General features: G+C 40.0%; 2 protein-coding genes and 3 pseudogenes across 2 annotated transcripts; 3 read left to right on the plus strand and 2 right to left on the minus strand.

Moving 5' to 3' along the window:
• Positions 1-7,044: 7,044 nt before the first annotated feature.
• Positions 7,045-60,108, plus strand: LOC148003235 (ATP synthase peripheral stalk subunit F6, mitochondrial pseudogene; annotated as a pseudogene).
• LOC148003236 (rho GTPase-activating protein 20-like) lies at positions 39,054-202,946 on the minus strand. The gene is made up of 16 exons (XM_087568224.1): positions 202,840-202,946; positions 202,330-202,391; positions 196,364-196,435; positions 195,938-196,008; positions 193,943-194,008; positions 144,145-144,272; positions 138,235-138,276; positions 137,538-137,619; positions 131,572-131,649; positions 129,899-129,962; positions 126,243-126,425; positions 123,943-124,122; positions 121,251-121,382; positions 51,949-52,057; positions 50,651-50,792; positions 39,054-39,282 (listed from the first exon to the last, which is right to left on the minus strand). The coding sequence occupies exons 3-12, from the start codon at positions 196,365-196,367 to the stop codon at positions 124,016-124,018; spliced, it is 825 nt and encodes a 274-aa protein (XP_087424350.1). The 5' UTR covers positions 196,368-196,435; positions 202,330-202,391; positions 202,840-202,946; the 3' UTR covers positions 39,054-39,282; positions 50,651-50,792; positions 51,949-52,057; positions 121,251-121,382; positions 123,943-124,015.
• Positions 139,374-139,619, plus strand: LOC148003237 (thioredoxin-like protein 4A pseudogene; annotated as a pseudogene).
• On the plus strand, positions 139,697-140,317 carry LOC148003238 (N-alpha-acetyltransferase 11-like; annotated as a pseudogene).
• A 37,830-nt stretch (positions 202,947-240,776) lies between the features above and the next one.
• On the minus strand, positions 240,777-242,067 carry LOC148003239 (nidogen-2-like). The gene is made up of 2 exons (XM_087568225.1): positions 241,795-242,067; positions 240,777-241,083 (listed from the first exon to the last, which is right to left on the minus strand). The coding sequence occupies exons 1-2, from the start codon at positions 242,017-242,019 to the stop codon at positions 241,033-241,035; spliced, it is 276 nt and encodes a 91-aa protein (XP_087424351.1). The 5' UTR covers positions 242,020-242,067; the 3' UTR covers positions 240,777-241,032.
• Positions 242,068-284,881: the final 42,814 nt, after the last annotated feature.

Genomic DNA, 284,881 nt, shown 5'->3' on the forward strand with positions numbered 1-284,881 from the left:
TAATATAGTAAAAATGGCCATTTTACCAAAAGCAATCTACAGATTCAATGCAATCCCCATCAAAATACCAATCCAATTCTTCAAAGAGTTAGACAGAACAATTTGCAAATTCATCTGGAATAACAAAAAACCCAGGATAGCTAAAGCTATCCTCAACAATAAAAGGACTTCAGGGGGAATCACTATCCCTGAACTCAAGCAGTATTACAGAGCAATAGTGATAAAAACTGCATGGTATTGGTACAGAGACAGACAGATAGACCAATGGAATAGAATTGAAGACCCAGAAATGAACCCACACACCTATGGTCACTTGATTTTTGACAAAGGAGCCAAAACCATCCAATGGAAAAAAGATAGCATTTTCAGCAAATTGTGCTGGTTCAACTGGAGGGCAACATGTAGAAGAATGCAGATCGATCCATGCTTATCACCCTGTACAAAGCTTAAGTCCAAGTGGATCAAGGACCTCCACATCAAACCAGACACACTCAAACTAATAGAAGAAAAACTAGGGAAGCATCTGGAACACATGGGCACTGGAAAAAATTTCCTGAACAAAACACCAATGGCTTATGCTCTAAGATCAAGAATCGACAAATGGGATCTCATAAAACTGCAAAGCTTCTGTAAGGCAAAGGACACGGTGGTTAGGACAAAACGGCAACCAACAGATTGGGAAAAGATCTTTACCAATCCTACAACAGATAGAGGCCTTATATCCAAAATATACAAAGAACTCAAGAAGTTAGACCGCAGGGAAACAAATAACCCTATTAAAAAATGGGGTTCAGAGCTAAACAAAGAATTCACAGCTGAGGAATGCCGAATGGCTGAGAAACACCTAAAGAAATGTTCAACATCTTTAGTCATAAGGGAAATGCAAATCAAAACAACCCTGAGATTTCACCTCACACCAGTGAGAATGGCTAAGATCAAAAACTCAGGTGACAGCAGATGCTGGCGAGGATGTGGAGAAAGAGGAACACTCCTCCATTGTTGGTGGGATTGCAGACTGGTAAAACCATTCTGGAAATCAGTCTGGAGGTTCCTCAGAAAATTGGACATTGAACTGCCTGAGGATCCAGCTCTACCTCTCTTGGGCATATACCCAAAAGATGCCTCAACATATAAAAGAGACACGTGCTCCACTATGTTCATCGCAGCCTTATTTATAATAGCCAGAAGCTGGAAAGAACCCAGATGCCCTTCAACAGAGGAATGGATACAGAAAATGTGGTACATCTACACAATGGAATATTACTCAGCTATCAAAAAGAACGAGTCTATGAAATTCGTAGGCAAATGGTTGGAACTGGAAAATATCATCCTGAGTGAGCTAACCCAATCACAGAAAGACATACATGGTATGCACTCATTGATAAGTGGCTATTAGCCCAAATGCTTGAATTACCCTAGATCCCTAGAACAAACGAAACTCAAGACGGATGATCAAAATGCGAATGCTTCACTCCTTCTTTAAATGAGGAAAAAAATACCCTTGGCAGGGAAGGGAGAGGCAAAGATTAAAACAGAGACTGAAGGAACACCCATTCAGAGCCTGCCCCACATGTGGCCCATACATATACAGCCACCCAATTAGACAAGATGGATGAAGCAAAGAAGTGCAGACCGACAGGAGCCGGATGTAGATCGCTCCTGAGAGACACAGCCAGAATACAGCAAATATAGAGGCGAATGCCAGCAGCAAACCACTGAACTGAGAATAGGTCCCCTATTGAAGGAATCAGAGAAAGAACTGGAAGAGCTTGAAGGGGCTCGAGACCCCAAAAGTACAACAATGCCAAGCAACCAGAGCTTCCAGGGACTAAGCCACTACCTAAAGACTATACATGGACTGACCCCATAGGTAGCAATGAATATCCTAGTAAGAGCACCAGTGGAAGGGGAAGCCCTGGGTCCTGCTAAGACTGAACCCCCAGTGAACTAGACTATGGGGGGAGGACGGCAATGGGGGGAGGGTTGGGAGGGGAACACCCATAAGGAAGGGAAGGGGGGAGGGGGATGTTTGCCCGGAAACCGGGAAAGGGAATAACACTCGAAATGTATATAAGAAATACTCAAGTTAATAAAAAAAAAATAAAAAAAATAAAAAAGCCTGAAAAATTTGGAGTTGAAATGCACAAACACTGTTATAAGTGCTCCTGTTAGGGAGAACAGGCATTTAAACAAAGCCGGAAAACTTTTGAGTTATTCAGGTGTGTTTTTCCTTTCACTCCTTAGCAGCAAGATCTTATATATATATATATATATATATTTTTAGCAGCTTCTAGGTGCATGAAGGAAGGCCTGCTCTACTATGCTGCTACTGTGTCCTCTTGCAGACTGGACCCCTTGTTTTGCCCAGTTATTTATTTATTTATTGGCTGGCATATACTAAATGTAGAGCAGAAGCAGAAGATGAAAGACCAACTTTGATGAAAACCTCAAAGGAAGAACCACAGAGACTGGAAAGCACAGTTATCACGAGGGCCAGAGAGAGTGAGAGGCAGCACACATACCTATGTTCTCTCTGTGTTTCTAGCTGAAGCTGCAGCAGTCCACTGGCCAGTGTGACAGGGCAAGGGCAGATCTAGTGTTTTGGGCCCATGAGGACTGAAGGAGTCCACTGGTTGAGCTCAAGGTGACAGGCAGGTGAAGCAGAAAGCTCAGAGCTGGTGCTACTTTCTGAAAAGCAGCTGTTACTGTGTAGGAGCACTTGTTGTGGTTTTGTGGGAGGGGCAGAGAGTGAGGGCTATTTGCAGGTAGATTTGGAGAGTATAGCTGAGAATTAAAGCCTAGGTCTTTTGAACTAGGTCAGGGGTTAATCAGGTACTTGAGACATGTGGAGTTCCAATGTGGGTCTATGTGTGGGACAACAATTGGGTTTGTCCCCATGTTGTAGCATTTGTTGTAGGGTTGTGTATCCCACATCTACTATACCTTAGGGAGCTTGCTTGGTGAGCCAGGATGTGGGACATTGACTTCGCTTAACCCATGCAGTCACCCAACAGGGACAGGTGTTAGAGCATAGGGAAACAGTGGCATACTACCCAAGGATGGGAAACTAAAATCTGAGACAAAAGATAATGAAGTCTTACATGTCAGAGGAATCAGAAATTAAGGACTCACCAAGAAAGTACTCAGAAGTGATATGACAACCAAGAAAATGAATGCCTCAGAATATGAAAACGACAAGCCTCCTGACTGTGTAATAATTAGCCCACTTTCATAAGAGGGACTTAAGTATTGAGCCAAATGCTATGAAGAATAGTTTAGTAACATCTGAAACAAAGTCATTCTTGGATGCTTCTTTTTTGGGATCTAGACCAGTTTAAAAATGTTAGTTTATGGCCCATTACAAGAAGAATCTCTGCATATCTAATGTCCGCAGCTAACATTTTAGAATACGTGTCTATTCCTAGTTATATATAAGGTGCTCTCTGGCAAGGTCCTTTCCATATAGCCAAACTAAAGAAATTTGTATCTATGTATCCATATATTTATGTATGTATTGGTAAGTATTTCTGTGAACCTATGCATGGTAATAATTGCATCCCCATCTCTTCTCATCACATGACTTAACACGTGATTTCAAAACGTTTCTTGGTTTCAACGATATCTATATATCGGTTTCAACGATAGTATAAGAGAGACCTATAAATTAATATGTAATCAATGGTATTTTTATTGTTACTATGATAAAATGCCTGAAAAAGGTAACTTAATGAAGGAGGGGATTACTTTGACTCACACTTTGAGGGTAGAGCCCTTCAGAGCAAGAGAAACATGGGACAGGGGTGGGAGGCAGAGGTGGTCATACTTCACCTGCACTCAGGTATGAAATATGAGCATTGGTGATGATCCCGTTCTTTTTATGCTGTCCAGGACCCCAACCCACTCAATGGTGCTATGTACAACTCTGGCTGGTCTTCTCCTCTCAGAGAAGCCAAAAACAAGCCAAATAATTTGCTTCCATGGAGATTCTAGATCCTGTCTAGTTGACTATTAAGATTAACCCACACAGCCAGCAATTTTGTTGGAAATCCCAGAAGACAAGCATTCCACAGAGTTTACATCTCTTGATCACATTGATTTCAATAATAAGAAAAAAAAAGATGCGGTACCTGATATGGTACCAAAACATAATCCGTGTTTCTAAGAAATGCACAATCAACATAGAGAGAGCAAGTTATTACCCTACCATTTGGCTTTAGGGGTAACTGAAACAAAAAAAACCTCAGGACAAAATCAGATATAGGAACCAGGACAGAGTTTACATAGGCTGCAGGCAAGGCTTTTACTGTCATTTTCACATAATTGAAAGATCACCTTTTATATGTTGTAAATAGCCACCCACTTCTAGTCTCCCACTCTATGTGCCTGGAGGCTATTTTGCTCCAAATAAATTGGGAATAATGAAAGTCATATATAGGCTAATTACACTGTTTTTCAGTTGTTACATAATGTGTAGATGTCTCGAAGAATCACAATCCTGCCTTATTCATATAAATACGATTAACGATTCCATAACAATAACAAAAGAAATATTTAAGGCTCCTGCCCCATCTGAGATCTGTCCTCTCTGTATGAATGAGTGCAAATGCAAAGCAGTGTGAGGGTAACGAAAACAGAATCAGATCTGTGATAGTATGGAAAGGACCAGGAGCTGGGTTTGTGAAAACAGTTGGGCACCAGCTCTACAATGTAGAGTGAGATTACTAAAGAACACCAGAAAAGAGTTGGAAAACACCAAGGACGTTTTATAGTACCAAGAAAGTGCTTTTGAACCCTAAAATACCTGTCAGGAACAAATCTGATGCAATCCAATTTGTTTATTGGAGATAGCTCAGGCTCAATACACTGCTGAGCTGCAGGAAGAAGATCCCTATACACTCATTGGGACAAGGTTTTATAGAAAGCAGCAAGGAAGATTGCAAGATTTTATAAATAACAGCTAGCAAGGGGTGAGTGTTTCTTGGCTGTCTACCATCTATGTCCTATGATTTGTGGCCTTAAGCATAACTAGCTGATGTTGGGAGCCAAAACTTAAACTTTATTTCTTATTGATGGTTGTTATGCAGGGGTAGATTTGTACCTGATGGTGCAAATTTGTTGGGGAAAATAACCTGAAAACTGGCGCTGGATACAGGTTTGTTAAAGATATTAATATGAAAATGCAGGTCTTCTTGGGGTTAGCCTAGGAAATGGAGTTAGGCACTGTTTTGCGTTTGTTTGTTTGTTTGTTTGTTTGTTTGTTTGTCTTGGGGGTGGTAACTTGGAAAGTAATGCTAGATACTGGCTTTGGGTCAAACATAGGTCAGGTTCTCTAAGGTGGAGTCTGTTCCCAAAAGACTTGGTCTCTCAGTTTGAGGAGTCGCATAGATCTATCAGCTCTGAAAGCAGATTGTGCAGGTAAGAAAAGACGTTAAAGAGTGCAGGAATCTATGACGTCCTCTAATTTGGCCCGAGGCACTGTAGTATGTACCATTTTAGTGATCTTTGAGAAGATCAAATGTCTCTGAGCTGCAGCATCTCAAGTCAGAAGCCAGAGGATAAATTGAATCATAACAAGCAAGAGGTGTCTTCTGAAATAAATCTATTTAGTTTGATGCATCATAGTGGATATTGCTCTATGGAGGAAAGTGTCCAGATTCTGAGGATGTTCCATTAAACAACACAGGAGCTTGGATCCAGACAGGAGTAGGATCTCTGAAAGAATGATTAGTCACAATGGCCATTATTGTGTGAAACCAAAGTTCCATCTGTAATGATGTAGAATACCATTTGTACCATCCTTTCAGTGATCTCCATGAATAAGAAAAGAGAAGGATAAGGCTCAAAGGAGGGGAGTTAGGACCCCGAAACAGAAAGACAGTGTGGAGTAATTTAAAATAAGAATTCAGCAGTAGAATTCTGGAGGACAGATTGGAAATAGTTCTCACTCAATGTGAATATGCAGATATTTGGCCCTGTGAGACTAACTGTAAAGTATCATCCCTGTCTTTGCCTCTACCTTAATGTTAACAAAGCTCCGTGAAGCCAGGTAACGGAACATGCAATTTTTAAAACAGGCACACAGCACAACGAGGCATGTTGAATATAGGGCTTTATGTTGGACATATTGGAACATAGATGAGTATTTTCTCCATGTCAGTGGACTATTATTAAATCCTTGTTCACTTTTCCATAAAACTTTATATTGAACTGACATCAATGGAAAGGGCTGGGACACTGAAGGTAGAAAGCAGGTTAAACTGAGGTCTATACTAATTGCCTCTAATAAACCCAGCCTTAGGTTTCCTCACCTTATGAACACTTCACTGAGCTAAAGATTACAATGTATGCTTCAGCAATAGTGCACGAATATGAAGGATTTATTGTGTATCATTAAAAAATAATATCTCTATCATATTATAAGTGATATTTCCCTTAACCGAGATAGAAAGAAGCACTCAAAGTCAAACTTCAAGACTCGTGTTTTCTTGAGTGCCAATATAATGGAAGAGAGATGGCTGGTCAGAGAAGTTACACAGATTTTCACTCTGGGGTTCTCCTTTAATAGACAGTCTTGCAAATACATCCATATCCAAATGTATAGAAAGGAGATTTTTTTTAAAACTTGTTTTTGAAAATTCTCATTGATGATAACAATTTTTGCCCTCCATGAACAGCAGGAAACATTCGTGTCATAGAATAACACGTCAGGCTCTCAAGGTTTCATGCCAGCTACACATTGAAACCTCAAACTCTCAACACAAAAAGTTTTTGGGAAATATGAATGGCTTTCATATAATAAATACTTCAGAACCTCATTCTCAGCACAAGAGGTTTCTTCTTCATATCCATGAACACAAAATGGATTTTTACAATTTGATAAAGATTTACTGTGTCTCTTACTTACTGACTTTCATGGATGAATGAATATTATCCTTCAGCTGGAGGAGATTGGCACAAGTGGATAATACACCTTGATTTCCTCCTTGGAAATATAGATCAGGAAAATACTAACAACGGAGATATTGGTGCATCCAGGGAGAAAAAATGAGATCCGAAATCCAGAGAAGGCTAGGTAAAGGAGCTTCTGGAGCCAAAAACATCAGCCAGAAAGTCAAGGACATCTGTCCCAAAAAAAACAGGGTTATGGCTGCAGTTGAGGTAGGATGTACTTGTGTTAAGATGTTACAATTAAGAATCCCACGGGGTGAAAGATGGATTAGTTAAGAAGGTATAAGTTTGCATTCATTCATGAAGATAAGTACTTAGATTTCTAATTCAAAACAAATAAACAACCTCTGCCCCCCCCCAAAAAAAAAACAAAATCAAAAACAAAAACAAAACACACCTAATCTCAGTCATAAGGAGGCAGAGATAAGCTTCTTGGTACACAATGGCCAGCTAGTCTTACTTAATTAAATGAGAAATTCAAGCTCAAATGACAAACTCAAGAAATGTAAAGAATGACACTGAAGAAATGGCTAAGTAGAACACTGATTACTCTTCCAGAGTAATTTTGGAATAATTGTAATCACAGGTTTCTACCCTGACTTTGATCATTCAGATAAAAGATAAAAAATCTTTATGTTTATAAGATTCAGACAGCATTAGGGCTAGGAAGATATTTACTCTATGCCACTTATGTTTACTTCCTGGCCAATAACCCCATGATATGACTTACAATCTTCTCTCTAGGCCACTCGTATTTCAAGTGTACAGCTCTCAAAGCCATATTTTCAGGATTCCTACTCCATGACGTATTCTCCTCTCTCTACCCGATCTCCTTTCTCCTATCCCACCCAATCTACATATCTTCTGATCAGCTACAGAGTGTTGGCATTTTTATTCAACCAATAGTTTTAAATTATGAGAAAAGGTCACATAGCATTACTTAGTTTTGTGAGCATGTGATGATTGTCTAGTCCTTGATGTAATCCAGACCTTGGGGGCCAGCATTAAAATACTGAACAATAGAACAAATCTCAATATGAATTTTATGGAAATGATAATATTTACATTAGATAAAATAAATTGATTTTCCAAAATGAAAAAGGAAAGATGGAGACAAAACCAGGAACTTCTTTTATTTTACAGAAGGCCCAAGTAAAACAGAGATATTTAAAAAAAAAACTTAAAGATAGCCTTTGCTTGACTATAAGTTACCAAATTTCCTGAGGTAGCAATTAAATACGTTGATTAAAAAAAGTCCACTACTTAAAACCATAAGTCTTTCTTCTAACATTCATTTGATTTTTCTAAAACACATAAGAACAGACTCAGATTTAATAACTACTTAACTTTTCTTGCAAATTTGTCAAAAACTTTAACCACTTAGAAAGTAAGGTATAATGATCTCAGGATATATTCAATTTTTCTGTCTAGTCATTGTTTAAATGTTTCTTAAAAAGTAAACTAAAACCCATTACCTGCATTTTAGAAAATAAATAAATAGTAATCAAAATTTATGTACCCTAAAATAATAATCCATGTATTCCATGTGGGAGAAAGGGTGAAGATCCGGTACCTCTTTTGATGCTTGTTGGTTTTAAAAAATATTTATGTTGTTTTAAATTGTGTAAGAGAGAGAGTCACACACACACACACACACACACACACACACACACACACATGGAGATAGAGAGAAAGAGAGAGAGAGAGAGAGAGAGAGAGAGAGAGAGAGAAACACATAAAGTTTCCCTGAAGAACAGAAAGATGGCTCAAAACTGCAAAGCTGAAATATATATTTTTCCTTAGAGAGCTAGGTCTGTCTCCCAAGTGGTTTAATTAACATAGACTTATACAACTCTCCTAAATTTGGTTGGTCAATTTAGACAAAGAAAGAGAAAATCAATCAAGGTACTTCTTTAACCACACTTGAAGGAAAGTTAAGTCTGTGCAGCCAAGTAAATATGAAAAGTAGAAAATGGAGATTAAATGGGAACCATACTGGAAAGAGCTACAAAGAGACGAATTAAATACCCACAACCTACCCAGGTCTATATTCAGGGTTCTAAAGTGGACTTAAGTGTTAAACAGAAGGTCACAGAGATGCATCTCTATACAGTCTCAGCCCAGGATCTCCTTGCCTATCACTGAGCTATCACTGTCTCTTTGGAAACATATGAAAGAGTGGAATCTTTCCTAGAGTAGAATTTTCACGTGGCTGTCCAAAGCTTTCTCCCATCTCAGCATGAAATTCCTGGGAAAATTCCAATATCTCAAGGCCTATTGTATCAGTGGTCTGATAGCCACAATGAGAGGCACAAACATCTCTTTAAAATATCTTTATCCCAAATATGACCAAATTAAAGGGTGTGAAATTCTCAAAGAATTTATAAAATATAATTTTTAATTTTAGAGTTCTTAAGAAAAAAAAGATGAGGGGCTGGGGATTTAGTTCAGTGGTAGAGCGCTTACCTAGGAAGCGCAAGGCCCTGGGTTCGGTCCCCAGCTCCGAAAAAAAAAAAAAAAAGAAAGAAAAAAAAAGATGAGAACATTAAAATTAATACAAATAGTTTGATGGATTTTGCTTTATCATTAAAGTTATAATGAACAAATATCAAAACTTAATTAAACATGTTTATCCCTTCCATGCCTGGTATTTCACAGATGCTGTGAGCATCAAAGATGATTGACTATAAGATAGGAGAACTAAAATACCCAAGTTAATAAAGATGGAGGAAAAAAAGATAAGAGAACTATGCATAATGTTTGGTTTGCATAACTAGAATTTTTCAGGAATAAATATGAGTGTGGGCCTATAGAGATGTTTCTGAGGTAAAAATTTTATACAGAGCCCTGTACTGATTGCAGAACTCATGACTGATTGCCTGCAAACACTACAACTCCTGATCCAGGGAATGTGATGCTCTTTTCTAAACTCAATAGTCACCCTTACCTGACAACACACACAAACTCAAACACACACACACACACACACACACACACACACACACGCACGCACACACGCACACACACACACACACAAACACAAACACACACCACATAATGTAAATAAAATTGAATGAAAGAAAACTTTTAACATGTCAGTGTTCTTAGGTAAATTTAGTTTGTAACAGTTCACATTGCTCCTTAATTTCTCAAACCAGATCCTGTGTCAATCCTCTGTGGCACTGCAGCTAGAGCAGAAAGCCTACAGATTTCTAAGCTCACTTGTTTACATGTACAAAGAAATGAACATCCAGGAAAGACAGAAGACCAAGCCGCAGAAAAAAATGGTAAGTGACAGCCTAAGGATGGGAGTTCACTGAGTGGACATTGGCTTGGTTAGTTTCTACCAGGAGCAATAAAGCCATCATCTTGTGGAGATTGTTTTTTTGTTGTTTTGTTTTTGTTTTTTTGTTTTTTTCTTGTGTAGTTGTCTCCCTCTAACTCTCAGCCTCAGAATTTATGACTCTTAAAGTTGTTTTGGGTTCAGTAAAATAGTATGATTGGGAGGTGGGTTTCTTTTTGTTTGTTTTGTTTTGATTTGTTTTTATGTCAGATGATCAGACACTTTTGTCTAACTTCCTAAATCTTCTATCATCATCACCTCCTTTACCTTGGAGGTACCCATGATGAAACTAATAATGGGTGCATCTGAAAGGCTTTCCCTCTCTCTGGTACCCCTTTCAGAAAGCAAAGCAAGTCACCATGGAGATTATACAAAGAAGTTACCATAAGGAACTTAGAATAAAAAAAAAATAAAGAAGGGTCAAGAGATGGCTCAGTGGTTAAGAACATTGGTTGATCTTCCAAAAGACACGAGTTCAATTCTCAACTCCCATACAAAAGAAAGATTAAAACATTTGTAACTAAAGTTGCACATGAACCTGTGTGTTCTTTTCTATGGGCACCAGGCATGCAGACAGTATACAGTCATATATGCAGATAGCATATACTCGGAAAATGTTTTTAAAAATAATAGAATGAGGAGCTCCACCCACAGGGCTCTTATAGGTCTTCTAAGACTCTTAAAAACCCTTACCCGGTACCATATAGCATGTACGTATTTGCACTCCTGTGTGTGTGTGTGTGTGTGTGTGTGTGTGTGTGTGTGTGTGTGTGTGTTTGTGCATGTGTATGGAAAGCAAAGGATTGTTTTTCCTCAGACACCATCCACCTTTCTTTCTTTCTTTCCTTCCTGTCTTCCTTCCTTCCTTCCTTCCTTCCTTCCTTCCTTCCTTTCTTTCTTTCTTTCTTTCTTTCTTTCTTTCTTTCTTTCTTCCTTCCTTTTCAAGGCAATAGAGACATGGTGTCTTATTGGCATAAGAATTGACAAGCAGGCTAAGATGGGTCGACATCAACCTCAAGGATCAACTGGACTTCATTTCTCCATTGTGGAAATTACAAACACACACAACAACACTTGAACTGTTTTCCATTTTATTAAATTGGGCATTTCTTATTTACATTTCAAATTTTATTCCCTTTCGCACTATCCAGGCAAACATCCCCCTAACCCTTCCCCCTCCCCTTCGATATGGGTGTTCCCCTCCCAACTCTACCCCCATTACTGCCCTTCCCCCAACAATACCATTCACTGAGGGTCCAGCCTTGGCAGTAACAAGGACTTACCCTTCCATTGGTGCCCCTACTAGGATATTCATTGCTACGTATGAATTTGGAGCCTAGGCTCAGACAATGTATAGTCTTGGGGGAGTGGCTTAGTCCCTGGAAGCTCTAGTTGGTTGGCAGTGTTGTTCGAATGGGGTCTAAAGTCCCTTCAGCTCTTTCCGTCCTTTCTTTGATTACTTCAACGGGGGTGCCATTCTCAGGTTAGTTGTTTGCTGCTGGCATTTGCTTCCGTATTTGTTATATTCTGGCTGTGTCTCTCAGGAGAGATCTACATCCGCTTCCTGTTAACCTGCCCTTCTTTGCTTCATCTGTCTTATCTAATTTGGTGACTGTATATCTATGGGGCACATGTGGGGCAGGCTCTGAATGGGCATTCATTCAATTTCTGTTCTATACTTTGTCTCCCTATCCCCTGCTAAGTTTTTTCTTGTTCCCCTTTTAAAGAAGGAGTGAAGCATCTCCAATTTGGTCATCCTTCTTGAGTTTTATGTGATCTGTGCATCTTGGGCAATCCTAGCATTTCGGCTAATATCCACATATCAATTAGTGAATACCATGTGTGAGTTTCTGTGATTGAATTACCTCACTCAGGTTGTTATTTTCTAGTTCCATCCATTTACCTACGAATTTCTTGAAGTCATTGTTTTTGACAGCTGAGTAGTATTCCATTGTGTAGACATACCACATTTTCTGTATCCATTCCTCTGTTGAAGGGCACCTGGGATCTTTCCAACTTTTTGATATTATAAATAAGTCTGCTCTGAGCATAGTGGAGCATGTATCTTTCTTGTATGTTGGAGCATCCTTTGGGTATAAGCCCAAGAGAGGTATAGCTGGGTCCTCAGGTAGTGCAATGTCCAATTTTCTGGGGAACCTCCAGACTGATTTCCAGAATGGTTGTACCAGTCTGCAATCCCACCAACAATGGAGGAGTGTTCCACTTTCTCCGCATCCTCGCCAGCATCTGCTGTTACCTGAGTTTTTGATCTTAGCCATTCTCACTGGTGTGAGGTGAAATCTCAAGGTTGTTTTGATTAGCATTTCCCTTATGACCAACGTGTTGAACATCTCTTTAATTCAATATTCCTCAGCTGAGAATTCTTTGTTAAGCTCTGAACCCCATTTTTAATAGGCTTATTTGTCTCCTGGCAGTTTGAGTGTGCTCTTTGCATATTTTCGATATAAGCCCTCTATCAGATATAGGATTGGTAAAGATCTTTTCCCAAACTACTGGTTGCCATTTTGTCCTAACAACAGTGTCCTATGCCTTGCAGAAGCTTTGTGGCTTTTTAAGATCCTCATTTCTCAATTCTTGATCTTAGAGCATGAGCCATTAGTGATAGAGCAATAAACTAGCACTCAGACGTCCAGGACTCCTATCATCCAGAGTAGGTAAAACTAGTATTCAAGGCATGTAATGTACCTGATTTAGATATATGTTGATTATCAAATTGGCATAACTCTCTCCTACTTACCAAATATGTAAATGCTTGTGTCCATAGAGCACTTAAAATCCAATAATATTGCCTTTCCCAGTTTCCGGACCAACATCCCCCTAACCCCTCCCCCTCCCCTTCTTTATGGGTGTTCCCCTCCCCATCCTTCCCCCATTACCGCCCTCCCCCCAAAAATCATATTCACTGGGGATTCAGTCTTAGCAGGACCAAGGGCTTCCCCTTCCACTGGTGATTTTACTAGGATATTCATTGCTACCTACGAAGTCAGAGTCCAGGGTCAGTCCATGTATAGTCTTTGGGTAGTGGCTTAGTCCCTGGAAGCTCTGGTAGGCTGGCATTGTTGTTCATATGGGGTTCGAGCCCTTTCAAGCTCTTCCAGTCCTTTCTCTGATTCCTTCAACAGGGGTCCTGTTCTCGGTTCAGTGGTTTGCTGCTGGCATTCACCTCTGTATTTGCGGTATTCTGGCTGTGTCTCTCAGGAGAGATCTACATCTGGCTCCTGTCAGCCTGCACTTCTTTGCTTCATCCATCTTGTCTAATTGGGTGGCTGTATATGTATGGGCCACATGTGGGGCAGGATCTGAAAGGGTGTTCCTTCTGCCTCTGTTTTAATCTTTGCCTCTCTCTTCCCTGCCAAGGGTATTCTTGTTCCCCTTTTAAAGAAGGAGTGAAGCATTCACATTTTGATCATCCGTCTTGAGTTTCATGTGTTCTGTGCATCTAGGGTAATTCAAGCATTTGGGCTAACAGCCACTTATCAATGAGTGCATACCATGTGTGTTTTTCTGTGATCGGGTTACCTCGATGTCTTCTATGAAGGTCTGATAGAATTCTGCACTAAACCAATCTGGACATGGGCTCTTTTTGGTTGGGAGACCTTTAATGTCTGCTTCTATTTCCTTAGGAGATATGGGGTTGTTTAACTGGTTTATCTGTTCCTGATTTAACTTCGGTACCTGGTATCTGTCTAGGAAATTGTCCATTTCCTACAGATTTTCAAGTTTTGTTGAATATAGGCTTTTATATTAAAATCTGATGATTTTTTGAATTTCCTCTGAATCTGTAGTTATGTCTCCCTTTTCATTTCTCCTTTTGTTAATTGTGACACACTCTCTGTGTCCTCTCGTTAGTCTGCCTAAGGGTTTATCTATCTTGTTGATTTTCTCAAAGAATCAACTTTGGTTCTGTTGATTCTTTCTATGGTCCTTTTTGTTTCTACTTGGTTGATTTCAGCTCTGAGTTTGATTATTTCCTGACTTGTACTCATCCTGGGTGTATTTGCTTCTTTTTGTTCTAGAGCTTTTAGGTGTGGTGTCAATCTGCTGAAATATGCTCTTTCCTGTTTCCCTCTGCAGGCACTGAGCGCTATGAGTTTTCCTCTTAGCACAGCTTTCATTGTGTCCCATAAGTTTGGATATGTTGTACCTTCATTTTCATTAAATTCTAAAAAGTTTTTAATTTCTTTCTTTATTTCTTCCTTGACCAGGTTATCATTGAGTAGAGCATTGTTCAATTTCCACGTATATGTGGGCATTCTTCCTTTATTGTTATTGAAGACCAGTTTTAGGCCGTGGTGGTCTGATAGCACGCATGGGATTATTTCTATCTTTCTGTACCTGTTGAGGCCCGTTTTTTGACCAATTATATGGTCAATTTTGGAGAAAGTACCATGAGGAGCTGAGAAGAAGGTATATCCTTTTGCTTTAGGATGGAATGTTCTATAAATATCAGTTAAGTGCATTTAGCTCATGACTTCTCTTAGTCTGTTTACGTCTCTGTTTAATTTCTGTTTCCATGATCTGTCCATTGATGAGAGTGGGGTGTTGAAATCTCCCACTATTATTGTGTGAGGTGCAATGTGTGTTTTGAGCTTTAGTAAGGTTTCTTTTACGTATGTAGGTGCCCTTGTATTTGGGGCATAGATATTTAGGATTGAGAGTTCATCTTGGTGGATTTTTCCTTTGATGAATATGAAGTGTCCTTCCTTATCTTTTTTGATGACTTTTAGTTGAAAATTGATTTTAGTTGATATTAGAATGGCTACTCCAGCTTGCTTCTTCCAACCATTTGCTTGGAAAGTTGTTTTCCAGCCTTCCACTCTGAGGTAGCATCTGTCTTTGTCTCTGAGGTGTGTTTCCTGTAGGCAGCAGAATGCAGGGTCCTCGTTGTGTATCCAGTTTGTTAATCTATGTCTTTTTATTGGGGAGTTGAGGCCATTGATGTTGAGAGATATTAAGGAATAGTGATTATTGCTTCCTGTTGTATTCATATTTGGATGTGAGGTTATGTTTGTGTGCTTTTCTTCTCTTTGTTTTGTTGCCAAGACGATTAGTTTCTTGCTTCTTCTAGGGTGTAGCTTGCCTCCTTATGTTGGGCTTTACCATTTATTATCCTTTGTAGGGCTGGATTTGGAGAAAGACATTGTGGAAATTTGGTTTTGTCATGGAATATCTTGGTTTCTCCATCTATGTTAATTGAGAATTTTGCTGGATACAGTAACCAGGGCTGGCATTTTTATTTTCTTAGGGTCTGTATGACATCTGTCCAGGATCTTCTGGCCTTCATAGTTTCTGGCGAAAAGTCTGGTGTGATTCTGATAGGTCTGCCTTTATATGTTACTTGACTTTTTCCCTTACTGCATTTAATATTCTTTCTTTACTTTGTGCGTTTGGTGTTTTGACTATTATATGACAGGAGGTGTTTCTTTTCTGGTCCAATCTATTTGGAGTTCTGTAGGCTTCTTGTATGCCTATGGGTATCTCTTTTCTTAGGTTAGGGGAGTTTTCTTCTATGATTTTGTTGAAGATATTTACTGGTCCTTTGAGCTGGGAGTCTTCACTCTCTTCTATACCTATTAGCCTTAGGTTTGATCTTCTCATTGATTCCTGGATTTCCTGTATGTTTTGGACCAGTAGCTTTTTCTGCTTTACATGTTTTTTGACAGTTGAGTTAATAATTTCTATGGAATCTTCTGCTCCTGAGATTCTCTCTTCCATCTCTTGTATTCTGTTGGTGAAGCTTGTATCTACAGCTCCTTGTCTCTTCTTTTGGTTTTCTATATCCAGGGTTTTTTCCATGTGTTCTTTCTTGATTGCTTCTATTTCCATTTTTAATTCCTTCAACTGTTTGATTGTGTTTTCCTGGAATTCTTTCAGGGATTTTTGTGTCTCCTCTCTATGGGCTTCTACTTGTTTATTTATGTTGTCCTGGAATTCTTTCAGGCGTTTTTGCGATTCCTCTCTGTAGGCTTCTACTTGTTCTCTAAGGGAGTTCTTCACGTCTTTCTTGAAGTCCTCCAGCATCATGATCAAATGAAACTAGATCTTGCTTTTCTGGTCTGTTTGGATATTCCATGTTTGTTTTGATGGGAGATTTGGCTCCGATGATGCCATGTAGTCTTGGTTTCTGTTGCTTGGGTTCCTGTGCTTTCCTCTCACCATCAGATTATCTCTAGTGTTACTTTGTTCTGCTATTTCTCACAGTGGCTAGACTGTCCTATAAGCCTGTGTGTCAGGAGTGCTGTAGACCTGTTTTCCTTTTTTCTTTCAGCCAGTTATGGGGACAGAGTATTCTGCTTTCGGGCGTGTAGTTTTTCCTCTCTTCAGGTCTTCAGCTGTTCCTGTGGGCCTGTGTCTTGAGTTCACCAGGCAGGTCACTTGCAGCAGAAAATTTGGTCTTACCTGTGGTCCCGAGGCTCAAGTTCGCTCTCGGGGTGCTTCCCTCGAGCTCTCTGCGGCAGTAGCAACCAGGAAGATCTGCGCCGCCGTTTCCGGGAGCTTCAGTGCACCAGGTTTCCAGATGGCATTTGGTGTTTTCCTCTGGAATCAGTAATGTGTGCAGAGTGAAGTCTCTTCTGGTTTCCCAGGCGTGTCTGCCTCTCTGAAGGTTTAGCTCTCCCTCCCACGGGAATTGGGTGCAGAGAACTGTTTATCCGGTCTGTTCCTTCAGGTTCCGGTGGTATCTCAGGCGCAGGGGTCCTGCCGCTCCTGGGCCCTCCCCATGGGACCCCAGAGGCCTTATACAGTTTCCTCTTGGGCCAGGGATGTGGGCATGGGTGGGCAGTGTTGGTGGTCTCTTCTGCTCTGCAGCCTCAGCAGTGCCCACCTGACCAGGCGGTGAGGTCTCCCCTTTTATTGTTGAGCTATCCTGGGTTTTTTGTTGTTCCAGATGAATTTTGCAAATTTTTCTGTCTAACTCTTTGAAGAATTGGATTGGTATTTTGTTGGGGATTGCCTTGAATCTGTAGATAAATTTCGGTAAAATGACCATTTTTACTATATTAATCCTGCCCATCCATGAGCATGGGAGATCTTTCCATCTTCTGAGGTCTTCTTCAATTTCTTTCTTCAGAGTCTTGAAGTTCTTATTGTACGGATCTTTTACTTGCTTGTTTAAAGTCACTCCGAGGTAGTTTATATTATTTGGGGATATTATGAAGGATATCGTTTCCCTAATTTCTTTCTCGGCTTGTTTCTTTTTTGTGTAGAGGAAGTCTATTCATTTGTTTGAGTTAATTTTATCCCCAGCCACTTTGCTGAAGTTGTTTATCAGCTTTAGTAGTTCTCTGGTGGAACTTTAGGGATCACTTAAATATACTATCATATCATCTGCAAATAGTGATATTTTGACTTCTTCTTTACCAATCTGTATCCGCTTGATTTCCTTTTGTTGTCTGATTGCTCTGGCTAGAATTTCAAGAACAATATTGAATAAGTAGGGAGAGAGTGGGCAGCCTTGTCTAGTCCCTAATTTTAGTGGGATTGCTTCAAGTTTATCTCCATTTACTTTAATTTTAACAACTGGTTTGCTCTATATGGCTTTTAGTATGTTTAGGTATGGGCTTTCAATTCATATTCTTTCCAGGACTTTTATCATGAAGGGGTGTTGAATTTTGTCAAATGCTTTCGCAGCATCTAGTGAAATGATCATGTGGTTTTCTTCTTTCAGTTTGTTTATATAATGGATCACATTGATGGTTTTCCGTATATTAAACCATACCGGCATGCCTGTGATGAAGCCTACTTGATCATGCTGGATGATTGTTTTGATGTGCTCTTGGATTCAACCGAATCCAGAGTTTTACTGAGTATTTTTGAGTATTGAGTATTTTTGCATCGATATTCATAAGGGAAATTGGTCTGAAGTTCTCTTTCTTTGTTGGGTCTTTGTGTGGTTTAGGTATAAGAGTAATTGTGGCTTCATAGAAGGAATTCGGTAATGCTCCATCTGTTTCAATTTTCTGTATTAATTATGATAGTATTGGTGTGAGGACTTCTATGAATGTCTGATAGAACTGTGCACTAAACCCGTGTGGACCTGGGCTCCTTTTGGTTGGGAGACCTTTAAGGACTGCTTCTATTTACTTAGTAGTTATGGGGTTGTTTAAATGGTTTATCTGTTCCTGATTTAAGTTCGGTAACTGGTATCTGTCTAGGAAATTGTCTATTACCTGCAGATTTTCAAGTTTTGTTGAATATAGGTTTTTATAGTAAGATCTGATGATTTTTTGAATTTCCTCTGAATCTGTAGTTATGTCTCCCTTTTCATTTCTGATTTTGTTAATTTGGACAAACTCTCCGTGCCTTCTCGTTAGTCTGGCTAAGGGTTTATCTATCTTGTTGATTTTCTCAAAGAACCAACTTTTGGTTCTGTTGATTCTTTCTATGGTCCTTTTTGTTTCTACTTGGTTGATTTCAGCTCTGAGTTTGATTGTTTCCTGCCTTCTCCTCCTCCTGAGAGTCTTTGCTTCTTTTTGTTCTAGAGCTTTTATGTGTGCTGTCAAGCTGGTGACATATACTCTCTCCTCTTTCTTTCTGCAGCCACTCAGAGCTATGACTTTTTCTCTTAGCACAGCTTTCATTGTGTCCCATAAGTTTGGGTATGTTGTACCTTCATTTTCATTAAATTCTAAGAAGTCTTTAATTTCTTTCTTTACTTCTTCCTTGAATAGGTTTATCATTGAGTAGAGCATTGCTCAACTTCCACATATATGTGGGCGTTCTTCCCTTATTGTTATTGTAGAACAGCTTTAGGTCGTGGTGGTCTGATAGCACGCATGGGATTATTTCTATCTTTCTGTACCTGTTGAGGCCCGTTTTTTGACCAATTATATGATCAATTTTGGAGAAAGTACCATGAGGAGCTTAGAAGAATGTTTATCCTTTTGCTTTAGGATAGAATGTTCTATTAATATCTGTTAAGTCCATTTGGTTCATGACTTCTCTTAGTCTGTCTACATCTCTGTTTAATTTCTGTTTCCATGACCTGTCCATTGATGAGAGTGGGGTGTTGAAATCTCCTACTATTATTGTGTGAGGTTCAATGTTTGTTTTGAGCTTTAGTAAGTTTTCCTTTACATATGTAGGTGCCCTTGTATTTGGGGCATAGATATTTAGGATTCTGAGTTCATCTTGGTGGATTTTTCCATTTATGAATATGACTTATCTTTTTTGATGACTTTTACTTGAAAATTGATGTTATTTGATATTAGAATGCCTGCTCCAGCTTGCTTCTTCCGACTATATGCTTGGAAAGTTGTTTTCTAGGCTTTCACTCTGAGGTAGTATCTGTCTTTGTCTCTGAGGTGTGTTTCCTGAAGGCAGCAGAATGCAGGGCCCTCATTGTATATCCAGTTTGTTGATCTATGTCTTTTTATTGGGGAGTTGAGACTATTGATGTTGAGAGATATTAAGGAATAGTGAGCCTCTCTTATATGAGGATAGAGATTTTCTTGGTTTTGTTTTGTTTCAAAATTTTATATATTTATTTATTTATTTACATAATTTTCTATGAATATACATTGTTGTATACAGGTATGCATGGTTATGTGGATGGGTACGAAGGTTTTCCGAAGTCTTTCCTAGTCAATGTGTCTCTAAAATCACCTGAAACCATGAAAGTTGTGGACATTTCTTCAATGAGTCTACACACAATAGTATAAAATTGTTCTTTTTAAGAGCTGCTGAAATGCTTATTTGGTAAAGATGCCTAACTCCAAATCTGGGAACCAGTTTTCAATCCCTAGGACCTAAAGTGTGGGAAAAACAAACTAACTCCCCATTATTCTCTTGCCACCTCCACATGTATCACACACACACACATACACACACACACACACACACACACACACACACAGACACAGAATAAATAAATAAATACATAAATAAATTAATAAATAAATATACCAAGAAAATCTCTTTCATTTTCTAAGCTACAAAAACAAGGTGACATGAATCTCCACTTATCCCTTTTGCACTGGGGCTACTGCATGAATTCTAGAAGATAGACAGTTTTCATTTTTCTTAGGTATACCCTGGTGACATCAACAGGCCCCAGTAAATAGTTCCAAACCCTGGTAACATAGAGTACCTCCTAGTCTCTTTGGGTCACAAAACAAGAAATACCATAACACATGGATGAAGGAAAAGGACTTATAGGGAGGGTGCTCAACATTAGCCAGATGGGGGTTCAGAGTGTGGGAAAGCAGTCAATATCCATTATGTGCATCTATGAAATGAATATAGAAGAAGCTTAGTCGCATTAAACAAATCTCAAAATGACCCTTGTCTCCAATACTATGACTGCTGGAAGGTGGGGTGTATGAGACGGATCTTCTGGTATTTTAAATATATGGTGAGGTCTTTGGGGCATACTTCTACTATAACAGCACAAATATATATATTTGCCAAAATTGAATATGACAATTTACAAAAATACTATTTAAGAAATCTTTTAAAAAATTATCATACTGTAAATTAAAAACGAAATCCTGCAATCTGTGGGGATTTAATTGAGGGAGAGGGTGAAAAAATAAAACATCTGCCTTTGGTTATCTTAACAAATTATTGGCATCACTTTGTGAAACATTAAATAGACGATTTATTGTTGTTCATTTTTGTTTTCTTTTTTTATGTTTTCTTTCATAATCCTTTAAGTAAGCCCATAATTTTGTTTTGGGACCCATTTGGGCCACATGGAAGGTGCCATTTAGAAATCAATTCAGTATATTATTTACAAATCCAGGAGGTGTTGCACAGGAGATGGCTTCAAAGAGTCATGTGCTTACCTCAAAGATTTAGCATGGAAGTCTATAGAGCAGATTACACAAAACAAATAAATAAGCCGAGTGGGTATAGCAGGTCGCCTTTATAGTGGCAGTCTGAAGGTCGTTGTACCATGGGGTTCAAGGAAAGAGGTTTAGCTTAGGTACATAAATGGTTTTTGAGAAACTCAACAAGATAGATAAACCCTTAGCCAGAGTAATGAGAGGACATAGAGAGTGTGTCCAAATTAACAAAATCAGAAATGAAAAGGGAGACATAACTACAGATTCAGAGGAAATTCAAAAAATCATCAGATTTTAATATAAAAGCCTATATTCAACAAAACTTGAAAATCTGTAGGAAATGGACAATTTCCTAGACAGATACCACGTACCGAAGCTAAATCAAGAACAGATGAACCAGGTAAACAACCCCATAACTCCTAAGTAAATAGAAGCAGTCATTAAAGGTCTCCCAACCAAAAAGAGCCCAGGTCCAGACGGGTTTAGTGCAGAATTCTATCAGACCTTCATAGAAGACCTCATACCAATATTATCCAAACTATTCCACAAAATTGAAACAGATGGAGCACTACCGAATTCCTTCTATGAAGCCACAATTACACTTATACCTAAACCACACAAAGACCCAACAAAGAAAGAGAACTTCAGACCAATTTCCCTTATGATTATCGACGCAAAAATACTCAATAAAATTATGGCAAACCGAATCCAAGAGCACATCAACACAATCATCCACCATGATCAAGTAGGCTTCATCCCAGGCATGCAGGGATGGTTTAATATACGGAAAACCATCAACGTGATCCATTACATAAAAACTGAAAGAACAAAGCCACACGATCATTTCATTAGATGCTGAGAAAGCATTTGACAAAATTCAACACCCTTTCATGATAAAAGTCCTGGAAATAATAGGAATTCAAGGTCCATACCTAAACATAGTAAAGGCCATATACAGCAAACCAGTTGCTAACATTAAACTAAATGGAGAGAAACTTGAAGCAATCCCACTAAAATCAGGGACTAGACAAGGCTGCCCACTCTCTCCCTACTTATTCAATATAGTTCTTGAAGTTCTAGCCAGAGCAATCAGACAACAAAAGGAGGTCAAGGGGATACAGATTGGTAAAGAAGAAGTCAAAATATCACTATTTGCAGATGATATGATAGTATATTTAAGTGATGCCAAAAGTTCCACCAGAGAACTACTAAAGCTGATAAACAACTTCAGCCAAGTGGCTGGTGATAAAATTAACTCAAATAAATCAGTAGCCTTCCTCTACACAAAAGAGAAAGAAGCCGAGAAAGAAATTAAGGAAAAGACACCCTTCATAATAGACCCAAATAATATAAAGTACCTCGGTGTGACTTTAACCAAGCAAGTAAAAGATCTGTACAATAAGAACTTCAAGACACTGAAGACAGAAATTTTAGAAGACCTCAGAAGATGGAAAGATCTCCCATGCTCATGGATTGGCAGGATTAATATAGTAAACATGGCCATTTTACCAAAAGCGATCTACAGATTCAATGCAATCCCCATCAAAACACCAATCCAATTCTTCAAAGAGTTAGACAGAAAAATTTGCAAATTCATCTGGAATAACAAAAAACCCAGGATAGCTAAAGCTATCCTCAACAATAAAAGGACTTCAGGGGGACTCACTATCCCTGAACTCAAGTAGTATTACAGAGCAATAGTGATAAAAACTGGATGGTATTGGTACAGAGACAGACAGATAGACCAATGGAACAGAATTGAAGACCCAGAAATGAACCCACACACCTATAGTCACTTGATTTTTGACAAAGGAGCCAAAACCATCAACTGGCAAAAAGATAGCATTTTCAGTAAATGGTGCTTGTTCAACTGGAGGTCAACATGTAGAAGAATGCAGATCGATCCATGCTTATCACCCTGTACAAAACTTAAGTCCAAGTGGATCAAGGACCTCCACATCAAACCAGACACACTCAAAATAATAGAAGAAAAACTAGGGAAGCATCTGGAACATATGGGCACTGGAAAAAATTTCCTGAACAAAACACCAATGGCTTATGCTCTAAGATCAAGAATCGACAAGTGGGATCTCATAAAACTGCAAAGCTTCTGTAAGGCAAAGGACACTGTGGTTAGGACAAAATGGCAACCAACAGATTGCGAAAAGATCTTTCCAATCCTACAAAAGATAGAGGCCTTATATCCAAAATATACAAAGAACTCAAGAAGTTAGACTGCAGGCAGAAAAATAACCCTATTAAAAAATGGGGTTCAGAGCTAAACAAAGAATTCACAGCTAAGGAATCCCGAATGGCTGAGAAACACCTAAAGAAATGTTCAACATCTTTAGTCATAAGGGAAATGGAAATAAAAACAACCCTGAGACTTCACCTCACACCAGTTAGAATGGCTAAGATCAAAAACTTAGGTGACAGGAGATTCTAGGGAGAATGCGGAAAAAGAGGAACACTCCTCCATTGTTGGTGGGATTGCAGACTGGCACAACCATTCTGGAAATCAGTCTGGAGGTTCCTCAGAAAATTGGACATTGAACTGCCTGAGGATCCAGCTATACCTCTCTTGGGCATATACCCAAAAGATTCCACAACATATAAAAAAAAGACAAGTGCTCCACTATGTTCATAGCAGCCTTATTTATAATACCCAGAAGTTGGAAAGAACCCAGATGCCCTTCAACAGAGGAATGGATACAGAAAATGTGGTACATTTACACAATGGAATATTACTCAATCAAAAACAATGACTTTATGAAATTCATAGGCAAATGGTTGGCACTGGAAAATATCATCCTGAGTGAGGTAACCCAATCACAGAAAAACACACATGGTAAGCACTCATTGATAAGTGGCTACTAGCCCAAATGATTTAATTACCCTAGATGCATAGAACACATGAAACTCAAGAAGGATGATCAAAATGTGAATGCTTCACTCCTTCTTTAAATGGGGAACAAGAATACCCTTGGCAGGGAATAGAGAGGCAAAGATTAAAACAGACACAGAAGGAAAACCCATTCAGAGCCTGCCCCACATGTGTGACCCATACATATACAGCCATCCAATTAGACAAGATGGATGAAGCAAAGAAGTGCAGGCTGACAGGAGACGGATGTAGATCTCTCCTGAGAGACACAGCCAGAATACAGCAAATACAGAGGCGAATGCCAGCAGCAAACCACTGAACTGAAACGGGACCCCCTTTGAAGGAATCTGAGAAAGAACTGGAAGAGCTTGAAGGAGCTCGAGACCCCTTATGAACAACAATGCCAAGCAACCAGAGCTTCCAGGGACTAAGCCATTACCTAAAGACTATACATGGACTGACCCTGGACTCTGACCTCATAGGTAGCAATGAATATCCTAGTAAGATCACCAGTGGAAGGGGAAGCCCTTGGTCCTGCTAAGACTGAAACCCCAGTGAACGTGATTGTTGGGGGGAGGACGGCAATAGGGGGAGGATGGGGAGGAGAATACCCATAAAGAATGGGAGGGGGAGGGATTAGGGGAATGTTTGCCTGGAAACCGGGAAAGGGAAAAACATTCGAAATGTAAACAAGAAATACTCAAGTTAGTAAAAAAAAAAAAAAAAAAAAAGCAACAGTATAGGCATGTGAAAATAAAAGCTAACAGGAAAAAAAATACTCAAGTTAATAAAGATAGGGAAAAAATTGTTGAACTATGGGTTCAGCGAGCCCACTTCAGAAAATTATGTACAGAGTAATCAATTAAAGTGACTGGTATCAGTTTTGAAATTCCACATGCTTATGTACATAAATATTCATATGCAAGTATGACATACAAACAAGAATGTACATGAAACACAGAACATACTCAGAATAAAGAAAGGAAAGTAGGAAAAAAGGACAGAAGCAAAGAAGGGAGAAATTAAAGGAAGGAATGATTAAGGAGTCATTATTACACTACCGAGGCTGCCATTCAATGTAAGGCTCAGTTCCTGACTCTGCTGTCCTATTCTAACATTATTTTACTGTCTTACCTTTGAATCTCTGACAAAGGTTCAACTGTGAGACAAGTGTTGCAAGCATGCAAGGAAGACCAGGCTACAAACCCAGAAGAAATTACTCAATTTCATCTCAACAGGTCAGATCTCTCCCTGACACCTTGTTGTATCACTGAGAGCGAACAAAAATTGCATTACCCATTGAAGTCCAGGACGTTTGGATTTGAAACAGGCATTGTGTGCAGTTTGTTCCAAGAGAATCCTAAGACGTTCTTTCTTTTTTACCTGACAGCATTGTGATTAATGGCTTTACTGTTGAAGGATCATTGAGTAAATTTTAAGGTCACAGGCACATTATCACTCTGTCTTCAAAACATTTGCTCACTCTGTGCTCTCAACACCAAGCTCCAAATGAGCATCCCCTATGAAGGGTATGTTTCCATTTAGATGCCACAGTTACCATGGACACAAAATATAAAGCCTTAATCACCCTAGCTATCATTCACCTTGTCTACCCTCACAAGGTAGCATCCACTCTAGGGCTTCCCCCTCGCCAGAAAAACCTCTTTCATGAGCTGATTTATGGATTAGTGAATATGGTACATGCGGCACAAGTTTGTAGATTGGATATCAAAATTCCTGTACCAAGAGAAAGACTGAATGGGCATGGCAACCTACCTGTTATTCAGACAGCATTGTACCCCAGGAACAAACTGGCTTTCTTGATGTACTGGTTTTCCAGCAGCTCTGAGTTTCATTTTAAGACCTTGCCTCCATGAATAAGTTACAAAGGAATCCAGGAACGCACACAATGTCTACCCTAATGAATGAATGAGCATGAATATATTTGCCATCGCACATGGAAGACATACCTTCACATTCATGCAAAACACACACACACACACACACACACACACACACACACACACACACCACAAAACAACACAAATCTATATACATAAGAAAAATTAAATACCTTTCACAGAAATCCATTCCCACACATGCTGAAAAGCCACAATCAATATTAAAAGATTCAAATATCCTAGTAAGAGCAGAGTAAACTGGGAGCTAGTAACAGACAAGTTCTTGGACAACTACAAGTCAATGGCAAGCAGTCAGCCAAGCATCTGTACACTTTGCCTAGATTCTGAAGGAAAATACACAATTCAGCATGTCAGTGGTAGGCAGGTATCAACTATCAAGTGGCAACCACTCAGCCCACCTTGCAAGGGGGATCCTTGGATATATGCAATGGGAGGTGCCTATAGAAGCTAAGATTGAAACTCTTGTACATAGTAGTGAGGCAGAAAGTGGCACCACTAATAATCTATCCACTACAAAGCAGTGTGAGGGTAACGAAAACAGAATCAGATCTGTGATAGTCTGGAAAAGACCAGGAGCTGGGTTTGTGAAAACAGTTGGGCACCAGCTCTGCAATGTAGAGTGAGATTACTAAAGGAGAGAACACCAGAAAAGGGTTGGAAAACACCAAGGACATTTTATAGTACCAAGAAACTGCTTGTGAACCCTAAAAGACCTGTCAGGAACAAATCTGATGCAATCCAATTTGTTTATTGGGGATAGCTCAGGCTCAATACACTGCTGAGCTGCAGGATGGTTTTTGGTGAAGAAGATCCCTATACACTCATTGGGACAAGGTTTTATAGAGAGCAGCAAGGAAGATTGCACAATTTTATAAATAACAGCTAGCAAGGGGTGTTTCTTGCCTGTCTACCATCTGTGTCCAATGCTTTGTGGCCTTAAGCATAACTAGCTGATGTGGGGAGCCAAAACTTAAACTTTATTTCTTATTGATGGTTGTTATGCAGTGGTAGATTTGTACCTGATGGTGCAAATTTGTTGGGGAAAATAACCTGAAAACTGGTGCTGGATACAGGTTTGTTAAAGATATTAACATGAAAATGCAGGTCTTCTTGGGGTTAGCCTAGGAAATGGAGTTAGGCACTGTTATGTGTTTGTTTGTTTGTTTGTTTGTTTGTTTGTCTTGGGGGTGGTAACTTGGAAAGTAATGCTAGATACTGGCTTTGGGTCAAACTTAGGTCAGGTTCTCTAAGATGGAGTCTGTTCCCAAATGACTTGGTCTCTCAGTTTGAGGAGTCACATAGATCTATAAGCTCCGAAAGCAGATTCTACAGGTAAGAAAAGATGTTTGAGAGTGCAGGAATCTATGATGTCCTCTAATTTGGCCCGAGGTACTGTAGTATGTACCATTTTAGTGATCTTTGAGAAGATCAAATGTCTCTGAGCTGCAGAATCTCAAGCCAGAAGCCAGAGGATAAATTGAATCATAACAAGCAAGAGGTGTCTTCTGAAATAAACCTATTTAGTTTGATGCATCATAGTGGATATTGCTCTATGGAAGAAAGTGTCCAGATTCTGAGGATGTTCCATTAAACAACACAGGAGCTTCCAGTTCCGATCCAGATAGGAGTAGGATTTCTGAAAGAAGGATTAGCCACAATGGCCATTATTGTGTGAAACCAAAGTTCCACCTGTAATGATGTAGAATACCATTTGTACCATCTTTTCAGGGATCTCCATGAATAAGAAAAGAGAAGGATAAGGCTCAAAGGAGGGGAGTTAGGACCCCAAAACAGAAAGACAGTGTGGAGTAATTTAAAATAAGAATTCAGCAGTAGAATTCTGGAGGACAGATTGGAAATAGTTCTCACTCAATGTGAATATGCAGATATTTGTCCTTGTGAGACTAACTGTGAAGTATCATCCCTGTCTTTGCCTCTACCTTAATGTTAACAAAGCTCCGTGAAGCCAGGTAACGGAACATGCAATTTTTAAAACAGGCACACAGCACAACCAGGCATGTTGAATATAGGGCTTTATGTTGGACATATTGGAACATAGATGAGTATTTTCTCCATGTCAGTGGACTATTATTAAATCCTTGTTCACTTTTCCATAAAACTTTATATTGAACTGACATCAATTGAAAGGGCTGGGACACTGAAGGTGAAAGCAGGTTAAACTGAGGTCTATACTAACTGCCACTAATAAACCCAGCCTTAGGTTTCCTCACCTTATGAACACTTCACTGAGCTAAAGATTACAATGTATGCTTCAGCAATAGTGCATGAATGTGAAGGATTTATTGTGTATCATTAAAAAATAACATCTCTATCATATTATAAGTGATATTTCCCTTAACCGAGATAGAAAGAAACACTCAAAGTCAAACTTCAAGACTCGTGTTTTCTTGAGTGCCAATATAATGGAAGAGAGATGGCTGGTCAGAGAAGTTACACAGATTTTCACTCTGGGGTTCTCCTTTAATAGACAGTCTTGCAAATACATCCATATCCAAATGTATAGAAAGGAGATTTTTTTTAAAAACTAGTTTTTGAAAATCCTCATTGATGATAACAATTTTTGCCTTTCATGAAGAGTAGGAAACATTCGTGTCATAGAATTAACACATGAGGCTCTCAAGGTTTCATGCCAGCTACACATTGAAACCTCAAACTCTCCACACAAAAAGTTTTTGGGAAATATGAATGACTTTCTTATAATAAATACCTCATTCTCAGCACAAGAGGTTTCTTCTTCATATCCATGAACACAAAATGGATTTTTACAATTTGATAAAGATTTACTGTGTCTCTTACCTACTGACTTTCATGGAGGAATGAATATTATCCTTCAGCTGGAGGAGATGGGCACAAGTAGACAATACATCTTGATTTCCACCTTGGAAATATAAATCAGGAAAATACTAACAATGGAGATATTCGTGCATCCAGGGAGGAAAAAAAGAGAGCCTAATTCCAGAGAAGGCTAGGTAAAGGAGCTTCTGGAGCCAAAAACATCAGCCAGAAAGTCAAGGACATCTGTCCCAAAAAAACAGGGTTATGGCTGCAGTTGAGGTAGGATGTACTTGTGTTAAGATGCTACAATTAAGAATCCCACTGTGGGAAAGATGGATTAGTTAAGAAGGTACAAATTTGCATTCAATCATGAAGATAAATACTTAGATTTCTAATTCAAAACAAATAAACAACCTCTGCTCCCCCCAAAAAAAAACTAAAACAAAAACAAAAACAAAACACACCTAATCTCAGTCATAAGGAGGCAGAGATAAGCTTCTTGGTACACAGTGGCCATCTAGTCTTACCTAATTAAATGAGAAATTCAAGCTTAAATGAGAATCTCAAGAAATGTAAAGAATGACACTGAAGAAACGGCTAAATAGAACACTGATTACTCTTCCAGGGGATCTCAGTTCCGTTTTTAGCATACAAGGGATAGGCTACAATTGTCAATCATGCCAATTTAAAGGGGATCAAAGGCCATATTCTGTTCTCCATTGGCACCAGGAACAAATATCGTACATAGACATACATTTAAGACAAAATATCATACAAATAAATATAGTAATAAAATACTTTACATAATATAGTAGAGAATTTGAGAGGAATACAACTCTCACTGACTCTCTCTCCTGCAAATTCATCCCACATACCCCCAAGATTTCATCACAAACACACACACACAAATGCACACACATGCACACATACACATACATACACAAACATATACATAAGAATGAAGGGACCACCTTCTAAATCACAATATGAAGAACACACTCAGTTCTCCATACCTACTAGAACAAGAGAGCATGATCACAGTTCATAACAAGGCTGCAAAAGTGGCACAAGTGCCCTGTACTCTGGTATATCTACGGTTCCATGAAAAGATTTAAAATATGCTTCAATACAGAGGCATAATGAAAAAAAAAAACAAAGAAACAAACAGAGAAACTCACATATGTTTCTAAAGGATGGTCCAAACTGGAGAATAGTAGAATATGAATCACCACATTGAGTTTAAATGCCTTAAGGAGCACTCCAGTCTGTGAGCTAAGGATTTATTTTTTCTTTCCTGCCTCTATGACACAATGCCTAACAGATAAAATATAAGAGTAGTTTATTTGACTTCTGGTTTCAGAGAGACACAGTTCACCATGGCGATGTTATGAGATAGTGATTCTTAAGATGGAAGAAGAGATATGACACCTTAGAAATATAAACACACACACACACACTCACACACACACACACACACACACGCACACACACACATAATCATTACCAGTACCCGCACAGAAATAAAAAAAAAGGGAGATCAAGACAGAGATACAGAAATTTCAAAATTCCGTAAATATTTTACAGGATTGTGAAATCTTTGAGTCAGGCACCATCATCCCTGAATGTCAATTGCATTACCTAATGTAATGGAAGTCAGGCACAAAGGTTATGTACTTGAAAAGGTGGATGCCAGGTTAAGATTCATAGTTGTCCTGAGCCATTTTTGAATATAGTCAACAATGCTATTTATTTACTCAAGGCCAAACTCTTGGGCCAAGGCAATATTCAGACTACATACGGTAATCAAATGAATATATAAAAATCAAGTGGCAAAAAAAAACTTGCCTTATATAACCAATATACAAGAATTTCATATTTTTACAAAGTCTAAAACAGATAACCGTAGTTTGTTACTTTATTTCATAATTGTAATTTGAATTCAATCTTCTTTTTGTAAACCAGCAAATATCTTATGCTGTTTTGTTGTTTATTAGTATAAAATATTTTATTTTACTAATGGAGAAAATAGCAATGAAGAGTCCATACTGTTCCTCCAGAGGACCGCAGTTTTGTTTACAACACTCATGCATGAATTACAACTGCCTACAGCTCACGTTTTAAAGGACTCAAAACCTCACTCTGACTTCCACTGGAACCCACAAACACATTACATATGCACACAGAGACATATCTAATTTAAAATGAATCACAAAATGTGAACCCAGTAAAGAGTAGAGGGATGGAATGATAGAAGGGTATAAATATAAATACATATTGTATTAAAAAGTTTAAAAGAAAGAAGTGTCTTTTAACTAAAGCATGACAATTTTGCAATAATTGTAATCACAGGTTTCTACCCTGATAAAAAAAAATCTTTATGTTTATAAGATTCAGACAGCATTAGGGCTAGGAAGATATTTACTCTATGCTACTTATATTTACTTCCTGACCAATAAACCCATGATATGACTTACAATCTTCTCTCTAGGCCACTCGTATTTCGAGTGTACAGCTCTCAAAGCCATATTTTCAGGATTCCTACTCCATGATGTATTCTCCTCTCTCTACCCGATCTCCTTTCTCCTATCCCACCCAATCTACATATCTTCTGATCAGCTACAGAGTGTTGGCATTTTTATTCAACCAATAGTTTTAAATTATGAGAAAAGGTCACATAGGATTACTTAATTTTGTGAGCATGTGATGATTGTCTAGTCTTTGATGTAATCCAGAGCTTAGGGGCCAGCATTAAAATACTGAACAATAGAACAAACCTCAATATGAATTTTATGGAAAGGATAATATTTACATTAGATAAAATAAATTGATTTTCCAAAATGGAAAAGGAAAGATGAAGATAAAACCAGGAACTTCCTTTATTTTACAGAAGGCCCAGGTAAATCAGAGATATTTGAAAACAAAACAAAACAAAACAAAACAAAAAACTTAAAGATAGCCTTTGCTTGACTATAAGTTACCAAATTTCCTGAGGTAGCAATTAAATATGTTGATTGAAAAAGTCCACTACTTAAAACCACGTCTTTCTTCTAACATCCATTTGATTTTTATAAAAGTCATAAGAACAGACTAAGATTTAATAACTACTTAACTTTTCTTGCAAATTTGTCAAAAACTTTAACCACTTGGAAAGTAAGCTATAATGATCTCAGGATATATTCAATTTTTCTGTCAAGTCATTGTTTAAATGTTTCTTAAAAAGTAAACTAAAACCCATTACCTGCGTTTTAGAAAATAAATAAATAGTAATCAAAATTTATGTACTCGAAAATAATAATCCATGTATTTCATGTGGGAGAAAGGGTGAAGATCCGGTACCTCTTTTGATGCTTGTTGGTTTTAAAAAAATATTAATGTTGTTTTAAATTGTGTAAGAGAGTGAGTCACACACACACACACACACACACACACACAGAGAGAGAGAGAGAGAGAGAGAGCGAGAGAGCGAGAGAGAGAGAGAGAGAGAGAGAGCAAAACACATAAAGTTTCCCTGAAGAACAGAAAGATGGCTCAAAACTGCAAAGCTGAAATATATATTTTTCCTTAGAGAGCTAGGTCTGTCTCCCAAGTGGTTTAATTAACATAGACTTATACAACTCTCCTAAATTTGGTTGGTCAATTTAGACAAAGAAAGAGAAAATCAATCAAGGTACTTCTTTAACCACATTTGAAGGAAAGTTAAGTCTGTGTAGCCAAGTTAATATGAAAAGTAGAAAATGGAGATTAAATGGGAACCATACTGGAAAGAGCTACAAAGAGACCCATTAAATACCCACAACTTACCCAGGCCTATATTCAGGGTTCTAAAGTGGACTTAAGTGTTAAACAGAAGGTCACAGAAATGCATCTCTATACAGACTCAGTCCAGGATATCCTTACCTATCACTGAGCTATCATTGTCTCTTTGGGAACATATGAAAGAGTGGAATCTTTCCTAGAGTAGAATTTTCACGTGGCTGTCCCAAGCTTTCTCCCATCTCAGCATGAAATTCCTGGGAAAATTCCAATTTCTCAAGGCTTATTGTATCAGTGGTCTGATAGCCACAATGAGAGGCACAAACATCTCTTTAAAATATCTTTATCCCAAATATGACCAAATTAAAGGGTGTGAAATTCTCAAAGAATTTATAAAATATAATTTTTAATTTTAGAGTTCTTAAGAAAAAAAAGATGAGGGGCTGGGGATTTAGTTCAGTGGTAGAGCGCTTACCTAGGAAGCGCAAGGCCCTGGGTTCGGTCCCCAGCTCCGAAAAAAAAAAAAAAAAAGAAAGAAAAAAAAAGATGAGAACATTAAAATTAATACAAATAGTTTGATGGATTTTGCTTTATCATTAAAGTTATAATGAACAAATATCAAAACTTAATTAAACATGTTTATCCCTTCCATGCCTGGTATTTCACAGATGCTGTGAGCATCAAAGATGATTGACTATAAGATAGGAGAACTAAAATACCCAAGTTAATAAAGATGGAGGAAAAAAAGATAAGAGAACTATGCATAATGTTTGGTTTGCATAACTAGAATTTCTTCAAGAATAAATATGAGTGTGGGCCTATAGAGATGTTTCTTAGGAAAAAAGTTTTATACAGAGCCCTGTACAGATTGCAGAACTCATGACTGATTGCCTACAAACACTACAACTCCTGATCAAGGGAATGTGATGCTCTTTTCTAAACTCAACGGTCACTCTTACCTGAAAACACACACAAACTAACATACACACACACACACACACACACACACACACATACACACACACACACACACACGCACACGCACACACAAACACACCACATAATGTAAATAAAATTGAATGAAACAAAACTTTTAACATGTCAGTGTTCTTAGGTAAATTTCATTTGTAACAGTTCACATTACTCCTTAATTTCTCAAACCAGATCCTGTGTCAATCCTCTGTGGCACTGCAGCTAGAGCAGAAAGCCTACAGATTTCTAAGCTCACTTGTTTGCATGTACAAAGAAATGAACATCCAGGAAAGACAGAAGACCAAGCTGCAGAAAAAAATGGAAAGTGGCAGCCTAAGGATGGGAGTTCACTGAATGGACATTGGCTTGGTTAGTTTCTACCAGGAGCAATAAAGACATCACCTTGTGGAGCTTGTTTTTTTTTTGTTGTTGTTGTTTTGTTTTTGTTTTTTTGTTTTTTCTTCTGTAGTTGTCTCCCTCTATCTCTCAGCCTCAGAATTTATGACTCTTAAAGTTGTTTTGGGTTCAGAAATATAGTATGATTGGGAGGTGGGTTTCTATTTGTTTGTTTTGTTTTGATTTGTTTTTATGTCAGATGATCAGACACTTTTGTCTAACTTCCTAAATCTTCTATCATCATCACCTCCTTTACCTTGGAGGTACCCATGATGAAACTAATAATGGGTGCATCTGAAAGGCTTTCCCTCTCTCTGGTACCCCTTTCAGAAAGAAAAGCAAGTCACCATGGAGATTATACAAAGAAGTTACCATAAAGAGATTAAAATAAAAAAAATAAAGAAGGGTCAAGAGATGGCTCAGTGGTTAAGAACATTGGTTGATCTTCCAAAAGACACGAGTTCAATTCTCAACTCCCATACAAAAGAAAGATTAAAACATTTGTAACTAAAGTTGCACATGAACCTGTGTGTTCTTTTCTATGGGCACCAGGCATGCAGACAGTATACAGTCATATATGCAGATAGCATATACTCAGAAAATGTTTTTAAAAATAATAGAATGAGGAGCTCCACCCACAGGGCTCTTATAGGTCTTCTAAGATTCTTAAAAAGTCCTTACCCGGTACCATATAGCATGTATGTATTTGCACACCTGTGTGTGTGTGTGTGTGTGTGTGTGTGTGTCTGTGTGTGTGTGTGTCTGTGTGTCTGTGTGTCTGTGTGTTCATGCATGTGTATGGAAAGCAAAGGATTGTTTTTCCTCAGACACCATCCACCTTTCTTTCCTTCCTTCCTTCCTTCCTTCCTTCCTTCCTTCCTTCCTCCTTTCTTTCTTTCTTTCTTTCTTTCTTTCTTTCTTTCTTTTCAAGGCAATAGAGACATGGTTTCTTATTGGCATAAGACTTGACAAGCAGGCTAAGATGGGTGGACATGAACCTCAAGGATCAATTGCACTTGATTTCTCCATTGTGGAAATTACAAACACACACAACAACCATTTAATTGTTTCCCATCTTTATTAAATTGGGCATTTCTTATTTACATTTCAAATTTTATTCCCTTTCGCAGTATCCAGGCCAACATCCCCCTAACCCTCCCCCTCCCCTTCGATATGGGTGTTCCCCTCCCAACTCTACCCCCATTACTGCCCTCCCCCCAACAATCCCATTCATTGGGGGTCCAGCCTTGGCAGTACCAAGGACTTCCCCTTCCACTGGTGTCCCTACTAGGCTATTCATTGCTACGTATGAATTTGGAGCCTCGGCTCAGATCATGTATAGTCTTGGGGGAGTGGCTTAGTCCCTGGAATCTCTAGTTGGTTGGCGTTGTTGTTCAAATGGGGTCTCAAGTACCTTCAGCTCTTTCCGTCCTTTCTTTGATTCCTTCAACGATGGTGCCATTCTCAGGTTAGTGGTTTGATGCTGGTATTCTCTTCCGTATTTGTCATATTTTGGCTGTGTCTCTCAGGAGAGATCTACATCCGCTTCCTGTCAACCTGCCCTTCTTTGCTTCATCCGTCTTATCGAATTTGGTGACTGTACATCTATGGGGCACATGTGGGGCAGGCTCTGAATGGGCGTTCGTTCAATCTCTGTTCTATACTTTGTCTCCCTATCCCCTCCTAAGTTTATTCTTGTTCCCCTTTTAAAGAAGGAGTGAAGCATCTGCAATTTGGTCATCCTTCTTGAGTTTTATGTGATCTGTGCATCTTGGGTAATCCTAGCATTTCGGCTAATATCCACATATCAATTAGTGAATACCATGTGTGACTTTCTGTGATTGGATTACCTCACTCACGTTGTTATTTTCTAGTTCCATCCATTTACCTATGAATTTCTTGAAGTCATTGTTTTTGACAGCTGAGTAGTATTCCATTGTGTAGACATACCACATTTTCTGTATCCATTCCTCTGTTGAAGGGCATCTGGGATCTTTCCAGCTTTTTGATATTATAAATAAGGCTGCTCTGAACATAGTAGAGCATGTGTCTTTGTTGTATGTTGGAGCATCCTTTGGGTATAAGCCCAAGAGAGGTATAGCTGGGTCCTCAGGTAGTGCAATGTCCAATTTTCTGGGGAACCTACAGACTGATTTCCAGAATGGTTGTACAAGTCTGCAATCCCATCAACAATGGAGCAGTGTTCTTTATCCACACCCTCACCAGCATCTGCTGTCACCGGAATTTTTTATCTTAGTCATTCAGACTGGTGTGAGGAGGAATCTCAGTGTTGTTTTGATTTGCATTTCCCTTATGACTAAAGGTGTTGAGCATCTCTTTAATTCAATATTCCTCAGCTGAGAATTGTTTGTTAAGCTCTGAACCCCATTTTTAATAGGGTTATTTGTCTCCTGATTGTTTGAGTGTGTTCTTCATATATTTTTGATATAAGCCTTCTATCAGATATAGGATTGGTAAAGATCTTTTCCCAAACTACTGGTTGCCATTTTGTCCTAACAACAGTGTCCTATGCCTTGCAGAAGCTTTTTAGCTTTTTAAGATCCTCATCTCTTGATTCTTGATCTTAGAGCATGAGCCGTTAGTGATAGAGCAATAAACTAGCACTCAGACCTCCAGGACTCCTATCATGTAGAATAGGTAAAACTAGTATTGAAGGCATGTAATGTACCTGATTTAGATATATGTTGATTGTCAAATTACCATAACTCTCTCATACTTACCAAATATGTAAATGCTTGGGTCCATAGAGCACTTAAAATCTGTTCTCTTAGAGTAATTTGGTGAAAAAATAGAAAATTATTGTTCATAATCATCATGAAAGGTTTTCTTGTTATCAACTATCTTTACTTAACATAGTACAGTTAGAAAGCTGTTACTGTGCTTAGGATTCAATTCATTCACTAAAGTACTTGCTATGCAAGCATGAGCTCCATAAACCACAGAAAAATATCAATCATGATGGTACACATTTCCAATCCCAACATTGGGCAACAGAGATAGGAAGATCCCTGGGGGCTCTCTGGATAACCGATAGCCACGATTGTGAGTTCCGGGTCAATAAGTGGGCCTGCCATAAATGAAGAGGACAATTTTTCTGAACCAAACATATATGGTGTACCCTGATCGTCATGCCTTGTGACTGCCCCCTCAAAAATATTCCATAAACAGATATATTGAGGAAGTACTGCTTTAAAATGTTTAGGGATTCCTATACAGGAAAATAAACTAGGAGTTTGCAGACATCTGACAATAAAAATATTAAACTGAATATGGGTAACCTAAAGACAGGTAAGTGCAGAACTTCTCTCTTTTCACCTCACCCAAGCACCAGGCACAGAAACACTCAGGGTAATGTTGGGTAAATTTAGTCACATTTTGTCTTTCTGGGAGTGACAAAGACTATAACAATGTAGGTCAAAATCTGCCAGGCACATAAATGTGCAAGACAAAGGGAAACAGAATAAATTCTTTGAGAATTACCTAGGCATCAGAATTGCAGATTGTTGTATTGGACAGTCAAAGAGACACATCACATGTCATCCTCTGCCAAGCTCAGCACTACAGATATGTGTTTTCTTTGGTTTCTTCTAACATTCTTCATCTATCTTCCAAATTGCTTCTTCCCCTTCATCTTACATTTCAGATGGATTCATGTCTCACCTTATGGCAATGTGTTTATACCTTTTCTGAACAGTCCCTACAACTAGCTTTGTTTGATTCTTACATGTGGATTGGACTCTTCCCTACACATTACACCCTAGTCCTTACTCCCTTGTCCCTACTCCCAATTTGGAGTAGATGAGAGTCTCTAAAATCTGAAACATAAGGTTTCCTGCCATCTGCCTGAAGCCCACATCCATCATCCCTCTGTATCCTTAACCATGCCATGGTGTCAAGGACTCACCTTGGTTAGATCCAGGTTTCTAAGAGAAGGGTTATTTGTGAGTTCCAAAACAAATGACTTTAAATCAATTCATGAAGCTGGGGGCCTATGTTCTGCTCAAGATGGCTCCCTACTCTGCTTTCTATAGATAGTCTTGACTCTATAGTCTGTTCCACATAACTTTGCGGTAAAGACAGCTCTCTCTTGAGACAGAACTCTCTGGTTGAGACTCTACTGTCTGTTTGTAAAAGCTATCTGGATAGATCAAGTATTTTCTGACCAAAGTTAGAAAAGTTTCTATAAAAATTATTGGATTTTCCTTCCCAAGTCAGAAATCCTATTATAAAAATTCTAAAAATGATTGTTGGATTTTCTGATCAAAATTAGAAAGCTAGAAAATATTCTAAAAGTGTGTGTGTTCACTCTTCATAAAACTTTCTTTGCATAGCTGCTAGAAAACATCCTAAATAAACTATATTAGCTCTCCTAATCATTCTAAGGATTTCTCAACAAGGTTTGTGCTTCTGGGAGTTACATGTCTATAAAAGTCTACAGTTTGTTGAGACATTAGCCACATCTTGCTTGCTTTACTCAGGCTGTCTCTGATTATCATGGAGTCAGTACCCTTGATAGAAAGGAAATTCCTCCAAGGAGGAAGTTCGAAAAGGGTACATCTACACTGTTCTACATACTAAACTTACAAATCAATCCTCATGCAAGCCCAAGCCATGCTGGTTCTGTTATAGTAACAGGAACACTTTCCTGTCATCACTTATACATGGCCAAAAAGGACTCAGTTCTCCCACACACCGCTTTTTCTATCTCTCTGATGTCTAATAATAACAGTACATACCTGTGATCCTCTAACACTCAAAACTAAGATATTGGGGCTAGACGAATGGCTAAGTAATAAAGAACAATTGTTGCTCTTCAAGAGAAAATTACTTTGGTTTCAGGCAAACACGTACGCCAGTTCACAACCCCATTTAACCCCAGCTGATGCCATCATCTGGCCTCTTAGGACAACAGCACTCAATGATATACATAATATAAAAATATTTTTTAAATGATTGTGAGGGACTTGTACATGGCTTGGTCAGCAAGTATATGTAACTCCAAGTGCAGACCATAACCCCTCAGCAAATGGAAGGTTCAGAGTCATGTACTTACATGCAATCCCAGCCAATTTGAGATAGAGACATGGTCATCCCTTAAGGTTGCTTTTAGGGAGAGACCCTTTCTCAAAAAGTTATGTGAACAGATTCCACACACTCACAGAGAATTATGGATGTATCAGAAGCACAAAAGAAGAAAGAAAAAAACAACCAGTCATTGTGAGTCAATGCTTTATGGTGCTTTGCAAATCAATAATTTCAAGTCATGCTCTCTACAAAGTTAATTTTGGTTCTTTGTTTTGTTTCCTGATTTCTTAGGAGTATTTCACTGTGTCACGCAGATTGACGTTTCATTTATTGTCCTCCTGTCTCTATTCCCAGAGTCCTGGGATATGAGTGTCCAACACTATGCGTTCTTCAAAAATTAATATTTCTCTCTGCAGGCTTAAAAAAAGACATTAAAATTAAGACAGTAAAAGCCCATAACTTTAATAATGTGCTTCAATAAGAGATAGAAGAGCAGCTGCTATTATTTTGGGAACCCCACAAAATTATCAAAGTCGTTCAATTCTTAGCCATATCATTCGTGTTTCCTTCAGCAACTTAATAGGTTACCACATCCACTTTCCCTTTCTGACTCAAATATATCTCCATTGCTCTGTAAGTTTAATATGTAGGTGAAATGGAGCCTTCAAATATTAAATCTGAGTTTCACAAAGAGAGTAAAAAGTAAGACAGAAACCTTTGTCATAATGGTTGGGGACAAACATAAAGATGAGAATCAACCAGAAAAATGAAGTCCAAGTTGTTTAGGGAATCAGTTGTGCTCTTTCAACTTCAAGGAACTTTTCATTTAGCCTCTCCTCTTTTTCTTTTTCTGTTTTTCTTTTTTTTTATTAACTTGAATATTTCTTATTTACATTTCCAATAATATTGCCTTTCCCGGTTTCCGGGCCAACATCCCCCTAACCCTCCGCCTCCCCTTCTTTATGGGTGTTCCCCTCCCCATCCTCCCCCCATTACTGCCCTACCCCCAAAAATCACATTCACTGGGGGTTCAGTCTTAGCAGGACCAAGGGCTTCCCCTTCCACTGGTAATTTTACTAGGATATTCATTGCTACCTATCAGATCAGAGTCCAGGGTCAGTCCATGTATAGTCTTTGGGTAGTGGCTTAGTCCCTGGAAGCTCTGGTTACTTGGCATTGTTGTACATATGGGGTCTCGAGCCCCTTCAAGCTCTTCCAGTTCTTTCTCTGATTCCTTCAACGGGGGTCCTATTCTCAGTTCAGTGTTTTGTTGCTGGCATTCACCTCTGTATTTGCTGTATTCTGGCTGTGTCTCTCAGGATCGATCTACATCCGGCTCCTGTCGGTCTGCATTTCTTTGCTTCATCCATCTTGTCTAATTGGGTGGCTGTATATGTATGGGCCACATGTGGGGCAGGCTCTGAATGGGTGTTCCTTCAGTCTCTGTTTTAATCTTTGCCTCTCTCTTCCCTGCCAAGGTTATTCTTGTTCCCCTTTTAAAGAAGGAGTGAAGCATTCACATTTTGATCATCAGTCTTGAGTTTCATTTGTTCTATGCATCTAGGGTAATTCAAGCATTTGGGCTAATAGCCGCTTATCAATGAGTGCATACCATGTATGTCTTTCTGTGATTGGGTTAGCTCACTCAGGATGATATTTTCCAGTTCCAACCATTTGCCTACGAATTTCTTAAAATCGTTGTTTTTGATAGCTGAGTAATATTCTATTGTGTAGATGTACCACATTTTCTATATCCATTCCTCTGTTGAAGGGCATCTGGGTTCTTTCCAGCTTCTGGCTATTATAAATAAGGCTGCGATGAACATAGTGAGGCACGTGTTTTCTTTATATGTTGGGGCATCTTTTGGGTATATGCCCAAGAGACGTATAGCTGGGTCCTCAGGCAGTTCAATGTCCAATTTTCTGAGGAACCTCCAGACGGATTTCCAGAATGGTTGTACCAGTCTGCAATCCCACCAACAATGGAGGAGTGTTCTTCTTTCTCCGCATCCTCGCCAGCATCTGCTGTCACCTGAGTTTTTGATCTTAGCCATTCTCAATGGTGTGAGGTGAAATCTCAGGGTTGTTTTGATTTGCATTTCCCTTACGACTAAAGATGTTAAACATTTCTTTAGGTGTTATACTGTGTTTTTTACTAATACCTAGGTAGGTTAAAAAAATTAATAGAAAGGAGGTTATTTAGCTCACTCCTTTTTGAAATTCAAAAGTAGTATCAATATTAGCTGACTTCAATGAGGAAGTTGTGGTAACAGAGTGGTGTGTGTGTGTGTGTGTGTGTGTGTGTGTGTGTGTGTGTGTGTGTGTGTGGTTGGAAAAGTTTCAACATCAAACCATGGGCAGAGAACAATCAGAAGCTGAATTTGTAACAACTCACCCTTAAAATATCTCAGTCCTGCCATGACAGCTACTTTTATCCATTTATGAGAGCAGATTCTGTAGTGTCATTAAGCAGCAATTCTAAAGGATTGTCATTTTACAGCATCACCATACTAGGGATAAAGTCTAGTACAGGAAACCTTTGCTGACAAACCATTCATGAACATGGAGGTTTATCTCCAACGGTGAAGAAACAGAAACTCGGGGAGCTTATTGTACTTCAGGTATCATAGCTGTTATGTAGATAGAGGAAAGTTCTGAATCCTCTTTGGGTTCCTGATTGCTAAGCCTACATTGCTGAAATAAAGAATTGAGCAGAATGTCTGACTGGCATAAAGTAGTGGTCGATATATTCATCTTAAGCAACACAAAGTAACAACATTAATAAATAATACAATAAAATTACTTAAAGTGCACTTTTGAAAGGACACAAGAGGTCATCTACATTTGGAGGATTTTTCCAAACATATCTGATCATTAGACTAATATAGCTTTTATTTATTTGTACATGTAAAGTGTATCTTTTCCCTTAGGGCAAAGGAAACTATATTTGGATAAAAACTTGCTGTTATGAGAATGAACTAATGAAACGAAAAAGCAAAAAAAGCTCCATTGTACAGAACAAATTGTTTCCATTTTCAGCATAAAATGCATTGTTAAGCAAGTGTATACTTCTGAAATAGTCCCTTACAAAAGAGAATGACTCCACATTTTAGTGAGAAGAGGACCATTCAAGTCAGGTGGTGTACATTAGCAAGCTGTGCAGGGGCTGGATGAGGAGGTTCAAATACCTCCCCTGCTTAAGTCAGGGACATTGTTTAAATACAGTCTCCTAGAGGAGTAATCCCTGACAAAGTTGGGCTTTTGTTATGTTTGTTGTTACGTGAAAATGCATTCTAACCACCTCTGACAGGACACCAAATTAAAGATTCTGTTGTGCGAGGAAATGTTTATGAATCCTAAAAGCCCACCAAGGAACCAAATGCAATCTCCATATGGTCTCTTATTAAACCTGGAGCTTCTGCTCTCCACCAACCCTGACAGAGCAAGAAGGTGGAGCCATGAGCCTAGTTTGGGCATGCACTGATAGAGACAAGAAGATGGTATCTAGCTGGATAAACATCTGATGAGGGGGGAGGCATTACGACCTTTAATAAAATTGCCTAGTACTGGTAGTCAAACCATTAACTTAACTTTTGCTTTCCTCTTGCATGTATATATGTGTATTTTATATTATATAAAATAACATCCATACACTTGAAATGTTATCCTACTTTCTAGTTCCCCCTCTTCAAAGCCCCTATCGTACCCCGGACCCCCAACTTCTATAAGGGAGCTCCCTGACCCACCTACCCACTCTTTCCTAACTGCCCTAGAATTCCTTTACAATGAGTCATTGAGCCTCCAATTGACCAAGGGTCTCCTCTCCCATTGATGCCAGATTAAGCAATCTTCTGTTACAAATGCAGCTGGAGCTCTGGTTCCCTCCATGTGTACTCTTTGCTTGGCGGTTTTTTTCCTACGATCTGTGTGTATGTATGTGGGATTGGGGAGGGGAGTCTAGTTGGCTGATATTTTTGTTCTTCCTGTGAGGTAACAGACACCTTCAGCTTCTTCAATCCTTGTCCTAACTCCTCCATTGGGATACTTGTGCCAGTTCAATGGTTGTCAGCTAGAGTATCTGTGTCTATATTAGTCAGGCTCTGGCAGAGCATCTCAGGGTACTGCTATAACAGCCTCTTGCCTGCAAATGCTTCTTGGCATCAGCAATTGTATATGAATTTGGCATCAGCAGATAGGGTGAATTCCTAGGTGAGGGAATCTCTGGATAGTCTTTCCTTCTGTCTCTGCTCCACTCTCAGTTCCTGCATTTCCTTTGGACTGGAATTTTTTTTCTTTTTGAGATGGGTGGGAGGCCCAATCTCTCAACCAGGGGGCTTTGACTAAATTCTGAATATGGTCTCTAGGTACTTTCTCCCCTTTCATTGGTTATTTTAGTAAATTTCATCTCCATTTGGTCATGAGAAATTATTACTTTCCTGACATCTGGGACTTTCTAGTGGCTACTCCCAGTTTCTCAACCCCCACTGCTTCAGACCTCTGTTGAATTCTGACCCAGAAATATTCCTGTGTAGGAGAACTGCAGGGAAAAATGAAGAAGAGACTAAGGATAGAGGAAAGGCAGCCCAGTGACCACAATGACTGCTGGAGGCCAGCCACAGAGTGGGGACCATGACAGGATTGTTAATTAATTAATTAATTAATTAATTAATTAATATGGTATGTGCTTATAGAATTGGAGTATTTGTTCATTTCCACACTAGCAGGAAACATAGAAGCAGCAAAGGACAGATCACATTAGAACACAAGTTGAATGCTTAAATGCTGATTTGAAAGCAGCAGCAGAAAAAAGAATGTCACATGAAAGTTTAAAACCTAAAGCCAGACCCTAGCAGTACAACTCCGTAAAAGACCACAAACCCTAATCTTTCCTAAAGGGTCCAGTAACAAAATAAATAGTTCTGTAAAACTCTAATCCAAGAGAAGCCAGAAAGTTACCAAGATCTTCAGTGTATAGAAAACTACAAAATAACACTGTTTTCTGAACACATAGAAATTGATTTCATAAATTCACAACAAATGAAAAAGTGTATTAGATGCATGCTCGCTTAATCAAGACCAAATTTCAGCATAGATATTGCAGGGATCTTTGAAGACACTCCAACCCCTAGAAAATGCGGTACTAGCAGGAGAATAAGTTCTTTTCAATGTGCAGAATATGGTCAGTTACCTACCTTTTTAAGTGACATGCACCCAAATAAGTATAGATAAGTATCATGAGGTGTATTAGATACTATAATTACATATTTTGGCAATTAGGGAAGGGAAAAGATACCTACAAGGAGTGTGAGTAGGAAATGTGATGAAAATGCATTGTACGAAATTGTCAAACAACTAAAAATAAGAAATATGTTGTTAATAATCCCTTGAAGTTGCAACAGATCTGAGCCTCAAATGATTCTTAAAATCATTGAAGTATATTTTGAAAAACGATCTTTGATACTTTATTAATACATGTTAAATGAAAAAGAGAAATGAAAAATACTAAAAAGTACAGAAGAAAGTATTGTATCTTCCTATACCAATATTGGCACTGGAGTAAAGATATGTCAAGCATGACTTGTAATGGCTGTGGTGAGGTTTTAAAGGGGATTGCAATGAATTATGACATTAAAATTTTTTAAAAGAGAAACAAAAAGATTTATATCTAACTTCTACTCAGACCTTTTTCATTTTCTAGCATGCTGTGGAATCCTATGGAGAAATAGGAAGTTACCCATAAAATTGTATTTAGCCATCTCATTAGAAATCTCATTGTCTGCACAAGGTGTGCACTTGTAGCAGCAGATGGGCTTGCCCTCTAGGGTCACTTAACTGAATCCAGGCCCACAACTCTCACTATATACAGACTGAGGGACCTAAGAAGAATGAAAAAAAGTGTCATCTAATGTTCAGTGTTTTATTAAAAAAAATCATAAAAACAGAGTTTTGAATATTATGCAGTGAAGGGTGAAGTATTGTTATTAACACCTAGAGTTACTTAAAAGTTTGTGTGGAGTAATGCAGGATGAGGAACTGGGGCTAGCCACCAATAAGTCCCAGATGTCAGGAAAGCAAAAGACTCCCAGGACCCAATGGGGATGACATTACTTGAAATACCCAACAAAGCGGAGGGAGAACCTATAAAGATTATATCCAGAGATTACACGTGGCCCCTGGTTGAGAGATGGCGCCACCACACATTTTGAAAATATTGACATAGAATTGCTCCTGTGTAAAGGAAATACAGAGACAAAGAATGGAGCAGAGACTAAAGGAAAGGTCATCCAGAAAGTGCTTCACCTAGGAATTCATTCCATGCAGCTACCAGACCTTGACACTATGGCTGATGCCAAGAAGTACTTGTTGACAGGAACCTGATATAGCTGTCCCCCAAGAGACTTTGCCAGACTCTGATACCTATACAGCCAAATATCTGACGGGGAACACAATGAAGGAGATGGTGGAAGGACTGAAGGAGCTGAAGAGGATTTCAACCCCATAGGAAGAACAACAATATCAATCAACCAAACAACACAGAGTTCTCAGGGACTAAACTACTAACGAAATAATACACATGGAGGGAACTCTGGCTCCAACCACATATGTAGCACAGGATGGCCTTATTTTGTTTCAATGGGAAAAGAGGCCCTTGGTCCTCTGTAGGCTTGATGCCCCATTATAGGAGAATGCCATGGCCAGGAGGAGAGAGTGAGTTGGTGGGTAGGTAGGGTAGTACCATCAAAGAAACAGGGGAAGGGAGAATGTTATGGGGGCTTGCTTATCAGAAACTGGAAAGGGGAATAATATTTGAAATGTAAATAAATAAAATAAACAATTAAAAAATTAAAAATAAATTAAAGAAATGAAAGATTATACCTTTAGAAGGCAAATGTGTTTACATTTTCGTCTGAGAATTAGCATAGTGTTAAAATAATTTGGAATCTTAATGAGTTAAGGACGAGTTTATGAAACATTGTTGATTAGGAACATAATATACAAGGCCATGTGGTCAATCTAGTATAACACTAACTTTGTATTTTCTGACACCTGTGTTTATCATCTTAACATTCACTATTATGGTGAATCTTGACTGTTAATTTGAGAAGATTTATAATTATGAGCAAAACAAATGAACATTTATTTGTATGAAGACATATACTGATAAATTTAGCTATGGTGAAAAGGGTCAGCTAAATCTTAAATGTCACTATTTACTGTACAAATGTCACAATTGTAGAGGAGAGAGGAGAGAGCTGCAGTTTTCATTCCTTCCGCGCTCAGAGGATATTTTACCATCAGCACGCTCTGACATTTGAAAATCGCATATTTTCTCTTTTTTTGTAGTTCTTTTTATTTTCTTATAATTTTTATTCTATTTTTTATTCTATTTTTTCATCTTTATTAACTTGGGTATTTCTTATTTACATTACATTTCGATTGTTTCTCCCTTTCTTGGTTTCCGGGCCAACAACCCCCTAATCCCTCCCCCTCTCCTTCTCTATGGGCGTTCCCCTCCCAATCATCCTCCCATTACCACTCTCCCCCCAAAATCATGTTCACTAGGAGTTCAGTCTTGGCAGGACCAAGGGTTTCCCCTTCCACTGGCGCTCTTACTAGGCTATTCATTGTTACCTATGAGGTTGGAGCCCAGGGTTAGTCCATGTATAGTCTTTAGGTAGTGGCTTAGTCCCTGGAAGCTCTGGTTGGTTGGCATTGTTGTTCATATGGGGTCTCGAGCTCTTTCAAGCTCTACCAGTCCTTTCTCTGATTCCTTCAACGGGGGTCCTGTTCTCGGTTCAGTGGTTTGCTGCTGGCATTCACCTCTGTATTTGCTGTATTCTGGCTGTGTCTCTCAGGAGCAATCTACATCCGGTTCCTGTCGGTCTGCACTTCTTTGCTTCATCCATCTTGTCTAATTGGGTGGCTGTATATGTATGGGCCACATGTGGAGCAGGATCTGAATGGCTGTTCCTCTGTCTCTGGTTTAATCTTTGCCTCTCTATTCCCTGCCAAGGGTATTCTTTTTCCCCTTTTAAAGAAGGAGTGAAGCATTCACATTTTGATCATCCGTCTTGAGTTTCATTTGTTCTAGGTATCTAGGGTAATTCAAGCATTTGGGCTAACAGCCACCTATCAATGAGTGCATACCATGTGTTTTTTTTTCTGTCATTGGCTTACCTCACTCAGGGTGATATATTCCAGTTCCAACCATTTGCCTATGAATTTCATAAAGGCATTGATAGCTGAGTAATATTCCATTGTGTAGATATACCATATTTTCTTTATCCATTCCTCTGTTGAAGGGCATCTGGGTTCTTTCCAGCTTCGGGCTATTATAAATAAGGCTGTTATGAACATAGTGAGGCACGTGTCTTTTTTATATGTTGGGGCATCTTTTGGGTATATGCCCAAGAGAGGTATATGTGGGTCCTCAGGTAGTTCAATGTCCAATATTCTGAGAAACCTCCAGACTGATTTCCAGAATGGTTGTACATGTCTACAATCCCACCAACAACAGAGGAGTGTTCCTCTTTCTCCATATCCTCGCCAGCATTTGCTGTCACCTGAGTTTTTGATCTTAGCCATTCTCACTGGTGTGAGGTGAAATCTCAGGGTTGTTTTGATTTGCATTTTACTTATGACTAAAGATGTTGAACATTTCTTTAGGTGTTCGGGATTCCTCAGCTGTGAATTCTTTGTTTACCTGTGAACCCCATTTTTTAATAGGATTATTTGTCTCCCTGCGGTATAACTTTTTGAGTTCTTTGTATATTTTGGATAGAAGCCCTCTGTGTGTTGTAGGCTTGGTAAAGATTTTTTTTCCGAATCTATTGGTTGCCATTTTGTCCTAACCACAGTGTACTTTTCCTTACATAACCTTTGCAGTTTTATGAGGTCCCATTTGTTGATTCTTGATCTTCAGCATAAGCTGTGGCTGTTTTGTTCAGGAAATTTTTTCCAGTGCCCATGTGTTCAAGATGCTTCCCCAGTTTTTCTTCTATTAGTTTGAGTGTATCAGGTTTGATGTGGAGGTCCACTTGGACATAAGCTTTGCACAGGGTGATAAGCTTGGATCGATCTGCATTCTTCTTCATGTTGACCTCCAGTGGAACCAGCACCATTTCCTGAAAATGCTATCTTTTTTCCATTGGGTGTTTTTGGCTCCTTTATCAAATATCAAGTGACCATAGGTGTGTGGGTTAATTTCTGGGTCTTCAATTCCATTACATTGGTCTATCTGTCTGTCTCTGTACCAATACCATGCAGTTTTTATCACTATTGTTCTGTAATACTGCTTGAGTTCAGGGGTAGTGATTACCCCTGAAGTCATTTTATTGCTGAGGATTGTTTTAGCTATCCTGGGTTTTTTGTTATTCCAGATGAATTTTGCAAATTTTTCTGTCTAACTCTTTGAAGAATTGGATCGGTATTTTGTTGGGGATTGCATTGAATCTGTAGATCAGTTTTGGTAAAATGGCCATTTTTACTATATTAATCCTGCCAATCCATGAGCATGGGAGATCTTTCCATCTTCTGAGGTCTTCTTCAATTTCTTTCTTCAGTGTCTTGAAGTTCTTATTGTACAGATCTTTTACTTGCTTGTATAAAGTCACTCCGAGGTACTTTATATTATTTGGGAATATTACGAAGGGTGTCATTTCCCTAATTTCTTTCTCAGCTTGTTTCTCTTTTGTGTAAAGGAAGTCTATTAATTTGTTTGAGTTAATTTTATCCTCAGCCACTTTGCTGAAGTTGTTTATCAGCTTTAGTAGTTTCTCTGGTGGAACTTTAGGGATCACTTAAATATACTATCATATCTTCTGCAAATAGTGATATTTTGACTCTTTCTAGAAGAAAGACAGTTTTCATTTTTCTTAGGTATGCCCTGGTGACATCAACAGCCCCCAGTAAATAGTTCCAAACCCTGGTAACATAGAGTACCTCCTAGTCTCTTTGGGTCACAAAACAAGAAATACCATAACACATGGATGAAGGAAAAGGACTTATAGGGAGGGTGCTCAACATTAGCCAGATGGTGGTTCAGAGGGTGGGAAAGCAGTCATTATCCATTATGTGCATGTATGAAATGAATATAGAAGAAACTTGGTCACATTAAGCAAATCTCAAAATAACCCTTGTCTCCAATACTATTACTGCTGGAAGGTTAGGTGTATGAGACGGATCTTCTGGTATTTTAAATATATGGTGAGGTCTTTGGGGCATACTTCTACTATAACAGTACAAATATATATATGCCAAAATTGACTATAACAATTTACAAAAATACTATTTAAGAAATCTTTTAAAAAATTATCATACTGTAAATTCAAAACAAAATCCTGCAATCTGTGGGGATTTAATTGAGGGAGAGGGTCAAAAATAAAAACATCTGCCTTTGGTTATCTTAACCAATTATTGGCATCACTTTGTGAAACATTAAATAGGCGATTTATTGTTGTTTCATTTTGTTTTCCTTTCTCTTTATGTTTTCTTTCATAATCCTTTAAGTAAGCCCATAATTTTGTTTTGGGACCCATTTGTAGGTATTTTGGGCCACATGGAAGGTGCCATTTAGAAATCAATTTAGTATTCAATATATTATTTATAAATCCAGGAGGTGTTGCAGAGGAGTCGGCTTCAAAGAATCATGTGCTTACCTCAAAGAGTGAGGATGGAAGTCTATATTGCAGATTCCACAAAACAAATAAATAAGCTGAGTGGGTATAGCAGCTCGCCTTTATAGTGGCAGTATGAAGGTCCTTGTACCATGGGTCTCAAGGAAAGAGTTTTAGCTTAGGTACATAAATTTGGTGAACTATGGGTTCAGCGAGCACACTTCAGAAAATTATGTACAGAGTAATCAATTAAAGTATCTTTTATCAGTTTTGAAATTCCATATGCTTCTGTACATAAATATTCATATGCAAGTATGACATACAAACAAGAATGTACATGACACACAGAACATACTCAGAATAAAGAAAGGAAAATAGTAAAAAAGGACAGAAGCAAAGACAGAAGAAATTAAAGGAAGGAATGATTAAAGAGTCATTACTACACTACCAAGGCTGCCATTCATTGTAAGGCAGAGTTCCCGACTCTGCTGTCCTATTCTAACATTATTTTACTGTCTTACCTTTGAATCTCTGAAAAAGGTTCAACTGTGAGACAAGTGTTACGAGCATGCAAGGAAGACCAGGCTACAAACCCAGAAGAAATTAGTCAATTTCATCTCAGCAAGTCAGATCCCTCCCTGACACTTTGTTGTGTCACTGAGAGCAAACAAAAATTGCATCACCCATTGAAGTCCAGGACGTTTGGATTTGAAACAGGCATTGTGTGCAGTTTGTTCCAAGAGAATCCTAAGACTTTCTTTCTGTTTTACCTGACAGCATTGTGATTAATGGCTTTACTGTTGAAGTTTCTGGATCATTGAGTAAATTTTAAGGTCACAGGCACATTTTCACTCTGTCTTCAGAATATTTGTTCACTCTGTGCTCTCAACACCAAGCTCCAAATGAGCATTCCCTATGAGGGGTATGTTTTCATTTAGATGCCAGAGTTACCATGGACACAAAAAATAAAGCCTTAGTCACCCCAGCTATCTCTCACCTTGTTTACCCTCACAAGGTAGCATCCCCTCTAGGGCTTCCCACTCGCCCGAAAAACCACTTTCATGAGCTGATTTATGGATTAGTGAATATGGTACATGCGGCACAAGTTTGTAGATTGGAGATCAAAATTCCTGTATCAAGAGAAAGACTGAATGGGCATGGCAACCTACCTGTTATTCAGACAGCATTGTACCTCAGGAACAAACTGGCTTTCTTGACGAACTGGTTTTCCAGCAGCTCTGAGGTTCATTTTAAAACATTGCCTCAATGAATAAGTTACAAAGGAATCCAGGAACTCACACAATGTCTACCCTAATGAATGAATGAACATGAATATGTTTACCATCGCACATGGAAGACATACCTTCACACTCATGCAAAACACACACACACACACACACACACCACAAAACAACACAAATCTATATACATAAGAAAAAATTAAATACCTTTCACAGAAATTCATTCCCACACATGCTGAAAAGCCACAATCAATATTAAAAGATTCAAATATCCTAGTAAGAGCAGAGTAAACTGGGAGCTAGTAACAGACAAGTTCTCGGACAACTACAAGTCAATGGCAAGCAGTCAGCCAAGTATCTGTACACTTTACCTAGATTCTGAAGGAAAATACACAATTCAGCATGTCAGTGGTAGGCAGGAATCCAGTATCAAGTGGCAACCACTCAGCCCACCTTGCAAGGGGGATCCTTGAATATATGCAATGGGAGGTGCCTATAGAAGCTAAGATTGAAACACTTGTACATAGTAGTGAGGCAGAAAGTGGCACCACTAATAACCTCTCCACTACTAAGAATCAAATCATATGATCTTTAAGGAGACAAGAATTAATATATATGAAAATCCCCTAGAAAGTTAGTGCCCAGATGTTTTGTGCACAGGAGCACATGTTTTGCATTTTAGATGTCTTTACCACTGAAGTCAGAGGCTCAGAGTAAACCAGGGTATCCTAGTTCAATATGTATGGATTCATCTAATTTCAGCAAGTCTCAGATGGGAATGTGGACTTTCAAAAGAAAGAACCCATCCTCAGGACTACTCAACAGAAGCCCCACGATTTATATATTTCCAGGTCATTGGCACACTCTACAGTTCTCAATCTTAAGACTACAATAAGTACTCCCACCTGAGATTACAGGTTCTGCAGACCTCAGATTTGCTTGCTGAACACACTACTCCAACCTCCAATCCAACATCAATCACCTGACCCAGCTTCCGAAACATGAACAAACATGGAAATATATTTTAATTACCACCTTGTTATATTTCCCTACATAAATTTATCTCCTTTTGCAGGCCATCAGCAATGTTACATAAATAAATAAAAGCAGGGCTGGGGAGAGAATTATATTTGTTCTGTAAAATACTTGCTGAGCAAGTATTAGGACCCCAGTTCAAACACAGAACCTATGTTAAAACAAAACAAAATGGGTGTTCAAGTACACACCTGTGACTCAAGTACTGAGGAGTAAGAGCCAGGCATATTCCTGTGGGTCACTTCCCAGATAGTATAGTTGAACACCAAACCAGTTCTTAACTCTGTCTGAAAAAAAAAACTAAAAAAAAACCAATAAGTGGTTTTCTCTTGAGGAAAGACAAATTTAAAGTTGCTCTCTGGCTTCTACACATATGTTCACATATACACATGCACTTAATACATATTTGTACCTACATACATGATTGGTAGCACAAAAGCCCTTTTACCTACATGTCTTCATGGAATCCAGGAGCATGCAGGGTAATTGACTCCATGGAAAGGACAAAGAACCTGGAAAGCTGGGGATTGGTGTGATTAATAATCTGGTGATTTGCAATATCTGCTATACCAGGCCATATCAAGCTTCGACAACCAGACTCAGAGATGAATAATATTCAAATAACTCTTACCTTATTTGGATTAACAGATGCACAGAAATTAATAATATTCAAAATAACTCTTACGGTGTTTGGATTAACAGGAACCCTCTCATACTCCCTCAACAAGGATTAGATGTAGATAATAACCCAAACAACTTTTAAGCTATCTCCATGAATGAAGCCATGCCACGTCCTTTTCTATGTCACTAAGCTAATACAGGCAGTCGATAGAAAGAATCCATCTTCTTTGAAAAAAATAAATATTTGAGTTAAATGTCATTGCAATTGTGTCTTCATGTGCACTGGAGATTGTGTAACACCAGGAAACTTTTCCCCCAAATTATATGGTATTTAAATATATGAGAATAAAGTGCATGATATCAGACTCCCAAAATTTGATCCTGCAAGTCAGGCTAAAGTTAGTTTTCAGTCTGAGCTCTTTATAGATCTATTCTCTTCCTGCCATGGCACCTGCAGGAATCACCTCAATGCATATACATTTAATAAATAATAAATGAGTAAGAAAAATAAATATTTTGGCTTCTCTACAACAGCCCAGAGAGCACAATTCAATTGCACAATGACTACAAGACCTGCTCCTTTCTTTCACTTTGTCATTTGAAGTAGTAATAGGTGGAATTACATACTGCCTCTGCTAAAGTGGATACTTCTAGTTTCTTTGGAAAGTTAGTTATAGCAAAGAATATTCTGCTGGAACACACAGGTAAAGGGATATTTATCTGGAACATATATGTTGGAGAATGTTTTCCTGAAGCAGACACAAGTGAAAATATGATTTGATATAGCAAACACATGATAGAACCTTGGAAATAAGGAGTATAAATAGGGACCCACAACACTGGGAATTGAGCACTGAGCATTTATTTGATTTGCTGCACCTCACTATTCTTTGCTAACAATACACGTGCATTGGTTCACCTTACCTAGCATTGCTAAGTTCAACTTGTAATAAGCAGCCATTAAGAGAAACTCTCCAAATAACTTCTTATGGGGTTCCTATGGTGGCTTGCTACTTCCACAATCTCCCCTTATTTTGGTCAGTGAGCCCATCAGTTTCTTTAGAATTGAACTATAGCTGTCTGGAGTCTGCCTGCTTGAGGAGAAGACTATAGCTACCAATTTATGCCTGCTGTCTGCCTGCCTAGAGGACTGATTTTCAGCTGTTGAGTTCTGTTTGATGTTCCCTACAGGACTGAACAGCTGCCAAAGAAGATAGAGCTTGCCCTCAAAGAACTATTGCAAAACAGGCTCACTGTATCCTAATAACTTTTCCAATACTTCTGTTTGGTGTGGGGCTAGAGGAGAGCTAGAATCCTTATAAAAAGAAGATTTAAAAAAAATGGCATGCTACTCAATGCACTTTGTTGAACAGCCAGCACCTATGTACTAGGTTACTGGTAATTACTATTAGTGTAACTGTGCTGATAGTAATGGCTAAATAAATATCAAAATGTTCACCATATCCTTCTTTTGAGCACTGGATAGGATAAGATGCTTTTCACTGTAAAAGGCTGATGTGAGAAGCCAAATTTGTCATTCTGTGATGTGGAAGGACCCAGCTGTTCCTTTTTGTCTCATGGTGAACTCTGTAGAAGAGGCAGAGGCAGAGTGCCCCAAGACTGTCTGCCTATTGCAGGGATTGATAAATATCCTGAACTTATCCCCTCCCTTCTAATTGTCTCTTTTGTCTTTCCAATGCATACAATGTTAGCATCAAACCTGCAGTATTGTCAACTATCCAAGTGAACCAGCTGTTCATTTTATTGCTGTGAACAAATACTAGAAATAGACAATTTAGAGGAAGAAGTGCTTATCCTTCCTAGAAATCCAAGGGGATAATCCCATCACAGAAGCTGGAAAGAGATCAACTTGTCATATTGCATCAACAGTCAAGAAACTAAGTCAGAACACAGTGTGCATCTGCTCTTTGATGGCTATTCATGATTGTCAACTTGACTATACATGAACTAAACTATAATCCGGTAATGGAAGGTACATCTGTGAGAAATTTTCTGCTTGGTTTCAAGTGGTTGAATCTGCTTCTAGTCTAGACATTTGAGGTGGAAAGACTACAGGATTTTGATTCAAATCTTGAAGTAGAAAGATTATCTTTCAATCTAGGACATAACTATTGATGGAAGGCTATATAAGGAGATCAAACAATGAAGGTTTTGTTATTTGCCTGTTTCCTCCAACTTGTAAGTTCATTGATTTCTTCACTGACACTGGATCCCAATTTTTCTGGATTCCATCATATACTGAAGTGTTGGACCCTCTGGGGACCCTCAGTGTTTACCCACTGCTGAGCCTTTCTGATGCATTTGAAAGCCCTTTCTCTTTAGAAAGGAACATCCTGAACTTTCTGTTTGGACCTGGGCTGTAACACCTGGGCTTTAACATCTTTGATGTCAGTTCTTGGTTTCAGTTTCTGTTTTCCTGCTGAGAATGTAAACTCATTTTTCCACTGTGCTTCCTGAGATTTTCCACCCAGTGAATTTGGGTTATATGTACTGTGAAGCTCAGTAAAGCATTGGCATTCTCTTAGCACAAATGATTAGAGTCTCTGCCTTTTCTTAAAATTAACCAGGCCTACTCCTGATTCTTGGTACTGTGGCCACTTTGGCGCCATTACTTAAGACCACCTGAAACATCGAACTTTGTTCAACTAAGAAATTATTACATTTTTGTACTTTCTATAGCCATTGTGGGATTAGTTGGACTCTAGATTGTAAGCCGTTCCAATACATTAGCTTTACATGGAGAGAAAGGTTCATTCTACAAGTTCTGTGACCCTAAATTACCATAACTAATATACGTTATAACCCCTCTCTCAATACAAGATCTACTACAGATTTCACAACCTTCCAGAATAGATCAACCAACTCAGAAACAAGTATTCAAGCCTGAGGGCTGTCTTAGGATTTTACTTCTGAGAGCAAACAACATGACTAAGCTAACTTTTGTTGGGACATCTTTTAAGGGTGCCAGCTTACAGATTCAGAGAATCAGTCCATTATCATTAAGACAGCAGAATAGGAATGCCCAGGTAGGCATGGCACAAGAGAAGAAAAAAGTGCAACATCTTGTTCTATAGCCAAAAAGAACAAGACTGTCATCCTCAGGGAGCTAAGATGAAGCTCTCAAACCCAAGCCAATAATGACACACTTCCTCCAACAGGGTCACAACTCCAAAGACTGCCACTTTCTGGGCCAAACAAACACATTTTTTGCCCTAGTCCACATAGGCTTCTTTAAATATATGAGTATGTGGAGGTCATACCTAAACATAGCATAATGTAAATTATATTTAGTCTAACTACAAGAGTCTCCAGAGTATTTATCAGTCTCATCAATATTAAAAGTCAAAAGATCAAAGTCTTTTCTGAGATTCATTCAATTACATAAGTTTAGTTGCCTTTAAAGTAAAAATCAAAAATTAGATGATGTATGCTATGTACATCAAATAATCTCATAGTGAATAAATACTGGGAAAAAGCCTCTCTGGATAAACTCTAAACTCTGCATCCCCATGTCTGATGTCAAAACCATGTTCAAAATTAGAAATTTTGACATTTTTTGTTGACTGCACAACAATTCTTTTTGTGAGCTTCCATTCCTGGTTAGCAGCTTTCCTCAACAGATATACCATTGCTTCCCTTCTCAAATATTATGGGGTCTCCAAGGCACATTAAATGTTACAGCTTCAAGTTGTAAAGTCTGTGATGCACATATCTATGCTCTGATTGACTTCCCCTTGCTGCTGTTGTTGCTGTTCATCATCTCATGGTACTGGCATCTCCAATTCACTGTAGTTTTCCACAGCAACTATAATTTATCAATAACCTCTCACAGGCTTTCTTCATGGAAACCCTCTTTAACTCATTTGCACGTTCCCTTCAGTTTTTGGCAATCAACTGAAACTGAGACTGCATCTTTACCAATGATACTCCCTGGAATCTCGCAGTGCCAAGTCTCAGCTACTCTCCATTTTCTCTTTATACCTTCAAAGCCACCACCACCAGGATGAATCTTATAAATTACCAACTCCACTGTCATCATGAGGTAAAAGCTTGGCTGTCTCTGGAGCATAGCTTCATTGTGATCTCAGAAAATACTTTCCAGATTTTCTCACAGGGATGATGATGTCTTCCTAATCAGAGTTAATTTCTTAGTTCAAGCTGACATCAATTGTCACAGGAATCCCTTATATTGTTGACTCTAAATCCAGATCCACATGGCTGAATCTATAGAATTATGATGCTTTCTGCAACTAGAACATGACCCTCTTTTCTTACTGCATTATTAGCAGCTTTATGTTTTTCATTTACTTCACTTCCTAAAATTTGCTATCCTAGAACTTGCTCTATAATTAACCTTGATCGCAGAGATCTGCATGTCTCTCTCTCCTGAATGCTGGGATGAAAACATGTACCACAGGCCAGAATTTCAGTGTTTCTCTACTTGGAACATGGTGTAAAGAAGGCAGGCCTAGGAATCAAGAGATCTACTTGCCTCAGTCTCCTGGTATTAAAGGTGTGTTCCATCATGCGTGGAACAAAGTTTAGCTGGGTGAAGTCTGGCCCAAAAATTATCACTCTCTTAATACATTTATCTCATTGAATAGGAGTCAAGTCAATTTCACTTGAACCAAACATATTATATGTTTTTTTTCCTTTTTCAAATTGCTATTTTTCACTAAAATGCTCTTCATGGGACGAAACGAGAGGCTGATACACCTGAGAGCAGAGGGAAGACAAACTCTTCTTCTCTGAGTGACTCCCCTACAGTCCTCAAGACACACAAATCAAGGAGAAGTCTGGGACAGGACTCTTCTTGTTTTTGCCTGCATCCAGAACTGAGTGGTCACACAGCTCTCAGAACACAGATCTGGCTATTAATAAACAGGTCTACAGGAGTGCTGACACGCAGGCTTACAAGAAGATCAAGACACTAACAGAGAGAACAACACAAGCTAACACCAGAGACAACCTGGTGGTGAAAGGCAAGTGTAGGAAGCTAAGAAAAGAAACCAAGACTATTTCATACCACTAGAGCTCAGTTCTCCCTCCAAAGCAAATACTGAATATCCAAAAACACTGGAAAAACATGGTTAAGATTTAACATCACACCTCATAATGATGATAGAGGACTTTAAGAAGGACATAAAAAAGTCCCTTAAAGAAATAAAGGAAAACGGAGGTAAACACTTAGATGCCCTTAAAGAAGAAACACAAACATCCCTTAAAGAATTACAGGAAAACACAACCAAACAGGTAAAGGAATTTAACAAAACAACCCAAGATTTAAAAACAGATATATAAACGATAAACAAATACAAAGGAAGAGAACCCTGGAGATAGAAATCCTAAGAAAGAGATAAGGAGTCATAGATGCAAGAATCACATATAATATAAGAGATAGAAGAGAGATTCTGAGGGCAGAAGATACCATAGAAAACATGGACACAACTGCTAAAAAAAAAAAAAAAAAAAAAAAAAAAAAACAGTAAAATGCAAAAAGCTCCTAACTAAAATCATCCAGAAAAATCAAGGACACAATGAGAAGATCAAACAAGAATAAGAAGTATAAAAGAGAGTTAACACTACCAAATTAAAAGGCTGCTAAATATCTTCAACAAAATTATAGATGGAAAATTCCCTAACTTAAAGAAAGAGATAGCCCACAAACATAAAAGAAGCCTACAGAACTCCAAATAGATTGGACCATAAAAGAAATTCCTCCTGTCACATAATAGTCCAAACACCAAATGCACAAAACAAAGAATATTAAAAGCAGTAAAGGAAAAAGGTTAAGTAACATATATAGGCAGACTTATCATAATTAACCAGACTTCTCACCAGAGACTGATCCTGGGCAGAAGTCATATAGACTCTAAGAGAATTCAAATGCCAGCCCAGGCTACAGTATCTAGCAAACCTCTCAATCAACATTCATGGAGAAACCAAGATATTCCATAAAAAAAACAAGGTTACACAATAACTTTCCAGAAATTCAGCCCTACAAAAAATAATAGAGAGTAAGCTCTAACCGAAGGAGAGAAATTTCAACCGGGGAAAAGAAAGAAATTTATTTTCTTGCATCAAGCCTAAAGGAAGTGAGACATAAGCAGAGTTACACCTCAAACAACAAAAATAACAGGAAACAACAATTATTTTTCCTTACTAGCTCTTAACATCAAAGGACTCAATTTCCCAATAGAGAGAAATAGACTAATAGACTGGATACTTAAAGAGGACCCAGCGTTTTGCTGCATAAGGAAAACACACCTCAGTGACAAAGACAGCCACTACCCCAGAGTAAAAGACTAGAGAACAATTTTCTCAGCAAATGGTCCTAAGAAACAAGTTGGGGTAGCCATTCTAATATCAAACAAAATTGACTTTCCATTAAAAGTTTTCAAAAAGAAGAGGAAGAATTTCATATTCATCAAAGGAAAAATTTACTGAGAAGTACTCTCAAATCTGAGTCCCTCTGTTCCAAATGCAAGGACACCTACATTCATAAAATGAACCTTACTAAAGCACAAAGCACACATTGCACACCACACAATAATAGTAGAAGATTTCAATACCCCTCCTCTCATCAATGGACAGATCATGGAAGCAAAAATTAAAGAGAGACATAGAGAAACTAACAAATTTTCCGCCAAATGGATTTAACATATATTTTTAGCACACTTCGTCCTAAAACAAAAGAATATAGCTTCTTCTCAGCACCTCATGGTACCTTCTCCATAATTGACCATAAAATCAGTCACAAAACAGGCATAAACAAACACACAAGAAGATGTAAATGATCCCATGTATCATATCATCTTACTACAGACAAAGGCTGTCTCTTCAATAACAGCAAAAAACACAGAAAGCCCATATACACATGGAAGTTGAACAATGTTCTACACAATGATAGCTTTGTCAAGGAAGAAATAAAAAAAGAGAAAGGAAATTAAGAACTTTTTAGAATATAATGAAAATGTAGGTACAAGATTCCCAAAATTATGGGATACAATGAAAGTAATGCTAAGAGGAAAACTAATAACTCTGAGTGCTTCCAAAAAGAAACTAGAGGGAGCATACATTAACAACTTGATAGCACCCATAAAAGCTCTAGAAAAAAAAAAGAATCAAATACACTGATTTAGGAAATAATTAAACTCAGGGCTGAAATCAACCAAGTGAAAACAAAAAAGAACTAAACAAATTAACAACAAAACTAGGAGCTGGTTGTTTGAGAAAATCAACATGACAGATTAACCCTTAACCAGACTAACCAGAGGGCACAAAGAATGTATTCAAATTAACAAAATGAAAGGGAGGAGTTGAACAGTAGTGGCGGTGGTGACTCTAACAACTTGGGACTCAGTGCAAGTACCACAGACTAAACCAAGATCGTTTCGAGGATCTTCAGGCTCTCCTCTGTCCTTTGTTCAGTAGTCTCTGTGCAATTGAGGAGGAACATTGGTGTTATAGCTGTGGTGTTTAATAAGGAACTTGATCCTGTACAGAAACTTCATGGACAAGATTAAAGAGGTCAAAACAAAGCAACAGACATCTGGAGGACCTGTTGATACTGGCCCAGAGTATCACCAATATCTGGACAGAGAGCTTTTTAACCTTAAACAAATGTTGGTAAAGGAGAGATGGATAAGTTTCCTACCTTCATCTTTGAGGATCCCAAATTTGAAGTCATTGACAAACCCCAGTCTTGAGGAACATATACCATGTGGCAATTTCTAATAAATTAGTAGTAAAACTAACCTAAAATATTCAAATAAACATTCACTTTACAGTTAAGAAATGAAAAGGGAGACATAACAGCAGAATCTGAGAAAATTTACAAAATCATCAGATCCTACTAAAAAAGCCAATAATCAACAAAACTGGAAAATCTGGATCAAGTGGAAAATATTCTAGACAGATACCTGATATCAAATTAAATCAGGATCAAATAAACCATCTAAACATTCCCATAACTTCTAAAGAAATAAAAGGAGTTACTAAAAGTCTCTCAACTGAAAAATACCCAGGATAAAATGGGTTCAGTGCAGCATTCTATCATAACTCCATCGAAGACCTTATACCAATACCGTCCAAACTATACCACAGAACAGAAGAAATAGAAGAAACACTACACAATTTATTTTCTGAAGCCACAATTATGCTTATAACTAAAACACCCAAACACCCAACAAAGAGCAAGAATTGCAAACCAGTTTCCGTTATGAATATCGATGCAAAAATACTCAATAAAATTCTTGCAAACCAAACCCAAAAACAATTCAAAACAATCATCCATCATGATCAAGCTGGCTTCATCCCAGGGATGCAGGGATGGTTTAATATACAGAAATCCATAAACATAATCCACTATGTAAATGAAATCAAAGGAAAAAAGAAAGATAATTATTTCATTAGATTCTGAGAAAGCATTTGACAAAATTCAACACCACTTCATGATAAAAGTCCTGGAAAGATTAGGAATTCAACATCCAAATCAAAACATAATAAAAGCAATATACAGCAAAACAGTAGCTAATATCAAGGTAAATGGAGAGAAACTTGAAACAATCCCACTATAATCAGGGAATAGACAAGACTGCACACTCTCTCCCTACTTATTCAATATAGTACTCAAAGTCCAGTCAGAGCAATCAGACAGCAAATTGAGGTCAAACTGACACAAATTGGAAAGGAGGAAGTCAATATATAACCATTAGGAGATGATATGATAGTATATTTAATTGACCCAATGATTCTGAAAAGAGAATTATACGAATTCTAGGTTTAGAAATATAAAATTAAAAGAATAAACCCCAAAAGGCCACAGACCCAGGGCTAAGCCCTGCAGCCCGGACTAGCAGGCCATAAAGATAAAGGAGCACAGGAAACACTGTCCAGGCAGGACTGGCAAGCCATAAAGAAAAGGAGTGCATGAACCAGCCTGAGTTAATGGGACTGATTCATGGGACGTCTGGCAGGAAGACATCTCCCCGCAGCTCACTCAGGGCCATCCTCCAGACCCTGATAAGCCCCTGACTTCTAACACGTACTCTTTCTGCTTTGTTCTCACTGCTATGTTTGAATGAGCCAATTGTATGTAACCATGCCAAAACCCCCTAGCCTTCTCTATATAACCCTCTGACTTTTGAGTTTCGGGGCCGACACCTCTGTCTCCTGCGTGGGATATGTGTCAGCCTGGAGATCTCTATAATAGGTCTCCGTAATAAACCTCGCCTTTGCTTATTACATCCAAAATGGTCTCTCTGTGTCTGGGGTCCGTGATTTCCCAAGACTTGAGTAAGGGTCTCTCTGCATGGGATCTTTCATAAATGGGGGCTCGTCCGGGATCTGCGCGACCACCCCAGACTCCGAAGACCCCTTGGAGGTGAGTTGGATGTTTGTCTGAGTGTTTCTGTGTGAGCGGCGCCGCAATTGTCAGTCTGTGTCTGTCTTTGTTTTGGTTCCGCCGTGTGTGTATATGTGTGTGTCTTGGTACCGGTGAAGTCTCACTCTGGTCAGTACTTAGAGAGTGGACGTGGAGTCTCACTCTGTGTCTGTGCTAAGAGGGTGGATGTGTATTCCTGCCCTGTGCTAAGAGGGCAGATGTGTGTTCCTGCCTTGTGCTAAGAGGGTGGATGTGTATTCCTGCCCTGTGCTAGGAGAGTGGATGTGTATCCCCACTCAGTGCAGCTGCCTTTGTGGTTCGTGAGGACCCTCTGGCTGCGGAAGCCGGGGACGCCCCGGGGCCCGCAGGCTGCAGCCCCTGGAAGACGTTCCACGGGCGGAGAACAGTCGGAAGAGCCCGGCTGTGGGCAGTCAGGAGGACCTGACTGTGTTTTTCTGGAACAAAGGAGACAGAGTGCTCCTTAGTGTCTGCTGTCTGTGTTCTGTTTCTGTGTTTGGTGTTCTTTTTCTTTGCCATGGGGCAGACTGTGATAACCCCTTTGTCTTTGATGCTGGACCATTGGACGGATGTTAGGACAAGAGGACACTCTGAAATCCTGTTGGGAGGTGGAATCAGATGGTCCATCTCATCCCAAAAGCAGCTAAGGTTAAGCTGCAGTTTGGGCCAGGTACTAAAGGTACCAGACATCTGTGAAAATTGGTTATAGGATGCTTTGTCTTGGTCTCGTTTGTCTGGTTTGTTTTCTGTGGTATTGTCGAGTGTCTTTTTGGCTTTGGTTTCGTTTTTGAATTTAGACTGACGACTGTGTTTAAAATCTTGGACTGACAACTGTGTTTGAAATCATGAAACTGTTTGCTTTGTTCGTCAAAGAGTTTTACTTGGTCCTCTTGGTGCTTAAGTTAAAAGTTAAAAATAATTTGCTTGAGAGAAATTGTTTTCTGCCAGGGAGTTTTGTCTTTCTCTCTTGAGCCTCCTCCCCAAGGAGAGAGGCCCCTCCGTTTACTCCCCTTGATCAGCCTAGCTGCTGTTAACAGTTGTGTAAACAGACATTAACAAAAACCTTGAGGACAAAACCGCTCGTAAATAAAAAAGTTCCCCAGATTAGGCCTCCGGTATGAAACAAGTATAGTGAGTAAAAAACTTAATTTTATAGACCCCGCTCTAGTGGCGGTGTGTTGGTTGATAGCCAACGTTAATTTTTTAAAAAAACATAGTGTTTTATCTGTGCTTGTGCTCCCAACACACAGTAGGGGGGAGCGAAATTAGCTGCAGAGCTGCTGCAGCGAGCATGGGGACTTCTCAAGTCTCACCCAATTTTTCTGGCTCTTCAGGAGCTGTTTAAAAGGAAAAGGCTTAAGGTAAAAAGAAACACTACAGAGAGATTTCTTAGTGAATTACTACACCTTGGTTCGCGATCTCTGGGAATCTCATGGTGGACAGCTGAGATAAGCTAGAAAAGGATTTAAATTTTGCTTGGCAGCAAGGAATCTTAAAGGCGGAGTTTCAGCCGATATGGCACTTAGTGCGTAGCTGCCTAAAAGATCAGAAATGCTGTCAACAGGTTATAAAAAAGGGACAGGCTGTGTTAGAAATGCTACAGGAAGAATGATCTAAAAAGGCTGAGAGTGAGGTGGGTGAGGACTCTAAAGAAAACAAGAACAAGAAAGAAATTTCTGCTTTTAGTGGCCAGACCTTCAACTCTTGCTCACAGAAAGAGAGTGCTCATTAACAAAAGTTCTTTAGGGAGCCTGCCTTATCTGCTGGCCCTATTCCAAGAGAGGAGTCAGTCTCCAGCATTAAATTACTTTTCTCACTGGTCATCATTAGCATGGAGAATGCCTTTGATCCTATCCCCACAGCAGCCAGTTCCTGCCCCTGTGGTCGAAATGTCCCAGGTTGGGGGACAGAGAAGCCCCTAAAATAGTTTCAAAAAATCTACAACAAACTGTAAAGAACTTTGTTGTGTTTTGCCAGTCAGAATTTAGAATTCAGGCTTTGGCTGTGACCAAGGTCAGGATTAATGTTTTCTTTTCCATGGGCCCTTAGCCCACTGAGACAGTTTGGTGAAGGACTACTACTGCAGTCCTGATATTCTGAGACATGGAGAGAGCTATAGTTTTTTTTTTATTAAAGGTTGGTACTCTAGTATTAACAATCTCTTTATTAGATATAAGAGACAAGAAGCCCCAGGTGAACTGGTTACAATTCTTTTGTCAGCTGCTTAGTATCTAACATTCAGGTTCTAACCGTCTCTCCATCCTTTTGTTATTAGTTCTTACTAGAAGCCTAGTGCCATTTAGAGGATGGGTCTCTTGAGCGATAAAGCACTGAGCTGGCACTAAAGGAAGGTACTCCTTAAGGGAAAATCTAAGTCCAGAGAGACAGCCGGTAACAGATAGGCTGCCCCTCTGCTCACTTTTCTGTTTCACAGACACAAGGCCTTTTTGTCCCAAGAAAGCCTCCTGACTTAGCTGTGTGACTAAATGCTATTTGCCCTCTTCAGTGGACCTCTATTCTCAAGATTCTCTTGTTTTCTCACCATCCCATTTGAGATGCTTGTTAGTAACTGTTACAGGTCTTCTTTACCACCGAGGAAAGACAGAATCCTACTAGAGGCCAGAAAAAATGTTCCAGACGTGGATAGAAGGCACTCACTTCTGCCTGCTCTCTTCAGACGCCTGAAGGTAGGGAGTGCTCCAGGTCTGCTAGCAAACTCCAAGGGTGGGTCTCTGAGGGACTGAAAAATGCCCCACCTATCTGGCTAAGATAAGGAAAAGATATGAAGAAAAAGTTACAGAAATTTAAAGGGTTAAGCTAAGTCACTGAGAGAGTTACTATATGTTGCTGAGAGTTAGTATAAGTTACAGAAAAAGTAAGGTTAAAAAAAAGAGGTAAAAAGAACAGAAAGCTAGGGAAGAAAAGAGACAAAAAGAAGAAGTTAGAGAGCTAAAGAGAGATAAAAGACAAGAGAGGAACATATACTAGCCACAGTAGTTAGGGAACCTAGGAAGATAGTACCTGACAACAGAAGAGAATTCTTGGCTAAAGATCAGTGTGCCTAATACAAAGAAAAAGGACACTGGGTCAGGGACTGCCCAAGAAAGAACAAGAGGGGCCACTGGAGAGCCTCTCGGTCCTAGAGTGCTGGCTATACACAGAGATAGAAGGGAAGTGTGGATACAGGGATCCAATGCTCTGGGCTCCTATGCCCCCCAGTGGGCCAATATCCAAAGACCTTGAGTGCAAGGGGCTACTGACAACGAACAATACTTATGGACTGCCCGAAGAACAGTGGACCTTGGCGTGGGCTGGGTAACCCACCCACTAATTCATGGTCATCCCTGACTGCCCCTATCCCTTGCTCATGAGAAAATTGCTCTCCAAATTGGCTTGCGTGGGCTAAAATGGCTGGGTGAGGCCATGTATATACATATCTATAGACTGTGTATGTGGAGCTTAAGACCTGTCTCAGTGCACCAGTACCTGATCCTGGGAGATGAATGGCTTAGTGCTTTTCTGCTTGGAACACATCACTCCTGCCAGCCGGGCACTAACAATTATCACCCAATCCAGGACTGAAACTGTGATAGAGTGGCTGATGTCTTGCCTTTGAATAGAGTGTCCCAAAAGATGGGACCACTGGTCAGCTGCCATGGACTAGATTCTCCACCGGTTGGGGACAATCTGGTCACCTTGCTGCCCAATCCGGACCTGGAGCCACCACAGCACGAGTGTCAAACACTGACAGAAGCACATGGGTGGAGGAAAGACCTCTGCGACTGGCTGATTGACCCCTGCTGAAAGCCGAGGACCTTGTCCACAGATGGGAACAGTTCTCTTCATGAATGAAAGTCAGAGACAAGTGGGTGCTGCCATGGTGGAAAAAACAATGTCATCTGGGATGGCTGAACCCCAACCCCCCAGCACATCAGCGCTGATGACAGATGCCTTTGTCATATCTTAGATGCCCTGATGAAGCCAACAACTGTGAGTACTATTCATTGCCCAGGACATCAGGAAGGAAGAGATTCATTGACATGGGACAGTAACAAAACAGATAAAGTGGCTCGGGAAATGGCTATGCAGGAGCCTATCCTGGTTACAGGCCTACAAGAAACAGCCACTGGGAACTGGGATTAGACTAAGAGATGGCCTCACTTAGAATGTACAACAGAAAAAAAGGCCCAAGTTGTTTAAAAGATAAAAGGACAATAACACACTTGGGGAGAAAGCTATACCCCCCAAAGAACAAACAAAAGACTCACTTTGCCAAATTAAGAAATGGACTCATTTAGGAGATAAAAAGTTTGTCCAAATAGTTAAAATATATGTAATAGACTTTAAGATTTTAGCCAAGAGAGACAATAAAAAGTATAAGGTATGTCAGTAAGTGAATGCTTAACAAACAAACAAGACAAAGAGACCTAAAAAGTTTAGTAAAAACTCAAAGTGAAGTTCACTGAGATAAAACCATAAAAATATAATCACAAGTATCTCCTAGTGCTTGTAGATACCTTTTCAGGAATAGATAGAAGGTTTCCTCACCAAACGAGAGACGGCCTCTACAATCATCAAGAAGATACTGGAAGAAATCTTCCCCAGGTCTGGAATGCCCAAGGTAATCTGGTCAGACAACGGCCCTACTTTCGTTGCCAAGGTAAGCCAGGGTGTGGCCAAGTATTTAGAGGTCGATTGGAAATTACATTGTATTTACAGACCTCAAAGTTCAGGACAGGTAGAGTAAATAAATAGAACTCTAAAAGAGACCTTAAACAAATTGACCATGGAGACTGGCACAGACTGGGTGACACTCCTTCCCTCTTGCTCTCTTCAGAGCAAGAAATACCCCTTCCAGATTCAGCCTTACCCCCTTTGAGATCTTATATGGCGCCTCAGCTCCCCTGACTGTATTAGATGATGTTACTGAATCAACATGTCATAGTGCCATAGTAATAATGATTTGTGTGCCAGGCTAAAAGACCTACAGGTGATACAGAAAGAAATCTGCTCACAGCTGACAACAGCCTATGCCCCCGGAGACCCCTGAGACATCCCATCAGTTCCAGGTCGGAAGCAGCTACACTGAGCCCAGACACTCGAGCCTCGCTGGAAAGGACCGTACCTGGTGCTGCTGACCACCCTGACAGCCGTCAATTCTCAGCCCTCACCAGCCACATACTAGCTGTTGGGGCTGAGAGCTGAGACCTAGAGGGACACTCAGCATGTTTGCCCTGGGTTCCATCGGGATAGGTGTGGAAATAGGCTTGATTTCTATTACAAATGATGTAACATTACATATGTTAGTACTCCTAACACTTCTTGGGACTGTGCCTCAGGGATCACAACCTGTATAAGTTTAGAAGTTCTAAAAGACAGTCATGACCTTGGTGTATAGGTTCAGATAGTGTCCAGATTGGAATCCTGATGCTAAAGACTTAGTAAGACACACACACACACACACAAAAAAAAGGATTGAGAATTACTTAGGGCTAGGGCTATCTAGGTGCTGCAAGGGCAGCACAAGGACATCTGCTGTTGCCCTACAATACAAGGCTTATAGAGAATTCAGAACTGCCATTGACTCAGATATAAAAAGAGAGAAGGACTTTTTAGCTGACCTCCAAGAATACCTAACCTCCCTCTCAGAGGTATTCCTTCAAAATAAAAAAAAAATCAGACCTGATATTCCTTAAAAAAGGAGTCTGTGTGCTATACTAAAAAAAAATGTTGCTTCTATACAGACCATTCAGGAATAATTAAAGACTCCATAAATAAACTTAGAAAAAGGTTAGACAAAAGACAGACAAAAAAACACATCAGAGATGGTTCGAGAGCTAGTTTAGTAGATCTCCCTGGATGACTACCCTACTCTCTGCTACAGCTGGGCCATTATTAAGAATTTTCTTGGTTTTAGTTTTTGGTTCCTGCGTGACAAACAGGTTAATTGTTTTTGTTAAAAATCGAGTTGGTGCTGTGCGGTTGATGGTTCTGAGACAACAGTACCAGTCAGTTAGGACAACTGGTGAGACCAAATACGAGACTTGATATCAAAATTCTAAGATTAGAATTATTTAGTAGGAGAAGACGGGAATAAAAAGAGAATTATACGAATTCTAGGTTTAGAAATATAAAATTAAAAGAATAAACCCCAAAAGGCCACAGACCCAGGGCTAAGCCCTGCAGCCCGGACTAGCAGGCCATAAAGATAAAGGAGCACAGGAAACACTGTCCAGGCAGGACTGGCAAGCCATAAAGAAAAGGAATGCAAGAACCAGCCTGAGTTAATGGGACTGATTCATGGGACGTCTCGCAGGAAGACATCTCCCCCCCCAGCTCACTCAGGGCCATCCTCCAGACCCTGATAAGCCCCTGACTTCTAACATGTACTCTTTCTGCTTTGTTCTCACTGCTATGTTTGAATGAGCCATTTGTATGTAACCACGCCAAAACCCCCTAGCCTTCTCTATATAACCCTCTGACTTTTGAGTTTCGGGGCCGACACCTCTGTCTCCTGCGTGGGATATGTGTCAGCCCGGAGATCTCTGTAATAGGTCTCCGTAATAAACCTCGCCTTTGCTTATTACATCCAAAATGGTCTCTCTGTGTCTGGGGTCCACGATTTCCCAAGACTTGAGTAAGGGTCTCTCTGCAATTCCACCAGAGAAATAGTAAGCCTGATAAACAACTTCAGCAAAGTGGCTGAGTAGAAAATTAAGTCAAACAAATCAGTAGCCTTCTCAAAGTATAAACAGTCAGCGAAAGAAATTAGGGAAATGACACCATTCATAATAGTCATAAATAATACAAAATACCTTGGTGTAACTCTAACCAATCAAGGGAAAGATCTGTGTTACAAGAACTTCAAATCTCTGAAGAAAGAATTTAAAGAAGATCTCAGAAGATGGAAGGATCTACCATGCTTATGGATTGGCAGGATAAATATAATAAAAATGGCCATCATGCCAAAAGCAATCTAGAGCTTCCATGCAAACCCCATAATAATTCCAACTCTATTATTCATAGAGTTAGAAAGAGAAATTTGCAAATTCATCTGCATATCGAAAACTATCCTCAACAATAAAAGAACTTGTGGAGGAATCACCATCTTGGACCTCAAGCTGTATTACAGAGCAAAAGTGATAAAAACTGTATGGTCCTGGTAAACAGAAAAGAAGATAGATAAACAGAATAGAATTAAAGACCCAGAAATGAACCCACCCCTATAGTCACTCAATATTTGACAGTGAATTAAAACCATCCAGTGGGGAAAAAAGATAGCATTTTAAACAATTTTTGCTGGTTCAATTGGAGGTCAGCATGTAGAAAAATGTAAATCATTCTATTCTTATGGCTATGTAAAAGGCTTAAATACAAGGGGATCTAGGACCTGCATATAAAACCAGGTACACTCAAACTAATAGAAGAAAATGTGGGGAAGAGCCTCGAATACATGGGCACTCTGAAAAATTTCCTGAACAAAACACCAAAGGTTTATGCTCTTCAAGAATGGACAATTGGGACTTTATAAAATTGCAAAGCTTCTGTAATGCAAAGGACACTGTCAATAGGACAAAATTAGAGCCAATTGATGGGAAAAGATCTTTACCTATCCTACATCTGATAGAGGTCTAATATCCAAAATACACAAAGAAATCAAGAAGTTAGATTCCAGAGGTCAAATAACCCTATATAAAAAATGTGGTACAGAGCTAAAGAAGGATACTCATCTGAAGAACATTGAATGGCTGAGAAGTACCTAAACAACTATTCAACATTCTTCGTCATCAGGAAAATGCAAATGAAAACAACCATTAGATTTGACCTTACACCAGTCAGAATGGCTAAGATCAAAAACTCATATATAAACAGATGCTGGTGAGGATGTGGAGAAAGAAGTGTTCTTAATTGATGATGGGATTTCAAGCTAGTAAAACCACTCTGGAAGTCGCTCTGGAGATTCCTCAAAAAATTGGATATAGTACTGCCAAATGACCCACCTATACCACTTTTGTGCATATACCCAAATGATGCTTCAACTATAACAAGGACACATGCTCAAATATGTTCATAGCAGATCTATTTATAATAGTCAGAAGCTGGAAAATACCCAGATGCGTCTCAACAGAGGAATGGATACAGAAAATGTGATACTTCTACACAATGGTGTACTATACAGGTATCAAAAACAATAACTTCATGAAATTTACAAGCAAATGGGTGGAACTAGAAATGTCATCAGGAATGAGGTAACTGAATCACAGAAAAACACACATGGTATGCATTCACTGATAAGTGGATATTAGCCGAAATGCTCTAATTACCCAAGTTACAATCCATAGACTACATGAAGGTCAAGAAGAAGGATGATCAAAGTGCAGATACTTCAGTCCTTAAGTGAATGAATAAAATTAATCATAACAGAAGATATGGAAACAATATTTAGAGCAGAGACTGAAAGAATGACCATTTAGTGTCTGTTCCACCTGAGCATCCAGCATATATATATATACCAAACATAGACAATATTGATGAAGCCAAGAAGTGCATGCTGAAAGCAGCATGATACAGCTGTTTCTGTAGAGGCTCAGACAGAGCAGGACAAATACAGAGGCAATTCTAGCAACAAACCTTTGAACTGAGAATAGTGTTCCCAATGCATAAGTTGGAGAAAGGTTTGAAGGAGCTAAAGGGGCTTGCAATCCCATAAGAACAATAGCAAGCAACGGGAGCTACCAGGGACTAATCCACTACCCAAAGAATACACATGGACAGACCCACAGCTCCAGCCGCTTATGCAGCAGAGGATGACTTTATTGGGCACGAATGGGAGGAGAATTCTTTTGTCCTTTAAAGGCTGGACCTTAGTGTAGAGGAATGTCAGGGAGGTATGGCTGGGTTAGGGATGGGGAACACCCTCATAGAAGTGGAAGATCAGATGGGATGGGGTGTTATGTACAGGAAACAAGGAAAGGAAATAGCTTTTGAAATGTAAATTTTAAAAATCCAAATATTTAAATATATAAATCAATGAATCAACAAGTAAGTGACAAAATAAATAAATAAATAAATAAATAAATAAATAAATAAATAAATAAATAAATAAATAAATACTAAAGCAGAGAGCAAATTCTTTGCCTTTCTGGGGCTCTTTCAAAACTTTCTTTTGCAATGCAATCAGTAAAATTTCTTAAGCCTCAGGTATATTCCTCAGACAAGGACAAAAATATAGTCACATTCCTGGCCAAAATACCACTAAAACATTCTCTCGGCCACATATTAACATTCTTTTTCACTGAGAACTCCTAGGAATGATCTGCACAAGCCAAAGCAATCTCAGTAACAAAGTCTTCCATATTTCTACTAGAATGACCCATTAAGCTTAACTTAACTTATTCCACAACTTTACCCATCCAATGTCCCAAAATCATAATTTATCCAAATGAAAACATGGTCCAACCTATCATAGCAATAACTCAGTTCTTGTCATCAACTTCTATGTTAGGGTTTGACTGCTGTGAACACACACCGTTACCAAGTCAACTCTCATAAAAAAAAATTAATTGGGGCTGTCTTATATGTTGAGAAGTTCAGTCCATCATTTTTGTTGTAAAAATATAAAAAATAAAAAGGTATTGGTATCTTTTACCCTGCTAGGTCTAGTACCTCGGTGCCCCAAGATATCTGATACACATCTTTTTTGTTTCATCTTTATTAACTTGGGTGTTTCTTATTTACATTTCAATTGTTATTCCATTTCCCAGTTTCTGGGCCAACATCCCCCTAAGCGCTCCCCCTCCCCTTCTCTATGGGTGTTCCGTTCCTCATCCTCCCCTCATTACCACCCTCCCCCAACAATCACTTACACTGGGGGTTCAGTCTTGGCAGGACCAAGGGCTTCCCCTTTCACTGGTGCTTTTATTAGGCTATTCATTGCTACTTATGAGGTTGGAGCCCAGGGTCAGTCCATGTATAGTCTTAGGGTAGTGGCTTAGTCCCTGGAAGCTCTGGTTGGTTGGCATTGTTGTTCATATGGGGTCTCAAGCCCCTTCAAGCTCTTTTCTAAGATTCCTTCAGCAGGGGTCCTGTTCGCAGTTCAGTGGTTTAATGATGGCATTTGCCTACATATTTGCTGTATTCTGAATGTGTTCTCAGGAGAGATCTACATCTGGTTCCTGTCAGCCTGCACTTCTTTGCTTCATCCATTTTATCTAGTTTGGTGGTGTATAATTATGGGCCACATGTGGGCAGGATCTGAATGTGTGTTCCTTCTGCCTCTGTTCTAAACTTTGCCTCCCTATTCCCTCACAAGGGTATTCTTGTTCCCCTTTAAAAGAAGGAGTGAAGCATTCACATTTTGGCCTACCTTCTTGAGTTTCATGTGTTCTGTGCATCTAGGGTAATTCGAGCATTTGGGCTAATATCCCCTTATCAATGAGTGCACACCATGTGTGTTTTTCTGTGATTGTATTAGCTCACTCAGGATGATATTTTCCACTTCATTGCTTTTGCCTATTAATTTCATAAAGGCATTGATTTGATAGCTGAGTAATATTCCATTGTGTAAATGTACTATATTTTCTATATCCATTCGTCTGTTGAAGGGCATCTGGGTTCTTTCCAGCTTTTGGCTATTATAAATAAGGCTGCAATCAACATAGTGGAGCATGTACATCTGTTATATGTTGGAGCATCTTTTGGATATATGCCAAGAAAGGTATAGCTGTGTCCTCAGGTATCTCAATGTCCAATTTTCTGAGGTATCTCGAGTCTGATTTCCATAATGGTTTTACTAGTCTGCAATCCCACCAACAATGGTTGAGTGCTCCTCTTTCTCCACATTCATGCCAGCATGTGCTGTCACCTGGTGTGAGTTGGAATCTTAGGGTTGTTTTGATTTGCATTTCCCTTATGACTAAAAATGTTGAACATTTCTGTATTTGTTTCTCAGCCATTCAACATTCCTCAGCTGTGAATTCTTTGTTTAGCTCTGAACGCCATTCTTTAATAGGGTTATTTGTCTCCCTGCAGTCTAACTTCTTGGGTTCTTTGCATATTTTCGATATGAGCCCTCTATCAGTTGTAGCATTTGTAAAGATCTTTTCCCAGTCTGTTTCTTGCCGTTTTGTCCTGACAAAAGTGTCCTTTGCCTTACAGAAACGTTGCAGATTTTTGAGATCCCATTTGTCGATTCTTGATCTTAGAGCATAAGCCACTGTGTTTTTTTTTTTTTGTTTTTTGTTTTTTTGTTTTTGTTTTTTTTTTTCAGGAAATTTTCTCCAATGCCATGTGTTCAAGATTCTTCCCCACTTTTTCTTTTATTAGTTTCAGTCTATCTGGTTTGATTTGGAGGTCCTTTATCCACTTGGCCTTAAGCTTTGTACAGGGTCATAAGCATGGATAGATCTGCATTCTTCTACATGCTGACCTCCAGTCTTGGCAGAAACACATTCCAACTTCTTGGCCGCCCAGGCTGCTGCCGCATACTTTTCTACACTGAAACCGTCACATAAAAGAACACACAACACAATATTCTTAGATCCAATAGATAAGATATAATTGCCCACTTAAACATACAAAGCTCGGTACCATCCATCATTTAGGAACATTGATAACAACTTGTAATACACCAAGCAAGATCTTTTCATCAGCCTCCATTGCCCTTCCACAGCTTCTCCCTCCCTCTTCTCTCCTCTTGTCTCTTCCTTTCTGTTCTAGTCTCCTCTTCTTCTTTCAAACTTCTCTCCCGTCCATCCTTCCTTCTCCTCCAATGACAGGCCTCCTTCTATCCTATACCTGCCCCTCTCCTGTACTTTACAAATTCAATGGGGAGAAGGTTCTGGTGAAGTCAACTATTCCTGAGTACATGAGGAGGCAGCTGTCCTTGGGGCAGTGGGATTAGCATCAAAATACATATAACTTCAGGGCTAATCACAACATATCATCATCAAGGCAAAAATATGGCAGCATCGAGGCACACGTAGTGAATGCAGAGCTGAGAGTTCTACATCTTCAACTGAAGTCTTCTAATAGTAAACTAACTTCTGTGCAGCCCAAATGAGGGTCTTATGGCCAATTCCCGCAGTAACAAACTTCCTCCATCAAGGACACTCTTACTCCAAAAATGCCACACCATCAAATAGTGGCCCTTCCTGGGCCAAGAATATTAAAACTACTACAGGCCTGTTAACAAATAATAGCCAGTTAATAATCTAAGGTAAATTCACTCTTATTCAGTACACCTGGAGGAAGCACAAGAATGATTTTGTGTTTTGAAGAAACTTTAGTCACAAGACTCATGTCTTTTTTCTTTCTTTTCCCTCAGAGTTTCTCACAAACATTCAGAAATCTCCTTACATGTCTTGATTCCTGGACTGTGTTCCCACAAGAGGCTATGTATCTGGGATATCTAAGAGTGAGAAAGTTTGGTGAATTAAAGCAAAGATATCTGATCATATTTTCATATACAGTAGGCAAAAAGAAGCAGGAAGTCATGATGTGATATAAAACTTCAAAGTCTATCCCCAGTGAAGTACTTTTGCTGTCAAGGTGGTAACCTACATGTTCCACAACCTTCCCAAACAGCAAGCACATTGAAGTTGGGACTGAGTATATAAACACAGGACCTTAAGAGAGTCTTCACTTATGCAAACTACCACAATCTCCTACTACCAATCCACTAATAATAAAGAAATTACAAAAAAGAAAAAAATCTACATTATTTTCTATGGGAATATTTGTGGCCCCTTTGATAAGAGGACCTTAAAATATATTATAATTTTTAAAGTGCATGAGAGAGTATTTGATACTATACAGTCAAACACCCCTTTGATTTAAAATGATTTTAAAATGACAAAAAGAAATGTGGGGCACAAGTCTGGGACAGTAGTTTTGATGTTATATGATGGTGCTCTGGAGAATCATGTAGTCTTCATGTAGCAGAAATAATCACTATAGCAATTGTGAATCCATATAGAACCTTCAGTTACCACAAACATTTACATACCACCTCTTTGTCCTACCCTGTCAGATAATGTATCTCCTGGAGACAGAAGCACCCCTAAATTAGCATACTGGTCTACTTAACAGTGATTCCTAGAACACATTATAAGACATTTCAATTAATAATCATCTGCAGCTAATCCCTGCTAGCACTAATCCAAATAAATATAGTCATTTAGACTACCAGATTTGCACATATTTCCAAACCCCTATAACAATTCACTCACTACTAAGTATTTAGAACTACTAAGTATTCATTTTTCAGGTTTGTAACCTCACTCAGGAAAACAAAAATGACTAATTGTATCCATGATAGATGAAGCAAGACTTTGAGATGAAAATGGGTTGAAAAGTCAAATATTGTAAACAGAGGAAGAATGTGTTGAATTCATGTAGAATAGTGGTTTCCATTCTTCAGGATGTGACACCTTTGGGGCCCAAATGACCTTTACACAGGTTCTTGAAGACCATTGGAGGAAATTACATTATGATTCATAAGAGTAACAAAACAACAGTTATTAAATAGTAACAAAATTAATTTTATGATTTGGGGTTACCATATCTTGTGTAACAGTATTAAAGGGGCATAGTATTAAGAAGTTTGTGAGCCACTGCTTTAGAATTTCCTTGAGGAACTAAGGGGAAGGATCAGGATCACCTTTTAGTAGTATCTTGCACATAAAGGAGATCCTGTAGAAAGGGAAGAAAATACCACCCCCAATTCTCAAGGTAACCAATAGAAGAGGATTCATCTAGGAAGTGATGGGGCAGAGAACTTTGTTAAATGTTTCACTCTGCTGAATCTATTAGAGGAACTTTAAAGAAGATACTTCAAATGATTTTGTGAAAACCCTCTTTTCTTCCTGGGACTTGACACACAGCTCAGCCTAGCATGCAAGAAGCCCTAAGTTTCATCTCTGATGCTTCATGAAGCATGAACAAAGTTGTCTGTGTAAATGTGCATCACCACAATCATGAAATAGAGGCAGGATGGCAAGCAGTTGGTAGGTACGTAGTGGGTAAGAACAGACCAAGATACCATGATATGTGAGCCTTGTCAGAGAGAGAGAGAGAGAGAGAGAGAGAGAGAGAGAGAGAGAGAGAGAGAGAGAGAATGAGAATGAATCTCTCTTTTTTGCTTAGATGCCATCCTGGAAAGAAAGTACATTAAAAAGTGGGAAGCCATAATGACTGTTAAGGTTTCTTTCTTTTTTTCTGAAATATGCCAGTACATTATCTATGAGCCCCCTTTATTTACTTAAAGGATCATAGGGTACTGACAACCTAGAACAATACTTTAGCTATGAGCAAACAGGAGATCTTCTACCTGCAGTTTATTTTGTTTATTCTAGTTTTCTTCACTTATTGACAATCCACGCAGATAATATCCATCTTGGGGCAAAACAACATATTCAGATCACCTTATAGAGTAAATCAAATCACTGGCGCAATATTGACTCACTTTAGAGTATAAAATGATTAAACATCTTAGAAGTAAAATTTGCCTACAAAAAATGTAATTTCAGCTAAAGAAGCTGGGTATGATGTGCTGGTCAGTGTTTGATATGTTAATTAAGCCAGTTACCTAAAATGAATTTTTTATTAATGCCAGCTAATATTTACTGATCTTTTATTATGGCTAGTCAATGTGCTAACTGACATTAACTGTAGCCCTGTGAGGGGGGCTCTTATCTACCTTCATAAATAAGGACAAGGACCAGAGAAAACCCCACTGTGTTTAATAAGTTTAATTTATAATATTATTTCCTTATACAGAGATCTCTCTGACAGTCTAGAGAATGAAATCCATATCCTAACACAATGAATGTGACAGGCTCAGGCAAGGGCTCAGTGGTAAATATTTGCAGGAAAAAGTACGAGAACAACTCACAAAGCACACATCAAAACCCTGAGAATGGCAGCACAGCTCTGCAGTGGTAGCACAGGCCTAGAGTACTAGCCTTTGGAGGACAAAACAGTAAAACCCCAATGCTTGCCAGCAAACCATTATAAAAATATCAACACACTCTTGGTGAAGAAACAGACCTTATCTTAGAAGACAAAGTGTAGTTCCCCTGAAGGTGGACAGCTAAAGTTGTCTTCTTGCCAACACATATAGATACCTATATGCCCGCACACACAAAAAACTTTTTTGTATTTTCATGAGCTGGAAGTCAAACATGTTATGACAGAGGACCTATAATAGAATTAAAGAGCGTCTATGCAGGTTATTTGGGGAATAGCATGAACATAGGAACACTTTCTGGATAATAACTGAAAAGGCTATAACAGCACATCTCTCATTGTGGACATGTTTCTATGGTAGAAGAAAGTGGATCCTCAACACATTTATAGTAACACTGGAGTCTGGTTTTGTCAAAACCCAGTCATAGAGCAGAATTACGGGTTGTATATAACATTTTTTACTTTGGTTGACTACTTTTCATCTTTCTCAATAAAAAAATCCATCTTCATCAAGTCCAAAGTCTTGACAGACAACTTGCAAGAGCCCTAGACTATTTGATATCCCTACATGGTGTTGTGTTCCTACCTGGAAGGGATGTTGAATTGTAAAATGACGTAAAATGAAATGAGCCTATTTGGGGACCCTGAGTACCACTGATTCTGAGTTGTAATTACCTTTGTCAGAATACTACAGGAAAGAAAATTTCAAGGAGAGCAAGCAATACAAATAAACAATAAAATGGAGGCAATAAAAATACTTAAGTAAAAGTGTTGCCCTATTGATTGTCATCTCTAAGGTAATGTAACTACTCTAAAAATACATTTGTATCCCTCCCCTTGACTATCAGACTATTGCAACAACAGTCCCTAAGAAACTAGAATTCCTCCCGAGTTCTCCTGTTTCCAAATGGAAATGTTGAGGGTGGATGCATCCAAATAGAGCTTATCTCCTGGAAAAGAAATCCAAGCAGTTTGGACAAGTTATCAACCATGTTGATTCTCTGTGTAATATTAACCCAAATGTCATGTCAGGATCCTGACAACACTCTTATTTGGGCCATTGGAACTCTTTGTTTCTGTTCCCAATGTGACCATGTTAAATAAATCTCTTCTCTCTCTCTTTTTTTTAATTTTTGTTAATTTCTCTCCTTGCCTTATAGAGAATGGATGGCTGGACATAATGTTTCTAGGCTGCCAGAGTCCAGCTCTTACTCCAACATCTCTGATAATAATTCTTTGCATCAATGTTTGTAAATCCTTCAGGAAGGACCTGACCCCTACTGAACAGTCTGTGCACATCACTGTTTTCCTGTTACACATAATCATTATTTAAGCAAAAACATTTGCAGGGCCAAATAATCGTATACATCAATTACATGGTAGTAATCTGGCAGCATCAATTTCTCCTTGAATTTCAAGTTAAAATACTAAAGCATAAGACAATCCTCTTAAAAGTCTTATGTTTATGGGTGCCAGATCCATTTGCTCAGGTCTGTTCTTGAGAAAAAATGGTAAAAAAAAAGGATACCATAACTTAAGGAGAAAGACAAATAAACCCAGTAAAGAAGAGAATAGGACACCACAAAGATGCTTCTACAACATCCCTCTCAGTTCTAGAACACAGCTGAGTGACAGGTTCAGCCATCAAGAAATCACACTAACACTGCTGTTGGTTTTGTCATTTTTTGTTCAATGTTGAGGCATTTATTTCAGGAAAGTAACCTTTTAAGTTATGATTTTTTTCATTCAAGGACTAGAGAGATGTCTCTGTGATTACAAGCATGGATGATATTCCAGAGGACTTGGATTAACTCATCCAACACCCACATGACAGCTCATTGTTACTTAAGTTCACGTAATTCGATGCTCTTTTCTGATCTCCACAGCACCAAGCAGGAACATGTTGTATATAGGTAAGCAATTATAGGCAAAACATTTATTAATTTAAATTAAAAATAAATAAATTGCCCTGAGCAGATATTGGGAACTGGCTATGTGCATATTTCCACAGCGCCCCGAGGAAGCCCAAAACCCAAATGCTCTAACATATCCAGGATCAAAGACGAGGAGACCATAACTGCCCCAAGACCCAGAGTAACTGGGGCCACCAGGATCCAGGGCCACAGAAACCCCTGGTCAGCCAATGTCATAGTTTCCTTCCAATCAGAAACTGTGCTGTGAGCAGACCAGGAGTACTGGCTCTGCACCCTTTCCCAAAAAACCCAGAAAAGCTCAACTCTGAAGTGCTCCCACAAGCCTTGGATCACAGTTTGGACCTGCACTCAGAGCATACCTGTGGTGCTGATTCTGCCTCCACTCTTACAGAAGCCAAACGGAGCCCGACTCCCAGGTGCTCTGAAACAACCAGGATCCCAGGATACAGGATCACAGGATCTCAGTATCCCAAGATCACAGAGGAAGCCTAACTCCCAGGAAATTGGCACACACAAGAGCACTGGAGCTCTGACACACTCAAGATCACAGCTTAGCCCACTTTATCTTTCCCAACATCCAGTGTAACTGGGACCCCCACGAGAACCAGGGGAACACAAACTCCTGCTCAGTCAGAAGCAAGTTCCTTCCAGCTTTCATATGTGCTTAGAGCAAACTGAGGGCTCTGGCTCCCTACCCACTCCTGCAACACAAGGAGAAACCTTGGCTCCCAGGAGCTATAACCCAGCAGGATCTCAGGAACTGGGTCAAACCAGGATTTCAGGATCTGAGAGAAATATTGACAGTCAGGAGCTCTGACACAACAGAATCTCAGGATCAAAGAATCCCCAAATCAGAGGATCACAGAGAAAGCTGGACTCTGAAGAGTTCTGAAAAAACCAGAATCACAGGAGGGACAGTTTCCAGTCAGAAACAGCATGGACAGGTAATAATAGAGATAACCAGATGGACAGAGACAAGCACAAGAGAATAAACAATAATAATCAAGGCTCCTTGGCTTCATCACTACTCACTTCTCCCACTACATCAAATCCTGGGTACCCGATCACAACAGAAAAGCAAGACATGGATTTAAAAACCACATCTCATGATGATAATAAAGGACTTTAAAAAGGACATAAATAACTACCTTAAAAAAATACAGGGCAACACAGGTAAACAAGTAGAAATCTTTAAAGAGGAAACAAAAAATCCCTTAAAGAATTACAGGAAAACACAACCAATCACGTGAAGGAATTGAACAAAACCATCTAGAAATAGAAACAAGGGACATCCCTGGAAATAGAAAATTAAGAAAAGAGATCAGGGGTCATAGATGTAAGTATCACAAACATAAAAAAAGATATAGCAGAGTGAATCTCAGGGGCAGAAAATACCATAGAAAACATTGACATAGAAGTCAATGAAAATGTAAAATGCAAAAAGCTCCTAACCCAAAACATCCTGGAAATCCTGAAAACAATATGAAGAAAAAAACTAAATATCATGGGTATAGAAAAGAGCTAAGATCCTAACACAAAATGTCAGTGTATCTTAAACAAAATTATAGAGGAAAACTTCCCTAAAAATAGAAAGAGCTGCTAAAGAACATATAAGAAGCTTACAAATGACAAGTGACTGGACCAGAGAAGAGAATCCTTCCAACACATAATAATAAAACACCAAATCCACAAAACAAAAGTAAAGAATATTAAAAGTAGTAAGGCAGAAGGGTCAAATAATATATAAAGGCAGACATATCAGAATTATACCAAATTTCTTAACATAGATTCTAAAAGCCAGAAGATCTTGGACAGATGTCTTACAGATCCTAAGAGCAGGCAAATGCCAGCCCAGACTACTATAACCAGAGAAACTCTCAATTACCATAGACGGAGAAAACAAGATATGCCATGCTAAATCCACATTTACAACTAGATCAAGGACCACCACATAAAACCAGATACACTGAAGCTAATAGAAGAAAAAGTGGGGAAGAGCCTCAAACACAGGGGCACTGGGGAAATTTTCCTGAACATAACACCAATAGCTTATGCTATAAGATGAAAAGTCAAAAATTGGAACCTCATAAAATTGCAAAGCTTCTGTGAGGAAAAAAACACTGTCATTAGGACAAAATGGCAACCAATAGATTAGGAAAAGATCTTCACCAATCCTACATCCCATAGAGGACTAAAATTCTATATATACAAGGAACTCTAGAAGTTAGACTCCAGAGAATCAAATAACCCTATTAAAAACAATGGGGCACAGAGGTTAACAAAGAATTCTCAGATGAGAAACACTGAATACCTGAAAAGTACATAAGAAATGTTGAACATCCTTAGACATCAGGGAAATGCATATCAAATCAAACCTGAGATTCTACCTCAATCCCAGTCAGAATGGCTAAAATCAAAAACTCAGATGACAACAGATGCTGATGTTGATGAGGAGAAAGAGGAACACTTCTCCATGGTTGGTGGAATTTAAAGCTGATATACCCACTCTGGAAATCACACTCCAGGTTCCTAAGAAAATTGGATATTGTACTACCTGAGGACACAAATATACTACTCCAGAATACATACCATATATACTCCAACATATAACAAGGACACATGTTCCACTATGTTCAAGTTCATAGCAGCCTTACTTATAATAGCCAGAAACTGGAAACAACCAGATGATCTTCAGTGGAAAAATGGATACAGATGATGTGGTAATCTACACAATGTACTCAGCTATTAAAAACAATGACTTCCTGTAATTCATAAGCAAATGGATGTAACTAGAAAATATCACCCTGAGTGAGGTGACTCAATCACAAAAAACAAACAAACAAACAACAACAACAACAACAAGCATGGAATGCATTCATTGATAAGTGAATATTAGCCCAAAAGCTCAGAATATCCAAGACACAATAACCCATGGACCACATAAAGCTCAAGAAGAATGACTAGTACAGGTGCTTCAGTCCTTCTTCGAAGGGGGATTAAAAATGGAGACAATGTTTGGAACAGAGATTGAAGGAATGGCCATAAAGAGCCTGACCCACTTGGGGATCCCACCCATATACGTACAGCCACCCAACACAGACAATATTTCTAAGAAAAAGAAGTGCATGCTAACAGGAGACTGATATAGGTTTCTCCTGAGAGGCTCTGCCAGAGCATGACAAATACAGAAGCAAAAGCTCATAGCCAACAATTGAACTGCGAATGGGCAATACATTGGAAGAATTAGAGAAAAGATAGAAGAAGCTGAAGGGTATTGCAACCCTATAAACACAACAATAAGAATAACCAGAGCTCCCAGGGAATAAATCACCATCCAAAGGATAAACACAGACAGGTCGCTAACTCAACCTGCATACTTAGCACAGGATGGCCTTTTTGGGCATCAAAGCCCTTTCTCCTTCTAAGATCTGACTCCCCCAGTGTAGAAGAATTTCAGTGGAGTGAACAGGGTAGGCATCAGTATTAGGTGGGGCTAAGGCATAGCATTTGAAAGGTAAATTAAAAAATCCAATAAAAATAAAATAATAAAACCGAATTTACACAATATTTCCAAAAATTATAGCCCTACAATGTCTAGTAGATAGAAAACTCCAATTCAAGGAGAGAAACTACATTATAGAAAAACCATGAAAGTAATCTTCTTTTAACAAACCCAATAGAAGACTGCCACACAGACATAATTCCTAACAACAACAAAAAAAAAAAAGAAAAAAGAAAAGAAAAGAAAAGAAAGAAAGGAAAAGAAAGATAGACCTTCCTGGTTGCTGCATCCGAGGAGAGCTCATAAGCAACACCCCACAAGCAAACTTGAGCCTCGGGACCGCAGGTAAGACCAACTTTTCTGCTGCAAGCGACGGGACTGGTAGCCTTGGGATACACAGAGGCAAAATTCCTATAGGACCGGACACTTCTGGTTTTTAGCAGGTGTCCCAATCTCGCTCTCCCTGCCTCCAGCTCACTGCTCCTAAACCCCGTGGGAGAGAGAGCTCACCACCGAGACAGGTGGGCACTCCTGAGACTGCAGAGCGGAAGAGACCACCAACACTGCCCACCCCTACCCACATCCCTGGCCCAAGAGAAAACTGTATACAGCCTCTGGGTTCCCTTGGATAAGGGCAAAGGGGCAGGAAATCCGCTGCGTCTGAGACACCAACGGAACCTGAAGTGACTGACCAGATAAATAGTTTTCTGCACCCAACCCGTGGGAGGGAGAGCTAAACCTTCAGAGGGGGAGACACGCCTGGGAAATCAGAAGAGTCTGCACTTGGCCCACATCTCTGATTCCAGAGGAAAACACCAAATGTCATCTGGAACCCAGGTGCACGGAAGCTCCTGGAAAGGGCAGCACAGATCTTCTTGGTTGCTGCCTCCATGGAGAGCTCATAAGCAACACCCCACGAGCAAACTTGAGCCTCGGGAACGCAGGTAAGACCAACTTTTCTGCTGCAAGCGACCTGCCTGGTGAACTCAAGACACAGGCCCACAGGAACAGCTGAAGAGCTGTAGATAGGAAAAACTACACGCCCGAAAGCAGAACACTCTGTCCCCATAACTGGCTGAAAGAAAACAGGAAAACAGGTCTACAGCACTCCTGACACACAGGCTTATAGGACAGTCTAGCCACTGTCAGAAATAGCAGAACAAAGTAACACTAGAGATAATCTGATGGTGAAAGGCAACCACAGGAACCCAAGAACAGAAACCAAGACTACATGGCATCATCAGAGCCCAATTCTCCCACCAAAGCAAACACAGAATACCCAAACACACCAGAAAAGCAAGATCTAGTTTCAAAACCATATTTGATCATGATGCTGGGGGACTTCAAGAAAGACATGAAGAACTCCCTTAGAGAAACACAAGAAAACATTAATAAACAAGTAGAAGCCTACAGAGAGGAATCACAAAAATCCCTGAAAGAATTCCAAAAAACATAAATAAACAAGTAGCAGCCTATAGAGAGGAATCACAAAAATCCCTGAAAGAATTCCAGGAAAACACAATCAAACAATTCAAGGAATTAAAAATGGATATAGAAGCAATCAAGAAAGAACACATGGAAACAAGCATGGATATAGAAAAACAAAGGAAGAGACAAGGAGCCGTAGATACAAGCATCACCAACGGAATACAAGAGATAGAAGAGAGAATCTAAGGAGCAGAAGATTCCATAGAAATCATCGACCCAACAGTCAAAGATACTGTAAAGCAGAAAAAGCTACTGGTCCAAAACATACAGGAAATCCAGGACTCAATGAGGAGATCAAACCTAAGGATAATAGGTACAAAAGAGAGTGAAGACTCCCACCTCAAAGGACCAGTAAATATCTTCAACAAAATCATAGAAGAAAACTTCCTTAACCTAAAATAAGTGATACCCATAGGCATAAAAGAAGCCTACAGAACTCCAAATAGATTGGACCAGAAAAGAAACACCTCCCGACACATAATAGTCAAAACACCAAATGCACAAAATAAAGAAAGAATATTAAAAGCAGTAAGGGAAAAAGGTCAAGTAACATATGAAGCCAGACCTATCAGAATCACACCAGACTTTTCGCCAGAGACTATGAAAGCCAGAAGATCCTGGACAGATGTCATACAGACCCTAAGAGAACACAAATGCCAGCCCAGGTTACTGCATCCTGCAACACTCTCAATTAACATAGATGGAGAAACCAAGATATTCCATGACAAAACCAAATTTACACAATATCTTTCTACAACTCCAGCACTACAAAGGATAATAAATGGTAAAGCCCAACATAAGGAGACAAGCTACACCCTAGAAGAAGCAAGAAACTAATCGTCTTGGCAACAAAACAAAGAGAAGAAAAGCACACACACATAACCTCACATCCAAATATGAATATAACAGGAAGAAATAATCACAATTCCTTAATATCTCTCAACATCAATGGTCTCAACTCCCCAATAAAAAGACATAGTTTAACAAACTGGATGCACAGTGAGGACCCTGCATTCTGCTGCCTACAGGAAACACACCTCAGAGACAAAGACAGATACTACCTCAGAGTGAAAGCCTGGAAAAAAATTTTCCAAGCAAATGGTCAGAAGAAGCAAGCTGGAGTAACCATTCTAATATCAAATAAAATCAATTTTCAACTAAAAGTGATCAAAAAAGGTAAGGAAAGACACTTCATATTCATCAAAGGAAAAATCCACCAAGATGAATTCTCAATCCTAAATATCTATGCCCCAAATACAAGGGCACCTACATATGTAAAAGTAACCTTATTAAAACTCAAAACACACATTGCACCTCACAAAATAATAGGAGGAGATTTCAACACCCCACTCTCATCAATGGACAGATCATGGAAACAGAAAGTAAACAGAGACGTAGACATACTAAGAGAAGTCATGAACCAAATGGACTTCACAGATATTTATAGAACATTCTATCCTAAAGCAAAAGGATATAACTTCTTCTCAGCTCCTCATGGATCTTTCTCCAAATAATTGGTCAAAAAATGGGACTCAACAGGTACAGAAAGATAGAAATAATCCCATGGGTGCTTTCAGACCACCACGGCCTAAAGCTGGACTCCAATAACAATAAGGTAAAAATATCCATAGAAACGTGGAAGTTGAACAATGATCTACTCAACGATAACCTGGTCAAGGAGGAAAGAAAGAAAGAAATTAAAGACTTCTTAGTATTTAATGAAAATGAAGGTACAACATACCCAAACTTATGGGACACAATGAAAGCTGTGCTAAGAGGAAAAGTCATAGCTCTGAGTGCCTGCAGAAAGAAACAGGAGAGAGCATATGTTAGCCGCTTGACAGCACACCTAAAAGCCCTAGAACAAAAAGAAGCAAAGACACCCAGGAGGAGTAGAAGACAGGAAATAATCAAACTCAGAGCTGAAATCAACCAAGTAGAAACAAAAAGGACCATAGAAAGAATCAACAGAACCAAAAGTTGGTTCTTTGAGAAAATCAACAAGATAGATAAACCCTTAGCCAGAATAACGAGAGGACACAGAGAGTGTTTCCAAATTCACAAAATCAGAAATGAAAAGGGCGACATAATTACAGATTCAGAGGAAATTCAAAAAATCATCAGATCTTACTATAAAAGCCTATATTCAACAAAATTTGAAAATCTTCAGGAAATGGACAATTTCCTAGACAGATACGAGGTACCGAAGTTAAATCAGGAACAGATAAACAAGTTAAACAACCCCATAACTCCTAAGGAAATAGAAGCAGTCATTAAAGGTCTCCCAACCAAAAAGAGCCCAGGTCCAGATGGGTTTACTGCAGAATTCTATCAGACATTCATAGAAGACCTCATACCAATACTATCCAAATTATTCCACTAAATTGAAACAGATGGAGCACTACCAAATTCTGTCTATGAAGCCACAATTACTCTTATACCTAAACCACACAAAGACCCACCAAAGAAAGAGAACTTCAGACCAATTTCCCTTATGAATATCGACGCAAAAATACTCAATAAAACTCTGGCAAACCGAATCCAAGAGCACATCAAAACAATCATCCACCATGATCAAGTAGGCTTCATCCCAGGCATACCGGGATGATTTAATATATGGAAAACCATTAATGTGATCCATTATATAAACAAACTAAAAGAAAAAAACCACATGATCATTTCATTAGATGCTGAGAAACCATTTGACAAAATTCAACACCGCTTCGTGATAAAAGTCCTAGAAAGAACAGGAATTCAAGGCCCATACCTAAACATAGTAAAAGCCATATACAGCAAACCAGTTGCTAACATTAAACTAAATGGAGAAAAACGTGAAGCAATCCCACTAAAATCACGGACTAAACTAGGCTGCCCACTCTCTCCCTACTTATTCAATATAGTCCTTGAAGTTCTAGCCAGAGCAATCAGACAACAAAAGGAAATCAAGCTGATACGGATTGGTAAAGAAGAAGTCAAAATATCACTATTTGCAGATGATATGATAGTATATTTAAGTGACCCCAAAAGTTCCACCAGAGAACTACTAAAGCTAATAAACACCTTCAGCAAAGTGGCCTGGGGTAAAATTAACTCAAATAAATCAGTAGCCTTCCTCTACACAAAAGAGAAACAAGCCGAGAAAGAAATTAGGGAAACGACACCCTTCATAATAGACCCAAATAATATAAAGTACCTCGGTGTGACTTTAATCAAGCAAGTAAAAGATCTGTACAATAAGAACTTCAAGACTCTGAAGAAAGAATTTGAAGGAGACCTCAGAAGATGGAAAGATCTCCCAAGCTCATGGAATGGCAGGATTAATATAGTAAAAATGACCATTTTACCAAAAGCGATTTACCAAAAGATTCAATGCAATCCGCAACAAAATACCAATCCAATTCTTCAAAGAGTTAGACAGAACAGTTTGCAAATTCATCTGGAATAACAAAAAACCCAGGATAGCTAAAACTATTCTGAACAATAAAATGACTTCAGGGGGAATCACTATCCCTGAACTCAAGCAATATTACAGAGGAATATTGATAAAAATTGCATGGCATGGGTACAGATACAGACAAATAGACCAATGGAACAGAATTGAAGACCCAGAAATGAACCCACACACCTATGGGCACCTGATTTTTGACAAAGGAGCCAAAACCATTCAATGAAAAATAGATAGCATTTTCAGCAAATGGTGCTGGTTCAACTGGAGGTCAACATGTAGAAGAATGCAGATCAATCCATGCTTATCACCCTGTACAAAGCTTAAGTCCAAGTGGATCAAGGACTTCCACATCAAACCAGATACACTCAAACTAATAGGAGAAAAACCAAGGCAGCATCTTGAACACAAGGGCACTGGAAAAAATTTCCTGAACAAAACACCAATGGCTTATGCTCTAGATCAAGAATTGTCAAATGGGATCTCATAAAACTGCAAAGCTTCTGTAAGGCAAAGGACACTGTGTTTAGGACAAAATGGCAACCAACAGATTGGGAAACGTTCTTTACCAATCCTACAACAGATAGAGGGCTTATATCCGAACTATACAAAGAACTCTAGAAGTTAGACTGCAGTCAGACAAATAACTCTATTAAAAATGAGGTTCAGAACTAAACAAATGCTGGCAAGGATGTGGAGAAAGAGGAACACCCCTCCATTGTTGCTGGGATTGCAGACTGGTAAAACCATTCTGGAAATCAGTCTGGAGGTTCCTCAGAAAATTGGACATTGAACTACCTGAGGATCGAGCTATACCTCTCTTGGGCATATACCCACAAGATGCCCCAACATATAAAAAAAGACACGTGCTCCACTATGTTCATAACAGCCTTATTTATAATAGCCAGAAGCTGGAAAGAACCCAGATGCCCTTCAACAGGGAATGGATACAAAAAATGTTGTACATCTACACAATGGAATATTATTCAGCTATCAAAAACAACGAGTTTATGAAATTCGTAGGCAAATGGTTGGAACTGGAAAATATCATCCTGAGTGAGCTAACCCAATCACAGAAAGACATACATGGTATGCACTCATTGATAAGTGGCTATTAGCCCAAATGCTTGAATTACCCTAGATGCATAGAACACATGAAACTCAAGACAGATGATCAAAATGTGAATGCTTCACTCCTTCTTTAAAAGGGGGAACAAGAATACCCTTGGCAGGGAATAGAGAGGCAAAGAGTAAAACAGAGACAGAAGGAACACCCATTCAGAGCCTTCCCCACATGTGGCCCATACATATACAGCCACCCAATTAGACAAGATGGATGAAGCAAAGAAGGGCAGGCCAACAGGAGCCGGATGTAGATCTCTCCTGAGAGACACATCCAGAATACAGAAAATACATAGGAGAATGCCAGAAGCAAACCACTGAACTGAGAACAGGACCCCTGTTGAAGAAATCAGAGAAAGAACTGGAAGAGCTTGAAGGGGCTCGAGACCCCATATGAACAACAATGCCAAGCAACTAGAGCTTCCAGGGACTAAGCCACTACCTAAAGACTATACATGGACTGACCCTGGACTCTGACCTCATATGTAGCAATGAATATCCTAGTAAGATCACCAGTGGAAGGTAAAGCCCTTGGTCCTGCAAAGACTGAACCCCCAGGGAACGTGATTGTTGGGGCGAGGGAGGCAATGGGGGAGGGCGGGGAGGGGAACACACATAAAGAAGGGGAGAGGGAGGGATTAGGGGGATGTTTGCCCGGAAACCGGGAAAGGGAATAACATTCGAATGTAAATAAGAAATACTCAAGTTAATTAAAAAAAAATAAAATTAAAAAAAAAGAAAAACAAGAGAAAATAAAACAGTACATCTGAGATAAAACAACACACACAAAAAAATAAGGCTGCTATTAAAAAACAGAAAGAATGATAGAGAGAAAGAAAGAAAGGGGAGGAGAAAAAAATGAAGAAACAACCATCACTTTTCCTTAATATCTTTTAATATCAGTGAACTCAATTCCCTAATACAAAGACATACACTGACTTACTGTATATGTAAAAAGGATACAGCATTTTGCTGCATACAGGAAAAGCACCTCAGTGACAAAGACAGAAACTACGTAAGAGGAAAAGCCTGGAAAAAAAATTCTAAGCAAATCATTCCATGAAGGAAACAGGAGTAGCCATTGTAATATCGAATAAAATTGACGTTCAACCAAATATTATCAAAAAAGATAAGGAAGGACACTTCATAATTGGCAAAGGAAAATCTACCAAGATAAACTCTCAATTATGAACACTAATTTTCCAAATGTGTGGTCACAACCCCCCCCCTTTCATAAAGAAAACTTTAATAAGCTCAAAGCACACAATGCAACTCACACAAAAATCTTGGGAGATTTCAACACCCCATTTTTAGCAATGGATAGATCTTGAAGCAGTAAACAAAGAGAGACATAGTGGAACTAACAGAAGTTATGAACCAAATGGATTTAGCAGACATCAGTAAAACATGTAATCCTAAAACAGAATAATGTACTTTTTTCTGTGCACTTCATCATAGCTTCTATGACTTTGATCATATAATTTGTTACAAAACAGGCCTTAAGAGACGCAAAAAGTTTGAAATAATCCCATGCATCCTATCAGATCACCGTGGACTAAGACAGGTCTTCAATAACAACAAAAAACAACAGAAAGCTAGCTTGTACATCGAAGCTAAACAATGCTTTACTCAATGATAACATGGAAGAATTAGAGACATTAAAGACTTTTTGGAACTTAATTAAAATGAAAGTACAACATACCCAAACTTATTAGACAAAATCAAAGCAGTCTTAGGAAAACTCATGGCACTGAGAGCTTCCAAAAAGAAACTGGAGAGAGCAAAAACTAGCACCTTGACATCACACATGATGTCCGAAGACAAAAAGAAGGAAATTCACCCAAAAGGAGTAAAGAGTAGAAAATGAATAATTCAGGGAAGAAACTGACCAAGTAGAAACAAAAAGAACTATACAAAGAATCTACAAAATAAGGAGCTGATTCTTTGAGAAAATCAACAGGATAGATAAACCCTTAGCAAGACTAATGAGAGAGCACAGAGACAGTATCCAAATTAACAAATTCAGAAATGAAATTAGATGCATAACAAGAGAAACTGACATTCTAAAATTAATCAGATCCTACTACAAAAGCTTATACTCAACCAAACTGTAAAATCTGGATGAAAAGGACAATTATCTAGACAGATACCATGTGCAAAGCTAAATAAGGATCGGATAAACCATCTAAAATTCCCATAACCCATAAAGAAATAGAAGCAGTCATTAAAAATCTCCAAACCAGAAAATGTCCAGAACCATAAAGGTTTAGTGTAGAATTTCATCAAACCTTCAAAGAAGACCTAATACCAATATACTTCAAAATATTCCAAAAAATAGAAGTAGAAGGATCATTACTCAATTTGCTCTATGAAACCACAATTACGCTTACACCTAAACCACACAAAGATGCAAAAAAGAGAACCAATTTTCCTTAAGAATATTGATGTGAAAATACTCAATAAAATTTTCTCACACTGAATGAAAGAACACAACAAAAATGATCATCCATCATCGTCAAGTAGGATTCATTCCAGGGATGCAGGGATGGTTCAATATATAAAATTCCAACAAAGCAATCTGTTATGTAATCAAACTCAAAGGAAAAAAAACACATAGTCATATCATTAGATGCTGACAAAGCATTTGTCAAAATTCAAACCCCTTCATGATAAAATTCTTGGAAAAATTGGGAATTGACAGCCTATATCTAAACATAGTAAAAGCAATATACATCAAACCAGTAGCTAACATCAAACTAAATGGAGTGAACCTTGAAGCAATCCCACTAAAATCAGGGACTACACAAACTGCTCACTCTCTCCCTACATATTCAGTATAGTACTTAAAGTCCTAGCCAGAGTTAATAGACAAAAATTAAAGTGGTGAATGGGATACAAAATAGAAAGCAAGTCGTTAAAATATCACTATATCCAGATTATATGCTAATAATTGAAGTGACCCCAAAATTCCACCAGAAAACTCTTACAGCAGAAAAACAACTTCAGCAAAGTGAGTAGATATTAAATTAATTCATCAAATCATTACCCTTTGTCTACTTAATGGATAAGTGGAAAGAAATTTGGGAAATACACCTTTTGCCATAGTCACAAATAATATAAAATGTCTTGGGATGATTCCAACAAAGCAAGTAAAACATCTGTATGACAAGAACTTCAAGTCTCTGAAGAAAGAATTCAAAGATCTCAGAATATGGAAAGACCACCCATGTTCATGGATTGGCAGGGTTAATATAGTAATATTAGTCATCTTGCTGAAAGCAATCTACAGATTCAATGCCATTCCCATCAAAATACCAAGTCAGTTCTTCTCAGACTATGAAAGAATGTTTTCCAAATTCATTGGAATAACCAAATACCCAAGATAGGAAAACTATTCTAAATAATAAAAGAACTTCTTGTGTAATCATCATTTCTATCCTCAAGCTGTTTTACAGATCAATAGTAATAAAACACTTTTTGGTATTGGTACCTAGACAGGCAGGTAGATCAATGGAATATAATTGAAGACCTAGAAATGAACACACAGATCTATGGTCAATTGATTTTTGACAAAGGAGCTAAAAACTTTCCAATGGGGGAAAAAACAGCGCTTTCAACAAATGGTGTTGATTCAACTGGATGTTGGCACTTACAAGAATGCAATTTTATCCATTATTACCTCCTTTTGCAAAACTAAGGTCCAAGGGGATCAAGGACCACCACATAAAACCAGATATATTCAAACTAATAGAAGAGTAATTGGGGAAGAGCCATGAAGACATGGGCACAGGGGAAATTTCCTGCACATAACAACAATGACTTATATCCTAAGATCAAGAATTGACAAATGGGATCTCATAAAACTGGAAAGCTTCTGTAAGTGAAAGGATACCGTCAATAGGACAAATTGGCTACCTACAGATCGGGAAAATACTTTTTTTCCAATCCTACATTAGATAGATAATAATGTCTAATTCATAAAAAAAACTCAAACGGTTAGATTCCAAAGAAACAAACAATCCTATTAAAAATGGAGTACATAGCTAAACAAAGAATTCTCAACTGAGGAACATTGAATGGCTGAGAAGCACCTAAAGAAATGTTCAACATTCTTAGTCATAAGGGAAATGCAAATCAAAATGACACTGAGATTCCACCTCACACCAGTCAGAATGCCTAAGATCAAAAACTCAGGTGGCAGTACGTACTGGCAAGGATGTGAAGAAAGAAGAACACTCTTCCATTGTTGGTAGGATTTCAACACAACCACTGTGGTAATCATTCTGGAGTTTCCTCAGAAAACTGGACATAGTACTCCCTGAGGACCAAGCTATACTACCTTTTGATATATATCCAAAATATGCTCCAAAATATAACAAGGACACATATTCCTCTCTATTCCTGCAGCCTTACATATAATAGCTAGAATCTTTGTCCCACAGTTATCTGGCAGTAACCAGGTATGTCTGACTCACTATAAAAAGGGTTGTATGAAGGGGGAAGGATATAGCCACAGGAGGAAATATAGAGACAAAGTATGGGGCAGACACTGAAGGAAAGATGATCCAGAGACTGCCCCATGGTTTTCCGTTCAATATACATTTAGCAAACCCAGTCACTATTGCACATGTTAAGAAGTCAATGCTGACAGTAGCCTGATATAGCTGTTTCCTTAGAGGATCTGGCAGACCTAACAAACAAAAAATTAAATGTTACCAGTAAACCATTAGACTGAGAATATCGTCTTTAATGGAGGAGTTAGAGAAAGGACTGAAACAACTATAGGGATTTACAATGCCATTAAAAGAAGAATATCGACCAACCAGATCCCCAGCGTTCCAAGGTATTAATACATCAAAGAGTATGGATTCAGCCTCATATGTATGCATAAGATGGCATCCTTGGACATCAATGGGAGGAAAGGGCCTTGGTAATGTTAAGGCTAGAAGCCCCAGAGTAGGGGAATGCCAGGTCTTGGAGGAGGGAGGGAATGGATAGGTGGTTTGAAGAGCATCTTCATAGAAGCAGCGGGAGGGGGAAAGGGATAGGTAGTTTCTGGTGGGGAAACAAGGGAAGCAGATAACATTTGAAATGTAAATAAAGAAAATATCCAATAGAAGAAAAAAATCTAAATCCATCTCTAAACCAGTCACAGCCCCAAAGGTTCAGCAATTGACACTTGACTGACTATTTATTGAGTAATCATAAGTTTATCTTTGTAGGATGATGTCATACAGGTGAAGGCAGGTCCAAGATAGAACAAGGTCTGTCATTGGATGAGAAGGAAGGATAGGCGTGGGTAGAAAACTTGAGGGAAGAGGAGGAGACTGGAACAGAAGGAGACTGGGGAAGAAGACATTGAGAGAACATCAAGGCAGAGGTTAAGTTTCCACTCTGTGTATTTACAGGTTGTTACAAATGTTCTTAAGGGATGGAAGTGTAAAGGGCTTTTGTATGTTCAGGTGGGCAATTATATCTTATCAATTGGATCACAGGTTATTATGAAGTGTTTTCTTTCTTGTGGCGAATTAAGTATAAAGAATATGTGGCAACTGGGACACTAAGCTGCCTCGGAATTGAGATGTATATTTCTGGCATGGTGGCAGCCTGCCTTAGGAACTGGAGGGGTAGAGAGATTGTTGCCAAGCTCAGAGAGAGGCCAATGGCAGTGTGATATGGGATGGAACGATGCGGGTCAGAGGCTTTGCTGACTGGGATGAAGATATCAGTGAGATATCTTGGAGCACTGTGGTGACAGACATAGTGGGGGTAAAGGACAGCTTGTATTTTAGAATTTTACAACAACATATCTTCACAGTTCTTGGATTTCCTTTAGAAAAAAAATCTCAGAGTTCCCAGGAGTAATCCACCAACCAAAGAATACACATGTAGGTACCCATGGCTCCAGCTGCATTGTCGCAGTCATTGCTTTATCTGGCTTCAATGGGAGGGGAGACCCTTGGTCTTGTGGTGACTTGATTCCTCAATATAAGGGAATAATAGTGCAGTGAGGAGGACCGGGTTGAAGGGGTAGGAACACCCTCATAGAAGCAGAGGGAGAGGTATGGAATATGGGGTTTACAGAGGGGAAACTGAAAAAGGGAATGACATTTGTAATGTAAATAAATAAAATAACTACCAAAAAAATTCCAACCAAAGAGTTATATCAGGTATTATCTGTCTTCTTTTTCAAGATTTGTTTTTATGTGTATGTGTGTGTGCACGCATGTGTGTGTCCATTTACATGTGCATTTGCATGTGTGTATGTTTGAGCATGAATGCAAACACATACTCCACGTGTGTAAAGTGGCCTCAGAGATCAGTAGAGATATTTATATCCTCCCAGTAGGGGTCAGAGGTGGTTGTGAGCCTGCCCATATGGATGCTGAAAACTGAAATCTTGGTTCCCCAGAAGCCCAGATGTGTAGTTAAGTCCTGATGTGCTCTCCAGCTCCTGTCTCCACCTTCATGGTGGGCAGTAAGTATCCCTTAAGTTGCTCCCTTCTGACCTGCACTACTATAATTATCATCAGGCTCTTCATGAAAAAGCCTTGTGTCAAGATTCCTCATGGCTTCCACACTTCTCATACTGAGAACAGATTCCTGGAGATTTTCTGAACTCCCCCCATTCTCCCCCCTCTCTCTGTGTGTGTTTGTGTATGTGTGTGTGTGTGTGTGTGTGTGTGTGTGTGTATGAGTGTGTGTGTGTTGTTCTCTAGTATGTGTGCATATTTGCAAACAAATGTGTACTGGCTAAAAGACAACCTCAGATGTTCCTCCTGGAAATCAACTTTATTTTTAATATTTGGTCCCTTATCAGCCTTAAACTTAACTAGTGAGGTTAGTCTGGCTGGCAAATGATTGAATGGATCATTTGACTCCATCATACCAGCACAAGAAATACAGTCTTGCAAAACTATGGACAGTTCTGCTTCCACCTCATCATAGATTCTGGGGGATTGTATTCAATCTTTCCTTCCTTCCCCCCAAATCTCCTTCCTTTAAGAGATTGCTTCACTGACTTAGCAAGCACACAAAACCATGCCCATATCATGGCCACTGATTCATCTTCTTTTAATATAAAAGGCTTCTTGTCACAATGAGCTAATAAAGGCATCACGTGTATGAATTAGCCAACTCCTTCAAATCTTTGTCCCAAACTATATATGTCTCAAAGAACTTTTATACCATTGAACAAACATTCTGAAGTGTGGACCTTCACTTTGTATTTTGTACTGTTATCACTAATTACATGTTAATACCCTTGTCTACCACAAAGAAAAGTAAATGACAAGGGATTTAATGCTAAAAACTAACGAAAAATTAGCTTTATTTCATCTTTACCACTCACAACTCATATATCTTTACCGCCAATCGTTTTTTTCTAAATGTATACCATTATGCACACATTTGTGTGTGTTTGTGTGTGTGTATGTGTGTGTGTGTGTGTGTGTGTGTGTGTGAATGTTTGTACATATTATAGGCTAGATCAAAAATGAGGGGAAATGTGATTACTATTTTATTTTATTTTTCTGACTTGGGTCCCCTTCCTTAATATAGTACAATCTAAGTCTATCAAATTCCTGAAAATTTTGTGATTATCTTCTACATAAAGTTGACTGGTAGTCTATTTTTACATATTTTCAATATTTCTTCATCTACAGATTTTAAAAAAAGTATCTTTTCCTTTAAGGCCCTCTTATGCCATGTGTGATATGTTGCACTGAAGTCTTTAGTAGTCTTGAGGCTCTTTCTTCAAAATTTCATCCTGGGGGAAAGTATGTGTCAGTACCTTCATAACCAAGTGTGGTGCTGCTCTTTTGCATTTTGAAGCAATAAGGATTAGGTAACTGCACAGTTTTCTGTTGGATTACATTCAGAGAAATCCTGGCCTTTAGATTCTGCATGCCTATATCCACAGGTGTAACTGAGTAGAATATTAAACATCTTAATGACTTTATGTACTAAGCAAACATAGAGAGTGCATAAGAAGGTGTGTAACACTCTTGTGTTTTTACATTTTCAATGGACTGGAGGACAAGAAAAAAATTGATCCAAATAAGCTCCTGTAAATAGTAATAGTAAGTATGATATTGAAAAGCAATGTCTAAGCTATGAGATGGATTTGCTGCTCTTAAAGGCCCAGTCCCCAGAAAGCACATAGTTCATCAAAAACAAACAAACAAACAAACAAACAAAAACAAAAACAAAACAAACACACAAACAAAAAAACCTCAAGAGTCCCAAGAGTTTCTCCAAGAACCTCTCCAACACCACACTTTAGGTCACTTTGAGATAAGTCTGACTCTGAATATTGTTTGAGATGGAAGAAATGAAAAGAAAGTCAAGGGTAATTTATATCTGTGACTGATAACTTCCTGTTGCAGGGGACTCCCGCATGGACCACCTGCCTGGACCCCTCCCACTGATCCATAGCACCCAGAGATGCTTTATGCCAATACTTAAGAGAATACTGGCCAGGAAATGAGGGTTTTCATAAGCTCTGCAACCTCACCTTAAACATCCTCAACATTAACTACCAGTACTACAATGGTACTCTGTCAAGACTATCATCATCATCATCATCATCATCATCATCATCATCATCATCATCAACAACAACAACAACAACAACAACCCTGAAACACATAAGTGCAGATGTTCAATCCTGATTTGTTGATTCTATTCCAATATTTGTATATGGAATGTCACCTGCTCTGGGTAGAAAGCAAAGCAGGCAGGGCTTAGGGCATCGTCTAAAATTCACTAATGGGGTTTTGTGGTGGCTTTAGGACCTGTATATGTATATGTATATGTATGTGTGTGTGTGTGTGTGTGTGTGTGTGTGTGTGTGTGTGTGTGTATGGGGGATATGGCTTTTCATAGAGAGACTCGTGTTTATTTATGTTCTAAATTATTGTATCATCACATATAACTAGGTTAATAAATGGAGTTCCAAGAAGAAATACCGCGGGGTCATTTAAATGAGAAATGTCCCATAGTTTCTGGAACTTGGTATTTCAACCATAGCTGATGGCACTCTTGTGGGAGGTTTAGGATGTGCTGCAGCCTTGCATATCTCTTGGTGTGGGCATTAAGAGTATAAAGCCTCAAGCTACTTTCCATTCTCTCTCTCCTTGATGCTGACTGTTGAGTGTGCTGGTATATTTCACCACCAGTGTGGACGTATTCCTCTAAAACTGTTACCACATTTAAACTCTCTTCTATAAGCTGTTTTTCCCATGATGTTCTCTCACTTTTCTAAGTAACTAATACAGACTTCTAGTTTGGAAAATTTCTAATATCAAAGAAGCATGAAGGAAAGAAAAAACTTTCATGGGGGATAGGAAGATAGCTCACTTGATCAAATACTTGTCATCTAAGTAAAAGGGCTTTAGTTCAATTCCTAAAACCCATATAATAAAAGCCAGATGTGGTGGCACATCCACACTGGGGAGATAAAATGTCATGGAACATTGGATTTTACTGATGAAACATTATAATTTATCTGGGATATTAAGGGCAGTGAAAGTACCTGTCTCAAAGAACCCAAGGCAGATAAGAGATGATGAGTGATTTCCAAGGTTTGTATTTGACCTCCACATGCAAGCACATATGCATATGAACCTATAGTGTACATGTACACACATGAACACACAAAAACAAAACGAAAAGAGTGAAGCATTTCATCTTAGTTACTTTTCTCTTGTTATAAAAAATACCATAGTTAAGGTGATTTATAGGTAGAAGGGTTTACTTGTGGGTTATACTTGTAGAGGAATAAGAGTCCATTACAGTTAGTGGTATAATGGTCAGAACAAGCCTGCTTGTGAAGAAGCTGAGAGCCAATATCCCAAAAGGTAAACAGATGGCAGAAAGAGTACACTACAAATGGGGTGTGCCTTTTGACAAGGTAAAGCCCAATCACAGTGACATACTTCTTTTCCTAAGCTCCCCCAAAAACCAGCACCAACAAGGGACCAAGTTTGCATATGCTTGAGATTATGGAAAACATCTCATTCAAACTACCACACAGGTGTAAACTATTTAATCAACAGATAATTTTCGATTGTGTGTTGTACTATTTGTGTTTATTTGGCTTATTACATGCATATGGAAACTCTGATCCTTATTCTTGCATTACAAGTGTACTTAACTGTTATTTTCATTTGCTTCCATGGTCTCTGGAATGTAGTGATAGTAAAAAAGGAACAGAAATATTTGCATTGGTGAAAGTATTTGATCCAGATTACACGTTACCACATAACAGCTGCTGCTCTTAGAAGGGCATAGAGTTGTCTTCTCATTGTCTTTTAAAATCCCCCCTCCTTATCTGTGGGAAATTAGAAGATCATTATTACTGGCAAGACACCTGCTTCACATAAAAAGCCTGGAGTTTGCAGCAATCAGCAATGAGAGGTGCCTTGTAATTGGCTCATAAGAACAGCAAGGTATAGAAGCAGTTATGGCCTTCTCAATTTGCTTGTTTCATTAGTAGGAACTCATTAAAGATATAGGCAAATTAAAGTGTAAATAAGGAGTCTCATTCTCCATAATTACAACTGTATATCTACTGCTTGTTTCCAGCATTCAGATGAAACACTCACTGTACCCAGGCCATTTGAACAATGCTCTGTGGGTTTTCATAGAACACTGTGTCCATAAACCTCAGGACAGTTTTAGAAAATGACCTATTATTGTCAGAACACTGTGGTATAAACTCCATAAATGTCAGTGGATCCAAGCCAGCATACACTGAATATGCTTAAATGGTGTTGCACCATTGAGTCCCATTCCTGAAGCCTCTTGGATACATAGTTCTAACTGGGTGATAAATGTAGGGTATCCTTGCACATTATTTTCCTGCAATGACAATTTGGAAGGAACCCAGAAAGATTGTTAGGGTATGATGGCTCCTATACTAGCCAAAGTAAAAAGAGCTTAAAGATGAATAAAGCCCTGCACCAAAATATGGTTAAACTGATGCCATTCTTTGACCTGTGTATGCATGAAACATGAACAAAGAACAAGCATACACACATTCATACACACACTTGAAAAAGAACAGAAAAGAAAATTATCTATATTCTTACATTGTTTTTTCTAAGGAGAGAAACCAACAAAATATATTCATGCAGATAATGTACCAAATGAGAGAACGAAGTATAATTCCACCAAAGTCTACTGTGTGAAATCAGTGATGTTATTGGGCTTACTAATACAGAAAAAGATTGAGGGCTTACTTATACCTCAAACAGCTACATTACTAAAATTCTTAGTTCAGTATAGAGGACCTCATGGAAGTCACATTAAGAAGTCCCAATTACAATGAGCATTCCAGATTCTACAAATGCTAGTATTGCTCAAGATCATGTGAAGGTGAATTAAGGTAAGACAGAGTGATGGCCAGAAGTCTTGGTAAGGATTGTGAGAACTTCCCACTCTGTTCTCTAGTGTGAGGTGCCAATAGTTCCATTACAGTTATTATAGACCCAGCCATCCCAGTGATCTACTCCTTAGGGACCAATGCTATTGGGCCAAGATAGTTGGGACTCTGAGATGGTAATTGTATAAGCATGTTATTTACAGAAGAAGTGAAGCATAGTAGAACATATATTCTCAAAGGACTTGGAAAAAACAAAACAAAACAAAAACAAAAACAAAAAACAAAACAAAACAAAAAAACCCCACTGTCATACCTGTTCTAATTACTTTCCTACAAATCCTACCACTGTTTAGAGGTGAATCCTTGTATTGCTTTGCATGTCACATTGTTGAGACAAAATGCTGAAGAAAAGGCAAATTTAAATAGGACAAAGTGTTTATTTTGGCTCACAGTTGAGGGTTCATCATATCGTGGTGTGTAAGACATGGTAGCAGATGCATGAGGAAGTCATTTATTTTGAATCGACAGTCAGGAAGCAAACCAAGATGAATGCTGTGCTCAGCTTACTTCCTCCTTCTCATTCAGTTCAGGATTCCCATAGGTACAATAGTGTCCCCCACATTTGAGGCAGGTCTTTACGTGTCAGCTACTTTAATATGATAATTCTTCATATATGACAGTTGGTTTGGTTCCAAGTGATTTTACATCCTGACACTTGGGCAATAGTAAGCATGTCAAACATAATTTCAAAGTTACACTATCTGCTAACATGAAACACAGAAGAGACAGAAAGTATTTAGCCAATCTCCAGACATTAGCATAAGTAATACCATGTTAGAGGCATAATTATGACTTTTAAAATCCAGGCCCCAATACCGGCTAAAATGAAAACAAAGACAGGATTCATCCAAGACTTAGCCCATATTTCCAGGAAAGTCCGGAAATGTACTAATCTTTGTTATTTGCTTCTGTATTTCTGTTTCTTGCTACCTAAAGTGTGACAAACAGGGTCTGGTTTTATGCATAAAAGAAAAAAAGTTTCAAAGGTTCCAGGATTCCTGATTTAGACAAGTTCTTCTAAGAGCTACAGGCCAGCAATAAGTACTTTATTCTTTTTTTTTTCTAGCCAGCTTTAAGAGAATGGTTGAATGGTCTCTTTTGGAATCCCTTCACAATGCTCTGCAGGAAACGGTAAGATCCCCAGAGACTGAAATGATGCTGGGATACTGGGTATCTTAAATTACCTCTGGATCTAAAATAGAAAGAAATCAGAAAGTTCCTTGGGGAAGCACACCCTGAGATGTTTAAGGGTTCCACAAACTTTTCTGACTTCAAGTCCAGACTCCCCACCCCTCTACCCTAAAATAAAAAATAACAGCAAGACATGTAAAACTGGCAAATTTGAATGACTCTTTATGATGCCTCCTATACAGGACACATATTAAAGAGTGGGCATAACCCCAATTCTAGTGTTCAAGATCCAATATCAGTGGATTGTGCGGTTTATGTTTGTGGGGTGGCCAGCTCTGGCTATCTTTACACTTTTCTTGACTTTATTTCTCTCTGTGTGTTGGTCAGTTTCATTTTTGGTTAAAGAACCAAATCTAAAATAAAAGGAGGAGTAATCAATCCCAAGACCACTGTCAAAAGCACCAACTCTGCCCATAAAGTCGTGTACTACTTCTGGTAAGCTCATGATCCTCCCTCTGGTAGAGGGAGAGATATTGCACAGTCAAGGCTGGCTTAGTAAAGCACAACCAAAAAGGATTTTGCAGAAAAAGATTTCTCACCCAGAATACTCCAGATCTTCTGTGAGATAGATTGGTCCTCCACTGAAGTCAGTTAGCCATTGAGGAATTGCCAGATGGTTCAGTCCATTTAGAACATGGGGACTGGAGGCCCAACCCACGCAGTTTCTGTATATTGACCAGTGGATTTCTCTGGTGCAAAACTGACCTCCCTGACTGAAAACCTGTGCCCTCATGTACCTGAATCCTTTTGATTTGCCAAGAAACAGAGCAACACAGAATTCAGACTGTTCTCTCCGTACCCCTGGAAGCAGTTATATTTTCTCCTCTCTGTGGTCCAGCATAGGACCAGTCATGTTTTGGAAAAGAATAAGAGCTCTCCTGTCCAAGACTTTGCAGGAAGAAGTAGCCTCCTGTACCTGACTCCCCGCTTCCCTCCATATACAAAGAGTGACTCTGAATATGGGATCTTTTAAGAATATCCCTGTAGTCATCTCTGGATGGCTTAACTGTCAAGAAGAGTCAATTCTCTACAAATATAATTCTCAAAGTTGGACTTAGAGTCCACCAATGTGATTTTAGTAGAAAAGTGAGTGAGGGAGAGGGAAAAGGAGGGGGAGAGGGAGGGGGAGAGGGAGGGGGAGAGAGAGACTAACATATGAAATAATCCAGTTCGGAGAGACCGAAGCAGAAGCTATGAGGCATTTTTGAAAAAACAAAAGTGTGGTGCATAATATAAGGTAGATGTTATGTAAATGACATACAAAGATTCAGGACTCTTGTGCCCTGTACATTTTACAGTATCACATTTGATCCAGCATTTCAGAAATGCCCTTCCTTGTCCTGAGTAAACTTTCTCTATTTCTTTTACTATCAGGTATCATTGTTTTAATTATTTTTTCCAAAACACAAAATCCTAGAAATATAAGCTCATGTCCTCTTAATACAGACCCATGCTCATAAATGAGCTTCTTGGAAACAATCCAGGACCACCTTTACGCTTCCTGATTTCGGAAATCTCTGGCTGGGTATGCAGAACTACATTTCTTATAAGTTCTGATGTAGGTATTGAAATGGTTTGGTCAGAATTTTAATAATATCAAAGGGATTATAATGCTGAGGGCCATTCTAAAAAGGTTGTAAATCAACAAACATTTTCAATACACTGGCAGCACAACATAGATGGGTTACAAAAAAGCAGGGAAATCTCTGCTGGAAGCCAGAGATGCTGTCTAGTGACATTTTCATTCATTCATTCTTTCTTTCTTTCTTTCTTTCTTTCTTTCTTTCTTGCTGGATGCTAAAGTGTCTGTTCACACATTCCAAAGAATTCAACAAAAACTCATAGCAGGTCACAAAAAAAATTAATGATAAATGGACATCCTGCTAAAAATTACTAAACATAACATGTAAGGAGTATGAATATTTTAAAAACAGTAAAAAATATCTTTCAAGCTTCAATAAAAAAGCTACTCAACTAACCATGCTCCCTTGTCATCTTGGTCATCATTAAATATTAATCTACTAATTTTACCTTGCAAAGAATGTTATAGGAAACATATATATTAAAAGCCAGATTAAATAAACCAGAATTTCAAAATTGAGAGAATATAAAGTTTACAGAGATGACTCAATTGATAAAATATGTATTCATATGTAAAAACCTGAGTCAATTCCCTGCACTTATGTAAACACACAGGCACAGGCATGGTAGCTTATCCTTATAACCACAGTGCTGAAGAGGTAGATTCATGGTAACCTCTGAAGCTTTCAAGTTAGGCAGTAACAGGGAGAAACCTTGCCTAAAAAATAAAGGGGGCATGGAGAGTATAGGTAGATATTGACAGAAAACAACACCTGAGATTGACCTCTATCCTCCGAAAACTCCCCAACACACACACACACACATACACACACACACACACACACACACACACACACACACACACACACACAAATTTCAACAATAAAAAATAGTTAAATGCACTCAGATATTTTATAATCAGAAAAAAAGAGCAACCATGAACATTGATCTTCCAGAGTTACTTTGGCACAGAAGTATGCTGATGTGACATTAAAAGCAATTGAGCAAAATGTATTTCCTTGTGTTAGTTGTGTTTGTAATGAAAAAAATAGGCATCCTTCATTTGTAGAAGGAATGAACTACTGTATTGAAAACAAGGACATAAAAAATCAAGTATGTATCCTTTTATCATATTCAAATTATGCCTCCATGATCACAAATACTACTTAAGGGACATTTAAAGCAAAAAGGACTATACAAAGAATAAGCAAAACCAGGAGCTAGATCTTTGAGAAAATCAAAAAGATAGATAAACCCAGACTATCCAGAGGGCACACAGAGTATATCCAAATAAACAAAATCAGAAATGCAAAGGGAGGCATAAAAACAAAATAAGAGGAAATTCAAAAAAATCACCAGATCCTACTAGAAAAGCCTATATTTAACAAAAATGAAAAATCTGACTGAACTGGACAATTTTCTAAACAGATACAAGGTAACAAAGTTAAATCGGGATCAGATAAACCATCCAAACAATCGCATAACTCCTACAGAAATACAAGGAGTTTTTAAAAGTCTCCCAAACAAAAGGAACCCAGGACAAGATGGCTTTACTACAGAATTCTATTATACCTTCATAGAAGACCTCATACCAACACTGTACAAACTATTCCACAACATAGAAACAGAAGGTACACTTCCCATTCCTTCTATGAAGTCACAATTACACTTATACCTAAACCACACAAAGGGCCAGCAGAGACAGAGAACTTCAGATCAATTTCCCTTAGGAATATCAATGCAAAAATACTCAATAAAATTCTCTCGAACATAATTCAAGAACACATCAAAAGGATCATCCATCATGATCAAGTAGGCTTCATCCCAGGGATGCAGGGGTGGTTTAATAGTCAGAAATTCATTAACATAATCCACTATGTAAACAAAATCAAAATGAGAAAAGAAACCATGATCATTTCATTAGATGCTGAGAAATTGTTTGACAAAGTACAGTACCTTTTCAGGAAAAAAGTCCTGGAAAGATCAGGAATTCAATGCTCATACAGAAACATAGTAAAAGCAATACACAGCAAACCAGTAGCCAACATTAAACCAAATGGAGAGAAACTTGAAGCAATCCCACTAAAATCAGGGACTAGACAAGGCTGCCCCTTCCCTCCCTACTTATTCAGTGTAATTCAGTGTAGTCCTAGCCAGAACAATCAGATAATGAAAGGAGGTCACAGGGAAAAAAGTGGAAAGAAAGAACTCAAATATTACTATATGCACATGTTATGATAGTCTACATAGATGATACCAAAAGTTCCACTAGAGAATTAATAAACCTGACAACCAACTTCAGCAAAGTAGCTGGATATAAAATTAACTCAAACAAATCAGTTGCCTTCCTCTATTCAAAGGATAGACAGGCTGAGAAAGACGTTGGGTAAAGATACCCTTCACTACAGTCACAAATAATGTAAAATACCTCTGTGTGGCTCTAACCAAACAAGTGGAAGATTTGTATGACAAGAACTTCAAGTCTTTGATGAAAGATCTCAGAAGACAGAAAGATCTCCCATGCTCATGGATTGGCAAGATTAATATAGTAAAAAATGTCCATTTTGCCAAAAGCAATCTACACATTCAATGCAATCACCATCAAAAGTACAACTCAATTCTTCTAGAGTTAGAAAGAGCAATTTGCAAAATATTTTGGAATACCAAGAACCCAGAAGAGAGAAAACTGTCCTCAACAATAAAACAACGTCTGGGGAAATCACCATCCTGACCTCAAGCAGTAATACAGAGCAATAGTGATAAAAACTGTATTAGTAAGAGGCAGGCAGTTAGATCAGTATAATAGAATTGAAGACCCAGAAATGAACCCATACACCTATGGTCACTTGATCTTTGACAAAGGAAAAGAAACCATACATTGTAAATAAAATATCATTTTCAACAATTGGTGCTGAGTCACCTTCAACATGCAGAAGAATGCAAGTTGACCCATTCTTCTCTCACTGTAGAAATCTTAAGTCCAAGTGGATCAATAATATCCAAATAAAATCAGATACATTCAAACTAATAGAAGAAAACATGGGGAAGAGTCTTGATCACATGGACACTGGGGAAAATTTCCTGAACAAAACACCAATGACTTATGCTCTAAAATCAAATATAAACAAATAGGATCTCATAAAACTGCAAAGCTTCTGTAAAGCAAAGGGCACTCTCATGAGGACAAAATGGCAACCAACAGATTGGGAAAATTTCTTTATCCATCTTATATCTGATAGATCATCTAATATCCAAAATATACAAAGAATTCAAGAAGTTAGACTCCAGAGACCCAAATAACCGTATTAAAAATGTGGCACAGAGCTAAAGAAAGAATTCTCAGGTGAGTAAAATCGAATGGCTGAGAAATATCTAAAGAAATGTCCAACACTCTTAGTCATGAGGGAAATGCAAATCAAAACAACCTTGAGATTCCACCTAACACCAGTCAAATTGGCTAAGATATAAAATTCAGGTCACAACAGATGCTGGGGAGGATGCAGAGAAAGAGGAACATTCCTCCATTGTTGGTGGGATTGTAGTCTTCTACAACTACTCTCAAAATCAGTCTGGAGATTCCTCAGAAAATTAGATATTTCAAAATCTGAGGACCCAACTATACCTCTCCTGGGCATATAACCAAAAGACGCTACAACATAAAACAAAGACACATTTTCCACTATGTTTGAAGCAGCCATATTTGTAATAGCCATAAGCTGAAAAGAACCCAGATGCCGTTCAACAGAGGAATGGTTACAGAAATATGGTACATCTAGAAAATGGAGTACTACTCAGTTATCAAAAACAATAATGACTTCATGAAATTCATAGGCAAATGGACTGAACTAGAAAATACCATCCTGAGTGAGGTAACCCAATCACAGAAAACCACACATGGTATGCACTCACTGATAAGTGGATATTAGCCCCAAAACTCAAATTACCCGATACAATCCCCAAAACACATGTAGCTGAGGAAGAAGGATGACCAAAGTGTAGATGCTTCATTCCTTCTTAAGAGGGGGAAAAAAGAGAATGAATGAATGGCCATTCTGAGCCTGCCCTACATGTGGGACATATATATCCACCAAAGCAAGATAATATTGATGAAGCTAATACATGCACATTGGCAGGAGTCTGATATAGCTGTCTCATGAGAGACACAGCCATAGCTTGTCAAATACATAGGTGAGTGCTAACAGCAAACCATTGAACTGAGAAACGTGTCCCCATTGGAGGTATTAGAGAAGAGATTGAAAGAACTAAAGGGGCTCTCAGCCCCATAAGAACAACAATACCAACCAACCAGAGCTCCCAGGAACTAAACCACAACTCAAAGACTACACATGGACAGACTCATAGCTCCAGCGTCATATGTAGCAGAGGATGGCCTTGTTGTGCACCAATGGAAGGAGAAGTCCTTGGTCCTGCCAAGGCTTGACCTCCCAGTGTAGGGGAATGTCAGGGTGGTGGGTGTGTGAAGGAATGATAGTTGTGGAGGGGAAATACCCTTATAGAAGGAGAGAGTGATGGGATATGAGGCTTATGGCTGGGAAACTGGGAACGGGAATGCCATTTGAAATATAAATAAAAAATATCCAATAAATATAATCTGCTGGAGCTGAAAAAAAAATTCTAAGTTCAGAAATTAGCTAAGGGACTGTCCCAATAAAACGTCCACCAGTCTTAAACTATGTATATTCCTTCATAACGTGGATGCACCCTAAATGTCATGCAACAGATCAAAATAATATAAGACTAGCGTTCACAAAGGAAACTAGTCATAGGTGCGTCTTCTCCTGGATTCAAATAAAATAATAAAAATAAATACAGGATAATCAGAGCAGGTTTAGCAGTGGATAGGAAAAGAAGAAAGACGGACTGTTAACTGGATGTGAGAAGTATAGTGTCATTGTTAAAGTGAATTCGCTATACTGATTTGCTGTCCTGATCAGCATTAATTATCTATTTAACATGACCTAGAGTCATCTGAGAGGATAGCATTGATTGACGGGTTGTCTAGATTAGATTGGGTGGTCTCTCATCATGTCCATAGGGGACATTCTTATTTGTCAAGTGCTGTGCTTGGGAAAACCCACTGTGGGATTGTAGATTGCTATACAAGCAGTACTAGCTGTATAAGAAGGCTATTTAGGAATGAGCAAACAAACCAGATAGCAACATCTTTCTCGGTGGTTTGTACTTGCAGCTGCTGCTTTAGGTCCTGCTCTGACTTAACTTAATGATGAACTCTGCTGTGGAAGAATAAACCAGATAAATCCTTCCCTCGTCAAACTTGATTTTGGTCTGAGTGTTTTATTACAACATTAAGACCATACCAGAACATACACTGAGGTAATTCATGAGAAAATATTGGAATGGTAGGATTTACTCTTAGTACAGGTGTACGAAGATTGGCCAACAAACCAGGTACATTCCATTTCAGAATAAGTCTTCTTTTTCTGAAAAAAAGAGATCTTTAAACTGAAGCAATGGGAATTGGACAGGACACAGCTAAATTGACCCCACCTTGAAAGAAAGTGAAGGACAAATCCACATACAGGTGAGGTTTGAAGAGAAAATTAGAAAAGAAATATAAAAATTGCTAGGTAGTATAATTAGGAATATTTTTCTCAAACAAATTTCCTCCTTGGTAAGTTATTAAGGTGTGGGTATTTTCAAGAAACCTGGGAGGAGGCTATCAAGGGAAGTTAGAATACCTCCTAAATTGCACATATACAAGGACAAATAATCTACTTAATTCTGTTTTTATACAGAGTCTATGTACATATTGCTGTCTCTCCTGGAACTACGTAAAGCAGGATGAGCAAATATGCTTGTCTGAAGGGTAAAGGTACATGCCACCATGCCCATTTGCCTCCAATTGTTAATACAATGGTCACACACAGCCATACTCTCACCCAGAAGCTTGGTGACAGAATAATAAGACTTAAACTGGTGGATAAAGGTAAAGGCTTCTTGATCTGTTAATCTTTTCCTGAAGTTTGGGTCTGTAAGTCTTCTTACCTAGAATAACATAGCATCACAAATTGTGTCCCACAAGGCTTTAAATAAGGAAAGTGGCATGATTCACAGGTATTGCAGAAAGAGCATAATTGAATCTATTAAATATGAAGCATGATTTTTCCAAAGGTTAATGAATAATGGTATTTATTTTTACATCTTTATTAACTTGGATATTTCTTATTTACATATTATTCCATTTCCCAGTTTCCTGGCCAACATCGCCCTAACCCCTCCCCCTGCCCTTCTCTACAGGTGTTCTCCTCCCTAACCTACTCCCCTTATCTCCCTGCCCCCAGTACAATCAAGTTCACTGGGGGTTCAGTCTTGGTAGGACCAAAGGCTTCCCCTTCCACTGGTGCTCTTACTAGGCTATTCATTGCTACCTATGAGGTTGGAGCTCAGGGTCAATCCATGTATAGTTTTTGGGTAGTGGCTTAGTCCCTGGACTCTGGTTGGTTGCTATTGTTGTTCACATGGGGTGTCAAGCCCCTACAAGCTCTTTCAGTCCTTTCTGAGATTACTTCAACGAGGGTCCTGTTCTCAGTTCAGTGGATTAATGATGGCATTCGCCTGTGTGTTTGCTGTATTCTGGCTGTGTCTCTCAGGAGAGATCTACATTCGGTTCCTGTAGGCCTGCACTTCTTTGCTTCATCCATCTTATCTAGTTTGGTGGCTGTATATGTATGGGCCACATGTGGGACAGGCTCTGAATGGGTGTTCCTTCTGCCTCTGTTCTACACTTTGCCACCCTATTCCCTCTCAAGGGAATTCTTGTTCGCCTATTAAAGAAGGAGTGAAGTGTTTGAATTTTGGTGATCCTTCTTGAGTTTCATGTGTTCTGTGCATCTAGGGTAATTTGAGCATTTGGGATAATATCCAGTTATCAATGAGTGCATACCATTATGTTTTTCTGGGATAGGGTTACCTCACTCAGGATGATATTTGCCAGGTCCATCTATTTGCCTATGAATTTCATAAAGTCATTGTTTTTGGTAGCTAAGTAATATTCCATTTTGTAAATGTATCATATTTTCTGTATCTATTCCTCTGTTGAAGGGCATCTGGGTTCTTTCCAGCTTCAGGCTATTATAAATAAGGCTGCTATGAACATAGTGGAACAGCGTCTTTGATATATATTGGGACATCTTTAGGGTATATCCCCAAATGAGGTACAGCTGGGTCCTCAGTTAGGTCATTATTAAGTTTTCAGAGGAAATTCCAGACTGATTTCCAGAATGGTTGTACCAATCTGAAATCCCACCAAAAATGGAGGAGTGTTCCTCTCTGTCCATATCCTTGCCAGCATATTCTGTCACCTGAGTTTTTGATCTTAGCCATTCTCACTGGTGTGAGGTGAAATCTAAGATTTGTTTTGATTTGCATTTCCCTTATGACTAAAGATGTTGAACATTTCTTCAGGTGTTTCTCAGCCATTCAGCATTCCTCAGCTGTGAATTCTTTGTTTTCCTCTGAAAATCGTTTTTTAATAGTGTTATTTGTCACCCTGCAGTCTAACTTCTTGGGTTCTTTGTATATTTTGGATATAAGCCCCCATCAGTTGTAGGATAGGGACAGTTCTTTTCCCAATCTGTTGGTGGCCATTTTGTCCTAACAACAGTGTCCTTTGCTTATAGAAGCTATGTAGTTTTATGAGATCCCATTTGCCTATTCTTGATCTTAGAGTATAAAACATTGGTGTTTTGTTCAGGAAATTTTCTCCAGGGCCCATGTGTTCGAGATTCTTCCGCAATCTTTCTTCTATTAGTTTGAGTGTATCTGCTTTGATGTGGACGTCCTTGATCCACTTGGACATATAGCTTTGTACAGAGTGATAAGCATGGACCGATCTGCATTCTTATACATATTTACCTCCAGTTGAACCAGCACCATTTTCTAAAAAATGTTATTTTTTTCCATTGGATGGTTTCGGGTGCTTTGTCAAAAATTAAGTGGCCATAGGTGTGTGGGTTCATTTCTGGGTCTTCAATTCTATCGGACTGGTCTATCTACCTGCCTCTGTACAAATACCATGCAATTTTTATCACTATTGCTCTCTAATTCTGCTTGAGTTCAGGGAGAGTGATTCCCCCAAAAGTCCTTTTGATGTTGAGGATAGTATTAGCTATCCTGGGTTTTTTGTTATTCCAGATGAATTTTCAAAATTTTCTGCCTATCTCTCTAAAGAATTGGATTGGTATTTTGATGGGGATTGCAATGAATCTGTGGATCGCTTTTCGTAAAATGACCATTTTCACTATGTTAATCCTGCCAATGCATGAGCATGGGAGATCTTTCCATCATCTGAGATCTTCTTCAAATGCTTTCTTCAGAGGCTGGAACTTCTTATTATACAGAACGTTCACTTGCTTGGTTAGAGTCACAGTGACGCATTTATATTATTTGGGACTATTGTGAAGGGTGTAATTTCCCTAATTTCTTTCTCGGCTTGTTTTTTTTTGTGTAGAGGAAGGCTACTGATTTATTTGAGTTAATTTTATACCCAGCCACTTTGCTGAAGGTGTCTCTCAGACTTAGTAGTTCTCTGGTGGAACTTTTGGAATCACTTAAATATACTATCATATCATCTGCAAATAGTGATACTTTGACTTCTTCTTTTCCAATCTGTGTCACTTTGTTCTCCTTTTGTTGTCTGATTGCTCTGGCTAGAACTTCAAGAAGTATATTGAATAAGTAGGGAGAGAGTTGGCAGTCTTGTCTAGTCCCTGATTTCAGTGGTATTGCTTCAAGTTTCTCTCCATTTAGTTTAATTTTAGCTACTGGTTTGATGTATATGGATTTTATTATGTTTAGGTATGGGCCTTGACTGCTTCTTTCCAGGACTTTTATCATGAACGGATCTTGAATTATGTCAAATGCTTTCTCAGCATCTGTTGTTTTTATATTTTCGTTTGTTTATATAGTGTATTAAGTTGCTGGTTTTCCATATATTGTACTATTCCTGCAGGCCAGGAATGAAACCTCCTGGCCATGATGAATGATTGTTTTGATGTGCTCTTGTATTTGGTTTGCAAGAATTTTATTGAGTATTTTTGTCTCGATATTCATAAGGGAAATTGGTCTGAAGTTCTCTTTCTTTTGGGATCTTTCCTGTTTTAGGTATAAGAATAATTGTGGCTTCATAGAAGGCATTCGGTAGTGCTCCATCTGTTTCAATTTTGTGGAATAGTTTGGATAGTATTGGTATGAGGTCTTCTATGTAGGTCTGAAAGAATTCGCACTGAACCCATCTGGACCTGGGCTCTTTTTGGTTGGAAGAGCTTTAATGACTGCTGGAATTGCTTTAGGATTTATGGAGTGGTTTAAATTGTTTATCTGGTCCTGATTTAACTTTGGTACCAAGTACCTGTCTAGGAAATTGTCCATTTCCTCCAGATTTTCAAGTTCTGCTGAATATAGGCTTTTGCAGTAGGATCTGATTATTTCTTTGAATTTCCTCTGTGTCGGTAATTATATCTCTGTTTTCATTTCTGATTTTGTTAATTTGGACACACTTCTGTGTCCTCTCATTAGTCTGGCAAAACATTTATCTATCTTGTTGGTTTTCTCAAAGAACCAGCTTTTTGTTCTCTTGATTCTTTTTATAGACCTTTTTGTTTTTACTTGGTTGATTTCAGTTCTGAGTTTGATTATTTCCTGCTTTTCCTCCTCCTGTGTGTATTTACTTCATTTTGTTCTAGAGGTTTTAGGTGTGCTGTCAAGCAGCTGATATATGCTCTCTCCTGTTTCTTTCTGGAGGCACTCAGAGCTATATGTATTCTTACCACAGCTTTCATTGTGGTCCATAGGTATGAGTACATTCATTTTCATTAAATTCAAAGAAATCTTTAATTTTTTTTATTTCTTCCTTGACCAGGTTATCATTGAGTAGACCATTGTTCAACTTCCATTTACATGTGGGCGTTCTTCCCTTATTGTTGTTGAAGACCAGCTTTAGCCCATCGTGGTCTGATATGACACATGGGATTATTTCTATCTTTCTGTATCTGTTGAGGCTTGTTTTATGACCAATTATATGGTCAATTTTGGAGAAAGTACCATGAGGTGGTGAGAAGAAGGTGTATCATTTTGTTTTGGGTCAAAATGTTCTATAAATATCTGTTAAGTCCATTTCTTCATGAATTCTCTCAGTCTGTCTATGTCTCTATTTAAATTCTGTTTCCATGATCTGTTCATTGATGAGAGTGAGATGATGAAAACCCCTCCTATTGTTTTATGATGTACAATGTGTGCTTTGAGCTTTAGTAATGTTTCTTTTATGTATGTAGGTGCCCTTTTATTTGGAGAATAGATATTCAAAATTGAGAATTCATCTTGGTGGATTTTTCCTTTGATGAATATGAAGTGTCCTTCCTTATCTTTCTTGATGACTTTTTTTTGAAAATCAATTTTATTTGATATCAAAATGGCTATTTCAGCTTGCTTCTTAAGACCATTTTCTTTGAAAGCTCTTTTCCAGTTTTCACTCTGAGGTAATGTCTGTATTCATCTGTGAGGTGTGTTTCTTGTAGACAGCAGAATGCAGGGTCCTCATTGCATTTCAAGTTTGTTAATCTATGTCTTTTTATTGGGGAATTGAGTCCATTGTTGCTAAGAGATATTAAGGAATAGTTATTGTTGCTTCCCGTTATATTCATATTTGGATGGGAGATTATGTTTGTGTGCTTTCCTTCTCTTTGTTTTGTTGCCAAGACAATTAATTTATTGCTTTTTCTAGGGTGTAGCTTGCCTCCTTATGTTGGGCTTTACCATTTGTTATCCTTTGTAGTGCTGGATTTGTCGAAAGATATTGTGTAAATTTGGTTTTGTCATGGAATAACTTTGACAGTTTTACATTATCTTTGACAGTTGTGTCTATGGAATTTTCTGCTCCTGAGATTCCCTCTTCTATCTCTTGTATTCTATTAGTGATGCTTGTATCTATGGCTCCTTGTCTTTCCCTTTGGTTTCCTATATCCAAGGTTGTCCACCTTTGTGCTTTCATTATTGCTTCTATTTCCATTTTTAATATCTTCACCTGTTTGATTGTGTTTTCCTGGAATTCTTTTAGAGATTTTTGTTATTCCTCTCTATAGGCTTCTACTTATTTATTTATGTTTTCCTTCATTTCTCTAAGGTAGTTCTTTATGTCTTTCTTGAAGTCCTCTCCCATCATGATCAAATGTGATTTATAATTAGGATCTTGCTTTTCTGGTGTATTTGTATATTCAGTGTTTACTTTGGTGGGAGATGTGGGCTCTGATTATGCCATTTAATCTTGGTTTCTGTTGCTTAGGTTCCTGCACTTGCCTCTCACCATCAGGTTGTCTATGGTGTTACCTGCTTCTGCTATTTCTCACAGTGGCTAGACCATCCTATAGGCCTGTGTGTCAGGTATGCTGTAAACCTGTTTTCCTCTTTTCTTTAAGCCAGTTATGAGAACAGAGTGTTCTGCTTTCAGGCGTGTAGTCTTTCCTGTCTACTGGTCTCAGCTCTTCCTGTGTCCATGTGTCCTGAGTCCACCAGGCCGGTCACTTGAAGCATAAAAGTTGGTCTTACCTCTTGTGCATTGGCTGAAGTTGCTCCTGAGTGTCTGCCTTTGAGCTCTCCATGAGGGCGGGAAACAGAACGGCTTGCACTGCCTATTCCCGGGCCCCTGTGCACAAGGGTCCCAGATGTCATTAGGTGTTTTCCTCTGGAGTCAGAAATGTGGGCAGAATGTAGTCTCTTCTGGCTTCCCAGGCATGTATGCCCCTCTGAAGGTTTAGCTCTCCTTCCCACGGAATTTGGGTCCAGGGATCTGTTGACTAGGTCCCTTCAGTTAGGGGCAGTTTCTGGACCACAGAGGACCTCCTGCTTGAGTGCCCTATCTTCCTGTTGCCAGAAGCCCTATACAGTTTCCTCTTGGGACAGGGATGTGAGCAAGGGTTGGCAGTATTGTAGTTCTCTCCCACTCTGCATCCTCAGGAGTGACAACCTGTGTGGGCGGTGAGCTCTTTCTCCCACAGTGGGAGCAGAGGATGGTATTTAAAGAGTAATACTAGACTATGAAGTAACTGAAATTATTGATCATTTCCTCTCTGAAATCTCACCTGCATTTCATAGTGTAGGCATATGTAGACCTTGTGATTAACTGGAAGAAAAGGAATGGCACAAAGGGAGGAGAAAGTTAAAAGAGGGACCACAAGGAAAGGACTCAAGAAGAATAAGGTATGATCATTTGTAAGTATAAAGATGACTAATGAACATACCATTACTTGCACTAACCAAATGAACAATTAAAAACTTAAACTAAAACTCTTTAAGAAAATAAAATTCAGGCCTCCAAAAGTTCCCCCAAAAACCAACCCAAAAATCTTTTAAATTACTTTATTCCAAAGATTTCCACTAGATTCAAATATTGAACCCAGTTCTCTGAAGCCTCCATGAACACAAGCATAGTAAAATTTACTCCGGTTGGATCTGTACGCTGCCCTATGGTCATGCTAGGATCACCTTCAACCTGAAGACTGGGTGTAGGGATTATTAGTAGCTAATATTCTAGTCTCTTTTACATTTTTTATTAACGCAGTGTAATTGTACATATTTCTTGGATAGAGTGTTTTATTTCACTATGCGTTTTATGTGCATATGTCTATATTCATGGGTATGTGTTTGTATGTGTGCACATGTGTATCTCTCTCTCTCTCTCTCTCTCTCTCTCTCTCCCTCCCTCTCTCTCCCTGTGTGTGTGTGTGTGCGTGTATGTGTGTTTGAGTGTGTGTGTGTGTGTGTGTGCATGTATGTGTGTTTGTGTGTGTGTGTGTTAGGTAGGTGCCTATTTCTGTGTGTGTGCTCGAAGTTCATGTTGAGTGTCTTGATTTTGTATTGTAACACACTTATTTGTGTGACTCATCTCTCTCCTGCTTTGGGGATTGCAGGTACACACCATCAAGACCAGCTTTTTATAGGTTCTGGGGATTTAGCTCCAGGCCTACTTTTTTTCAACAACACTTCCCTACCTCTCTAGCCCCAGAGTAATGAGATGTTATAGGAAAAAAAGGAGAATTCAGCAAATAGATAGGAGTGACAAGATCCTCATGAATTTTCTTGCTGCTGTCCACAAGCAACTCCTGTTGAGTCCTTCTCCCAGACTCCTTGTGTTTTTCCTGTTGCTGAACATGAACAGCATTTGCTGAGCTCTTCTTCAAGACCAATGTATAAATAAGTCAATTCGATGATAGAAATTTCCAGAGACATGTCCATAGAGAATGGTAGAACTTTAAATTTAACTGCCTTCTATAGAAACTTAATTTCAAAATTTTCTAATTTCATCCTGCCTTTTCACTGACATGACTTGCACTGAGGTTGACATCACCCCTTGTATCAAGAACAACTGCAATGCTTATTTCATTGCCAGCAATCCCTTATGTTACTTAGAATGTCTGCATTTTACACACAGTGAACAGGTTTAGCTTGTTCCTAAATATAGCTGAATATAGCTTATGGTTTTGACTAGAAACTGACCCAGGATGGCTCAAAATTCAAGTCCATACTCTGCAGAGGGCACAGTGAAAATGGCTAAAATTGTATTCCTTTCAAGTGGCTGTAATTTGCTAAAATCAAAAATGGAAGGAAGAAATTGGAAGAAAAAGAAAAGAATCATTTGAAAATTTACTGGAAGCCTCTTTCCAGAACAGAAAGACATGGAGTAAAATGAGAAAGCTATTGTCATTTTTACTGTTTCTCAGGAAATGCATATCTGGTCCAAGGGTGTGAGTTGGGGAATCTATCAGCATTGGAAAATGTATGAGTTACAGATTATGCTCTCTTTTTGGAATGTGCAGCTGGGCAACCTCCTTGTTAATACTTGGTTGCAAGCAAAAGTCAGTCCTCCTCCAGAAACTACAGAACCAATGAGACCAAAAAAGAACAAACATTTTATATTCCATCTCCTCTGATACAGTCATTTCTGGAGACTTGAAGGCAAGTGTTCCTAACACAGAGTAGGTAAATAGAAGTTTATAGGCAGACTATCTAAAATAGCAGCAAACTCACTCCTCTTACGATTATTATTTTTTTATTATTAACTTGAGTATTTCTCATTTACATTTAGAGTGTTATTCCCTTTCCCGGTTTCCGGGCCAGCATCCAACAAACCCTCCCACTCCCTTTCTTTATGAGTGTTCCCCTCCCCATCCTCCCCCATTGTCGCCCTCCCCACTACAATCACGTTCACTGAGGGTTCAGTCTTAGCAGGACCCAGGGCTTCCCCTTACACTAGTGATTTTACTAGGATATTCATTGCTACCTATGAGGTCAGAGTCCAGGGCCAGTCCATGTATAGTCTTTAGGTAGTGGCTTAGTCCCTGGAAGCTCTGGTTGCTTGGCATTGTTGTACATATGGGGTCTCTAGCCCCTTCAAGCTCGTCCAGTTCTTTCTCTGATTTCTTCAACAGGGGTCCTGTTCTCGGTTCAGTGCTTTGATGCTGGCATTCGCCTCTGTATTTGCTGTGTTCTTGCTGTGTCTCTTAGGAGATATCTACATCTGGCTCCTGTCTGCCTGCACTTCTTTGCTTCATCCATCTTGTCTAATTGGGTGGCTGTATATGTATGGGCCACATGTGGGGAAGGCTCTGAATGGGTGTTCCTTCTGTCACTGTTTTAATCTTTGCCTCTCTATTCCCTGCCAAGGGTATTCTTGTTCCCCTTTTAAAGAAGGAGTGAAGAATTCACATTTTGATCATCCGACTTCAGTTTCATGTATTTTGGCATATAGGGTAATTCAAGAATTTGGGCTAATAGCCACTTATCAATGAGTGCATACCATGTATGTCTTTCTGTGATTGGGTTAGTTCACTCAGGGTGATATTTTCCAGTTCCAACCATTTGCCTATGAATTTCATAAAGGCATTGTTTTTGATAGCTGAGTAATATTCCATTGTGTAGATGTACCACATTTTATGTATCCATTCCTCTTAAACTCACTCCTCTTAATTGCTTCCTCTGCCATCAAGAATAGTTGTCTGTGTTGTCCTGAGGCAGTCTATTTTTTGGTTCTTCTTTTCAAAATTTACATGTGGTGAAAGGATAATAAAAAGAAATTATATCAGACAGGATTGGCAAGTCAAATAGCTTCTCTAATCATAAAGCTCTTAGAGGAAATAAGAAGTGTGTTTGGAGAATGGTGTGAGGAAGTAAAATTTTACAAATATTTGCTTTGCAAGTATGAGAGCCTTAATTTAAACTCCCAAAACTAATGAAAATCAGGTTTTTCAATATATATTTCTAATCCCAGTGTTGCTACCATAAAATGAGAGAAAGGACAGGAGAATCACAAAAGGTCTTGGGACAGTTACATTGCTTTATATAGAAAATACACTGTCTCAAAAAATGTAAAGGAAATGACATCTGAATTTGTCCTTTGATGTCTACAAGTTGGTAAACTTGTCATGTACATTCCCACTCTCACACATATGAATGCCGTACACACACACACACACACACACACACACACACACACACACACATGCACACTCACATGCTCATACCTAATAAACACAGAGAAATAAAAAATTTAAATTTTCCAAGTCTGGCTTGGCCATGTAAAAGACTGTTTGACTTGGTTTCCACCCCAGGAACTGAGCCAGCAAGTTGGCAACCTCTGGTAGTGATAATCATTGCTGTAGGTATAAGGCTTGTTTACATAATAATGTAAGGATTGTCCTCATGCTAAGGTTAATGACTCCATGGTAATCATGGAGATAACATGATTCTGGGAGGCCTTGGGAAAGATCTCTGAAAATATGAGTTCAAGAATATGTAATTCCTTAACTTTCCAAGATATAAGCATTCAATGTGAATTGTAAAAGGAGCTGTGTAGACTGAGAAAATCAGAGGAAGCTGTACTATAAGCCAGCTTGTCATACAGATACAAAGACAGGCAGATTCCTGAGACCATGATCAGCCTGAGAAAGAGTTAGGTTAATCCAGGCATAGTAAAAAATCATAATATCAGGATGGTGTCCCACACAGTGAGCTCATTATCCGTGCTTTCATAAAAAAGGCAGGTCTATGGACTTATTTGCACTGTTTAAAAAAATGTTTCATTCTAAGAATAAATCTGCTGGTGTCATGGGAAACATGGGACACTGATTAATGAGATAATCAAAAGAGAATCTCAGATATTAACTGAATTGATATTTCAACAGAAGATTAGCCATTTTATCTACAAGACATGAGTTTTCTGTAATTGCAAGAGAAAATTGTCTCTAGAGGGAGAAGTCTGGAAACGTGTTGAGAGCAAACATAGGCCATCAGCTTTTAACTTAAAATTTGCCTTCAAGTTTGTTTTTTTTTCCACCTCTCTTAAACGTCCCTCTTCTAAGGAACTCTTCTCCCATTGGAGGCTGGTCTTTGGCATAAATTTAAGCTTGATGTTGAAGAAGAGATATGTCATTGAATAGATTGGACAGATGATTAGGCTACCTACTCTCACCTACAATGTCAAGTTGTGGCTAACATTGGCCAACCATCCTTGAATGTGTGTAAACCTCTGCATTTTCCAGCATATTGTCGGTAATGCTGATAGGTGCTCCTTCCATTCTCACATAGAAAGTTACTAGGTGCATGTCCTGGCACATTCAATCACCACCTGCTTTGTATAACAAAATAGCAAAGCCACATAATGAAACTTTCTTTTGGTTGTAAGACTAGACAAATGATGCTCCAACATACAACAAAGAGAAATGATCCACTATGTTTATAGCAGACTTATTTATAATATCCAAAAGCTGGAAAAAACCCAGATGCCCTGGGATCCAACAGAGGAATAGATATAGAAAATGTGGTACATCTCCACAATGAAGTACTACTCAGCTATCAAAAACAATGACTTTATGAAATTCATAGGCAAATAGATGGACACAGAAAATATCATCCTGAGTGAGGTAACATATTGGACATACAATTCCACTAAAAAGTTTTCTTAAAGTCACATTCATAGCAATACAGTCATTTAGATGTTTGTAAACTCCCTAACATTGACTTGAATCCGAAAGTGTGATGGTTACTATGTGCTAGCTACCTGACAGGATCTAGAATTGTCTTAAAGACAAATCACTGGGTATGTCAGTGGGGAGGAGTTTCAAGATTATTAAAATTGGAAAGACCTATCATAAATGTGGGTGACAACATCCCATAGGATTGAACCTTAGAATGAATAAAAATAAACTGAACTGAAGATGGGATCATCATTGTCTGCTAGATAACCAAGGACACATTGGCACCAACTGCTTAATACTCCTGGAGCCATTCCTTCTGTGCCGTGATAGACTGTATCTACTGATACCGTATCAAACAGAACAAACCTTTTCTTCTTTATGTCGTTCTTGCTAGGTATTTTGTATAGCAAAAAGACAAATAATAAGAACAAAAGAAAAGTGATGTGGGAGGATCATTGAGATTAGAATCTCATGCTTGGTCGACTGTCCCATGTCGTATGGTATTTTCCAGTTTCTCAGGACTTTAGACAGGTGTTGTTTGGAAGATTAAATGACATATATTTAAAAAGTAGCCCCACTCTTGTTTAGTTATCAATCTTCCATATATTGGGAGTATTACCTTCGACATAATCAGGATTCTCTCACCGATGTTCTCTGTAAATGGCAGGGAGCAGCTATCTGCTAGTATATTAGCTCAAGAAAAGTACTCCTTCTTCATAGTTTGGCTTAAGAGTTAGTGCTCACTGAATAGCAATTGTGATGCCAAAAGAATGAGACCATTGCCTGCATGGTGTTTACAGCAAGAAACCCAAGAGAATTGAATGTGGTACTCAGCTTACTTTCTGTTTTTCCTGTGTCTGGGATTCTAGCCCATAGTAACACTAACATTTTGAGTAATTCTTCCTATAGTTAGCCTAATCTGGAAAAGCCCCCATAGAAACACCTTCAGATTTCTCTCCAGAGTATTTCAAGAGCATGTAGAGTTGACTATCTGTATTATGCAGTCAATGAAGCAAATGTGTTATATTGAATTGAATAACTACAATCCATGTGCTTGTAGAAATAAACTTGTTTATAATGCGTTGGCTGACTCACCAAAGCAATGCTTCTTTGAAATAAACTGTTTGTAAGTTTAGAGGGAAAGAACAGTGTGCTGGCAACTATCTGGTTGACAATTTAGAGCAACACTGCTCCAAATCAAAGGCACTTCATATTCTAAATGACACTCAGCAGGTTATATCTGATCTGTGTTAGTTTGCCATGAATAATTAGAAATAAAAATGATAGAAAGTTATTTAGTGATAATGTGCTTGTTGAGCAAGTCTGGAGACCAGTGTTGGACTCCTAAACCCTGTAAAGATGGAATGAGAACTGACTACATCAAGCTGCCTTCTGATCTATACCTATGTAGCATGACATATGCACCTACACACACACACACACACACACACACACACCATATATATTTACATACACACACCATATACATTTACACATACACACCATATACATTTACACAGACACATACACACCATACACACAGACACACAGACATACACACACAATAACAGTTGTAAATTAATAAAATTTAAAAAGCATTTCCTACTGATTTTTGTAATTCATGGATTATATATGCTACATGTGTAGAATAAAATAAAGGAGAAAGTTGGTTTGGTCAATTCTTGCCTTGCAATGATGAGGACCAGAGATAATTCTCTCAGAACCTCCACAAAAAACAAAAGCTGGTCATATTGGTGTGTACTTACAATCCATTTGTTGGAAGTAGAGATAAACAGACCACAAAGCTCTCTGGTCAGTCAGATTAATTTATATACCTGTTTCCAGGCCAGTAAAAGACACTGACTGTCCCCAAAAGTAGGGGATAATGTTGGTGACACCTGAGAAAAGAGACACAGTTTCAGATGCTGGCTTCTGCATGTACAAACACCTATAGGCCTACACATACAATCTGTGTGAAGAGAAAGAAATAGAAACGTGGACAGAGAAGATGAACCTTAAATCAAATTTGCAATTGTTATCTCAGAGCTAAATATTCTCCTGTTGAGAACAAAAAAATGTTCTAGTTACAGACATTTAAAGCATACAGTTGCATAGGTAGATCACTCCATAAGGAGATAGTGCTGCTCAGCTCAACTCACAGCATCCTAAGGCATGAGCTTAAGGTACCTTTGGGGAGCTGACAGGCAGAGGAGCTCAATTTTGCAGTATGATCTTAGACATAAAGAGCAATCTCTGGTACCCAGCAGTGCCAATGACTCACATTCCATTTTGCTTTAAAAGGTGCTTATAAAATTTTTATCTGATGCTCTGTTTTACTATTGTGAAATATTAAACGTAAATAAATTATTCAACCCAACGAAAAAAACTGCAAATATTCTGGAATTTTATCAAGTGACTCTTGAGTGACGGGTCATTTAAAGACTATTTATGAGCAGAACCCTCTCATAAAGACTTCCATTCATTTTTCTCCCCATATATGACCTTGTATTCTGGAATTTGAGCTGCAAATAAATATGCAAAGAATCAGCGTTTGGTAGTCAAGTGCTTTAAATATTTGGGGAGGAGTGTGATCGAGATATAAGATCCCCCTATGGCAAGAAACAAGAGATCTGAGCAAAACCAGGCCCAAATTTTGAAAAAACTCAAACTGTACGAGATGGTCTCCAAAATGTCCTTTATTCTTGATCCTTTCGGACATGGGTTGTGGTTAGGGAAGCTAAATGATAGCTAGGAATAGATGTCTAAGGAATTTCAGTCTCACTTAGGTGGGTCTGTTTTCATGAGAGGTTAGGGGTATGCCAGAGAGCAAGTAAAACTGGAAGACAAATCCAACTCATTTAAAGTTAGCTTTAAAGATGATATCAGCCCATGAGCACATTTAGCCAAAGGTATTTGTTCACAGCCACAAAAGTATCGAATATAGATACCATATACATACCGTGGATGTCCCACTTTAGACTCATCCCTCCTATTTGTGGGTCTTCATGAGGGAGGAACTTCGTGTACAGATGAAAGCCATGGGCTTGCCATCTTAACGTATGTAAGAGTCAGGGGCATATGGGGTTGCACAGGAATTCAAAAACAGAGTATACTAGTAATGATCTAAGAAAGCACTTCTGAGCCCACTCACCCACAAATCCATCTTCACCAATTTGCTCTGCCTCACCAATACAGGGTGATACTCTCACGCAAATCAAAATATTTACCCTCTTAACATGCTTGGACTCTATTCATTAGGAAACTCATTATTTTCTAATTTATTGTGATGGAAAACTTGCTTGATATTTTTTACAATTGTCAAAATTAAGATTTAAGTCTTCGCTCCCTCTGATTATAATAGTGTTCTTTCCCCCCTCCCCCCGGAGCTGGGGACCGAACCCAGGGCTTTGGGCTTGCTAGGCAAGCGCCCTACTTCTGAGCTAAATCCCCAATCCATAGTGTCCTTAAATATGTACACAGTACATACAGTACAGTACAGTTGATACAAGTGCTTTCAGAGACCCTTCCCAGATTAACTGCCCTCAAAGACACTGACCAGCTCTCTGTTTATTGAGATTGATCTTGTATCCAGAAGCCTAGTCTCTCTCTCTCTCTCTCTCTCTCTCTCTCTCTCTCTCTCTCTCTCTCTCTCTCTCTCTCGTGTGTGTGTGTGTGTGTGTGTGTTTCTGTCTCTCTGTCTCCATCCCTCTCTCTGTCTCTCTGTCTCTCGGTATCTGTCTCCCCCTCTCCCTGTCTGTCTCTGTTTCTGTCTGTCTCTGTTTCTCTCTCTCTCTCTCTCTCTCTCTCTCTCTCTCTCTCTCTCTCTCTCTGTGTGTGTGTATTGAAAGGAAAACTATACAGATTTAAGGTTTAAAAATATGAAGTTAAAAGAGTAAGTTTCAAAATTCACAACCTCAGGGCTAAACACTGTGAAAAGCAAGTCCAGGCAGCCCCGCCCTGCCGCTAGAACTAACAGACCATAAAAGGAAATGGATGCAGAACAGAGCAGGAGTACCGGATCTGACTCACAGGACACCTGGCAGGAAGAGATAATCCCCCAGCCCCCGACATTCAGGACGCCCCAAACTTGCCAATGTGTGTAGCTATACCTTATTACCTCATCATGTGAAATAGTCAATTGTATGTGTGGTGGCATGGACACAGATGACCTCAAGCTGGTTTTGTGCCTCAATCTTTTGTTGTACACATCCCACCCTAATATTATCCCTTAAAGATCAGGCAACATTTCTTCATATCAGATTTTCCAAAATAGTTAAGGGATTGAATCCAACTTTTCCAATAGATGGTTTCTGAATAGGCCTCTCTCATCTTCCTACTGGAAGCCAATGATTTGAGACACAATTTTTACTCCACATGGTGATAGAAGTGAAGGGGTCAGGTATTTAAGAAGCAGGATTTTGTCTTAGGACAGCCAGAGAAACAACATTTGAGACATACCAGAATTGCTGCGGGCAGGATGCCATCCTGACAAATGGAACTGAGTTCTCTTCCAAACAGTTTTCTTCCCTTTTTAACTGGTGGGGTGGTGCATACTTGGTCCTGGTGGGGCACAGAGCCCCTGTCCAACTTGCGACGTCATAGAAGTTCTTTGTTTCTTAAAAGTTTTTTCCTTCATATCTGAGCAGGAGTTGAGATCATTACATGGGATAGTATAATTTATAAAGATCTTTTACAAAACCAAATTTCAAGTGCAAAATGTCCCTGTTATAATGGGTTAATCATCCTGTTGTGCTTATGTAACCTTCTTCTCATATGCCCTACACTGTTATTCATCTTAGTGATGTCTCTAAGACATGGTCTTGTGTTCTGTAGTGGAAATTCTCACAAGATGATGCTGTCTAACTCCATACTGTATCATGAAATACTAGATACATTGGTTGAATGAGCTCCCTGAACTATGTATAGGCTGTTGCTTCAATAATTACATCCATTTTAATAGCCACCCTCACTTTTATTCTCATTTAAAAATTTTCCATTTTTTCAAATGTCATAGTGGAGCTCTTTTCATCCTTTTCTTGTTCAGCATTTTGAAGAACCATTGTTAAGTTTATTTCAGCAGCAGCATGTCCCCCTCATGAGAAAATATACATGACTGTGCACTACAGTGTCAGCTCAGAGCTGAAATTAAGTTTCTTTTTCACTTCTGAGTTTTCTTTTAGAATATTGGACTATAATACAATTTTAAATATGTTACTTAAAACAAATAAATTAAAAGTAAACAAATGAGTCATATAACACAATATAAAATAGTCTTCTTCACTGTAAAACATATTGTCTGCCTGGCTATCTAATGCAAAATTATGAGGGCTGAAATCACAAGTAATATTAGATAGATGGACAAAGATGTCTGAGTGTGTGTGTGTGTGTGTGTGTGTGTGTGTGTGTGTGTGTGTGTGTGTTTATATATATGTATACCAAAACACATATCAAAATTTTTGATTCGGAATTGTTTCTGTCTAAAGAAAATGCATGGACAAAAATTCAAGCAGAGACTGAAGGAAAGGCCATCCAGAGATTGCCTCAACATCTGATCTATCCCATCCATAGACACCAAACCATGACAGTGTTGATGATGAAATGATATGCTTGCAGACAGGAACCTGACAGGGTTGTCCTCTGAGAGGGTCTACCAGCTTCTGACTGAAACCGATGCAGATACTCTCAGCCAGCCACATGACTGAGTACTGGGACCCCAATGAAAAAGTTAGGGGAAGGAATAAAGGAGGAGAGAGGGTTAGCAACCCCATAGTAAGAACAATAATATTAATTAACTTGACCCCTCAGAGCTCCCAGGGTCTTAGCCAACAACCCAAGAGCATACATTGCCAGTCTGCAGTCCCTGCTACATATGTAAGAGATGGCTGTCTTGTCTAGCCTCAGTGGGAGGGGATGTTCTTGTTCCTGTGGAGGCTTGATGCCCCAAAGAAGCAGGATGCTAGAGGGGTAAGGTGGGAGTAAGTAGGATGGTGGGGGAGCACCCTCTTAGAGGCAAAGGAGAAGAGGGATGTGGTGGGGTATTCTTGGTGGGGGGACCAGGAATGGGACATTTCAAATGTAAATAAAATTAATAAATGAAAAAGCAAAGTTTAAAAGAAATCAAGGGTATAAGTGGGAGGTTTTCAAGAAAGGAGAATAAGGAGAAATAATAATAGTATTCTATCATTTGAAAAAATAATTTAAAAGCCCCAGTCAATCAATGTTAGAGACATTGGGAATCTGGATATAAGTCTAAAAGATATTTGTTATATGATTTGAAATGAGATTAGAGACTGGGCTACAAGGCTAAGGTGATTTCTAGTCAAGCCTGCAACAGATTATCTTCAACACCATACATCTTGTTTTTCTATGTAGATTTCATTGCAATAGATTGTCAAAATATAGTTCATAAGTAATTTTGTGCTCTAATCATGAAACCACTTGATGGGAACATATCACAATCCATGTCTTAGACCTGCTTATTCTAATGGGACAAAAATGTGTGTACACAGTGTCTTGGCATACCAGTTTATGGCAAATATCTGTTTGGGAAAAATGAAATGTTCTCCCTATAACCAAGATTAGTCTTCACATTGGAATTTAGAGTTTTCTTAATATGGACCTGAAACATACTGCTTTAGTGTGGTTTTTTTTTACAGTGCCCCTTTCTTAAGCAAGAAAATGATAGTATGCTGTGATATTTTGTGACAAATTAAAATGGGAACTAAGAAAAGCCACCTGAAGGAAGATGGCAGACTCACTTTTTTGCTGCTGGCTTCTTGCTGAGTTTCTGGGCTTCAAGATGAATTTCCCATGTATATCAGCGTTTAGGTATTTCATGATTACCCCAGGTAGGGAAGGGAAAGCTGTAAAATTTCTTAAGTCCCGTGAAATGAAGTTCTTTTGAATATTTATCATTCTAATGTCATGTGGATACTCATGCCCTATGAGAAGAAAACATGAATTGTAACTACTGTAACTGAATATAGGCAACCCTTCTGATACAATTTAGAATGCTTTGCTGTATTTCTTCTCCTCGTCCTCCTCCTCCTCCTCCTCCTTCTCCTCCTCCTCCTTCTCCTCCTCCTCTTCCTTCTCCTCCTCCTCCTCCTCCTTCTCCTCCTCCTATTCCTCTTTTCCTCCTCTTCCTCCTCCTTCTCCTCCTCCTATTCCTCTTTTCCTCCTCTTCCTCCTCCTCCTTCTCCTCCTCCTACTCCTCTTTTCCTCCTCCTCCTCCTTCTTCAGGATAATGTAGACTATAAATACTAGAACATTAGAACCATTACAGGGATACTATAATAAATTAAGCTGAGAACTCTAAAAATAATGAGGAGAAAATTTTCAGTGTATCACTTTGTTTAGAGAATATAGACCTAAGAATGCACTGTGTAGGGGGACTTTGGCTGTATTCTTCTCTATCCATTTTAAGACATGCCTGTTGGAGTATTAATACCAATAATATTTTTACATCATAAGAATCCTACTTCACCGGGGTTGGGGATTTAGCTCAGTGGTACAGCACTTGCCTAGCAAGCGCAAGGCCCTGGGTTCGGTCCCCAGCTCCAAAAAAAAGAAAAAGAAGAAGAAAAAAAAAAGAATCCTACTTCACTCCTCTAGCTTCATATTAAGCAATTCAAATATTTCACACTGCATACATAAAATAAAACGAGCACTAATTGTCTTCACAAAGATAATTGTGATATCCTATACTAGCAACTTAAAAGCACAATGAAAACCCATATCAAAAATAAGAAAACACACTAAAGAGAAGCAGACAACAGGAAATAATATTAAGTCTGAAATCAATTAGAAACAGAATCCATAAAACCAAGATCCTGTTCTTTGAGAAAATCAACAAGACACATAAACCTAAACTAAAAGTCTCAGAAATAGTATGCAAATTAACAAAATCAGAAATGAAAAGGGAGACATAATAGAAATTGAAGAAAGTTAAAAAAAATCATCAGGCTTTACTACAAAAGACTATACTTGACAAAGCTTGAAAATCTACATGAAATGGATGATTTTCTAGACAGATACCACATACCAAAGTTAAATCAAGATCAGATAAACTAATCAGTCCTATAACCCCTAAGAAAATAGAAGAATTCATTAAAAACAACCAGCAACAATAACAGTAACAAAAAGACTAGGGCACAATGCATAATTCAGTGCATAATTCTACCAGACTTTCAAATAAAAGCTAATAGCAAAACTCCTTAAACTTCTCAAAATAGAAACAGAACTACAGAACTTGCTGGTGAGATTGTAGAGAAATGGGAAAGCTCTTCCATTGCTGGTGGGATGGCAAACTTCTACCACCACTCTGGAAATCAATCTGGCTGTTCCTCAGTAAACAGGAAATAGTTGCACCTGAAGATGCTGATATACTGGTCCTGGGCATATAGCCAAAAGATGCTCCACAGTACCACAAAGATGCGAGCTCCACTACGTTAATAGAAGCCTTATTTGTAATAAGAAGCAACCCTGATGTCCTTCAACCAAAGAATGGATACAGATAATATGGTTTATTTACACAATGGAATACTATTCAGCTATTAAAAACAAAGGACATCGTGAAATTTGCGGGCAATTGCATGGATCTAGAAAATATTCTGAGTGAGCTAACCCAGACTCCAAAGGACATGAATGGTATATATTCATTCATCAGTGACACTACACAAAATATACAGAATATCCATGACACTAAAAGTTAAACCATAAGGAAAGCCTAAGTAAGGATGCTTCAATCCCACTTAGCAAAGGGAAATAAATAACCATGGAAGGCAGAGGGAAGGAGAGATATGTGTGAGAGTGGAATGGGAAGAGAACAGGTCAGGATCAGGTATGGGAGAGACATGAGAGAGGACAAGGGACCCAAGAGAATGAATGGAAATATACAGCAATATCCCAGAGACATGAGATAGGTGTGCTCCCAAGAGTCAGGGTAGGAAATTTTGCCAAAACTCAAAATCACGCAGATGTAAAATTTGAAGAGACCACCTTTTTAAATCACACAGGACACCTGTGGATGGATAGGGACACTAACACACCTACAAAACTTTCAACCTCAAATTGCTCCTGTCTAAAAGAAATGCAGGACAAAAATGGAATAGAGTCTGAAGCAGTTACCAGTCAGTGACAGGCTCAACTTGGGATCCATCCCATTATTAGGCACCAATCCCAAATATTATTACTGATGCAAAGTTGTGCTTGCAGCCAGTAGCCTAGCATGGCTGTCCTGAGAGGCCCTGCAAGCAGCTGACTAAAACAGATATAGATATTACATCTAACCATTGGACTGAGGTCAACAACCCCTATGGAAAAGTTGGGAGAATTGAAAGAACTGAAAGGATTGGAAACATCATAGAAAGACCAGCAATATCAACCTGGACCCCTGGGAGCTATCACAGACTGAGCCACCAACTAAAGAGCATACATGGGCTGTTCAGAGGCCACAGGCACCTATGTACGAGAATGTTTTCTTATCTGGCATTAGTGGGAGAGCGTGCTCTTAAGTCTGCAGAGACTTATGTCACTGGTATGAAGGTCAACTTTATTGGTTAGAGCTTCAAATTTTCAGTAGCTTTTAAAAGATCAGCTTTGCAAGAATACTTGGTGATCTCAAATTTTTAATTCTTATTCAAACTTTTCTGATAATTTTATTACTATTATTTATTTATTTGGCAATAATCTAGTGAGAAAGAAAAGAAGGCAACAAACAGAATAGCTGTAATTAAGTCAGGTTGTCTCCAGAAATCAGAATATGATTTCATATTCAGTTGCAGAATTATTGGTCATAGGAGATGTGAACTGAATATTTTACATGGATTCGGAGAAAGGGCTATATTTCTAATATTCATTACAAAACAATCTACGTAATTTGGAATAAATAAAAAAGTGAAGATTTTACATTTTAGATTTAAACTTGTTTCTCTGTGTAAGTCATTCACTCACATATATACCTGATCTCCATGTTAGACTTGGTGTCTGTGCAGGTCAGATGTGGGAATTAGATCCCCTGAAACTGGAGTTATAAATGGTTGTGAGCTACCATGTGAGTGATGGAAACCCTTGAGATATATAGCTAGGAAGAGTTTCTGTAATGATCACCAAATGACTTTTTTAAATTGTTTTCTCCAGAAACAATATGTCTAGAGTTTTATTTTGTTTGCCTTATCAGGAAAATTGTTTCTGAAACAGAAAGCACAGAAAAATTCCTGCATTCTAAGGCTGTTGATTATGAGGTATTAAATTGTATCTGAATGTTATATTAGTAATTAATTATGATTTAAATGAATGAAATTATATTTAAGTCATTCTGCTTTAGTGTTTATTCAAGTTTAAGACTAAATAATGAAAATAGTGAGGATTTACCAAACTCAGCTAGTCCCTCCTTAGATTTCCCTGTTATTACCTTGGAGTACTCTTGGAGCTTTCCCAGGGCCAGGACAGAACCACAGTTGGTAATCTTCAATGTTCTGGGAGGCAAAAAGAACCAACCATCACAAATAAACTGACATCAGAGTCTTGAAGAGTCTAGCAATTTCCTTTACTTACTATTTCTAGCTCTCTAGCAGGGAAATTATTTAAACCAGTATTAATGATATTTCCTCTGACCACAGGTTTGAGTAAACGGGACTGATTTCAGGAGAAAATCTTTGGGTACTTGCCTTTCCTCTTGGAGGGAGCCTTGATCTACTGATCCACAATAAAATAAGAAGTTGCATTCAGCCATTACCACTAACCAAGACAAATAGTATTATGAAATTTCTTACATCTGTGCAGACTGTGTGTGGTATATTGAATTTCGACTTAACATGAGCACAGAACCTAGTGTCCACAGAGGCATATACTAATGGTGGCTATGATGAGTTTAGCAAAGTTAACATTCAAAAGATATGATAACTTCGACAACAGTGAACACAAGAGTCAAAAACAGAGAGTCTTTGAGGGTGCCTAGAAGTGAAAACAGCCTTTGGCTTTCATTGAGAGATGTCCAGTCTGTGGAGATGAAGGACATGTGTCTATCCTGGAAAATAGGCCTGATGCTGAAAAGAAGTTCTAGAACATAATTACTGCACACAGTGTTATGGATCCATTTGAAATAATCATCTAAATAGAACATTCTGTTGAAATATTGAGCACCCTCTAGGAGTGGCTCTAACTGGAGTTATTATTAATTTTATTTTCTTGTAGACTCCTATTTAAAACCAATGACATTGTCCCATAGAGTTTTTAAGTGTTAAACTAGCAGACAAAAAGCACTCAAGCAGACACACCACCAAATACCCATTTACACCCCAACATACATGGAAAGGTGATAATGAAACAGAAAGAGAAAGAGGGTGAGAGAGAGAGGCAGACAGAGGTAGAGGGGCATAAAGTTAGAGAGGCAGACTGACATGTGGATTCTCATTGTACAAACTCACAGAAAGAGATAGACAGGGATGCATAAACACAGAGAAACACACACACACACACACACACACAGTTACAAAGAGATACACATGCACATTTAAAAATAGAAAGACAATATATACACAGATATGTATGCAGAAAAGACATAGAAATGTAGACTCATTCATTAAAGATTTATTAAAAGTTAAAAATAAATACACTAGAACATGTACAGTTACACATCCACACAAGAGAAATAAAAACAAGAAGAAATGGGAAAGACTACAGAATTACATACAAAATAGGCAGTATAGCCTAATTAAAAAAAAAAGAAGAAAGAAAAAAATATTCCCTCTAACATTGGCGTCCTTTAAATTAGGTGTGAGCATATGACAAATTAATCACAATTTATTACAGTAGATATGTATTATCTAGTGAAACTACACATACAGCTCAAACCATTGGGCTATGAGTTTCATTTCACATAAAACTAGACACAAATTCAAGAAAAAATGTCACTCAAAGGACTATTATTATGCCTTCAATAACTTCTGATTAAAAAAGAGGCATTTGTAAAATGATTTGTAAATGTATCATGATCAAATTTCATCTGTATTTACACATTTCCATATATGTGAATCTCAAAAGCAAAATTCAATTTTAACTCAAAATAGATTGAAAGTAACTTACATGCTTTCTTATCATTGGTAGTAACTTGCTGATTATGTCATTCACCATATTGAAGTTTGTTGCTGTTACATATAGAGGCTATAGAATGCACAGAGAGAAAAATGCTATAAAATAACCTGAAAGCTCATGAATACAAAATTAATATGATCTAATCATTATTTACAATTTATAATCTGTCACAACTCCTCTAATGTATAACTTATTTTCTTCCCATAGGCTAAGTCTGGAAGACACTCAGTCTACCATATTTATTTTAGAATTTAGTTCTTGGGTACTGAAAAATCAAACATAACTGTAACAGGTTGTGTATGATAAAGGGTGACTAAGAAGCCATGGGTGCTAGAGCTCAGCATCCTGATTTCTCTTTCATTATAGCAGAACGTAGTCAGGGAGAGCACTTAAAAAGAGAGCAGAGACATTTGCTTCCTCTCCAACTGGACTTCCATCATTACAGCCTTACTTCCATGTGCTTCACATGCACAGTTCTAGAAAAACGAGGTTGGGAAGCAGCGCAATTATTTTTATAAAAATTAAAATTAGTGAGCACTCATCATATCAGGGTTTGTGAATACTTAGATGGCATACAGATATAGAGTGTTGAATTCTTTTATGGTCATAGATCTAGGGATCCAAAATTAATATTTTAGAAACAAGATCCCATTTCTTAACACTCCCAGGAAAAAACAAGATACTTGTACTATTAGCTCTCTACTGCCTCTCACATTTAGAATCTGCCCCAGAGACCTAGGAAGACAGCAGCAAGAATATAGCTGAAATCAAAGCATAGTAATTGGACAAGAAACTACTGATGTACTGGAAATCTAATAAATAACCAGACAGTGAGTAGATAAGTATATTTTTATGAAGTTAGTATCTTCTAACTTCTATGAGGATTGTAAGTATCTAAGAAACAGTCCCTTAAATAAGAAACACAGCACATGTGCTCTCTCCCTATCCATAACAACCTTGAACCCAAACCTAAGAAAACCACTTCACAAGCCATCTCTTTTACAGAGGTTTCATTCATTATTTTTTAATTTTTACTTTTTATTAATCAACTGCTATGCATAATGTATTACTTTGAAAATAATATAAGTGTCTGTGTCTGTGTGTCCATGTGCGTGTGCCTGTGCGTGTGCCTGTGTGTGTGTATGTGTGTGTGTTTGTGCATATGTTTGAGTGCTTCTGATGATTCATCCAAGACCCCAATGTTACATTTCAGATTAGTAGAATTTTATGAAAAGGACAACTTACACTAACTGACTTTGTATCTTTTTATGCAGAGGCTAACAATTATGCAAAAGCATCTTAGAATAGACCAGCTCTGATCTTGTGGTTGGAATGTAACAAGAAAGGAACAAATTTAAGGTTTTGTTCAGAATGTAAAATTAATCACCTATGGGTGAAAATATAGATCAGGGCTCAGAAATCATACATCCCAGAAGGAAATAATCACCTGCAAGTTTCCTTCTTACACCAATATGGCACATTGAAATATGTATATATATTCATAAAACACATACTCATAGGAATACACACACACACACACACACACAGACACACACAGAGACAGACACACACAAACACGTAAGCATAGAACATTTAAAGAAAAGTAAAGCTTCTGATATTTTGATGAATAACTGAAAACATTGGTATAATTTTAAGACAACAAAGTTTTATTATAAAGAATTCTGCACATGAGATAGAGTAATAATTCACATGGGACTTTAATTCACATTATTGAAAAATATTTGTTTTCAGAGCATTAGAAACATATTAATGTCTAATTAATGATTGCAAAGATGTATACATCTCTTTCTGATGGTGATTTTCTTTGTAAAACAGATTTCAAGACAAAGAGACTTTTTAAATAAAATATTTCTACAAATAACGTTTTTAAAGCATGAAAGTTAAAATAGAACTGGTAGTTTTATTATATATACTAAAATATTTCTTGACTCATGATGAACCACAGAAATGTATACAATTCTTAAGAGAGAAGATCAACCTTAGAATAGTTCACATGCTCCTTCTATGAGGAATAAAATGTTTTAATTGTTCAAAGACAAATAAAACATTTAATGTAAATATATTTGCCTATACCTTCAGATAGAAATAATAACTGTAAATATTGAAATTACATATTAATAGACTAAATGTGAAACAGTGAGGTGATACTATCACTAACAAGGTATGAATTTTAAAACAGATTACTAAAATCATGAAGGAATGTAGTAAAATGCTGTCCCCCAGCCATGGCATAAGCATTGACTCATGAGGACAGTGCAGTTGTTTTCTATACAATGCTAAGACCAAAAGTCGATATTTTATACATTGGTAATTATTAAAGTCAAGAAAAGGAAAGAACATGAATATTGGGAAAGGTTTGGGGATATCTTGTGATTGTGCAGGTGATTTGGCATTTCTATACTTACATGAAATTATCGAGTAAAGATAATTCTAAAATCATCTGCATCTATCTATTTTAAAATATAAGCAGTGTCTTAGGGATCTACATTCAATCTTAAGAGTAAAGAAAAAACAAAAATTAGGTGGAAAAATCCTAATATAAAAATAGGATTAAAACATTTTCCTAATTTATCCATAGAAAAACTTTACAGGTTTATCTTAAATGTAATGAAATACATTGATGATTCAAAGAATTTTCAAACTATAAAAGAAAAGGCTAAAGTAGAAACAAAAAAAATCAAAGAAAACTAATAAGAAATTGATATATATATATATAAAATATATATATGAAGAATTATTTCTGAATACTGACTAGAGAATATGGAGAAAGAAAATAAGTGAAGATATTTTAAAAAGGTAGAAGAATGTTTTGATGATCTGATATTATCTCTTCAAAGACAAAAATGAAATAAACATATAACATGAATAAAAGTTATCTATTAAAAATTATCTATTACCAATCTTCTGAACTACACGAAAGGTTTTTAATAATTATGGTAGGATAAAATTTTAAAGCACTAGAGTCGTGGGAGAGAATTAGTAAAACTGTTCATGTTAAAGCAAATGGATCTAAATCAGAAAAGTGTACAACGCTGAGCATTTGCCACAGCTGAAGTCAAAGAGCAGAGGCAAGAGAACATTTCCCTATGGGAGGTTCTGCTCTTCTGCTCTTCTCTGTCCTGAGGACACATATGGTTCAGCCAAGCTAATGAGTGTTCCCTGATTTATGTCACTGACTCAAAATCTATTTTATACTATTTTTAGTTACTGTTTCGTGTAATGTGGACCTGGTATGAGTAAGAAATTGCTTGGTGATCTAAAATATCTTCATTATATTCCCCTTTGTAAGTCTAGTGCAGTGTCCACAGTGACATGTTAGAACACTGACTCTAGGTCCATTTTGTACCCATTAGCATTTATGAAAGGCAGAGAGGTGGTGATCCCTGAGTCACAGTCTATTCTGCTTTACAGTAGGAAATGTCTTCAAAGTTCTACATGTTACATAGTACTTAAATTTTTTATCTGCGCTTAACCCAATACTGGAAAGTGGACAATAATATGAGCCTGAGAAAAATAGACAATTATTCAATAGATATTTATGTTTATCTCAATGATAGAACTACTGTATAGTATTGTGAGGTTGTGAGTTTTATCCTAAACACCATACACAAACATGAACACACACACACACACACACACACACACACACACACACACACACCCCACTGTTAAATTTATAAAGGTAATTTCTGAACAGAAGTCACATGCAAAGATACCCTCATGACTAGATTATTCAAATAAACATGAGGATGAAAGCCATGACTTTGTAGCTGGTATTCAGAGGAAGGTACAAGGATGCATAGTAAGAGACTTAGAGAACGAGCACAGAATGGAGGTAAAGAGCTAATATATCATTGAACACTTAGGTATGGAGAGAAAATGTAATGCTTTATGCTAATATTATATAATAAAAATAGTTTACTATTCATAAATATTTTAAAATGAATAAGGAATAGTGGAAACAACACACAAGTCTATATATAAGCAATAAGGACTCAGGAGGGGGCAATTTTTTTTGTTTCTTTTTTCTATTCTAGCTCTTTCTTTCTATTTTTTTTTTATTAACTTGAGTATTTCTTATATACATTTCAAGTGTTATTCCCTTTCCCGGTATCCGGGCAAACATCCCCCTCCCCCCTCCCCTTCCTTATGGGTGTTCCCCTCCCAACCCTCCCCCCATTGCCGCCCTCCCCCCACAGTCTAGTTCACTGGGGGTTCAGTCTTAGCAGGACCCAGGGCTTCCCCTTCCACTGGTGCTCTTACTAGGATATTCATTGCTACCTATGAGGTCAGAGTCCAGGGTCAGTCCATGTATAGTCTTTAGGTAGTGGCTTAGTCCCTGGAAGCTCTGGTTGCTTGGCATTGTTGTACATATGGGGTCTCGAGCCCCTTCAAGCTCTTCCAGTTCTTTCTCTGATTCCTTCAACGGGGGTCCTATTCTCAGTTCAGTGGTTTGCTGCTGGCATTCGCCTCTGTATTTGCTGTATTCTGGCTGTGTCTCTCAGGAGCGATCTACATCCGGCTCCTGTCAGTCTGCACTTCTTTGCTTCATCCATCTTGTCTAATTGGGTGGCTGTATATGTATGGGCCACATGTGGGGCAGGCTCTGAATGGGTGTTCCTTCAGTCTCTGTTTTAATCTTTGCCTCTCCCTTCCCTGCCAAGGGTATTCTTTTTCCTCATTTAAAGAAGGAGTGAAGCATTCACATTTTGATCATCCGTCTTGAGTTTCGTTTGTTCTAGGGATCTAGGGTAATTCAAGCATTTGGGCTAATAGCCACTTATCAATGAGTGCATACCATGTATGTCTTTCTGTGATTGGGTTAGCTCACTCAGGATGATATTTTCCAGTTCCAACCATTTGCCTACGAATTTCATAAACTTGTTTTTGATAGCTGAGTAATATTCCATTGTGTAGATATACCACATTTTCTGTATCCATTCCTCTGTTGAAGGGCATCTGAGTTCTTTCCAGTTTCTGGCTATTATAAATAAGGCTGCAATGAACATAGTGGAGCACGTGTCTCTTTTGTATGTTGAGGAATCTTTTGGGTATATGCCCAAGAGAGGTATAGCTGGATCCTCAGGCAGTTCAATGTCCAATTTTCTGAGGAACCTCCAGACTGATTTCCAGAATGGTTTTACCAGTCTGCAATCCCACCAACAATGGAGGAGTGTTCCTCTTTCTCCACATCCTCGCCAGCATCTGCTGTCACTGGAGTTTTTGATCTTAACCATTCTCACTGGTGTGAGGTAAAATCTCAGGGTTGTTTTGATTTGCATTTCCCTTATGACTAAAGATGTTGAACATTTCTTTAGGTGTTTCTCAGCCATTCGGCATTCCTCAGCTGTGAATTCTTTGTTTAGCTCTGAACCCCATTTTTTAATAGGGTTATTTGTTTCCCTGCGGTCTAACTTCTTGAGTTCTTTGTATATTTTGGATATAAGGCCTCTATCTGTTGTAGGACTGGTAAAGATCTTTTCCCAATCTGTTGGTTGCCGTTTTGTCCTAACCACACTGTCCTTTGCCTTACAGAAGCTTTGCAGTTTTATGAGATCAGGAGGGGGCAATTTAATTGTAGTAGTAATACTTCACTTGGAAATATATGCTGTTGGAAACATTTGGTTCAATTTTCAGTGATATAACAAACAGTATTTCCTCTTTTTTGGATCTCTAATACATGAATCAGTCTTGTTTCATGTTGCTCTCTACACATCACATATGAGAGTCCTATGTCTGCATTGACTACAGATATAATTTCCACATAATACTGTCTAAATTCTCTCCCTCAGTTTCTCTGTCCCTCTGTCCCTCCCCCCTTTGTCCCGCTCTCCCCATCCATGCTCTTCTTATGTCTCCATCTTCCATTACTTTACAAACTGTCTCTCTCCTAGTCATGAACATAGAATATTAGTTTTGGTTTTATATTCACATACAGTGTCACAGCATGCAATGTCCTCAGTGAATATCTGCATGGGAAGTTCCGTTATGTTGTGTTTTTTGGCTTCACGAATGGATCTGTGAAATGCAACAAAAATATACAATACAGCAGGATTAATTAGGAGCTTATTTCAAGGTAATCCCTGTTAATATTTTTTTCAGAATCATCTTAAATTTCAATATAAGAAAATAAGATCAGCAATATTCACTATTTGACTGGTGAATACTCAAAAATGCTTCAAAAACAGATATAGTCAGATAATAACACATTGACCTAAGTAGTATAGCCAGTCCTCAAAATGATGTGCCTGAAACAAACAGAAGGATAGAAATTTGCTTGAACTCAAAGGAGGAAGCAGCAGATGGTTTGAATGTGCATGCCAGAGTGATATCTACTTAGTGGAATTTAAAATAAGACTTGAGAGTACTGTTTACTCTAATACAAAGAGGAAATAATAAATGCAGAACTTCTGAAAAAAATAAATAAAAAATAAATGCAGAACTTCTACGAAATTAAATAAAATAAGGAATGGACAGGAGAATGCAAAGCATTTTCCATTGACCATCTAATTAACAACTGATTTCGAGACAGAATATCAAATATATAATATATATATATTTTATATATATATACATATATATATATCATTCCTGTATCACCAAGGAATTAAAATATTAACACAAGTAAAATACCTTTGTAGAAAGAAATACCACCAAATGGTCTGTTCCATGGAACTGTGAAATTGAAAAAAAATTGAAAAAATGATAAATGGTAAGATTTTTAAGGTTATTATGCATAAAAATATCTTACGTCTGTGGCCATCAATTATGGTATAGGTATATTTGGCAGTCTCTACATGATTCCACCTCTAAATGATCTAATTTTTGTACTGTCGTGCTGTCATGTGACACTTTACCATCCCTAAATATAATATTTGATAAGAGAGAAACCCTAAGCATTAAAGAACAATCTTTTGAGATTTTACTAGAGGAATAGAAAACATTCAGAGAACAAAAGGTGATCTTCTCCTTTGTCAGAGTCTATGACAAATGCTTTTCCATGTAAAGAGCAAAGTCACAGAGCCTAGAATGCTCATAAAACTAGTGTTTGTGTTATTTGAGTCAACTGTGTGATGACACTAAGAATTTGGATAGAAGAATGAAGAGCTCAAATTTGGAGTATGCATGAATTTTCACGTGGGAAAAAACTTGAATTTTGGTGTATGTTTGATTAGAGCAGAAGGCACATGCTACACAATCTCTGTGATTCCATCAACTACACTCAATATAATATCAATATGCCATGAGCACAATGAAAGATTAGAATGCAAATTTGAAATTTTCCTGAACTCAGAAAATTATACCTGACTCTGATGGTCTTGTGACACCAGTCCTTTTTAATTGACTATAAAAACCAGTGATATTCTGCTACAGAGACATTCAAATACTTGAGTATTGCATGAGTAACTTTTCATCATTCAATTAAAATACTAATGTTTAAGAAAATGTGGGAGTATATAAAGTATTTTTCAAATTTAATTATACTACACAATATTACTGGGAAGAGATAAATCTGTGTACTTTTAAAACACAGATAAAATCAGATCATTTTGGGAAGAAGAATGTCTAGGATAAATAAGATCTTGTCCTGTCCACATTCTTAGAAGACAATGCACCTCTGTCCTGCCCCATGGACCTTGTGGAGTCTCGAACATCGCAGATCAAAACATAAAGCGCGCTGGTGCTGAGTGGAGGGCCCGTTGGTCCGGCCCTGTGGGCTCACACGACCTTAGAGGTAGCTCGCGAGGTCCTGCTGCGCAAGCGCGTTCAAGATGTTGTCCATGCTTCTGCATCTACACAATGGCTGGCAGGTAGACCAGGCAATCCATTCAGAGGAGGACTGTGTGGTCATCATTCACTTCAGACACGACTGGGACCCCACTTGTATGAAGATAGATGAAGTTCTGTACAGCATCGATGAAACGAAATGGAAGATAGTGAGAGATCTTCCTCATCTTGTATGAGTTCCGTTTGGATAACCCAGGTGTCTTAAAGCAAATGGTGCTGGTGTCGCTTGTGCTCTGTGGCATCCTCTCTGATTTTCCCAAGTCTGATAGGGTTTTCTGCCGCCAATAGGAACATCTGCTGGGCTCAGCCATATGACCTAATGAACATACAACACTGCAACCTGCTCTGCCTGCCTGAGAACTACCAGATGAAGTACTACTATCATGGCCTCTCGTGGCCCAGCTCTCCTACATTGCTGAGGATGAGGTTGGGAAGATTGTGGGTTATGTTCTGGCCAAAATGGAAGAGGATCCTGATAATGTCCCTCATGGACACATCACCTCATTGGCTGTGAAGCGCTCCCACCTACGCTTTGGCCTGGCCAAGAAGCTAATGGAGCAGGCCTCCCAGGCCATGACAGAGAACTTCAGTGCAAAGTATGTCTCCCTGCATGCCAGGAAGAGCAACCGAGGAGCCTTGCACCTCTGTTCCAACACCCTGAACTTCCAGGTTAGTGAGGTGGAGTCCAAGTACTATGCAGATGGCGAAGATGCATATGCTCTGAAGCGAAATCTCTCTCGGATGGCAGCTGGTGCTGAAGAAAGGCAGATATGTGGTTTTCGGTTCCAAGGAGAATCAGGGTAGCACACTTCCTGGTTCCGAAGAGGCCTATCAGCAGGAGAACCTGGCTGGAGGTGATAGTGGCAGTGATGGCAAAGATAGCACTGATGTCCAAGACAACTTGCAGACCTTGGGGTCCGCCTCTTAGAACCTGCTTGAGCACTACAGGTCCTCGTATTTTAGTCGTACTGTTCTTGGTAATCTTGTTCTGCAGTTCTGTGACCCGAATGGCTCTCCTTTCGATGCTTAGCAACCTTCTGCATAACCTGTGTTATCATGGAGGCACACCTGGACACAGAACCTGTTGTGCGGGAGTCAAGGAGGCCTGAGGACTGCCATGCAGCGCCTTTCTTGGCTTCTTCATGCTGCCATCAGATTCTGTTCAGTACTGTACTGTTTCTGTATATCCTACAGGTTTCCAAACCCTGGAATGCTAAACAGGAAGTGGGGACAACTTGAGAATACCCCAGCGTCCTGCATTTGCCAGTGTTTATCTGGGTTTTCCTTGGAGTAAAACCGTCAAGCTAGTCCTCATGCCCTCTCCCTTGTGGGGAGTTACCCGCTCTTGCTTTCTGGGGAACTGCCTGGCCTTGCCCGCACTCCTTTTGAAGAAGAATGCTCTCTTTCCTAGTGGGAGACGATGATAGGTTCTGGACTAATACGGGAGCATAATTTGTAGATCTTAAGGAAAGGACAAGCAGAAATTAAACTGCAATCTCTAACCTGAACAAATAAAAATATAAGGAGAACAAAAAAACCCCAAACAAACAACAAAACAAAAAACAAAAACAAAACAAAAAAACATAAAGCACCTACCTACATGTGGAAATGGATATAATGAAGAGTAGAGAAAATCTAGGATCGTCATAGAAGGGGGAAAGTTGAGTTGGCATCCTGTACACAATCAGACTAAGATTGACTCTATTTTTGCAAACATTTTGGGATGATGAAAGCATTTGGTGAAAGGAGTTACTAGATACACACTCTTCAATGGTCACCAATAGCCATAGCCTGATTATTGTTTTCTAATTGGAGAATATTAGAATGAGTATACACATTCACTGGGAAGTGAATTACACTCCATTAATTTGACCCACAATTTCTGAAGTTATCATCCTGTGATCACAGGTCTGAACTCTAGGTCTTACCGAAAGGTGTAGTTGGTGTTGTGGTAAAACCAAGTTCTTCCTGCCCCAGAGCAAAAAATGACACATCCATTGCTAAATCTAAGCACAGCGGCATTTACAGAAAGCCACCTGTATCAATATTTCTTACCTGGATTTAGTTAAGGAGTAACTATATTGCTTTGTTTTTTTCCCATAATACACAAAGGAAATTATTTCAAGATTTTTTTTAATTAATTACATGGAAAAATCTTTCCAGAATAAGAACAAAAATATTGTTTGACTTAATAAAATTAATTTTCTGTTGTCTATCTCCCTGTACTGAAATAGTCAATAACCTCATTCCAGTACCTCCTGTAGAAAACCCGCAAAGTACATATCACACAAGTAACCAAAAAGGCGATCCTTTTTTCCAATAATTTAGCCAAATAATTAGAATAATGTCTTCCTATCAAGCATTCTGATATTATTAGAAGTGTTTTTAAGAAACAATAATCTTTGAAGCATAAATTTTCTCCTTTTGTCATTCTTTTTCTGAGTAATTTGCTCTCCGAGAATTATACATTAAAATACAATGCATTTGATGATTTTTTTGTCACTTTTCCCTTCCATTCTATCTCCTGACAGATCTCCTCCCCACACTCATGATTTTTTTTTGTATTTCTTTAATGATGGACCTAATATTATCTGGTGCATTTGCTGTGTAAACCTAGGTATTGAACTTTCCTTCAGATAATCATGAGCTAATATGTGTCTACATAACTGAAGATAATGACTCCCTCTCAAATTCAGGGGACAGAATATCACAAGAATAAATCATGGTTCAAAAATCCTGTATCTAAACCTTTAATATTCAAAACATGGGAAGACTAATTGCACTACAGAGAAAGATTCTTCATATAATCAAATGTAACATACTATAGTTAAAATACAAGCCATCATGCAACATGTACTTCAAGATATACATACACACATGTCTCAATAATGAGATGTTTATATTTACATTTTATATTCACCATTTAAACATCTAAATATATATGCATATATAAAAATCAAAATTCCCAAGAAATGCTTGAACCTGAAACCTCTAATTCCAATGTCTGATAAGACATAATCTTCCTTGAAAATGGAAATAACGATAATCACTCCTTATAAACTTGATAAACTTCTTTCCATAATGTGAATGAGAATCTAAAAACAGTTTTAATTACAATTGCAACACGACAGAAGGGACCATATGTACTGCCTTTAAGAAACCAACCATTTCCGTTTCCTTTATTCTCAACACAAAGTTAAGTTCACTTCCTTCCATCAACTATATTTATATGGCAAATGATCAGTTTATTTCTTTTTACATTTCCGATGAGTTGATTACTATCTTTTAAAATAAAATGTGAAGATTTCCCACTGTAGAAAGAAAGGGAGTTGTGTACAAAAAAACAAGAAAGATGGACAGTTTGACAGACACCCAGTCTATTCTTTTATTTTCAGCCTGCCTCAGACACTAATTACCATTTTCTGTGAAGGAGCTTACATGACTGATCAGGGTTGCCAGAAAAACGTACCCAGTTGGTGTATTTATAATGTATAGAAGAACTCTCACCTGAATATTTTATTTTTCTCACTATCTGTGAAATGGATCTTCTGGAAAATGATTCACTGATGATCAGAAAATTTAACCCCTGCCCCCCAAAAACGGAATAGACTATTTTATTAATGTCTGTCTGATAAATTTATGTACTTATGAGAACACCACTTAAGATATTTACTTGATAGTACCAATACCAGCATCACATCTTCTAGAATAATATGAAGGCTATGATCATAAGTAGTGGAGATTATATATGATGTGGTCCCAGAAAACATCTCTATGGTCACAATTTCTAATATAACCAAGTACACAGTTTCATTCAATCACAACAGTTTTCTCTAGTGTCTGCAGAATCTCCAAGCAAGACTTAGTGCCAGCAGTTTCCCTTGTTAGTGGAGGGATAGAAGCTGCTTCCTGTCTCTTCATGGTAATCTGGAAGCTATGAGGTCAGGAGGCTTACATGTTTAGCCCCTTATGACCAACAATCTTGCTTCTGTAATCTATTTGTAAACACCAAGCAAGAAGGCTCCTGCTTATCATGAATTTAATATTTTATTTAGAGAAATGTGTCACTATATAGTTCACAGGGCTCTCATTACAAGTTGTAATACTCCTAAGTTAGTTTTAAAAAAATGCTAGAAGTGTGGGCACATGCCTGCATAACTGTCTCGTTGATAGCTTGTCGCTAATCTTTCACCAGATTCAAACAGCAGAGTAGTACCTTAATTAATTAATTTTTTAAATGTGCCCAAAGAATGTGTCAAAACAAATTGAGAAATATATAGGAGTAGTCCAGTAAACATCAACCGTACTCAAAGAAGTATATGCCACTAAGGAAACTTGAAAATAAGAGAAATCTCCCCTAGGATTGTCAATTGGATTGCTTATCTAATACCAAATACACATTCCTGAAAACACAAATACAAGCAATATTATACTGACTGAGTAGGTTATATTTAAGTACTTAGAAACTGTACATATATATGTATCCATGCATATCTATTATATATGTGTATCTTATGTTAACTTACATAGAAATAATGTGTAAGAATGAGTAATAAAAAAAACCAGAAAGTCATGATTTCAAAAGAGAACAAGGAGGAGTATACGTAAGGATGTGAAAGGACATGGAAGAGGAAAAGGAAGGAGAATGTGAAGTAATTATCTCAAAAATAAAGGAAGTCATAAGCAGTTTTGTACCTTAAGGCCTTTCCACTGAGTAGCCTCTTATAGTAAGGAAAGCATGGTGCGTATACTTACAGTTTACTGGATACCACCAAAATGTCATTGAACAAGGTCAGATATCGTTTCTTTCTTTTCCACCCCCTTCGGATAACCGCAGCACCTTGGCAAACCACGGTTCGATTTTCTTCTCCTACATCTTCCTCCTTAGTTGTATCCATATGGAAAAAAACAAAACAAAACAAAACAATTCTCCTGATGCAGAGCTCCACCTAGAGAACAAGTATTCAGTGGATAAGTTAAAATGTTCATACTGTATTTCAAAGGGTGAACGGTGTTAAAATGCAGACTAAGTTTTCCAAGCATGATTCTGTTGAGCTACAGAGAGCTTTAAAATGTAACAGAAAATATGTCATGTATGAAGGGAACTATTGGGAACGTATTGAAGAAGTAGGATCTTTTCAGAAGAGGGACCCTTTTCAGAAGTGTGATGGGAATAGTTTGAAGAAGTGTAGTTGGTAGGATATAGAGCAATGGTTCTCAAACTCTAAATGCTACAACACTTTAATGCAGTCCCTAAACTTGTGGTGATACCCTCCAATAAAATTATTGCATTGCAACTTTATAACTGATTTTTTGAAACTTTTATAAATCCTAATGTAGATATATATTATGTCAGATATCAGATATGATACTCTGAGAAAATGCTACAACTAAACCTTTGTGAGCTAACATTGTAGATGTGCTGAAAATAATCAGGTTATCTTGATTTAAACCAGTTAGGTCTCTGGGAGAGTCTCAGAGTTGCCAGGCTTGGTCCAGCTCAAGATACAGGAAAGAAAGATTCCTGATAGTTACGAACAACAACAACAACAAAAAAAAAAAAAAAAAAAACCAACAAGAACAACAACAGGAAAAATGAAAACAATACAAGCATTCATCAAAAAATTTGTGAAATTGGTCTTGTCTAGCAAAGGTAGACATTTGCCCTGACTCTGGGATAAGGGACATAATGCTCTCCATTGACTTGTTCATATTAGGATATCAATTTCAATTGCGACCTTCTTTATTCTTGAAGGGGGTAATCATACTTGGTATAAATTTAAAATCCCACATCTAGGTTACAGACATTTTCCAACATCCTCATCCCCTTCTTCATTATACTAACTCCTAACATGTGCTAGAATCCCCTTCCTCTCTTTGTGAGTCCTTTTCTGTGACCAAGCTATCTCCATTTTCTCTTTTGATGGTCTTCCTTGTCTTTTCCCAGACTTGGTCAAGCCTGTTTCTGTTTTCTATATTCTGAAATTTTCCATGTGCCTCTGAACATTTTTCTCTCTTATCCATAATAAAATTGTTCCCTATAATAAGGGAGTGGCTTCTGTTTTGGTGGTTTCTTTATTGGGCCCTGCTCTTTCAGTTTGGATATTTAAAATATATAGTTACTCAAAGTGACTATAATTCATCCCACAATATATGTTACATCTTTCAAAGAATATGTACAGAAATGTCATAGCTTTCACTTAGAAAGGACTTAAGAATCAAAAAGAGAACAGACAATAGTTGCCATAACACACATCAAGCAATTTGTAAAAATATGTTTAAAAAATAGTACTACCTCAGCTTCATGAACAAAATTTTAAGTTAATGACCATGTCATCAAAGTTGTACATGTCTCATCTGAGTCAGTGTTAAATTCTGAGCATTAGATTCCAAAGGGCACAATGTGTGTTGGAAACAATAACAATTTCTTTTTTTTTTTTTTTAGTCCAGTAGATTTCATTCAAGACATGAAGGGATGATTCAATATGTGGAAATCCATTGATATAATTCAGCATATAAAAACTGAAAAGTCACATGATTATATCATTAGATGCTGAAAAATATCGGGAAAATTCCATCATTTCTTTTCTTTTTTTTTTTTTTAAAGACACCTTCACACTCTTTACTCCCTTTACCTAATGCGTCCTTAATGCACAAACAACCTAAAGAATCCAATTAAAAGAATCGAAGATTACAACACAGCGGGACAGCGAGACCGCCATGGTTCTATATCATGACACAGTGAGTGAAGGGTTAATTTGGAATTTCTGCTCCATAAACTGTTCCCAAATGGTTTGCAGCACCCATAAGAGATAAATACACAATACTGCCGCTGCTGATCCATAGCGTGGCTTCTTTTCTTTTCTTTTCTTTTCTTCTCTTTTCTTTTTTTTTAAGCTGAGCACAACTATTATCATTTTGTAATTAAAAGCATAAAATATATCTAACACCCAGTCCCACACTACATCAGTTATACATAATATTTAGTTATCCATTCCATTATTATCCATTATTTAAGAAAGGCCTAAAATCTATATTATATCTTGCTAGGTTGTACACTATCTGATAACTATCCAATAAAATATGTATTTTCAGAGTTAAGCAGCCTGATAGGCTATGAAACTAGAATCAGTCTTCAACCCCATCAGAAATCTGAGAACGACCAAATATCTATACACATAGGAAGCCTAACATGGCTTCCAGAACTGAGAGGTTGTAGAGACAAATCTCCACTAGTGCAGTCGCTTGTTAGGAACATGTGAGTGCAAGTCTTCAGTCTTCGGGCCCAAAATCAACTGACAGACTCTTGAAATGGAGATTTTGAAGGGCTAATCACCCTGTCTTGGCAGAGTTTATCAGTCAAATATTCTGCATAATTTGTCCTTTTCTGGACAGTATAGTCTGCAGATGAAACAGGCAGTTTTGTCAAGTGGCTGCCTAGCCACAAATTATTTCCTCACCTGAAGGTAGAGATGTTCACATTCTTCGTTAAATCCACCAAAGGGGAACAGTTAGGAGCAGATATGTCTCAAAAAAAGATAAATAACTTTAAATCTCATACTTTGTGGATTTCTGACGTTTGTGAAAACCATCTATGTATATGAGACTATCTGGACTGTTGTCTTTATATCTTTTTTTTTTCAGTTACTACTGTACTTTATTGTGTTCAACCAAATCACCATGTTACAAAAATAGCAAGCTGCCATAATAAAAAATAAGGCTCCTCTATCCAGCACCAGATAGCATCATTTTACTTTCAAGCCTAGAAATTGCACACTTGTATATAAACCAACCGAAGATGAGGATTGAGAGTTCATCTTGGTGGACCTTTCCTTTGATGAATATGAAGTGTCCTTCCTTATCTTCTTTGATGACTTTTAATTGAAAATTGATTTTATTTGATATTAGAATGGCTACTCGAGCTTGCTTCTTCCGAACATTTGCTTGGAAAGTTGTTTTCCAGCCTTTCACTCTGAGGTAGTGTCTGTCTTTGTCTCTGAGGTGTGTTTCCTGTAGGCAGCAGAATGCAGGGTCCTCATTGCGTATCCAGTTTGTTAATCTATGTCTTTTTATTGGGGAGTTGAGGCCATTGATGTTGAGAGGTATTAAGGAATAGTGATTATTGCTTCCTGTTATATTCATATTTGGATGTGAGGTTATGTTTGTGTGCTTTTCTTCTCTTTGTTTTGTTGCCAAGACGATTAGTTTCTTGCTTCTTCTAGGGTATAGCTTGCCTCCTTATGTTGGGCTTTACCCTTTATTATCCTTTGTAGTGCTGGATTTGTAGAAAGATATTGTGTAAATTTGGTTTCGTCATGGAATATCTTGGTTTCTCCATCTATGTTAATTGAGAGTTTTGCAGGATACAGTAGCCTGGGCTGGCATTTGTGTTCTCTTAGGGTCTGTATGACATCTGTCCAGGATCTTCTGGCCTTCATAGTTTCTGGCGAAAAGTCTGGTGTGATTCTGATAGGTCTGCCTTTATATGTTACTTGACCTTTTTCCCTTACTGCTTTTAATATTCTTTCTTTATTTTGTGCATTTGGTGTTTTGACTATTATGTGACGGGAGGTGTTTCTTTTCTGGTCCAATCTATTTGGAGTTCTGTAGGCTTCTTGTATGCCTATGGGTATCTCTTTTTTTAGGTTAGGGAAGTTTTCTTCTATGATTTTGTTGAAAATATTTACTGGTCCTTTGAGCTGGGAGTCTTCACTCTCTTCTATACCTATTATCCTTAGGTTTGATCTTCTCATTGAGTCCTGGATTTCCTGTATGTTTTGGACCAGTAGCTTTTTCTGCTTTACATTATCTTTGACAGTTGAGTCAATGATTTCTATGGAATCTTCTGCTCCCGAGATTCTCTCTTCCATCTCTTGTATTCTGTTGGTGAAGCTTGTATCTACAGCTCCTTGTCTTTTCTTTTGATTTTCTATGTCCAGGGTTGTTTCCATGTGTTCTTTCTTGATTGCTTCTATTTCCATTTTTAATTCCTTCAACTGTTTGATTGTGTTTTCCTGGAATTCTTTCAGGGATTTTTGCGTCTCCTCTCTATGGGTTTCTACTTGTTTATTTATGTTTTCCTGGAATTCTTTCAGGCATTTTTGCGATTCCTCTCTGTAGGCTTCTACTTGTTCTCTAAGGGAGTTCTCCACGTCTTTCTTGAAGTCCTCCAGCATCATGATCAAATACGATTTTGAAACTAGATCTTGCTTTTCTGGTGTGTTTGGATATTCCATGTTTATTTTGGTGGGAGAATTGGGCTCCGATGATGCCATGTAGTCTTGGTTTCTGTTGCTTGGGTTCCTGCGCTTGCCTCTCGCCATCAGATTATCTCTAGTGTTACTTTGTTCTGCTATTTCTGACAGTGGCTAGACTGTCCTATAAGCCTGTGTGTCAGGAGTGCTGTAGATCTGTTTTCCTGTTTTCTTTCAGCCAGTTATGGGGACAGAGTGTTCTGCTTTCGGGCGTGTAGTTTTTCCTCTCTACAGGTCTTCAGCTGTTCCTGTGGGCCTGTGTCTTGAGTTCACCAGGCAGGTTTCTTGCAGGGGAAAAGTTGGTCCTACCTATGGTTCCAAGGCTCAAGTTTGCTCGTGGGGTACTGCCTAAGTCCTCTCCGCGGTGGCAGCAACCTGGAAGATCTGCGCCACTCTTTCCGGGAGCCTCCGTGCACCAGGGTTCCAGATGGCATTTGGTGTTTTCCTCTGGAATCAGTAATGTGTGCAGAGTGAAGTCTCTTCTGGTTTCCCAGGCGTGTCTGCCTCTCTGAAGGTTTAGCTCTCCCTCCCACGGGATTTGGGTGCAGAGAACTGTTTATCCGGTCTGTTTCCTTCAGGTTCCGGCGGTGTCTCAGGCGCAGGGGTCCTGCCGCTCCTGGGCCCTCCCCTACGGGAACCCAGAGGCCTTATACAGTTGCCTCTTGGGCCAGGGATGTGGGCAGGGGTGGGCAGTGTTGGTGGTCTCCTCCGCTCTGCAGCCTCAGGAGTGCCCACCTGACCAGGCAGTGAGGTCTCTCTACAATAACAATTTCTTAAAAACCAGAGAATTCTTAGATTGTGGGTTAGATTTACCAGTTTCTTAAAATAAAAATCTACAGCCATGGAGGGTGAAGTAATTGGATTGAGCATAAAATAATCCTCACTTCTAACTTGTACAGTTTTTAAAACTTTACAGAAATTATTCTCCTGTGTAGCACAAAATATACCCCTCTCCATGTGATAAATTTGTTTCTGTAGAACATTGGTCCTAAATATTGCTACAATGATTATCCTATCAAAAAACCACTGCTGAGTTGAGTTATTTCACATGATCTTGAATAATCAAGACAGAACATTTCATGATACCATAAGTCTATCATGAGAATCAAATTATATAAATATATACCTTTTTAGTAAAGCCTGCGATGAAGAACTTATCAAACAATGTGAAATTTTCGTTTGCCTTCCTGCCTCTAGACACCAAACTGGTGACTACAGTGGCTAGAAAACTACTGAAGTCTCAGGATTCTGTAGTTGTCAGGCTGAAGGACCATAGTGATGTCAATATTCTAAGGCACATGTCATCTGGCAAAGTGACACGTGCATTTAATTTACTCTCCCTGTGGCTTTTAAACAATTTTTGTACACAGGTGGAACCACAAGTGTTTGTAATGAATAACATTTTCACAACTATAAATACACATATAGATGTAGATATACCTATATGATATGGATGAGATAGAAGTCAGATACATGGATGGATAGATGGATAGATGGATGGATGGATGGATGGATGGATAGATGGATGGATGGATGGGTAGGTAGATAATTAGAGAGGGATGGAAGGATGGATGGATGGACAGATGGACAGGCAGATAGGTGGATAGACAGACATGTGTATAAGAGGATATTGGTTTAAAATATTGTGAAATGCATATGAATCTTCAAAAAGTGTCAATTCTTATTTTTTTCAACATAAGGTTACTTATGAAAAAGGTAGCATGGAGACTTCTTTAACACTGAGAACCTTAGAGCTGAATAGACACAAAATCACAAGGAACTGTGAATTGTAATGTGCTTTCCTGACATAGAATTAGAAACCTTCACACACTTCTGTGAAGCCAGACAGCTTTGAAGGATACAGAGGAGGACACACAGCTATCAATATATAGTAAATTTTATAGAGTAAAGCCTAGATTAATCTAATTAATTTGTAAATTAAAATTATTAACCTAATAAGTTAGTTAAATTATTATTACTAAATAACAAAGTATTTGAACTTATACCCAATTTGTTTGGTCTTGGTCAGTCAAGTTTTTTAAAATAAAACACAGTAAAAAAAAAAAAAAAGACCAGCATACACTTTTGAAATTCTCATGAAACTTGATTTTCCTAGTTTGTGTCCAAAGATTAACATCCACAGGTTATCTTGTCTAGCCATTTCCTGCCTGTCCAAAGGACTTAGATTTGGTTCCTATTGTTGACTTTTGGTGGCTCACACATCTTATAACCCTAACTTCAACTCACCCTGCATCCTCTTTTGGTCTTCATAGAGAGCTCCATGTGTGCCATACTTTTATATAAAAATTAAAATAATTTATAAAAATATTAGCACTCCCTTAGTCATAGAATATGGTAACACATCTTAAAAGTAATTGAAATGAATTGTAATTTTGTACTTTGTAATTAACTGAAGCTTCACTTGATAAAATACTATAAAGTTTCATAAATTCAATAATCCTGACATACCTGCACATCAGGCATATAGAAGGACATTCTGGAGTATGGTGTTGATAATGATTATATCAAGAGAAAAAACAGTTAAGTGATGATATAGTCAGCTTATATTAATCTGATTTTGTATGAGAAGATCAATGGAATATGTCTTCCATGATATGCTGCTTCTGGTTAAATGTAAGAACCTATGTTTAATTCTATATTTTCTTTTCTAGCAAGCCTTGGATTACCTCTTAGAGATCAATCCCTTTCAAAACAACATTATTTAAAGTCCAGATTTAACCTAATTTTTCAGTAAGTAGGAAAATCTCTGCCTTGCAAAAGATAAATCATATTTTCCCATATAGAAATTATCTCCATGTTTTAAAAGTCTAATTGTATCTATTCTAGAAAATACATATGATACATTCAGTGATGCTTGGTTCTCATCTGCTTAACAGCTAATATCCATGTGTAGGTGATATAGGACATACTTGTCTTTCTGGGTCGAGGATACCTCACTTGGGATGTTTATTTTCCAGTTCCATCATTTGCCTGCAAATTACATGATGCCATTTTCTTTAACAACTGTGTAATATTGGAATACGTAAAGTATCAAATTTTATTTATCCATTCTTCTTTAGAGAGGCATCTAGCTCATTTCCACTTTCTGGTAATTGGGAATAGAGCAGCATTAAATATGGTAGAGAAAGTCTCTCTCTGATATGATGAAATATGCTTTGGGTTTATGTTGAAGAGTGGTATAGCTAGATCTTGAGATAAATTGATTCCCAATTTTCTGAGGAACCTCCATACTGATTTTCATAGAGAATGAAAAAGTTGGGGCTGGAGAGATGGCTCAGTGGTTAATAGCACCGATTGCTCTTCCTGAGGTCCTGAGTTCAAATCCCAGCAACCACATGGTGGCTCACAACCATCTGTAATGAGATCTGATGCCTTCTTCTGGTGTGTCTGAAGGCAGCTACAGTGTGCTCATATACAATAAAATAAAATCTTTAAAAGAAAAAGTTTGGGGTTGGGGATTTAGCTCAGTGGTAGAGCACTTGCCTAGCAAGCTCAAGGCCCTGGGTTCGGTCCCCAGCTCCGAAAAAAAAAAGAAAGAAAAAAGAAAAAGTTTGCATATTTTTATTGAAAACCAATTTTTTTATTTTTCTGTACTTTGTACATTTTTCCTCTATAGAATGTATTGTTGGTTAAATATCTTTTCCCATTGTGTAGACTCTTGATTTGCCTAATGACAGTGTCTTTTGGCATGTATAGCTTCTTGGTTTAAGGAGGTCCCATTTTTATTAAATTTTGGTGATAGCACTTTCACTAATAGAGTCTTGTTCAGAAAGTTTTCCCTTCTGTCAGTGAGTTCAAGGTTATTCATTACATACTCTCCTATCATATTGAGTATATCTGGCTTATTGTTGTAGTTTTGCTGCATTTGTAGTTGAGTTTTGTACAGGGTGATAAGTATAAACCTATTTTAATTCTCCTGCATGCAGACATTTGATGAAATCTACCATAGGTATGTAAATTTATGTCTGGCTTATCAGGTCAATTCTTTTTATCACTGTGTCTGTTTTGTGCCAATACCATACTTTCATTATGTCACATTGTTATAGATATCCAGTTCGTTCTCGTTCTCTCTCTCTCTCTCTCTCTCTCTCTCTCTCTCTCTCTCTCTCTCTCTCTCTGTGTGTGTGTGTGAGTGTGTGTGTGTGTGTGTGTGTGTGTGTGTGTGTGTATGTGTTTACTTCCATTTGAAGTTGAGATTAGTCCATTCAAGATCTGTGACCTGTACTGGAATTTTGATGGGGATCACACTGAATCTAATGAATACTTTGGTTAGAATGACCATTTCTTTTTTTTTTTTTTTCTTGGACATTCTCTTTATCTACATTTCAAATATTATCCCCTTTTCCGGTTTCTCCTCCAAAAAATTCCTATTCCATCCCCACACCCCTGCCTCCCTGAGGGTGCTCCAGCAACCTACCTACCCACTACCTCCAGCCTCCCCAAACTGGCATTCTCCTATACTGAAGCATCAAGCCTTCATAGGAGCAAGGACCTCTCCTCTTATTACTGCCCAACAAGGACGTCCTCTGCTACATATGCGACTGAAGACATGGGTCACTCCATGTGTATTCTTTGGTTGGTGGTTTAGTCCCTGGGAGTTTTGGGGTGTCTAGTTGGTTGATCCTATTCTTCCTATGAGGTTGCAAATCCCCTCACATACCTCAGTCCTTTCTCTAACTCCTCCAATGGGGACCCCATTCTTAGTCCAGTGTTTGGCTGCAAGGATTTGCCTCTGAATTTCTCAGGCTCTGACAGAGCCTATCTGAAGACAGCTTCTGTCAGCAAGCAACTCTTGGCATTCCCAATAGTGATTAGGTTTGATGACTGCATGTAGGATGGATCACCATGTGTGGCAGTCTCTGGATGGCCTTCCCTTCAGTCTCTGCTCCACATTTTGTGTCCGTATTTTCTTCTGTGATTATTCTGTTCTCCCTTCTAAGAAGAACTGAAACATCCACACTTTTGTCTTTCTTCTTGAGCTTCATGTGGTCTATAAATTGTATCTTGGGTATGCCAAGTTTTAAGATTAATATCCACTTCTCAGTGAGTACATATCGTGTGTGTTCTTTTGTGATTGGGTTACCCTATTCAGGATGATATTTTTTACTTTCATTCATTTTCCTAAAACTTACATGAAGTCATTGTTTTTAATAGCTGAGTAATTATCCATTGTCCAAATATACCACAGTTTCTGTATCCATTCCTCTGTTGAGTGACATGTAGGTTTTTTTCCAGCTTCTGGATATTATAAAAAAGGCTAATATGAACACAGTGGAGCATGTTTCCTTGTTATATGTTGGAGCATCTTTTGGATATATGTCAAGGAGTTGTATAGCTGGGTCCTCAGACAAAACTATATCTAATTTTCTGAGGAAATGACAGACTAATTTCAAGTTCATTTCTTAAGACTGTTCTAAGATCAAGGGACAATAAATGGGATGTCGTAAAATTGCAAAGATTCTGTAAGGCAATGGACACTGTCCTTAAGACAAAATGTCCACCAACAGATTGGGAGAAGATATTTACCAATCCTACATCTGATAGAAGATTAATGTCCAATACATACAAATAACTCAAGAAGTTAGACGCTATAAAATCAAATAACCCTATTAAAAATGGGATGCAGAGCTAAACAAAGAATTCTCAGCTGAGGAATTTTGAATGGCAAAGAATTACCTAAAGAGGTGGTCAACATCCTGAGTTATCAGGGAAATGCAAATCAAAACAATCCTGAGATTCCACCTAACACCAGTTAGACTGACTAAGATAAAAATTTCAGGTAAAGGCAGATGCTGGTGAGGATGTAGAGATAGTAGAACACTCTTCCATTATTTGTGGGACTGTAAGATGGTGCACCCACTCTGGAAATCAGTCTGGAGGTTCCTTAGAAAATCGCTGGTGGACAGGGGTATGTAAGCCTTCTTTTGGAGACAGAGTAGGAGGAATTGGATGAGGAACCATTGGAGAGTGGACCAGAAGGAGGATAATTACTGGACTGTATATAAAACAAGTCTAAATCAACAACAACAACAATAGTAAATAATAAAAATAATGAGAAGGAGGAGGAAGAATTGGAGGAGGAAGAAGAGGAAGAAAAAGAGAAGGAGGAGAAAGATAGAAAATCTTCATGGAAAGGGAGTGGTAACCGCAGGGCAAGACCCCACCTAGTTAATCTTCCAACTTTTGAAAAAGAATTTTTAAAAACTTTAAAATAGCTGTATTGTTACATGCATTTTACACCACCCCTTGAGGAGAGGAGATAGCGGAGTGATGTTAAAGCCTGCCTGGTCTACAGAAATTAAACAGAGACATAGACAGACTAAGAGAAATCATGAACCAAATGGACTTAACAGATATTTATAGAACATTCTATCCTAAAACAACAGGATATACCTTCTTCTCACAACCTCATGGTACTGTCTCAAAAATTGACCATATTAGTCATAAAACAGGCCTCAACAGATACAGAAAGATAGAAATAATCCATGAGTCCTATCAGACCACCACAGGCTAAAACTTGTCTTCAATAACAATAAGGGAAGAACACCCACATATACATGGAAGTTGAACAATGCTCCACTCAATGATAACCTGGTTATTTCTATAAAGAAAGAAATTAAAGACTTCTTAGAATTCAATGAAAATGAAGGTACAACATACCCAAACTTATGGGACACAATGAAAGCTGTGCTAAGAGGAAAACTCATAACTCTGAGTGTCTGCAGAAAGAAACAGGAGAGAGCATATATCAGCAACTTGACAGCACACCTAAAAGCTCTAGAACAAAAAGAAGCAAATACACCCAGGAGGAGTAGAAGGCAGGAAATAATCAAACTCAGAGCTGAAACCAACCAAGTAGAAACAAAAAGGACCATAGAAAGAATCAACAGAACCAAAAGTTGGTCCTTTGAGAAAATCAACAAGATAGATAAACCCTTAGCCAGACTAATGAGAGGAAATAGAGAGTGTGTCCAAATTAAGAAAATCAGAAATGAAAAGGGAGACATACTACAGAATCAGAGGAAATTAAAAAAATTATCAGATCCTACTACAGAAGCCTGTATTCAACAAAACTTGAAAATCTGCAGGAAATTGACAATTTCCTAAACAGATACCAGGTACTAAAGTTAAATCAGGAACAGATAAACTCCTAAAGAAATAGAAGCAGTCATTAAAGGTCTCCCAATCAAAAAGAGCCCAGGTCCAGATGGGTTCAGTGCAGAATTCTATCAGACCTTCATAGAAGACCTCAAACCAATACTATCCAAACTATTCCACAAAATTGAAAAAGATGGAGCACTACCGAATTCCTTCTGTGAAGCTACAATTACTCTATACCTAAACCTCACAAAGACCCAACAAAGAAAGAGAACTTCAGACCAATTTCCCTTATGAGGATCGAAGCAAAAATACTCAATAAAATTCTGGCAAATCGAATCCAAGAACACATCAAAACAATCATCCACCATAATTAAGTAGGCTTCATCCCAGGCATACAGGGATGGTTTAATATTCGGAAAGCCATCAACATAATCCATTATATAAACAAACTGAAAGAACAAAACCACATGATCATTATATTAGATGCTGAGAACACATTTGACAAAATTCAACACCACTTCATGATAAAAGTCCTGGAAAGAATGGGAATTCAAGGTCCATAGCTAAACATAAGAAAAGCCATATACAGCAAACCAGTAGCTAACATTAAACTAAATGGAGAGAAACTTGAAGCAATCCCACTTAAATCAGGGACTTGACAAGGCTGCCCACTCTTTCCCTACTTATTCAATATAGTTCTTGAAGTTCTAGCCAGAGCAATCAGACAACAAAAGGAGATCAAAGAGATACAGATTGGAAAAGAAGAAGTCAAAATATCACTATTTGCAGATGATATGATAGTATATTTAAGTGATCCCAAAAGTTCCACCAGAGAACTACTAAAGCTGATAAACAACTTCAGCAAAGTGGCTGGGTATAAAATTAACTCAAATAAATCAGTAGCCTTCCTCTACACAAAAGAGAAACAAGCCGAGAAAGAAATTAGGGAAACGCCACCCTTCATAATAGTCCCGAATAATATAATACACCTTGGTGTGACTTTAACCAAGCAAGTAAAAATCTGTATGATAAGAAGTTCAAGCCTCTGAAGAAAGAAATTGAAGAAGACCTCAGAAGATGGAAAGATCTCCCATGCTCATGGATTGGAAGGATTAATATAGTAAAAATGGCCATTTTACCAAAAGTGATCTATAGATTCAATGCAATTCTCATCAAAATACTAATCCGATTCTTCAGAGAGTTAGACAGAACAATTTGCAAATTCATCTGGAATAACAAAAAACCCAGGATAGCTAAAGCTATCCTCAACAATAAAAGGACTTCAGGGGGAATCACTATCCCTGAACTCAAGCAGTATTACAGAGCAATAGTGATAAAAACTGCATGGTATTGGTACACAGATAGACAGATAGACCAGTGGAATAGAATTGAAGACCCAGAAATGAACCCACACACCTATGGTCACTTGATTTTTGACAAAGGACCCAAAACCATCCAATGGAGAAAAGATAGTATTTTCTGCAAATGGTGCTGGTTCAACTGAAGGTCAGCATGTAGAAGAATGCAGATCAATCCATGCTTATCACCCTGTACAAAGCTTAAGTCTAAGTGGATCACGGACCTCCACATCAAACCAGATACACTCAAACTAATACAAGGAAAAGTGGGGAAGCATCTTGAACACATGGGCACTGGAGAAAATTTCCTCAACAAAACACCAGTGGCTTATCCTCTAAGACCAAGAATTGAAAAATGGGATCTCAGAAAACTGCAGAGCTTCTGTAAGGCAAAGGACACTGTTGTTAGGACAAAGGGACAACCAACAGATTGGGAAAAGATCTTTACCAATCCTACAACTGATAGAGGCCTTATATCCAAAATATACAAAGAACTCAAGAAGTTAGACCGCAAGGAGACAAATAACCGTATTAAAAAATGGGGTTGAGAGCTAAACAAAGAATTCACAGCTGAGGAATGCCAAGTGGCTGAGAAGTACCTAAAGAAATGTTCAACGTCTTTAGTCATGAGGGAAATGCAAATCAAAACAACCCTGAGATTTCACCTCACACCAGTGAGAATGGCTAAGATCAAAAACTCAGGTGACAGTAAATGCTGGGAAGGATGTGGAGAAAGAGGAACACTCCTCCATTGTTGGTGGGATTGCAGACTGCTACAACCATTCTGGAAATCAGTCTGGAGATTCCTCAGAAAATTGGACATTGAACTACCTGAGGACCCAGCTATACCTCTCTTGGGCATATACCCAAAAGATACCCCTACATATAACAAAGACACGTGCTCCACTATGTTCATACCAGCCTTGTTTATAATAGCCAGAAGCTGGAAAGAACCCAGATCCCCTTCAACAGAGGAATGGATACAGAAAATGTGGTACATCTATACAATTGAATACTACTCAGCTATCAAACAATGACTTCATGAAATTCATAGGCAAATGGATGGAACTGGAAAATATCATCCTGAGTGAGGTAACCCAATCACAGAAAGACATACATGTTATGGGCTCACTGATAAGTAGATATTAGCCCAAATGCTTGAATTACCCTAAATGCACAGAACACATGAAACTCAAGAAGGATGACCAAAATTCAAATGCTTCACTTCCTTCTTTAAAAGGGGAACAAGAATACCCTTGGGAGGGAAGAGGGAGGCAAAGTTTAGAACTGAGGCAGAAGGAACACCCATCCAGAGCCTGCCCCACATGTGGCCCATACATATACAGCCAGCAAACTAGATAGGATGGATGAAGCAAAGAAGTTCCAGCTGACAGGAACCAGATGTAGATCTCTCCTGAGCGACACAGCCAGAATAAGGCAAATACATAAGCGAATGCCAGCAGCCAACCACTGAACTGAGAATGGGACCCCCATTCAAGGAATCAGAAAAAAGGACTGGAAGAGCTTGAAGGGGCTAGAAACCCCATAGGAACAACAATGCCAACCAACCAGAGCTTCCAGGGACTTAGCCACTACCCAAAGGCTATACATGAACTGACCCTGGGCTCCCACCTTATAGGTAGCAATGAATAGCCTAGTAAGTGCACCAGTGGAAGGGGAAGCCCTTGGTCCTGCCAAGACTGAACCCCCAGTGAATGTGATTTTTGTGGATAGGGTGGTAATGGTGAGAGGATGGGGAAGGGAAGCCCATATAGAAGGGGAGGGTGAGGGGTTAGGGGGATGTTTTCCTGAAACTGGGAAAGGAAATAACAATTGAAATGTAAATAAGAAATACCCAATTTAATAAAGATGGAGAAACAAAGAAATATATCTAATAAAAAATTGTAAAAAATGTAATTTTCAAAAGGGGGTTAAGCAACTTGTCATCAATCATGAGGATCCAAGTTGTATCCCATGTGGTAGGAGGACAAACTCCCCACTAATTGTCCTCTGACCTCCATATACTCACACTGACACATATAGACATTTGCACACAGAATATACTAATTAATTAATTAATTAATTAATTAATTAAAGGTGTTTCAAATCATCTGTTCTTGTGCTGAACTCACTTCTATCTTTGGATTACACAGCTCTCTTCCCCACATCTGCCTTTCTTTCTCTCATGCCTGTCATGCTTGCATGTGCGTTTATCCTCCCGTAGTGTCCATGTTTAAATCTGTATTCACTACAGCTCTGGTGACTAGACAGATGGTTCCCAAGTTAAAAGAACTTGCGGTGCGATCATGAGGCCTACAGTCCAAATCCCAGCATCCTGCAAACACCAGACACTACAGCTGCCACGAGAATATTGAAAAAGAGTTTTACCAGGCCACAAGCTCGACAGAATTCCAACCTCTATATTTGGGCTATGATCAACATGTTTGGATACTTAGCAAAAGATTTTTGCTGGTCAGTCTTTAAAATGTGCTCATTATTTGTACCAATTGAGTAATGTCATTAAATGTACTCCTGTGCCAGAATATTATTAGTCTGTAAGGAATTTAGAAGGATTAGGTGCCAAAATACCCAGCACAATACTTGTATATTTTTTTAGTATCATACAGAACGAATACTCCAAGAACTAAGAACTCTGTAGACCTTCCATGGTGTATTCCTTCAGTCATCTCAAACACCGTGGGCTTCTCTTGCTCTCTGCCTGCTCAGTCTGTTTACATCTCCCACATTACACCAGAACCCATCAGGTTTGCTTTGCCATCATTCTATTAAACTAAGTATTGTGGTGATTATTTAATGTCTCTGTCTTATTTTGTGCTGTTTGGGAAACCCCCATTTGAAAATCAACTTTGTTACAGAGGCACAAATCTTCAATAATGTCTCCAGACAATATGCCTTATAGTTAATTTAATGTTTGCACTCAGAGGTGCAAACTAACAAGAAGGGCCTGAAAAAGAGAGGAGAGGAGGCTATTAAATATTTTTTAGTAATATGTTGCCTCTGTCTTGTGCAGAACATGTAGAGTTGAAGCAACACCAGTATAAAATCCATCTGAGTATTCAGAGGGCCTTGAGACTTGATGCTCACACATGTCCTGCCTAAGTGGTTTCCACCAGGATTGTGTCACTGGCAAGTATGACATGTTTTAGAAGCATCCTCAACAAACCCTGCTAAAATTTGCCTACCTGTTAATCTCATACTATTGCCAACTGATTTCTGCTATTATACGTAATATCAACAGAAGCATTTTCACTAAATTCCATACCTAACATTTAGGCATTATCTATCAATTATTTGCAAAAGTGCAAAATATTTGTCTCCAATAAACATTTCCATTTGCTTCTTATTTTATTCCAGATCAAGAGTTAAGAATGCCTTCTTTGAATTATTTTTTCTGTATTGTTGTAGGGACACTTACTTGTCTTGGTTAATATGACTCTTTTTGACCTGTGTCACCTCTTTGAAAGTCTGTCCAAAGTGAGCAGTGGGGTGAACAATGGCGGGTAAGCAATGGGAAAGCACATGGCCTCACACCTATACCTGAACCCCACCCACTGTGGCCCCTCCCTCCTATTTCCCTCCCAGGCTGCTGCAGAGCTCCCAGCACTCAAATGTATTTTCCCTATCTTTTCTTTTGTCCTTTAACTCCAAACTCTGGTAAAATTAAGGAAATTTTCATTATGAAGTTTTGGATTCACTTTACATTTAAACCTATCAGTTTTTCTAAGGTGTTTTTGCCGTAGCTAAGCAGGTCCTGAGTAACTTCCAAAAGAATGTTACATTGAATTCTTTTAGAAAAGGCCTTGCCCTTTCCTAGGGCACAGGAGCAGCCTTCCTGCCAAGAATAAACAAGTTCTAACCCTGCAGACTCCTACAGCATTAGGTAGGAATCTATTACTAAACTGCACTTTCAGCTTCACTAAAAAAATCTGAAAGAACAGGAACAAGTGTAGAGTGAATGGGGGAAAGACGTGTTCCCTCAGAAGCCAGGATCCCTAGCGAGCTTCCTCAGGCAAGGGTGGGGAAGATGGAGCAGGCTGCAGTCTATGGGCACTAGCTATCCATTCATGTGCATAGCCAGTCAACAGTTCATCATACATAAGCACAGACCCCTCCACACACAAAAATAAAAAATTCATCTTCACAAGGAATAAACACTAGTTTCCAGTATGTGCAGAAGAGTAGGTACTGAAGTGGGACATCCCAGAGATGACACAGACTAAGGGTAAATCTGAGGAGAGAGAGAGAGCCGTTAAGAGTTTAGTCCAAAAGCTTGGATTACCCAAAATTGAATCCACAGAACACATGAAGCTCGAGAAGAAGAACGACTAAAGTGTGGGTGCTTCAGTCCTTCTTAGAAGGAGGAAAAAATACTCACAGGAGGAAATATAGAGGCAAAGTTTAGAGCAAAGACTGAAGGAAAGACCATCCAGAGACTGTCCCACCTGGGGATTCAGCCCTTATACAGCTACCAAAGCCAGACAATATTGCTGATGCCAAGAAGTGCAAGCTGATAGGAGCCTGATATAGCTGTCTCCTGAAAGGCTCTTCCACAGCATGACAAATAACAGAGGCTGCCAACTTGAACAGAGAATGTGGTCCCCATTGGAGGATTTAGAGAAAGGATTCAAGGAGCTCAAGGGGTTTGCAACCTCATAAGAACAACAATACCAACCAACCAGATCTCCCAGGAACTAAACACCATCCAAAAAGTATACATGGACAGACCCATGGCTTCAGCCGCATATGTAGCAGAGGATAGCCTTTTTGAGCACCAATGGAAGGAAAAGCCCTTGGTCCTGCCAAGGATGGGCCCCTGCAGTGCAGGGGAATATCAGGGCAGGGAGGGAGAAAGTGGTGAGTGGATGGTTGGGGGACACCCTCAAAGAGGCAGGGGGAGGGGAGATGGGATAGGGGGTGTATGGAGGGGAAACCAGGAAAGGGGATAGCATTTGAAATGTAAATTTAAAAAAAGAAATTTAAGAAAAAAAAGAGCTACCTGGCTAGGTCACTTGGACATTGGCAACCCCGCTGACAAGCTGAAAAGGGGAAGGGCACAAAGACTGGGTAGGACAGGTCCTTGCAGGCCTCTGCATGTGCACCAGGCTCTCCTTCCTACCCTTCCTGTATGAGGTAGGAAAGTTCCCTGGTTGTTCTTTTTTAGTTTCCTGTTACTTTTGGGCTGAGACCAAAGTCCCTGGACCCTGTTATCAGCACCCAAGGAGAGATGCCACAGGGTGATCTTTCAGGAATTGAGATAGCTGTTCTCAAGCACCTGTCCACTTGGTTTCGCAGTCATTATCATGTGAGTCAGGGGACGAGCTAAGGCTCTAGGGTGGTGGTAAGCTCCAAGAGCCACTCTAAACCTAGAATAGAGAACTCTCTGAAGTTAGCTCCAATCCCCATCCTTGGTTTCACTGGACTCAGAGAGCATTCAGACCAAAAGCCCAAGAAGAAGGAAGACCAAAATGTGGATGTGTCATTTCTTCTCAGAAGGGAGAACAAAATACTTATGGGAGGAAATACAGGGGCAAAGAATGGAGCATAGACTGAAGAAACAGTCATCCAGAGACTGGCCCATCTCGGGATCTATCCTATAAAGAGCAACCAAACCCAGTCACTATTGCTGATGCCAAGAAGTGCTTGCTGACAGGAGCCAGATAAAGGGTGTCTCCTGAGAGGCTCTGCCAGAGCCCTACTATACAGATTAGGATGGTTGCAGGTAACCATTGGACTGAACAAGGGGACCCCAATGGAGAGGATAGAGAAAAGACTGAAAGAGCAGAAAAGGTTTGCAACACCATAGGTAGAACAACAATATAAACCAATCGAACCCCACTAGACCTCCTAGGCACTAAACCCCCAACCAATGAGTACACAAGGAGGGACCCATGACTCTAGTCACATATGTGGCAGAGGATGGCACTGTCCAGCATCAATAGGAGGAAAAGCCTTTGGACCTGTGAAGAACTTAGATTGTCAGCAATGACCTCCACCCTTACAAAATATTGGGAATAAAAGTTGTTAGTGAAGCTAGGCTGAGATGTTTTCTACTATTGGCTATGATGTAGAAAATCTTAGGAAATAGTTTGAAGTTCAGTAAGGCATACTCGTATGGGTTAAGCTAGGATCTTTATGATCAGGAAATAAGTACAATGGCACTAATAGCTGACATGACTCTCACTCAGGCTGGACTGGTGATAACTGATTTCTTACACCCATTTTCCCCTCAGCATCCTGATAAGACTTACTACAAATTTCTGATAAGTCAATATGCATTCTGAGGACTTAAGGAAGATATGACTGATTTTTATATAAAAGTTTAGATGTGTGATCCTTTTAAGATTCTTACAAGATTACTTTTAAGATGAATAAGAAAATAATTACTCATTTCTTTGTAATTGCTAATTGCTGCCTGCCAGTAACAGAAACTGGCTGAGAAAACTATCTTGCTTGCTTAGGCTTTGTTAATCTATGATAAGTTGCTTTGTTATGAATGTTCATGGGTTTTTGGTACTAATTTTTGTTCTTTACCTGTACTTGTAATGTTATTTCTTATAAGGTATTGAAAAACACATCATTTACTAACCATTCACTACAATAAAACTAAAACAGAAACACATTGTAATTTAATACTGCATGAAAGATTTTGCTGGGATATATATTGGATGAAATGAAGAATAAATTGTGGGGATTGGAGCATCCACCAACTATGTGTCTCTGTTGAGGCTTATGTGTGGTGGGCTGCAGCATTATTTCTTAAAACATAAACTATGGGCTATGTGTGAATATGTGTAAGGGTTGTGTGTGTGATGGTTAGAGCATTGTTCTTTTATCTATCAATTGTGTGTGCTTGTATGCATGCATGTATGCATGTATGTATGTATGCATGTACACATGTATGTATGTATGTATGTATGTATGTATGTATATATGTATATGTGCAGAGTTTGCATGAATGAGGGTTGGAGCTTTCACCCTCATTCACCACATATGTGTATGTGTAACGTTTGTGTCTATGGTAGTTTGGAACATTGTTCCTTTCACCCATCAATAATGTATATGTATGTAGGTATATGTGTAAAGCTTGTTGCCTGTCTGGGTGTGTGTTGCTTTCTCAGGCCACCTATTGTGTGTACTTATGCATCCAGGTATGAAATGTTTGAAGCCTGCTTGCTAGAGGTCTGCGTTAACTAATCTATGTGTGAATGTTCATATGTCTGTCTATAGGTCTCTATGCATATACGTCTGTGTGTTTGTATGCATATATTTGTGTATATGAAGTTACTGGACTTTGTCTTTTGTTTCATCCACTCAGTGCATGTGTTCGTTCCTCTGTGTGTTTGTGTGTGTATTTGTGTGTGTGTGTGTGTGTGTGTGTGTGTGTGTGTGTGTGTATAAAGAGAAAGAAAGAGAGAGAGGGAGAGGGAGAGAGAGAGAGAGAGAGAGAGAGAGAGAGAGAGAGAGAGAGAATTTTCTCTCTTTCTTTCTCTTTCTTGCTGGCCCCAAGAAGTTAGAAAAAGTTCATAGTTTTTCCAGTACCCTCAGGGAGTTCCAGCCCCAGTAATTTAAGTATTGTTCCTTCAGATCTGCTGAGTAACTTCTCTGATTTCTGGTTTCCTTTGGCAGCATCTTTAGGTATCTGGATCCAACCATCAGGAGCTCTAAGCACTGACCCCCAATGGCTGCCTGCCTCAGTTTGCACACCAGATGGATGCCAATGCTGGTCTTTGTCAGGAAAGGACACAGATTTCCTAAGGGTGCTTTCAACATTAGTTCCTATTAGAGTATGTAACTGAAGAGGTATCAGAGATAACTCTTATGTTTCTTTAACGTGATAGATGTTCCTCATATTTTTCTAAATTTAGAAATATCTTGACCATTGTGCCATGTAAAGTATTGATTATTGTTTATTAAAGCTTCTAATTTAAACACTAACTTCCAAATGGCAACAGAAGAAAAGTAAAACAACATTAGGGGCAGAAGAATAATTTGGATCATGTGTGTTGGAATAGAGGTACTGAACAGAACCACTCGAGTGGGAAGGTAAGAGTGTCATTATCTCTTAGTGACTCATGTGGTAGAAACAGATTCAGCACCATGTCATGTGTGAGTGAAGCTTTTCAAGAGCTGTTGACTGGATGGGGTGGTGGTACATACCTTTAATCCCAGCACTCAGGAGGCAAAGACAGACATATCTCTGTAAGTTTTAAGCCACCCTGGTCTACACACTAAGTTTTAGAAGAGCCAGGGATGTTTCTCGGGAACTAAAAAGCAGGAGTATAACTGCAACTTTTTAAAACCTATTTTTAATGATGGTTCTTAAGTATTTTAACTTTCCTTTTAGACATTTTTACCAGAGGTAGTGGGAAAGAAAGAATATGGGGGAGTGCACTTGTTTAAAAATGGTTCTTTGGAGCAACTCCCATCTGTTTTGTCAGATGGGAAATCGGCAGTCAGTTCACAGGTCAGCAGCAGCAGCTTGATCTACTCACAAACCCCTTCACAGATACATCAGCGATCCAGTTTGGTAGACTCTGGATAGTAAACATGAATCAGCAGCTTTGGCACTACCTGGCAGAGCCAGGCAGGCCTCAGCAGGCATGAGTCAGCAAGACCACACTGATTTCATGACTCCCTGAAAAGTCTGCACAGCATGCATATCAAAATCTTTCTTAGCAGGGAGAGACTACTCAGTTCTTGCAATTATTCAGGGCACTAGCCTGGAATGCTGGCACACGCCTCTAATCCCAGCATTCAGGAGACAGAGGCAGGCAGATCTCTGAGTTTAAGACCATCCTGATCAATAAAGTAAATTAGAGAATATCCAGAGGTACCTATATAAACCCTGGGGCTGAAGGGTAACAGGGCCTTTCAGAAGTTTTAGTAGAATTTCTTGATTACCATACACAAGATTTAAGGAAACGGGTGGTCCTTTCTCTGACCCCATATATCTTAATCAAACAATTGGCTTTTGAAAATACTAATAGAGAAACACTGTCTCAAAAATCAACCAACCAAACAAACAAACAAACAAAAAGACAAAGCCAAATGAAAAACAACAACAACAAAACAAAAGAAAGAAAACACTAATCCATACTCTTGAGTGACCTTGCCCAGAAGTTATTTTTGAATTGTAAATAAAAATGCCTATCCTTAAAAGCTGTGCAGAATTGAGATCGGTGTTCCCTGGTGTTCTCAGCTTCGGGATGGGAAGAGACCATGACAGGGGTAGATAGAAGAAGGTAAACAGAGCAGAGGAGAAGCCACCATGAGGTAAGAATCTTTAGATAATGGCCATGGGAATTGGCTAATTGGGGTAAAAGCAGTCCAGACAAAACCATGGCAAATTATGTAATGGAATTATTGGCTGAGAAATATGCATAATAGTGTACAGGATAGCTATCTGCCCAGTTCCTGTGCTAATTAAGGATTATCATAAATATAAAGCTTGTATGCATCTTTTATCCAGAAACTAAATGGACAAAGGATGGGTAGAAATTCATGGTTGAGATCAAATACTTTCTATCACACAAAACCAGACACCAGCACCTAGAATTACCATCTTCCCAATCCCAGATACCTACAGACTAGTATAAAAACACAACCAGTACAGCCAGGGCATTCAAATCTCTATTAGAGCCCATCAACACTATCACAAAAGGCCCTGAATATGTCAGCATGACTGAAGAACGAGAATAAAAAAGACTGTAAAACAGCATTTGCACATATGATAGAGGTCTTTAAAGAGAAAAATAAAGAAATCTGTGAAAACCCTAACTGTGAAAGGAAATGAATAAAGAAAACCTAAACAGGGAGATGTGGATGAGTAAAAGGTAGGAACTCAAATAGTCTCTCAGAGGCAGATTTTAATAACAGACTCCAACAGATTGAATAGAGAATCTTAGGCATTGAAGAGATGATAGGAGGAATGGATGCATAGATAGAGGAATATGTTAAATCCAAAAGGAGGAAAAGAGTGGAGGGGGAAAAGGAAGAAAGGAAATGGAAAGAAAGAAAGAAAGAAAGAAAGGAAGGAAGAAAGAGGGGGTTGGGGATTTAGCTCAGTGGTAGAGCCTTTGCCTAGCAAACGCAAGGCACTGGGTTTGGTTCCCAGCTCCGAAAAAAAGAAAAAAAAAGAAAGAAAGAAGGAAGGAAGGAAGGAAGGAAGGAAGGAAGGAAGGAAGGAAGGAAGGAAAAATAAGAAAGAAAGTGAATCCTGTAAGAAAACATCCAAGAAATAGATAGGGCTTTTCTACAAAATAACAAATATAATAATAAAATGATAAAGACAATAAAGTATATAAGAAGGAGGAAAAGAAACTCGGGTCAAAAGCAAAATACCCAAAAAACAAACAAAAAAAATTCTCAACAAAAATACAGAAGAAAATGTCCTTAACTTAAATAAGAGACTTATCAAAGTGAAAGGAGCAAACAGAGTTATGAAATGGCCTGGAGTTGAAAAAGAATACCCCTGGGCATATATTACCTAAGACAGTAAGCATGGAGAACAAATAAAGTGTAATAAAAGCTGCAAGGGGAAAAGGACAAGTAACATATAAATGCAGTCCTCCTATAAGAATTACACACTACTTCTCCCTAGAGACTCTAAGAGCCATAAGAGCTTAGATAGATGTGCTGCAGACTAAGAGACCAGACTAATAAAATTGTATTTTAGTTGACCCTACGGCTAGGGCACGGGCTCAGGCTCGGGCTCTGGCTCGGACTCGGGCTCAGGCTCAGACTCGGGCTCAGGCTCGGGCTAGGGCTAGGGCTAGGGCTAGGGCTCAGGCTTGGGCTAGGTCTTGGGCCAGGGATAGAGCTAGGGCTTGTGCTCTGGCTCAGGATAGGGCTTGGTCTCCGGCTCGGGCCAGGTCCGGAGCTCGGGCTCATGCTCGGACTAGGGTTAGTTCTAGGGCCAGGTCTAGGGCTAGGTCTTGGGCTAGGGCTCAAGCTGGGGCTTGGGCTCTTGCTTGGGTCACAGCTAGGGCTCGGGCTAAGGCTAAGGCATGGGCTCAGTCTCAGGCTAGGGCTAGGGCATGGGCTCCGTCTCAGAGTAGGACTCGGGCTCAGGCTAGGGATAGGACGGAGTTGGGGGCTCACCCTGGGATGTGGACTCTGACCAGAGAGGGCAGGGGCACCAGGGAACATAAGAGTATGTGTCACATCTGATACAGTGCTGCAGTCTTTGTACTGGACAAGGTAAGGAAGTAATGAATCTGTAAAGAGCCTGGCCCTGGTTTTTCATGCTATGAAACCAACCGAATCAGAGGGAGGGGTATTTTATGATTTATGTATTTGAAAGGGGACATAGGGACTCTATGTGCAGGGGCAGAGAAGCCTAGTCGAAAGACTCCCCTCAAAGATAAAAAGGAGTCAAAGGTTCTGTCCTCTAAATGTGAACAAAAACTAGTGACACAGAAGAATTGAAACCACTAACGTTAATGATTGAATTCAACTATGTGACTATAGGATATCACCAGGAGTAAATCCGTCACAGCATGGTGTTTTTTGAACAGGCACCATGGCCATCAGAATACAAAGGGAAAAGCACAGAATCATGGGAAATCAAAGTGGTAATAGCATGACACATGGCAGAAAGATTCAGGCAAGATGGAGCTGGATTCAGGTAGCAGGGAAAAAGGAGATAAGTACACGGTGGCTTAGGAAGCAGAGCTAAGGGTTGGGGATTTGGCTCAGTGGTAGAGCGCTTGCCTAGCAAGTGCAAGGCCCTGGGTTCGGTCCCCAGCTCCGAAAAAAAAGAAAAAAAGAAAAAAAAAAGAACTCTGAAGGAAGCAGAGCTAATGGGATCGATCTACCCTCTGACTCATGGAATCCACCATGTGACTCATCGGATCCACCATGTGATTGGGGTCTGTGTCCTTTCAGTTCCATTGCAGTTGACCACTTTCTGTCTCTTGAGTGTCTGTGTTCCCATAAAATGCTTGTGAATGGAGAAGCACTGTGAAAGAGTGTCTATTCCTCCTAAATTTCCAGTTTTCCTGGACAATAGGTTATGACTCCTGGCTGAGATTCCTGTGGATTTTCAGGAGCTTAAGTGACAGTTGATTGGCTTTGTCACTTCTCTGTTGCTGTGATTAAATATGTGTACAAAAGCAACAGGTAAGGGAGAGAAGTTTACTTTGTTTTATAGTTGCAAGATGCACCATAGTGGAAAGTCAAGACAGCAGGAGCTTGAGAGCTGTTGTACTGACTGCAGGCAGAGAGCAGAGGAAGATGCTGGTATTCAAATCACTTCATCGACCATATCCAGTACACTATCCCAGTCAACCATAGAGGGTGGGTCTTCCCACTTCAATTAGTCTAATCAAATAGTTCTGCACAGGCATGTCCAGAGGCTAACCTAAATCTAGTAATGCCTTACATAATAGAGCTAATTATCAAATGATCTTCCACTTGGGTGCCTAGAGGTGTGTCTCCAGGGAGATTCCAGGTGCTGTCAAGTTTATGATCAACAAACACTACCCACCATGCAAACTATGAAGACAACTTATTCATTTAGACTCAAGCCTACTTGCCATGTATTCCTAGAAGTTCTGGAAAGTAGAAATTCCATAAATATCAAAACCTGAACAACCTCCTCACTTACCAGTCAGGCATGCTAGACCAACACTTCTGAAACTGTGACCTGGACAAGCACCAGTAGCTTCATTACCTTGGGAATTATCAGAAATGCAAATTTTAACTCTACTCAACCTATTCTCTGGATGAAGCCAATCACTTCCTCTCATTGGACTGCCTGGAATGGATGGCTTTCTCCATGTGCAGCAAAGCTAAGTTCACAGCAAATTGCAGTTGGGTGTTTGGAGCTTCCTCTTCCTGCCCTTCACTATTACCTGACTTAGTAAAAAGAATCAGCGGACCCCATCTGTTATTGACAAGGGGACCATTCCAGTCTTTGAGAAAACCAAGATTTAGAAATCAGTATAGTCTTGAAAATCATCACAATGAAGGTAGCTAGATCTTACCATGCCCTGGCAAAGAATCTACAAAATCAGAAAGCTTGATTTTTGTTGTTATTTCAATTAACAGAATGCTAGAACTAAGAAGAACTAAACAGGTGACCCAGGCGACATATAGAACAACATATTTAATTGGGGACTTGCAATTTCAGAGTTTTAGAGCAAGAACATGTGGCATGAACAGCTGAGAGCTCCGAAGTTGATGAAGAAGTAGAAGAAAACAAATGCTAACTGGGAATGGTGGGGGCCTTTGCAACCTCAAAATCCACTCCCAATAACACACCTCCATCTCGGGTCCAGACCTTGAAACACTGGTGAACTTGGAGATCCCTGGAGCTGGAAAGAATGTAATGGTCAAGAACTCTGAGAGTTGTACAACCTAAGATGTTCCTCATGAAATCTCTTTGACGGCCAATACTTTAAAAGAATCTGACACCTCCAGCCTAAAAATGGATCAAAATTGAAAGTTGCCTGGTTTGTCACCTCTAGAGTTAAGTCTGGTTAAGGCACCTTCTGTTTAGGATGCCAGTGAGATGCAGGTGGTAAGGATCTATGACTGGGGTCCATATGGTCTCTTCAGGTGCATGAATGTATGGTTGGGACCCTGATAATTTTCTCTATGTATTTATCTCTCTGTATATTTCTGTCACTTCTATTGATTGGAGTCAAAGATCTAAAAGAGAAGGGAAGTGAGCCCTCCTGGGACAACAGCTACTGCTGCCCCTGGGATGATACACAACTTCCCATAGGCTCATAGGTCATGCTGGCCCATCCATGCTGCACCCCTCTTCTGGCAGCAACTGTGGCTGCAAGTCGGTGCTACCGTTGCTATGGTGATGCTAGCAGTAGGGGCTCCTGAGTAGTATTGTGGGTAGTGGACACAGGCCCAGAAGGAGTTTTGTGGAGTAAGGATGGCTATGATGGATGTCTCAGGCACTGTGACCCTGGAGGAGGCTAGTGGCCTATCTATCCAAAAGACTTGATCTTGTTTGGCCTGCTTTTTTGTGATCAGTTGCTGCTACAACTGTACTAATAAATACATTGACTTTGTGCCAGGAACTGTTATTAACTTACATCTCCATCATTATAATGGACCTCCTGTGGGGAACTGCAGTAAGTGGATGCATAACATTGAAATAACCCATTATGAGGCACATCTTCTGGGCCAGACCCATATCTGACTTAATAAAATGATACCCATCAGCCCAGCCAGCCCACTACCAGATTTTAACCCAAAGGAGCCACTCCAATACAGCAGCCAAGTTCAGGTCATCAGACTCCACCGAACAGAGGAGGGACATAGCCATGGATGTGGAGAGGCCTCATAACAACCCTCATAAGGGGAAATGTACTCCAGGAACTGCCCTGGCTCTGGCTCCTCCAGTTCTGATCAACAGGAGCTCAAAGCTCAGATCCTACAGGCAGGGTCTGACAATACAGAAACAACCACAGCTGTGGTCGAAGGTGGATGTGATCAGCTTCATCTCCCGTCTTAAGCAGGAACCCAGGCCTGATTGCTGCTACCTCTGCAGTTGTGGCTGCTGCATCCTGCTCTGCTCTGGGGCTGGTGGAAGCCTCTGGCTTCCACTCTGGGCTCCACTGCAGCTGCACTCTGCACTTCCAAAGACATGAAGAGGTTTTATATGGAGCAGCTTTGTTCAACACGGAATCAGATATACTAGGTTGCAGTGGTCACCACCCAGGATGATATAGGCCCAGTCCCTCAGCCAATGGACTTCAACACAAAGGGCTGACCTTCTGGCTTTATCCCATTCATTTTGCTGGGAGAAGGGCAAAGACATGCATACTACGAACAGTTGACATGCATTTGCCAATGCCAGTGTCCATAGGCCCTCTTTAGAGAGAGGGGACTCCTCACCTTGACAGAAAGAACACAGGAAGAAACCAAGTAACAAAAAGAAACAGGAGGCAAATGGATGGTAGTTCTTGTTGAACAAGAGACCCATACTCTCTGCTGTTATCAGAAGACAAAAAATTCTGTATATGGGTTGCCTCTACCTCTGAGATGACAATGCCCTCACCTTCATGATCAAACTTTCCCCTAAATCTGGCAAAGGCCCTATATGTTCATCTAAAATTACATTATGCATAGAGGCTGCAAAAATCAGGAAGGGTAAAATAAATCTGTCGATGAAAGCTATGAAAATTGGGCTAACCTCCTACCTTTTGCTCTATGGGTCAGATGCCCCCCATATTGAGATGTTCACTAGGTAAAAGTTACTAGCCATTCCCCTGTCACATTCTTAAAGACCCTGCAACAGACCCAGAGGACTATTCACAAGGCTGAGCCCTTGCTTATGTCTGAGCTTGACCAAAAGTTCCAGAGTAGAAACCTTATGTGGACAGAGAGGATCCTGACACAGAGCTTGGAACCAATGGTGAAAGCCCATACATTGTGGTCCTCAGCACCCAGTGTCACCACACCCTGCTAAACGGGGCTACAGAATATAGGTCATCACCAGAGTCTCTAACCCACTAAAGATAAAACAGACACAGTTCTTATAATGATAGTTTTCTCATTTTCTTTAGATTTATATGTTTCATTAATCGTTTAATTAAGCCATACATGTTTGAACACATAAAACATTTTAAAATAATATTTGTATGATTATAACAACTTTCCAAGCTTAAAACTTTAAAATCGTATGTTCTTAAGTTACCAAATATTTTCTATCACTTCATCTCTCTTGTCTTGATCACTCAGCAAACTTGTTTTTGGCACAAATTACCACATGAATGCTAGAGCCCAGTTTCATATGCTACTCACAGAATGATGTCATGGTAATGATGCCAGCCACAGTGGGCTTCCAACCTCAATAAATTGTACTTTTCTTATGTTGTCTTTTTTTGTAGGAAAGACATTAAACTCTGATAATCCAAAAGATCAGAAGCAGGGAGCTCATAGCCAATCTAAATGCTACCTCCAATTCTATCAGCTAGAAATGGGACCAATCTAAGGTCACTCCGGGGAATCTCCAGGGAAAGGGTACATGTTTAATGTCACCAAGCTGCCCGCTAGTAGTTCCTGGGTGCAGATTCTTTTAGTCATGCACAGCAGATTAATTCCGAGAATGACAGTCAAATGTTTTTCAGGCCCCAGAGACTACATACCCTGCTCTCACTCACAACTTAACCAAGTGTTGAGGAGCCAAATCTGGACCATTTGTAGCTAGTTCCCTCAAGAATTGCAGGATTGAGGGGGATCCACAGCACTTATGACTTTTTTGGACTCACCCTGCAGACTCACCCAGCAGTCAGTGTGGCTCTGCTTCCTGCAACTTGAAATGGAGGATTTAGATCTGAGAAGGCAGATCCTCTAATGCAGTGTACACAGGCATGTGCCTTCATGACCACAGGGTATATGCACACCTAGTTTTATTGGCATAAAAATGTTTGCCAACTTACACCACATCCCGGGATTTTGGGTGCCCCCTATCATTCTGCGTCCTCAGTAACACTTCTATTGTTGGACTTTTCTGTTTATCTATTCTGGACTTGTTATCTCACTATTGGGGTTGGGGATTTAGCTCAGTGGTAGAGCGCTTGCCTAGGAAGCATACTTAAAGACTGCAATTTGGAGATTTTCTTGTTTATGAAGCTTCTTCTGGACCCTTTCCCTATTTTTAACATGCCTGCCTGTTGACACGGATTTGTAGTTGTCCTACCACATGAGTTCCTTCCCCATTACTAAAACACATGCCCGAGAATCAACTTAATGAATGGGTGTACGTTGGCCAACAATTGGAGGCCACAGTCCACCATGGCAGGTTGAGCAGCTATCTATATGGTATCTACCCTGAGAACGCAGAGAGCAATGAATACTTATGCTCCACCCCCTTTCTCTTTATATACAGTCAAGGCCTATTGATTAATCAGTGCTCTTCACTGTTAAGATTTATTGTCCAACTAACCTGACCCCAGTAATCTCTCAGGGTATCCAGAAGGCTTTGTAATCAAGGTGTGGTACATTTCTTCACTCTCTTGTTTTTTTGTTTTTCTTTGTGGGTTTTTTTTTTTTTTTTTGAGACAGGGTCTCACTCTGGGCTGAAGTTGGTCTTCACCATGACTGATTCTCTGTCTCCAGGTTGTTAGAATTACAGGGCCTAACCACCACATTTGCCTAGAAATTTCCACAGATCTATTTGTTTCTTGGTGATCAAAAAGAGAATCTAACAATGGTCAAGCTAGGCCCAATGTCTTTGCTCCCTTCCTGCTGCCTGCTGATTGGAATGTACAAGTCTCAGCTACCTCTCTAGTACCATGGCTTCCTGTGTTCCCACCCCCCATATAATAATAATAGACTAGACCCCTGAAAATGTTAAACCAGTCCCAATTAAAAGTTTTCCTCTGTAACAGTTGTCATGGTCATGGTGTCTCTTCATAGCAATAGAACATTGACTACGACAGTGGTACTATGTCTGATCTTAAACAACTGTAAACTCAACCAGGCATGATGTTAGTAGAACATCCAGGTGAGATGATGTTGGGGCTACAAGGTCACAGAGAACCCCAACCAACAGATACCTGTAAGGTCTCATGGGCTGGTCTCTGTTTTCTTTAGTGTCCTCTTTCCATCTATCTTACTGATTTTTATTCTCCCCATGAACAGAGTGTAAAAATACATTGCCTTTACTTCTAAGTCATCCTTAGCCTTCTCTTTAAGGCCTGAGTTTATGGGACAAGGTTTCTTACTGGAATCTTCACCTTTGGTATATTTCTAATCTCTGGACTCTTGAGCCCTGAAGAATAAAATAAGAACCAAGTTCTCAGAGACTCTCAAAGAGAAGAAATGAAGTCCATGAACTCAGTGAAAATTTTTACCAACCCAAAGTCAAACTGATTCAAATCAATGCTGGCCCACTAAATTACCAGAACATCTTCAAGAGAGAAAGCTCCCAGTACTGGGGACAAAAGTTGAAACTTGAGCTTTTAATCTCATTGCAGATGAAAGTGATATAGACTGGGAGTCAGAGGCAAGAGGGTCTCTAGGTTGTGTTAAGCCTGGGCTGTGCATTGAGAGCCTTTCTCAAAAGAACAGCCATAAGGAAGTGACATGGAAACAAGCTGTCATCTCAGGGGATATCACTTTATATGATTTGGTGATTTAATCCTATGAAAAGAAACTCAGATATTGGGTGACAGTCTAATGGCAGAACCTTGTCTAGCACAGACAAATAGAAGGACAGGAAGGAGGGAGGAAGAAGGGCCAAAGATGCGCGATGCTACAGGCATTCAAATGTTAAGAATGCTATCCCTAAGAACTGGAGGAAAGCTAGCTGTCCCACACTGTAGCAGTGCTCACAATTTACTGCAGTTCAGAAATTGGAGATGATTGTCCCTGTGTTGCTGTACAGAAAGGACTGGAACAGTAGCAAAGACAGTGGCTGCGCCCATTTCATGGGTGCTTTAGAGCAAGACACCTTCCAGAGAGGTTTTTAAATAAAAAAGTCCAAGTGGTAACTCTGAGCTTAAAATTTTATACCTTAGGTAAAATCAGAGTTTTCTTCTTATTTCCAAATGAAGTTTTGAAGGTTTTCAAGTTGTTCCTCTAGAGGGTGCCCAAGTGCTTGAATATTCTGACAGTGAACCTCTCCAAATGAAGTTTTGAAGGTTTTCAACTTGTTCCTCTAGAGGGTACCCAAGTGCTTGAATATTCTGACAGTGAACCTCCTCAGGCATCTCCCCAGTGGTCAAGGTTTAATATGGGCACAGTTAGTTATTTTTACACAGTTCTTTTTGCTTGTGTGTGCGAACTGTCCCTTGTCGAGAACACCTTTCTGTTTTCCTCAATGAGGAGTGTTGCTCATTTGTGAGCCTTCATTAACTCAAAGTAAAATGGTTAAAAATATTTATCCTGTTAGAATAGGCTGCATCTTTTTAACAACTCATTAAAAACGACAACAACGGTAACAAAACTCTGGCTTTTGAGATGATGTATACTAATTCACATTGTTTACCTAGCTGTAGTGCTATATGAACACTACTTAAAAGGCAAAATACTTGGTTTATATTTTTAAAAAAAAAGGTTTCAGAGCTGCAGAGGAACAGCCTTGAAAGATGCTACTGACATGGAGACCCCAGGCTCAGCCTCAGCCCTCGAAGAAGATAACGCAACACAGAAATCTCCGTGTTCTTGCTAGTGCTGTGGCAGCGCACACCTGCCCTCCTGATGCTTGGGGAACTGAGACAGGAGAGCCTGGAGTCTGAGGCTACAAAGGGAGGCACTGTGCTTTCTCATTACCAAGTCTACTATAGCACAAATCAGCGCAACTCAGAAATCGGTCTCTCCCGCCCTTGCAGTTGCAAAGGGAAATGGGATGTAGCTTTGCACAGTTCTCAAGCTCCATCTGAGTCTCCCCTCTCCGGCTCTGAGCCCAGTCTCCCCAGTTTGTTGGATGTGAATTCTATGATCCCAAATTAATGTGAAAAATCTTTTTTCCTATAATCCAGCTTTTCATCAAAGCCACCAAGAACCAAAAGCTAAACAAAAAGCCACGGCTTCTCAAGAACTTTTTACTTCTTTTGTTTTCAAGGGCCCAGGTCACCATCAAGGAGACTAAAGCTGGGGTAGGAAGAGCATGAGAAAGTCTCAGAGGTATTGGGCCTGTACTGGGAAGATCTTTTCAGATACCCCTGGAATGCTCTGAACTCACAGGCGGGGGATTTACAAGTGGGACTCTTTATCCTGGTAGCTAGATGTGGAAATGGCACTTCCAAGTCCTATTTGGGGATGGCTTGCCCAGGGAGCTTGGCTCAGTGGAGTGTAGAATGAATGCCAACATTAACAATAATTCTGGTGGAAGTGCAAATGTCTGCATCAAGTTCTCAAAAAATCCTTTTATGGTCCATCTGTTTGGACACACCCTGGTTCCAAACCTTGTTTTGCCTCAGGACCCACATTCTTAGAAACTTGCTAGCTTGCTGAAGACTTGGCCTGCTTCTGCCTTCTTTTCTGCAACACTGACTGGATGCTAAGATTCACTCTTTGGCACTGTGACATTTGAGCCTTTGCAAAATATATTATGTTTATTCACGCGCCCCCCCTCTCTTTGTGTGTGTGTGTGTGTGTGTGTGTGTGTGTGTGTGTGTGTGTGTGTGTGTGCGCGCGCGCACTTGTGCACATGAATTCCACTGTGTACTGTGTGGCATCAGTGGATAACTTTTGGGAGGAGTTCTGTCCTTTGGACCTGATTCCAGAGATCACACTCAAGTCACTAGGCTTGGTGGCAAGTTCCTTTACCTGATGAGCTTGTTGGTCCAGTCTGAGCTTTCACTGAACCCTTAGCCCCTCTTTCCCAATCAGCCACAAGAAAGCAATCTCTGCAGGGTTACTTTTGGTCCTACATGACTTTCTTAGGTCCCAACAGCTAAACATTTTAATTAGAATTCAACATATTAACTAAATTGCTAAATTTAATAGGAATTACAGAATGTGGGCTTTTCTGACTCTGTATTGCTTTCCATATTCTTAATTAACAGTCTTCTATACAGTAAAACAGTCATCATTTGAACCTATTTGGTTTCCTTAAGATACATTTTTAGGAAGATTTTAGGAAGTTTGGATGTTTAATTTGCTCCTCAAATACCAATTTTCAAACTAGGAAGTGGGTGTACTATGAACTTCAAATGAGAACTCACTCAATAGATTTTTTTAAAAAAATGCTTTTGAGTCATTTGAAAGCTGTTTCCACCTCCTTCTTTGCAGGCCTCAGAATTCCTGGGAGGCCTTTTGTTTTCCTAATGAGAAAGCAGACTGTGGTGGAGCAGTGGATGCACTGACACTGTCTCTCCTCTTGCTGTGCCTTCCATGCAGATGCCTGAAGCCTTGGAGGAGCTGAATGGTAGAGTTTCTTTGTATCTTCCAGAGGAGAAGAAAACACCATCCAGAATCCTTGTGACAAGCACTTGCTTGCGATTGAGCAAGTGTCATGTTGCCTGTCATCTGAAAGGCAGCAGAGAAGCATCATCATGGTGTCCCCACGCAAAAAAAAATGCAAGTCTCTGGGCATGCTGGTAGCATCCCACACTCCCCCTGACCTGCTGGCTCATTCTGCTGCACAGGACATCATTTGCAATTGGAACTCCTCGGTCTCCACCAGTGGTTCTTCAAGTCTCAAGTCATGTACATTTTCAGATCATTGAGCTCCTCTGCAGGATACTGGTGCTACTAAGGCTGGAGACGGTAAGACATGTGCACATCCAGTGTGTCCTCAGAGGCTTCAGTCCTTCATGAGTTCTCATCTTTCTCTCATGAGGCCTGCAGTTAGCATCTTTCTTGCTATCCTCTATGACCGGAGATCTACTCAGACTGTCGTTCTAGCAGGTCCTCAATGAGGTTCAGGCTCAAAACGAGAACCAAGGATAGTGACTGATGGTGCTGGAGGATAGAAAACATCCAATAGCCAGCAACATAGAAACTTCACAGGACTCTGTGTACTGTGTGGATGACAGTGCACATCCTTTAAATCTAATCTCCAGGTTTCAGTGACTTCTGTTTGCTACAGGGAATGGCGTGAGCCTTGTCTAGTTTACTACCAGGCACAGATGGAGTTCTTAGAACTCCCTCTGAAAACATTTAGACATGTGTAGAAATCAGGAAGTAAAGATTGAGTGTTTTGAAAGACACGAGTCCTGCCAATGGAACTATGCAAGCCCAGTGTTAACATCCTCCATGACGTTCTCCTTTCCTTCATGTTTATCTTTGCCTTCCTTTGAAGAATGACTTTCAGCAAGTAACTTGCCTTCCAAAGCCTCTGACTTACAGATCTATAAAGAAAACTATGAATTTTAGATTTCAAGTACTAAGTATTAGTCAGAGTTCTTCAAAGAAATAAAAGAAATAGAACCAATTGTATATGTCTCTCTCTGTATGTGTGTTCTGTATACACAGTCATATGATGCACAATGTTTTTGTCAATACTGTATTTCACACTCAAGCTACAAAACTGCCTAGGAACAGTTTTCTCAGTCTGTATTCCAGGCCTTGACTTACATGTGGCTCTCTATGTGTGTCTACTTGTAAAGCCAGTGTTATGTTTGAAAGAAATCTCAAAACTGAAGAGATCACAGTTGAGATCTGAGAATCAAAAATGTCACTGACAGATCAATCCCCCAAATCAAGCTAGAAATCAACCTTCACCTATATTCCTCTTTCTATTCAGCTAGCAACTGGCCAGATGTCACACACACACACACACACACACACACACACACACACACACAGACACACACACACACACAGAGGAGCAGTTATGTCCTTTAATCCACCAGTGTGGATGCTAAGCTCTTTAGAACACTCTTCCAGATATGGTAAGACATAGTATTTAGTCAGCTCCTGGACATCTCATGCCTGACCAAGTTGATGTGCAATTACTAATCACATGATGTTCCCCAAACACGATGGCCTCAAGAACAGGAACTGAAAATTAGCAAAGCTTTATGTCTCAGTTCTAAAGCTGAGGGTATCAATATATTTTCTGTTAAGAAATCCTAGACTATTTATAAACTAAACTTGTACTGAGATGCTGATGCTACAATGAGAAGTGGGAAGAAGTCACTTTTGAAATACACAATGAGGATTCCAACTTACTAAGCCAGCCTGATGGTCTAACTGCAGAAGTAGAGACAGAAAGGCCACCATCCAGTCATATGTCTGAAACACAGAACACAGTAGAACTGCTACCTCTCTCTGTCCAATACGGGAAACAAACAAACAAATAAACAAACAAAACTGGTGACTTGCATATGTGGCGACTGAAAGCACGCAGCCCAGAAGTGTAATTGATAAGATATGAAGTTCTAAGAATGTAAGACTCAGCTCTGGTCTCTTTCTTGTAACAAGTCCACCTTTAAGTAGGGATTACTCACGGAGACCCAAAGCCACCTGTCAGGCAGACAAACCTCCCTGCACCTGAGATCAGGGTATGCCCTGCTTAAATGTTTGCCCTAAGCAAAAGTCAGGGGCTTCATACTGGCTGCCTCACATTACTAGGATGCATATCCTAGGGTTTGAGGGGTTGTCATTGGGGAAGTGATGTAGACAGAGCTTGTTCATCAGAAACTAGACTGTCCACACACCTCTCTGAGAATCCTCTCACGATGCACTACTGAGTTGGGGTGGAAACTAGCAAGATAAAGGCAGAGGGGTCTGGGGTGTGGATCTCGAATTTTCTCTGGTATCTATTAAAGTCAGCAGAGTCTGGACACCAGGTACTCATGTAGTGACAAGCTAGAGACAATTACATAGAAATAGTGCCACAGAGGCTTTTGTTATAAGGGGAACATGAAAACAGAAAGGATATAAAAGCATTTGAAAAGTAAACACAGTGGAAACAGCATCTGAGCCTGCATATCCTTCTCATTCCCCCAACCACATGGGATGAGATGATATAAGATGAAGATGCCACTTTGGGAGGCAGCATTGAGGATGCTACTGGCCTGCAGTTTACAGCTTGAAAGAAAACTAGAGAAGTTTCATACTCACTCCATCGATGCTCTGCAGAGTTTAGCAGTGGGGTGGATAGTACTGCTGTGGGAAATGAGCCTGCAGGCTTCATAAGTAAATTCTGCTTGCTTTATTTTGCTAGAAAACCCTCCGCACTCCAGTCCCCAAGCAAAGAAACATAAACAGATAATCCAAACTTTTTAATAAAATCGGTTCTTCCTCTCTCTCTCTCTCTCTCTCTCTCTCTCTCTCTCTCTCTCTCTCTCTCTCTCGTTTCGTTGGAGGCTGGATTTTTTTCAGTGATGCACAAAGTTTTCCTGAGTAGCCTATAGATCAGCCTGGTTTCAAAGTCAAGTGATCTGCCTACCTACCTCTGTCTCCAGAGTGCTGGGATTAAAGGTGTGTTACAGTTTCTTGTTCTCTGACACTTTTCATTGTGGTCAAAAGATAAAATAGAATTCATTTTTATTTATTTTTTGAGTGAAATTTTGCTGCCTACCAAAATTTGTTTGACTTTCTAAGTAGTTTATCGGTAAGTCTAGAATGAAATAAAAATGAATTGCTGAGAATGGGAAAGCTATAGATGCCTTTCCTAGGTTTTGCTTTGATGTTCTACTGCAAATACGATTGTGGTGACGAGAGAACTTACTGGGGCTTCCTTTATCCCGACAAGAAAACCCTAGAAGATCTCAGGGAATTCTGTTTCTTGTAGTGTTCAGGAAGGAGAGGTGTCTTATTATCTTTAGTGTGATGTTTTCTACCATTTTGTACAAGGAGCTTTCCTACATGTTGTATTCTGGTTCTCAAGCTGGAGTGTATTTTTACTTAGCATTTATCCTTGGCAAATGGTGTTTTGTAATTCCTTTTATATATCAGTCTCAACCTTAAGTCATAGGATTGTAAGTCTTATGCCTGACACTTAAAAATGAACATGAAAGACTACTTGTTTTTTAACATTTGTTCCAAAACTTAATAATAATTGGTGATTTCCATAGTGTGGACTATGCTCCAGGACTCTTTGCTAAGTGGTTTCCCATTTAATATCCCAAAGCACTATTTAAATTTGGCGTACGGACAAAGGAACAGGTTTGTAGAGATAACAGTACTTGGTTGGGTCACATGGTATAAAAGGAACCACGATTTTTACTTTCCTTTGATTCATAACCCAGGTCCTAACACTTTTGTGAGCTACATTTTAAAAGGACAAATTTTACATTTTTGCCATATATTTGTAAGTGTGTGTTCCTCCAAATTACTGGCAGTATTTCATTATTTCTGCCCAAGAGGATGTTGTCTGATTCCTGGCAGATGTAGTGGCTGGTGTTTGCACGATGATGGGATTTGGACTCCAAGTCTTATGATCGCACAGCAAGTTCTAGCCACCAGATCTGTAGTTTATAAACCAGTGAATATAGATGTAAACATGGACACTAAGAGAGGAGAAACACACATGCAAGCATGAAAGGCATGCGAGAAGGAGAGGCAGATGTGGGGAAGTAACCTGTGTAAACCAAAGACAGAAGTGAATGGGGGCCAAGAACAGATGATTTGAGAAACTTTTAATTAATTTATTAATCCGTTAATTGATACATTATCATATTCTGTGTGCATATGCACATATGTGTTAGTGTGCATATATGGAGGTCAGAGGACAATGAGTGAGGAGGTCATCCTCCTACCACATGGGTTTTAGTGATAGAACTTGGATCCCCGTGGTTGATGACAAGTTCCTTATCCCCCTCCTTTTTTTTTTTTCGCTCAAAATATTATTTAGTTATCATAGTGCTTTTAATACATCGCTGTTTTTCCCTTTTCATTTATTTTTTTTCAGTTTTTTTTATTTATTTAATACTTAATAATAATTCTTTGGTTTCCGGGCAAACATCCCCCTCCTCCCTCCCCTTCCTTATGGGTGTTCCCCTCCCAACCCTCCCCCCATTGCCGCACTCCCCCAAACAGTCTAGTTCACTGGGGGTTCAGTCTTAGCAGGACCCAGGGCTTCCCCTTCCACTGGTGCTCTTACTAGGATATTCATTGCTACCTATGAGGTCAGAGTCCAGGGTCAGTCCATGTATAGTCTTTAGGTAGTGGCTTCGTCCCTGGAAGCTTTGGTTGCTTGGCATTGTTGTACATATCCTTATCCCCCTTTTTAAAATTACATTTATTTTTTTTGTGTGTGTGTAGAGGGGCAGGAGTTGTGAGTGTAGATGTTATAGAAATTATTTAATCCCAACCCAGGTTTTCTCCCCTGCCTCTGACCACTTAGTTCCCAGATAAAAGACACCCACAAGCTTTATATTCACATTAAGGCTTAATCAGCACAGGAGCTGGGCAGATATGGATCCTCTGGCTGTTATGTCTGTTTCCCTGCTAATGATCCCACTATATAATTTGCTGTGTTTCATCTGGGCTGCTCTTAACTCCAATTAGCCAACCCACCTGACCCATGGCAGCTTCCTCCTCCCTTCACCTTCTTTATTACTCATGGTTCTTCTTGGATGCCTGAAGTCCTGGGATGCTAAACCCTGCCTGTGCCCAGCTGTTGACTGTTGGAATCCTTATTCATCTATCAGAAATAATTTGGGGACACAAGTTTACATAGTATCATTTGGGTCTACATGTGGACTCTCTTGTCTGTGGGACAATCAGGCCATGGAGGCCTGCAGTTAGCATTACAATACAGAGCAACAGACCAAACCTCAAAGCATGGAGGTCAGGGCCATCTGGTAGGAGTCAGGTTTCTGTGTAGGTCCCAGGTATTGAACTGATTATGTCAGGCTTGGCCACACAAGAACCTTTACCCATTGAGCTATCTTCCTGGCTCATGAAAAACTTTTTACAGGCTCGTGTGGTCCTGTGGCTGTGCATATGTGAGCTTGCATGTGTGCAGGCCAGAGGACAACCTTGAGGTTTACTCTTCAGGTGCCATCCACCAGTTTTTATAAAATGGGAGTTTTCATTTGACTAGGAATATTAATCTGTCTTAATACCCAGCCTGGCTAGCTGGGTAGGAAAGATATGGAGTCTCTGTCCCCCCAGCAAAAGTGTGTGCCATCAAACCAGGTTTCTCTATTGTTGTTGTTATTTTAATTGGCTTCTTGTGTTTGGACTGAAGTTTATCATCTGAGTTTCTGGCTCCATTGCTTTCCATGTAAGCAGGAGAGGACAAAAAAAATGTCTGTGATTGATGTGTGTATGTATTATGTGTATGTGATTGATGTGTGTATGTATATGATTATCTTTGAGTCTAGTATAAAAGTGAACCAGAATGTTGCTTTCTGGCTCAGTCTTGCTTGGTCACACTCAAGGCTTAGGCGGAACTTCTTGAAGGTTTAATTATACAACAAAGGCTGTATAATTCTCTAAAGTCCCTGATTCTTACATCTGAGATTACTAAGAATTTACTTCCTTTCATTTTTCCCATTTTAGGCACAGACTGAATTATGTAGCTGAAATGTGGAATAAAATATTAATACTAAAATTATTAAGTGTTTTAACTTAATTAGGGCACAGGCCAAACTATTGGATCTGGTGCAAATATTGAGAGTTTTCCCTTGCCTGTGATAGCCCAAAGGTAGGCAGCCAATCCACAGAGGGCAGCATTTCTCTGGCTATTCAGGGCCACAGGTCCCTCTGTCTGCTTAGCCATTCTCTAGGGATTAGAGTTGACACTATTTTTCTTTAATTTAGAGAAATGTCATGAGGTGACTGCTCCTAGCTTGCCAGCTGCAGGGCACCCTAGGGTGGTTCGGTCACTCTCAGCACACTGAGATACAGAGGAGGCAACTTCCTCAAGCAGAGGATCCTGGTGCTCTGTCTCCCAAATAAGCTGCGAACCTGAGGACGTGGACTTCATGGTCATTTTCTCATGAGAAAGTAACTTTGTTTATAGCTTAACTAGACAGCAGCACCTCTAACACGTCTAAGAGTTGGACCGCTGACAGATTTCTCAGTCTGCAAGGAGGTTTGGGTCACTTTCATCCAAGATGTGCTATTGCTAGACAAATAGCAGCTGGTGAGAACTAGAAATGGTGGGAAACTTTTATCCTGCTTTGCCTTTAAAAGAAGTTGAAACTGAATAAACTGTGCATTGGCTGACTGGGCTGTGTAACCCTTGTCCAGGTTAATGCGACCCTCACTTGGGACCTCAATGTACCAGACTGTAGCAGTGAATTAATTAAACAACTTTGGCTCCTTAGTACAGTCATGGCACCTGCCCAAGAGTTCTCCGGTTTCGAGAATGAAAGACACATTTCTAATTCTCCTGACAGCTACCATACATCTCCCTTCCACCCAACATCCCAGGTTTAACACCTTTTAAATCTATGTTTTATCTTTGCTGCCCTGTTACCTTCTGGGAAACACCCCACTCCCCCAATAGGGTCCTATTCCCTTCTACCTACATCATAGGCTGCTTTCTCTCCTGTAGCTCTTAAATCTGATCCTTCTAACTCTGGATCATGGTGACTCTCTTCATCCTCTCCTCTCTCCCAATCCTTTGACCTGTCCTTCTGTCTTTCTGCTCAGCCATTGGCTATGGCAACTCTTTATTATCAGTTGAAACCCTCAGGACACTCAGGTCTAGAAGTGAGGCTTTTTGGGGGACAAAATAAGACAATTCCCAACACCAGATGTTGACACTTTACACATACATTCTTGATATTGAATAAAGCAACTATCTTTAAGAACTATCTTTGGGGATTTAGCTCAGCAGTAGAGTGCTTGCCTAGCGAGCGCAAGGCCCTGGGGTCCCCAGCTCTGGAAAAAAAAAAAAAGAATATAGGAATTTGACCCTCAATACTAGGGAGGGTAAACATAAAGAAGAAAATGGCAGACATTTTGCCTAAGGACTCTGGTCATATGTTTCTGGCTAGAACTTAGTCACATGCAAACTCTTGGTTTGAGAGACACCAAGGAAATATAATTCATAGTTGCCAACTCTGTACTCCATTAAAGATGTAGGAAATGTGAAGGGAAGATAGAAAATAATAGTACAGACTCTCTCAAAATTCTCTGAGGCCTGTGGATTTGTACTCCAGGGACCCTGGAGGCCTGCTCTAACCAGAGACACAGGAGGCCCACACTAAACAGAGACAGTACTACCTGACTCCCAGGAGACCAGCTGTCACCCAGCTCACAGAGCTCTCCAGGGAGGCTAGATCCAGTCAGAGACATGAATGACAGATAAACATAGGAGAGAGGCAAACTCCAGGTCATAAACAACAGAACCCAATGCAAAATCTGCTGCTCACTCAGATCCTAGCGTGTGCTTAACCATCATCTGTAACAGGGTATCTAGTGCCATCTGCTGGCCACTGAGGGAACTGCGTGCAGAGGGACCACAGACAAAAGTCAGCCAAATAAATTCATCAAAATAAATAAAAATGAATACATTTTTCTTTCAAAAAGGCACACAAATGTATGTTCAAGGCAAACAACACCCAAGAAAACACAAGAAATGAAATATTTCATAACAACCCCAGAGTGCAAAGAAACAGCATAAAAACAATCTCTTAAACCTATAATAATTCTATATGTATTTCTTGAAATAGCAGTTGGAGTAAGCAACCAGGCTGTAATGCTCTTATAAGTTCCATAGCCTCATCAACCCTTCGTAACAATCTCCACATATTTGATTTTTCCTTAATTACAAATATGTGTGAGTTAGAATCCTGCGTCTCTCTGTGATCGAACTGCAAACTGTAGTCACTGGCAATCATTAACCACAATCTTTAAGTTTCCCTTGTAACACAAGAGCACAGCCATAACTTTGGAAAGCAAAACTCACCCTCCAGCAAACAATCTATTCTCTAAAATCCAGTCTCTCCAAAACTCCAAGTCCATTCCTCCTGCTATAAAGTATGACTGCCAAGTCTTGCATATGAACGAACGATGGTGCAGGCTCTAATACCTCACCAAAGAGACATTGCCCTAAATTCTTTTATAAGTCTGGTTTCCATGATAAGAGTTATATTAAAATATTATCCCAATCTAGACCTGTTTCCCTGCGTTGGCTCATGCCACATGTTGTCTAGAATGACTCCAGTTTTAAGCCAACTTTCTGTTACCAATGTTACAAATTTTTAACCATACCCAATAACTTAAAAGCCAGTCACCCTATAGCCAAGACATGTAGAGCGCATTATACATTTAAAACCAAACAGAAAAAAATGAAGTGACAACACATATCTTTAGTATTTAGATCAAACACCATTTTTACTTTTTCTAGCTGTCATTTTAAAAGAAGCACTTTGTTACCTGTTGAATCCAATAATCACAGTCAAAGATTTCTCTAAGAGAAACAGCTAACAGCTCCATTACCATAGAAGCTTTGAAGCTGCTGGCACCTTTAAGTTCAGCTAGTGTAAACATTTAGCCAGCCCCCTGGGGAGCTTCCCCAGTGGACAGACCTAGGCTCCTAGCTACATTCCTCCATTGATGCCAGATCCAGTCAGTCAGAGACATGCATGACTGTTGACACCAGAGATAACCAGTTATCTATGATGCAAGTCTCTAAAGGTCAATTGAAACTGCTTTTTATTTATTTGTTCCTTTCTTGAAAGGACTTAAAACTAAATCAAGGGAGGAATCAACCAGCATTTAAAGTTTTAACCATTTTTTCTTTTAAACATGAAAGACAAAACATTCAAGCAACTAGAAGCAAAACCCAGCCATAAACTAACATACATGGACAGCTTGGAGCACCAAGGACAGACAATAGACATAGAAGGAAGGAGCTAGATGGTGTCCCACCAAAAGTTCCCAGATATCGTACTTAAAGGACCAAGAGCCAGAAATAAGCACTTCTCCAAAAGGAGAAAGCAAGGAGGCCAGAGGTTTCCCACCTCCTTCTGTCCCCAGGAGAGCTCCAGAAAAGCTTAAGCTCATTTTCCTTCTTTCACCAAAGCATCTGTGGAGAGTCCAGGACTGTTTTTCTCAAACTCATTTTCTCTCTTGTCTAGGGTGTAAACTATCTCTAATCAGGGTCCAAAGACTAAAAGCATTTATGAGCACAAGGGTGGGAGCCAGGGTTCTCATCCAAGAGATGAGCAAGAGGTGGTTCAATGTCACCGCAAATCTTCTCCACATCTATCCCAAACACTAGCTGTAGCACAGACAAACGCAAACACGTGAGACCACATCTGACATTTTCACACTTAACAAGTTCTTAAATGTCAGAGAGACGCAAAACAGGGGAATGTGGACAGAGGACGTCAGCCCCTTTTATAAGGGTCACAGGACAGAGGTCATTGTGACAGAACGTCTGATTATGGTGATACACTATCACCACATGGCAAAAGTGTAGGACTAACACACACAGACACACACATATGCACACACACAGACACACACATGCACACACAGACGCAGATGCAAACACGCATGCACACACATGCATACACAGACACACACACATGCACACACAGACATACACACACATGCACAGACAGACATGCACACACAGACACACACAGATGCACAGACATTCACACACACATGCACACACAGACACACACATGCACAGACACATAGACACACAGACACACACACATGCACACACATATACACAGATGTGCACACATGCACACATGAGCGCACACACACAGACACAGACATGCACACATAGATGCACACAGACATTCACACACACATGCACACACAGACACACACACGCACAGACACATAGACACACAGACACACACACATGCACACACACATATACACACAGATGTGCACACATGCACACATGAGCGCACGCACACATACACACACAGACATGCACACACAGACACACACAGATGCACACAGACATTCACACACACATGCACACACAGACACACACACACAGACACATAGACACACACATGCACACACACATATACACACAGATGTGCACACATGCACACACGAGCGCACGCACACATACACACACACACACACACACACACACACACACACACGAGTGCTACTCAGCTTTAATTCTCTTACCCATCTGTACTGTATGACAAATAGGAACCTGAATTAAACTGAGCTATGTGGCTCTAGCATCGCAATGGCTCAGATGTCGCAACCTTCATCCCCCTTTGGCTTCTGAGCTCCACTCATTTTCTCTCCTTATTGGCTGAACCCAACCACTTTAATGGTTTGTTTGTACTCAGTCCAGGGAGTGGCACCATTAGAGGGTGTGGCCCTGTTGGAGTGGTGTGGCACTGCTGGAGTGGGTGTGGTTGTGGCCTTGCTGGAGTAGGTGTGACCCTGGCTGGAGTGGGTGTGACCCTGGCTGGAGTGGGTTTGGCCCTGCTGGAGAGGGTGTGGCCCTGCTGAAGTGGGTGTGGCCCTGTGGGTGTGGGTTGTAAGTCTCTCAGTGCTCTGCTAGCAGCCTTCAGATGAGGATGGAGAACTCTCACCTCCTCCTGCACCATCCTGCCTGGACGCTGCCCTGCTCCTGCCATGATGATGACAGACTGAACCTCTGACCCTGTAAGCCAGCCCCAGTCATAAGTTGTCTCTGTGAGAGCTGCCTCGGTCACGCTGTCTGTCCGCAGCAGTAAAACCCTAAGTAAGTCAGAAGTTGGTACCAAGGCCTGGGTATTACTGATAAGCCTGACCATACTTTTATTTGGAAGAACGTGAATTTTGGGACTTTGGATTTGGAAAGCCACGAAATGGTTTGAGTGGGGCCCAATGAGCCATCCTGGCAGGAAGACGTTGTAGCTGTGAGTGATTTTAACCTCATAGACCTGGCCCAGGAGGCTTCAGGGAGAATAATTTCAGTGTGTGGCCTGGAGATTGTTTTTGTGGTGTTTTGGTGAAGAATGTGGCTGCTTTTTGCCCGTCTGAAGAGTCTGCCTGAGGCTAAGGTGAAGACTCAGATTCATTGCACTGACAAAGGAAGTCTCAGAAAATCCCAGCAGAGACTTTGTTCTCTGTTTTGGGCAAGTGCAGCGAGATTAGTAAAGAGACAATATATAATATATTGTTCGGGTATTAAAGGGGCACCCACGAGTGAAACGGAGACATGTCTAGACCCAGCACAGAGGCCCTAGCGGATGCTGAGCGGATGCCAATGCCCACATGTACTCAAGACAGTTAAAACTATGCCTGTGTGAAATCTTCTATACGCCCATATACAGATGTTCACAGCAGCACAGTTCTCTCATGACGGCCTTCGGTCTGGCAGTCCATCCACTGACAAATAGCAAAGTAAAATGTTTGGTAATATATGGAAAAGGGCCCGGTGATATGAATTGTTATAGAACGATGAGGAGAAACTGGGACAAGGGCATGAACATGAGATCACGATGTATACTGGCTTTCTAAAAACACATATATTCAAAGACATGAAACCGTGACCAGGACAAATGCCCTGTTCTGATTGAATTTGCAAAGATTACAAAACTATGATGCTTCCCCAATTGAGGTTAGAGGGACATTGTCGCTATAGCAACTACCTTTACTTGGATGGACCCCATAGTATAAGAGGAATTATTTCAGTGAGCAAGTTGTGCTCAGTGGTTTGAATAAATCTTGTCCTCACGGAAACTTGCAGTAAAAACCGTGATGCTTCCATTCGGTGCCACAAGAGCAGGCTGTGTTGCCTCATGGGTCTGTGCCCATTTGCCCTTTTGTTTTTCTGCCATGTTAGGGTGCAAAGTGAGTCTTTCACCAGATATAGCCACCCATCTTGGTCACCTGGCTCCCCAGAACTTGGAGGTAAATAAATGTCTTTCCTTTATTAATATTACTATTAATTATTAATTATTTCTTATTCTTATAGGGAAAGACAATGGGTAAGAAATTATGAATAAGCTCTGCTGTTAACAGAAGTGTCAGACTTTCAGCAGCTCAGAAACAAAGACGACAATGTGCGCGCGCGCACACACACACACACACACACACACACACACACACACACACGTCAGCCTCGAGTCCTGTGGAGCCACTTGCTGGGAGAGGCAGGGACATGAGGCAGGAGTCTGCCCCTCTCTGATGGCCACCTAGCTTGTGGCTCCCAGCGAGTGCCTGACACATCTGGTTGTCAAGGACACAGAGAATCATGGGATGGTGATGTGATTATGTCGACAACTTCTGGGGACGTTGTGAGTGTCTCAGGCTTCCAGCAAGAAACAGCAAGGGCTTTTAAATATTTTTAAAATGTGCTTTTATTGTCTCAAAAAATAGCAAGAGATGTATGATGTTTTTAAAGTCAATAAATAAAGCTACGTCAGGTGGCGCCACCCTTGAACCTAGATAGCTAAGTCAGAAAGCTCGTGACATCCAGGCAAGCTGGGGCTGTAAAACAAAACCCTGCTGAGAAAAAAAGTAATAAGAACAGAAAAAAGTAATAAAAACGGGGAAAATATTGCTGTAAAAAACTTATAATTACTAAAAAAAGTAATAAAAAGAGAAAAATATTGCTGCAAAAGAACTTATAATTGCTAAATAAGATCAAACAGAAAAATTACTCCAAAATGTACTATCTGAGCTAACGACCAGGGAATATAGTATTCCTGCAATTGCAAAATCTCTCACATCCATGTTCATCCATTTCCTACCACAAAACTGAGACTACTCTGTAGGTAACGCGCTGTTATCTACATCAAAGCACCCAATGTTATACATGAAAAGCAGCTCAACAACTTCCCTATGTTCATGCTGCACTCCCTGATCTGTTGGAGTGACTGTGGGTGTCCGATGTGTCTCCTCATCATAGAACAGTATTTCCCCACGTTAAAGCCAGAAATATTGTGGAAATGACTCCAAAGAAACCTCTTTGGACCTTCTCTCATCCACACTACGAAAAGAACAAGACCATTTGCAAAAAATGGCAACAGTGTGAGTCCTAAAAGTTTAAAGGAGGAGGAAGAACAGAGGGTTTGCAAGCCACTCATTTCGAGAAATGCTGGAAGACTCAAGAACACACTCACAGTGTGTCAAAAATGTTGTCCTGTGGAAAAAATACACAATGGATAATATATTACTTGACAAATCCATGCCAGAATGACTGAAGCTACGTCATAAAGACTCGAGTCGAGGAAGTTTGCTAATTGAGTTTATAATGTATGGAAATTATGTGATGCTTCTCCTTTGCTCCCCATCATAAGCTTGTTTTATGGTGGAAGGGATGGTGTCTGTTAATGTCACCCGTGTTCCCGTATCGCCCTTTGATCTTTTCCAACACCTACAGTGATGGGTGACGGAGGGAGTAACTGTAGCCAACAATTAATTATTCTTTACAAGATGAGTTCCAACGTGAGCCCAATTAAAGAATTTCCGGACACCTCTTCCTTGCTAAAACAAGTACATTTAATGAATTGAAGCCCCCGGCCTGTCACTCAGGCTTTCGTTCCCGTGCACGCTTGCTTACAGAGGTAACCCCTGCCCTTCTCTCCCCGTCTGGAAATACCAATTGTCACCCTTTAAATGCTCCATGTCCTCCTGACCCCTCGAAGTTTAACTTAGAGGCTTTTACGGCTTTTTCCTCGAGATGACACCATCTGAAAAGGTGTTTCTGGGGACAAACATGACTGTGGGGCATTTTAAGCAACAGAACACCATTCCCATATGCAAGGCAAAGCGCTTGCAAGAATGATGCAAATGGTCAACTTTAGCCTGGACTCAGAAAGAGGGGTCTTGATGGACTCAAAGCTTGAATTCTTCCGACCCTGCTACAATTTCTCCATCATAACATGGAATAATAAACAAAGGGTTTCAAACACCACAACATTCCAACATCTTGTCAAAAGTGATTATGTGAAAGGTCACAACTGTGGCGTATGACACCTATGGGTTCCAACAGGAATGTACTTCACCACACAAGACTCAGACACCTCACCCCATCCAAGCTTAAGATCCCATCTGACAGATGTGTGAAGAAATGTTTCACTCATGAACAGCTGTGGAAACTGCAAACATGAGGCTTGGGAAGGACATAACTGTTCAAGGGGCAGCATGCAGAAGAGATTTTATGATAATCTCTCCCTGGTTGTATTAAGGGCTATTGAAATCTACACATGTGATAAAATTTCACACACACACACACACACACACACACACACACACACAAAGACACACATACACACACAGGCACACATACGCATAGATATACACAGGCACACACACACACAGACACACAGACATACACATACACACATAGGCACACACACAGACATAGACACACACACACAGACATATACACACACACGCATACACACATACATGCACACACACACACACACACACACACACACACACACACACAATGAGATCTAACATAATTTCCAAAATGTCAATAGGTGACTTTATTGCACAGATAACCACTTCTGATTTAGAACAACCAACTCTATGGTTCTACAATGGAGGCTCCTTGGGTGAGGCTGGATGAAGATTCCGTAGGAGTTTTCCTGAACTGTTTTAAAACTCTGACTGGTGCTACATTATTTTTTTAGTATTAAGGGCTTTTTTTTTTTCAGTTGGTTGTTTTTGTTTTGTGTTTTGTTTTGTGTGTCAGACTGGATTGAAACTTCTAGACAGTCTGATCCTGTGGTTTAATTTTCCTACACATTTAAACACAGTTAAACCTCAGGGATGGCTACCTTGAAATTCTGTTGCAAAGTAGCAAAGCTCCCATGATCTTTAAGGTAAGAATGGATTCTATCAGCTGATAAACAGTACTTGGGGCTCGGACCCAGCAAGGAACAATGTGGGATTTTTTGTCTTTTTTTTTTTTTTAATTTTTCATTAGATATTTTTTTTATAAATTGCTTTTTGTTTAAATTTTTCTTTTTTTGATTTTTATTAGATATATTTCTTTACTTACATTTCAGATGTTATTCCCCTTCCAGCCTTCCTGTCCATCAGCCCCATTCCCTCCCCTTCCCCTCCCCCAAGTTTTTGTCTTTTTAATTGAAAATGGTTTCTTCGCTCACATGATACACCCCAAGGAGAGTTTCCACTTCCTGGGATCCAATAGGAGGGAAGTGTGAATCTTCCTGGGAAGGGGAAATGGAATCCAAAGGAATTGTGTAAACATCTGATTTGCTAGAGGCTTCTTTAAAATGTGTGCCATGTTAAGTTTGAACCCTCGCACTGCATGGAAAACTGGCTTACGAGGTGCACCTAGGTAGTGGGGACACCAGCTCAGGCTTAAAGAGCAACAGAGCAAATGGGTAGCATCTCAGGATAGCTCACAAATGAGCCCCCACCCACAAGAATGAGAGCCCACTGCACATGACAGGTGCACATGTCGAAGCCTGATTTGCCAGAGGCTGAGAGTGACATGTTTACCTGGCGGCCGGATGGTTAGCATTTTAAGGAGAATCCATGTGTTGCCAGACAAAGCAACATTCCTACCTTTATCCTTCTCAGGTTTGTATCCCCCGCCTCCCAAGATATCTTCGAGATCCTTCTCTGACCAACCTACAGAAAAACCACACATTTCAGTGGCCAAAAGAAAAAAATCTCAGCAGCAAACATTTGGATTAGTCAAAGTTGTCCATGACACGTGAGTGTTCTTCATGGAACTGAGAGTGTGGTTCAGTGGCACAGCAGATGTAAGGTCTCAGAACCACACCTTGTGCTCATACTAAGGATCGATGGGGAGGGGGAGAAGGAGGAGGAAGGGAAGGAGGTTGAGGGAAATGAACAAGGAAGAAAGGGGGTAGGCAAAATTTCAACCGGCCCCTCAGCTCACTGCCGATGTATATGTTCTGTAGAACGGCCAATCATCTTGAGTGTTTGTGTGACCACAGAGATAAGAAATACAGTCCTATAATTAAGTTCAGATGAGACGCCAACCCCCTGCCTCGATGGCAGCTCTCTGAGGCTCTGACTCTATAGAAGATTCTGCTTCTTAACTGAACCAAGGAGATTAATGCCTTTCTGCAAAAATAAGTCTCAACTTTCTCATGATCTGCGACACAATCACAGATGACTAATACGAGAAGCAGAATCATTACTAACCATAGTTCAGTGATTTAGTACACATCTTCCTAAATGTCCTATGCTCTGTGTGCAAAGTGTGTTTAAAGCCGTCCCGCTGTATTCCAGAGGACAGGGGGGTGATTTGCTAAGCCTCTGTAGTCACTGTTCCTTCTCTTACTTGGCTTTGTCTGCTTTGTGTCATGAGACCACTTTTGCCAGGCAGAATGAACGTCGTACCAATTGGATGATTTGGGAAGCATTTCTTAAAACTGAATGAAATGAATCCATCAGTCCAGGACAGCCACTGATGGTGCCTGTCGACAAGATTTCAGGCGAAGCCTTTATAAGCTACTGTTAGTCTTTTCCAGTGGTATGGGTGGTGTTAGCAGCAAGTTAGATTTTTTTATTATAGCACACAGCATTACACTGAAGTTTTATAAACCATAAGAGAACAAGGTTTTCCAAAAGACTAACCTGCAATGCTAAAAAACTACAAATGGGCACAAGTCCATCGAACGGGTGTTGTAGTTCAAAAGTGAAATGTCCCTATAGGCTCATGTGCTGGGACTCTTGAGGCCTGCTTTTGGAAATACATCACTGAAAGGTGACATCTGGGTTTTACTAGCCCACTTCCTGTCTCCGTCTCTCCACTTCCTGTGTGTGGATACAACGCAAGCAGTAGAGTCATATCGGGGCCTCATCGCTTCTAAAATGATAAACTGAAAGAATCCTTCCTCTTCTCTTCGCTTGCTAGGTACTTGGTCAGGGCAACCAGAAAAGTAATGAAAGGAGAACTAAGTGAGGAAAGGTACTAAACACTTTTTAAAATGTATTATTCATTTATATGTCTGTTTTATACCCTTTTGAATTTAATTGTATTTAAGTGTGTGTGTGTGTGTGTGTGTGTGTGTGTGTGTGTGTGTGTGTGTGTGTGTGTATGTGTGTGTGTAGGTCAGAGGAAAGCTTTCAAGCTACATATCTCAATATGAGAATCCAGGTATCTCCTAGCAAGATTGACATTCTAGATATTTCTAAGAAGTATAAAATAATGCCACTCTCTGACAAAAATTGTTTTTCTCTCGACACACAGACTCATACCATGTGCTATTTATGTTAATATGTATTGGTTTAGTATTATCATTTTATACGAACAATACTGATTTAAAAAAAATAATATATAGACGATAAACAGAGATAGATATGACACACACAGACAATAGTTATTGAGATTCCCAATAATTTGGAGAATCCCAAGACCAAAATATATCAGTACTACTGTTGTGGGGTTCTCCTACAGCTCGATGTGGCCCAGATCTGGCCCAGATCTACAGTACTCTGGGCATCTCAGAACGCCATTGCAGGTATAAGACAAACCATACCAGGAACTATAGCACTGGCCTGTGATGTCGAGCATTTAGAACTTACCTCCTCCTTCTCCTGTACTTGGCTTTTTTTCTGATCATACAAGGCATCTTCCAAGTCAAACCCATCAAGTTCTGGGGACCACAGAACAAAAGAGATAATCACTGTTGTACTGGGTAGTTTTTATGTCAGCATGAGCTAGAGCCATCTACAAGGAGGGAACCGTGTTTGAGAAAAGGCCTCCATAAGCTCAGGCTGTTAGTCATTTTCTCAGTGATAGATCAGTGGGGAAGGACATGGCACACCGTGGAAGGTACCATCCCTACGCTGGTGGTCATAAGCCAAATAAAATAAACCCTTTCTTTTCCATGTTGGTTTTGATCATAGTGTTTAATTATCACTGTAGAAATGCAAACCAGGATACCCACTGAAACAGGTAGCTGATGTGGAAAATCCTTCCTTCCTTTTTCCTCTGAGAGCTTGTCTTACCCATAGGATTTGACGGTGCTCTAGTTGTTCCTGGCCTTCTCGTTGTAGTAGTGGTGATGTGGTCCCATCTCTCTGAAAGTGGGAGGGAAAACAGCAATAAAAAAGAAATAATAATAAAATGTATACCTACATCATAGTTTAAGGAAGTCACACCATGAATAGACCATCGTTAGTACTTATTAAAGCTCCTATACAACCTCATGACTACCCGGAAAAAGATGGCAAAGAGACAGAACAGGTTTAAGTGAGGGGGATTCTAACCATTCTTCATAGGTTGGGGACCGAGAGACCCACATCTCACCACTTGACCAGAGCTAGAACATGAGCCCAGATCTGCTGCACACATGGAGTAGGGAATTCTAGACGATCCCTGAGACCTTTGAGCTATGGTTTCTTCCACTGTTAGTGCAAGAACTGAACAGCAGATTACGATGCCCAGAGATGAATGAGCTGGTGTTGTCTGTAATGTGCAGAGAATTGTTTTATAAACTAGCATTTATGTGATGTACAGAGAACTGCTTTACAAACTGAAAGTGGTTAAAGAAGCAAATTTGACCATCATGCTATACCGTACATTAAAATCAACTAAAAGCGAATCAAAGATCTAAAAAGCTATTGTCTAAACACTCAGCAGAAAACATTTTGGAAAAAATATATATCTGGTTCCTGTCAGCCTGCACTTCTTTGCTTCATCCATCTTATCTAGTTTGGTGGCTGTATATGTATGGGCCACATGTGGGGCAGGCTCTGAATGGCTGTTCCTTCAGACTCTGCTCTAAACTTTGCCTCCCTACCCCCTCCTAAGGGTATTTTTGTTCCCCTTTTAAAGAAGGAGTGGAGCATCCGCATTTTGGCCATCCTTCTTGAGTTTCATGTGATCTATGGCGATGCACTCTTTTAATCACAGCACTCCGAGGAACAGAGCAAGAGGATCTCTGAACTTCAGAACAGCCTGGTCCACAGAGTGAGTTCCAGGACAGCCAAGAGAAAGCCTGCATTAAAGAAACAACAACAAAAACAAAAAGAGAAAGACATGAAAAGAAAAAACAAAAAGGATTTCCAAACAACTCACTTGCACCGTCACAGAACAACAAACAAATGGGTGTTGTAGTCAAACGTGAAATGACCCTACAGGCCAATTGTTGGGAATACGTCACTAGAAGGTGACATGTAAGTTTTACTAGTCCACTTCCTGTCTCTGTCTCTGCTTCCTGCATGTCACTCCAATGTGAGCAGTGGGGCCCAGGTTAAGAGTAAAGGAGAACTACTATGGCATTTTGTAAGTGATGGATTGGACGCTGCCTTGTCATCACTATTTCATATCGATGCTATTAAACTAATTTCAGCAGTGTCTCAGAAAGCAAAGTATTTAAAGCAGAGGTGAGGGAAATTACTATAAACATAAAGTACACCTAAAGGTATAAAACCAAGAGGATCCAAATAAAGACACACACCAGAAAACACACCAGATTGGCAACATCAGCTCCCACACCATCTATGTTAAATGAAAGCCTATAGAAGTCCCACTGATTGTTTCTTTCCAGAAATAGTCAAATTTGATCTAAACTTTTTGGGGAAGGCACAACCTGAGATTGTCTTTTTTAAACCTTAAAAAGAATAAAGTGGGATGAATCACTCTACCTAATATTTCATAGTTAACATTTATCAAAGATGTGGCAGACAGATAGATACAGGCAACAGAACAGAATGAAGAGCTCAAAAAACCTCAGATCTGCTCAAGTGATTTTTTTATACATATGCAAAGCAACTCAAGGGAGGAAGAAATCTTTTCAGCAAAAGGTGCTGGAATAATTAAACTTCCAAAACAAAAAGCAATGGGTTTCATTTTATATAAAACTAACTGCAAATGGATAGGTTCTCTTTGCTTAAATAGTAAACCATTAAATTTTCAGAAGGAAGTGTTTCAGAATTGAATGCTTAGTAAAGAGTTCACATATTCAACTACAGAAACACGGCCCATAAGAGGAAAAGTTACGAAGCTGGAAAGAGCAGACCACCTGGTGCACGGCCAGCATCTAGGAAGCTGAGGTAGGAGGACCTAGCATTTGAGATCCAGCCAGGACTGCTTGCCAAGATAGTAAGATTCAGTCTCAAAAGAGGGAGGAAGAGGAAGAAGTGGCACAGGAATAGGATGTATAGAAAGGAGGGAGGACAAAAATTCTAGACAAGAAATCCATCAGGAAGCTTTAATGGAGCTAAGGTTCTTGTGGGCTGGTGGGGTAGCTCAGAAGCAAGCATGCATTTACATAGAGGTCCTAGGTTTTTCCTCAGAACAAGCGGGGAAAAACAAGAGGAAGGAGAGGAAAGAAAGGAAATCTGGAGTTGGCTTTTTGAGAAAAGAAAACAAGATTCAAAACTTGTTCTAATGACTCAAAATTATGAATGGGAGAGGAGGCATTGCAACTAATACTAAATAGGTACAAAGGAAACTACAATGGACAATATATTCCAACAAATCAGACACGCTAGAGGAAATGGGTAGAGTTCTAGAAGCACACAAACTATTAAGGTGATTATGAAAAATCAAAATATAAATGGATGAATGATAATTAGAATAATTAACAACCTCCCAACAAAGAAATATCCAGGTAAGAGAAGGCTATAAAAATGAATTCAAAGAAAAGTTAAAGCTAATCCTTCTCAAATCTTTGCAGATCTGAAGAGGAGGAAATAATTCCAAATTCGCTTCATCAGAGCAGCATGACCCTCACGGGAAGCCAGGCGAGAATGCCAAAAACAAGCAAAACTACATGAATAGAGGCAAAAATCAAGGAAACATTACATTAGTAAAGAGAATGAACAGCACATTTAAAAGATTGCACCCTATAATCAAAACTGGATTCATGCCCGGGACACAGGATTGCTCAACATAAATTAAATCATTAAACATTAAAAGTATGAAGCATAAAAATCATGTGATCATGTCAGTAGGTATAGAAAGAGAAATTGACAAAATTTAACATCTTTTTGATGACAATTCCACATATCAGCCATAGAAGCTAGAGTGGTTAGCGGGAATTGTCAACTCAATGAGTTCTAGAACCTCCTGAGAGAGAGGACTCCAGCAATATGGTAGGAGATCATCTTGACTCGGTAAACTGTGTTGAAAAGAAGAACCTACAGCAGATGACATGGTTCTTCGGTCTGAGATCCTAGCCTGTACACAGGTAATGGAGTGAGCTGAGTGTATGCCATCATCGCTCAAACTGGGCAAAAATAACTCTCCCTTAAGCGGCTTCCACCCTGGCGTTTTCTTACAGCAACTAGAAGAGTAACTAAGATGAAAGCAATGTCACCCAACGGAATGAGGACCACACAGGATGAGGGACCAAGGTACATAGTCAAGGGGGGAAACACTGAAAGATTTCCTTCTAACCCGAGGAACAAGACAACCGTGTCCAATCTACCAATTCTATTCAATGCAGTACCAGCAGTCCTAGCAAGAATGAGGAAAGGATATTGAAAACGGTCTGTAGGTGACAGGACTGTATGCACAGAAGATCCACAAGAACCAAGTGTGGTGGTGCCCACTTATGATCACAGAGTCTGACAGGCAGACTCAGGAGGAGGAGGACTTGGAGGGCAGCCTGAATTATATAACAAGTTTCAAATCAGCCTGGGCTACAGATACGGAAAAATAGACAAACTGAAAAAGGAAACACTGGCATATCCACAGTTTTGAAGATGAAAGAAGTGGTCATAAGCCAAAGAATGTAGATGGCAAAAGGAGAGAAATCACTCCCCCGCAGAGCCTCCAAGAGGAATGCTGCCACACAGGCACTAGTGCTTTGCGCCACAGAACTATCCCTGTAGCCTCCCTGATCATATCTGCTGCCAGTAACGAAACTTGGAATTTAAAAGACAGAGTTTCCCAAAAACTTGCTGATGGCTGTGATATGAGCAGCTTTCAATATCTAGATGGTTTTTTAAATCATTGTTTTACTCATCATTTATTTGTTTATTTGTTTTTGGACAAGAGATCTTGCTGTTGTAACCCTGAGTACCCTGGAACTTGCAATACAGAACAGGATTATCCTCAAACTTTGGGTATTCTCCCCGCCTCTGCCTCCACACTGCTGGGATTACAGGTGGTGCCACCCCGTATGACTTACTGAACGCTTTGTTCAATGAGATGGGGGCAACAGGAATCGGTGTGATTCTGTAATATATTACATTGTGCATTGGTTGGGGTATCAGTGTTTCCAAGTGACCAGTGCACAGCGCTAGCAAACTGTGAATGATTCATTCAAAGAATAGGAGAATCAAATGGAAGAGCTGGAGGAAGGACTGAAGGACCAGGAGAAGACACGGACTCCAAAGGACCATGAACAGAGTCAACTAACCTGGACCCTTGGAGCTCTCAGGGTCTGAACTGCCAACCAGGGAGCATGCACATCTGACCCTAGGTCCACACACATATGTAGCAGATATGCAGCTTGGTCATGTGGGTCCCCAAACAACTGGAGCAGGGGCTGTCCCTAAAGCTGTTGCGTGCCTGTGAATCCTGTTTCCCTGGCTGGGCTACCTTACTAGCCTCAGTGGAAGAGGATGAGTGCAGCCCCACAGAGGCTAGATGTGCCCGCTAGGTGTGGGGGGTGTTGAATGGGGGTGGATACCCTGGGGGCTCCACCCTCTTTGAGGAGAAGGGGAGAGATAGAGGGAGAGACTGTGTAAGGGAGCAGGGAAACTGGCAGCAATTGGGACAAAAAGGGAGTAAATAAATAAATAAGAAAATACTAAAGAAGTTCTTTCCCCTTTTCTCCTACAATTCTGCATGAGCCTGGATTTTCTCCGCATGTTGTACTGAACCTCAGGAATTTATAACTGCTCAGTCCAGTTGCAGATATTAAAAATCCAGGTGGAGTGGTAACACACATCTGTAATCCCAGCACAGGGGTTGGGGGGTGGGGAGGTAGAGGCAGGTAGATAGATCTCTGTGAATTTGAGGCCAGTCTGGTCTGTCTAGTAAAGTGTGGTCCACATAGTGATTCCAAGTCTGTCTCACAGTACCACACACACACACACACACACACACACACACACACACACAAACATACACACACAGACACACACATACACATACACGCAAACACACACACACAAACACACACACAGACATGCACACACGAGCATGCTCGCGCGCGCACATACACACACACATACACACACAGACATGCACACACACAAACACACATACACGCAGACATGTACACACGAGCATGCTCGCGTGCACACACACACACACACACACACACACACACACACACAAAGAATCCAGATGCATTCTATTGAAGCCAGACATTACAGAAAACTATAAAATAATGTCATTCATTACTCTAAATTATGTTCTCACCTTATAAGCACAATTATTTCTCATAAAAACCCACCACATATGTCAATGCATATGGTTTTTTATTTTCCTCAGATTAATATCAGTTTTTAGTTCTAAGTTCTCAGATGAAAAGTATTTATAGATGTGACTCACATACACAAACTCTCCCGAGATCTTCAAAAACTTAGAGAATTTCAAGAAAACGTCTGAATATCTTCATTGAAGACTTCTCCTTAGGCCTCAGGTTGCCCTACTCTGCTCGACTATGAATGGCTCATGTTTAACCTGGGAGCTATGGGGATAGGCTGGGGCTTAAGTCAAGTTCAGCTCACCCCTTCTGCCTCCTGTACCTGGATTCTGGCAGCCATCGTCACCCAAAGCAATAGGGAAGTGGAAATGCATGGCTTTCACGTAAGGCACAGTGACCAACCAGATGGGATTCTGTTGAATTAAATCTAACATTCACATGGGTGCCTTTGCTGACTTTTCATATGTGCAGCTAAAAATTCTACACGGCTCCTTTTGACCCTGTCCCAGATGGAGTCCCAACGAGTCCCTCCATGTGTCCCTTCTCAGGTGAGTCTGGCCTTCCTCACTTCCCACACCTCGTTACCTGCTGGATTTGATGGGGCTCTGGTTGTTCCTGTCCTCCTAGTCGTGGTGCTAAAGTGGCTCCTGAAGGGAGAAGGGAGGATGAAAGGAAGCAGATTGTAAAACACATTGGCTGCTTTATGGTTTATAGAAGTCACATCGTGAGAATGGTCTCGGCATCGGTCCCCAAGGCCATTGTGGGGATCACACTGAAGAATCATAAAAAGTCATGGGTTCTGAAGCTAGAAATGCACATCAGTGGCCAAGAGTCACTGTTGCTCTAGCACTGGATCCAAGTCAAAGACGGCCTTGTTGGCACAGAGAATTTCAGGACAACTCGGGCTAAATCAAGAGACCCTGTCTCAAAACAAAACAGTGAGGGGTATGAAATGGGTCGGAGTTCTCTTTTTGTACAGCAGAAAAAAGGCTAAGGCAGATGCATGTTCTCTCATGGACTCGACATAGACTGAATGAAAAAGGAAGATGACACACGTATGATGAGACAACACAAGCCTTGCACAACAGAACAAACAGGTAGGTGGAGGTACAGCTAGTCTCATATGCGTGTACTTTTCTGAAGGCAAGATTGTGACTGTGGTGCACGGTGCACAGTGTCTGCTTGGTGGACTTGTTTGTTTGACTCACGCTTTACTGAGGAAGTTTCTTTCAGCACATCCTCTAGATTAAAATCATCGAAGTCTCCATATCCTGCAAAGAAGAAGACAATTTTAAGTTTAGGTAGTTTTTAAAATGAAGGAAAGATTGTAATATTTTCTTTGTCCTTACCATTATAATTTGTGGTTCTGATAACTGAACCTAGGACCTAGAACGTACTAGGCAGGTGTTCACCACTGAGGCTGATGCTAAAATAGACTCTTGACATGGTATTTGTCATTTAAAAAAATAAGGGGATGTGAATGCAAACAGAAAACAAAAATACAAAGGAAAAAATAGAGCAGAAGCCAAACACTCCATTGTGATAGAAAGAAACAGATCATTACATAATGCAAAAGGACTACTTTAGCAACAAGTCAAATTCATTTGAGATATGTGTGTGTGTGTGTGTGTGTGTGTGTGTGTGTGTGCGCGCGCGCGCGCGCGCGCGCGCACGTCTCCATTGTCAGGCACCCAAACATATATGGCAATCATTAATAGATATGAACATAGAATGTAACACAGTAATAGGAAACTTCCATCAGCAAATGGATGACCTAACCATGGGGAGAAACAGTGGGTTTTACAAGTATTCTTTGCAAATGCACGCATAGGGAACATCACAGATCATGTGCTAATACACGAAGCACATTCCAGCAGTGATTATGGAAGAGTGGGATCATATCAAGTCTCTTTTCTGACTACAACAGCAAGAAACTAAGACTGAATGGTGAGAGAGACAGCTCACAAATACGTAGAAATTAAACAACGCTCTTCTCAACAATCCATAAGTCAACGAAAACCTACTAGACGGAAACCAAACAGGATCCAGAGACAAGGGCAAATGGGATCACAATACATTCAATCAGAAAGCAGTCCTGACCAGAAGCCTGCAATACATCAGCCCTCATGTTACACCTCAGAAAGCTAGAAAGCAGAACAAAGGGAAAGCCAAGCAGAGCAAAACATTTTTAAAAAACAACAAAGTTGGTAATCTAAAGGAAACGATTGAAATTTCTCATTTGTGTGTGTGTGTGTGTGTGTGTGTGTGTGTGTGTGTGTGTGTGTGTGTGTGTATGCGTTGGGGCGCCATGTATGTTTCTGCAAGGCATGCATGCAGTGCCTTTAGAGGCCAGAAGAGGGTGTCAAGTTCTCTACAACTGGAATTACAGATAACTGTGGTCTGTCATGTGGATGTTAGGGATCAAACAAACAAACTCATGTCCTGTGGAAAAGCAGTCAGTGATCTTTACTGCTGGGTCATTTCTGGAACCCCACAGAAGAAGCAGTTGTATACAAGGATTAATTCAGAAAGCTGAATATCACATACTTTGTCTCAAATGGAGAGTCTAGATTTTAATTTTTATTTATTTTTAATTTTTAAAAATTACACGTATGTGTGTATTTGTGGACATAGGTCCAGGTGCTCTTGGAAACCAGAAGTGAATGTCAGTTCCCTGGGAGGTAGAGCTAGCAGCCCACCATGGATGCTGGGAACCAAAATCTTAATGACTAAGCTAGCTTTCAAGTCTGAGTCTAGATTTTAAACAAGCACACGAGGAAAAGAACAAATAAAATCACACATCACAAATCCTAGGACTCAGTTTAGAATAAGTGAAAGCCCTGTGTGGCCAGTGTGGAAAGTGACAGGGCCAACATTGGTCAGTGACAGGCACGAACTACAAGTTGGTGATAATATAAAGTCAGAAATACAAAATGATCTAAAATCCGTATAAGCGGTACTTGACCTGTATGCTACAAAGCTGCCAAAAATAAAAGCAAAATAATAGTAGTGTAAAATACACAACCCAGAAATAAACTCGAACTTACGGAGAGTTGAAAATGCACAAAGGGTTAAGGATAGTGTCTTCAGGAATCACTGGTGGGAAAACACAAAAGAATAAAATTAGACCTTTATTCCAATACAGTAACTGAATCATAATTAATTTGCAATTTATTAAATGTGATACCCAATCCTGAAGAGCTACTAAAAGAAGTAGCGGGCATTGGTCTGGCTTATGGTTTCCTGAAGAGCATTCCCAAAGCATAGGCAAAAGAGCAAACTGCAGCAGTGAGGCGGAGCTTACAGGCCAAGGGCTCACTCCACAAGTGGAAAGCCCTGGGTTCAATTCCCAGAACCACAAAACAAGGAGACTAATGTGCGTCCAACCAAAATGCTTCACCACAGCTAAAGAATGACCCATGCAATTATGTGACATTTTCCACAAAGAAATGATGTTTATGGTCAACCGATGAATTAAAAGATAATGCACGACAAGTCTAATCTTTGAGGAAACAAAAATTGCAAGTGCAATGAAGCTAGCTTTAATCCTAGCCCATGGAAAATGGTATGGACACTCCTGAAAAGTAAGCATAGAATTATCCTATAATCCAGTTATATGAAGCTTGGGAACTGAGGTTGGTAAATCAGAGGCATCTGCACGCTCACGCTCAGTGCACAACTATTCACAGTAGCCAAGGTATGGGGAAAAAAACTCAAGCTTTATCTAGGTAAATGAATACAGGAAACGTTATTAGACTAGGGAAATGGCTTGATGATAGCACACTTACTTGGTGTGCAAAAGGCCCTTTATTTTTGAGATTCTAACTACAACACTTCTCCCTTCCCTCCCTCCAAATCTTCCCATATACCCCTCCAAACAGCACTATCAGCCCCACTTAAATGGAACCACCTAGTGTACCATACTCAACCTGCCCAAAGCTACAGGGTCATGTGGACCCTCTCCACAACCTGGCGATTACTGCTAGTGCCAAGCTTACAAATGCACCGAAAAAGTTTCTGAGTCAAAAGCTTACAGCCTAGTAGCCAAGTCTTGCTTCTTTTCAGAGTCCTTTACATATTACTTCCAAATCCTGAACATGGGATTCAGTATTATCAAGTCCAGAAAATGTGAAAAATATGTATGCTTTTCTGACTTGGTCATAGGGTAGACTTAGGACCTTTTACATGACTGGTCGGTAAGCTTCTGAACAATGGTGGTGGGGATCGTGGAAAAGAAAAGTACAGTGTCTCATTTTAAAAACCATTCTATCTTTTCAGTAAGGTTTTAGCTGGTGAGCCAACCTTTCTATGGTGATCTCTTACCAAAGGGATCGAACCAGTCTCCACTCAGACCGGAGATCTTATCCTCTTGACCGACACTAACAGTACCATAAACCAGTAGAGATGGACAGTTCTCTCTCTAGCCCTGGGCCCAAAGCACTACCCCAGAAACACACACTTGAATGCTAACCCAACTTACAGAACAAGCAGCCCATTAAGCAGTTTTCCCTGAGATACCAGTCTGGAAATAATACGAAATTACTTCGCCTGTTTTATTGCTCCTCTCCCCTTCTCATGTTCTGGTCCATCTAATTACTGCTGCTCATAAGGAGATTCAAGACTTGTGTGTGAGCTGGATGATGGCTTAGGGGCAGCTAATTTGAAAGAGGAAACCTTTCCTCAGCAAAGGCAAAGAGTGATACTCTGCACCTACGTAGGCAAGAAATATATATAAATATATTTTTTGTTTATTTAATATATGTTATTAATATGACACACACACATAAAATCAATGAGTGTGCAAGAATCCTTGGAGATCAGAAGAGGGCATTGGATTCCCTAAAACTGGACTTAGAGGCATCTGCGAGTTATCATGTGGATGCTGAGAACTGAATCCAGGTCCTCTCGAGAGCCTCTCTACTCCCAGGAACTGGGAGTCAGCAGACGTTCTACTACAGGTGCAAGGCGAGCCTGGTATGCACAGCGATTTCAAGTATAGCTTGGTGTACGTGTCAAGTCCTAGGCCAGCCAGGGCTACACGCTGAAACCCTACCTCAAAGAAGAGGAGGAAGGTATATCATGAAGGAGGCCTCTTGAAGATAGAAACGGACTGGAGTGAAGCAGCTCTAGCCAAGGCAGGGCAAGGATTTTAGTTCCAGTCCAGCTACAACCTACCCTGTGACTCTTTACTGCACATCATTTTCTTTAAGGACTTTTGTCCCTTCCAACAGCTCAAAGTATGGTCCTCCATAAAGCCAGTCACTGCTAATCCCTTCCTAGAGTGAGAAGATAAACTCGTAGGGCATACAAAACTTAACAAAATGCCTCTGGTTCCTCGGGCTACCTGTAAATTGTTCAGAGCGCTCTATGGCTACAGCTTTGGTGAGCCATCACCCATGCTGGGGTGGAACTTCAAAACCAAACTTTGTAGATGTACGTGCAGGTGTGTGTGTGTGTGTGTGTGTGTGTGTGTGTGTGTGTGTGTGTGTGTGTGTGTGTATGTTTCTAGGTTTGGATTCACACACACCTTTGTGGGTACTTGAAGGCCCTTCTTTTTTTGAGACAGAATCTTTTATACATACACAGAACATAGCAATTAAGTCAAGTCAGCTTGCTACTCAGTGCCAAGGATCTGCTCTCCGCCTTTCACCAACAATGAGAGCACAAGTGTGTGCCACTAGCATTGGCTTGTCACGTGGGTGTTCGGTATTGAGCGCAGACTCCTGTGCTTTGCAGCAATCACTTTACGGACTGAACCCTCTCCCCAGCCTCTGTGGTGAGCTTTTGGTGATGCAGCTGCCTTTCAGTCACACAGTTTCTTCTCAGTAACTAAGCCTCAATAAATTAATTGATTTACGAAGCTAATAGACACGCCAAAGTGAATGAGAGCCTGTGAAGCCTCAACTCTACACAAAAACTACATGCAACTAAGAAATGCTGAGACTTTGATAGTTTTCCCTGGGGAAGATCAGGTCAATTTTTACCCAATACCAAGTAGTCAGTACTGAAAACATAAACATACAAGCAACATCAGACAGGTTGAATAGGTTATATTTATGTATGTAGGAAAATCTATACATAGTTGCATGTAACAACAATTAATGAAAAAGGAGGTTGTGGACTTGAAAGAGAGCAAGCAAGAGTAGATGGGAGTCATTTTAACATTTTATTTTATTTTATTTTCATCCTGTGTATGTGTGAATGCCCAAGGCAACCAGAGGCATCAGAGCCTATGAGCTAGAACTGCAGGCAGTTGTGAGCCATCTGCCAAGGGTACTAGGCACCAAACTCAGTTCTTCTGGAAGAGTAAAATACACTTCCTAATACTGAGCCATCTCTCCAGCCCACATGGAAGGGTTTGGTGGGAGGAGAAGTGGAAGGAATGGAGAAATGTTGGGATTATGTTATAATTTCAAAAGTAAAAGTGATAATTTTTAAAACACACTTAAAGCATCATGTCCCTTTTCCCCTCCCCCCCAACCAGAGAATCATTATGTCCTGGCTATCACCCAACATCCCTGTGGGATCACTGGGTAGATGAGTTCTAACATTTCTGCACAAAGAATGCCCAAGAGGCCTGAGGCAAGACACCTGTGGTAGAGCCGCTGAGACACAACCCCACTGTACACTCGACATGTTTGTCACACTTAAGACATGCGTTGTGAGTAACATAGATATTACCAAATGAGACACATGCAAAAACATGAATACCAGACCTGTGCAAAATAGCAGAACCCAGGCTACAAAAGAAGAAGACTGCACGCACAGTCCATTTAGCTTAATGTGTGCTCATTAACCACCACTTAGTGGAAGGAAAAAATACTTAGGCCCCTGCAATGGGTCTGAGTCATTTCAGCTGACCCCTCACTTAACACACATATTGTGGAATTTTCATTTCTGGTTTTCATAAGATCTTACACTGTTTTTAAAACCATATATGGAAGTTGTCTAGATATTATCTTTCCTGAGAATCTATTGTGGTTTTATGTAAAATAAAAACAGTGTGACATCATGACACAATGCTAATGATATAATGTTCAATTTCCTGTAATGCACGCAATCCCTCAGGGGTGTTCTCATTTCGAGTGTCAGGGCATACACAGTTGATACTTTATGAGGCAAAAATCACTATAAAATGTAACTAAGCTAGCTTCTAAGGTATTGGAGATACAGTTATTATCTTGTATTATCTGGACAGGCTCAAAGTGAATTCTAGGGTCATGATAAGAAAAGAAGAGTGATAATCAGACAACATGTGGTCAGTGGATCAGGGGAAGGAGCCATGATCCATGAGATGAAGACACCTTTCACAAAACAAAAAGAAGCAAAACAAACAATAAGAACAAATTCAGGAAAGGCAAAGAAACTAGAGCCTTCAGAGGAGGACAACACTGCTAAAGCTGAACTTTATTCTAGTGGGAATCTTTCAGCCGCCTAATACCCAAAATGTAAATTGATGGATTTGTGTTGCTTTAGGCATCTAAGTTCAAAGCAGAAATAGAGAGACTATTTCCCCCTTTCTCCTATGTATATAACAATCCATCACAGGCCTGGAGAACAGTAAGAACATTGTATTCTTTGCCTGAAAGAAGTTTCCACAGCAGATGACATCTGTTTAAAATAAACCACGTGCTCGCCTTTGTTCTTCTGAGGTTTGCAGTATTCATTGGGAAATCTTACCACATCCTATTAAGCTAACTCTTAAATGTCACACTTTTAACAAGCAAATATTCTTTTTGTAAAAAAAAAATGGAGTCCTACTTACAATTATGTATATTCTAACTGGGCAATATGACTGGCAAAGGCCTTAATTGAGGTTCATAATTCACACCTAGTGTATTATTAGGCCTTTGCTACACATTGGCATTTGTGAACATTGTACCATGACCCTATCGTCTGCACAGCTTCTTGCAATTACTGTGATTACAAAGGATTTGTGAAAGCTGAGGTGACAAAGAATGGCATTCTACTCACCTGAGGGACACATCCTTTGCTCACACTAATCTAAATCCAGAAGAAAGGCTTCCAAGACATCACATCTATTCACAGGAAACTGGTTAGCTGTTCTTATATTTTAGTGAGATACAAAGTAGTTAAGAATGGGGTGGGGGAGGAAGGAAGGATTCCATTCAAATCCAGGAACACTCAGGAGCATGGCTCTGCTGATATTTGGAACTCTGGGGAATTCTACTCTGGGGAATTGGAAAATAATTATTATTTCTTTTCAAATTTTAAGTTATCCAGTTTATTGTACAGTTATCTTTTGCATAAAAAGCAGAAATCCTGATAACCTGAACTCTATTCCTTGAACCGATGTTGAGGTGAGAGATTATCAACTCCATAACTTTTCTTGGACTTCCATAGGCACCAGGGTACATATCAATCTCTCTTTGTGTGTGTGTGTGTCTCTCTGTCTCTCTGTCTCTCTCTCTCCTTACACATACACATACACATACACATAAATGTACACACTCTTGCGCACACACACACACACACTCACACACACGTACACACTCACTCATGCTCACACTAAATTACCCAAAATGTAAGCTCTCAGCTGCTCCTGACACCATGGCTTCTCTCTGCCATCATGGACTCTAACCTTCTGGAAACATCATCCTAATTTTATTTTTAATTTGCTTTGGCCATGGTGTCTTTCAAAGCAATAAAGAAGTAAATAATACATACTGTCATGTATTCAGTCTTTAATGGATCAAATGTTGCTGTGTGGCCAGTTGTTAATGTATACTTTAACTCCACTGTGTCCCAGTAGCCCTAAGAAAGCAGTGCAACACAGATACCTACAGTGTCCAAACATAAGAAATAGTCTGACAAGACTTCCTAAAAGCTGCCTGCAAGCCAGTCTTCTCCTATCTGCCCTTGGAAGATGTTGAACTCTCAGCTTCTCCAGACCCACGTCTGTGTGGACGCTGCCCTGCCCCCGCCCTGATGATAACGGACTGAACCTCTGAACCTGTAAGCTGGCCCCACTTTTTCCTAAAAGCAGGAACCATAGAGGTTGGCAAGGAAAAAGACAATGGACAAATGGATTCTGTCTTTGATTAGAGTACTAAGCACTCCTTGAAGGAGGAGATAGTGAAGATACACTACTTTACACCTATCCTGTGATCAAAAATTATTACACAGATCAATAAGGAGGCAACAGAGAATCATTGATAGAGTGTTTGTCTAGCACATGCAAGGTCATGGTTCCCAGCATCAGTACTCAAAAGAATGGAAAGAAGGGAGGGAAAATGGAGGAGGGTGTGGTTGAAACATTAGAAACTATAGCGTGTCAAATGACTAGCTTTCCAGTATCTTTTTCTTCCTCAATGACCTGCTCCTCCTCACACTGTACACAGTGTACTAATGAACGCTCATGAACAGATCATAAACACAAAAACATACATGTCAAACTATGCTTTGAAGTCAAAGCAAGTTATAATGTGGGATGCCTCAGTAGGTATGGTTTCTAAAAGCAAAGATAGATCATCTTCGACTGGTCCTTTAGTTTTTATCTAATACCTGTCTGCGATTTTCATGTCCTCTTTACATGGGTACATGGGTACCTTCTTCATCTTCTAGATTTTCCAAGCATTCTCTGCTGACTTAACAGTCAGCCTGTAAGAGAGGGTGTGTGCTCCTGGCACTGTTTGTTGCCAGCCAAGGCAGGCTGGTCTGCACTCGTGTGTTCTTTCTTCACACTCAAGAGAGAGGAAAATGGACTCCCATTTTGGAGTGTTTTCCTAAGAACTATCTGCAAAAGCAAACAGACTGTTAAAAATCCCTCTGGTGCATTTGTATCTTTGGCCTTTTGCAAGAAGGGGAGAGAAGGAAGAGAAAGGACGACTGACTGAGAAGGTTGTTCTCATTCCCACTGCTGGTGAGGGGTTTGATTTCCTAAGTATTAATCAAAATCACTCTTGATTATAGCAAAAACAACCTTTGCTATAATTTTAATGAAATTAATGAGAATATATGGTAATTCTGAGCAATCTTGCTCTAGAGATTAAAGAACAGCCTGCCAGGAAACATACGAATAAAGCTTTAAGATCAAAATTTGCATAATTAAGTTTCTTCCCTACACTGCCCACCCCACCTCCAGCATAGCTGTGCTAAGTTCTATGAAAAAAGATGTTTAAAGTCAGGTTGGCAAAGCCTGGGTTTCCCCCTGAGCCGGGGACATCCTTTTCCAATACTGTTTTCATGTTTTTAAAACTCATGCCTGCCAGACTAACAGATAGCCAATGACGATTGACCAAAATTACAGAGTGCACAGGTTTTGAGCCCTCCTCTTAAATTCTTAAATGAAAAAAAAACCAAGATCTTCTCCCTTAGGAAACTGCTTTCCTGCCACTTTGGTACCATATGAATCTGTGTGTCCTGCTCTATGGAAGTGTCCTGCCAAGTCGTAGCCTAAGCAACATATCAAAGCCCCAAATGACAAGCATTGTTTAATGATACCAGACAGAAAGGCTCCCCGCTCCAGTACTACTCCCTCAACAGAGGCTGTGAAGGCCTCAGCCCAGTCTACCACGTGCCCCCTCTATCAGCACAACAAACTCTGGTCCTTTCTGGAGGGTATGTGTTTGTTCCAAGAGTACAGACAAAGCAGTAGCCACCTGTTTCTGAGAATGTAAGGACACTCAGGACAGTGCACACATTACGGGTGTTTGTGCCCTTGGCCCCACCCTCAAAAAGATCTTTAACATTTCAAAAAATCCTGTAAAATGTCAACAGGCCCATCTTCCCCCTTCAATGAGTAGTTCTTGGCTTTGTGATAAGGCTATAGCTGAAAGGTCAACAGTCTTTGATCAGAGGGAACAGAAATCACCATTTTTCCGTTATCTGCCTCTATACAAAGAAAAAGCAGAGAAGAGGAAAATATCAGGAACAGCTGGCCCTGTTTACAGAGAACTTCAAGCTGGATGCCACACACATCTGTATAATTAAAACATTATGTCCTCAGGCATGCATGTCTGTATCCTTGGTCTGTCCAAACACCTGGGAAACAGTAAAAAAAAAAAAAAGGAGCACATGGGTGTCCACAGACACTAGCTAGACACAGGAGACATTCCAAAGTGGTTCTACCATTTTCTGTGTTTCAGTCAACATTTATTAGTGATTCAAAGCTCTTCTTGAGTGAATTTGTTTTTCTTATTTAAGCCACTTCTGTTTCTCTGGAAGTTCCTCTTAATCTGAGGAAGAATGGAATGTGCCATGCATTGCTACTGAGAGTATAACATGGTAGGAACACTTTAGAGAAGTTTCTTAAGACCTTAAACATATATGTGCTCCTTTAGTCAGGGATGCCCCTCCTTGGTCTCTCAGACATGTTTCATTTGTAATAAAAACAAAGCAACTCAAACATCTATTTTCAGGAGAAAAACGTGGAATACAGAAAATTACCCAAGAACAATAAAAAGGGTGATGCTGGCCAATCATATATCACTTGTAACACTACTGAGCAGACAGCAACACAGCCATCTTCCATTGCATGACAAGCAGAAGTACAGGATCACTGGGGCAAATCAAGTCTGCTGAAAGGAATACAAGAAGAAACAGGGTGGGGGAGAGAGGAGAAGGAAAGAAGAGAGAAGTAATACTAGAGAAAGGTGAGGACAGGTCATCTCTATGATGCAGTCCAGCTACGCAATGGGCTATCAGTCAGGTGCAAAGGCACAGAGTCCTGAGCCATGCTGCAGCTAGAATGTACCTTGACAGCATGTGTAACTGCAGTCTCTGTGCCTGAGATTATCTGATGGTAGGGACCAAGCAAGTTCTGAACCAAGTGAGGAACAGCCCAGCCCATCTCTCCTCTCTCGGACTTCTAGTCTTGTGGCTGGGACAAACACTTGACAGAAGCAACTTACAGAGGAAGGCCTCACACTGACTCGAGTCTTAGAGGATAAAGTGCATCATGGTGAGGAACCACAGGAGTCAGCAGATGACATGTCTCACATCTTAGTGGATCAGGAGTTCTGCAGCTCCCATCTGCATCAGTGATGCCCTGTATAATGTGTGCTGAGAAGAAGGATGAGAAATGGCCAAGTATTCAGGGTGTGAGGTGGAGAGAGGGAGGTCTTATGTCTTAAGGACCATAAATATACCTGGCTTCCAACCAAAACCTAAGCCTGACTGCCCAAGCATGAAACCAGCTGTGCACATGAGCACGAGGAACTGGGCGCTACAATTCCAATGTCAGAAAAGCCTATTCTATTTCAAGCAGTCAAACAGGGTTAGGGAGACCTCTGAGTAACGTTACTGCTGCACAAGCATAAGAGCCTGAGTTCAGGTGTGCAGCAGCCATGTAAAGGCTGGATGTGGTGGCGCTCGGCTGTAAATCTAGCACTGGGTATGTGTTACCTGGCTTACAACCACCCGCACTCCAGTTCAAGGAGATCTGGCGCCCTCTTCTGGCACTGCATTCAAGTGATGCACTTATGTATGAGCAGCCAAAACAGACACAAAAGTGCAAATAAATAAATATATTTTTTAAAGTAGAGAACAATTGAAGACACATGGTGTTGCCCTCTACCCATGACATGTATGCAGATGTCTTCAGAATTACTGAGCCACAGGATCTCAAAAGTTTACCAACATAACTACAGGTTCACAGAGTTGTAAGAAGCAACATAAGAGGTTTGCTCAGTTTCCTCCAAAAGTCACATTATGGCAAGACATAGTCTATCATCACAATAAAAATATTGAAATTCACACAACCGTACACTGGGTTTAGACTTCCGCTGTTTTACCTTCGTTCACTGGAGAATGTTTGCTCATCCATACATTTGTCAAATGTGTCATGTTACCCCACCACAGTCCAGGCAAAGAACAGTTACATCACTATAATGGCCCCTTCTCCTCGCCTCTGATTAACACACATACTTGTCTCTACCTCTCCTAGGTCTCCATCCACTACCCACCTCAGACCCCAAATGACCACTAATTTGTTTTTTGCCTCCATAGTGAGGTAATTCCAATAAAGTCATACTTGTGGCATCATACTGCTTGAAGTGTTTAACACTGTCTGAGTCCATTCACCCCAACTGTGAAGCCATCTCTCCCAATGGAGTGCACCAAGTGATTGTTACAGTTCATTCCATTGTCTGGGACATATGCGTTCATTCCAGTATCAGGCAATTTCAAATAAAGCTGATATGAAAATTCATGAATAAGAAGCCTGGTGAGGCAGACAGCTACCATAAAAAAGGAATCAGAGAACAAGAAGTCACACAAACCATCTTCTTACTTCAACTTCCCCACTATGCCTGGTTCAAAACAAAATCACTATAGCTCTGTGCTTGTGAATGGAAAATTTGGTATTGATCTGTTCTTCCTTCCATTGAACTGAAAAACACCTACCCTCTTGCACGTCCTAGGGATATAACAGTAAATAAAACAGACCAAAAAACCTGTTTGTGTATGAATCATATATTCAACTGGACTTAATGGATAGTATTCTGTAACTATACATTTCAAAAACTTGGTCAAAACCAAGCATCCTGGCACATTCCTAGGCTACACAGCAAAACAAAACATGGGTGGAGGAATGTAGCTCAGTCAGTGAAGTGTTCCCTGTCTCCCTCTCTCCATCTCTGTCTGTCTCTGTCTCTGTGTCTTTCTGATTCTGTCTTTGTCTCTCTGTCTTTGTTTCTCTATCTTTATCTCTATCTTTCTGCCTCTCTAGCTCTCTCTCTCTCATGTGTGTGTGCGTATGTGTGTGCATGCGTGTATAGACTAGAGACTATGGGTCATCCATCATCAGAAGCTGTTCATGTTATACATGCACACACGAAACTTTAGAAAGTAGTTAAGGTTGTTGCTGCTAATTTCAGATACATGAAAAAAAATCTTAAGTTTTCTCAGGCAACAATATTCCTGAGTTAGAGAAATGGAGGAGGAGGAAAAGATCCTATTCATAACAGGAATCTATACTATACAATGCTTGGCAACAGCCCTGTGAGAAATGAAAATGAATAAGATTATGAAAACAAACCAAAGTTAAAAGAATTACATAGATCACATTTGAATGGGAAATATCAATAATGTAAAAGAAAATTACATCTTTTAAAAAATTACATTTTTTAAATTATGCATATAGGGGCTAAGGGTTAAATCTGTATTAGTGCAGTCCCTACAGAGAGGGCCTTAGATCCTCTGGACCTGGAGCTATGGTGGTTGTAAGTGACCTGACTGGGGTGCTGGCAACTGATTTCCAGCATCTGCATGGCTGCTTATACCTGTAACTCCAGTGCCAGGGGATCGAACACCTTCCTGACCTCTGAGGGTGCAAAGCACCACATGATACACATCCATGCATGTAGGAAAAATATTTCCAGTGATAAAATAGTAAAAAATAAATCTAAAACAATATTTTAAAGCCCAAGGTAGCCAGGCATAGTGGGGCAGGCCTCCAGTGGCAGCACTGTAAACACTAAGGCCGAGGATTAAGATTTCATGGCAGACTTAGCTACACAGGAAGATCTTCTCTAAAAAATAAAAAATCAATGGCAGTGGGGAGGAATCCTAATAGCATTTAAAACTTTGAAAATTTTATTCTCAGCTGTACGTGGCAGAAACTTGCAGGTAAGTAGATCTCAAAAACAAAGCATAATTTTAGAAAGACAAGGTTGGGGCTGTGCATAGAGCTCAGAAGCATTTGGCTAGTAAGCGATTGTGCTAGGTTCAATCCCTTGTTTATATTATATTCTCTTGGTTTTGTTGTACTAGATTATAAACTGAGAGCAAAGAAGAATATTTTACGTCCTTGTCTGTTAACACAAAGTACATGACTTGATAAACAAAAGATACTGACGTTTTAAAATAAGTCAATAAAGAAATTATCAGTCCTTTCATATACTACTTAAGATTAGGCCAAACAATGGGAATGACTTGGATAGATAGACAGACAGACAGACAGACAGATCAATAGATAGATATTGTAATGATAATGAAAAAAATGAAAAAAATACAGCAAAGAAAGCAGGAAAAAAGAGCATTGTGAGCAGGAACCAGGAGAAAATATACACAAGGAACTGAGCCAAAGGCTTGACCAGGCAATTCATTAAAGAAGAAACTATCTTAGACAACCCCGTAGTAATCGGAAGCATGTAAATTAAATATAATTACAAATAAATAATTATAATATAATTGTATAATAAATGTGTAAATCTTGTGGGTTTAAATCATGATAAAGTTGACAAGTGCTGGCAAGGCCATTACACAATGGCTACTTTAGTACACTGCTGGTGGCCAGAACCAAAACAGCCACTTCAGGAGACAGTCGGGTATCACTTCATAACAATAAAGTGATAAACACTGTGCACAGCAGAAAGCACTCTCCTGAGTATAATTTTGCCAAAGGAAGCATCAAACTTTTTGGTCTTACAACCCTAGATGCTAAAACACTTGAAGACCTTCATGTGCTTTTTAAATATGGTTTCTGACTATTGATATTTATCATATGACAGGTTAAAATAGATTTTTAAGGCATAAGACAGAGTGCATCTTCCACTAGCCATCAAAGCACATTTTTTTAAAACTTTTGTTATAAAAGATTTTCAAATTAAACAACAAACAACAACAACAAAACCAAAAATAAAATAAAAGTCATCATGCAGAGACTGGCGAGACCTAACATCTACCCATCTCAGTGACTTGCCAAAGTTAGGACAGCCAAAGCTCACCGGAGTCCAGGGTAGGTCTGAGATGAGTGGAGCTGACACCAACCCACAAAGATGGCCCCTGACCTCAATTCTTCCAACACATCTGTACTGAGGCAGCAAGGAAAACAGAAAACCTTGGTGTTTGAGTATATTGAAATCAAGAGAGGGAACTATAAAACAACAACAACAACAACAAAAACACATCTGCAAGCTGTCTGAAACCTTTTATCCTTGCATTTCAGAGCAGAAGCAGGAGGGGCTTATAAGTTCAAGACTAGCCTGACATACACACAGAGATCCTGTCTCTGAAAAACTCTGCCAAGGTCTAGGCTGTGTCTTGGCAGTAGTAGAGCATCTGTGTGATATGTACAAGGCTCTGCTCCTTCCCAGCCCTAGAACCACATGCATACAGAGATATCTCAAGAGTCATGAGATAGACATCTTTGTCAATATCACTGGTGCTCCACCAGTAGAAATCTACTGCTCGGCACACACTGGACACTCTCTGCAGTTGTCTTCAGTTGCAAGGCAAGTGAGCAGGGTGCTGTACCTGCTGGGTAAAGGCAAGAGATTATGTGCCAAACATCTTACACCACACAGGACAGCACCCACGTTTCCCTTGCTTACAAGGTATCTACTATCAATCAACCAACTTTCCTTTTCCTGTTATTGCCCCACCACTACTTCCTGGAACCCAGAACCTCGTATATGCTAGACAGGTTTCTCACACTATGCTACCCCAACCCGCATACAACTTCCAGGCTAAAATTCAAAGGACTGGTGCTAAGGAACTGCTCTGCTGTCTGCATCTAGAAACAGGCAAACCTAAGTAACTTTTCTCTGTCATAGACAAGGGACCCCAGGTTGCCCCAGCTCCTGATCTAGACTTCTGAAGACCGATGCTCTGCCAATTCCACTAAGGGAGCTGTCCCACTGGACATTGCACTCTCTGTATGAAGCCTCGACCATAGAGAAAATTCTAGAAAAATCTTTGGATCCAACTAGCTCACGCCCAACCCCAATGGAGAGGGAACGTGACAACCGACAATTGACAGACACATCATGGCCTCATTCAAAGGGCTAGAATAAAGAGATGTGCAGGTCACCAAATACCTCTAATGGTCATTGCTACTCAAAGAACTAAAGGGACCAGCTTCATGCTAGAGGTATACAGTCACTGCCACTGGGAAGACTGGGGAGAACTTTAGGGGTGCAGCATTTCAGCAGGACCCTACAACTCCATGAGTTTGTGCCTGTTGAGAAACTGGAGCTAAAATTCATTGGACACTCCTCCACTTTCATGGTGGAATATGTACCGTGACCTAGACTCTCCACCATCCTGTGGGACTTACAATGTGTAGAGTTCAATGAAAGCAATACTGTGTGACTGTAAAGGCCACAAAGGGCAGATATGCAGATGTATGGAAAAGTGGAGTCAAGGTTTCATATACCAACATGTAGCCTCTGATTGGCTGTGTAGTTGAGGCTAGCCTTGAAGTCCTGGTTCTCCTGCCTCCACCTCCTGAGTGTTGAAATTACAGACATTCACCAGAAATCCAATGGTGATCTTATATATACCTACTTTAGAACAACAAATCCTCAGTCACTGGACCTCTGAGCAGGCTTCTGGGAGAGCTGAGTCTAGAATAAACAAAGGTTCAGGAGCCTCTGAGCCAGGCTTTCTGGGAACCCAAGAGCAGCAGAGGAACAACATTCAAAATGTACAAAGTGATAGTAGACACAAAGTTGGAAAAGCCAAACCATCAGGTAGGAAACAGGAAAGTCAGTGTGTCTAGGAAGTCTACTCTCAGAACCCAGTGAAGCTCCTGGCTTCAGGCCCCTCTGAGCAGCCTTTTCGTTGTCATCTCACACTGTGACCCTTTAACACCATTTCTCATGCTGTGGAGACCCCCAACCATAACTTTATTTTTATTGCTACCCACAAATAATCCATTCAAATGGCTTCTGTACACTTGATACAGGTACCTGGTGTCTGTCTTGTACTGAAAAATGAAGACATAACCTATACCACCAAAGGAGGGGCTGAAAACTTATCAAATGTCCCAAGAATGAGGCTCTAGACCCTGTGGAGGACTAGCTGACAAAATGGTGACCCCAGTATGACTGAGGGAAAGAAAATTCTCTCTGTTCTCATGATGCCCAATTCCCAGGACTGATGAAGGCACTCAGGGAGCTTGAACTCTTTCTGGGGCACATCTATAAAGCTTGATACCCCCAAATCAGTGCACAAGTTCCTGTTAGGAACCCAGCCTGTCCACTCAGTATAATTAGCACCGGGGTCATTGTGCTCTTACCCACAATTATGTACACCTTATTCTGGTTGGCTGTTTGCTGAGGGGAGTCTAGGCCCAAATTCAAGATCCTCCTGACTCAGCTCCTGGAGCACTGAGATTAAAAGGCATGTGTCACCATGTAGGGTATAATTAGGAAAGCATTTTTTTCTATTGGACATGCTGTGGCATTTTGGATTTCTTTCCTTTCCGTAGGCTAGCGTGGACCTCATCACGTAATCTAGACTGCTCTCAAACTTACAGCAATCCTTCTGCATCATCCCCAAATGCTGGGATTATAGACATAGGCCAACACATCCAGCTTACCTTTTAAAAAAGTTACATTTATCTACTCATTCCTTTCTTTTTGTGGGACTGAAGATAGAACCTAGGGCCTTGCACATGTTAAATATATATTCTACCTGACAATGAGCGACATCTTCAGCCTTTGGGGATTATTTTAAATGAATATAGACTCACATAACACAAGTCACCCTTTCAATGTGTCTAATTCAATGATTTTTATGATACTTTAAGAACGTACAGCATTACCTTTCTCTATTTCGAGAAGGTTTTTATTACTTCCCAAAGCCTTTGCCCTTTAAGCTGTCACTTGACATCATCCCCTTCCCCCTTTTGTTTGTATAGGTGTGAGATCTCTGACCATTTCATGTAAACAACACTGTCAGGATTTGCAAAGTGTATGTATTAAAATGTTGCTGGGAACATTGAAGAAGTAAGATTAATTTGTACTAATCTGAAAGGGGCTACTGGAAGGTAGGTCCTGTGCTAAGCACTTTAGACACATTTATTTAATCCTGATAACTGCCACACCAGGAGAAAAGGGCCGTCATCCCCATGGTATTACTGAAGATACAAATAATAATGTCCCCAAAAGGTTGCTAAAGCCTTTGGAGCTACACGTTGCTTACATAGGACCAACAGTCCTACTGTTACTGACCAGTTCTTTTATTTTGTTTTAAAAATTAACATATAAAGTAATGGGCTTCATTATGACATTTCATATTTCACTCATGCTCACTGTCCCTATTATCCACTACTTAGTCTCCCTTCTGATTTCACATCTGAGAAAAAGTTTCTATTTATCTTTTCCCTATTAACCTCCTCTTTTTCTTGCCACATTACTACTCCCTTACCTCTTCTCAACAGTCCTGCTTTATCTTCATGTCTTATGCATATAAATATATACATGGATACACATATAGACTTAGCACATGAGAGGAAAAACTTGGGTATTTGTTTTTCTGGGTGACGTATTTTACTTAACATGATCATATCCAGTTCTATCCATGATTATAACCAGTTCTATCCATTTTCCAGCAAGGAATATAACTTTTTTTTTTCACAGATGAATGAAATCCATTGTGAGGCTGGTAAAATGGTGCAGTAGGTAGAGTCACTTGCCATCAAGCCTGATAACCTGAGTTTGATCCTTGGGACCTGTAGGGTGGAAGAAGACAATTAACTAAAGAAACTTGTCCTTTGACTTCCATGTGTACCCTGCAGTGTGACTAGACATATATACCCCAATAGTAAAATAATAGTAAAAATAATGATAATGATAATCGTCTCACAACTCCATTATGTACATGTATGTACCACATTGTCATTAGCTACCTGTCAACTGATGGGAGTCTAGACTGGTTCCATACCCTGGCTATTTGTAATAATCACAAACATGGTGCACAGCTATCTTCATGGTCTGTTGACTTAAGGCCCTTTAGGTACATGCTCAGGAGTGGTGAAGCTGAATCATATGGGAATTCTATTCACAGATTTTGAGGAACCGCATACTAATTTCCACAGTGGCTGCACCAATGTTGAGTAAGCCGCCCCCACCCCATCCTCATCAACACCATTCTAAGCTCAAGCAATTTTAATTTGCATTTCCCCAAAGACCTAGGATGTTGAACATTTCCTCAAATATTTATTAGCCATTTATAGTTTGTTCATTGAGAGCTGTCTATCTGATTGGATGGTCCTGACTATGGCAAGATAGAATTGCAAAGCAATTTGAAACAAGTCACTATGTACGTTGAGTGTCAGAGCAGATAACTGTGGCAACCTTCCCAGGTTGGTACGTGGCATACATGTGTGTGATGCACCTGTCCTCAAAAGATGTTTCAGAAGCGGTAGAACACATGAACATTAACTCCCTTTGGTCTCTATAGAGTGACATTTTAATCACCCTTTCAACTTTTGAGAGCTAAAGAGTGTTGCTACTTCCTAGCGCCTGGAGGGACATTGGAACCCTCCAGGAGTTCCAAAGTGCTTCTGGAACCTTTTGCATGCCTTCTAGGGTTGTTCAGGTACAACCCATTACTGAGGACCAGGAACAAGAATGAAGGGACACTGGGGCAGAGCTCCCTGGACCCTGCTACAGAAAAATTAGGTCCCTACCTTTAAAGCAAAGATACTTCTGGTTCAGTATTCTTAGGTCAAACGAAACAAAACAAAAAGGTCACAGAGTGGCATTCTTATCTGGTTGAACCCTGCTATTCTTTCTGACGTGTAGCCACAGTCCCCTTACTTGGAAGTGAGGATATCTAACCTAAACAGTTGTAGTGTTGATTCAAAACAAGATGCATGTCAGACATGGTGGCACATAAGTGTAACTCCAAGTCTCAGGTGGGAGAGGCAAGAGAATCAGGAATCTAAGCCTAGGTCTCAGGAAGCAGAGGCAGGAGGATCAAGAGTTCAAGGCCAGCTTTGAACACATAGCAACTTTGAGACTCTATCTTTTAAAAAAAGAAAGCAAGCAAACAAGGATGGAAGGCATACGATGGGCACAGAAAACACCCAGGGAGTAGTACTTGATCTAAGATGGACACATTCCTAGACCAGAGACATCTTTTGCGATTATTAGTCATTATATGGACTGATTGAACGGGTTTAGAGAAAGCCACAGGTTAGAAGTGGGGCAGCCTCCAGGTCTAAATGAATTATGCCGCATGTTTTAAGATGGTGACTGTGGAGTCACAGAAGCCTGGGAGCAAACCCTAGCCGCCAATTAATCACTGTATGACTTCGCCTCTTCCAGCTTCCCCCATCTCTCTCACTTCAAAGCAGGAAAACCTAAGGGCATCCACAGTCTAGTTTCAAAACCTCCATGCTATAAGATGCAATTATCTACCATGCACAGGGCTTCGCATTTCAACTCAGCAAAGGAAAAACAATTGACATTTACAGTCTCAGGCATCGCCCGCAGTGTTTGGGACACAAAGCTCAAAGAAAAGGTGTGCTACTGGATACTTTTCTCTACAAAAGGACACTAGACAATAAAAATTTTATCCCCAAAAGGAGACTAAAATCATGAGCCACTCTTTATCCCTGTGATTGTTTGCTTTCTTCCCTTCGTAGCAGTCCATGACATAGATCTGACGTTTATGCTGGGTTTCTTCCTCTACCATATTGTTATCACAGAGTTACAAGTGTTGGCTGTCTTCACCCTCTGCAGCATCAGTTCCTAGAACCCAGAACCCAGACTGACCATCACTCTGAAGCTCACTGAAAGGTTCTTGTACCAACACCAACAGAATTGCCTTAGGAAAACCATTTCTGCATTCATTCATTCATTCATTCATTCATTCATTCATTCATCATAATGACCTGGGCAAGGAGTTCTCTTTCCCAGTATTCCTTATATGTGACATAAACCTTGCTAGAAGTCAGTGCTAAGGCCAAGTTTGATTTGCCTAAGCCTATGTTTCTCACTGGTTGGGTTTGCCTTCATTTTTAGAAAGCTCAAAGCATAATGCTGCTTTGAATCAACTACAATTGCAGTGTTTTCTTGAAGCCATTTTTCCCCTCCTGATGTGGAGACAGGACATAATAAATGAAAGAAGACTCTGTTGGTCCATTCTTAAGATGCTATTCTGAATCACAGATTGTATTTATCATAAGAAGACACTACTCAGACTTGAATGTGCCTGCAAAATACCTGGGGATCTGATTACTATGCTAAATAGATCACTGAATCTGACTCAGTAACTCAGGAGCTACTGCATTTCTAACCTTAGACCCCAGGTGATGCCATTTAGGCCTGGTCTACAAATTGAGTTGCACAAGGTGAAGGAAACGTGTTCCCTTGATTCAGCACAATTTCTGTGTCCACCTCCTCCACAAAATATGACCAGAGTCTCTAGAAGTGTAGGGACAGACACCAAAAGCACGTAGGATGCTGTTAAGAAGTACAAGTCGCCCCCACCCTAATTTCCCTTTGTCTCTCTACTGACCCTCCGAGTTCCTGATGAAAGTGGCCAGAGAGTCTCCTGGGAAGCTCTTGCTGCAGGTGGCCTCAAGGCCAATTTTCAGAATGACTGCTTTTTCCAAGGTTTTTCCCAAGGTACACTGCTGGGGACAGCTGTTATCACTAATACTTGGCTAGGATTTTAACATCTTAGTGTTTTCATACCAGCCCTAAGAAGGTCCCATCCCTCATCTTCAATTCAGAGTTGGTTCAGTTCCAGAAAATCTTAGACCCTCACCCCTAGGCCCAGAGCAGTCAGGTCTCCCTATTCCTACCCCGACACCACACCTCAGGCCAGCCAGGTAGAGACAAAGTCGCTCATGCACAAAGCGACCCCCAGGCACCAGGGCAGGGTGCCCCAGCCCTCACTCACCTTACCTGTCTGGACCAGGATGGCCAAGGAGAAAACGAGGTAAAGGAGGAGAGCAGTGAGCCTAGCCACCATGGCTGGGAGCAAGTGCAGGGCCCCAGAGGAGGACAGCTATCCCAGGAGGGCTTGAGAGGTGGTTGGGGAGGAGGGGACGGAGAGGAGGAGCCTATCACAGCTGCAGGACCCCACCAACAGCTAGAACTTCTTGAGCAGCTTGGCAGCAGTCTGGGGGTGGGACATGGGGGAAAGGGCAGAGGCGGGGCTAACAGACACCCTTGGGTCACCTGATCCGGATTAGGTGGTGTGTCTACTTGCTGCCCACAGAACCCTCCCCATCCTGCGTCGCTATGGGAATGTCAGAAGCAGCCTGCGAGTATCAGAAGCCAGGGGGTGAGAAACAGCAGTGGAGATGGTGCTCAGAAATGGCCACCTGTGAGACCACCACACCCTGGCCCAGAGCTTGCGACCTTGGGCCCCACCTTCCTCCTCTACTTCAGTTCTCCCAGCTGCGAGGACCCCAGCACCTCAGCAATACTTGCTACTTCAGGTTGAAAGCTGCAACAAAATCCCGGCCCCAGACTAAAAGAACTGGTCTGTTTGTGTAGCTGCCTGGAACCAGGTGGAAGCTGAGGATCATGGCAGGCAACAGGGAGGGTGAGCTCAGTCCAGAGTAAAAGCTGTAGGGAACAGCTCCTGATGCTTGAGTTAGGGATGGCCTTAGTGAAGGGAAAGTTCACAGCTGCTCAGTCTACTGAGACTAACAAATGCGCTGCAGTCTGTCCCCATTAATCTCTCTCTCTGCAAATGGAGTCCACCTCCCTGGCAGTGAGAATGCAGATACTCTCTGCTGTGACAACCAAAAACCTACTGCAGCCTGGAATTGAAAGCTCCCAATATGAGCAGGGCTGCAGCCAGCTCTCAGGACAAAGAAACACTGCTCGGGGTAGCGGCATGGAACCTGTCTATACCATCATGCTGCATAAGCTGCCCTGGGGCCACTTCAGAGCACCTCTCCTATTCCTATTCCTATGAGGCAGATACAACACATATACATATGCACAGGCAGGTGTGCACAGACACACACACAAACACAGACACAAACACAGACACACACACACACACACACACACACACACACACACACACACACACACACACCCTAATGAAAACAATACTAAAAAGAAGAGAAATTTTCTGAGCCTTTAACAAAATCCTAATTCCCTGACTCAGCAAACCAAATCCTATATGCTTAAAGGGGAAGTTAAAATTTATTGGGAAGGGTGCTCTGTATTCAGAAAATAAGGTTCAAACAGCATCTGTCTTCAAACTAAACAACAGAGCTGCAGGGGAACTCAAGTCCATCCACTACCAGAAGCCGCATTTCCTACCTTGAGCTGGTACTAGAAGGTCTCAGTCCCATGTCAACAGCTGCCCAGAGTAAGCCCACAGCTGCTGGATAAACCTCCGGGACACCAGTGTTTCCTCTGAACATAAATAATAACAATTACATGTTTCTATGCTTCACACAGCTCACCAAACATTCTTTTTCAAGGGCTAGACTTTCCCACACATGAACCTGTACACATGAACACACAAATATTTTTTTAAACAAAATTTAAAAGTATTTTTCTCCTCTAAGACTTAAAAGCTTCCAGTTGGACAATCTCCCCCTGAATGTCTTTTTCATAAACATTCTAGCATTTAAATGTCAGCATTGACTACATTTGGCAGCTGATTAAATACCACAGATCATGTCCCTCCTGGGTTATGCTGTTACCCTCAGTTCCCAGTGACTGGTTCCATTTCAGGCTTTTCTGAGCTCTTAAACAGCCACGCACAACCTTTGACACTGTGACACATTGTCATCTACAAAGTTCATGCTTCAAGAACCATAACCGAGTTGCAAAAGAAAACTCTCTGAAGGTTTTAGATCAGTTTACGGTTTTGTGCTGGGCCATAGCCTGCTCCTCAGGTTTCAGACAACTGTACATAGACCCACTTTCCAATAACTGTGTGCTCTTTCTGGGCCAGGAAAATACAACCCCCAACAAAAGGCCACTCAGAAACACATCTGTAACACAAAATCCCTTTGAGGAATCTTTTGATTCGTGCCTTTAAATTTCTTTAGATAGAAAGAACTCACACTGAATATTTTAGGAGATTGTTAGAAGAATTTGAAAGTTCTAGAACGTTTAAAAGAAACCCATGCCTTTGGCTTTACAAAAACAAATGCTCATCAAACTTCATCAAGCAGAAAAGGAGCCAGGAGGCAAAAGCTTTTTAATGAGACTTTCTGTTTTCAGTTTCTCTGTTTTCCAGCTGTTCACTCTTCCCCCCACCACCACCCTGCCATCCTCCAGTTTGCTATGTTTTTAAATCCTCTAAAGATTAGTAATGATGGCTGTAATTGTCTTCTAAGGAACAGACTAATGCAGGCACTCAAAACATAACATATACTAACAACAAATCCTGGCAATACGTTTATAAATGAAAATCAGAGACTTGAGGGTGAAATAAGTTGCCTTAGCATGGCCAAGATTCAAACTTGACAACAACGGTCCAAACCCTAACTATTACTCTATACTCTGTTAAACACAAAGTGCTTTCTTCCCTCCTGAACTATTTCTCCAAACAACTCCTGAACCTGCAGAAAATGTCCCAGCAGAACCAGAAGGTCCTCTTTGCTAGGTTAATGTTTTTGTCAAAACACTGACAGAAAAACTGTGAAGTTGAAATGCTGTGGAGAGAGGTGTGACCTCTGACACTTCCTCCTGGCAGAGATCTTTGAGCAGGGAGAGGAGGAGATAGGTGTGGGGGAGCATGAATCTAGGACCAGTTTCCCAGTCCATCAGGGTGGATGAAGAGTTGTTCCCTCTGGGCATTCCCCTGCCTTCTTCCTGCTACCTGTAGTGCTAGTGAGTCACAGAACCAGGATAAGGTGGTTCAGGGGAGGTGAAGGCCACAGCTGTGGGGACAAGAACCAGAACTAATAGCAGTCACGGGTGTCTATACCATGTTCTCTCCCTAAGGCACTTTAGCATGTTTGCCTAAGCCTGCACAGCTAACTACCACAGTCAAAGCTAAATGGCTCTACCCTCCAACCTGCAATGCCTATGAAGCCTCGACATGGCTCACCTTCTCTGAACTTGCAAACCGAAATTTTTCATTACACTTGGGAGGAGAGCTGGCTGTATAATCCAGGCTGGCCTAGAATTCTCTATATGGCCCAGGCTACTCTTGAACCTAGACAGTCTTTCTGTCTCAGCCTGCCCCAGTCTGTCCCAGCCTGCCCCAGCCTGCCCTAGTCTGCCCCAGCCTGTCCCAGCCTGCCCCAGCCTGCCTGGTTACAGGGATGGGCCCAGGTGAATGACCATGTCTAGTTTGTCAACTCTACTATATTTTCTTTAAACAAAACCTCAAATGCCCAGTTTTTCAATGCACTTGCCTTGAGCTTTAGAACTCACATGGTCCTTCAGTCCTACCACATACTTCCTTCCACTCAGGGGTGGCATGTGACCAGACTCGGGGTAATTAGGAAGGATTTCTCCTTCCAAAGGAGCGACGGGAACATCTGGCTCTGAAGGCACTGGCCGTGCCTCTGGATAGGACTGGTGTTTCTGTTCCCAAGGTCTTTCCTGCCTGGAGTTAGTAAAGCTGCATCTGCCTGTGGAGGAGCTGGGGTTCTGGTGCCCATTGGATCCAAAAGCAATGCTGGGTCCTTGAAATCCAGGACCTCTATCTCTCCCACAGGTGGTCCCGTTTGATTTGATGGACCAAAGAAGCCAATTCTGTTTCCCGGTAGGATGGCCAGTTACCAGGTGCTGGGTGTGGCAAAGGAGAAGCATGATCAGAATCTGGAGACGTGGTGCCAACATCCACAAAGCTCGGATGAGCCTTTGATTTGAAAGACACATCAATACATCGATTCTGCTGTGGCCTTCCAGGGCCTCCCCTGGTTCAATTGGTGGGTATTCTACATCCTCTCCATTCTCATTTTGATAATTGAAACTGTCCTCAGTACAGATCTCCAGGGCTGCAGCATGGTTGAAAGAGTGCTCCAGCACTGAGGAGCAGGCTGTGGAATGGTCACCTCTGACCATGGCTGGCCAGACATTGTTCAGGTCCAGCCTGCTGCTGATGTGAAAAGCCCACGCCCCAGGAATCCCCAGGTTGCTTAGTCTAAGAACAGAGGAAAGAGTGGATTGTAACCAGTCCATTCATCCTCCTTCAGAATTTATTTTGAAATCAAAAGACTTTAACGATCAAAGTCAAACTTTCCATGCTATGTCAAACAGAAGCAAAGCTTCTAAGTAACTGAGATAAATACCATACAGGAACTTTGTTATAAGCTGCCTTTTGTCTGGCATTGTGTATGGAACACTAAGCCACCAGGTTACATGTCTGCTCCAGAAGCCCAAATCAAATATTCTGTCAAAAACCTGGCTGTCTTGAGAGCAAACATGGAATGCAAGAATATTTTATGCTTTCTTGACGTGAATGAAAACTTAAATCAGACTCAAGCTTACTTAAGCTTAAAATTCCTAAAACACTTAAGTAGTACTGATTTCTACAAGCCGTGCCTACACCAGTGCTTATCAGTCTTCACTGTGTTCTGCAAGATAGGGGTGGTAGCTGTGCTAGATCTTAGTGAGGAAAAAGTTGGTTTTGAGAGGTTAGCTAATCTTCAGATCATACAGCCAAAAGTTGGCAAAGCCAGGGCAAGAATTTCATACTAACAAGAAACTTTGTCTTCCAAACATCTCTGTGTACTCTGATTCACATGGACTAATGTATTAATGACAGAGGATGATAGATCTATCAGTACTTTTTAATGACCAAGTCTAAAACAATTTTTGAGCAAAAGTTCAACATGGGTAAGATACAAATGTATTAATCAAAATGAGGCTCAGTATTTGGGAACAGATCTTCATTTTCTCTGTAGAGTAGACCATGAACCCCTCTTAGTTCCCAAGAATCTCTGTTCTCAGAGGAATCTCACCAGATAGTCCCAGCTATCCTGAAACTCGAGATCTTCTGCTGGGATGTGGCACTACTCTTGCCAGCTCAGTCACCTACTATCTCAGTGTCAATGGTACGCTTGCTGTGAAGAGGACAGCCATGTGTAAGGTGACTCCTAACCCTAAGAGAAAGCTCGGGTTCAGAAGGCTCTGGAAGGATGAAGGAATGCCCATTCAGAGCCTGCCCCACATGTGGCCCATATATATACACCCACCGAACTAGATAAGATGGATGAAACAAAGAAGTGCAGGCTGACAGGAACTGGATGTAGATCTCTCCTGAGAGACATAGCCAGAATATGGCAAATGCATAGGTGAATGCCAGCAGCAAACCACTGAACCGAGAACGGGACCACCCCATTGAAGGAATCAGAGAAAGGACTGAAAGAGCTTGAAGGGGCTTGAGACCCCATATGAACAACAATGCCAACCAACCAGAGCTTCAGGTGACTAAGTCACTACCCAAAGACTGACCCTGGGCTCCAACTGCATAAGTAACAATGAATAGCCTAGTAAGGGCACCAGTGGAAGGGGAAGCCCTTCATCCTGCCAAGACTGAACCTCCAGTGAACGAGATTGTTGGGGGGAGGGCGGTAATGGGGGGAGGATGGGGAGGGTAACACCCATATAGAGTGGGAGGGGAAAGGTGTTAGGGGGATGTTGGCCTGGAAACCAGGAAAGGGAATAACAATTGAAATGTAAATAAAAAATACCCAATTTAATAAAGATGGAGAAAAAAATGACTCTGGAAAACGGGACCTAGCCAATGATATCAATCCTGTGTCTGCACAAAATACCAAAGCTCAAATTATCCCAGACTATGTAATTTCCTCAAAAGTCAACAATCAAGAATAAGAGGGAATGGCTAAAAAGAAGTATTAAGATTCACTGAATCATATAATGAGATCTTTGTTCACTGGCGCAAGTATTCATCATTCTAGTCTAGGTTTCTACTGCAATAATGAAGAGAGTTGAGGTTTTCTTCAGTTCTCTATCTCTCTCTCATTCTGTGCACTGTCCACTAGCCACTACCTGTACCCAAGTGTATTCATGATACTCTGCTGTACTGGCTGGATTTCGTCACCCTGATGCAGACCTGAGAAGAGATTGCCTCAATCACACAGGCCTGAAGGCAAGTCTGGGGGAGGGGCGTTTTCTTGGTTAATGATTGGTGGGAGGAAGAGCAGTTCACTATGGGTGATACCACCCTAGGGTACCAACTCTGTTTGTGTAAGAAATCAGGCTGAGTAAGACAGAGGAACCAAGCCAATAATAATGTTCTTCCATGGCTTCTGCTCCAGTTCCTACCTCCTTCTAGGTTCCTGTCTTGATTTAGTTCCTGCCTTGGCTCCCCTAATGCTCTGTGTGACCCAAGACAGTAAACCAAATAAATCCTCTCCTCCCCAAGTCAGCCATGCATCCATCCATCCATCCATGCATCCAACATCCATGCATCCAGCAAGACATGCATCCATCCATTTATGCCTCCACCCATTGCCTACTGCAGGCAACACTCAGTCAGGAAGCAGCTGATCAAAAGGCTTCCTTACTGATCTCACAGCCAAACTCCCTTTCCGCTTCAATCTCTTTACAACACGAGTTATCTTGTCACATTGCAGATGAAGAAAGAGACCCAGGGGCTTGCTTAAGGTCGGGCAATGATTAATGGTGGAAGCCAGCCGGACCCAACGGTGCATCCCCTGCAATAGACAGTCATCTGAACTCTACCAAACAAGCCATTCCAGGACACCTCCTCTGACCCAATCTCCCTTCCCTGGCTCAGCTCCACTAAGCCCTCTACACAGTGTTTAAGGGTCCCCACTCCTACTAAGTGCTTTGATGCTGTCTGTGTCCATATTTCCCTGCACTAAGAAAATCCTAACCAGCAAGCACTGCCTCCTGGGGGTCGAGGACTGTGATTCCCTGTGGAACCCCTTCCATCCTTCCGCATCCACTATGTTGGTTTTCCAGTATGTATTTGGCTCCTGTTGGTTGTCTGGTTTGGCTTTGGCCTCCACTCACTAACACATCTGAATATTAATTCATCGGGGTTGGGTACCCGCTAAACCACATTATGTTTGATGCTGCAGTCAGGACAGAGCCAAAAAACTATGCCCCAAGAGCCTGAATTATAGGAGAGAGAAACAGCCAGGACTGGAATTTTAGGAGAGTGACTGGGGACAGGCATGGTGGCAGAGGCCACAGAAAAAGGAGAGTGTCCAGGACATCAGAGTGGGGTAGGGTAGCATCACAGTGGCAGCCAATGAATGAAGATAAACACTGTGGGAGCCAAAGCAGACCTAGATGAGAGTTGGAGTCTGAATTAACACCAGGGTGACTGTGGAATTACTCCCTGATATTTCATTTACCGAGTTTCAAAGGGACCTTTTCTGCCATTACCACCTTCTTCCACCAAAGAATTAGTTAAGGGATGCTCCACTGGCTTAGACTCTGTAGTTGGCTTCTCTCACTAGATCATATATGTTTTACAATTTAATAGGGAACTGGGGAGACATTTCTCTTACAAATACTCGCTTTATAAAGAAGGTGGATGATAAGAAGGAAAAGAAATCACTTATTGGTATCATTACCTCTTCATTTTGCTAAACAAGACAAACTGACACAGCAAGAACCTCAAAACTGAATACAAGGAACGAATGTGTCCTTGTGCTTTTTTCTGCCTTGTTCTAGAACATCTCAAATGTTACTTTTACCTTTCTGACACGTAATGCTAAAGTACAGCTTTGAGGTTTGGGTAATAAGACAAAGAAATGCAGATATTAATATGGTTTCAAGAAAAAAAAATTCTGTAGCTCCTCTGTATTCTCTAAATGGAAGAGTCTGCTTACCTTCCTTGTTTTTCAAAAAAAAGTTCATGAATTCAGTCCCCACATTCTACATTTGTTGCAGCTGTGGTCCTCAAGTAGTCATTAGTGGGGCTTGACCCTCCCCAGAAAGTCAAAATCTCTAAGTTTCCAACTCAGGTACACGAAGAACATGCGTCATCCATCATCAGTCAGGGTAGGGCCAGAGGCTGCCAAAGCTTTATTTCACTCACAACAAAGTTCAAGTAGGAGATAAAAAGCTGAACTAATAATCCCATCCTTAAATAACCAACTGTGGAGGCTCCTGGTATGGTGGCCACAATCAACTTCACAAGATAAGGGAGAACCAAGGTTCTAAATTTACAGAAATTCCATATGATAAGGGCTGTCTACATATGGAGATCAGAAGGCAGTGGGGAGGAGGTCTGGGAAGAAGTGAGGAGGCTGTGATGGGAGAGCCTGACTTTTAACCTGGAGATCTGCACATGTACTGCCGTATTTGCTCTATGTCTTTTCTGTGTCACCTTTTGGCGAAGCACTCACTTCAGATGGCAAGTTTTTAATTTCTTCATCCCCACTAAAAGAGGCAAATAACAGAGGAGAAAACAACAAAAACTTCCTTTTAATATAGTTTATGATCCCAAAGTACATTCCGGAAGAGTTGAGGTGCTTGAAATCTGCCACACATGAACCCCTTGTCAGGGCTACAGACTTCCACACAGAATCGCTAAGAGGCCACTTCATAGGCTCTGAAGAGCCCCTCCTTAGAGACACCCTCTGTCTGACACTTTTCCAAAGGGAAAGGCCCTCACATTCCCAGAGATAAGTTTTCCAAGAGTCCTCCACACCGGTTCTGAAAGTAAGCCCTCAGTTGCACTGCCAAAACCTGTACAAGAGTCATGGCCTCCCAACCTCCCCAAAGAGAAAGAGAGAGTGCCAGCTAGGACAGGAGCTCTCCACAGGGTGCGGAGCAGTACAAAGAGGATCAGGTCAGAGTTGCCCAGCTGCAAGGTCTCCAGTTTCCTGTTCAGACAGAAAACCAGAAGGCTTCTCAAACATACCATCCAACAAGGGTAAAACATCAACCAGCAGAATGACATCTTTACAACAAGGGATCTGTCTATTCAGCCTTACCAAAATGATAACAAAATAAGAAATGAGGTGATTCCTTCCCGGGGGACATAGTTCAATGCTCAGTCTTCCTTAAGGACACATTCTCTGGAGGTGTAAGGCCACTGATTCTGGCCTCTGATGTTTGGTGTGAACACCAACCACCACTTTGTATGTTAGTTTTTCCCCATTCCCATGGGGACACTGATGTGCTTGGGGTGTTCCAAATTCACCCCTGTACTGCAGAGTTAAGAGAATGCCTAATGCTTTCACGATGGCATAGTGTATCCTCCTTCATATGTAGTCTTCAAGGACACCTAAGCAGTTTTCTTCAACCCATTTTCATATATCTAGTTATTCTCTATCCTCTCTGTCTTCACTGACATGTGGTAAATTACACACGTACTGTTTCTGTGGACTCTAGCTCCATAAATTAAAAGCTCCAGCTAAATCCAAAGTTCTTGATCAACAACTGTCACCTCTGCACCAACTCAACACCCGCCATTCCATGTTAAAGCATCAAGGGACCAGCTGTGATGCATACTATTAGCTGTCAATCTGACGCTATCTACAACCATCCAGGAAACAGTCACCAGGCATGTCTCTGATAAAGTATCTTGATAAGATTAATGAAGGAGGGAAGGCCCACCCTAAATATAGACACCACCATTCCCTGGACTCAGGCTTGCACTGCATACAAAGAAGAAGGAAAGCTTAGAAACAACACCCATCTTTCTCTGCTTCCTGGCTCCAGACTAGGGCAAGCTCTCCTACCACTCACACTCAGTTCCCATTCCTGTGGTCCTTCCAACCCAAATGAAATTCCTCATCAACAAAAACCTTCGACATACTATCTAACTCAGTTCTAGATAACACCCTCCTCCCCAGTGAGAACACAACAGCCTTCCCCTGACACCAAAAACACACAGAGCAACAACGACGACAACAACAACAACAACAACAACCACAACAACAGCAACAACAACAAAAAACGGTACCCATCATTACCCAGATCTTCCGGCCATAACCTCTTTGCTCTATGAAGTGACAGTTTAAGAAATCTCAGATTAACTAAATGAACAAACACTTTATTTGTTCATTTTTGTAATGCAGTTGCACCATGCCATTCTTGCATGCCGGGTAGAACACTCTGTCACACCCAATGTGAACATCCTGGAGGGACTGAAGGGAGCAGAAACATTTCACACTGTAAAGATATTATTCCTCTGATGTCATTTCCAGTGACTAATATTAATATTACTATAACAGATGTAAGAAAACTATGTAGAGATCACAGAATCATCCAGGCAAAGGAGATTCTTGTGTGCCAAAATCTACCTCAAAAATAAAAAAAAAAAAATCTATCAAAGCAAGAGTTCAATCCCAGGGTCTTCAAAGTATTCAGAAGAGCCTTCCACAGGAGTAATTGAAAACACATCTTGTGCTCAAAACTTCAGCGAATGGAACAAGTCCTGAAGCCCATTCAGCCTATGGCAATATCTGAAGAACAATATGGATGTTTGGAAAAGTTAAAAAACAAGAAAGCTACAGAATTTTCCCCACCAAATTCCCCTAGAAAAAGATAAGAAAAACAAAGGGGAAAAAACCCAAAACAGTAATTTGGAAAACCCTCCATTTAAAAAGTACTTATAGAGAGGGACAAAGAAGGCTCGAAAGGTAAATAAGTCCCTTGCCTTGAAATCCGAGTTCAGTTCCAGGAACCCATGTAAAAGGAGAGAACTGGTACCGGGAGGATCTCCTCCCAATCTCTGCATGTGCACCCCGCTACATGCACACATAAATCATACACAACCACATACCATACATGTCCTACACACATACCATACACACACCCCACATATATATCATGCACACACAAGTGGCCTCAATGCAGTATGCACATACCATACAAACACCACACACTCACACACAACATGCACAAACCATATGCATATAAACACACCATACAGACACACACAAGCACACACATCATGCACATACACACATCATACACACATACCACACACAGACACACACGTCACACACACATTCATACACATATACAACCACACACATCATGCACATACACACATCATACACATAAACCATACACAGACACACACATCACACACACACACATATACAAACACACACATAATGCACAAATGCAGACATACATGCACATCATGAACATGCAGACACAATTTCATATACAGCATAAACATATTATTTACATACACACACCATACATAGACATACATATTCACATGTAGCACGTAAACATATACATACACATACATGCACACACAGAGAGAGAATAAAATGAAATAAAACAACCAAGTCCTTACATAAAGGAGTTCTACCACAAGATCATTACATGGCAGGAACAACACATCGCCTTGGTTAATTCTCATGACAACCCTAAAAAGTCAGCACTACCATGTCAATCTACAGCTTAGAAAATGAAGACTGAGGGCTTATGTCTTCCAAGACCACTGCTGCAAGTGTTTTCTGCCTTGTTCCTGACTTCACAAGTACATGGAAGGTGTAATGAAAGAATTACTGTGCCTATGGGTGTTGCTCATTCATGAAGGACTTACTTAACTAACCTTCATGAGGACTTGTGTTCAAGTCCCAGAACTGCAAAGTTGAAGGAAGAGCTGGGAATATGGTTCAGTGTGAGGAGTTGCTATTCAAGCATAAGCACCTGAGTTTGATCCCTAGAAGACACACTGAACAAAAACAGTCATGGTGTCTGTCAGTCCCAGATCTGTAGTCCCATAGAAAGGAAGGCAGCTCCGGGAGCCTCATCACCCAGCAATCAATCCTAGCTTAGCTGCTGAGTACTGGGTTAGAGGGAGGTGTGCCTGAAAATGATGTGAAAGGGAGCTGGACAGAGTGCTCAGCAGGTTAAAGGCACTTACCTCCGAAGCCTGATGACCAGAGCTCAATTCCCAGACCCCATCAAGGGGGATTAGCAGAGAGCTGACTCTGAAGTTGTGCTGTGACTACCACAGTGTCAAAGCATGCACACATACGCAGAACAAATAAATAATTTTTAAAAGGTGGATAGTGCCTAAGGAATGACACTCAAAGTTCTTCTCTGGTCTGCACACACATGCATCTCCACACAAATGTGAGCCATGCATGAATGTCTGTGTGTGCCTGCACATGCGCACACATGCGCAGGCACACACAGAGACACAGGTACCGCATGCACGGACACCAAAAGGAAACTGTCAAAGACTGTTTCTAATGAAATGTTGCTAATGAAATGAGAATCCTAAGTAGTAAACTCATCTCTCTGGGGCTGTAACCTTCACGTCAAATAAACACTAAAACACTTGGGACCCACCGCAGCCTCAAGACCCCGGAGCCCCAGTGCAAATGCTTCTTGCTCTAATTTTTTTTGTTTGTTTGTTTTGTTGCAAGAGGCTAGCTAATTCAGCTGAATTTTCCTTGGGAGCAGCAGAACAGTAATTTCATAGTGAGGTTATCATCAGAAGCATCCTTCACAGCAACTTCACTCCAATTCACTTCCTTTGAATATGGCTCCAAGAACTGTCCTAGCACCAAAGCCACAATGAACACTAAAACGCTAACCTTATTTATTAGATGTCTTCAGAAAAAGTGCAGCAATTGTTACTGTAATTACTTATATGATTCATGTACAGAAAATGGATCTTGCATGAAAAGTGTAAGAAAGGGGAAAAATATGTCTTCTAAGGTGACTTTGCCTCACTTAAGGCAGATTTGGAAATTATTTTCTCTTCTGTGATATAAACAGTAATTACTGTACTTATCCTGTGGGACTGTGTCGAGAAGACAGTATAAAACACTCCTGAAAGAAGGTAAGGAGAGGGGGGCAGAGGGATGGCTCCCTGGTTGAGACCATTGGCTCTTCTTCCAGAGGACCCATGTTCATTCCCCAGCACTCACATGACAGCTCACAACTGTAGGTACTCCGGTCCAGGGTATTCCATGGGCACTGCATGCAACTGTGTGTAGGCATATGACCCATGTGCATAAACACAATTTTAAAAACTTAAAGAGAAGTCTGATGATGTGAATAAATAGACTATTTAACAGTTGTCTAAGTAGTTTGCCCTTCGACCCTTACTAACTAAGGTCACCAGAAAAACTGTGGCTCAGCTAGTAGAGTGCCTGGTCAGCCTGCACTCTCGGTTCAGTTCCCATCAAATGGGTAGGGTGTGATGCTGCACACCCACTATCTCAGCACAGGTCAGTCAGGTCAAAAGGATCAGAGATTCAAGATCATCCTCCATTATGAGGTTTGAGGCCAACCTGAGATGCATGGGGGTAGGGGGGGGATCAAAAGAAAAACAAAAGGAACAACATAAAAGTCAGACTCCCCCACTTCAAATCGTTCAAGGCTGCCTACTTCCAGGAACCAATTGCAGTCCTCAGAGGGGACAACGTCTCTACCCTTGAGTGCTCCTGCATCAGATCCCAACACCCTGCTCTTCTGAAAGACATTGTGCCTGCCATGCCCCTTGTACATTAACCTCCAGCGCACAGGCTGATACATGCTCTGCCTTCTATCCTGGAGAAACTGCTTGCTCACTGAAACCTACCCAAATGGAATCCCTGAATCAAGATGGGTTAGGAGGAAGCTCTAGCTGGAGAGTCTACCATATTACCACAACAAAAGGATGGTGTTCCTACTAAATGTGAGAAGCCATTCAGAGTAAGAGCATTCCTTTTAGAGTCTATGTCTTTTTCAGTGCCGATATAAGGAAAATGTGCAAATGTGGGAGCCGTATTGGATTTGGGCCTGGTTGCTTTATCACTGCTTGGCCTTAGTCTTAGATTGTAGGATCAAAAGCCTCTCCCTGTTATTTATGGCACAAGAAGTTTACATTCACGGAATGTTGTCAGCAGGTACAAGACCCTTCTGGGTCTCCAGCAAGGTTTGACCCCTGCTGAACCCTGCCCTTACATGTGGAACCCTTTTGTTCCCAACTGGCAGTCTGGCCAGGTACTTCTCACCTGAGTCTGAATTAGGCTGGCCTTCCTGGTTATTTCCCTAATTTATTCAGGCCACATAGCCGGTCCTTTGTTACCAAAGTCTCAGCCAGGGTTCCCCACTGTGCTTGACAGATACCCGCTAAATGCTGTACTTGGGATATATAGTTGGTCAATAAAGAAACCAGAAGCTCTCTTTCTCTTCTGGCTTGACACGAATAACCTGTGTGTGTGTGTTTCTTTCATCCCACAGGCTTTCGCCCGATTCTCGGTACCGTGTCGGTGCAGGCGCCGACATGTAAAAGTAGTTTCTGAATTAACAAATATCGACTATGTTCAGATAGAGATTATATATGATATATATGACTCTCTGCATATATAACCCTAACCCTAACCCCTTACTCCTAACCCTAAACCCTAGCTCCTAACCCTAACCCTGTGACATAGATTTTTTTTAACATTACAGGAGAAGCTGGGAAGGCAGCACACCTTATGAGGTGCTTGCTGTGCATGCATGAAGTCCTGATTTGAATGGCAGCACCCAGAACAAAAGCAGGTCTTGGCAGCACACTTGTAATCTCGGCCCTGGAGTGAAAAACAAGCAGATCCCTAGGGCTCACTGGCCAGCAAGCCTAGCCTAACTGGGGAGCCCCAGGTCCCAGAGAGACCCTGAGTAGAAAGACAAGATGGCTCCCAAACAAAGACATTTAAAGTTGACCTCTGGTTCACACATACATATGCACACATGTGCATGCACACCCACACTCTTAAAATTTTAAAAAAGACTGTAAGAAAATAAAAATATTAGAATTGGCGACCTAGTTGCTTGTATTAGAAAAGTTTATTTTTTTCCACTATAAGCTTGTTATACATGATATTAGATAAACGTTTTAAAAAGAATGTATGAATGAATGACTGAGCGAATGAAACTTAACAGTGGGGACTGTCTTCTCTAGCTCTCTAGCTGGCTGGCCTGTGCCAAGGAGGCAGTGTTTGAATTAAAGGTATTCTGTTGAACTGTAATTGAGATGTCAAACCCAAGGCATTACAAGGCTTGTCAGTAAACAAAACTGGATGTTAACCTGTCAAGTAAGAAACTGAAACTTCAAACAATTTCTCCATCTCTGCTGGTGCAGGCTTTAGGAAAACATGTCTCTTACTTTAAGTTCACAGAACAAACACAGGAACAATGGGCAAGCTCTTAGGGAAGACATCACTTCTGTAGCTCAGAGGCACTAGGGGAGTTAAAGCAAACACAGATTTGCTCCAGGTCTATGGCATTTTACACCCAGGTGGAATTTCACAAGAGGACTCTGCCTCTACCTACACCAGGAATGAGCCCATTTACCCTCACCCACCCATACCTGCTTCACATGTTGCCAAGACCAAAGTCAGAGCAGAGTTGGTGTTTTCTCCAGGGAGACTGCAAAGCAGGCTCTTGCAGACAGAAGTATGTAAACTGTTACAAAGGCAATGTGGAGAAAGCTACAAGGAACTTACTAAGAAGTTCATGGCATGCTTGCTCACTCTCCTGTGATGTCAGCTAAGGCTGTGCAGTGTTTTGACACTTTAAAAAGTGTTGGCTTTGAAGAGGTGGCTCAACACCTAGTAGTCCTTTCAGCATGCTAGCTCAAATCTCTGTATCCATTGTCAGTCAAGCAGTTCACAACTGCCTGTATGTAACAACTCCAGCTTCAGGGGGCCCAAGCCCTCTTCTGGCCCTACCAACACAAGCAGACACAGAGAAAGACAAACACACACACACACACACACACACACACACACACACGAATAAAATAAAAACCTTATAAAGCGTTTTATAGTATTGATTATAGTAAAAACGTCATGGGAGCAACGTTAATGACCACTAGGAAGGGTGAGATTTTATACGGTTGTAAGAAATGTTACAGAAATACACTGACCAGAGCATACTAAATAGAAGAACTAGCAAGTGAAACAGTAATATGGGCACTGTGGACCCACTGTTGTCAACAGCAACAATATTAAAGAAATAACTAGAAATGTACACACGAACCTACGGGTTATTTTTGGTTTCTCCAGACAGGGTTTCTCTGTATTTTGTCCTGGAACTCACTTTGTAGACCAGGCTCGCCTAGAACTCACAGAGATCTGTTTGCCTCTCTGACTCTGCTGGGATTGAAGGTAAGTGACACCACACCCAGCTCATACAAAAAAAAAAAAAAAAAAAAAAAAGTTGTTCCTTTTTAAATTTCCCAAATTTTTAATTTTTTTGATGAATATATCATTAGAAATATTTGTGTACTTATAGGTGATTCCAGAAAAAAGAAAAAAAAACCTGTAAAGTGCCTTAAGTTCCGTCAGAGTCTTTGGTATCTGCACCTTAGTCCCTCATTTTACTAAGCGATTTTCTTAGTGTTGAGGAGCTTAAGGGAATGCCTCTTAGCCAATGTCTTAGTTTCCAGTTCAAGCCCAACCCTTCTGTTTATTCAGCTGCAGGGTAACCCTGGCTTACCTCTCCAGACCATGCAGCCCCAAGCCTGTCCTCCTCCTAGGCGCCCACTTGCTCCCAGGTGGCCAGGAAGAAGTGGGTAGGGGGGAAGCTGGACCTGGTCAGCGGGAAGCCTGTGCACAGGTAGCAAGCAGCCAGACTCAGCACATCCCAGGATGTGTCCTCCATACAGGATCCGGCCACTGCTGTGACTCGAGTGGCTGTCAGCCAGGAATGGGGCGATGGCTGGGAAGTCAGTAGGAAAATCATCAATGACATATTAAGTCTCCCTGGGTAAGTCCTGGGTGGAGATGATGCCATTGGTGCCCACCTACAATAAGACCACAGGGCGGTGAGACAGTTCAGCAGGTAAGGGCACTCTGCTGTCAAACCTGACGACTTGAGTTTTAGGACCAGACAGAGGGTGGGATAAAAAAAAAAATAAAACTGGTTGTTCTCTGCTCTTCACACGCATGAGGTGGCACGTGAATCCCGCCCCACATAAACATTTTTAAAGGGCAAAACGGTGGTCGCTCAAACTGGTGGTGGGCAACCACCAGTCGAATGCACCTACGGTCCGAGTTCTACTCGAGTCAAGAAGACTCCCTCCTCTTTGCAGGTTGAGACACATCCAGGGAAACAAACTCAACTTTGGCGACAGTGCTCTAGTGCACTGCGACCCACAGGTGCGGCCACTCTTGAACCCGCTCATCTTTCTCCACCACTGCACACCTTGGGCGCCGTGTCCTTAATTAGATTGCTATGCCTGCGTGCACAGCCTCCCACCGCCCCTAAACGCAAACCGCACTAGCAGCCTCAACTTCATCTTCCTGCCTGGGAAGTCGAAGTAGAGGGGGACGGTTCCAGCTCTCCCTTGAAATGATCCTTATTCCTCCACAGTAGGGATCAAGAAGCTGCAGTGCCACTGCTAAGCCCGGTCCCCAGTGGCGATGACAGTTAAACATTGAGGTTAGTTGCTCCACACCCTGGGAAGAAACTACAACCCCACACCAAGCCACACACCTCTGGGAGCTGAACTTACGTAGAGGTTGCTGAACTGGTCACTGTAGAAGCATAGAGGTACTGCTAGCTTCACAGCCGGGGAGCTTTCAACGTCGCCCTCCTGTGGCAGCCGATCTCCCCACAACTCCCCGTAAGGAAAGAGCTCCACAGGACGCAGAGCCCCGGCTCGTGACAGCAGCACCAGCACCAGGAGCAGCGATAGGCGGTGATGGCGCCTGGCTGTGGGGTCCCAAGACATGCTCATTCCTCCCTGGCTCTGCCCTCCACACCTCGAGTCTCTGCAGGCCACTGTGCCCGCCAGATGCCCACTCGGACCTTTGGTCCGAAATGCGGGCCCAAACACTGCGCTGATTGGCTACAGCTCTCAGCCACTGACCAATCAGCGACTCTGAGAAAGTATGCCAGTGGCCACTACAACTGGTTCTCCTTAGGTTTCCTAAGACTGCTGTAGTTTGGTGGAGCAGCCAGCCTGGGAAGGTGAGACTGTTGGCCGGATCTGGTCTGGGCTGTCCCAAGTACTCCTGGGCTACCCACGACTCTCCAGTATGGGTAATGACGCTGCAGGAGGTGACCTCCTGGGCTGGAGGGACACTCGGTGCTCCGGCAGCTGTAGGCTGTAAGCGACTGTGCGCTCTAGGTTGGCAGAGCAAGAGAGGGTAATGAGATTACACACTGGAGTTTTCTCCCTGCCCTGGCTTCCCAGGTACCCCTCTCGCAAGAGGCCAGGCCTTCCGATAAAGATTCAAAGAAGCTTTGTCTCTATCTGGGGACTGCTCCGCCCCACCCACATTTCCTGCTGAGAAGCATGCCTTTGTGAAAGGCTGACTCCCAAGTTCTATCCCTAATCACTGGCTAACCTTTGGGAGGACACTGACACCCTCTGAAATGTCCTCCCCAGCTGTTTACCTTCCCTGGGGCAAACCACCCCAGCACGGACTGTGAATCCCACTTTGTGTGACACCATTCAATTGGAGCCTGGAGTGAAGCTGCCTGGCGCCGAGGCGGGAGAACTGAGTGTTTTCTCCCAAAGTAAAGGAACTGCCCTAGCAGGAGGCCACAGAGTCCATAACCCCAGCTGCCCTGTAGGGCTGGAAACCTCACAACCTGGAAAGCAGCTGCACCTGTGTTGGGGAACCCCCTCCACCATAAACATCCCCTCTGCTCTAAGCCTCGGGAGCCGGATGAGATTTTATTACCATTTTATTATCAGGAGCATGAAATTTCCCACATACAGCCAGTTTTCTCTCAGCTAGGCCCACCCCCCACGGGCTCCTTAGAAGCACAGGTAGTTTTTAAAAAAGCCTTAGACATACTTTAAAGGACTCCCAAAACCAGCTTTCTCGTTGTGTTTTTCCCAGCCATGTAATTCTTAATTATTTATATATTATTTAATATATTTTTTATTATTTGGCTCCAAGGGGCCAAATACTAAAATCCTTGAAGATACCAGACTGACAGACTCCGAATCAACACAACAGAAAAGGCCCAGAGCAGTTTGTCCCTGCAAGCTGGAGAGAGCTATGTTTTCTCCCTCAGAAAACAAACTGAAGCTTGCACTTTTTTTTCCTCATTTGCTCCCCTGTGACCAAGTATTTACATTTTGCTGAGGACAAAATGGTGTCTCAGAGGCAGGAGGCGATTTGACTTGTCCAAATTATTTACTCTTATTTACTCTTAGTTATTTATTTAACCTTATTTACTCATCCACCCACCTTACATTCTGCCTCTGGCTCAACATTTCTCCTCTGGCTCAGCATCCCTCCATTCAGCATAACAATAGCTCTAACATTGACTGGAGGTCTAGCCTACAAATTAGAGGCAAACCAAAATCAAAGATGGAATCCCCACAGCTTGATTTCCTAGTGTTCTCTTTCTTGTATAAATGCCCATCCTCCCATGCACTCCTACTCTCCAACAACCCACCCCTGCCAACCTGAGAAGGGTAGGCTAGCTTGTGAACTCTGACCAACAGAATGGGGCCATAGTGATCAGAATTCACTTCAATGGCCTTTCTGTCTTGCCAGTCAACACCATATCTCCACTGGTTCTGAGGAAGCTATATACTGCCTTAGGAGGGCAACACATAGTAAAGAACTCCAGAGAGCCTCTGGTCACCAGCCAGCAAGAACCAAACTCTGCCAAGAGACCTGTAAATGAGCTTCTGGAGTCTTGAGATAGCACCACAACCATGGTTGACTTCGGTTGCAGCCATGTGATAGACCCTTGAAGCAAGGGCCTCATTTAAGCCATAACACATTCTTAATTCATAATGACCCTGAGAAGTACTAAATATGTGTTGTCTTAAGGCATTTCATTTGAGAGGAGTTGCTGGACATCAATAGATAACCAAATCAGGAGAACACTGTGCTAAGGAAACTAAACTTAAAGAGTGTTTGTTTTTTTTTGTTTGCTTGTTTGTTTGTTTGTTTTAAGTGATTATTGTCACGTGACTGGTGTATGTCAAAGCTTATCTTTAAACCCAGTTTTGTCTTGTCTCTGGACTTCTACCTTCATCTGCAAATTGTACTGACTCAATGGCATTTTTACTTTGCAACATAACTTAGGTTAGATTCACCTCTGGCTATGCTATCAGCTGTCAAATGCCACCTCCTACATTTCATGATGCAGAATAACTCAAACACTAGTCCCCTTCCCTGTGGTGGGTAAATTTTTCCACCAGTCTACAAATGACCCTTTGTATCCCTCAAGGCATGAAGTAATAGTCTTCAGAATGCTTTCCTGGACAACAACTTGATTTAGAAGCCTCTTGCTCAGCACATACCCCACATTACTTACCAAGGTGGAATGTCTTCCCGTATCTCTCTTGTGATCCAATTAGACACCTTCAGTATGTTTTGGCAGAAGAAATTTTGTCTTATTCTGAGCCTGTCAAATGCCTAGAAATTCGAGGAGTATTTGTTGAGTGATTGAAGCCAAGCAAGCCAGCCTGGGACTAGGACCCAGTTTTGCTGGCCCAGAACAGTGGTCTTTCTCACTGTCCACCCCACCTTTTCTACTAATGGGACCTAATTTGTAATCCTCTTTACCAGGCTGCTTAGCAACCCACCCACTACTGTACTCCAGTTTTCATCAGTCTCTCATTCATTTGGCAATATTCCTGCAAGCTTAACCAGGTGGGTAAGCTTATGAGGGCTTTCATGACCTGGTCCTCGACCTTATCGGCCCACGATCACAATTAGGTTTGGAAACTGAAGAATAAGTACAAGGCTCTAACATACCATGTAGTCACCAGCAAAACAGGCAAACTGACTTTGAAAGTAAAGATAGTACTGGATTTGATTCCTACATAATCTGAGGATCAAGAAGTGAATCCGGCAGAGAGATGGCTGAAGTGAATGGTCTTGTGTCCCTGAATTACAGCTGTGCTTAAACAGACATTCTTTGGAGTTTCTACATTTATTTTTAAATGACTCCATGGCACCAAAAGAGAGGCTTCTCCTTTAATATGTCACTTTGTGTCTTGGGGAAAAGGCAATTTCTGTCATAGCTGTTCCACTAATCAGAGGGAAGAGCTGCTTCTCTGGTACCTATATCTCCGTTTGCAAGGATAGAATTTCTGTGAGCTGCCCAGCTGGCTGAAGAGGCAGAGGCCCCTTTCAAGCTCAGATGATAAGGGACTACAGAAGTGTTTAGTCCTCTTGGATTGGGTCCTTACGGTGACTGACACCATTTGAGAACTGAGATTATTCTATCCCCCTCAAGATAGGGACTGAACCAGACACCCTGCTTCCCAATAGATCTCACGTGACTCTCCACACATTCCTGTTATGAATACTGTGACCTCAAGAATGATGATACTTCCTGTTATTTTGCTTAGGAAAATGAAAGCACATCTGTTCTCTGTGTGCAGATAAATGCAAGTTCTCAAGAGCACGTTCCATGCATACGCAGGGGAGCATGCTCAATGGTTAGTGAGATGAGCATGCTCAACGGTGAGTCAGATGAGCATGCTCCATGGTGAGTCAGATGAGCATGCTCAATGGTTAGTGAGATGAGCATGCTCAATGGTTAGTGAGATGAGCATAGTCAATGGTGAGTCAGATGAGCATGCTCCATGGTCAGTCAGACGAGCATGCTCAATGGTTAGTGAGATGAGCATGCTCAATGGTCAGTCAGACGAGCATGCTCAATGGTTAGTGAGATGAGCATGCTCCAAGGATAGGCCAGAAGTATATGCTCCATGGACTGTCAGAGAAGCATGTGCCATGCAAAATCAGAGAAGCACACTCTCTGTGTAGCCCAGCTCTTGTAGTACTCAGGCACTCTTTGCATAACTTTGCTATCCAACTATATTCCAAGGTTGGTGTCATGGCCTGTGAAAAAATAGAATAGGGCAAATTAGCACGTCTTCTCAGACTGAAGCTCACGTGGAATTATGTTGGGCCTAAGAAATACCACGCGCAAGATAGCATTTGATGAGATGTACAGTGTATAATGACTGTGAGTCTTGCAGTCTTGTCATCTGTGTTACTGACCATGTAGGTTTCCTATAATTTTAAATACAGAGATGGTATGGGGGGGCATTCAGATTCTTTCCCAACAGCCTTCCTCTTCTTTTCTTTGGACTCAAAAGCTTCATACTGTTCAGATTCTAAATGCAGCAAAGCTAGGAATGGTGGCCCCCATTCTGACAGACAACTAAAATTGGTCCGGCAGTCATGATTACAGTTGCTACCTCTTCCATTGCAGAACACATCCCTTGGATGTCTGAAACTGTGTGTTAGGGCTTTTCCTATGCACCCCTAGGACAGCATTGAGTTGTTAATTAGGTGCAGCTGAAGGGGCTGGAGACTGCTCAGCAGTTAAAAGAATTTGCTGCTCTCAAGGAGCCCCTGAGTTTGGTACTGGGCACCTACTTCATGCAACTCAGGACTGTCTCATACTCTAGGGAATGTGGAAAACAGAGACACACAGACACACGTAGTTAAAAATCATAATAAAAGTAAGCCCTAAGGCATTAACAAAAACAGAATGGAACAAGATGCTTTAATAAGACTTACTGAAAAAAACCTATGCATTATTTATTTCTGGAAGTGTGGGGGCTGCAGGTACTTGGTCATGAATAACTAAGGCAATAAAATACAAAGTCATGGATAAAGGGCGATGCCTGAATGCCTTTTCTCATTCCTACAAGTGTCTCCTGTGCCTTCAACCATTCCCTTCCTATTGGCCTTTCTCCTAGTCCCCTAACTATATCCCAGTCAAGCCATTAATGTTTTTCTCTACTTCCTACTGCATTGATTTTCTTCCTCTACATTTTTAGAGCCTCTGCTGAGAAGGAATTTAAACTAGCCAGGTGCCTTCCTTTACAATACAGGGAAACGGACTGTTCCATTTCCACCAATAGATGGCTCAGCTTGAGACCAGCTATGAAATCATATGACAAAATTCTCTATGCAATTTTCCAGCCTTTTACCTTTAGACCTCTTTGGTATTTCTCGCCATTCTGGAGTCTCTTTCTAGAAATTCTCTGCCCGGCTCTCCTCTCTGGTCATCTCCTTATATTCTTCCTTAAGGTCTCTGTTTTATGCCTCTGCTCTAAAAGCATGTCATTACTGAGGCCTGATTCTCTTTCTGCTACATGCCATCCTGGACTCTTCTAATGGCCCCTGCTCACAGCTAGAGTCTCAGACCCAGCCCTGAGCCTTTGGCTTTTGAACTTACATCCAGCCTTTTGCTGAGTTTCCCCTGAGACTCCACATCAAGAACTAGAAGAATTTCTAAATTCCACGTTTCTTCTAAAGGCATGTATTGTTACCATTAGCCTGCTGCAGGTCCTCATTGTATCTCACCTGCTCCCTATGGTAGAAGAAATGGTAGCTTAACTTATTCATTGTTTATTCCCAGTTTCCCACGCCCAGACCTTTTATACAAGGAGAATTACTGCTTGCTTAGCTTTTCTTACAGCCAAAGATGGCCATTGGAGATGGTATGTACCTGACTTGCAGAAATCTACTGAGGCTGTTGGTCTCTGGAAGGGCCTTTATGATGGATGATAAAGGAACTGTTGGCTTATATCCCATTCTTGTATCATTAAACACAATTGCAACGTCCTGTGCTCAACCAACCATCTTCTTATGACAGAATGGCCTCTAGGAGAGCAAAGCATGACAAAGCCAAACTTCAGAGAGCAGAGTACCTGAATCAGTCACTGCCCTCCTCTCACCACCCCTTCACTGTGAGAGAAAACACACCACTGCTGGCATAAGATTTTCTTACATGTAGGAATTCCTATGCCTTATTAATACACTCTACACTTAACCCTGCACTTTCCATAAAATTTAAACAAATCTATGGTATATCTCTGTCTGACATGCTTGGGTGGAGCTTCCCCACCTTCCTGGAAAGCTAATGCTGTTCTGTATCTCCTCTGATATATACTGTTCTTTCCAGCCTTACATCCTCAGAATACTGAACTGTTTCTCTCCAGTACCCCATCTGCAAAAACAGCTGGATCCTGGTATACCTCAGCGGATGCTGCTCCTTGCCATTCCCACCTGCAGATGTTCCAAAGAACCTGCTCTTTCTGCATGCCTAATACTTGGGCACATGTTTCTCAGCCTTTCATCTAAACTCTCTAGTTCTCTAGTTAGGTCTGTCATTTCCAAAGGCTCCAGGGTTTAAACTGTAGTTTCATGTCATGGTACATCTTTGACCCAGTCTGTCTGTCTCTGTCTCTGTGCTCTCTCTCTCTCTCTCTCTCTCTTTTTTTTTTTTATGAATCCCTTTATTGTGAAGATAGTTAAATATTTTTTTATTAACTTGAGTATTTCTTATATACATTTCGAGTGTTATTCCCTTTCCCGGTTTCCAGGCAAACATCCCCCTCTCCCCTCCCCTTCGTTATGGGTGTTCCCCTCTCCATCCTCCCCCCATTGCCTCCCTCCCATCTCTGTGCTCTCTTATCTACCTTATGTAGTCACTTAAGAATGCTTGTTTCTCTGATCATAGGACAAGAGAAAGCTTTACAAATGTATTCCTGGCTGGCTTTGCATAGTCATTGGAATGTGGTCAGCGATGCATAGTATCTCTTTATCTTATTTTTCACAGCACAGACCTGACACGCAGGGATGTTCAGTAAACCCTTGCTGACATGAATAGGAAAAAATACTACTAGAATGGCTTTCCTAACTCCCACACTTTCTCCTGTATAATCCACTCCCTGATTCTTTGCATTCTTGCTACATTCTTGATTGTTACTAGGAATACATGAGACTTGAGTTAAAAAACAAAGAAAAACAAGAAGCAAACCCACACACAAATTATACTTAAGTATATTGTATCAGTCTCTATGTCCTCCACACAGAAGTCTTCCCCTCCCCAGACTCTGTTTCTCTGAGGTTCTACTTTTCATTTCCTTTAAGACTTTCCCAGCTGCCCTAACACAGTGTTCTGTAAATAAATGCTGGTGTACTTCTGATGATGCAGAAAGAGCTCATGGCTGCCCAAATATAACATCAGTGTGAGCTGTCTCCACTGGGTAGTGAAAGCAGCCATGTTTCCAGTTGTCTTTGGCTTTCTTTGTGCTGTTTGCCTAGATATGCTGTGCTTTTCCCCAAGTCAAATCACCTGTTATTGTTACATGTGACCTGCTGGCCACCAGCACTTCCTCTAGAACTTGGTACTTGAGCCAGAACGATGTTCCTGAAGTCAATGATAGCAATAGCAAGCCTTAACTGAGCCATCTATAATGTACAGGGCTCAGCCTGGGCACTCTTTCCACTGTTTTGTTTATCCGGTAATCGTGCCTCATTTTCAGATACAGAAATGGAGTGTAGAGGGATTACCTGCCTTAACCAAGAACCCACTCAACAAGAGTGAAAACCAAATTTCAAGCCCACGCTTTCTGACCTCTGACCTCCCTCAAAACATGGGCAACAGCTGAACCTCTAATTCTGCCAGCCAGTTCTTGTGTTCCAGATTTTCATGAAGCTAGAATTATGTGTGCTCAACTGGACATACCTCATAAAATTAGAGGACTTTAAATATCTGAATTCTTTAGACTGAAAAAATATGACACCATGCCCTTTAAAAGCTTGCAGTCTAGATTTGTTGATGATGTTCTCATAATTTATTAAAAATTTATTACACAATAGACATTGCAATGGATTCACAATCTTCATCACATTGTATGAGATAAGAAAATTGAGATTTTTAAATTTTAAGTGGCTTGCTCGTGCTCCAACAGCTAACAGTAGCTAAATGAGAATCTGAATGGCCCGAAAAGCAACCTCATCCATAAATATAGCTATGCTTCATTAATCCAGCAGCAGGAACAGGGGTTGTAAGCCATCCAGAATGACTGCAAAGTTCTCAGAATTCTTCCAAGAATGAGCATCACACATTATACCACAACATAAAATACTAAATGAAGAGTGGGTTCCACTGAGATGGTATCATTTACTGGTAGTAGAATGTCATGTCACACACTGCATGTCTCTTCCTACTGAAGTACTATTGTCCAGATTATCCTGGGCAGTAGTGAGTTCTCACTTTCTCAGTGATGGAAAAGGGGGCTATATTCTAAGGCTGCTTTTCTTCTTTGTTTTGGTCATTTTGTTGGCTACTTTTAACTGTCATTTTTACACAATCTAGAATCACCTGGGAAGAGAGTCTTACTTAGGAATTGTTTCGATCATGTGGGACTATAGGCATGTTTTGGTGGTTGTGGTGGTGGTGGTGGTAGATATCTTGAATTTTTTTTTAATCTCAGCACCCAATGACTATCTTACTCTTGGTACCAATTTTTGTTCTAGTCTTATTTGTCTTACTGTCATTACATATCCTGGCAAGAATCAACTTAGGGAACAAGGGATTGTGGTGACTTGAATGAGAATGGCTGCCAAAGGTTCATATGTTTGAATCTTAGTAAGAAGTCGTAGCTCACTATGGGCAGCACCATTCCCTAGGTTGGGCCCTGAACTATATATAGAAGTGAAAAAAGCTTCTAAGTAACTATCCGTGCAAATATGCTCTCTTTACTCTTGACTGTGAATATTCTTCAGCCATCTGCCTCAAATTCCTGCAATTCCTATGATTTTCCTGAAATAATGGACTGTTACCTGAAATTGTAAGTCAAATAAACTCTGTGTTTGTCACTATTCTATTGCTATGAGGAGATACCATGACTAAAGCAACTCTTGTAAAAGAAAACATTTAATTGGGGGCTTACTTACAGTTTTAGAAAATCAGTACACGTTATCATGGCCAGAAGCAAATAAGAAGGTGCTGGGGCAGTAACTGAGAGCTGTACATCCTAATATATCCCAGAATGATACACTGGACTTTGAAACTTCTAAACCCACTCCCCCAATAACATGCCTCCTCCAATAAGGCCATACCTATTCCCAAAGGCCACACCTCCTAATCCTTCTCAAGTAATTCAACTCCCTGATGACTGAGTATTCAAACATATAAGCCTATTGGGGCTCATATACAAAAGAATGTAAGTACTACACCAAGGACTGTGGAGAACCAACCCATTCATTGGTCATTCTGTGCATGTGATGGCTTGTACTGGGTAGGGTTTCTCCTAAAAGGAAGAAACACACAATGTAAAGCTGTAAAACTATAGGATACCACAAAATGTGACTTTCCTCATTGTGAAACATTAACAGACTTTAAAAATTCGGTTTTTATAAAAATCACCAGCAACAGAATACTGAGGCAGCCACATGCCCCTCCCTCTATGAGAGGTCTGAAATGGCACTGTTGTTTTTTCCTGATCTTTGAGAATAGACAATCAGACAATTTCAGTTGGGTTCTATTGAAAAGCCCTCATTGGGATCTAGAGGTGAGGGGGTCCATTCAGATAATTTGATGTTCAGAAGCCTACCTCCAAGAAGAAAACCGGACCAACCAACTTAGCCTCAACACAACTCTTTTCTTCTGGTCAACTTTAAATAGTGGGAGGGAAAAAAAAACAATAAAAGCCTAAAGCATAATAAGGTTATGAGGAGGTAAAGAGCTACTCTATCGATAAAAAACTCCACAAAGGTCCGCTGAGGTAATCCAAAGCTAGAACTGAAGTATATAGATTCACTGAATCCCAGACAGTTATATAGCACAAGTGTCAAGTATTTTACACACTGCAGGGCCCCTAAGAATTGCACCCCAAGCACCATCAACTGTGTCCTGTGTATTGAGGACTTACACATTCTGTTTAACTAGTTTCTGACTACATGTGTTCTCTACTGCGTGGTGATATTTTGGTACTATCCCTCTAGGACCTTGCCCATCCTACAGGCTTGCCTTCCCTTGGGCATGCTTGAGGTTTTAGGGAGAGTCAAAACAATACGCCATTTCTTTCCATTCCCCCTCTGTATTGTTAAGTCAGCAGAAAATAAAGCAACTTGGATTGCACTAAAGGTACCTTGGCTGAATTATAATTAATTTTGTTAGGCTTTCCGTTTTAAATTTTCATCGCATTTTTATGTGTATGTATGTATATACATGTATGGGTGCGGAGGTCAGAGGCCAACTTGTGGGTGGTAGCTCCTTCTACCATATGTGATCCAGGCACTGAATTCAAGTCATCAAGCTTTGTGGCAAAGCCTTTTGCTGAGCCTTCATGCTGGTCCTCAATTTTTATAATAGTTCTTCAGGAGGAAAATGGACTTGACAAACATATCTTATATTCAAGACCATTATTACTGTTGGTGAACTTTCCCATATTGATGTAAAAGGGTAAAAAAAACCCTCCTAAACATTAATGATTGAACGAGGTGAGCATTCAACTAAATGGGTGGCTCCTCAGCTAGGCTTTGAGAAATTAGAAATCTACAGAAATAGCCAAGCCCAGGAGTTTAATGTAGGCCTTGTTCTGTCTGAGAACAGAATTTCGACTAGATGTTGACCTTTCACATCATTGTGTTGAACATTGAGCATCCTATTTCCCCAGTCCATCCATCTCCTGTATTCTGCTGAAATCTGTGGCACTGCTCTGTGTAAGGTGATGCCATTATGGAGCAAGGCGAGTCCGGGATAAGGCATACCCTATCATTGAATGAGAAGGAAGGGTAGGTAGGGAAAAGTCTAGGAAGGAGGGAGGAGAAAGAGAGGTGAGGAAAATCAAGATGGAGACAACAGAGCAGAATGATCCAGGTCCAGGTGGATAGTTTTCCAAAGCCTTATTTAAATTTGGCTTATGAGAAAGGAACAGATTTGTAGAGCTAACAGTACTTGTTTGGTTCACATAGTATAAAAGAAACCAGTATGTTTACTTCCCTTTGACTCATGACCCCAGTCCTCACTCTTTTGTGAGCTACATCTTAAAAGGACAAAGTTTTGCATTTTGCCGTATATTCATAAGTGTATGTTCATCCAAATTACTGACAGTATTTCATTATTTTTACCTAAGAAGATGGTGTCTGATTCCTGGCAGCTGTAGTGACTGGTGTTTGCAGGATGCTGGGATTCGGACTGCAGGCCTCATGATCGCACAGCAAGTTCTTTTAACCTGGGAAGTATCTGTCTAATCACCAGAGCTATAGTTTATAAGGAGGCGAATATAGATTTAAACATGGACACTAAGGGAGGAGAAACACACATGAAACCATGACAGGCATGAGAGAAGGGGAGGCAGATGTGGGGAGTTGAGCTGTGTAAAGCAAAGACAGAGTGAGCTGGGGCCAAGAACAGATAATTAGAAAGACCTTTAATTAATTAATTAATTAATTAACTCATTAACATATCTTCCATATGTCTATACATGTTAGTGTGTGTATATGGAGACCAGAGGACAAATGAGTGGGGAGGTCGTCCTCCTACCCCATGGATTGTAGTGATAGAATTTGGATCCTCATGGGTGATGACAAGTTCCTTTACCCCCTTTTCAAAGTGACAATGTTTATTTGTGTGTGTGTATGTATGGCAGGAGTTGTATGTGTGAATGTTGTAGAAATTGTTTAATCCTCACACAGGGTTTCTCCCCTGCCTCTGACCACTTAGTTCCTAGATAAAAGACACCCACAAGCTTTATATTTACATTAATCAGCAAAGGAGCTGGGCAGATATGGATCCTCTTGCTTTTATGTCTGTTTCACAGCCAATAATCCCACTATAAAATTAAATTTCCTATGTCTGGCCTTCTCTTAACTCCAATTAGCCAACCTACGTGACCCATGGAGGCTTCCTCCTCCCTTCACATTCTTTTCCCCTCATGGTTCTTCTCTGATGCCAGAAGTCCTGGAATGCTAAACCCTGTCTCTGTGTCTTCTGCCCAGCTGTTGACTTTTGGCATCTTTATTCTCTTATCAGAAATAATTTGGTGAAAAGATCACATCTCATCACTTGGGTCTACTTATGGACTCTTGTCTCTGGAACAATCAGGCCTTGGGGGTCTGCAGTTAGCATTACAATGCAGAGCAACAGACCAAACCTCAAACCAAGGAGGTCAGGGACATCTGGTAGGAGTCAGGTTTCAGTGTAGGTCCCAGGTAGTGAACTGATTGCATCAGGCTTGGCCACACAAGAACCTTTACCCATTGAGCTATCTTATTGGCTCATGAAAAACCTTTTACAGGCTAATTTGTCCTGGTGGCTCTGCATATGTGAGCTTGCATGTGTGGAGGCCAGAGGACAACTTTGGGTGTTACTCTTCAGGTGCCATCCATAGGACAGGTCGACTTGGCCATCTGGCTAGGGAGGATATGGAGTCTCTGTCTCCCCAGCATAAGTGTGTGCCACCAAACCAGGTTTCTTTATTGTTGTTGTTATTTTAATTTGCTTCTTGTGTTTGGACTGAAGTTTATTATCTGAGTTTCTGGCCCCATGGCTTTCTATGTGTGCAGGAGAGGACAAAAAAATTTCTGTGATCGATGTGTGTATTGTATATGATTGTTCTTGAGTCTAGCATAAAAGTGAACAGAATGTTCCTTTCTGGCTTAGTCTTGTTTGATCGCACTCAAGGTTTAAGAGGAACCTCTTTGTTTTTTTTTTTTTTTAATTTTTTATTAGGTATATTTTTTATTTACATTTCCATGTTATTCCCCTTCCTGGTTTCCTGTCCATAAGCCCCCATTCCCTCCCCCACCCTTCCAAGAGGGTCTTCTTGAAGGTTTAGTTACAGGACAAGGGTTGTATAATTCTCTAAACTCCATGATTCTTACATCTAAGATTACTAAGAATGTACTTTGTTTCATTTTTTTTCCCTTTTGGCACAATCTGAATTATGTAGCTGAAATGTGGAATAAATTACTAATACTAAAATTATTAAGTGTTCTTAAGTTCATTAGGGCACAGGCCAAGCGATTGGAAAAGACTGCAACCGATGCAAATACTGAGACTTTTCTCTTGCCTGTGCTGGCCCAAAGGTAGGCAGCTAATCCACAGAGGGCAGCATTTCTCTGGCTATTCAGGACCACGGGTCACTCTGTCTGCTTAGCCATTCTCTACGGATTTTATTTGACACTATTTTAGTCTACTGTAGAGAAATGACAGGAAGCGACTGCTCCTACCTTGCCAGCTGGAGGGCAAGCTAGGATGGTTTGGTCACTCCCAGGAGTGACACTTCCCAGGAGGCACACTTCCTCAAGCAGAGGATTCTGGTGACTCTTACTGACAAGTAAGCTGCAAACCTGAGGACATGGCCTTCATGATCATTCTCTCGTGAGAAAGTAACTTTGTTTATAGGTTAATTAGACAACAGCACATCTAACAGATCGAAGAGTTGGACTGCTGACAAGTTTCTCAGTTTGCAAAGAGGTTTGTATCACTTCGATCCAAGATATGCTATTGGTAGGGAAGCAGCAGCTGGTGAGAACTATAAATGGTGGGAAATTTTTATCCTGCTTTACCTTTAAAAGAAGTTGAAACTGAATAAACTGTGCATTGGCTGACTGGGCTGTGAAGCCCCATATCCAGATTAATGCACACCTCATTTGAGACCTCAATGTACTAGACTGTAGCATTGAATCCATTTTTCTGCTTTGGTGCTCCACAGTTAGTCATGGCACTGCTCAAGAGTTCTCTGAATTAAACACACACGTGTCCAGACGTGCACGTGCACATGCAAACACACACACACACACACACACACACACACACACACACACACACCTATTCCCTTCCACCTATATTGTAGGCTAATACCTATATTGTAGGGTAATACCTCAAGTCCCTCCACAGGTAGAGGACATGGCCTGTGGTCTCATAGACTCAAGACAGATCTCCATTTCAATGAGGTACCAAAGGCCCGGAGGCTTAGCCAATAACCTTTCCTTCCTGGATATTTCACCCTTCAAAAGGTACTTAATCGCAAGTCCACCCTAAGAAGTGGGGTACAGTTTTAATCATTCACTTTCCACCATGCCAATAAATATCGTAAAACCATGGACTGCCTCTTTTTATTGGGATTCACCATGGTGAGCCACAGAGAAGGCCTTAGACTACAGAGCCAGCATCTAATCTCCTGCAGAAGGCCTCCCTGCTCTCCCAGCCACAGCAACTACCACAACCAAGTCAAACCAAGCTCCCCATCACCAAGCCAAAGCCTCTCCTCAAAGGACCAGCTAGAGGCCCCCTTCTTTCCCCTTCAGCCCCGGACTAGATCCAGTTCCATGGGCCCCAACTCCATTCTCAGCTCTTCTGTGGCATTCAGGGGCACCTGGATGCCTAAGAGCATAAGAACCAGACAGCCCCTGCCTTGCTGCAGGCCCAAGGAACCTCCCCAATCCCTCAGGCAGCTCCAGTGGTCCTGTGCCTCAGACTACATTTCATCACCCCAGAGCAGTGTCCCTTGACTTCCCATACAACCACTGGTCGATGGAGTAAGTGCAGACATCTCCCACATCCCGCCTATTGCAACCTTGCCCTGTGGCAGAGTGGTCATGGGACCCACGCAACCCTACACTGAAGAATTTTACACTATTTTTAGCTGAATAGTTTAAATCAGTCTCATCTGTTCAAAACTGTTTTACTTTTAAACCTTGAGGAGACTCTATTCAGAACTTAAATCTAAAACTTAAATAAGAAAAAGACTGCTAAAGACAGGATTAAACAATGGAACCCTCCTTGCTTGACATATTTACGTTCAGTTCTCTTTACTCCGGTCACATCTCTACCTAATATCCACATATGGCCCCACATGGGGATTTTCTGATCACTAGTCAGTCACATTTCTTGTTAATAGGTGAAGAGATCTGAGGCTCACTGCTCTTGAATATACCCTGTATAATAGCTAAGGTCGCAGTCCTTTGACTAAGATCTGAGCTGAGGTCTTTCATTAGTAAATCCTTTCCATTGTGTCTCTCTGTAGCGGTTGGATGGTGCCTTCAAGTAACTTTATATTTTGTATCGTTTTCAAAGGGATTCTAAGTCTGTTCCAATATGATTTTTGCTCTGCACTGGCAGGATAGAATTCTGTGATAAATCACTAAAGTGTTTTGAGGACATTCCCCAAATGATGGGCATAATGTGTTATAGATTTATGAGTTCATGTCTAATTTACTTTTAAGCTTAAGTTTTTGACATTATCATTGATAGTTTCTCTGTTAACGCTGCAGAATACAGAGAAGTTGTGGGCTGATTTATTTTGTACATTGTATTTTAGACACTGTTTCTCACTGATGCTCACCTGAGATGAGCAAACACCATACAATTAGCTTTGGAAACCCAATCACCTCAAACAAGGTGGTTTTTACCTACAAGTCTAGCTTTATAATTGATGACTTGTCAATACAGAACCATTGCTTCCTAATGAGTCAGCATAGTAAAGAGGACACATTGTAATTGCAAAAGTTGCTTGGAACAGGAAGAAAACAACTCATTTTTTTAACTATTTCTCATCATGTTATTTGTATCCTAATCCATTGCCCTCTTCCCTTTAGACAAAGTCTTATTTAAATAAACAGACAAGTCTTGTGGAGTGGAGAACCTCTCTATAGATAAGACCACAGAGACATCGATAAACTATTTCTTTTCTGGTGATCGTTATGGATTAGCAGAAATTTATGCTTTTATACCATGACAGCTCATAGATTATAATCTGATAAATGATTTGTAGTAATTTTCCACATACTACATGGTTCTTGTTGCTATCAATGAGGTCCAAATGCTGGTGTTTTTTCCTATACTACTTTTAGGAGAGAATTTGTGATCTATATGTTCAGAGTTTGAGTCTGAATTTTCAGAATTTTTTTCTATTAAAAATGTTTTATTTTATTTTAATAATATGCATGTGTATGTAGTAGCTGCTTGGTGGTGATGGTGGGTATGCACACATGTGAATGAAGGTGCTGGCATCCAGAGAGTGTGTCTGAGCTCTTGGAGCTGAGTCAGGTGGTTGTGAGCTGCTAGATGTGTTTGCTTAGGCCAAACTCTGATCCTCTGCAAGAGTATTATGTTCTCTTCTCTACTGAAGCATTTCTTCAGTCCTGGAAAAAACCTTTTTGTTCATTTTGCTTGTTTGTTTTTTGTTTTTGTTTTTTTTTTCTTGGAAACAGGTTTTACTATGTGTTAGTTTTCTGTCTAAGCTCCACCCCCACAGTTACTTGGTAACAGCCAGGTATGCCTGGCACTATAAAAGGAGCCGCTTGTCCCCTCCTCATTCTCTTACTCTCTTCCTTTCTTGCTTCTTGTTCTTGCCCTGCTTCCCCTCTTCCCCTTTGTCCCTTCTCTCCCCATTCTCCTCCCCCCTTCCCTCCACATGCTCATGGCCAGTCTTTACTCCTCTCCTCTTCTACTCTTCTCTCATTAAACATTTCCATGTGGAACCTTGTTGTCCCGTTGTGGTTTGTCTGGACACGAAATGAGATTTCTACCGCAACATTATGTAGTCCTGGCTGGACTGAAACACTCTTTGCTACCCAATCACATGTACAGTTAATGGCAATTTAATATATTTTCATGATAATATTTGAGTATGTGAAACAAGATTCTTGTTGGTTTCAGTGAAATATGAACGTGTACATATGAATATGCTCTCCATGTTTATGTCAGCTCAATCTAGGCTATAGTCATCATAAAGGAGTGAACCTCGATTGAGAAAATGCTTCCCCATAACATCAGGTTGTAATCAAGCTTATAGGGTGTTATTTCAGTGATTTATACAGGAGGGCCCAGGCTGTTGTGGGTGTGGCCACCCCTGGCCTGGTGGTCCTGGGCTGTATAAGAAAGCAAGCTGAGGAAGCCAGTAAGCAGCACCACTGGTTGACCACTGTACCAGTTCCTGCTTCTAGGTTGCTACCATGTTTGGGTTCCTGTCCCAAGTTCCTTCAGTGATGGATTACCAAGTGGAAGTGTAAGGCAAATACACTCTTTCCTCTGCAACTTGCTTCAGTGTTTCATCACAGTGATAATAACCCTAACTAGGGCAATGAGTATCAATGCAAGTGTGGAGAAATGTATCACTTGCCTTGTATTTGGCCTTTTAGTAGAAGTTGTCGGGGGTTTAATTTCCAAAAAACTTGATTTGTTTACTTCTAGTTTGTTCTTATTTCTTTTTTTTAAATTAATTTATTTATCTTATGTATGTGAGTATACTGTCACTCTCTTCAGACACACCAGAAGAGGGCATCAGATCTCATTACAGATCTGATCTGAGCTACCTGAATTGAACTCAGGACCTCTGGAAGAGCAGTCAGGGGTCTTACCCACTGAGACTTCTCTCCAGCCTCAGTTCTTTTTGGTAATATAGAAATCAGTATTTATGGAAGAGTCTTCAACTCCAGTTCTCATTCCTTCCGTGTGGTGTTTGTTAAAATTATGGCTGCTCTTCAGCCACTCCTCTGGAGTTGACAGATTATTTTCAGAGAGGAAAGAATCCCATTGGGGAGAAGTAGCAGGTATTTGTAAATTTTGTTCTCTTCAGATATTTATTTCATTAATTTGCACTACTTGGGAAGTGACTTTGCCTTGGGACAAATTTTTATAGAAAACATAGTTTTAGTTTCTTGTGGGGCTTGCTTGGTTTTGCGTTTTTCCTTAATTATTGACACTAAACCGACAGCCTCTTCAATGACAGGCGAGTACTGCACCCCTGATGCATATCCATAGCCTTAGCATCTTTCTCAGTGTCAGACTTGATACCCTCCTTGTTATACCATCTATAAGGATTTTCTCACTGGCTTTTCACAGCAGAAACTTTGGTGAGCATACCGTGCTCTTAAATGAATAATCAAATGAATTGTTATTATTTTTATTTCTCACTTATTTTTCTTTTATTTGTTCATTTTTTTAAGAACTGAGACTAGGGTTCTGTAGTTGAGGCTGGTCCTGAGTTCATTATATAGATGGGGCTGGCCTTGAACTTCTGATTCTCCTCATTGTACCTCCCAGACACTGAAATTAAAGGTGTAATACACCATACCTGGCTTTAAGTTTGAAGATATATTTTATTATTTGTAGAGAAATGGCAAGAGGACACTGTTCCCAGCTTGCCAGCTTGCAGGCAACCTACGGTGTTTTGTCATTCTAAGCAAACTGAGACCAAGGAAGCCGACTTTCTCAAGCATAGAATCCTGGTGCTCTGCCAAGTAAGCTGCAAACCTGAGAAAGACCTTCCTGTTGCTTTTCCCATGAGAAAGTAACTTTGTTTATAGTTTAATAGACATCTTGATGGGAAGCATGGTGGTGAGCAGAAGCAGAGAGAGCAGACTGGATATACAACATTCTTTACCTCTCAAAGCTTCCCTCCTGGGACATGCTTCTTCCAGCAAGGCCATAACTGTTAATCCCTTCCAAACAGCACCAACAGCTAGGTGTCTAAATATCAGAGTCTGTGAGGACATTCTCATGCATATGACTACATGTTGTTACATTTAATGACTGCCACATACACATTAGCAGAATGTTCAAGTCATTTGCTCTTAAAAGTACATGTAGGTTTTTACCGGAAGTCCCACACCCGCAGATCCCGGCCCGCAGCAGCGCTCTGCTCCCAGACCCCGTGAGAGAGAGAGACCTCACCGCCTGGTCAGGTGGGCACTCCTGAGGCTGCAGAGCAGAAGAGACCACCAACACTGCTCACCCCTGCCCACATCCCTGGCCCAAGAGGAAATTGTATAAGGCCTCTGGGCTCCCATGGGGGAGGGCCCAGGAGCGGCAGGACCCCTGCCTGAGACACCGCCGGAACCTGAAGGAAACAGACCAGATAAACAATTCTCTGCACCCAAATCCTGTGGGAGGGAGAGCTAAACCTTCAGAGAGGCAGACAAGCCTGGGAAACCAGAAGAGACTGCTCTCTGCACACACATCTCGGACGCCAGAGGAAAAAGCCAAAGGCCATCTGGAACCCTGGTGCACTGAAGCTCCCGGAAGGGGCGGCACAGGTCTTCCTGGTTGCTGCCGCAGCAGAGAGCCCGTGGGCAGCACCCCACGAGCGAACTTGAGCCTCGGGACCACAGGTAAGACCAAATTTTCTGCTGCAAGAAAGCTGCCTGGTGAACTCAAGACACAGGCCCACAGGAACAGCTGAAGACCTGTAGAGAGGAAAAACTACACGCCCGAAAGCAGAACACTCTGTCTCCATAACTGACTGAAAGAGAGGAAAACAGGTCTACAGCACTCCTGACACACCGGCTTATAGGACAGTCTAGCCACTGTCAGAAATAGCAGAACAAAGTAACACTAGAGATAATCTGATGGCAAGAGGCAAGCGCAGGAACCCAAGCAACAGAAACCAAGACTACATGGCACCATCGGAGCCCAATTCTCCCATCAAAACAAACATGGAATATCCAAACACACCAGAAAAGCAAGATCTAGTTTCAAAATCATTTTTGATCATGATGCTGGAGGACTTCAAGAAAGACGTGAAGAACTCCCTTAGAGAACAAGTAGAAGCCTACAGAGAGGAATCGCAAAAATCCCTGAAAGAATTCCAGGAAAACATAAATAAACAAGTAGAAGCCCATAGAGAGGAGACACAAAAATCCCTGAAAGAATTCCAGAAAAACACAATCAAACAGTTGAAGGAATTAAAAATGGAAATAGAAGCAATCAAGAAAGAACACATGGAAAGAACCCTGGATATAGAAAACCAAAAGAAGAGACAAGGAGCTGTAGATACAAGCTTCACCAACAGAATACAAGAGATGGAAGAGAGAATCTCAGGAGCAGAAGATTCCATAGAAATCATTGACTCAACTGTCAAAGATAATGTAAAGCGGAAAAAGCTACTGGTCCAAAACATACAGGAAATCCAGGACTCAATGAGAAGATCGAACCTAAGGATAATAGGTATAGAAGAGAGTGAAGACTCCCAGCTCAAAGGACCAGTAAATATCTTCAACAAAATCATAGAAGAAAACTTCCCTAACCTAAAAAAAGAGATACCCATAGACATACAAGAAGCCTACAGAACTCCAAATAGATTGGACCAGAAAAGAAACACCTCCCGTCACATAATTGTCAAAACACCAAACGCAAAAAATAAAGAAAGAATATTAAAAGCAGTAAGGGAAAAAGGTCAAGTAACATATAAAGGCAGACCTATCAGAATCACACCAGACTTCTCGCCAGAAACTATGAAGGCCAGAAGATCCTGGACTGATGTCATACAGACCCTAAGAGAACACAAATGCCAGCCCAGGTTACTGTATCCAGCAAAACTCTCAATTAACATTGATGGAGAAACCAAGATATTCCATGACAAAACCAAATTTACACAATATCTTTCTACAAATCCAGCACTACAAAGGATAATAAATGGTAAAGCCCAACATAAGGAGGCAAGCTATACCCTAGAAGAAGCAAGAAACTAATCGTCTTGGCAACAAAACAAACAGGATGAAAGCACACAAACATAACCTCACATCCAAATATAACGGGAAGCAATAATCACTATTTCTTAATATCTCTCAATATCAATGGCCTCAACTCCCCAATAAAAAGAAATAGATTAACAAACTGGATACGCAACGAGGACCCTGCATTCTGCTGCCTACAGGAAACACACCTCAGAGACAAAGACAGACACTACCTCAGAGTGAAAGGCTGGAAAACAACTTTCCAAGCAAATGGTCAGAAGAAGCAAGCTGGAGTAGCCATTCTAATATCAAATAAAATCAATTTCCAACTAAAAGTCATCAAAAAAGATAAGGAAGGACACTTCATATTCATCAAAGGAAAAATCCACCAAGATGAACTCTCAATCCTAAATATCTATGCCCCAAATACAAGGGCACCTACATACGTAAAAGAAACCTTACTAAAGCTCAAAACACACATTGCACCTCACACAATAATAGTGGGAGATTTCAACACCCCACTCTCATCAATGGACAGATCATGGAAACAGAAATTAAACAGTGATGTCGACAGACTAAGAGAAGTCATGAGCCAAATGGACTTAACGGATATTTATAGAACATTCTATCCTAAAGCAAAAGGATATACCTTCTTCTCAGCTCCTCATGGTACTTTCTCCAAAATTGACCATATAATTGGTCAAAAAACGGGCCTCAACAGGTACAGAAAGATAGACATAATCCCGTGCGTGCTATCGGACCACCACGGCCTAAAACTGGTCTTCAATAACAATAAGGGAAGAATGCCCAAATATACGTGGAAATTGAACAATGCTCTACTCAATGATAACCTGGTCAAGGAAGAAATAAAGAAAGAAATTAAAAATTTTAGAATTTAATGAAAATGAAGGTACAACATACCCAAACTTATGGGACACAATGAAAGCTGTGCTAAGAGGAAAACTCATAGCGCTGAGTGCCTGCAGAAAGAAACAGGAAAGAGCATATGTCAGCAGCTTGACAGCACACCTAAAAGCTCTAGAACAAAAAGAAGCAAATACACCCAGGAGGAGTAGAAGGCAGGAAATAATCAAACTCAGAGCTGAAATCAACCAAGTAGAAACAAAAAGGACCATAGAAAGAATCAACAGAACCAAAAGTTGGTTCTTTGAGAAAATCAACAAGATAGATAAACCCTTAGCCAGACTAACGAGAGGACACAGAGAGTGCGTCCAAATTAACAAAATCAGAAATGAAAAGGGAGACATAACTACAGATTCAGAGGAAATTCAAAAAATCATCAGATCTTACTATAAAAACCTATATTCAACAAAACTTGAAAATCTTCAGGAAATGGACAATTTCCTAGACAGATACCAGGTATCGAAGTTAAATCAGGAACAGATAAACCAGTTAAACAACCCATAACTCCTAAGGAAATAGAAGCAGTCATTAAAGGTCTCCCAACCAAAAAGAGCCCAGGTCCAGACGGGTTTAGTGCAGAATTCTATCAAACCTTAATAGAAGACCTCATACCAATATTATCCAAACTATTCCACAAAATTGAAACAGATGGATCACTACTGAATTCCTTCTACGAAGCCACAATTACTCTTATACCTAAACCACACAAAGACACAACAAAGAAAGAGAACTTCAGACCAATTTCCCTTATGAATATCGACGCAAAAATACTCAATAAAATTCTGGCAAACCGAATTCAAGAGCACATCAAAACAATCATCCACCATGATCAAGTAGGCTTCATCCCAGGCATGCAGGGATGGTTTAATATACGGAAAACCATCAACGTGATCCATTATATAAACAAACTGAAAGAACAGAACCACATGATCATTTCATTAGATGCTGAGAAAGCATTTGACAAAATTCAACACCCCTTCATGATAAAAGTCCTGGAAAGAATAGGAATTCAAGGCCCATACCTAAACATAGTAAAAGCCATATACAGAAAACCAGTTGCTAACATTAAACTAAATGGAGAGAAACTTGAAGCAATCCCACTAAAATCAGGGACTAGACAAGGCTGCCCACTCTCTCCCTACTTATTCAATATAGTTCTTGAAGTTCTAGCCAGAGCAATCAGACAACAAAAGGAGATCAAGGGGATACAGATCGGAAAAGAAGAGGTCAAAATATCACTATTTGCAGATGACATGATAGTATATTTAAGTGATCCCAAAAGTTCCACCAGAGAACTACTAAAGCTGATAAACAACTTCAGCAAAGTGGCTGGGTATAAAATTAACTCAAATAAATCAGTTGCCTTCCTCTATACAAAAGAGAAACAAGCCGAGAAAGAAATTAGGGAAACGACACCCTTCATAATAGACCCAAATAATATAAAGTACCTCGGTGTGACTTTAACCAAGCAAGTAAAAGATAAGAACAATAAGAACTTCAAGACACTGAGGAAAGAAATTGAAGAAGACCTCAGAAGATGGAAAGATCTCCCATGCTCATGGATTGGCAGGATTAATATAGTAAAAATGGCCATTTTACCAAAAGCAATCTACAGATTCAATGCAATCCCCATCAAAATACCAATCCAATTCTTCAAAGAGTTAGACAGAACAATTTGCAAATTCATCTGGAATAACAAAAAACCCAGGATAGCTAAAGCTATCCTCAACAATAAAAGGACTTCAGGGGGAATCACTATCCCTGAACTCAAGCAGTATTACAGAGCAATAGTGATATAAACTGCATGGTATTGGTACAGAGACAGACAGATAGACCAATGGAATAGAATTGAAGACCCAGAAATGAAGCCACACACCTATGGTCACTTGATTTTTGACAAAGGAGCCAAACCCATCCAATGGAAAAAAGATAGCATTTTCAGCAAATGGTGCTGGTTCAACTGGAGGGCAACATGTAGAAGAATGCAGATCGATCCATCCTTATCACCCTGTACAAAGCTTAAGTCCAAGTGGATCAAGGACCTCCACATCAAACCAGACACACTCAAACTAATAGAAGAAAAACTAGGGAAGCATCTGGAACACATGGGCACTGGAAAAAATTTCCTGAACAAAACACCAATGGCTTATGCTCTAAGATCAAGAATCAACAAATGGGATCTCATAAAACTGCAAAGCTTCTGTAAGGCAAAGGACACTGTGGTTAGGACAAAACGGCAACCAACAGATTGGGAAAAGATCTTTACCAACCCTACAACAGATAGAGGCCTTATATCCAAAATATACAAAGAACTCAAGAAGTTAGACCGCAGGGAAACAAATCACCCTATTAAAAAATGGGGTTCAGAGCTAAACAAACAATTCACAGCTGAGGAATGCCGAATGGCTGAGAAACACCTAAAGAAATGTTCAACATCTTTAGTCATAAGGGAAATGCAAATCAAAACAACCCTGAGATTTCACCTCACACCAGTGAGAATGGCTAAGATCAAAAACTCAGGTGACAGCAGATGCTGGCGAGGATGTGGAGAAAGAGGAACACTCCTCCATTGTTGGTGCGACTGCAGACTGGTAAATCCATTCTGGAAATCAGTCTGGAGGTTCCTCAGAAAATTGGACATTGAACTGCCTGAGGATCCAGCTATACCTCTCTTGGGCATATACCCAAAAGATGCCTCAACATATAAAAGAGACACGTGCTCCACTATGTTCATCGCAGCCTTATTTATAATAGCCAGAAACTGGAAAGAACCCAGATGCCCTTCAACAGAGGAATGGATACAGAAAATGTGGTACATCTACACAATGGAATATTACTCAGCTATCAAAAACAACGAGTTTATGAAATTCGTAGGCAAATGGTTGGAACTGGAAAATATCATCCTGAGTGAGCTAACCCAATCACAGAAAGACATACATGGTATGCACTCATTGATAAGTGGCTATTAGCCCAAATGCTTGAATTATCCTAGATCCCTAGAACAAACGAAACTCAAGACGGATGATCAAAATGTGAATGCTTCACTCCTTCTTTAAATGAGGAAAAAGAATACCCTTGGCAGGGAAGGGAGAGGCAAAGATTAAAACAGAGACTGAAGGAACACCCATTCAGAGCCTGCCCCACATGTGGCCCATACATATAGAGCCACCCAATTAGACAAGATGGATGAAGCAAAGAAGTGCAGACCGACAGGAGCCAGATGTAGATTGCTCCTGAGAGACACAGCCAGAATACAGCAAATACAGTGGCGAATGCCAGCAGTAAAACACTGAACTGAGAATAGGACCCCCGTTGAAGGAATCAGAGAAAGAACTGGAAGAGCTTGAAGGGGCTCGAGACCCCATATGTACAACAATGCCAAGCAACCAGAGCTTCCAGGGACTAAGCCACTACCTAAAGACTATACATGGACTGACCCTGGACTCTGACCCCATAGGTAGCAATGAATATCCTAGTAAGAGCACCAGTGGAAGGGGAAGCCCTGGGTCCTGCTAAGACTGAACCCCCAGTGAACTAGACTATGGGGGGAGGGCGGCATTGGGGGGAGGGTTGGGAGGGGAACACCCATAAGGAAGGGGAGGGGGGAGGGGGATGTTTGCCCGGAAACCGGGAAAGGGAATAAAACTTGAAATGTATATAAGAAATACTCAAGTTAATAAAAAAAAATAAAATAAAATAAAATTAAAAAAGTACGTGTATAGATTCAGAGTTTCTTTGAACCAGTCATTATGCAATAGGAATTTCTTTGGCTCTTAAGGGATGAAGACTAGCAAATAAGCCTCTTAAGGAGAATTTATGAGATACATCTGGCAATTCTGGGCTTGATAAGGAACACACCATGGAACACCCTGGTACCCGCCCAGAGCAAATTTAAGAGCAAAGTCCACAGAATTAGTAATTTATTCTCAGGGCCTTTTACATATACCCCTAAAACATTTAAATTGTCTTTCTCACTCCTAGGACTTAGCTGACAACATCTGTGTGTCTTTAGCTGTTTTTAATGTATATAATATGCCGTTAATACAAATGTCAGAAAGAGAAACCAAATCAAAAGGCATTTCAAAAACTAGGAATCATGTGTGTGGAAAAAATATGTTTTAAGTGTTAAAGATTCTTACAAATCTTACCAAAGCTAGTTTGACTTTGACAGTGAAGGCTTCATATAATAGTCTTTGATATAATCTTAGAGAATTACAGAAAGCAATGTAAATGTTGCATTAATTCATGAAAGTTAATGCAGTGGTGGCCTAACTTGTACCTGGAAAATTTAACTTTGTGCCTCTTTTGATCCAACAATGACTTAACTAACTGACTAGTTAGTCCCTAGGCTGGAAGCTTGAGACATGCCAGGATCTGGTAATCTTGGTGTTGTATAGTACAGTTAAGTGTTGCATTAAGAATGCCAGTGTTTTCTGTCCTCTCACTTTGTCTTCCCTTCTCTGCCCTCATGGCTCTGCTCTTGTCTGCCTGCTTCTACCCAGTCTCCAGGCCCTTACCCCTCGCCAATCCTTCTTACCCCTGATCTCTTGCATGTAATAATTTCTCAAGAGCATATCTTGGCCTTGGGTCTGCAGTAAGTAATACTTCCTTAATGTATTTTGTTTCAACCTCATGTATTAAATTTGTTATCACACTAACAAGTCCCTTATGTAGATCTTTTAATTAACTTCTTGGGGGTGCATTTTGTTTAGCAGATGTGTTATACTATTTGTGTTTTCTTGATTGGCTTCTATGACCCAGTTTAAGAGTCATTTTAGGTCAGATGATGAAGGGAATATTTTAGTAGATTTTTTAACTAATTAATGATAACAAGTAAGTGACAGTTGAATTTTTTGATGTTTTATGCAAAGTGGATTTTAAGTGTTATTCAGGAGGGCATAGATTCCCCATTGACCCCTCTTACAAGTAGAAAGTTGGAAACTGTTTAAATATGAGACTAAAAGTGTAGGGAGGATGTTCTCTGGACAGACTGCACTGATAAAGCAACCTGAAAATAACACATTTTGATAAGGTTTACTTGGGATTATACTTCTGTCTTTCGTTAATTGGACATTTGAGTTTTCAAATTTCCCATTTCCCTTGATAGAATATCAATGAAGAGTACGTTATGGTATAAAACTGACTTATTTTTTTCTCTCCATACAGAATCTCCGCCTACCATGAGGTGGTGTTGTTGGAGGAGGAAATCCGAAAATCATGGCTGGGAAAAAGACTGTTTTAATGAATAAAGATATTTACATATCCAGATAATTTTTGTTCATTTTAGTTTACAATATGGCTTCAGGTAGAATATATTTTCACTGCTCATAAATTCTAACGTTTAAAGTTAATTTTACTCTCAAAAATTTTGTTCAGAGGAAGTAGATATTCTTGCACAGAACAACATATTTTTGTTTAGCTCAGCATTGCTAGTAATACTGAGAATTAGGAAAAACATATAAGTATCTAGTACATAGTGTTATTAGTTAATCATCTGTATATAGCAAAACATTTTCTTTTTATGTTTCTAATTTTTGAAAAATACAAAGAACATATAAAAATTACTAATCAGTAAAAGTAAGTTGTTTGCAGTTTGGACAAAGTATACCACTAGTTGTCACCTATAGCTTCACTTTAAAGGCAAACTAATCTTTACTATATTAATCCTGCCAATCCACGAGCTTGGGAGATCTTTCCATCTTCTGAGATCTTTTTCAATTTCTTTCTTCAGAGGCTTGAAGTTCTTATCATACAGATCTTTCTCTTGCTTGGTTAAAGTCACACCGAGGTATTTTATATTATTTGGGACTATTATGAAGGGTGTCATTTCCCTAATTTCTTTCTCTGCTTGTTTCTCTTTTGTGTAGAGGAAGGCTACTGATTTGTTTGAGTTAATTTTATACCCAGCCACTTTGCTGAAGTTGTTTATCAGCTTTAGTAGTTCTCTGGTGGAACTTTTGGGATCACTTAAGTATACAATCATATTGTCTGCAAATCGTGATATTTTGACTTTTTCTTTTCCAATCTGTATCCCTTTGATCTCCTTTTGTTGTCTGATTGCTCTTGCTAGAACTTCAAGAACTATATTGAATAAATAGGGAGAGAGTGGGCAGCCTTGTCTAGTCCCCAATTTTAGTGGGATTGCTTCAAGTTTCTCTCCATTTAGTTTAATACTAGCTACTGGTTTGCTGTATATGTCTTTTACTATGTTTAGGTATGGGCCTTGAATTCCTGTTCTTTCTAGGAACTTTATCACGAAGGGGTGTTGTATTTTGTCAAATGCTTTCTCAGCCTCTAATGAAATGATCATGTGGTTTTTATCTTTCAGTTTGTTTATATAGTGGATCACGTTGATGGTTTTCCCTGTGTTAAACCATCCCTGCATCCCTGGAATGAAGCCTAATTGATCATGATGGATGATTGTTTTGATATGCTCCTGGATTTGGTTTGCAAGAATTTTATTGAGTGTTTTGTGTAGATATTCATAAGGGAAATTGGTCTGAAGTTCTCTTTCTTTTTTGGGTCTTTGTATGGTTTAGGTATAAGAGTAATTGTGGCTTCATAGAAGGAATTCGGTAGTACTCCACCTGTTTCAATTTTATGGAATAGTTTGGATAGTTTTGGTATGAGGTCTTCTATGAAGGTCTGATAGAATTCTGCACTGAACCAATCTGGACCTGGGCTCTTTTTGGTTGGGAGACTTTTAATGACTGCTTCAGATTCAATGCAATCCCCATCAAAATTCCAAGCCAATTCTTCATAGAGGTAGACAGAACAATTTGCAAACTCGTCCAGAATAACAAAAAAGCCCAGGGTAGCTAAAACTATCCTCAACAATAAAAAGACTTCCGGAAAATCACTATCCCTGAACTCAAGCAGTATTACAGAGCAATAGTGATAAAAACTGTATGGTATTGGTATAGAGACAGACAGATAGACCAGTGGAATAGAATTGAAGACCCAGAAATGAACACACACACCTATGGTCACTTGATTTTTGACAAAGGAGCCAAAACAATCCAATGGAAAAAAGATAGCATTTTCAGCAAATGGTGCTGGTTCAACTGGAGGTAAGCATGTAGAAGAATGCAGATCGATCCATTCTTATCACCCTGTACAAAGCTTAAGTCCAAGTGGATCAAGGACCTCCACATCAAACCAGATACACTCAAACTTATAGAAGAAGAAGTGGGGAAAAACCTCGAACACATAGGCACTGGAGAAAATTTCCTGAACAAAACACCAATAGCTTATGCTCTAAGATCAAGAATCGACAAATGGGATCTCATAAATCTGCAAAGCTTCTGTAAGGCAAAGGACACAGTTGTAAGGACAAAACGGCAACCAACAGATTGGGAAAAGATCTTTAGTAATCCTATGACCAATAGAGGGCTTATATCCAAAATATACAAAGAACTTATAAAATTAGACTGCAGGGAGACAAATAACCGTATTAAAAAATAGGTTTCAGAGCTAAACAAAGAATTCACAGCTGAGGAATGCTGAATGTCTGAGAAACACCTAAAGAAATCTTCAACATCTTTAGTCATAAGGGAAATACAAATCAAAACAACCCTGAGATTCCACCTCACACCAGTGACTGGCTAAGATCAAAAAAGCAGGTGACAGCAGATGCTGGCGAGGATGTGGAGAAAGAGGAACACTCCTCCATTGTTGCTGGGATTGCAAACTGGTACAACCATTCTGGAAATCAGTCTGGAGGTTCCTCAGAAAATGGACATTGAATTACCTGTGGACCCACCTATACCTCTCTTGGGCAGATACCCAAAAGTTACCCTAATATATAACAAAGACACATGCTCCACTCTGTTTAAATCAGCCTTATTTATAATAACCAGAAGCTGGAAAGAACCCAAATGCCCTTCAACAGAGGAATGGATACAAAAAATGTGGTATATCTACACAATGGAATACTACTCAGCTATCAAAAACAATGGCCTTATGAAATTCATTGGCGAATGGATGGAACTGGAAAATATCATCCTGAGTGAGGTAAGCCAATCACAGAAAAACACACATGGTATGCACTCATTGATAAGTGGATATTAACCCAAATGTTCGAATTACCCTAGATGCACAGAACACATGAAACCCAAGAAGGATGACCAAAATACAAATGCTTCACTCCTTAAAAGGGGAACAAGAATACCCTTGGGAGGGAATAGGGAGGCAAAGTTTAGAACAGAGGCAGAAAGAACACCCATTCAGAGCCTGCCCCACATGTGGCCCATACATATACAGCCACCAAAGTAGATAAGATGGATGAATCGAAGAAGTGCAGGCTGACAGGAACCGGATGTAGATCTCTGCTGAAAGACACACCCAGAATACAGCAAATACATAGGTGAATGCCAGCAGCAAAGCACTCAACTGAGAACGGGACCCCCATTGAAGGAACCTTAGAAAGGACTTAAAAAGCTTGAAGGGGCTTGAGATCCCATATGAACAACAATGCCAACCAACCAGAACTTCCAGGGACTAAGCCAGTACCCAAAGAGTATACATGGACTGATCCTGTGCTCCAACTGCATAGCTAGCAATGAATAGTCTAGTAAGAGCACCAGTGGAAGGGGAAGCCCTAGTTCCTGCCAAGGCTGAATCCCCAGAGAATGTGATTGTTGGGGGGAGGGTTGTAATGGGGGGAGGATGGGGAGGGGAACACCCAGATAGAAGGTGAGGGGGAGGGGTTACGGGGATTTTGTCCTTGAAACCGGGAAATGGAATAACAATTGAAATGTAAATAAGAAATACCCAAGTTAATAAAGATGGAGAAAAAAAGAAAACTAATCAAAACAGTGTAAAAAAACATGAAATTGTATTTGTAAGTGTGTTGGTATGTTAAATTTATTTTTGTGGCAGGGAGCTGTACCTGCTGTTTATTGGAATGTCTTTTCTTGGTTGTAGGATGAGCACCTGGCTGCCTTGTTCCAGAAGCTGGAGGAACTGTTTGTTCTGTTAAGCAGGAGGATGGAACACTGCAATATTTAGAGGAATTGCTATCTATATTAATGGTTAGAGATGTTGAGTGCTTTTTACTGGTTTTGTGCCCAATTTTATCATGAACTTTTTAAGATTAAGAAAAAATTGTTTTAATCTTCAATTACTTATAGCCTGACTCATTTGCTTTTCTGCTGCTATAATGAAGTACCATGACCACGTCAGTTTATGGAAGAGTTTATTTTGGTTGGGCTTCCATGAGACCATCATGGCAGGGCGCTGAGAGATCACATGTTAAACCCCAAATATGAAGCAGAGAGAGTGAACAGGAATTGGGGCTAGTCAATATATACTAGCCTCAGAGCTAGCCCCTAGCAAGGTATAGCCTGTAAAGTCACCACCAGGGTTCAGACATTTGAGTCTATCGGAGATATTCTCATTCAAACCACCACATTTCCCTCCCCGGCTCCAAAGGCCATTGTTATAATACGAAGTATATTTAATCCTACTTCAGAAGTCCCCATGATCTCCCACAGTCTCGATAAAACCCGTGAATTTGAAAAGTGAATTAATTTCAACATACAATGGAAAAATATATAGTACTATTTCCTAAAAGGAGGAATGGGGGCATAGTCAGAAAACGCTGGACCAAGCAAGACTGATAAGGCAGCATGTAAACATCAAGTCCCCTAGGTCAGACTTCCCACCTCTGGGTCATGGCCCATTTACAGGGGCTCCCTAAGACCATCTGTAAACATATATTTACATTATGATTCATGACAGTAGCAAAATTACAGTTATGAAGTAGCAACAAATATAATTTTATGGTTGGGGTTCACCACAACACAAGGAATTGTATTGAAGGGTCACAGCATTAGGAAGGTTGAGAACCAGTACTCTAGCTTAATATCTGATATCAGAGGCTTAGATGGCACCATCCCTCCATCTTTCTGCCTGTAAAATATATCTCTTCCAGGCTGGTTCTATCCCATGTAAGCAACTCTCCCTGGCAGAAATCACAGCTTTGGCGCTTCCAACACCTTGGAGTCTGTACAAGTATCCCAGGCTTCACTTCATCTCTCAGGGTCTTCATGCAGGAACTCAGGAATGGGGTTGGCCCTGAGGTCCTTTGGGGTGTATGCTTGTGTTTTCCTAGAGAAAGATCTCTTTTTTCTTGCTTGAGAAAGGGTACATACACAGCAGAGAACATTTTTGGATTTGTCAAAGAAGGTCAGGAAAGGGCCATAATTGTCCGTCTAGAAAGGGTATCACTGAATTACCCCTTTGTGTTGGTTGCCTCTTATACCAGCTCTATCTACTCTTCCTGGGTCTAGTCTCTGGAATGAATGAGTAATTTGTCTTGTGGGTTAGTGAAGATATCTGGAAATTTTAATTTTTATATAGTTTTAGCTATGAACTCCCTGACTGAAGACTTATCTGCTGTGATGATTTGAATAGGAATGACCACCATAGGCTCATATGCTTGAATGCTTGTCCTATAAAGAGTGGCACTATTAGGAGGTGGGGGCTTGTTGGACTATGTGTGGCCATGTTGGAGGAAGTAGGTCACTGGGAAAGTGGGCTGTGAGGTCTTTATATTCAAGCTATGACCAGTGTTGACACAGTCTCCTGCTCCTGCCTTCAGATGAAGATGTAGAACTCTCAGCTCCTTCTCCAGCACGATGCCTCCCTGAATGCTGCCGTGCTTCCCACCATGGCGATAATGGACTAAACTTCTGAGAGTGTAAGCCAGCCCAATGTCATTTTCCTTATCAAAGTTGACTCAGTAACAGTGCCTCTTCACAGCAATAAAACTGTAAGACACCTATTCACGTACTTTTGTCTTGCCCAGTGAGATTGTTCCATCTGTTTCTGGCCCCCAATTATTTATTTATTTAATTAATTTTATTTTCCTTTTTTTTTTGATACCAAATAATTTCTTTCTGAGTTTTCATTTACCCAATCTAGATTTATTCCTTTCTGATCATTTTAGCACTTGTCTTCCTTTATTGAGTATTACTACCCAAATCTTTCTTAATTTTGAGTCTTCTTGATGGTCATAGTTGTGTATGTTTGCCCCAATTGGCAGCAAATTGCTGTCAATATGTATGTCAGTGTCATTTTTTTAACCCGTGCAGTTGACTAATACATATTTGTCACTTAACATCTCTTCATATATCACTGTGCTTGATTGCCTGGTTGTCTTCATACTGGTTTAGATGATTTCACCTTGTTTCTCTGGGTCCATGGCTAATTAATTAATTAATTAATTAATTAACATGAGTACACTGTAGCTGTCAGACACACCAGAAGAGGGCATCAGATCCCATTACACATGGTTGTGAGCCACCATGTGGTTGTTGGGAATTGAACTCAGGACCTCTTACCCACTGAGCTATCTCTCCTGCCCAGGTCCATGCCTCTTAAGGAAGGTGCAATATTAGCCCTCTTTAGTCCTTACTATAGTTCCTTGTTATATAGACACAAGGTAAAGCTACATTTTCATTACTGTATTAATTGTACTGTTGTTGTCTCTGTGATGACTGAATCTAACTATTTTATTTATTCGTTGAGTTAAAGTTAAGTACTAATCAATCAAGATATTTGATTAACGAGAGCAGATCATACTGTTTATAATTACAAGTTTTGCTGGTAAAGTGTTACTTCAGAGTGGATCCTGGTACAGTTTTTAGAGTTAGCCTATAGAAAATGCAAAAATTTTCCTCAACATACCTTGGCAAATTTAATTTCTTAGACTTTGGTCATATATACTCTGAGAAGCTAAGAATGTTAAAAACAAAATCACCGCTTTTTATATTCACTACTTAAAAAACTACTCAATTCTCTATAGCACCTTATGTGGGAAAAAGCGAAGGAGGAAAAGAGTACAGTGGTACTATTTTAATTCTTATATTTGGTCTGAAGTTTCTTTTATTTTTGTTTCCTTCTGGTGTTTGATTTAGGACATTAAGGTCCTTTCAGATTCTTTCACTAGTAGGGAGGGGCTGACTGTACAAAGACCCTTGGCTTTTGTATTTTGAGCCCTTTAGGTCTTTTGACTGTCCTGTATAGCCTTCAGCCTGTGTATTGATCTTACACAGCCTGCAGTGTAAGCAGTTGGTGAGAGCTGGTCTTGCTGCCTGTGCTCCCTGTTTAGAAGTGGAGGGATGTCGGAAATCAAAGTGTGCACAGGAAGGTTGACTTGGGAGAGAGATGCCTAGATCAGCCCATGGTTATCTGTGAGAAAGCTTTGGAAAGATACCTGCTGTGTTTTCAGTTGCTAATTTTAAGTTGTGAAGGCCTCATCTCAGGCAACCTTGACTTCTTGTCCTTTTTTTTCTCTCAGACTCAGGGAACCCCAAATATGTTGTGGCATTGGCGCCACCTTGTGTCCCAGCTCAGGGCTGGTGTGCTACCTCTGGTTGCCTAGGTTTGCTTGGGGCTTGGGCAGGGAGCCTCTCAGTTAGCTCTCTGTACACCCTTTAGACTCATGCTTAATTTCCACCCTGAAGCAGCTTTAGAGTGAAGCCCTAGTTGTTAATATTGAGTGGATGGGGTTGGATTTCCGTATCAGGTTATTTCGGTTCTAAGCCAGACATGGGTTTGTCAATTTGTTACTAAAATTTCCAACCCTAACAGCCCATGTAAAAGACACACAATTCAAATATTTTAATTATAAGTTATATGCCTAGATTGGCCATATCTAATACAATACTAACTTATTTCCCAATTCTAAGACTTCTTATTACTTCTGGTTTCTCCCAGCCACATATTCTGGTGCATAGGAGCTTCCTTCTCTCCTCTTCCTTCTCTCTTTTTCTCCTTCTACCTGCCACCCCCTCCTGAGCCTCCAGTCCCACCTTTCCTATCCACTACCCAATCATAGGCTCTAACCTTTTATTGACCTATTAAAGTAGAGAGAAGTTTCACATAGCATCACCTAAGTACATGATGCTCTGCTTGTGGGGTGGGGGCAACCCCTCTTGAGGAACCAATATGAACAATAATATACAAGCAGCATCAAGCCAAACCACTACAGTTTACTCGTAAGATCTCAGTTTTTAGTACAAAATCCAATAATGTTAGTTGTTTAAATGTGTGTCTTACTATATTTCTTACACAGCTGTTTTCCAAATGTGGGTTTGTCTGGTGTGCTGTACCAGCATAGAGTATTCATAGTTAACAGTGTATTTTCTTGCCACCAATACATGAATTTTTGTTGGATATGCTAAAGAGTCATAATGGTTTTACACAGGAAAGCTAATTGTCAGAATTTTGTTTTGTTTTACAGTCAGGGTTTTCTGTATAGACCTGGCTGTCCTGGAACTCACTTTGTAGACCAGGCTGCCTTCAGAATTACAGAGATGTGCCTGCCCTCTGTCTCTGAATGCTAGGGTTTAAGTCCTGTGCCCAGCTTGATATTTTTCTTTATTTCTTTCATATTCTCTCTCTCTCTCTCTCTCTCTCTCTCTCTCTCTCTCTCTCTCTCTCTCTCTCTTTTGCCCCAGTCAATGGATTTTATTTGGTCACAGGGTCACAGGCCAGGTATGGCCTCAGCTTTATTTGACCTTCTTCTGTGGGGCTCAGGTTGTTGGTGTGGCTGAACTTCTTGTAGCAGTTGACTACACTGTGTGCAGGCATGAGTAGCACTTGTGGCAGATCATCTTGTCACAATTGTAAGTCTGGACAAGGTTACAAAGGGATGACTCGATGATGCCACTGTGCAGACGCAGCAACAGGTGCAAGGTGGACTCTTTCTGGATATTGTAGTTGGACAGGGTGTGGTCAGCGAATATCAGCTCTGCTGGTTGGTGGGATGCCTTCCTTGTCTTGGATCATTATTGATGGTGTCACTGGGCTCGATCTCAAGAGTAATGGGTCTTGCCCATTAGGGTCTTCATGAAGATCTGCATGTTGGCATCTGCCACTTGGCCACCTTGTTGAAGAGAAAGAGTGGTTTGGGGTTTTTGGGGTTTTTTGTTTGTTTGTTTTGTTTTTTCTTTTTAATACTTAGATCATTTTGTTGACTTCTCGGTGTTTGTTGAGGGCTGGTATAATTTGCATTTTAAATATATTTACCTGGATCTTCACTGCTTGCTCTGTCCTTTATCTTAACAGGCAGGTGTCCTTTGATTTGGGACTGAATAGACTTTCTTTTAATTGTTTCCAGTCTGTGTTCTTTCACTGGCCTTTTATGAGTCAGTTGTTCACAGAATTGGCTGTCACAGTGCACGAAAGATTTGGCCAGAGCTTGAGACAAGTAGTAATGGGTGGCAGTTTTAGGACCTGTACTATCATATTTTGGAACACCAGGGGGATTATTAGAAATAATATTATTATAAAGTAGTGTTATCCTAATAGTTGGGTTATAATAATCCTTATTAACAATCTCTGGTTATTCTAAGTCAGTAATTTTCCTTATGAGATAATATTTACTTTCATCTCCATAAATATAATAGTCATGCGGCAGAACTAGTAACAGCTAATGATGAAAGAAAAATTCCCTGTGTATATAGACTTTGGTTTTTTTTTTTTTTGTGAACTACTTTTTGAAATATGTCGAATTATAACAGCAGTATTGTTGGTATCAGGAATTGCTTTGAGCAGCGACACCATTTGGTAATTGTTGACATGGCAACAGCCCTACATTCCCAGTATTCCTTTGGTCCAAATCCCAACTTCACCTGGGAGTAGTTATGTCGTATTCCAAATGAGAGGCAGACTTCTTCTGCCCTCATGCTCTCTCTTCTCTTCATTCTTTTCTCTTCTTTCTCTCGCCCCTTTCCCTTGTCTTGTTCTCCCATTAAATCTCACCAAGTGGAACTGTGTTAGCTTTGTGTGCTCTATTTGGATGGGTGTGGTGGGTATTTTATTACAATGAGATTTTAATAACAACAAGTATGATAATTTAAGAGCTTGGAAATCAGACTGACTGGAAATAAATTCCAATTTGGGCACTCACCAGCTGTTGAACATATATTACTAATATAAAAGGTGTGGGTGATAGTAATTTTTCCCTATAGTGTTGTGAGAATTAATCGAACTCCTTGTAAACCTCTTGTGTTTTATTACTTATCAGGAACATTGGGTAGTAGTAGCCATTGTAATTGTTTCATTAAATAAAGTTTGTAGAGTTGTGCAGAATGGAGTTTATCAAAGCTAAATAGGTGAAACTACACATAACTAAATTGTATAATGTATGGCGTACAGTCCATAATATATTCTATATTATGTTAACATTATTCTTAAATGTGATTTTTTAAAAATTGACTACATATGTTTTTAATGAGAATTAGTTTGGGTTTGAATGCTCTTTTTTTCCGTTTAGGCAATATGTCAGTATTGAGGGCACCCAGACATCAGAGCTCTGGAAGGCATGTTGATACTGTTTTCTGCTTTGTCTCCTGGGTGTAAGAAGTGTAACAGATCTTAAAAATCTGTATTTTTGTTTGTTTAAAAAAATTGATACATAAGAGTGTGTGTGTGTGTGTGTGTGTGTGTGTGTGTGTGTGTATGTGTCTGTGTGTACGTCTGTGTGTGTGTGTATCTGAATTGATAACAATATATTCTTTGGAAAGTATTTTGTTTTTTCTCAATTAAATTTATTCATTTGTTCAAATTGGCTACCCTTTATTATCACAGGTATAGGGAAATTAGAACACTACTGCTTTAGTGTAAGTTGAAATATACAGAGAAGGGTATCTTAAATTGAGGACTCTGTTATCTCACATAGATGAGAGTTTCTGGATATTTTCTATATCTTTTTATTGCTCATTAAGGGGAATTTTCTGCTATACTGTGTCTTCAGACTTTCTCTTCTGCTCAAATAACTCTCCTCCCTTAATGTAGGTAAACATACTAACTTCTGGGTTTTGAATAATTCTGTATCATTGAGTTGAGTCAACTGGGCAGTCTGTTTTGCAAATGAAATTTCAGGTATATGTGTGTACTACTTACTAGTATTAGAAGCATTTATTTAGCATTTTATTTAGTTCTTTCTGGACAAGATACCTACATTTGCAGTTTCATTTGAAAGTCAGTTTTTCTCTTATGTGAAAATACTAGAAAATTCTAGATTCCCAACAAGGCTTTATTTTTGTTCTAGGTAGTTTTGACTCAGCTCTGAAAGGGATTTTTTTGAATGTAAAGGAATTGATTTTAGGCTAGGGACACTTACCTTCTGGTCTATTGTTCTATTGTCTGGCTTATGTAGTGAGGCAGGAGAGCTTGTGTGTTATGTGTTTCTTTGTTTTGAGCCTCCTCCTCTCTAAACCTATTTATACCTACTTATACCAGAATTACAAAAGTCTGATTGTAGTTTTTTGTCTCATTTTCTTCTCCTACAATCTGAACCTAATATCTGAGTTGCCTGTTTTTCATTGTAAGAAATCAAAGGCCACAGAAAACTGACTCTGCTGCTGTTAGATTGAGTCAGTTCATCAGAGCCATGTTTGGTGGAGCAAGCTTTTAATCCTAGCAGGTGAACCTCTACGAGTTCTCGGCCAGCCTGATCTACATAGAACACCTTTTCATCCTGATGCTAACACCCAGCTGGAGTGGCATTATTACCAGAATAAACTGAAAGGAAAAGCAGGTGCACATAAGTTCTTTAAAGCAATAGTCCTCCCATGGATGGCATCTGAATGTTGGTGTTGGTGTTGGTGCATTAGAAGTAAAAGTAGAATTGGAATAATTAGCTCTTTGAAGGCTTTAAGAAAGCTAGTGACGGTAGAGAGAGTGTCTTGTGCATTTGTATGGATATATCACCTTTCAGTTAAAAAAAATTATGGCCTATAGGAAAGGGTAGAATAGAAGGTGGGACATCCAGGAGGCAGAAAGAATTCTGGGATAGAGCCAGGTCGGAGAGATTTGCCCTGGAAAATGTGACCAGACAGACCCGTGGTTCCTGAGCACAGGTAATGAGCCACATCGCGGAATGTAGATTTGAGTAAGTGGGTTAGAATTTGTCAGAAAAGAGTCTAGCTCTATGGCCAAGGTATTTGTTAATATATTTTGAGTCTCCGTCTTATTTCTGGGATCATGGGGCTGGGAGGAAGAACCAGGTCCAAACTTCCACAAGTGACAACATGAATCCAAACAAAATCTAAATCTGAGGATTGACCAGTGTATACTTTTGATTTCTGGAACTGGATGATGATGTTCACCTGGAACTCAATCCCAACTTAGGTTGGGAGTGAAAGCATGATTTTTTCATATTAACTAGATGAGCTATTAGCGATGTGGCTTATGTCACCGTGCAGACACTGAAGTTTATGTTCTTCAGTATTTTTTAGAACTTAAAAGCAGACACCATGGTACCTAATCTCGGCTTTCAGGAGATGACACCAAGAGAACAGAACTTTCAAGGGAAGGCTACAGAGCAGGGAACCCCGACTCAAGGAAGGACACAACCACTATAGGAACCAGAGTCTAAATGCCTCATTTGAGTGAGCTGGTTTCTTAGAAAAAATATTTCCATAACTGTCTTGGAAAATTAGTCTCTTTACAATCACAAGATCTTCATTTGTTTTACTACCCTGCATTACAGTTCCAAAGAAATTGGCAAGTCTTTCCCATTGGTTTCCTTGTAGAATAAATTGTAAAACCACAAATATTAAAAAAAAATAATTGTTTTAGGAACACATTAACAAGAAGAAAGACATATAGCACAGTAGAAAGTATCTAGATTTTGGTTTTATCCCAGTTACTTCTGTTTCCTGTTTTGTCAGATTTAAAAAAAAAACAATGGTTATTTTAGAAACGACCCTGTTGAGGCAAAACAGAATCTGGCCATCTGCATTTCTTTTCTGGAATTAGTCTTTCTTGGTTGCCATCATCTGCTTACACGGTGCACCAGGAAGGGTGATTGTAGACACACATTTATATTTTATATGTGTATCAGTTTTTCAAGTTTTCTAGGGCTCTTATTAGCTGCTAAATGTTTTCAGAAAATTTTGAGTTTAGTGATTTGTGTCAGTAGATCTTGGGATAACTTCCTGAGCTTGTTGAGTCTTTGTTTCATTGTCTCTGGTCAGTTTCTTCCTCATACTTGTGTACAGGTTGCTTTTTCTTTCTGAATTTCCTACTTCATATTATTAAACAGATTAAAAATTTAAGTTCTAGAAAGCAATGGATGTGTAACTGAAGGAAGTACACAGTACGTGTCCCATGCTGAACACTAAGAAAATACTGAGTGAACATCTGTCAAAATGAGGGAAAAACCAGTTGTGCATGTTTGTTGGTGTTTCTAAGTTCCTCTGTTGCTCAGTCTGGTGGGCAGACTCCGAGTCAGCTGCTTGTTTTAATAGTCTCCATCTAGACTTTGACCTGGGTAGGTGCTTGTTCTTTGAAAGTAGCAGGAAACTAATCTTCTTCTGTCTTGCTTTCTATCACTGGCTGGCCAAGCCTGGTTTTGCAGGAGAATATTTTCTTTGCTTACTTAATTAGCTGCTTCTTAGCAGCCACTGGATTTTTACAATATTTAACATCCTTCTATATTTCATACCTTCTTCATTTCTTGTGGATGGGCCACCGGAAGTCAAATCTGAGAGGAAATGTTTAAGTTCCACTTGCTATTGAAAAGTGACGAAGTGAAATACTCCTTTCCTTCAAAAAAGTGGTCATAATGCCTTGATACTATATTCTTGTTTTAAGTTTATGACATTCATTTTTGTATCTTAAGGTCTGTGACCCATTTGGAGCCTGTAAAAGTATTTGCTAGATATAAAATGACTAGATTGTCTTTTATTGAATTTACAGCCAAACCTGTGTCTAAAACTCCTTTTCCAATGCCTTTCTTCTACTTTTTTCCAATATCACATTCTCTGAGTCATTATTAGACATCGCACAAAAATTAAATGTACTAAGAGTCATTTTAGAAGTTAGTATCTTTGACTTCTACACATTAGCTCTATAAAAATAAGGTCTAATATTGACTTGTATTGTTAGATGAAGCATCTTTCGTGTTTTTTGGAAACTGATTTCTTGTTCCTTATATTAAGAAATTAGGTCAATGTAACCAGAGCATTTGATCCATCTGTGACTTCCTTTGTGTGCTCTTTCCTGAATTATCTCTTTGATGATTCCGTTTAGAGCTATTTAATCTCTGCACATATTTGGGGCCTTTTACAAACCCTTCCTGAATTCCCAGGATGCAGATGTTTTCTACCCTGTTAGCCACTTTACTTTTCATTCTACAAGAGCAACAGTTAAAAAATTCTATTAGTCACAGACTGACTCTCAGCGATTTCTCTTTCACTATCTTGTGTCCTGGTCTCTGATTTCTCCAACTCTTCCTCCACATCCTTTCTCCATGTGCTTGTCTAGTTTGCCCTCCAGTGAGGACCATGTATCCTTGCATTTCCATGAAGCTCACATGGAGTAGCTCACTCTGCTTGTGGAGAGACCCATGCACTCTGCTGCACTGTGGAACAGGTCAGCTAGCCCAGTGAAGAGGAACACTCTGGTGTTGCCTCTCAGGCCAGGGCAGTCGGGGTGTATGGCCCACACTCAGTGGTCAAAGATGAACTTTGCATAATTTCCAAGTGAGACTCTTATTTTAAAAGTCCTTAAAATATAAAGGTTATGTAACTTCTTTTTAAAGCTTAATTCATGGTTGTAACTTTGGAATATAATGTATCATGGCTGTTGTCTTTGTTTAGTGGCATTTTCTGTTGGTTTGTTATTGATGACCCTTAAATTCTTGCAGACTAAATAGTGGACTGTTGTGGAAACACTGGATAATTTGCTCACTTTGTCTCGAGTTTGTAAGAATGTGACACATACATTTTACCAGAAGCCATAGCTATGGGTGCTAGGATCTGAAAATATCTGTATGGGCTGTGTATGAGGTAAAGATGTTGATGGTTATTGGTCAGATAAGGAAAAGTTATTGGTGGGGTTGGCGTGGTGCTGCTTGTATTTAAATGCTCCCTACATACTGGCTCCCAAGATCTGGAAGCCCTGAGGAGCAGATCCTCAAGTACCCCAAGTGATGCTTTGTAAACTTTGCTTCTTAGTTTAACTCATCAAAAATGGATAGAGTCTGTGATTAGGCAATAGAAGAAGAAAGGTGGGACTTGAGGATGGAGTGGAGGGTCTCAAGAGAGAGGAGAAGGGGGAACAAGAGAGGAGACCAAGGGAGGAGGAAGCCACCATGTGAGGAGATGGACCCTGAGCATATGGCCTGGAAAAAGAGCAAGTAACAAGGGACATTATGGCATGGAAATAGGTTAGTATAGCTGTAAACCTGCCCAATTAGGCTTATGACTTGTAAATAAAGTACCTGGATTGTGTGTCTTTTATTTGGACTAGTTAGAGTGTTTAATTCCTTTTATAATTGGTGCCCTTGACCCTGAGATTAAGTCTCATGCTCTACTGAAATGAAGTTAGATATTGTACTGTGTATTTCTGGTGGTGCAATAACTTTGCTGTTTTTCATAGAGCATTGAGGTGTTTCAATATGTGTGAAAAAGAGGCAGTGAGTAGTTTTTTAAACTATGTGCTACTGCAGTGTACACAGAATAGCTTTGTTTGGAATTAGCTAAAGTGATAGGTTTGGGTCTTGCTTTACTAACAGTGTTGTTTGTAGCAGAAAAAGTTCTATAACAGCACACATCATGCTTAACCTAATAGTATTATCCAGAGACAATGACCAATTTCTTTAATATACTTATCCATTATTAATGGACTTCTTTATGGTTCAGGTGCCGGGCACATTTATACATCTGGGTGAGATTGCAAATTTGGTTTGGATATTACAAATGCTGGTAAGCTGTTTTTCTATCGAAACTGGAATTATGTTCTGTAAAGCAGTTACTACTGAATAAAATTGAGCTCAGGTTTTTTAGTTGAAGGTGCACTTGTTTCATGACGAGTAGAAAATAATGCTGTTAGACTGTTTTTACCTGTGTGTAAAAGAAAAACCTTAATGTTTAAGATAAAGTGTCATTATAGTATATAAAATATTTATATGTGTATATATATTTGTATGTGTGTGTGTGTGTGTGTGTGTGTGTGTATGCACGCATGTATGTATGGATGTAGTGTATAGATGAGATCATCTAGTTACACTGACTTAGTTTCTGGATATGGGAAACAGGAAACCAAACTTTCTAAAAAGTATTAGTAAGTTTTTGTTTAATCAAATGGCTGGCAGAAACTTGAAATTTCTTTAACATATTAGTTTTAAGTTCTATAGAAAGTTCTTTTAGGAAAGAAAAAATAACCATCCCAAGAAACTTCTTTTCTGTTTTTCCTATTATAGTGAACTGCAGAGTTCTCCTAAGCAAGGAGGTGGACTTTATCCTCCTTACCACTTTCATCCTTGCCTACCCCAGGGACTGTGTTACAAGGTAGCAGAATGGTTTACATTTATTAAAACATGATACCGTGAGTTTATTGTGACGCGTTTTTGTCTGAACACTGCTGAAGAATAAAAAATCAATTTTACTAGTTTTTGTACTAAGTATAGAAATAATGGCCATTCATGCAGGTGTTTGGAACCTAAATATTTGC

Source organism: Rattus norvegicus, chromosome 9, assembly GCF_021556685.1.
Source record: "Rattus norvegicus strain SHRSP/BbbUtx chromosome 9, alternate assembly SHRSP_T2T, whole genome shotgun sequence".
NCBI lineage: Eukaryota > Metazoa > Chordata > Mammalia > Rodentia > Muridae > Rattus > Rattus norvegicus.

Bases quoted from the DNA above. Each gene is read 5' to 3' on its own strand.
- LOC148003239 (XM_087568225.1), bottom strand. From the start codon at position 242,019: ATGAGCATGTCTTGGGACCCCACAGCCAGGCGCCATCACCGCCTATCG. The intron at 241,084-241,794 runs GTAAGTTCAGCT...GTCTTATTGTAG, and splicing joins ACCAGTTCAGCAACCTCTAC to GTGGGCACCAATGGCATCAT.
- LOC148003236 (XM_087568224.1), bottom strand. The intron at 144,273-193,942 runs GTAGGAATGTTG...GATACAACTAAG, and splicing joins CAAACCTGAGAAGGATAAAG to GAGGAAGATGTAGGAGAAGA. The intron at 137,620-138,234 runs GTATTTTACTTG...TGCATTTCACAG, and splicing joins TGGTATTTCTTTCTACAAAG to ATCCATTCGTGAAGCCAAAA.